At 38.5% G+C, this 288,358-nt stretch overlaps 3 protein-coding genes across 5 annotated transcripts; 2 read left to right on the top strand and 1 right to left on the bottom strand.

Annotated features, from left to right (window-relative positions):
• Window positions 1–169,122: 169,122 nt before the first annotated feature.
• Window positions 169,123–219,558, top strand: LRP12 (LDL receptor related protein 12). 2 transcript variants are annotated; one of them, XM_058831788.1, is made up of 7 exons: window positions 169,125–169,548; window positions 199,251–199,307; window positions 206,170–206,305; window positions 207,737–207,939; window positions 211,792–212,893; window positions 213,703–213,835; window positions 216,344–219,558. In XM_058831788.1, the coding sequence occupies exons 1-7, from the start codon at window positions 169,470–169,472 to the stop codon at window positions 217,205–217,207; spliced, it is 2,574 nt and encodes an 857-aa protein (XP_058687771.1). In that variant the 5' UTR covers window positions 169,125–169,469; the 3' UTR covers window positions 217,208–219,558. The 2 variants fall into 2 exon arrangements, with proteins under 2 accessions (XP_058687772.1, XP_058687771.1); XM_058831789.1 differs by lacking the exon at window positions 199,251–199,307 and having other exon boundaries at window positions 169,123–169,548.
• A 7,673-nt stretch (window positions 219,559–227,231) lies between these two features.
• On the top strand, window positions 227,232–257,409 carry DPYS (dihydropyrimidinase). 2 transcript variants are annotated; one of them, XM_058833192.1, is made up of 10 exons: window positions 227,232–227,619; window positions 230,004–230,162; window positions 232,276–232,455; window positions 233,299–233,488; window positions 240,021–240,177; window positions 241,150–241,291; window positions 243,162–243,304; window positions 252,635–252,842; window positions 254,324–254,429; window positions 256,273–257,409. In XM_058833192.1, exons 1-9 carry the CDS (start codon window positions 227,350–227,352, stop codon window positions 254,396–254,398), a joined length of 1,524 nt encoding a protein of 507 aa, XP_058689175.1. In that variant the 5' UTR covers window positions 227,232–227,349; the 3' UTR covers window positions 254,399–254,429; window positions 256,273–257,409. The 2 variants fall into 2 exon arrangements, with proteins under 2 accessions (XP_058689175.1, XP_058689177.1); XM_058833194.1 differs by lacking the exon at window positions 256,273–257,409 and having other exon boundaries at window positions 254,324–254,433.
• A 3,300-nt stretch (window positions 257,410–260,709) lies between these two features.
• DCSTAMP (dendrocyte expressed seven transmembrane protein) lies at window positions 260,710–286,731 on the bottom strand. The gene is made up of 4 exons (XM_058833553.1): window positions 286,633–286,731; window positions 278,454–279,509; window positions 263,732–264,052; window positions 260,710–262,987 (listed from the first exon to the last, which is right to left on the bottom strand). The coding sequence occupies exons 2-4, from the start codon at window positions 279,477–279,479 to the stop codon at window positions 262,916–262,918; spliced, it is 1,419 nt and encodes a 472-aa protein (XP_058689536.1). The 5' UTR covers window positions 279,480–279,509; window positions 286,633–286,731; the 3' UTR covers window positions 260,710–262,915.
• Between the last annotated feature and the right edge of the window lie 1,627 nt (window positions 286,732–288,358).

The raw sequence follows: 288,358 nt of genomic DNA, 5'->3' as shown, positions 1-288,358 counted from the left end.
AGGGAATTCAAGGAATAGAATATCTGAAAGCTCTGTAATGGAGAGAATATCTCCCTATGAATAGCCTCAGTAGAGATCAATTTGTCAAAACCCAAGAATGACATTCAAGGTATTTAGAAAGACTATAAAGATGTTTTATGAAGATGGCATAGGGAAAAAAATACCCCTCTCTTATGAGCAGGGAGTTCAACTTAGAATTTCAAATTAACTTATTGTATGATGCATTATTTAATAAATGTTAGCATTAATTTTTGAAGAGTTCAATTTGCATAGTATTACTGGGCCAAATGGTTGATGAGGATCACAATTAAAGCAAGATGCACCATTCTTTTGGCTAAAAAAGAAATATCAAACGAAGTCAATCCCTCATCATTACACAGAATAAAAGTGGCCTCTAGCTGCCAAAAATATTGAGCTTTGTGACAGAGGCATTTAAAGTTCTGATAATATTTAAATCAAATTTCCTGTAGTCTGACCCTGTACAGAAGCTCAAGATCCTCTCCTAGACTCAGTTAAAATATTTTAAGAACAAAAGTTTCTAGCCTAGGAAAAAGATCCAGTCAAAGAGATGTAAGTTAGAGCTTCTTTTAGGTCAATATCTGATGTGAGTGTTCATCACACCATATATTACTCACTTTCTGACTTTTTCATGGAAAATATTTGAGCAAAAGTGTTAGCATTTATTTATCTTTCCAGCTATATATGTTATACTAAATAATATTACAGCTACAAATAAACATTGGCATTTAGAAGAAATGAACCTTAAAATATGGTCTAACAGATTCATGGATTATTATGCTGAAAGAGATGATTGTGACCCTCTAGTCTGACCTTCTGTATAATGCAGGCCACAGGACTTCTTTGAATTAATTCCTTATTGAACCAGGGCATCTCCAATAGACTTAGAGTTCAAAGGCTCCCACAGCCTACCACCTTTTCCATGGTACAAGAGGTCCTCCATGCAGATCCTAGCCACATTAGCTTCACTTTTGGATTCAGAGAAAAATATTAAATTAAATCTTTTTCAAAATATTTTTCATACCCCTACATATTTATTGTGAAAAAGCCCCAAACAATATAACTCTAAGTAAAAAACATTAAGAATTTCCAGTCTTTCCTCAAAAACTGGAAAATATATATCAAAATATATTTTGATGAGAGGGTGAAGGGAGGAGTTGTTGGATATAATGGTCCAGTAAAAGGCTTTAGCTATTCTCTCATAACCTCAGCAGAATTGTCTCCAGGGATAAAAATTAGTTTCTTTTCTGATGTGCCATTTTGGAGAGACCCAAATCTTCAGCTGCCCTGGCCTGACACTACTGCAGGGGACAGAGGGTTTTTCCCTCATCTTCAAGCCTCTTGAATCCTGTCTGTTTTGTCACAGCCATGAAAAGGCACTACAGATGCTGTTAAGAGAAACTGATGCTAAGTACAATATTGATGAAGCGTCTGGCATTTCTAGCTTTGGACCAGGACTGTGTTGTTGTTGGGACTGCACAAAATGGAGCAGAAGGAAAATCATGTCATAAAGACAATGTTTTGGAGACAAAAAGAGGGTAATGTGTAGTTTCAATGTCATCTTCTCTTATTCTGGAGGTCCAGTACAGAAGAAAGCAAAAAACTTGAAAGCTGGCCTGCTGGGAGTCAACATCCACCTTTTAGCTATTGAATCAATGCTGAGTGGGCACTGGCTGGGCCTTGTACATGAAGTACAAGTAGAGCTTTTTTTCTGAGGTGATAAAGAGTAGAGAATCACTTGAAAACTTGTATAGAGACCATTCTCTTGAAAACCTGCCGTTCCTGCAAGGATCTACAAAACTGTTGTTACAATGACCAGTATTGACTCGTTATTTTCTTGAGTTTCCCTAGCTGCCTGCACCATCTGTTATTTTTAGAGTTCCTATGCCATAATATATAAAGCTCAGCCATGGCTTGGACATGAAATCTAAAAATCAAAGGCATATCCATATTAGTGGTGTGAATAGCAAGCAGAATTGTGCTGATGCTTATAACAACACAGAAAAGTCTGGGGCAGAAAAAGATGAGATTTTTTTTTTAGTCATGTTGTGCTCAAGTTGAAAGCCGCATCCATAAAGAGATATAAAAGTTTAACTTTTCAACACAAAGATCAGTTTCAGGACAGAGCATTAGAGACACATCTATACGATTCATCTGCACAGAAATGGTAACTGAAGTTGGGTTATTTAACTAAATTGCCAAGGTACCTGATGATGAGGAAATGTTACAGCGTTAATATTTTCCAAAGGTAGAGCTGACACACAGCATATCATTGGGAGGCCAATGTCCATGGAAGCTTTATCTGGTATTGAATGTTATGGTTCATTTTATCAGAATGGTACACTGTACTCATCGTCCCTGCTTTTCCCTGGCTACTGCCAGGTCAAAGTGTTGGTTATAATCTTTAAATCCCTACAAAGCTTAGGGTCTGCAGTTCTGGAGACTGTCTCTGTATTTTTTATTCTCACAAAACAGCTAATCCTAGTTATGGTTGTTTCAGGTAAATGGGAAAAAGAAGTAAGGGATGCTGTTTAATGAAGCCACAACTCAGTTTGAGAACTATTATCTGCACCATGAAGCCATTTGTAAATCTTTCCCAGGTGAAGAAGACTGCCACTAACTCCACCCCACTGAGCCACTGGACTTGTTTGTGTGTTAGATACTAGAAAAGGGAATCTATATCACTATTTTGTTAAGAGATACCTTTCCCTGAAGCCGTTTCCGATGTAGATTCATGAGGAAATATTTCCACCAAGGACTGAATAGCCTCATTAGAGCACTCTCTAAGATAAACTTTGGTGAATAGTAAATAGGTAATGTCATGACTGATTAACCAGCCAGGGAAAAACAACGTATCCCACACTGAACAGTATAAAAGTGAGAGGAACAATATTTTGAAAGTATCTAATATATAATATCTCCAGCTGAATATATTGATCTTTGGATAAGGACCACTAATCCAGATATGTGGTCAGGATCATACTTCAGAAAGACAGCAGAGCTTTTATCCCTTTCTGTATATAAATCTACATCCAGTAGTACATAGTAGTAGTAGTAGTACATAGTATTAGTACATATTTACTACTAGTACATAGTAGTACAATTCAAAGGGAATTGGGGAAGTAGGGTGGAGGAGAAGGACTCTTAAAAAAACATGTCCTTTTCATTCTAGCTCAGTATATAAGACAGCATTTTTCTAGGAACTGTGGGCACTCTGTTGTCCAAAGCTATGTTAACATCAGAGCTACTACTTTGAGGAAGTCTTCTCTTCTCCTGGTATGACAATGGCCAGCAACTTGGGGTTTTCGTCTATGCTGTTTGCCCACTCATAAACTAAGATGGTGAAACTTACCTTAACCACAATCCATCGTATTTGAGAAGCCTTGGAAGTCCAGTGGCTCCACCGACTGGAGAAGGGGAAACATAATAAACTCCCGTTTTTAAAACAGAAAAACAAAAGGCCCAGGGAATACAGACCAGTGACTGTCGTAACTCTGTAACAGGCAAGATCACGCCACTGTTTAACATCTGTCCTTGTTGGTGATGAGGACGGTGGGATTGAGTGCACCCTCAGCAAGCTTACTGATGGCACCAATCTGTGTGGTGTGATTGACATGCTGGAGGGAAGGAAAGCCATCCAGAAGGACTTTTACAAGCCTGAGAGATGGGCCTCTGCAAATCTCATGAAGTTCAGCAAGGCCAAGTGCATGCAGGTCAGGGTAACCCCAAGCACAAATACAGGCTGGGCAGAGGATGGGTTGAGATCAGAAGTGAGGAGAAGAATATGAGGGTGTTGATTGATAAGAAGTTCAACAGATGTCATCAATCAACTTGCAACCCAGAAAACCAAATATATCCTGAGCTGTATCAAAAGCAGTGCGGCCAGCAGACAGATGGAGGTGATTTTCCCTCTCTGCTTCTCCCCCATGAAACAGAACTCCTTCAACCTGGAGTTCTGTGTCCAGCACTGGGAACCCAGGCTTAAGGAGGATGTGGAGTTCCTGGAGCAAGTCCAGAGAGGGGCCATGAAAATGGTTAGAGGGCTGGAGCACTTCTCCCATGAAAAGAACCTGAGAGAGTTGTGGCTTTTTTTTAAGAAAAGGCTCTGAGCAGACATTATGGCAGCCTTTCAGGACTTGAAGGGAATTACAGGTGTTGGAGAGGGACTGTTTACAGGAGCACACAGTGATAGGACAAGGTGGAGGGTGGCTTCAGATTGCAAGGGTGTAGGTTTTGACTGGAAATTAGGAAGAAATTTTTTATTGTGATGGTGGTGAGGCACTGGAACTGGTTGCCTGGAGAAGCTGTGGCTGCCCCACCCCTGGGAGTATTCAAAGCCAGGTTGGATGGGGCTTTGAGCAATTTGGTCCAGTGAAAGGTGTCCTGGCCCATGGAAGGGTGATTGGAAGAAGGTGATATTTAAGGGACCTTCCAACTCCATCCATTCCATGTTTCTATGGTTCTGTGATGATTTTTGTGAAGAAGCTTTGATATCTCTCTTGAAAAGTGCTACATTTATGTTAAAAATTCATGTTAATCTATTTGCATTTTGAAAATGCAAGATAAGGTATTAATAATCTGGCCCTAATTTGCTGTTGTTTGACTTGCTGTTGCTACACCTGCAAAATCTGACAGTTGCCTCATTTCTAGTGAAGAAAAGTTGGAGATTTATTTAGGAACTTTTGATCACATTTGAGCAGTACATACCCGAAAGTGTATATTATGAAATAAGTATTTTATGGCAGATTATGCTAAAAAAGAATCCACCTGAATACACCTGTGTTGAGAACCTTTTTCCAACTGAAATGTCTTGGCAATTTGAAAAAGTTATAAATGTGAATATATATATATAATATATATTATATATATTATATATATATAATGCTAAAAGTAATTAAAACATACTATGAACAACTTCCTTACCCAATTATCCTGCTTACATAGCAATATTTTTCAAGTCACACAATGTGTAAAAAAAAGTCTTAATAGAAAAAATAACAATCAGCAAAGCCATTATCTTTGAAAATTTATTTTATAGCTTCATATCAATCCCAAATTAAATCCTTGAAGCTGTGGATGCCATTTCAATCTACTTCTTATTTGGAGATTTTTTAACTATTGGGCTTTAAAACTCAGAAATGAAAGTTTATAGGGCAAGTAATTATCCAATCTGATTATGGTGGTGCCTCTGGATGGATGCTGTTATAACTTGCATTCTTACAGTATGAATAGAAAAAATAACAACAAATATAAAATAAAGAAATAAAGGTAAAAAGTGAACATTATTTCATGGGTTATACCACTATGATATTAGAGACTGATTTTAACTGTTCAGATGTACTCTACTGACACTTTATAGATCTGCTCTTCCAATGACCCTTGTTACATACAGTAAGATTAATCTATTCACATATCATTCCTCAAAAAAAGCCATTAATACACAACAGTGCAAAATTATATAAGGCAATGAAGTTAAAAAATCCTCTGGTCAAGTTAAGACTTTTTCTCTCTAATAGACTAATGGGAATTATGACAGCAGTTGTTAAACTGTTAAATATATGAGCCTTGATACCATCTGAAACACTTTTTTCTTTTTGCCTGAAGACCAGTATTTAGTAGTTTAGAGGCAAGTATTATTTTGATTTTCTTCTGTTAGTACAATGTGAAGTAGAAGTCCCATTAATAAAAGATGTCTGTTGAGAATAAATAATTCAGGTAGGGTGTTTTCAGCTGAAAGATGTTGTCACTCAATAAACAACATCAGTTGCATTGTCCAGTGGTGATTCAGAGAGTCCTGGACCCAGCAGCATTTGGGGATTAACCTCTTACCGCTATAGCAAGGGGGATAAAATGTACCATCTCTAAGAAAATTTGAAAATATCCAGAGTTTATCTGAAAATCTTCAGAGTTAAACTATGTTTAATATTTTTATCATCTCAGATGTATTTAGAAGTTTTAGCTATATATACATGGTATTGGCAAATGAAGTATCAAGTGTTTAAAGCATAGGCTAGTATCAGAGCTGCACTTGTTTTGCAGAAGGTATTTAAACATATGGCTCTTTCTGTTTGCTCCAAGATGCACTCACAGATACCAGGCCAAGTGCTTTGCTCTCACAGGACTTGCTTCCTTCAGAGGAGATCAGCCACCTCTGCGGCACAAACTCTTGGCTCAACATGTCCCAGGACCCCACCTGGAAGCTGGGAATCCTGGAACTTTTTTCTTTGTGATGAGTTTTCAACTGAAAGTGCCTGATGTACTGTGAGTTGTGTCAGAGCCCACCAAAGAGGTTTTCAGTTGCAAGACAATGAAAGCACCTTTTGCATGCCTGGGAGCATTAATGAAGTTTGAAGGTATTGGAGATACGAACAAGAACTTTGAGGCTATTTGAGACATAAATGATGTTCTTGTATTTCTTTTTAAATCTATCCTGTGTTGCTCATCATAGGGGCTCTGAGCTCTCTGGGAAGGACTAAGGGAGGAACACTGTCTCAGCTGGAATCCCTGACAGCACAGCCATTTCCAGTAACACTGCTGGGATATAATCCTATATCTCTATTTATTATGTGTATTACATTATTCAGAAAGCTAATAATCAGGAAAGAAACTAAATAGCAGATGAGATTTCATTGCAAATATTGGAAACCAAAAAAGGGAAGGTTTTATATATAAAATTATATTTATTTATATAAATAACCTGAACTCACCAAATTTCAACATGATTTAACAGCATATTAAGAAAGTGAAACAATTTGGAGAAACAAGTCTGTTCTGCTATTGTGTTGGCAGTCCTTAACTTGAGGAACAAATCACACATTTTTCCAAGAAATTTGTTACTTTGCCAGAGACAAGGGAAAGAGCCCTTGACAATCCAAGATGTATCCAGCCTAAGTATTAACATGTGACTTACATGAATTTGAATACCCATCTCCACTATTAGTATTCCACATTACTGGTTTGATTGTATTCTATGATCCAAGTCCTGCCTTTCAATATCTCTGCAAATCATTGCATATCTCAGATCTCTGCTCTGTGTGTGCAAAAGGAACATTCTTCTTATGCTGAATGGTAGGATAGAAATTCACAACAATTTGCATGTTAAAATGGTTGTATGAGTGCTGATATATTTTATTAAAGAAATTCCTGTTTTTACCATAAAACATAAGCAGAGAAAATTATTTATCATCATTTTTCAGTATCTTTATTTAAAAGATTAGTTAAAATATTTTACTTGCTTGTATTAAACCTTAGTACGAGCCTATAGAAATTAAAAACAGGGGTTATAAGTGAGATATTAATTAACATAAGAATCAATTTAATGGTAATTTAAATAGCTAACTTATAATTTTTGCATAATGAAGTGGCCTGTGGGCTTGAAGTCCTAATCATGACTAATTAATTTAAAGGATGTTACTTTTTATTATCATTGAAATGTCTGACAGGTGATAAAACATTTAGGGTTACAGTCACAAACTTTTTACATCAGCTATAATATAAGGTGACAGGTTATATAAACCCTTTCCCTGAAAAATGAATATTTAAGGAAAATAGTGTTAAGCAATTTGGATTAAATTCAGCTGTGGTAGAAACAGGTGAGAGTCCCATGAAGAAATGATGTTTGCCTATGTGAAGTTTCATTTTTATCCTATCTTTCAGCAGGACCAAGATTGTTAAATTCTGGGTTTCTTTGCTATGTGTACAGGCTCTTATTGAAATGATTGTGCATCATGCAAGGATGTCTTCACTGGGTGACATTTTCAGTCAAATATTTCTTTATGAATCAGAATAAAAGGTGACCTAGTCCAATCTTAATATGTGGTATCCTCCTTTAAAGAAAATTATGAGTTGGGGTGAAGAAGCTCTAGTTCTTTCCCCCTAAGGCATAGTAGCTGTATGTTTGTGTCTTCCCCACTTGTACCAGAGGTCTGTACATGCCCTGTGGATCCAGCATGATGGCATTCCGTGTGAGGTGTCTGCTGGAGCCTGCTCTCTCCTCCACCTCCCACTGGATTCCTGCCCTGATGGCCCTGAGGTTAAAAAGGTCCTTCATATCCTTTAGTTCTTTCTCTTGTAGGTAATCCAGGTTGTAGGAATTTCTAATAGCAGGGAGAGAGGGCAGGCCATAGCGTACGTGGGGATAACACAACTCAGAGACCTGTAGTCAACGTCAGATGGGAAATGGAGACTTCAAAGGGCTGCCTAAGATGTGCCACTAGAGGTGAATCCAGAGCCCTCTCCCTGTGGTCAGGAGTTTGTTCTTATGGCCTTTCTGAATAGTCTGTGAAGGCAGCTTTTCCAAAGCAGGTATCAAGTCTCAATGTCGAGAGCAATGGAATAAAGCTATATGGAAATTGAGACCAGGCTATCTCCAGAAGCTGCAAGAGCAGGGCTGTACCGGGCTGTAAGGAGCACCTGTAATCTGAGCAACTCATGTAACTAGATAAGCTGTCAGAAAATTTTCAAGATTTGTCAGCTGTCACCGAGCACAGGCCATAGAAGCAGCTTTCAGGAGTTACAGCAATACTTCCCTCCATTCTCTGAGTGACACCCTATAGGGAAACCTGTCAGGAACTTGCATGCAATATTTTTGTTAGGCTAAAGAAGGCAAATTATTACTTAAGTGAAATCCTATACTAGACCCCTGCACATAGACTAAGGAGGAAGTGTGTTTCCGTGGTTCACCAGGACTAGAAAAGTTAACCTAGACTTTTATCTTCCAGATGACTGAATAAATGATTGCTTTTTACTGCCCTCAGTGAAGAAATGCTTGATGGCTAGACTGTCACTCAACAAAGAATTGAAAATGCATAATTTTCATGCTGATAGGAAGATAAATGTATTTAGAAATTAGACTTTTCAGATGCACTACTCACCTTTTTGTAGAACACCTTAACTTCAGCAATCCATATTAAAGTTTTTTAAAAGTTCAATGAGATGAGACACTCTTTCATAATGAAATTATCTCATATCACAGGATCCAATAACAATAATAAAGAAGAAATTATTTAAACAGGTGAAAATCTGAGAAAAATAATGGGAAAAATAGACAAAGTAAAGGCAGGATCAGTAGTAAAATGTATTCTGAAATGATTAGGACTCCACAGATGAGGAGAGGAAACTTGTATATGAAGCATGAGAACAAAACTGACTATTAGTTAATAGCAGACAAATGGGCCATTGGTGCATCAGGAAAAGCACTAAGAAACTACTATACAGACAATAATGTAGGAATAAGTAGGAGGCAAGATCTGTATTGAAATCTTTACATCATGCCACATGATGTTACATGAAGTTATTGGTTTTGGCTGGGGTAAACTTTTTTTTTCACAGTGGCTGGTATGGGGTTGTGTTTTGGATTTGTGCTGAACATGGGGTTAATATAGAGATTTTTTTTAATTGCTGAGCAGAGCTTACACAGAGCAGAGGCCTTTTCTGCTTTTTGTACTGCCACATTGGTGAGGAGACTAAGTGTGCATGAGAAATTGGGAGGACACCAGAAATCTGGGACAGCTGAGCCCAACTGACCAAACTGACCACAGGGATATTCCAGATGTCGTGTTCAGTATATAAAGTGGGGGGGAGAAGGAGGAAGGGAGGGATGTTTAGAGTGATGCCATTTGTCTTCTCTTGTAACCACTGCATGTGATGTGGCCCTGCTCTCCTGGAGATGCCTGAACACCTGCCTGCCCATGGGAAGCAGTGAATCAATTCTTTGTTTCACTTTGCTTGTGTGCAGGTGTTTTTCCTTCCTTGTTAAACAGTCTTTATCTCAATCCACAAGTTTTCCAGCTTTTATCCTCTGATTCTCTCTCCAGTCTTGCTGGTGGGGAAGTGAGCGAGCAGCTGTGAGATACTTGGTGACTGACTGGGGTTAAATCATGACAATGTAAATAAACACTTATAGCATAGCAGATTCCAAAATATAAAATGCCATATAACCCCAACAGTGAAGAGGGAGCATGCCAGGCTCTTAGCATTGCCCTAAATGCAGCTAATAAAAGGGAAGAATCCAAATGAAAGCCACATTTTGTTTATAGAAAGATATTCAGCTAATTGTGTTCAGTTATTATCATAGAAATTATATGTTTTCTGCTTTGACTACATTCTGCCACAGTTAATAATTAAAACATAAACACGTGAAACACTAATTTAATGGCAGACTTTGTAATTACACAAGTACCCTAAATGTTTGTTTTGTAAACATATGTGAAATTCTTTTGTACATACTGTAATTAGGAGATCATAAAAATCAGAGACTATCTCAAAAGAAAAAACTGGCCTACTTTTTTCTTCTGAAACAACTGTAATTGTAAAGGAGCCATCATCAAAACAGGTTTTTCAGAAAGCCTCAAATATCTAAGTGCAGAAGTTAGTCAACACATGTCTATTGAATATTCCACAGTTTTGTTTTTAGAAAATTACAGCTGTTGGCTCAACATGCTCATAGCTGTGGGAAGAAACCCTGCAAAAGTGTGGCAGTGCTTGGGGGCTCACTGAGGAAAAGGCAGGACTGCTGTTTTGAAGTCTGAAGTGACAGTGACTCCAAGGGCAAAGACCCTTATTTGAGCAGTCACAGGGAAGGATTTGGATTTACATCCTATGGTGGGTTTCTCAGTAAAAAACATCAGGGATTTGAAACCTTTGTTTGCAAAGGACTTGCCCAGATTGTGTTTTTTGCTGTTACCTGGCTTAGTGTTTCTTCTTCTGTGTTTATCTCATGGCAAAGAGTAGTTGGGAAAACAAGTAAGACATAAGAGAGATCTAAAAGGAAGTAACTTGAAGAAAGAAGGGAAGAAACATTACAGAAATAAATGGACTGTGCCACAGGAGAGCAGGACTCAGACTAAGGAAAGCACTGAGGCCAGAAAGGAGAATGATCTACAAAGGCAGGTGGTAAGAGAGATGACAAGGTAGAAACATCTGAAGATTTGAGATAGAAAGGAGAAGAGTGAAGGTCTTCAGTAAGACAGAAAGAAAATGAGACAGGCTTCCAGTTTCTTGCCAGCCCCTCTTTGCCTTTGATGCTCATTATCCTCCTCAGCTTCCTATGGAAAAGCTGGCAGCTTGGGTGAACAGGAAAGCTCACCTCCACACACCTCAGCCACCTTCCTCCCAAGCAATTACTTTCATTTTATTTTGCCACTCAGTTGTTTTTTTGTTTGCTTTTGAACCTTTGTACTCTTGCAACTGGACTTCTTTATCTTACTTTACAACAGGGATGTTGTTTGACAATACCTCTGAAAAGGAAACCCAAGATGAAAAAGCTGGAATTCCAGCCCCTGGAATCCCTATAGTCACTGATTGTTGTCTACAACTTCTCCATTTCTCATCATGCTCATATTTTCTTTTCATCTGAGAGTAAAGTCTCTGTAAAGCACAGATGCTGTGCTGAATTTTCCTCTCGCCTATTCCACACCTCCCCAGAGGATGTTACTGCTAAGTTGTTTTTTGCCATCAGGACTCTCTGGGCTCTAGAAACAGCCTTCTCTGGGTGAAGAAGCAGAATATCCACCCGGGTCTCCAGAGCTCAACCATCGCCCACCCTCTGGTTATTTTAAAACTTTAGCCTAGTTTGCTATTCAGAAGGGACAACTTTTGGACACTGTTCTAATACATAATTAGGCTTGAGTGAACAATTTTAGGTATTTTTCATGATTTTTTTTCATTCAGGTCACCCTGCCTTCAACTAAAACCATCACCTCCCCTTCAAAGACTGTTTGAAAGCCAACTCTGTCAACACACTTCTCAAATCAGCATCCGAACAAACAGACAAGCTGCTTCTATTGACTTCTGCTGCTGTTTCAGCACATAAAACATCTTCTCATTTTGTGTCCCGTCTTCACCTGCCCTTGTAGTCATGTCGCCTCATTTCAATGTTTCCTTTGAAATCCACTCAATCATCAGCAGCTGAAATCTTTTCTGAAATCCATCCATGCACAGTTCATGTATCCTGGTGAGCCTGCTCATTGATGCTTATCTTCTCACTGCTTTCATTGAACTAGGCTTTTACATTCACACCAAGGCTGCTCTGAAGGTTTACATACGTACATGCAAGCAGTCCTACACAGTGAAAAAAATTCAAAAGGAAATACTGCAAAAGCACTTCTCTAAGCACCACTTCTCTAAGCACCATTCTCTAAGGTCCAGACACTGCAACAGAGGATACGTGCTCAGATTTACATAGATAAAAATCCATGCAAATGTCTCAATTCTTATTGAGATGAGCATCAAAACCATACAGAGGACACTTGGATTTACTCTTACATTTTGTTTGTGCCCTGGTCTTTGACTAATAATTCCTTGCTTTCTGTTTAGGTTTTGTTCATTTGTTTGTTTTCAACAGCTACTGTGTGTTATACTAATGTTTTCTTAGAATTACCTATTATGACTTTGGGGTTTCTTTACTGTGTGGTAACAGCTCAGAGCCTAATACCATATTTGTAAAATTAAGCTTGTTTTTCTCCAACTGCATTACTCTGCATTTATTAGCACTGAATTTCATCTCGCAGTTTACTGCCCAATTACTCAACACTGTGAGATCCTTCCACAGCTCTTCAGAACCAGCTTTCATTTTTACTACACTGAATAATTTAACATCATCAAGCTTTATCAGTCTCTACCACCTTTTCTAGATCCTGTACAAATATGCTGAATAGAACAAGCCTTAGCACAGGTCTCTGTAGGATGCACTATTTTCCCTCTCTTGACAACCACTTACTCCTACCTTTCTTTTGCTACCTTTTAAGAAGACATTTATCTGTGCTAGATACTTATCTGTTCTCTCTAAACTGATCACAAGTAAGGTGAAGACTGGTGAAGCCTCTGAAATGTCAGAACACTGTACCTGTTGTCTCATCCTTGTGCACTTGCTTTCAAATAGATTACCTGAGACACAAGTTCCCTATGCAAAACCCATATTAGCACTTCTTTCTATACTGGTCAAATTGTTTGCTGATTAATTTATTTTATGATAATTTCCACAATGCCTCCCAGCCAGGACATCAGACTCACAGAGCATTCAGGAGACTGTTTTAAAAATTAGCATTTTATTTGCAACCTTGTACTTCAAAGACATGGAGGAAGATCCATGTGATAAGTCATGCTCTGTAAACAGAAGGTCAAAATTTTTGTGGCACAGTTTCATTATAATATGTACCTAATATAATAATCCCCATCTGAAAATTTGTTATAATATAGAATACATACATTAGAGAATACCAATATATATATTATGTAATATCAACACATCAACACATTTTCTGAAATTTTGGGTTCAACAGACTCTCTAAGGCATTCTCCACAAAGGTTCCAGTGTTGAAGCCTCTTTACAGTGAACAAAAATGCAAATAAATTCTTCAGCTTTCCAACTACCGACAGGTTTCTTGTATTTGCTCCACACTCTGGTCAACTATTGGTCCTTAAGATCCCTGAGAACATCAGAAAAGTTTTTGGTTCTGAAACATTTGTAAAAAATACAGGTGATTAAAATTAATAGGTTTAGCAAACCTCCCATAAGTGATGCTTTACTTTTCCAACCCTTCCTTTATCTCTCTGGCATTTCGTTGTATGCTATGTGCCCCAGACACAGTGATAATGCTTACAAGCATTACCTTTTGATTATCTTTGTCACCTTATGGCTGGAACAAAAGGCATTGAAGCATCCAGAAGAGTTGACAGCTAAGAGTGAGTCTAAGATCTCCTCTGGCAGGTTTCAGGATCTGCTGGATGATTAAGGCTGTCCATTCTATCTGCAGAAGGTTCTATATGCTTAGCTGATGATGTGCTCCCCTCTCATCCCCTTTTCTTTCCTAAGGTGTGCCCCTGTTAATCCTTTACTGTTTTTTCAGTGGGTGGATTTAACAGAGAAGCCAATAAATTCCAATGTTCTCCCAACACAGAGAGGAAATAAAGCAGAAAATTTTTCCTTTACAAAAATAAGCTAAAGATAGCTTATAGCTTAGGCCACCTCTGCCTCACCATATGCTGCAGGTTGAGAGCGCTTAGGGCAGACCCCACATGTGCACATGTGCTCTGCTGACATGCTCCTCTGTGTTTACACCATATGCTGTGGTCAGGCCAAGCCCCATTTGATGAACAGTCAAAACATTATGTCAAACCACTATGGGTTTATATTCTTACCCTTGTTAAAATATCCTCTATTATGTTTGAGTATGAACTTGAGGAACTCGCAAAAGTCTATTTCAGACACTGTGTGGAAACAACACTTTTGCTAGCCACTATTCCATTCATATGTCTTTCCAATGTAAAGTAAAATTGCAGCAATTGTAGTTAAATTGCGTTGATATTAGTAAGATCCACACTGTTTTGGTAAGTTTTTATACATTTATCAGAGAATCAGCAAGGGATAAGAAGAAAAAAAAGTCGGTGAGAATATTATTGGAAAGACATGTTCCAATACATTTTTCATTCCTATCTTTTGCCCCAAAGAACATATCATAGCCTTGGAAGTAAAAAAAAATCAACTTAATAAGGTTTAAAAATACCTGCCTGCAGAAGAAGAAGGAAATGAAATAAAGAATAACAATTTGCCACCTGCATTGTCTGCCTGCGATGAAAAGGAAAAGTCCTCCTGTGGATATCTGGTATTAGGTCAAAGAAACCAGTAAAAATTCAACCAGAGACAGCAAGGTTTGAGCTATTCAAAAAAGAAGACACAAAAATAGAAAGGAGTGTCTGCTTTCTGCATATCTCAGCTATATCACCTGTTTTTTTCACTAGGTCTGCTTGCATCTTATTTTCTACAGCTTTTATCCAGCTACCTTTCCTTCTGCTGTATGCTGCTTTTGCCTTTCCATTTTCTCAGAAAGTGGGCTCACTGTCCAAATTCCAAGGCATCAGACATGAGTTTCTCTTTCACTGAATATTTTGTCTCACGTATCTCAACTCCATTTTTGTACAAGATGAATTGGCTCAACACTGTCATATTTTCAAACGCAATACTCTAGGGAATAAAAGTATTTCTTTTACTATCATGTGACTTTTTAATCTGCACTATATTAATGAAAATTTTCATGGGAAAAAGCCTACAGTAATGTTAGTGGAATACTTTTCAATTGAATATGCCAGGCCTCTCTACCAGGGATTTGTTTAGAAATCAGAGCTGTCTATAGCCCTTCATGTCAGATGATACTCAGCTAAGGTGCATTACATGAAACAGGAGTTCAGTTTTTCTCTCATCAGCTACATACACTGGAATTGATAGCTGAGGGAGTTTGTGAACATAATAGAGCCCCAAGAGTGATTTTAAGCCTGTATTCACTACATGGCCATCTGCTGTTATTTCGAATAGAAGTTTTATTAACTTTTCCATTTTAACCATAGTATTTCTACAAAGGTCACAATTAAACATTAACACTTCAACTTGTAAAAAAAATTAATCATTCCTTTTCTACTAATAACACTTGGTCTTTGCTTCTGAACATGTCAAAAATGTGATAAAGGAAGTGCTAGAATGCAAGTGAGGTTTCATCAGCAATCTGGTCAGTGAGGTTAGAAAATTTGTATGTCATTTCTTTCTTTCAAGCAAAGAGTAATTAGGTTGTTTTGTGATGAGAAGAAAAATCATGCACATTTTAATCTTCATGTGCATATTCTATTTTGGAAATACAGAGCAGGTCTCTTTCTGAGCATATTCCAAACTAGAATTAAGATGGTAGAACTAATGAAGTTGACATATACACAAACAGCTCACTTTAAACTGCAATGCTAAATAGAATAAACACCTGATGGTTTTTGTTGGAATCAGTTTTGAAGCACTGATCACATCTGCAGCACTTATTAGCCGATGTAATTTAAAGTATACATTTGGGAATGCAATATCGCAAGTAGGTAACAGGATTCCAGAAAGAAGCACTCATAACTTTGAAGATACCAGTCTTGAAAGCCCACTTTAAGTTTTCTTGCATATGATTTAAACATCTGAAATGACTGCCTGGTATTTTTTTTTTTTCCATTTTAGGTAGAAACCATGGAGTATAAACAGTTCCAATTCTAAAAAGGCTGACATGAGTATCTTATGAAACCATCAATTTTATTGCTTCTCGAACTATCGTTCCTGAAATAACTTCTGGTACACAAAACATAGGTTAAGAGAATCCACAAAACAGAGAAGATATTCTAAAAAAATGAAGCCAATGAAACAGTGATGGGGCTACTATAATGACTTGGATATCAGAAGATAACTTTACCGGCATAAGTCATTTGGGAAAAACACAAGCAAAAGGCAGAATTTACAGCAATCATATTGCTGTAATCAGGAAGGCAACATCTCTGAAGTTAAAGTCATAGTCTTGCAGCATGAACATATCTTCCAGCATTGAAAACAACAACAAACTGGCAAGAACCTATAATCAGTTTCCCAAGGCAAAATAAGTGTAAAGAGAAATAAAAGTACATCACATTGAGTGGAAACACGAGTATTGCAGTGCATCTGAGGTTCACTACATAATACATGGAACTGTGAAAAATGTTTGGAACCCTCTTAGTATTATCCTTATCAAAGAGAGCTGAGTTAAACCAGTAAAGAGTTTTTAGAAAACCATCTTCACACGCATGTCTTACTTAAAGAAAAAAAAAAAAAAGGAAAAGCCAACCAACAAAACTAAAATCATCCTAACCATCTTTGAAACATTTAGAAAATGTGGAGTTGGTAGTATGACAATTAAACAAAACCAAACATTACATTTAATACATTTAATATAGCATGGTGCAAGAGATATGACTTGGTATGGAAGTAATTTCCAGAAAAACATAATCCACTAAAGATTATTTTGTATATTACAAACACCTGGACCATAGGATATAATGATATTCTGCAGAGGCTTATACTGATTTCAGGTAAATCCAGGTAGGGACCTGGAGAACACAATAAAACCCTGTGGTACTACATGAAACCTACTGTTTACTAGACTAGATTATTTTACCACCAATGGAAAATCTACAAGCTCCCGATATTGTCTGTGAGTGTTTCATTATTGGTAAAATCTTCTGTTTTCTGAAACAGAAATATCTCCTCAGGAAGATTTTGAACATCTGAAGTTTGAAAATGTAACCCACTACCTCTCATTATTTCATCATAACTTGGTCGTACTTCCAAGATACGACTTTTCTGAAGAGGAAATGAATCATATCAATATGCCAGGGAAAAGAAAAAAGATAAAGGGAATTGCACTGCTCTGTTGCTGTAAAACACTACATAAGTGTAGCTCTTGGCAAGCAAGCACCAAAGCCAGGGCAATGAATGCACTAACTAAGCTTATTTCCTGAGCATGAAGGGACTCCCAGTTAGGTGCCAGCAGCAGCAAGTTTGTACAAACAGTGCCCTGGAGTGCTGAGTGGGTGTCCCCACACAGGGCAGCCGTGACCCCAACATGGATCTGGCTGTCTTGTGGCATGTGCCTTCCCATGTTAATTGTCTCCTCGAGCTGATGTTTTGAACAGACATAGCACTGCCAAAGTGCTTTTTGCTTCAAATTCTCTACTTAATTCATCTGATGCTGTCTCAGATAAATCTGTAGATAGGGAAGAAATCTCTCCTTTGCTCTTACATTTCAAATGAAAATAACAGTAAAACACAAATGATTTTCAGGCCAACACCAAAATGTACAGAAAAGCACACTTTCATGGAGAATACATTTTGCAAATTCTTTTCTCCTGCTTAGATGAATAATACAAAAACACTTTATCCAGAAAAGTGATGCTAGGAAAATAACGAAACGGACTCCAAAATGAGGGCTCCGTCACAGGTTTTAACCATTGCCATTGGATACACTGTGAGAGTCCAGAAAGGCAAATATGACGGACATCCATTCTTATTACTATGTTTTATATCAACCCATGCACAGTTTCACTGCAGTTTCACTGCAGAAAAAAGAATCAGTCTAAAGTCTCTTTACATCACTGGAGACACGCAGTCCTAGGTCATCCTCTGCAGATATCTGTCTTATTCTCTGACTTCACAGGAAGTCAAGGCCCCTAATGTAGACACCACAGTCAGGTACCTAACATTAGATAACTGACTATGAGTCTCTGTTTGAAGTTAACAAACAAACCACAGATTGGGTAACCATAAGTTTAATAAAAGCATTGGGAAAAATGCATGGAGCTTTTCCATTTAAATATAAGTATTAAGAAGCCAAATTGGTGGAAACATTATTTTGCTTATAAAGAAAATATTTAGCTACTGTAAAGACATTGTGTTCTACACATAATATCTTTAAGTCCCATATGCAAAACATCGTTGTTTAACACACACACCCTCAAGAATATGTGTGCATCACCCCTGCTTCTGCACCCTTCCTGCATGGGGGCCTATTCTGCAGTGCTCCCAGTGTTCAACAGCACATGGTCTCTAAATCCAGGTTCTTCTGAATTATTACACTCAAAAATTTCTTATACTATAGTAAATTAAGCAGAATTTTTCACATTTTAAATAAAGTTTGAAGAATTTTCGATATAAGGCTTCTAATATATAAATGACCATGACAGAGGGACTTTTGTTTGCAGACCCCTCAGACTACTTTGCCATTTTACACTTTTGCAATTCCCCAGGCTCTCTGATCAGATTTTCCCAGTGATCCTATTGAACTTGACTACAGATTTTTCCCTCTGGACCACCAGTAATCTGCCTAAAAAGACAGGGCCTTCAGGCTACACTATTGTTATCTTTGAAATTGTGAGGATACTGTAGCTTTGGGATTTGGGAGCATTTGGAGAAGTATAAAAGGTCTGACTTTGTCAGGTTTGTTTTCTTCCTGACCATAACTTCATAGTCATTATTGTCTGATGTAAATTTGTGTTGCCATTAATTCATGTTGTCCTTCCCTCTATTCTCGGTCGTTCCTTCCTTCTAACTCCACAGAGCTGGCAATAGCCTTTACACAGCTCTTCAGAGACCTGGGTATTTCTGAGAACTAAAAATTTAGTTCTCAGTTCAGTTTAGTTTATTTTGAGATCACCTGATCATCTCAGTCCACTGTCCTGAACAGCCTTTTCACAGAAGGCACACATTTATGGCAGATGTAAGTAGTGTAACTACAACCTCTGCAAACTTATACTTAACTCAAATGTGCTTTAAAATATAATTGAATTAAAATTCAAGGGTCAGGGAATTCTGGTAGAGGAGGGAAAGGAGCCTTAACACCACCATTTAAACTCTCCCCTCCCCTAATACTTTTTCTTTCCATTTGGAAAACAACACCAGAACTTAAATACAAATTACATAAATTGGATAGTATCTTATAGTTGTTTCAGACCTATTATAGAGACTAACCTGAACCACTAACTAAGCTTCATCTTTGGATTCACACACAACTGATCACAGCATGTAAATACTAATGCAAAAAAAAAAAAAAAAAGACATAAAATGCCAGGGGTTTCCTTTTGTTTACTAATTCCTGCCTTCACAACACAAGCATGCATTTCCTTCACTGTTAGACATGCAGCATTCATTCTATTCCTGAATCATGGATTTGAATGGTGCAGCCTTTTATAATTGGGATTTCCTTAAAAATATCGAACATTTTTACTATTAACTGCTATCTTCAAAATCCTAGGGCAACGTTCCAAGAGCTTTGATTTTCCCCCAAATGATTTGGTTCCCAGAATGTTTCAATTTCTGGATTTAGCCACTCTGAGCTGTGGTGCAGAAAAATGTGTTTTAAAAAATCTTTGAAGCTAAGTGCAGGGAAGAGCCCAGTAGCTAGCTAGAAATTGCAGCACGCATTATTTTATTTTTTCCAGCATCAGGATTCCAGCCCAGCAGGCATACAAACATCCAGTGTGTGCCAGAAAACACAACGAATGAACTCAATATCAGGACTTAACTTTTTCTAATAATAAAAAGGAAGAAAAAAATGTGGCTGCTGATGTTAGTTTAGTAATTATCTGACATTTTTTCTTCCATTGATGATGGACACAGCCTACAGAATTCTGCTTTCAAGTTTATACTTCTAGCCATAGCTAAACTTGTGCTAGTTTAAACTAAAATTACTTAAATAAAGGTAATTTTTTTCTATCCCCATCTCTTCATCTTCAGCAAAGGAAGTAAGCCCTTAAACTAACAGTAGCTGTGTGCCAAGGATCTTGGTTTTCAAGCCTGGCTTTGCTAGTTTATGAGCTGGCAAGAAACTCAAGGCAATGAGAGAGATTATACTTAGTCCTGGAGGAATCTGGATGATTATCCAGATACTCCCACCAACTAAGTAAAGAGGTGATGTCAATATTTTCTGAAAAGTCTTTCTGGGAAAGAGAGTGACCATTTTATAGAAACTGGAATCATTATGTGGTGGATTTCTAGGAAGGTACTTTAGGTCCAGTCTTATTTAACATTTTCATTAATGAGTTGGAAATGAAACTAACTAGCCTGTAATTACATTTGCTGATACTAAATGGAAAGGAGTTTCAAACTTCACTAGGGACAGAGAAATAATGCAGGGGAACTTATGGCATAGATATAGGCAGAAAGATCACAAAATGAATGGGAAGGATGGGAGTGGAGGAAAGAAGAAAGGAAACAGAATACCATTTTAATTATTTTTTAATTGATTTGTGTTGTCATCCATTAATTTGCTTTGTATCACATACAGACAAACAGTAGTTCCAGGTATTGAGTAGTCATTCAAATACTATAATTAGGTATTTGGAAGACATCAAATAGGAATATGAAGAAGTTACAGGGTGGGAATCAGGGGTCTTTGGCTACAAGGACAGTTGTGGGATCGCTGTATCTGGGAAGCAGCTTCACAAGCAGCAGACATGCTTTGCTCTTGATATGGTTTGAGAAGCCCTTGCCTTCAGTCTCTAGCCAGAGAGGTGTTTTTGTAAAAGTGCGTGGACCTGTGCTGGTAAGTCTGGGGACCAAGAAGTAACTAATTGTCTCTTTACAGGGAAGTAAACCCATTTTGTTCACTTGATTAATGCAGAAATTGAAAAAGAAATTTTAATATTCCCTTAGTCTTTTCATAAAATGACCTTTGTTCAGTGGTAAGGTGATTTGTTTTCTTTTTTTAATTTAGAATTTTTGGTGACTTAAATGGCAGAAAAATATACTCTTGTATGTGCACATTCACACATGAAGAAATGACCAGTTAAAAAGAATGAAAACCAAAAAAAGGATCTTTGGCAGAAAGCAAAATCTGCAGAGAGCTTCTACCATGTTACTAATAAAGGCACAAGATGTCAGAAGGCAGAGCAAGTACTGTATGTTAAAATATTAATGTTAGTAAACATTGATTTATTTAGATTTAATATAGCAGGATTAAGGAATGAGGAATGAAGAAATGGGCATCAGGTGGTGCCCCAAAGTAAAATGCATCTTCGTAGTTATGAAAATTTAATTTGACTGCATTGGAAATAATTGCTCCTATTTGAGAACAGGCTTATGCCAGCAAGATAACAGTCACTCAAATGGACATCACCCTGTGTACTCTCTTAAGCAACTGCATAATATTCTCAATTGGAGAATGATGTTGTACCTATTGTTAAAGGAGAACCATGGACCTGAAAAAGACACTAAGTCAGACTGAATAATACTCTAGCAAAATATTGTTTCTGAAATGAACCTTCCTTTTGTTGTCATGTAAAAGTCTTCTTAAAAGCCAAAAACTTTTTCTTCTGAAAGTGGAAAATTTACTGCAACTTTAAAAACCCAAACATTTTTCAGTTTATTTTCAGTGAGGTTCTCCTCTCCTCTCCTCTCCTCTCCTCTCCTCTCCTCTCCTCTCCTCTCCTCTCCTCTCCTCTCCTCTCCTCTCCTCTCCTCTCCTCTCCTCTCCTCTCCTCTCCTCTCCTCTCCTCTCCTCTCCTCTCCTCTCCTCTCCTCTCCTCTCCTCTCCTCTCCTCTCCTCTCCTCTCCTCTCCTCTCCTCTCCTCTCCTCTCCTCTCCTCTCCTCTCCTCTCCTCTCCTCTCCTCTCCTCTCCTCTCCTCTCCTCTCCTCTCCTCGAGTCTCCTCGAGTCTCCTCTCCTCTCCTCTCCTCTCCTCTCCTCTCCTCTCCTCTCCTCTCCTCTCCTCTCCTCTCCTCTCCTCTCCTCTCCTCTCCTCTCCTCTCCTCTCCTCTCCTCTCCTCTCCTCTCCTCTCCTCTCCTCTCCTCTCCTCTCCTCTCCTCTCCTCTCCTCTCCTCTCCTCTCCTCTCCTCTCCTCTCCTCTCCTCTCCTCTCCTCGAGTCTCCTCTCCTCGAGTCTCCTCTCCTCGAGTCTCCTCTCCTCGAGTCTCCTCTCCTCTCCTCGAGTCTCCTCTCCTCTCCTCGAGTCTCCTCTCCTCTCCTCTCCTCTCCTCTCCTCTCCTCTCCTCGAGTCTCCTCTCCTCGAGTCTCCTCTCCTCTCCTCGAGTCTCCTCTCCTCGAGTCTCCTCTCCTCTCCTCTCCTCGAGTCTCCTCTCCTCGAGTCTCCTCTCCTCGAGTCTCCTCTCCTCGAGTCTCCCTTTAAAAGTGTGCTGATTATATATTAAATGAATAAATTCTATTTATGTTTAATATAGGGTATTTTGACATTTCCAGGACAGGATAAAAGTGCCTTGTAAAAGAACTAAGTCCTTATGCTTAATCTGTCAGATTCTGTCTTTTAAATTTACTGCTAGATCCCAATAAAAATGAGGGGGGTGGGAAGAAAAGCACAATCTCATATTTCTTTCAGACTACTCTGAGTAGAACAGAGAAAAAGTGAGTGAGGAACCAGCACCCCAGTTGAGGATTTACAGTAGCAAATATACTCATTGCCTGTCTAAATTTCCTATAACACTTTTTCCATTCATCCTTTTCCTCTTCTGTTTTCCACAACACTTCATGAGTACTGAGAAAATGTCATTAATAACTGATACAAAGAATCACACATGAGCATATAGATAAACTGGGGATGACAAAATATCAACTTGCAGCTGCTCAATTGGAAGCCCTATCTACACAACGGGTAATTGCTTTTAATTTAATTAGGACTCCTGGTATTGTTTCTATCTCATAGATTACATTATAACATGCAATGTGTTAAAGCAGGAAGACTAACAGTGAGAAGACTCTGAAAATATTACCTATTTTGTCTAGAAGCACCATACTTCAATGCCTCTAGGCAATTACTGCTCACGGGCAATGATCAGTTCTTTCATGCTGCTCTTTTTTAGCACTTTGGTATATTCAAAATACTCAACTAATATGATTTGGAAATATACAGTTCAGCTTTGTAGAAGTAACATAAATTGACATATATATATATATATATATATATATATATATATATAAATATATGGCAAAATTTTCACAAATTTTATCCTCCAAAAATTGCAGTTATTCAAAATAAACTTCAGCTCATCAGCTGCAAAGTATAATCACATGCAAAATATATGACTTACAGAAATCAGTTGCAACATTAAAATCATGTTATGTAAAATCCAATGGGGCAAACTTCCTACTAGTGTTAATGACAATAGTTCCTTCTTCTCCTAGTCTTCTGCCACCAGAGCTATATCAGCTCTTAGGAAGGCAGTAAACTGAATGAAAAAAAAGAGTCTCTAAAACCCAATAAAATTTTGAATTATTCATGTAAATAGACAAATTGCAGTGCTGTAACAGGCATTATACAATATGACAGTCCTTCAATCTATTATGATGCACAATGTTTTGATAGAACATGATTCTGTACTCAGAATGCAGCCTCTCATTTTAGCATACAGCAAAGTCCATAACTTTTATTGATGATTATCCTTTATGTGGCCATTTGCTTTCTATTTATCAGTGAATCCCAATAAACATACTCAGGCAGAAGTGCAAGTATTTTTGCTTTATTATTTTATTGGGTTGGTCAAACAGATCTATCGAAATAACTCCTGAAGGTTCAAGCTAACATCTGGCCCATCTCTTTCGTCTCCTCTCCCTGGTCCTATCCACCACCATTTACAATCCTCCTGCATTGTCAGTGCAGGACAAACAGGAGAGCAGATGCTACGTACATGGTAGATTGTCAGACTAGAATAATGTCCATTTTGTATTCTATCTCATTTCTACTCTCCCTAAAAACATGCAACAGAAAATCTTCTCTTTTTATATTGCTCAATATTGGTGGCATTGGCTTCCAAAGTCCCTTTGTCTTTACTGCTAATGTTAGAAATTACTTTGGGGCTGATTTTAGCCATATAATAACCTGAAATTTCCTTGCTCTGTGCAATTAAATAAGAGTGAGCCTCAGACTAGTGTTCTAGTTACACAACAAGTAATAAACATATTTCCTATAATAGGGTCAAATTCTGCCCTTGAAAAAATAGTTTTTCATATGACTTCAACTGAAAATGAGGGTAACCTGCAATTTAGACATGAAGCACCATAGCCAAACCACCAGGGTTTCACTGATGGCTCTTTCAGTAAATTGTTCTGTGTATTGAGCAAGTTCAGCTCTCCAAGGCTTGTACATATGACTAATGCTAAATAAAAGCCTTCATAACATATACAGCAAACATTATGTGCAGCCTGAATAATGAAAGTACAAAAACATCAGTCTTTCACACTGAAGTGAATAACGTTCATAAATCCTCACTGCCCCTGCCCAAAAAATAAAGAAAATTACATGGGAAACCAACTATGCAAACAAAAAATCCCAGCTGTCAACTGCTGCACTTTGTATACTTCCTACTAAAATGATTAATCCTCTGAGAATTCCTTTGTGAATTTTCTCTGAACATGCATGATTCATGCACCTTGGCAATCCTGTCCTGAATCTGACATTTTGTTCCTGGAGTCATTCAAACCACTTGCAGAATAATACCTGATAATGTTACTGGTAAATGAGCAATATTTTTTAAATACTTGTAAAAATATAATTGATTACCTCTTCCCATTCAGACACTAAAAATAACCAAATAGCAGGACAGTGAGGGGCATGGATTCCAGAAGAGCCTGATGAAGGATGCTATCCTTCCCTGAGATGAGTGTGTTGGAGGACTGATAAACTCCCTGCAAACAGGAGATAACTGACAAACTTAGACCTTTCAGAGCTGTGCTGGCATCACAAGACATCATAATTCTTCAGAGACTAAGACTAATTAACGAAAAGAGATGAAGACCCAGGGCCCAGGTTTAATAGAAAGTTCAGAGCCACTTCGCTGAGTCTGAACCCAAATGTCATCAGTGAAAGTCTTAAAAGCTGGTCTTGGCGAGAGTTATGGCACTGTTTTGAAGACATTTTCCTTCTCTTATAGTTTAATTTCTGTTTAAATCCTGGCTAGCCAAGGTATTCTAGAAGGTGACAATAGGTCTGTCTCTTTAGCCTGACTGTTTTAGCCAAAACCAAGATTAACTTGAAGAGAACACTGACATTTTATGGAAATCATGACTGCTTTGCCTAAGAGGAGGAAAACAAGCAAGATTTGAAAGGACTGATAAGGAAACCTCTTGGTAATCCTCTTGGTGAGAAGTATTTATTTATGTCAAGGGAGAACATCACGCATGTAATAACTCTACAAAATTTCATCTCAGTATGAATAGACTGAAACAGATCACATAGAATCACAGAATAACTTGAGTTGAAGGGACCTATAAGGATCATTGAGTCCAACTCCCTGCTCCTCAGAGGGCTACCTGAAACTAAACTATGTATGTTGTATAGCTAGCAACATTTGCTATTTTGGTAGAAACTACATACTCTCCTCTTGGGGAGTCATCTAATCTTCAGGAAAAGGTGGATCTGCTTCTCTCAACTCAACTATTTATTTCTCTCAGGTCCAAACTATGTGCACTCTGAACTGCTATTTGTCATTTTCCTGACAATTATTTCCCTCTGAGGTGAAACTCAGATGTGACCTTGAGTACTTTTGCTCTAAGATGAAAGGAAACTGTGTTGAAGTCCTATGACTGTGAGCTTTATACCTCCAAGTATATATACACCTGCCTGTTTCATGTCTTGCCACTGCCCACAGTGTGCATCACATTTGCAGAACAATGCTATAAAACACTGTGTCATAGGCCATGACAGAACTGTCACATCTGAGTCCCTTCAAACTGAAAATAAAATTATATTTTAAAGTCCATTTCAGAAGGGTGCCTATGGCCTAGAGCAAGCATTGCATAACACATCTGAGGCAGAAGACCTAGGTCAGTGTGGGATACATTTTTTGTTTTGGTTTGTATGTCAGAGACTGTTTCTACTGCACTGTAGATACAGCCAGAAATTATGAAAACCAAAGCAAATCCATTTTGTATTTTATTTAACTTGGCTATGTTTTTTAGCTAAAAGTGCAGGTGATCTTCAAGGAGGCCATTGGCTCTGTCTACATTACCAGGGAACACTAGAGAGGTGGAACTGTATAGCCAGAAGGGCTTTTGTCAGGCTCAGTGTCCATGTCGTGTTTCAGGATGAGCTAGCTCCAGTCTCACCTGGTCAGAATACCCCTCAGTGGCTGGATCATACCAGAAGCAGTCCTTTTAGAACTTTGCTTAGGTAGTTTCCTCCAAAGGAAATCCAGCCTTTATGCTTTGAGACCTCCCTGAAGTGTCAACTTTGATCATGGTCCGGGGATTCTCTTAAAAACCACACTCACCAAACATGAATGGAAAAATGCACCTATGGCAGGAGCCTCAGTAAAAAGGACACTAAACCAGACTATGATGAAATGTTGTCAGTTAACCTTGGCTAGCAGTTAAGCCACAGTGTGTCCCAAGAAGAAAACAGGATGAAAAAGAGTGTGGGTTGAGATAAAGACAAGACCACTTACCACTTGTCATGGGCAAAATGGACTGGACTTGGTGAAAATAAATTTAGTTTACTGCCAATTAAAATGTATTTGGGAAATAATCACTGCAGTGATTATTTTGAAAAGTAATGATGATTTCATTTTGAAAAGTAATGATGATTTCCTGTGACATATAATTTCTCATCCATATTTCAAGTCTTTCCAAGGAGACTATAGAAATGAAGAAGGAAGAGATGTATCTAGCTGTAATGATAGCTAATCTTACCAGGCATGATCCAGGTGTCACAAACATTACTGATCAAAGCAGACATTAATACAAAGCAGACATTAATTTTTTGTCACTTGCTTTTTTTCTACCATGAATCACAAAGTTCTGAGGCTTCTCTCTCTCTGAATAAATGAACACTATACTGATTTTACCCCAGCTTCCTGAAAGACTCCAGAGATATCAATAGATATTTGTTCTTCATAATTGAGGTTTTAATCCTCTAACCTTTCTTATTCAATTCCTGTGTAAAACAGGTGAGATGGCCAAACTTGCAGTCTGTGGATTATACCCAAGAGCATATCTTCTTCAACAAATGGAGTCCAGGTAATAGTATTTCTAAGAACAGTATCTGAAGAAGAATGAAGAAACAAACAAACACCACAATAAAATCATTCAGAGATAAGTTTAGGTTGGATGAAGGAAAAATATGGAGAAAGAAGAAAACCACTAATAAAGACATTGCACATTTCCAGTGAACAAAGTCAGTCACAGTTTCAGAAGCCATGCAATTTATAAATGCTCCAGTATATAAAAAAGATCTGTGGTTACAAAAAAGTTTTCCCTCTATTAATTTGTTATACACAGGTTATTATTAATATTTATCAGTTATCCACCACTGAGCAAGTGAACCATGCCCTCCTTACCTGCAGACTAAAAGATACAAAAATGTAATTCATGCAGACTGAAAGACCTTTCAACTTAAAACAAAAAAGGTTGTTAAGAGGGATCTCTAGAAACTTTCCAAAGTCCATAAAATTGTGCAACAAAATTCCAAACAACCTTATTAAACAGAAAAGAAATACCAGGTGGATTAAAGATCCTGAAACAGAGGTTTGACAAAAAAACAAAACTAAAATCAGCAGCAGAAGCAGTCAAGAGATCTCTTAAGCAAAAAAATGACAGGACCAGATGTTGTCCATATTTTTGGCTTTAGTATCTTGTATTTTTGCACCATGACCAGCTCAAAATTCCAGTGAGTTTTCTCTGGAGTAATCATTATGATGCACGTCAGAGATGTGTTAATTATGGAAAACAAAAGCACTGGCCATCAAGTAGTTCCCAGCCCCTAAATAATCACATCTCTCAACCATTTTCAAACTGTTAACATTGATCATATCAGAAAAAAATCCACTCCAGTGTGGTTACCAATGTAAATTTCACATAGGAACAAAAAGGATGCAAAAATAAATACTAGTATTTTTGGGGATTGGTTTCTGATTGATATGTAGAGTATAAAGACTGCCAAAACCAGAAAATCTCAGGAAAATATGCAAAAACTATGGGGTTTTTGATTTTGTCCCTCATACATGATTAAAGAAAGAATTAAGAATGTATAGCACTACAATAACATAATTCTTAAAAATTTACATAAATCTGTCTTGAAGGCAGAGACCTACCCCTCCAAGACTGCAGCCTATACCCAGTCCATAACCCCTTGGGAAGTTTCTGGGAGAACTTTCTATTACCCCAATTTTCATAATTTACAACTTGTCATTATTCAGCCTTCAAAGGAAAACTTGGATGGAAATTCAATGCATCTTGCAAAACAATACTAATAACTACCCCCCAAATAAATAATTTTAGATTATTACAAAGTCAGGTAAAATTACTTTAACCTTATGAAGATCATCGAGGCTTTCCAGAAATCACACAGCTCACACAAGTTGCAACAATCACTTACTTTTAATTACAGAAGAAGCCATTGAACCATTATGCCTCAGAGGAAACTCTCTCCTTAAACACAAACTTAGCAGAAACAGCCTCTCCTCAGGACAGTTAGTGACATGCCAAATTTTGAATATATGTTGCAGGGACTTACTTTAGTAGAACTGAGGCCACTGGAAGAATAACCAAAAAGGTGACTTACTCCATAAAGAGTATCACATCCAAAACCAGACACTGAGATATTAAATATACCTAGAAGGAAAGCTGGCAGAAGTCTGAAAAACTTCTGTCTGGAGAGTTGTTTCTTAGACTTTAAAGCTTTAAAGTTATCAGCTAAGGGAGTAATTGTGGAAACGCAGGGAAGAAATCCAATTGTGGAAAGAAAATCAGTTTTAGAGGCAGAAGGCCCTGATATAGGAAATGTGTGAAGAGACATTAAAATGTCAATAATGACTCTTCTGTGTAAGATAGCTCAGCTAAAATCATTCACTGCAGTCCTGGCTGCAGTTGCACACTGCCTCTTGACACACAAAGGGAGGAGGGATAACACACGTGAAAGGCTATAAAACATAATGCCATAATACATTTGGCACAATGTGTAAACCACAGATAGCATCAACATTGCCCTTCACTATGATCTGTGTGGCCAATATTCCTCTCCTAGACATCACAAACAATGAGATCAGAAGCCTGATCTACTGGCAGATGAAAGAAAAAGGGGAAGAACCTTTGGGATCTTGTATCTGGAGAGATCAGTAAAAGGCAGAAAAACAGATTCCAGGGTCTTCAAGATCATCATCACTATTATCAATGCTACCTGCCCATCAGCTTAAGATATGACAGAAAGGGAAGTACAATTCCAATATTTCATCACTACCATTTTGAATATAAGCCTTCAGGAGAGCACTGAAAAGGACAGGAAGGAGAATGATCAGAGGAGTAATGATTTTTACAACTTATATGGCTCAGCCTAAAATCCCTGGGCAACCTCTTAACAATTTAAACAATAATATGAACAATTTCCATCAGATACTAGTGTTCCTGGAAACATGGCTGTTTCTTTCCCTGATATCTCTGACATTTTCCTTAAAGATCTTAGGGTTTAGCTGGAGGTGAAATATTGCTAATTTATAAACAATTACACCAATACATAAAAATGTGATATGAAAAAATAATAACAAAAAAAAAATTGGCAACTTTATTATTCCAAGAAGGATAAACAAGATGGTATCACAAGGATAAAGTAATCACATAAACTCAGAGTGGTAACTGCAAGTTCTGCAGCATAGAATTCAAAGGTAAGAACTTTTTCCTTACAAAAAAAATTATGCTAAAATTGCTATCTGTTCTCTTTTGTCAAAATCTACTGCCCTGAACCACAATCTGTGATTTATGAACGGTGTAAAGCTGAATGCAACTTCATACACCACAAGAAGAGCTACCATCATGTGATAGAAGAGGGTGGAGTAAGCCAGGACAAGGTGGAATGAGTTGCTCTGAATATTAGTTACTTAAAAAGCCAAAGAAATTTCTGACTTTGGAACTGCTTAGAACAGTTAAAATAAAATAAAAAAATAAAAAAAAGTCTATGAAAAAGACTGTAAATGGTCAATAAAAAGCATTAACAAACTGCTGCCCAATCCTTTGGGACTGACTGTTTTGTTCTGTTGCTGTCACACTGATGAAACTCATTTGCCCACTGGGCATACATTGTCACATGCCACATTTCTAGTAAACAACTAATAAAGAGCTTTCAATGAAAAGCAATCTTAATCTTTGTTTCACAGGGTGGACAATATGCTTCTCTATAGACAGAAAAATGGGACTAACTTCAGCAGCTGGTCTGGATTTGCACAGACAGGATTTGGCACATGGAGCTGCGATGCGGCAATGTTAGTGTGGAGCATAGCATCTGAAATCAAATGTGACCTCTTGTCCCTGTTCCTGATATTTAAAATTTTGTATCATAGCACTCAGATCCTTCAGTGCGTATCTTCTAGAGCTGTTTCAGTGCCAACACTCAGTCTATGCCATTGCCAGAGAGATTTTTGTTAACACAAGCAGTGATCTCAACAGTACACTGTATTTGATCAATTGTGGCTACTGTTCTCATTTCTCTTTTCCAGCATCATTATCAGATGGTCCTGTCTCTTATACAACTTGAGAAGAAATTATTTCATCTAGAAGAAAATGATACAGTTGGCCATGCTTCTGTATCTTCCTACCTGCTGTTTAGCTACTGCAGATAGAGCTAAAGCTGTTCACATCCATGAGACATGCACGTACACCTGGCTGAGAGTGCAGGATGGAATAAAGCAGCTGACTATGAGCCTTCTGTGAGAGAAATGACCCAGCAGAGTAGCATAAAATGGTATAGGCTACAGACATCCTTTCTGGGCCCTGAAGTGAGGAATCAATATGGATTCAACACTCACGGAATTATTGTTTTATGGTTAACAAAACTTGCAGTAAAGAAAACAGTTATTTTATAACCATTGATATGTATGAGCTGTAATTAAAAAACTTTCTATCATCTTTTTCAATTTAAGTAATATGTAGAAGTGCGGTGCTCCAGTAAAATTGCCTTTTATTAAAACTTCATTATTTTTTGCTGAACATATTCCATGCAGTATAACTATAAATAATTAAAATTAAGTGACGAAAAAAAACCCAAACCAACACATCTTGAAATATTGCTTTTTGGACTTCAAGTTGTGATTTTTTTTGTTTTGCTTTTTTACTTGCATTCAAAACTCACTAAGTTATAATGAGTCTCCAGTGTCCGTAGTGCAAATCAAAACATTTCCTCTATGTTGCTGAACATTAATTCTCTTTCAATCTAACATCTTTTACACAGGATAAGTAATAGTTTATGCTTAGCATAGTAAGTAGGATACACCAATATCAAGCAGGATATTGATGTTATTAACTTCAGCTCTCTGAAAACTGTTGTCTAGCTGGAGGACTCTGATAGAAGAGGAACAATGTTTAAAAACTCAATAGCAGAAGTAAAATCTGCTTTGCATATGAATAGCCAACCTAAGAACACCTGATCCACACACAAATTTACTATTGATCCTCTACTCTGTCCTACACAGGTTCAAAGGCTGCAGCGCTTCAGGAGCTGATTAATATGTAGATGAGATGCTTCTTAAGGGCAGAAATATTTTGCAGAAACTTGGGCAGATGGCTTTTGGGCAGAAACAAACTCAGTCATACAGTTTCATGTTCTATAGTACTTTATCAGAGCTTATGCTTGTCGTTTAGGCTCCCTCTGTAGATAGTGGACTGATGATCTTCATCACAGTGTGATTAATCACACTGTGGAATTTCCTCTCTTTACTGACCACAGAAGTCTGCCTGTCCAGTTTAGATTATATTTCTAAGACTTATACAGTCAATTTTAAGTACAAGGAATCCCACCTCAAGTTCTTTATAGCTGTCATCACGTTGACCTTCTTTGATTTGATACATGACTGTGTTTCTTTTCTTGGTGCTTAATGTTAACTGTGTTTTAACTTTTTCCTTTCACCATTTCAAAATTCTGGCAAACTTAATTAAGGACATATCAATCTGAGAAGCCTGACTGCAATGCAAGTTTAATTGTTTAATGGTTAGAATTAATCAAAAGCTCTATACCTATCAGATTTTCTTGACATCATTTTGAGCATAGGTTAACATAGCATAGGGTAAAAATCCTGTTTTTAAATCAGGAAAGACTTTTATAAATGAAAACTAAAATGCAAGTACATGAAGACATGCAGTTTCATAGTGTAAATAGCATACCTTATCAAACATATTTTCTTTTATGGGAAGGACTTCATCCTGGGTTTGTCTCCCATTTATATTTGGTGGGTTTTTTCTTGTTGTTAAGTACTAGCTAAGGCTTTCCTAAAATGCTTTGTATTTTCTATTTTCTCTTTTTATTTGAAAGGCTTTAATTTGAGAAGGATTTTTTTTTCTTTTTTTCTTTTTTTCTTTTTTTTTTTCATTTAAGAGAGAATATTCCAAAGATTCTTTAAGGCTGAATGTTACAGATAAACAGATAAGCAAAGTGAGAGTTTTGACTAATATTCCGTGCCTGGCTAATTCTGCACTCAAGTAGTAACTGGATTGCAGTTTCAAATGTTTGCCACAATGGTGTGGTTTTGGGGGTTTTTAAATAACAGTGCAAAAGCCTCTTGTGTCTCTGTAATGATTTACTGGCAACTTGATTTTCTAAAATATTTTCTGACTGTATACAGTACACTTAAATATGTTTATAGTCAACTGTAGACACTCTGTGTGACTTCATTGTACCTGTGTCAGACTGAGCTTTTAGAATACTTTGCTTACTTTACTTTTAGTCTTGGAAGCTTTGAGACTTCTGCTATCACAACAGAACTTCAGTTTTTCTGAAGAATTCATTGTCCTGGATGCCGACTTTCAAAAATATTCTCTTTGGAAGGCATAAGGAGCACCTGCCATTTGAGTGGTCATGCTTTCCACCATGGTTTCCATGGTGAAAAACATGAAAAACATGAAAATATGACACCGTGGAGTCATATTTGAACAGTTTTGATTTAAAAGGATCTGCATAACCATCTTGTGACTCTCCCTATTCTGGCGTTAATGCTGGCATTCATGATACTTTCTAGCAAGAGTTTGCTTGAAGTTCCTTTCATTAACATCTGATGAGTTTCAGCTACAATAAAATGCTGCTGGCTCATGCTTAAAAATTCTAATAAAACAAATTCCATACTCCCTCTAATTTTATTCCACTATTCTATCTCTATTTTTCTACTTCTCTTCCCCCCAGTCCCCTATCATTTACCTCTGAATGAGCAAGCGTATACACGTGCACAGGTGCAGTCTCCCCATAAATAATACCCTACCCCCTTTTGGGTTTTGACAGATTTCTGCCTGTTTGGTGGCCCTGTCAGCATCGCAGCTCCAGTCAGACTAGCTCTTCACTGGAATCCTAATGGGCAATTTTAGGTTCATGATGAAGAGTAAGACAAACAGGCAAATGGCTGTAAGCACGCAGGCTTGAAGGGGCTTCGTTGCCAGCTCATTATAGCTCCACTAATGAGATTTTCATCCAATTTGTGGGATAGCAGAGCTCAACTCAAAAGAGGGACAGAGCACCAATACAGTAGGATTAGCATGCCTTATTAAAAAAATAACCTTTGTAAAATCAGGACTCAGTGTTTAGGGCAGTGACCTTATATACTGGCACAATACAAAAACAATTGCTGGATTATTTACATTACACTCATCAGCTTGGCATAATTCCTGGAGTGATGCAAAACTCATACAATTCACTTAGGCAATAACAAATACATACTTTATGTACAATATGGAATAAAGTACAGTTAGTAATATTTTTGCTAACAAGTAAAAATAACTGTTTGTGAAAGTGCTTTTACAATGAATCTTAGGATGCATAAAGAAAATGACAAAAAGAAACAGAGGTCCTGTGACACTAAAATAAAAAAAACTGAGGAAATATAAAGGCATTCCCCAATGCTGTGAGGGAAGTGAAATTTAAAAAGAAGTGAGCAGGTTCTATGAATTTAGCAGTAAGTTTATTTTTAATTTACCCAGAGGTCTGCCATTTGCCCTCCACGGTTACTAACCTTGAAGTCTCAAATGAATTGGTATTTGTTACTTGTTTAGGTATAAAGACTTCTTTTGATTAACCCAGTCTCTATGTAAACCTCTTTGGAACACAGACCTACCTTTTTAAATTTTAAACTCAGTAACAAAAAGTGATCACTTTGTTTTTCAACTATGCAGTTATTACACATTTCAATAGTTCTGTTATAAGGACAGATCTGGCATGTAGCCTTGCTGAAAATAGTTGTAAATTTGTTTCATATCTACCAGAAGTAGATCTTAGTTCCATAAACTGTATTGCCTTTGCCATTACCACAAAGGATGTGATGTAGGTCTCTGTGTTCTGAGGGCCTTGCTATCCTGGACTTCAGGAAGTAGCAAGTAATATTCAAACTAAAGCTAACGTTTGTCCTCTCCAAGCATTGCTCTGTCTCCATGGAGGCAGATATTTCTGTCTAAATCCACGTGATTTTTTCTTTTTTTTTTTTTTTTTTTTACTGCAAAGCACTGTAACAGGATTTTTTTTCACAGTAGCAAAACCTCAGTTCTGTAACCAAATGGAGTCAGCCTGGCTTAATCAGGCTATCAATCACCCTGCAGAAACTAGAGGGGAGGCAAACAATTTTTTCCATCTCCTGCAAGGCACAGAATACACCATCAAAATGTCTCAGTGGATCAAATTTGGCATGGGACTTCCACCAGAAGGTAGAAATATCAGGCTCTTCTAACTTAGAACACTGCAAGTAATTTTAAAGCCATGATTGGAAAAGGGAAAGCTACATTTAGGGACCTTCTTAAAAATGCTAGAGTGTTGCAGTCTGTTTAGTTTATTTTATTGTTAAATTTAATGGTTTGTTCCTATTATCCCCCTATGGTTTTGTAATGGTTTTACCCACTTGTCAGTTTTGTAAACCCCTCCCCTTTTTCCTGAACCTTCCTTGTCTATCACCTTTAGCCTGCCCCTAGTCCCTGTCGGTCAATGTAAACCCAACCCTCCGTTCCAGCATGTTCTTTGCCATTCATCCCTTACTCGAGGCCCCATTGGTGTTTTAGCTGCCATCCCTCCCATGTATTCCTCCCATTGGTTCCGTGTATTGTAAACCCCTCCTTCGACTCCTCCCTTGCTACGTTTTCATTGGTCCTCGTTTTGTACCCTCCCCTCTTTAAATTTCAGAGCACAGGCGTGCTCAGTGCTCAGAGTCCTTGGCTCCCTGTGTGCTTTTCCAGCCCTTGTCCTGTCACCGCTCCTTTTCCCTCAATAAATCCTGTTCCTGGAAAGCTGTTTGGACTCTGGGTCTCCTCCATCTCCTTACTGAAGCCCACGACGCTAATATCCGCAGAGCCTCGAGTGGCAGAGAAGCTCTGAAGGGTCGGTCTGGGGAAAGCTGCTCCCAGATCGTTCCCCACTCCTGGCGTTGCCAGCGGCCAGTGAGCAGAGCTAGCCCAGGGGTGACGGGCGTCACTAGAGGGTAGAAGGATCATTAGAAGATGCTATCAGACTGCTAATCAATCAGCCGTCAGCCAATACTTTCTGCAACAAGGTTGGAGGTCCAAAGCACCTGCTGTTCTTATAAGGCAGGTTCCCCAAGAAGCACACACATGCATCAGTCTGTCAGTTTTCACTCTGCACACACCAAGAGCAGCTGCCAGCTGAAGAGTCCTGGTAAGCACCAGACTCAGCAAGGAATCCTCCATGCTCTGGACTCCCAGGGCAGCAGGAGAGCAGAGCAGCGCTGCCTTGAGCTGTATTCCCACCTACAAACCATGGCTTGCTCTGCAACTACAGCTTGATCTTGGGAACTGTTTAGAGATGAGAGTGCCACACCAGAGATCTAATAACCCTCATAAACAGCAGAAATGGAAGACTTCATTAACATGTCAGTGTTTTCAAGTACTCTATCGACATTAACTGAAACAATTCAACATTGGTGTCCAAAATAAAATCGTTTAACTGCAGACAAATCTTGCAGGAGCTGCTTGTGTCATTAGACTTTTCCTCAGGGCAAACCACTACCTTGTTGTTTAACCCTCAGACATAGTAGGAAAAATATTGAATATCATAACTTGTCTATTGAAAAGCCTCATTAGTTTTATTTCTACCCTGGTGTGGGGGGATGTCAGCTTGCCCAAGTCAGGTATTGATACGTTCTGGCATAATGATTCTCAAAGGAAATTGGGGAAATGTGCTGTTTTTTCAGGAGTCTGCAAGTAGCTCTAAAATTTTTGTACAGATAAATGCAACAGTTTTATAGTTTGATGAGTAAAGAAACCACCACAATCTGCTTTGGCAGCATGCTCACTGTGATTTCTGCAGTGTGTGAACACAGCAGCGAGAGTGACAGGGTTTGGGGGATTTCTCAGCCAAGCAGCGTAAGTCAGAAACAAGTTCAACTCTTGGGAAAATTTCTCTAAGTCTTTACTTATAATTTCCTTGTATATTTGTAAAATCTACTTGCTTTAGGGCAAATGTTAATATATACCTGGGGCTTTTTTTAAAGTTAGTTCTTTCTCATGTATTTATTAATTGTTTTTCATCTCAACATAAATGAGACGAGAGCTCTGGCATGTTCCTTGTGGAGTCTAAAGAGACAGGAATGATTTACAATGGCTTTGTGTACATGTTGCTCTGGAATTGCAGTCTAAGTATTCTCATGATAAAAATATTCAGACATGGAAATTCTCCTGATTCTACAGCATTTCAGAACACTTTCCACCAAGTACTTAGATCAGTAGATACTTCAGAATTTTGATTGGATTAATAGTCTCAAAACTATTTTGGATTAATGCACATCAGACACTATTGCTATCCTGTTTTTAAATAGTACATTACCAAAGGAAGTCTTATAAAACTGTAGGTATAGAAATTAAGAAAACTTTGAGGGAATTTATGCTTTCTCAAGGAAATACATTAATATCCATGCACCTTCCAGAAAAATTAGTTCAATAATTTGCTTTAAGAATGTCCTGTTTTTCACAGATATTTGTGGTAGCAGACTTAGCCATAACTGGTAAATATGAAGTAATTTCAGACCATAGGTTTTCTAATGCTGTCCAAAGAAAGACACTCTGTTGCAAGGCATCTGTTAAGGAACAGGTTGCAGTGACTATTTCACCTGAAATAACTTGTTTGTATCTTTCCCTGGTCTCAAACCAGAGGCAGTGCAGAATTTAGGACACTAATTTGCTTCTATGAGCTATGATTGTTACACCGCTTGATTCATATGAAATGTAAAGAATAAACATTGCAGTGGAAATCTCTTCTGCCAAGGACATTCTGCTTTATTTTTTATATAATTGTTCCTGAAGGAAGGGAGTTTTCACTGAATGAATCTAAGGTATATGAATTAGCTTGAAATCAAGAGTCTTCTTGCTGTAGGAATTAGATTTTTAAGTGCCTTCCTTTTAAGTGCAAACAATTTGCTCCATGACTATAAAATAAAGGACAAGAAGTTCTTATAAGTTCTAGCTTACATCCATATAGTAAAATAATCCTCTAAACTGCTTTTCAGATTGTCAACACACTATGAAAAAAAGCCTTTAAAATAAGTATCGATTCCTTCTTTTCCCTACACCTGCTTTACAAACATTTTTTTGCATTCAGATTTTGCACATAAATACCTGACTTGTTTATACACTAGTATGGCTTATACCATGACTGACTTTGGCTCAGCTGGCTGACAGCAGGGTCCCTGTCTCTTTGGATGTATTACTCCTTCACCCTGGGGTTGAAATCACTCTCATGAGGCCCAGAGTCCCAGTACGGAGCTATGGAAGTGATCTGAGGAGCTTTGTCTGCTGCTCAGGAGGGGCTGGGCAGCTGTGCTGGGAAAGGAAGGTGCCTGTGCTGTGAGGGGAATGAGCCTTGGCTGTGCCTGGAGGGGGCTGCCAAACTGGTACTGGGTGCACAATCAAAGCCAGGCTTAACAAAGAGCATGCAGCACTCTGGTCTTTTAATTAAACACCAGAGTCTGAGAATTAAGGAGTCGGTTGCTTATTCTACCACAGGATTTCAGTGTAACCATGTTAATAATACTAATTTTTCCTGGAATAAGAACTGTTTCAAGTATATGTCACACTGCAGACAACAGTGCATTAGAGAGATAACTGAGCTAGCTTTAACCAGGAATGGTAACTACTGCCTATCGTACCATGAGCCTATACACAAATATCTGTACTGCTTCTGGTAGCCAGGCTACCTTGGATTTCTTTGCACTTTGCTTGGTTTACACTGAAACCCTGTCCTTAGTATGGCACCATCTCCCACAGAAAAACCCCAGCCCAAGACAGGGCTTGCAGTTGTGAACATTGAACATCTGCTGGAATGTACAATGGCAGATTCCTGAGTGTACTTCTAATTTTGGCACCATTATCTGGACCAGGCACTGACACTTCTACTCATGACAGAGCCATACTTTTTCTCCCTGGTTTCAGTGATCCTATGTGTTTTAGACTGAGCTACTGCTCAGTAGTTATGATGGTCACAGTTTGTCCAATTAAGGGAAAGAGACAGAAACTTCTGGAAATGTAAATTAAATTTTTAAATTACATCTGTTTTCTTCATTTGCTGTTGGGACATCTCATTTGTCTTTAACCAGACATCTTCAGTGTGCTATAGTTTTTTGGAGGTATGCACAGAACTGTATTTTAGAAGTTGCCTTGGGCTGAGATAGAGACAGATGATGAAATTCTGAGACCTCTAAGAAACAAGGGAGAACATAGATAAAATATAGCAAAGGGCTGGAGTTGTGAAACAGTCACAGAAATATCCTTCCACTTAATCAGCATTTAAATAGTTAACAATTGTTGCACTCCTATTATCTTTAAGTTTCACAATGGACAATCAAATTGATTGAAGCAGTTTGGTTACACCTCTGTTAGAGATAAAATTTCAGACTCCCTGAAGATTCAGAAAAGAGTGTTTTTTATCATCTCGTACCTGGTGCACATTTTAAAAGATCACAGTGATGAACATATGGTAGCTGTTTTCATTTTTTGTAGTTTTTTGATTCAACATCAAGGAGATGATTCTGCAGCCCGTGATAACTATGAAGAGAAAATCCTGGGGGTTTAGTTTTAAGCACAAAACAATGCAATAATCCCTCCCTATCAGCTTGGTGACCACAAAAATCTAGGTTAACCAAACCCCCTCATCCCAAACAGTACAAATTTCGGGGTCTTAGTTTGTAGGCTTTCATGGGTTTTATTTTCCAAAACCTGACATCTCTGCCTGTAGCTATCTCAAGTAGCTGACCCTTTCCAAGTGAATGGCATGGACAAGGCTTTACTGCTCTATAAGAAGTTGCCTAGAAACCACCTATACCATGGTTGAATCACGGCTTCAAATTTATTATGTTCATTACTGACTTTCAGGGAATGAGCAAACCCAGAAGCAGAATTGTCTCTCTTTTCACTTACGAGATTCTTGACAGTGTTGGAGGTGGTAAAGGAGTCCAGAGACAAGGGTGGACCAGATGGAGTTAAAGGATTTATTCTAGTGGTATTATACGTATGTTGTCAATCTACTCATGTCCTCTCTCAACTACCTCATGCAGTCATACATAAAGAAGTTATGTCAGGGAAGTCAAGAGCATTTTTGCAGACCTTTACCTAGCTCAGCTAACAACACATGCTTCTTCCTGGTTCTTGCCATGTAACAGTAAGTCCGCCCAGTCATATGGCCATGATAGATATCCTGGTTCATTTGTAAAGGAAATGACATTTCTTCTAATTTCCTTCTCCTGCAAAATTCTGGACCACATGATTTTTTGAGGTACATTCAAATCTGGGCAAATCTATATTTCTATACCACTAAACTTCACCTACAGAGTCTCATTTCCCAAGTTTTGCTGTTAGATTTCATGCTCAATTTATAGAAAATTCAGTGTCCTCACAGAGGATGCTCAGAGTGTAGGCCACTTCAGCTTTTACTTCAGAAGGTTTCTTTGTGTAGCATCCACTCTCTATTGACTGACAATAATCTTTCTGGACTCAAGAAATGGTCATCAGGCATTTTTTAACATAGCGTTTCAGCTAGGAATGTCCTGGTATTCAAACACGAGTCTGCAGAAAGTTGTAGTTTCAGCTTCTCTGTGGAGCTGTGTCCTCATGCAGGACACTACCTCAGAGCTTACACAGGACAGATGCTCACTCTACTGCTGGTGTCACTGTGGTTTTGATGCTTCATCCCCCCTTGTGTGTCACGTACTGAGGAAGTCTGTGCTCTGTCACAGACATATGGAGGCTATTGCAATCCTCTAGTGGATTCCACCACAAACAAGTTTCTCATATTTATTTGGTATTTTTCAATGCTGAACAATGTGTGAAGCAGTGACTAGATGTAATTTCAGCCTCTGAAGTTTAGCAGCTAGTGTTTTCCAAAACATACTTCTCAGCCACAATGAAAAAGCATAATTGTTCAAATATCCCCATACATTTGTCGGATAATTCACCTGGCCAACATATTTAAACTCCACATTTGAGCCAGTTAGACTGTCTTTAGATCCAGTGGAGTGCAACTGGTAACTAGTTCATGTATCTAAAATAGACATCTAAAATAATATTCCTAAGATACTGTTCTTTTCCACTAAATGAGACATTAAACTGTGGACAAGTCAGGTGCAGGATTACTTTTACTTTGCATCCCTCAATATAAGGTGTTAGGCAAAATAAAGGCTATGAAGTGACTTTATGAGCATTTTTTCTGAGGAAGATAAAAAAAGGCAGAGGATATTAACGGGATAGTTTTATCCTAGTAATAAATTAAGGTAAGAGAACATAAAGAATGTAAACCAGGACTGTTTACTAATATATAACAATGATGGGCAGAAAGGGTGAAAAACAATACAACAAAATGTCCGGTGACATGACATCATTCAGGATAACCAGCACATGCTGGTTATAAGGAGGAGCTCTGTGCAAGTCTGTGTGAACAGGCATCCAAAGAAAAGTCAGGTCATTGTCAACAATGGCTAAAGACAGAAATAATGTATAAGATTGAATAAAGACTGGGATAGACAATTATCCTGACAAGTTATATCAGGTCATAAACAAGCAGCTCATTTTCAACTGGAACACTATGATCAGCTGTGTTTCTATCCTAAAGACAGTAGGTAGAGAAGATATTTTCTGACAGCTGATTACTACTGTTAGAGTAATGAGAGAACTAAATAAAAATTATTCTGAAAAAAATGTGTTTGGCTGTTTGAATAAGTGAAAAAAATTGTGTCAAGTCATAAAAAGTGTGTAGTAAGGCATAGTAGCTTTTTTTTAGTTCACATTTTATTCATGCTTCTAGGTAGCAAATAAAAAATATTCTGAAGAAATGTGCATAATAGGAAAATAGGATTGTAGGAAGACCATCTAATATTCCCCCTGCTCTGACAGAGGATCTAACACACAGTACATGAAGTGTTTGGTTCACTTGATATGAAAAAACATCAACTGAGATTGTGTAAGTTTCTTCATTTGGGTGTTCCATTGTTTAAATATCTCATTTACAAAGTCATGTCTAATATATAACCTAAATTTTTACATAAAAGCGTTCCAGTTATTACTGAACCTACCTACAGTCAACAAGTAATTTCAGTCCTTTTGTAACAAACTTTTACATATTGAAAGGCTGCTACCATGTCTGTGTCCCAGTCTGTTTTCTCCTAGACTAAACAAACCAAATTCTTTCAACCTTTCTTCATAGACCATGCTTTCTAAACCTCTAATCACTCTTGTCACGCTGTCCTGGACTCTCGCCAAACTCAGTTTTTCTTAAAGCATGGTGCCCAAATCTGGATAAAATATTCCACCAGTAGTAGATAGACTAGAATAATTACCTCCCAAATCTCACATCCTTCTGCATCTTTGACTGTGATTTTCTTTTTGAAACAACATCACATTTCTGCCTCACATTCAGTCGTGGTACTGAGGATATTTTCCGCAGTACATCATTCTTGCTAGTTACTGTCCACTTTGCGTTTTTGTGTTTGACCACTCCTTTCAGCATCTCACTTTATACTTTCCCCCCCCTCAGGTTTAATCTCAGTAATTGCAGATTTCAATGTTTTATTTTATTTTATTTTATTTTATTTTATTTTATTTTATTTTATTTTATTTTATTTTATTTTATTTTATTTTATTTTTCTTTATTTTATTTTATTTTTTCTTCAAAGTATGTGTAAGTGTTCCTCCCAGTTTTGACATTCAACAATTATGCTTTCCAGCTCTTAATCAAGGTCACAAAAAATACTGTGCATGGTTCAATTTGCAGTTTTATAGAGTACTTTTGATGCATTCTCTTTGAATATTGTTTTCTAAGCAGTTGTTCATCTAAAATGTAATTATTTAATCAAGTTCTTATTTTCTTTGGAATGTAATATGATAGCATAAAAATCTTTACAAATAGCAAGATAAATCATCATTATTTTTCTCCAGTTTATTCCAGTCACTTTGACAAAGAAACAAAACAAACAGTGTTGAGATCATTTTGTCTGGACAAAACCATATTTTTCTTCTATGTGCCTCATCTTATTGGCTAATAATTAGATCCAAGATTTTAAAACAAAATGTGTACAGTGTCCTATGTAATTTTTTGTAGGGATTTTCTTTTTCATTTTTATGAGTCAAGTGGGGTTTTTTCCTCACTCCTTAGTCTTATGAATCTCCACTACATTGTAGGAATTCCTAAACATAATAATTTACTGAATTGTTTTGGCTGGTGTTTTGGCTTCCCTTCCCTTCCCTTCCCTTCCCTTCCCTTCCCTTCCCTTCCCTTCCCTTCCCTTCCCTTCCCTTCCCTTCCCTTCCCTTCCCTTCCCTTCCCTTCCCTTCCCTTCCCTTCCCTTCCCTTCCCTTCCCTTCCCTTCCCTTCCCTTCCCTTCCCTTCCCTTCCCTTCCCTTCCCTTCCCTTCCCTTCCCTTCCCTTCCCTTCCCTTCCCTTCCCTTCCCTTCCCTTCCCTTCCCTTCCCTTCCCTTCCCTCCCCTCCCCTCCCCTTCCCTTCCCTTCCCTTCCCTTCCCTTCCCTTCCCTTCCCTTCCCTTCCCTTCCCTTCCCTTCCCTTCCCTTCCCTTCCCTTCCCTTCCCTTCCCTTCCCTTCCCTTCCCTTCCCTTCCCTTCCCTTCCCTTCCCTTCCCTTCCCTTCCCTTCCCTTCCCTTCCCTTCCCTTCCCTTCTTCCCTTTCTTCATTTTTTGACTGCATTAAAGATTTCAATATTGGTTATGCACTGCTTATTTTTCACAACTATTTACTGCTGTGACTTTAATCTTGTCTCTCTTATGAATGACCAGTTCTTCTGAACTTCATTTTTCTTCACAGAATTCTTTCCCAAGAAATTTACCTAACCATAGCTTACCAACATTTTCCTTTTCAAATTTTATTGTGACTACTTTTCTATTATTCTTTCTCTCATTAGAATCAGGACCTTTTCATTTCATAAATCTTCTACCCACAAATTTGTCAAAGTCCCTCCCAAGAAAATAAAATATATATTGACTGTATCCAATTTCTTCTATTTTCCTTCCAAAATAAAAGCTCTTTCCCCCAAAGCAGTCAAAAATAGTAAGATTTATATGAATAATAGGAATTGACTGATGTATTTATTTTCATTATACAAAAGAAAGGAAAAATTAGTAGTTTTGAAATTTGTTAAGTTTCAAGATAAAGAAAAGATGTTTTTTCCCCCACAATAAACATATTGTAGAACTCGGTCCTGCTAGATATTGTGAAAGCAAGGAGTCAAATTCACAGAAGGATTAGATTTAAAAAATATTAATGATTTAATTTTTTAATGATAAAATACTGGGCTTCAGGGAAAATTCAACCACTGTAATGTCTTAGAGTAGGTAATTTGAAAGCATCCTACTCCTTTTTTCCCTTTCCCCTCTCCTTTCTTTCCAGAAATATCTGGGGTTAGCCACTGTCAAGATAAGAAAAGTGAACTCCTAAGCTGATCCAGTTCTACTTTCATGGATAACCTTGGCATTTAACTTGTCTGCAAATTTTTTCTAGTCTAAACACCAGTAAGTAAATTCAAACCATAAATAAAAAACATTGGCAGGCCAAAAAAGAATTAGAGGAACAACTTTGTAACAGCACAAAAAGCTGACAATAAAATCATCTTTAGACCATAAAAATCCAGAAGTCTGCCAGGGAATCTATAGAGCTGATAGATGGTAAGGGAGCAAGAGGGAAGCTCAATGAAAATAAAACTTTAGGAGTTAAAAAACCTCAGAGAATTCCTTGCATTAATGTTCACTCTTGGGGAATACAAAGAGTCCAACACTTGCCTCTTTCAATGAAAAGGACAAGTTAGAAGAACTGTCTCAAACAAGAGCATAAATTAAAGAGGTTTTGGAGCTCATGTTGAAATTAACAAGAACAAATCTCTAGAACCATTCACTCAAGAGCTCAGAAAGATCTCAATGTGTTGCTGGACTCTGCTCTGATACTGCTGTGCTCCAGCTCAGTCTCAGCACAGCAGCATGAGAACAGGCAAATGTGACTTCAGTTTCTAAAAAGAGCTCCAGGGGGCTCTCTTGACCTCCTGGGTCAGTAAGTCTCATTTCTGTACCAGAAAAGCTGGTAGCAACAGGCACGAGTTAATTGCTGAGTATAAAGGAGGGGAAACAAAGAACGGGGTCACACTGGCAGTGGACAAAGACTACAAGAAGGTACTCATGCACCTTTGTGCTGATGCAAGTTTCATGATGATGAGTTTCAATGAATCTAAACTGAGGTACATTGAGAAAATAATTGTAAAGGTAAGTGAAATAGCAGTAATAGAATAACAGATAGCTGCTGCTCTTCAAAAGGAGATTCTGGAGATGGTCTGGCAATTTTTTTTTCAAACCTCAAGCCAATACTATACTGCAACCACTAAGTGCTGACAGCATATTAAGGAGCTGTTACATGGGCAGCCTCTGTCTCCGGAAATCCCTAATCCATGGTGAGAGTAACACGATATTCCAGAAAAAATACTGTTCTCTTCTTGCCCTGGGTTTATTTTCTTGGTTTGGGGTTTTATTTGAATCTGCTACTGGTAACTATTGGACATGGGACAAGAGTCTAGATGGATGTTTCATCATCTCCAGTACAAACATTCTAATGTTCACATGAATTATTGCTGGATTTGCAAGCTAGCCCTGAATTCACACTGAAGAAGCAGCCACCAAATTCCCCACATCATACAGTGATGTATTCCCCCCTGGAACCTTTTCTGGTTTTGGCTGAATATTTCTTGAGTTACCTGAAAATTTATGGCCAGATTTTTAAAACTGCACATAAACACATTTTTTTAATCAGCTAATGCAGCAGATAAATTCATGTTTAGGCACCTAAAAGTAGAGATAAAAACATGCTTAGGTGCCTAAATACCTTTAAAATATAGCCCTACATATCTTTGAAGACGATGCCAAGACTTCTGTGGACATCGTTAACATAGGGCTGAACTTCAAATATATTCAGCAGGATTCAGATAATGTACAGAGCTCATCTTGGCACAAGCTTCTCTTAAAGGTTAAGAACTAAAAAAGGAAATTCTCCTACAGAGATGGATTATACAAAGAAACTTTTGGGAAATAGACAGATTTGGGGCCCTCCTTTATCTTGATGAATAACATAAGAGCAATGAAAAACAAGGAAAGACAGATAAAGAAACAGAGATAAGAAAATAGATAAGAAAAGAATGCCAAAATTTTTAATATTTACTGCCATTAGAAAGCAATATGCCAGCTGGAGAAGTGAAAAGATTGTAAGTTTCAAAAACAGCATCTTGGCTTGTTTTTTTTTTTTTATATGATAGAGGCACCTGAAGAACTTCTCACTTTTATGAAAGAGCTTTAACCTACACAGGATAGACTCTATGGAAGAAAACTTTTAAGTTTATCCCTTTTCAGGAAAAAAAATCCCATGGTGGATAAGAAATTAAATGTAATTAATACTGTCTTGAAGAGATGAATTGATACAATCTTTGTGAAAAAAAATGGTCATGATCAAATTCTATCCTTTTTTTTCAAGATACATACCCTTATTGAACAGAACATCAGTACTAAGCCATATGTCAATTTATTTGTTTGCAGTGAATACTAACTTATGACAAAAAAAATCCATTGTCTTCCTGGGATCCAGTTTTATTCTGCATTATGGAAAGGGATTACATCATTTACTGAAGACTGTGGTCTTCTGGCACTGGTTTTACTAATTAGTCTGACTTTGGTCTTGAGTCAAGATGACTGGTGACCAAATGACTTTAAGGAATCCTTTCGCTTCCTACATCTTGCAGTGAAATTGCTGTGATGAATACCTCCATACCTGTGGCCCTAAAACCTGCAGCAAATTTACTTTTTAAAGATTTCAGTAATAGCTTTTTACAAATATTATTTTTCTGGTGGATTAAGTCTGGTCTGTGACTGTGCTCTTTCACTTTTGACTTGCACTTTTTGTTGATATTTATGACTGAGAAAACCATATTCTTTTGTCCTGACATAGAAACATTCCTCCTGTATACTGTGGAGGTGTAAATTATTCACATGGGGTTTAGACAATAAAATACATTGAACATGTATTGTTCCAGATGATGGGCATTTTTCTTACATTAAAAGTCAGCAAATATACTTCTCCGGAGATCACTATGGTGATGGAGAATATCCTGATAAAATGGACTAAAACAACACTAGGAGGAACAAAGGTATCTCTCTGTAAATCAGAAATTGCAAATAAACCTGAATAACTTGAAAGATTTGTACAAGTGAAATCAAGAGCAATTGCAATATACAGAGGCAGTTAATGTAGTCAATCATTTCCACAGCTACACCTCTGGATATATTTGACTGACTACCAGCAATTCTGCTGCTATGACTTTCTTGATATTGAAGCTGGGTTTTATTTTGCATTTTATTAGTCTTAAAGCAGCTACGTAGTTGCAGCTAAATAATGATTATCGGTTCCATGTTATTATACTGAGCAAAATATATTGTGATAATTGTAATGGACTTTTGATGTTATTTTGCTTATCAGCTGCACTATTTTAGTAGTTTTCCACATCTGTATATGTGACACTAGTTATGCTCAGAAAGTGTTAATTAAAGAGAATTTAAAATAATACACAATCTCCATGGCAGGTGCAGCAACAAAATATGTGAACTATCTTCATTTCACATTTCTTTACATAGTGATGACCTCAGTTATATATTCAAATAAAATTTAGTTCATATTAATTTTAAATTTCTAATAAAAGACTTAATTCTTTTGTCTCTTTGTCAATGTTGATTTTATTAACCTCAATTTTCAAACATGCTTGTTAAACAGTCAGCAGTTATCATGAGGTTATGTAAATGAAAAACAAACACAATGCGTCCTTATATTCCAGACTGGAAAATAGTACAGTATCTCAGAGTCTACAACTGGCAAATGCTTTCCCTGAGTTCCTCACTTGAGTTTTTTACCCAATTTTGTATATAATGGAGTTAAAAGGAGTGCTGAACTTATAATATAGCATTTATTTAATAAGGTTGATTTGCCTCAGGAAAGTATCTAAACAGATTTGGTACTTTAATACTTGGGGGAGATTAATTCTTGGCTTAACTCTTGATAGATACACCCAGAGATGTGTTTTGTCCCTTCATTTTGCAGAAATAGATTGCACTGATTTATCCCTTGATTCAGTTTGGCATCATCCGAGACTTAGAAAGATGTAGGAATATTATGGACTACCGCTTTAAATCCCATTCCACTCAAAAATCCTTTGAGTAAAGTAAGGCAACTAAATTTAAAGTTTAAAATAAGACAATCCTTGCAGTAAAAATCAGCCACTTATCAGTATACTTCCATGCAGCTCATTTGGAATTCAGAATTTGGAACACAAATTTAGAATATTGAACATGGCATTATTCATTACCTGGCACACAGTCATTCAAGGCAGTTAGCCAAACAAGCTATCTCTCTACTTACAGGTGAAACAACATTTTTGAGAATCTTAAAAATTTGAAAACATTCATAAATCAAAATATGAGGATTTCTAAGAGGGAAGCTAACATCATGCCAATTTTAAGTATACTGGATATGGAAACAAGTCAGCAGTTTAAAAGGATTCTCTGACAGGCACTTCCACTTATTCAGACAATATCAATTAGTGTCTGCAGAGCGGACTTACCCACGATGATATTTCAATTGGTGTGTTTTCCAGATGCAAAGAGACTCTATTAAGAGACTCTGTTTTTCTTCTCTTTGTTTTATACTGCTTCAAAAGGAACAATTAATAGTGAAGGTTAGGACATGAATTGGGGTGTAGAATTGGTGTTCAAACATAAGTTTGAAAACCTGTCAGGTCCAGAAACTTTTCCAGTTATGGTCACAGCTCTTCACAATGATTTTTCCCTACCAGATTTTTCCACAGTTGTACACAGTGAAGTGTGTGCACAGGGCAGTGGTGGGAAGGGCTGGTGGAAACTGCTCCAGGAGGGGACAGAGGCCCCAGCCCCAGGAACTGCTCCTGAGGGAAGGGCTGCCTGCCTGTGCCTCAGCCACTGCACTGCTTCCAGCCCCTTCAACCTTGTCATCCTGGGCAATGAGCAGCATTTGGGATGGCTCACATATATCCAGGAGGAGCAGTCCCACCCCACCACAGTGCTGGATACCCAGGACCTTCCCTCCGTGTCAGCTTCTCCCAGCACCAGAGTTTCAGTGAAAGGAAGGGAACTTGGGAATTTGAGGTGAACATTTACTTAATCATAAGAGTTATAGCTGAGCAACAGGAATAAATCCCAAATGGACTTACAGCCTGCAAGCTGTAATTTCCAGGGTGGCGTCATACCCCTGCAGACAAGGAGATCCAGAAATAAACTGGCTCTGAGGCATTCTTCTGTTATGGTATCGGTGCTCACCCACATCATCTCACCAGCAGCTCAGACCTAGCTGAGAGTGAAGAGAGACCTCCAGGAGAATTTGAACAATTGCTGTGGTTGAATGAATGCAATAATGAACTAGTTTTAAAAAATAATATGTTAACACTGTTCAACTCTATTTCTGCCACTGTTTTAGACTGCATCTGTTTTAGGCGTGCTGAAAATTTCCACTTCAGTTATAATGTCATGATTTCAAAGACTTTGAGTATTTTCAGCATTAATATTTATATGAATACAGTGTTTTGGCATTCATTTTTCATCCTTGGGTATTCCATTCAATAAAGGAGGCACAAGGTCTTAAAGAGTAACCATCCATCAGGAATACAGAGCAATAGCATAAGGTTTAGATGATCAGCTATGCTCTATGGAGAAAAAGTATTAATTATGATAAGCCCCCATCAGTGCTTTAAAAATATATTGATTATAATTCCTTTATGAGAAAGCCAAAATCAAACACTGGTGAAAAAAAAATATATCCACATTAATATTACCCTTAGTGGATGATACAGTTTATGATACAACCACAAGATTCAGAAAAAATAGTCCTAAATTCAGGACTAAATGGTGAAAAAACATTCACAACAAGTGTATTAATCACATCTGCAAATATTATTCTGTCTGCTTGGAACCCCTTGGAATTTCAGCTGGATTAGTTCTCCTTCACTTCCTGTCCTAAACATTTGTTTTGTGTTTCTGTCTTCTGTTAAACAGAAATTGCCTTTCACCCCAATGGATGCCAGCATTTCAGTGATGCAGGAAGGCTTTCATGTGTGTGTCCTATAGAAAGGTAGACAGAAACATAAGGATAGATAAATGGGTATGTGTGTGGTATGTTCATTAGTCATCAACATGTCTGTGCAATACTTGCAACCTGAGTTGGATTTATATCAGTAGAAAGGGGTATAGCTGCTGTAATTTCAATAGAGCTAGACTGGTGTAAACCCTTCTATCCATAGAACTCAATATTTATGTAGGTCCTTCAATTCAAAAGAATCCTAAAGTGCCTGGTGTTTTAGGAAAAATCTCTTATCTGTATTATAGCAGGGTGAACAGTACTTAAGGAATACATTACCTGAGAAGTTTAACATTTTTGATCAAATAATGTGTTCAGCAAGTAATTTTATGAGGTGTCAAAGGAATTCTGAGTAGCTGATACTATACATGCATGAATAAAGAATTCAATAAACTATGGTAATATTTACCAAAAATCTGTTCAATTATTTTATTCCTTTAAAAGTGTCAGCTATTTTCTATGTTAAGAAATACTAATACAGCTCTAATGCTGACCACCTTTAATATTCTATCAGCATTTCCCTACCACTGCCCTCCAAAGGAATAAACATCTGAATGAATTCTTCTATCCTCATCTCACAGACCAGAGATCCAGGGATGTGAAATATAGACTCAGAATATTTTCCATGTACACAGAGAGTAAGTCTCTTCTAGGAACTTCTGCTTGTTTGCAGTCAATAAATGACAGTAAATAGGATCTAGATCTACCTCTTATTCACTGGTTCTGTTGAGGGGCCAACAAAGGGTGGGTTCTTCATATCCTGCTGATGGTTCCCTAACTCAGAGATCCTCTGGTGCACCTTTGTCCATCCAGGGTGCACAGCCTGGCTCTCTTCCTTTCCAATAGCTCATCTCATCTTTTCTTTTAAAACACTGTAACCTTCAGTGATGTAACCTACCTTTTGTAAAATATCATAGTGATTATCCCTTCAAATAAGAAAATATCAGACTCCTTTTAACACCCAGTTCACTCTAAAGGGTTTAAACACTGATCCAACTGGCCAGGGGAGTAGAGTGGTTGACTTAGAAAAGGTGGGGTTGAGTTTTTAGACACTGCTTAAGAAAAACTTCTTTACTTCATAGTGAGAAAAATATAGAAATAAATCTTGAATCAGGTCTTGGAAGGGAGTCCTCCTACTTCTGTGCTCTCCCTCCCTTCTTGTCTTCTCCCTATCCCTCTTCTCTCTGTCTTACTAGAGAAGTCATGTTTTATTTTGTTCATCTTCTACACCCCCAGCAACAGACTAGATCAAATCCTGGCCTACTGTACTGATGTACTAATTTCTGGATCAGCCTTCTTCCCTACTTACTGATACAGACAGTGCAGAATATCTAAATAAAAAGGTACTTGTGATATAGACATTGCTCTTTTATTAAAAGTTAATGAAGAAGCAGCAGACATAGTTGCTAACCTCTCTGGGATCCTACACAATGAAAGGTGCCTTAGTAGCTAACATTACTATTACTAATACGATTGGTGCAAAAGCCTTTCTAGTGTCTTATCCTGGACAGATTCTTACAGCTGAAAAGACAAGGATATATTCAGTGTTTTAAAAATTGTGATCTACCATGATCATACCCAATTTTATCTCATTGGGAGTCTTCTGCATACATTTAAATAATGATCAGATCTTCCTTCATCTTTATCTTTTCAGAGTGCTCATGCAGCCAGAATGATATCAAGGTATTAAAATTCAAGTGTTATTCTTTTAAAACCCAATTTTTCTTTTTCTGTAAGTGTATGGTTTAATTCCATGCAAATTAATTTTACTCAGGAAAGTATTTTTTCACTTCAAGTATCTTTTAAATGCTTCTTTTTACACCCAACCTGCAGGCAAAAAAATTAGAAAGCAAAAAAATGAGATGATTTGCAGCAAAGAGACTGGATGCCTAAAGAGCACAGTATATAATTGGAAGAGCACAGGAGAATGTTTAAAATAAGTTCAAGAACAGCGATAAGGCTAAAGATGATGTTATCTGTTGGAGAGAAGAAGCCATTAACATACACCAGAGTGTTTTCAATCACTTAATCAGAAAGCCCTTTTCTTGAGCACTGTTTCTTGTCCGCGTGCCATGAACAAACATAAATATTTTGGATTTCCTGCATCCTTCACTCTGATAATGGGCTCTTAACTATAAGCCCTTCCCACCTCAAAGAAAGAGCTAAAAACAAATGATAAAACATGAACCCTAGAGATGATTTCTAGACCAGAGGAGTTACAGAATTCAACTGCATGTTCAGAACAGCTTTTTCACTGCACTGTTAGTCCTAGTTTAGTACAAACATAATTTGAGACAAAAGGAAAATGGATGGGGATGAGGATGAAAATATTCTCAATGAGCTAAAATGACTAAATTATCACAGACTGCAGTGGCATATGTTCATCAACACAGAAACAAAAGCTTAACTGTTCTACTTTTACAGAAATAAGAAGAAATACAAAATTCTTTTTTTCAGTGAAATAACATTTAATTTCATAGAAGTAAGTTTAGACAATCTTGTGGGGTTTTTTTCCTCCTCATACACATTTTATGTTTGTGAGAAATGTTCAGGAGCTCAGATATGTATTTATTCTAAAGGAGATCTTTGAGACGGCTTAAGGATGTCATTGTTTCTGCTTCTGGAGATTTTTCCACTAGTTTCCAATGATTCAAGGAAAAAAATTTAGGTGATGTTAACTCTTCTACATAGAAACAAGGACTGGATGATTTCTGTAACTCTGTACAACTCCATCAAAGCTTCATTCACGTATTCACTCTTCCTTACAGCCGCATGGCAGTCAAGTCCTTACAGCATTGCAAATCCAAATATTGCACCAGGAAAGGGCAAAACAGCATTCACTCTATATCACAGTATATTATCAAAACTATCCCAACTTTGGCAACAGCAGTAAGGCTCCAGGGGCTGTTTTCAGATAATTCTGACACTGCTGATGCAATGTTTTCCTTGGTCCAAATGAGCTGTATCAGTCATTTGAATTATAATGAACTAGAAACTGCACAGTGTGCTTCAACAAATAAATCAAAGTGGAATACTTGGGCATCAGGTGAAACTAACTTTAAGTAATCATTACATGGAAAAAAGTAAATGCATTTTAAAATGGTTTTGTAACGCTTTAAATGACCAGGAGACAAATTTGTTTGCTATGTTACAACACATAACAGGAAAAACACACCATATAGTAGATTGATCACTAGCCAAGATTCAACTTCTCAGAAGTTATGTGATAATAAATAGTGCCAAATAGTTAGCTGGTGTAAGCAGCAGCTGTGCACTGCGCAATACCAACTTACATCTGGCAAGGATCTGGCTGTTGCACTAGTTCAGGAAGTTGAAAGTGGTAATTTGTGTGGATTTAAAGTAAACACTTTAAAAAGAAAATAAAAATTGTTTTAAATCCTGAATTAGACTACAGGAATATAAAATACATATAAATATATTAAAAAAAAAAAAAAAGGAGTGTTCTGGAACTGAAAGTCATAGAAAATAATTGCTCAGTTCCATTAAAATATTTGGAAATATTATATCATTGAATAAATGTGTAAAAAAAATTACATTTTTTTGTTGATGACATGTAATAGTTATCAGTTTTATACTTAGGAATAGGAGGTCTTTATTTTTTTGCCATCACAGAATGTGTTTATGGGCTCACACTTTCATTCTACATAAAAACAAACAAAATCTTGCACACATGCAGAATACTGAAAGCAGAATTGAGTCGATTCAGTGTTTTTGGTGTATGTTCCCTTTGTGTATGTGAGATAGCAACAGGAAAATGTTCTTGACATTTTCCACTTGTTTTCTTACAGGTAAAATGCATTTTTTATAACAAAAAGGTGTTTGGTTTTTTTCTGTTGTAACTGCTAAGGAAATCTGATGGCTCGTTAGAGACACTGTTTTCCCATCATAAACATTTCCTCTCATTACTGAGAAAACTGCCACTAATCAAATGCATTTCTGAAGCACTACAAAAGGATTTGGCATTAAATCTCAAGATAATGGTTGTTAAGTGTGGCTTGTTTCCTTCTTAGGCTTCATTTTAGTCTGCTACCGCTTTATTCTTTTTCCGTACACTGGAAAATGTGCAGCATTGTTTGTTATAGAGTGCAGGACACAAATATGAATCAAACCTGTTTACATATGATTCTGGTTTTGGGGGGAGGAATTACGTCTCAAACAATCAGACTTAATAACTGCTACAGAAACAGAATGCAAAGTTGGTTCGTTCCTTGTTTTAAAAAATGTTGGTTGAATCACATCAAAATCTCAAGACAATTCCAAGATGAACTGACTCTGAGAGTAAATGACCTCTTCATCTCAGTGATAAAGTTCCAGCCAAAATATTCTCTCGGCCTGAGACGTGATTCATTAGAAATATGTGCATGGTGTGGAGCTCTACTTTCTATCTGGCAGAGTCCAGCCTGCAGACTGATAAGAAGCAAATGCAAATGTCCTGATAAGAACTGAATGCAAATATTTATGATATGATATTCCCTGGGAATTATGTGCAGATAAAACAAAGTGTATTATTTTCCCGCTTCTCTTTCAGGTTTGCCAAAATGCCCTTTTTCGCTTTCGGAATTTGCATTTCTTCAAAATTGATTCGGCTTGCGTATTATGTTAAGCTATTTGTTTGCTAAGGATGGTAATTAGTTACTGTAATTACAGCAATGACAGTTGCTAAATTGTTTTTAAAGCATTACAGTGAGCCTGTGCCAGAAGATTGCAGTATTTTTTTGGATTTAAGCAGAGGCTGGAAAAACTCCCACTCTAAGGCCAGCATGGGATTTTCAACTACAAAGCTGCTTTTCCTGATTGAAATATTTTTTTTTTAAGAAATCATTAATTTGCATTGATTGTAAGTACTAACTTTAAATTTTGGTTTATTCACAGATCACAGAAATATTAGTGATAGTGGGCCCTGTGGGAAAGGAGATACAAGGGGGACTCCCATCGTAAATAAAAGTGAAAGCTGATAGCAGAGAAAAAATGGTATAACTATTACTCTGAGCCTGTTAATTAAACTCTTTAGCTTAGTTTTTAGATAAATTAAAAACAATTTTAAAATGCCTGATTGAAAGTCATTCCTGAACTTTTCTGAGGTACTCAGAGCTAAGTAAGAAACTCAGAAACAACTATATTCACTAAATCCTTATTGTATAGCATGCTCTGCATCAAGACAGAGCAGAAAAAGGAAATGGACAGGCCTCACAAATAAATTCACAGAGTCACAAAGTCAAATAAAGGCTTCTTTCCTGTGGTATCTTGACACTTTAGTCATTGCTTTTCATTTTTATTTGCAGGCTAACACTGGACACTTGCATCCTGAGTATGTCCAGGGTGAATATCTGCTGATAATCCCAGAAAGTTCCAAGTTTCATCCTTTCCTCTTTCCCTCTAGCATTTCCTCCAAAGGAGTTATTGTCACAGCAGGAAGAGTGTGCAGCTCAGCAGTGGAAGAGCCCCAGGCATCATAGCATGAGCTCTTCCTCTTCCAAGACATGTGGTCTCGGGAGATTAGCTGGTGTATGTGTGTGGGAACCCTAAGGCTTTCACCCATCTCTCCATTCTGTTCCTCCTTCCACTCCACCCCCGTATAATCTCATTCCCCACAGTTTATAGGAATAGACATAATTACTGCACTTTTTTTCCTTTGGAGAAAAGGCAGCCTCCTCTGAGGCTAGAGTTCAGCTCTGTAACTAGGAAGAACACCTGTAACCCACCTTCCATACCTTTCATCCCTCTCTCAGATGCCAATTCACCTAAAGCCCTGATGCCTGAGGTCCTGGGATTTCTTTTGAGATTCCTCCCATGCTCAAAACCAGCCTTTCCTGGCTGTTTATCACCATATCTTGATCTCTCTTCTTCCCAGTCCCGTTGTTCCTGCCCACGTGCTGCAGACGCAGCGTGCAGTGTCCACAGGCAGCACACCCCACTGCACTTACCTGGGTGGAGTGCACACTTCCACCAAGCCTGCTGACACTGGGTGTAAGTACACAGCAGTGTTTGCTTCATGCTTTGCAGGCTTCTGCTTTCATTTCGACATAGATTTGGTCTTTCAAAAGTGCATTGTGCTTTGTAGTATCGTTTATCTAGTTACCATTTCATAGACATTTGTACACAATTAACTGAATATCCAGTCCTTGCCTCAGAACACCAGCTTGAATCAGCTGCTGTCCTCTTGCTTACACAAAATCCCATTATTCTGATGATATAGAGGTTTTACATTTATTTGGAGAAAAATAAATATCTGTTCTGTATTGTCATTATGAGGTAGCTAAAGAACCAGAGAAATGCAAGTCTCGTGATATCATCAGATCATTCAACACAAGGGAATCTTGCAGTTTCTAATCATGAGGGAATAGCATGCTAACAGCTCATGAGAAACACATGGTGTGACATTCTGAGGTCACTTTTCTATCCCATATATAAACTTACAATAGTGGATTTTGACTGAGCAGTATTGGATCAAAGAACAACTTCAGGAAACATAAGTTAAGATTCAAATATCAGCTAAGTGATTGCTTAGCTACAGAAAGAAAAACATTTCTCCTGAAGTGAGAGAGTTTTCTTGTCCTGAGTTTCAAAGGCTTATTCCTTACAAAGTTTATTAGTTTATATTTGGATTATACTCTTCACTTTGAAACTCCTACAAAGGATTTACTTCCAAGGCCCTACACTAGCTACATAGACAATATATCAGGACATAACAGCCCCATCTGCCGCTAAGCAGATTTGTATCTAATTTATACTTGTATTTGGATGATAGCATTTTAGAGACGGATGACAGAGATATCTTTAAGCATTAATTTGGATCAAACTTTATATGTCATTTTCATCTTAAAATGGAAAATAAGCCTAGAGTGTGATCATGTATGGTATTTCATAAACTATTCTCAGAATCTTTATTAAAGGAGCTATGAGAGATGAATACAAAAATCTTAATTATCATTAGGCTTTGCAAAAACTTGTAAGTACTGATAATTTAGTGGGTAACACATCTGGTAAACATTTAGTACTGTTTATTGACCTTTTGAAAAATCATCATATAAGATCTAATCAAGCAAATGAGAAATATTCCTATATTGTGTCTCTTATGGAAAGTGAGAACCTACTTTGGAGTTCTGAGAGCAGAACACAATGGCAGAATATATTTATATTAACTTACATAATAAACTATCAAATATATTTGATTACTGCAAGAGTAAGCATGACTGTAAAATTACCTCCTACCTCTGTAATGACTTTCTTTTGTTTTGTGTATATATACATATATATATATGCAATACTATCATTTGCATTATGCATGCAGAGCCTTAAACTGTACTGCTTGTGAGTTCAGCAGATATCATAGAGCTAGATGCATAGTGAGATGCATGCAAAAATACACAACGTAAAGCACAGAACAGTGATATACATATTAGCATAAACACACAAAACATAGCAATCGACTTCTTCAAGTCAGGACCGAGGCTGTGGAAACAGGCATTGGTCCATCTCAGAGGTTAGCACAGCAGGTTACAAAGGACATATGCAGAGCATATACTGCCAGCTTGATTTGGTATCTGCCTTGATTTTTTCTGGGTTATGGGAGAGTGACTTAGTCACGGGGGAGTCCTGGAGGGAGGGGAATGTTGCACTGTCTCAGCTGCTGAGGGACTCTTGGAGAAACTGCATCTGAAATCCATCTTGGGTGGGAATGAAAAATACAGGGACTCATAGAGATGATTTGGGACTATGAGGAGGGAGTACTGGGAAGAGACGGGGAGAAATGCACAGCTAGCTGTTTGAGGTGATGGACAAAGCCAAAACTCAAGGACAAAAGAGGAGTGTGCAGAATGGGTGCAACCCAGCTGACAGTTTCTGAGCGGCCTGAACCAAGCAGGGAAGCAAAGACATCTGAGAGGACTCAGATGGCTGTAGCAAAGGGCTTTCTTCCTTGCTTGAGATTTCTCTGCGCTTTCACCCAATTATTTAGTTTTTTCTCTGCATTGGAATTTATTAATTACCCTAGTTTGGATTACAATAAAAGCTGGCATTTTGAATTAAAAACCGTTATTTTGAGTGGGGCTTGTCACTTGCAGTGAATAAAATGTAGGCAGAATGCCTGACTATATTAGGATTCTGTTATACTCCTTTCTTGTTTTTTTGTTTTTTGTTTATTTTTGTTTGGTATGTTTTGATTTTGATTTGATTTTTTTGAGTTTGGATTTTTGTTTTGAGGTTTTCCTTGCTGGCTTTTTCCCTGAAAATTCTCATCTCTTGGAATCAAGAAATAACAGAAATATGTTCGTTAAAATGGAGTCCCAGACCATGCAGAGACTAAGGAAATATTGAAATTCACCCAAATGAAAACAAAAAAGCTCAGAAGAAATAAAAATTCACAATAAGGGAAAAAGCCCTAAACTGTATGCTTTGACAAAACTTTTTGCTTTTAAACTAGTCTCTAGTTTTTTTCAAACTTGAGTTTGCTAATGCTTTAACTGTTTTACTCTGTACTGTCTAGGGACTGTGAATACAGAGTATCATAATACCATGCGAAGAAGTTTTACACTCCCTGAATAATAAAGCAAGTGATTAAATAGATTTCTCTGATGTGATGCATCATATAAGGTGCTGTCTTCCTGTGTGAATCCTGGCAAATTATAGGGATTAAAATCCCACACAGCATCTAATTAACACCAGTGCTCTGGCTATAATAAAAGTTCAACAGATATATACAATGCCTAGATGAGTGTTTGTTTTCTAGCTTGAAATTCATGAAAAGGATGAAGTTAAATGATTGCAACTCTCTCACTTGACCAAGGCCAATAGACCCTGATTAGTGTAACAACTTCTGATTTTATTCTTCATCAAGGATAGAAAAAGATTGTATCAACCCTTTAGTGTGAATTTCTGTGTTATTATTATATTCTAACATGAAAAAATACGGGTGTCTTGACTGTGCCTGGGTGTTTGGAGCTGACTGTGCTTTTGCCAATAATGTCTCTTCTGCAGTTCTGTCACTGCCTTACACAGGTTCACTGGAACTGACATTCTATCAGGGACAACTGAAAAGAAAAGAGTTATGAAGTGTGGGTCATTATCAGTGAGCAACCTGTCGTCAGCCCCATGGTGAGCCAGTGACTGGACGCAGCTGTGATGGGGACAGGGTGAGGAGCAGACTCTACAGTCACTATGGGATCATTTCCCCAACTAGGGCAAGTCACACTAATGGGATCTGAATGGGAAGGAAGGAGTACAGGTCCCTTTGCACTTTTTAAATGTAAATCCACCACTGACCTTGCTATAACTCAGTGGTGACACATTATTGCCATCCTGTGTGCTGCTTGCTGTCCATTTCAGCCTTCTGCACAAGACTTGAACTACAAATAATTTGGCAGGAAATTCCATCTGAAGTCTTTTTTTTTCCTATCAGAGAATCTTCCAAACGACCAGATTAGGTTCTCCTCTCACATACACCACAAGGTTAAACTCAGCTTTAGTATGATTGTACTGCCACTCCTCATCCTGTGATATGGAACAAGCATGCTGCACTGGAAGATGCTAAGAGGGAACAGCTACAGCCTCTAACATAAGAAATTCTTAATATCTTTTTCTTACACTAAATGCCTTCTTATGCTAAATACTTCAAGGAGTATGTTGAATTTGATGAGTTCTCATCAATACACAAAACAATTTCAGTGGAATGGACCAGGCTGTTAGGGCACAGAGGTCTGGGAGATTCATTGACTGGGACAGTACTGCCTTGGACTGCCTTGGCCACAGGACTGGAGAGCTTCCAGGTTCCCTGACAGCTGATGACAACTTGGAGCAGCCTATACCACTTGCTTCTGATGAATCTTGGACCCCTGTCAAAGCCAGGAGAATGGAAGTTCTGCAGTACTCTGTATGAATTGTGACTTTCTAGACTTCTATCCTTCCAGCTTCGAGACAAATGACTTTCCCAAATCAGGGGACTTTCCCAGAACAACACACAACATTCAAACAAGACAGATTTCCCCAGTTAAGTCTCTTCAGTAGGAAGCAGTTTCTGTGTTCTTTCACTCAGGAGAATGTGGTGGGTTTCCAGGAGCTGAGATACCTGCCTTCTCATTATTTTCCTTGAGAAATATAATAAAAACATAACAACTTATAAAAATCCCAAGTGGCCACTTTCTAAAAACACAGTAGATCTCTGCTTAAGTGAGCATAGTAACCCTTCAGCCTTTATTAATTAGATTCTGTATAAGAGAAGCTTAGGCACATTAGGGCCCATGTGGACATCTGCTTGTAGAGTCCTGAATTTAGGCACTATATCTTAACCTATAGCTGAGACCCCCAAGAATGTTACATCAGCAGTGTGTAGATATTTGCCACCAGTCCCCCTTAATGCAACTCTATTTCAAATCACATAAAGCAGAATTGACAATGTAACTGCACTTTACAGCTTCATCTAACAATTTGATAAAAGAGATGTCCAATTTACTTATTTGAGAGATTTTCAGTTGTTAATATAAAGAAAAAAAATCAATAAAATAGAGTAACTTATGAATGAATTGTCTAAAGAAAACTTGCGATAGATTTTTTGATGGTTGTGTACAGGCATAAGTACACCTATAATTTTAAGAATGTTAATTGCACATTGTGCATCGTCTTAATGTTCAATGAAGACATATCTAAATAGGATAAACCAAATAAATTTAGGTATGTGTAACAATTCATCTGTGGAAGAGTAGGGATGAGAATTACCTGAGATATTTCTACAGTCTATTGGGCAGCTATATCCTTCCAGTTTTATAATGACTTAGGATTGTGCTACAAATACAAATAACATTTGTATGTGTATAAAACACATCACAGTTTAGGAAGGAAAATAACCTTTCTGATCAAATGACTAACAAATGAGTGTGTCCAAATGTAATATCTGAGGAACTCTGAAATATGTATGATGTGTTGACATAAACCAAGTTCTTGCTAGCACCAATTAGAAGATGGCTCTGCTGTGTTCCATTAAGAGGATGAATATGCCCTACCCACCAGTCCTAAAATAGTCTCAAGCCCCATCAAAAGAAATTAATTCGGTCCAGGTGCACCTCTTTTCCAATACAGTTTTGATGGTAGATGATAGCTGGTAAACATAAATTAGCTGTACTGGATCAAAGACCAGGTGTAATGATGGGAAGAGAAGAATGGTTGCATTCATCACACCATAAAGCAGAGACATGAAATGTTACTAGTTATGCTGAGCTGAGAAAATATGAAAAGGAGAAAAACGAAAGGAAAACTAAGATACAGAAGAGAGATTATGAACCATCATGCACAATCAGTATCCATATGTTATAAAAAAAAATTATAGGAAAATGAAAAAGCTATTATTTCCCAAAGCACTTCACAGGTCATTTTAGACCATTTTAGTTTCCTTGTGCTGAAGCCTCTCAAAACATTGTGAAAAGAGATTGTAATCCTACTTCGGTTTTGAATTCTTGGATGTTTTAATGTTAACACTAACTTTTTATCAAAATATAAAATCCATAGAAGCTATTGATAATCTTAAGGGTTTTGCTAAGTAAGAATCCACTTGTAGATGAAAGCAATACAATATTCATATACAAAATGCACAATAAGGAAAACATATGGACTATGGAAATTTAAGCATTCTGTATTTTCCCAGATGGAATTTTTGTCATTTTTGTGATTTTATATTGGAAGCGAAAAAAATAAAATAAAGACTTTTCTAATCTGACAATTATTTAGCACAGCTAAACAAGCCATTTCCCAAAGCTCAAGATGCAGTTGTAAATAGAACATGACTTGATTGTTTCTCTTCTCACAAGTTTCATTAATCTTTCGTCAGTAATTCACTTTTTTCAAGAATCTGTCCCTTTGGACAGAAGTTTTCCTCCTCCTGAAGTGCGTGATGACTCAAATGTATTGTTCAGCATTGTATCAGAATTAAAATCCAGCCTCTGAGTTCCAGTAAGTCTACAGTCACAGGCCCCAGAACCTGAAGAACATTTAGCATGTAAAGGGGAACAAAACTGCTCAAGGCCAATGCTTGGCCCCTTGTTGGCTATCAAAGGCTAAAAAGAACATGATGTTCTGTCAGAACTAAGTGGAGAAAGTTGCTTTGTATGGTGAGGATTTGCTTATATTTGCACTGTCTAGTCACAAAATATGCACCAAATGTAGCTTATCCTAACTACAGTAAATGTATATACTCGGCATCACTGATTAATGCAGAAAGTCACCATCTCCTTTCTTTTCTGCACACCTGCCTGTTCCTAGGATTCCTGTGTTGACTGAGGCAGACCTAGGGAAGATTTTACTCAGTTTGTGCACTATCAGTCTCTACAGAAGGGATCTTCTGTATTTATATACCACTTAGAGAAGTGAGGTCCTGTCCTACCCTAAAACTAGATCAAATAATTAAAATAACAATAATACTCATGACAGTGGTAATAACAGGCCATCAAGCTCACCTGAAAGCTCTATTTTTAGTACATCTGATGATATTTCAGTTACTGTTTCAAATGCTCCTTGAAGCATTTGAAAGCTTCAGTGGTTTTATGAAGTATTTGTGCGGCTTTTCTCAAAGAGCTATGTTGACTAAAGACACAATGAATCCAAAACTAATAGATAATGCATTTTCACACTTAGGCAAAGCAGTTTGACTTCAACACACAGTAAAGTAATTGAAGTAATTTGAAATATAGGTTTCTTTATGTTTATGCCTGTATTGTGACAATGCTCTGTTGATGACCTACCAGTACTGAAGAACAGACTGGTTCTATCCAGGACCTGGGACCTGTAAGCTGCCTCATGGACCATCCAATAATGATTTGCATGTTAAACAAGCCAGAAGCATTTTACACTCTTAATATGAGCAAGTGTTTAAAAAGACAAAATAGATCTGTTAATTAGAAACCTCCTTTTTGACACCAGAAGTACTTAAAGAGTGAACTCTGCTTCTGATTACCTAGTATACAAAGAAATGTATTGCTTCTTCTGATGAACTATTCAAACCTACCTGGAAACAGTGCAGAACTATGTTCATAGTTAAACATATTTTTGAGGTGACTGGGTTTTCCAGTTTTATGAAAGATTTCTACTATTCAATAGATCTTGCAAGACTTTACTTGAGTTTCCTTTAAAAATTATGGCAGAAATTTTGCTGCATACCAAGTATTTTGTTACATTAATGTGTTTTACTGGAGTATGGCTGAGGTAGCAAAACACGAGGACTTTTTTATAGCTATAAATCATTTCACAGTACCTAGATGCTAGAGTGTTAGAAATACTCTAACACAACAGAATTAAAATTTATCTGCATAATATGATGTGAATTATTTTCTCTGTCAAGTAGTTTTTGATTGAAGTTAAATCAGTAACAACATCATTTTGATGGGTGCAGACTCAAACAGAAGAGTAATAATAGCATGTCCCGGCTTCTTGTGGCTTATGCTCTACATATCCTAGAAGACAATTTCAGTTGTTCAGGCCCTGCCTCCTCATAAAATTAATCAAGATGTACCTATCTGGTGGTATTTCATTTCTTTCAACCATTGCTTTTGACAACACTGACAAAACTGCCTCTTTTGAAAATAAATGTTCATAACTGTCTTGGCACATGAGTATTTCAACTGCTTTTACAGCCTTGATGGTCTAAAAGTGTAACTGAAACAAAATTTGTGAATTACTCAAAGAAAGACTGTGCAATTGGAAGTATGCCTGTTTTTTTGGCTACATGTTACCTCTTTTTTAAAAAGTTCTGTCTGTCAAAGAGTGCATTTATGCACATGGACACTGATCCTGCTCTCTGTTGTCATTCTCTCAGGAACTCTGACTGTATTTTCCAATCAACTTTCATAGTGATATAAGGTCTTCATTCTCATTGTCTCTTTCACAGCTTTTCCCATAGGAGCATGGATGAGGAAACAGTAGATTTTTTTTTCTCTGTTTGGCAGTGTTTTGCTTATAAGGAAGCACCTTGGAATTCCAGCTAATTGGATGAAGTTTAGAGCCAGTGTAAGGCAATCCTAAATTATGCTGTCAGGACTTCCATAGGACCAAGGTATGAGTGCTGGCTAAGAATTTTTCCCCTGCTTCTAGGCTGTATGAGACTTCACTTCATCACCTAGTTATAAATTTAGATACATTCTAAGCAATGAAAACCCCCACATTTTTATGTGGGAAAATACTAAACCAAGTGCATGTGAGAGATGTGATTTTCACATAATAACTAATTTAAAAAGGTTCAATGAACAAGTAATTCTAAAAATATAATGACCACCTTGGATCTGATCAAAAATATATTTAAAAGGTTGTGGTTTCAATTGAGAACATTTTAATTGCCTTGGATAAAACAGGCAGCTCAACAGAGGGAAATCTGCCTATACTTCTTTCTTAAACTGACCAACATTTGCACGGTTGTCTTACCAAGCTACTGTCTTTTTATTGAAGTGAAATGCACAGCTTGGGAAACATAAGTAGTTCCCTTTTTCGCTGAGAAAAACATCATTCTGTTAGTTAATAGTAATCAGAAGTCATTGAAGTGTTTACTAGATGGCTAAGCAATGAGACTTACTAATAGCTCTTCCTTCAGAAAGGGTTATCAGCCTCTGCTTCACTTTCATGTTTTGTGTCTTTTATCTGAAAACCACTTTTTAGGCCTACAATTCATGACAAACATAATGAAGGTCCATGCAGATTTCAGATTTCTAATCAGCTCACTTAATTTGTCAATGAATGCCAACCTATCATATCTACTTAATGTATAGCATGCTTAAAATAAGCAGAACTGCAGTGTATATTAACACAAAGGGGGTATTTCACTGCCAAAAAAAGACTGTTGTACACAAGTTTTTAACAACGTGTTACTGATTCCCAAATGGTGTGTTACTGATAGTAAAACTGCCCTGTATAATGGTCCCCAGAATGTGCAATACACAGCTTTCTTGCATTGTGGAGCATTACTTAACTGTTTGTCTTATAGAAAACAAAGAATTCCAGACCAGGATTCAAAATATTTGGTAGTTAAAGCCTTTTGTTGCTGAGTTAATAGGAGCTAAATCATTTACCAAAGGATGCACAACTAAAGAAGGAATTGCAGACCTCCCAGTGCTGTAAAGACCTGCAGTTATCATAAATGAGGTTGAAGGTATGCCTTTAATATCAGAAAGATTTGGGGCACATGCAAATGTCCTGCTTTTGCTTTGGAACTACCACATTGGCTGTTACTAAGAATCAAGTTATAGCAATATTTTTAAAGAATACAAAGGACTGTTAGCAATTTGATTGTATGCTTCTAAATTTCAAAATGCTTCTATCTGAGCTGATGACTGAATATTTGTTTCAAATACACAGTTAAAATTTTAAAACAGAAACTGGACATTCATGTAATCTCTTTGAACACTTGTGAAACTAAACAGAATTACTGCAGGATTATATTGGTAAAGGAAGCACAAAAAATCTCCATATGGCATTTTCTGCATGTTTTAAATGTGAACACTGCTTTGTACATATGCTGTTCTTGTCAAATTGTTATGTAGTTCTGGAGTTAGTCTGAATTTCTTCAATATCACTGCATATTGACAAATCCATACATCCTACGTAGCTGGTCAGAAATATAGGAATGGTAACATAGGTTATACTTAAAGAACACTTTTCAGGTAAATATTGTTATAATTCTTCCCTTGGCAGTGAAGGTTTAAAAATCAAGATGGTTTAGACACAATCTTAAAAGTATGGTTTCAAAGTTATTTAACAAAGTAATGCAAAATCCTTTGTTCATTTAGGAAATTTCCTATTACATGAACTGCCATACTGTTTTGGACAGAGATGCTCACATAAGAAAAATCAATAAAAAATAGTAGGACACAGGCCTGATTAAACATTCAGGATCATTGTGGATAAGCAAAAATCTTACACCAGATTCTTTCTACTCCAGGAAATTTAGTCAAGAAGCTAAACTGTCCTCCTTCAGAACACAAGAGCCACAAAAGACACAAGGATATGAAGGTTCATGTCCGTGCAATGCTCTGTCTGGAGTCCATATATTTTTGCATTAAACTTAGTTTTTCTATTGTCTTTGACTTGGAAGAAATTGTGTACCTGAGCTTCACTTTCTGTAAATGAGAAAATAACTCTTTTTCTGCTGTGTATTGAGATGCATGATACTAATCCTTGTAGAACAATGTCAAAGTCTTAGACAAAAAAATTTTAAAAGTGCAAAATATTATTTCAAGGACAAAAGCTTTCAATAAATTATTCAATGCAAATCTTATAGTCAGACCACCCACCAACACAAATAATTAATGTATTAATACTTATCACAACTACTACTTTATAATAGTTTAATATCAGAACTGAGTTGAATATGGAGGTTTTTAGGAAGCTATGGTAAGCCCCACCATGTGTTAAAACTTCTATTCCCTACACCTGCCCTTTTGCAGCTAGTGTACTTCTTGGGGTTTGTGGCTGGCCAATAAATAAATTAAAAAAAAAAAAAAAAGAACAAAAGATAGGAAAACTGGGAAAATTAACAGAAATGCAAACCAAGAATATTAAGCCGATATTAGAATTATCTTCAAAGCTTGCCTGTTGGTATTACTGGCCTTTAAGCATACATTTGCAAGTTACATAAAGAAAAAAACCTCTCAAATGACTGTTCCAAACCCTAATTGTTATAACTTATCCATGCATTCCAGCAAAAAATTTTCAGTGCTCTGCAGAAATGTTTGTTCACTTGCTGCAAACCATGTCACAAATCTTCACTGCAACAGCTAATATTTTACAATTGATCAAATAAACTGGGATATGTATTCTAAATATGTGACTTAATGAAAACAACTAAAAGATTTATGCTCCATTTAATGTACTTAGCTGAAGTCTCATGGGATTGCCAAAGGAGATAAAAACTGCAACATGGGTTAATGCTTAGTTATCTTTGGTTAACTTATATAGCTTAGTAATCAAAGGACATGAAAGGAAAACCTTTGATAAAAAATAGCCTATTTTAAAATTCCACAAAAGACAGCTGCCTTTAAATAAAATACAATGTAAACTTCTATACTTGCAAACAAGAGCTCATAGCTAAACTTAATTTGAAATTTATAGACAAGAACAGTATTCTTAGTTGTTTGGTATCCTATTAAATGTAAAAATCAGTCTGGGGAGAAAAACTAAAAATGTGCAGTAATAAATAGTGGTGAGAAATATACATATTTTCTTCTTGTCTTTCATTGGCTTTTACAAGACAACCTTGGAAAGCAAGAATCTGCAATATAGAATGTTACTAAAGAAAGACAGGTAAATAAATTATGAGTAAATAGTCATCTAGGTCTCTGTCAAATTCCCAATATTTTGCAAACTGAAATAGAAGTAAAAATGTCTTTGTTTAATCCACTGAGGAAGACTGTTATTGATTTTTATAATTATAATCCTCTTTTGGTTGAATATTGCTGTTGATGTAAAATGGTCAAGTGGTACAACACTGCTATTACAAACAAAAAGAACTTAGTAAATAAGAATTACACCAGGCTGCTCCCATGCTTGAAAGCACAGGAGTCCTGGAAGCCCTCTCAGGGTCCAAGGAAGACAATCTATTCTAATTCTGCTTTCAGTCTCCTTAAATGCAGTGTTTGTGCTCAAACAGGACATCCAAATGCACATTACTAAGTACCAGTGACTGAAATGCTGCCTGAGACTGAAAATTTTAGATACTATGCACAAAGAATATAACTAGTTGGGACAAGACATTTAAGGTCAGAATAAAAAGAAGGGAAACTATTCCATTATGGGTGTTTTTGCTCTTCTGTAGAAGGGATGGGCAGGCTCGTGTGCCACCTGTGTGTGTACCTATTTAATATCTCTTTACTGCCTGTTCATGCATACCTAGGGATGCTACCCCATCTTCATTTTTGCATCTCACTTTCACAGAGATGGCAGAAAATTATTATTTTGCTATTACGCCACAGTTTATTTGCCCTTGTGTTTATGAGCCCGAACTTGCTGCTTAATAGTAATATATTACTCCACATCACATTAGTGACTGCTGAAATTTAGTGTTTGCTGCATAATACAACTTTTTTAATTGTGAGATTTGGGAAATCCAAGAGAAAAAAGACTTTGTAAGAGCTCTAGTACAGTATATCTTGCAGTAGTTACTGTGGAACTCCATAGATGTGATTATAAAAGGCTGAAGTGGAGGAAAGTATTTTCTGTCTGTCCAAGCAGACAAGGGGAGATGAGAGGGCATGCTGAGAGGCTGTATGAGTAACACTAGGCTTCCCCCTTGATGGCTTAATGTCAGCAGGGCTGGTCTTGTTGAAATTAATCCAGTCACAATAATGGCATAAAGACATGCATTTATACCTCTATTGACTTTTCACGTTCACAGGATAATTGTTGTAACATTTTCTTAAAGGCCAAAGACCTTTTGATGATAAATATATCTCATTACATGGAATTTTATATGTAATCATCATGTGAATCTCAGTGAAATTCAATGGATGTATTTACCATATGTTAATCCTAGCATAACAAGATTATAACCTATATGACTTAATTATAGGCATATCATCAGATTTACTGTAAAAAATGCTTCTTTTTTTCACTTATATTTGTTTCTAAAAATCCTTTTACTACTTTAACTTTTTTTTTTAATTACCTATCAAAGAGTTCATCTTCTCTGCTCCTGTCCTTGCTTGAAGGTAAATCCAGGGATGTGTGATACCACTATTTGCTCAAGTGATGTGCAGATAGGTACAGCTAGAGTAGCTTCTTAATGGAACTTTGGAATAAACCTAGACCTGCTAAAACTTCCTACTGTGTGTCATTTGAAATACCACCCAATTTGTCAATGTATTATTGATCACTTCTGATGACATTTTTCAGCCAGCAGTGAGTGGAAAATACCATTTAATTGTATATGAACATGATATATAGAACAATATTTAAGCATTCCTGAAAAAGAGAAATATTTCTACCAAGCTCTCTTAGTAGCCCAATTCTACATCTGGGTAGAAATGAGTAGCAGATGCAAAAAAAAAAGTGAAGAAAATGAGTTTATTTAGATTAGAAAAAATCTCTATTGCAGGAGCCTAAACTGTGGATACATGTAAAAATATTCAAATGTTTTCCCTGACTTCTGGAAGATTAATGGGATCATAGAATCACAGAAAGGTTCAGCTAGGAAGGGAAATCTGAAGATCAGCTGGTTCAACCCAGCTTGTCAAGTAGGGACACCTAGAGCCAGTTGTAAAGGACCATGTCTGGGTGGTTTTTAATATCTCTAAGGAGAGAGACTCCACAATCTCCCTGCACAATCTGTAATGGTGCTCAGATACCCTCACAAAAATGGAGTGTTTCTTTATGTTCAGACTGACCCTGCTGTGTTTCAGTTTGTGTCCATTACCTCTTGTCCTGCCACTGGGCATTATTGAAAGAGCCTGGTTCCATCTTTGCACCCTCCTTTCAGGTATTATATGCATGATGACATCGCCTTAATACGCATGGGGGAAATACAGTGTTGCTAGCAAAATCATTCAATAATCAGAATTCTAAAATACTGTGTTTCGATGGAAACCACACAACTAGAGATATTAAAAGTGAGGTATAAACTATCAGCTGGAGCTTGTCTAGTCCCCTGTGACCTTCATTCTGTAAAAGTTGTTATACGGCACAATCTCTTGAGGTGTCTTTGGACCTCGCAGTTCAGTAACTCCATTACTCTTCTCTTTTTAGTTTCCCCATCCTATTTCTTTTAACCAATTTCAGTTCGTTACTGTCACTTGATTATAGACATACTCCTGGGAGCCAAAACTTTTTACAACTAGTTCTTGTACCATACGAACTTTTAAAAATGTAAACAGATTTTAGAGATTCTTTTAAACATGTATTTCAATATGGAAGAAAATAAATCACATAAAAACAATGCTTCTTGCATGAAAATTCATATGATATTTTGAGCAATATATTGAGAAGAGATTGAACAAAGTCTTGATCAAATCAGGTTAAAGACCTGGTATGTACATAATTTACATATATTCAAGTTTATAGTGCCAAATGGTATTCAGTCAGTGGGCCGTAATGATCTACATGAAGTAATTTCTGAACTATCAGCCACTGTGTCCAAATTTTTGTCAAGTATGACAGAGGTTCCAAAGGAGTGAGAATGGCAAATACAGTAATTATTTGCATTTAAAAAAAAAAAAGCAGCAGAAGAGAATCTTCAAGTTATAGTCTAGTTAAAGACAGCCAGAAAGACACACCAACAAATCATTAAACAATCCAGCTGAAAGCACCAAGATGATAACAAGGTGAAAAGAAACAGCCAGCATAGATTTGTCAATAACAGATCACATGAATCTAATTTCTTTCTTTGACAGGATGACTGGTTAACAGTGTAGCAGAAGGCAGATTTGATAAATCCTGACTTCAGCAGGTCTTTCAACACGACTCTGCATACTGTTCTCATAAGCAAGAGAAATGTGGTCTGGATGATTTAGTGAAAAGAGTGTGACGAAGTGTTTGGAAAACAGCACCCACCACAATGATTATTACAGATTCCCTGTCAAACTGGAGGATATTTCAAACAGAATCCTCTAAGAATCCCTACCAGTGCCTCTGTTCTACTATGATTTCCTCTGACAATCTCAGTGGTGGGATGGAGGACACAGTTACACTTTTTATACTTGGCATTGTCCCAACAGTATGTGGAACAAGACGAGAACTGCAAAGCATTTTGGCAGTTCAGTCAGAATGCAAGCCATTTGTCAAATCCTGGAGAAAGCATTCACATGCTTGAACATGAAATGCAGTCAATATACATGCAGAACACTAAACTTAGAGAATTTATATGAGCAATTGTTAAATGAAGAATAAATAGGCAAGATTAATGTCAAACAAACAAACAAGGGAGGCCATAAACTAAATTGTTTCTTGCTATTGCAAAAAACTCTTTAACTGAAGGGGAGGTCAGAAGTGCTGTGTATAAGCTATCGCAGGTGCTGTTCTTGATGTTCTGTTCTTGGTATTGCTCAGACCTCAGCTGGAGTAATGTTTCCCATTTTGGCCACCACACTTCAGAGCAGATACAGACAATTTAGAGAGAATCCAGAGGAAAGTAAAAAGAATGATAAGAGCTTTGGAAAACGTGACCTACAAGGAAATGTTGAAAGAGTTGGATTTGTTTAGTCTGGAAAAGGGAAGACTGAAGGCAGGCATGATAATGTCTTCAAATATAGAGCTTGTTAGAAAGAGTGTGGTGATCAATTATTCTTAGGGACTGAGTGGGATTTGTAGGAGAAGAAAGCCAAATAATTTGAAGCAAAGGAGATTCAGGTTACAAGGTTTCCAATTGGAAGGGCAGTTAAGGGTTGAAACAGTTCACTGAGGCAGGTTGCAGAATCTCTTTCACTGAAGGTTTTTAAGAACAAGTGAGATATGTCATGCTTGTTTTATGTACAGCGAGGATAGGGAATGAATTATCCTATGTCTGTTGATACCTTCCAGCCCTATATATCTGTGATTCCCATGACAAGGAAGCATTGATTCCACAGACACAAAAAAGGATATTGTGAGATGTATCTATAGACTGCTTCTTGACAGTAATTTGTATGACTGCATTGTAGACTGTACTGTGTGTTCCAAAAATGAAAGAGCTAAAATGTCCCTAGTAATGATCTCTACTAAGCTGGTTCTTCAAATAATAAATAATGTGGATTTATACACATGGATAAAGTGAGGAAGATGTCCTATTTATTCTTCACACAAGTGAAATAAACACATTTGTCCTGGAAATACAAAATATGGAAATATTTTGTTTCTTAGAGGAAAAATGACTACTTGTCAAACCATGAACCAGTAAGTGGCTAAAATGAACATAAAGACAATGCCCACTGAGTTGGTAGCCTCCTATCTCATTATAGTGCATGAGATACCCATAAAATTCTGTGATTTTGTAGCTGATAACAAACACCACGTAAACTGAGACCATTATCACAGTGTTTCATCAATGGCAGGAATTCATTGCAGCATCTGAACCTTGGAGACTAGCAAAACTGTGCTGCCCATGTCCAGATGACTATCTAAGCATAAACAAAGTCAGGCTGATGTGAGCCAGAATATGAACTAAGTATTTCATTGCTCTAAGTGTGCATAAATTTTTTTTTGCATTATCATAGGAAATTTGTTAACAGCAATGAGAGCTGAACTGCTCCCATGAGGATTTCAGTGGAAGAATAGCCTTACTTTGGTAAATCAGCACACAGGGATATCAAATACCCATAAGTCAGGCCCCTCAAACCATGCAATTGGCTTTAAAATATTACTTCGCAGTGTCTTACAATGTTTGTTTCATTCACCTTCTAGGTTTTGAGCCTGCAATTCACATTTCTAAGTTTTGAGCCAGAACACATTTTCAGTCTTGAAACAACCATTATAATCATTAGCTTTTTAACTTTTGTAGGAAGGAAGAAAAGAAGTAAGGAAAAAAATACACTTGCAATCAAATCTCTAGCCAATACCAGTTCCTGTGACGGTTTACTTTTCTTCCAGATATAGGTGAACTGTTTTGACTTGGTCAGCATGGTGATAGCCTGGATCTGAGCACTAGAACACGGGCAGCTACACTGCTTTCTCGTTAGTGCAATGTATCACAAAATTTTCACTCATGCTGTGCAGTTTTCTTTGTGACAGCATAACTTATGTTACATCACAAGTCAAGGACCAGCCTCAGGAATAAGAAGAAGAGAAGTTGGAATTCTTATGTATGACCAATAGCGCACTTTTTTTCCTAAGTTTTACTTCCATTTGCCTAAGAAAGAGAAAAGCACACAATGTGTGTGGATGTCTGAACAAAATCAAGTGACCATTACCCTTCAAAATTCAGGTGCCCAGTGCTTCATTTAAACTGCATGAAAATAAACGAGAAGGAAATCCTTCTGCCACTAAACTCCTGAGAGCATTTTACCTCTGGATGGTCACACAAAGCTTTATTGTACAGGAGGACTGCTACTGGGAGAAAGAACAGCAGTTAGTCCAAAAAGGAAGGAAAAAGTCACTTTTGGCTTCTTCCATGCTGCACCATGCTACAACCATCTGTGACGGAAAACAGGGCAATCTGGATGCAACAGCCTTCACACAGAAAATAAGAAAATACAATGAATAAATACAGGAAGATATTTACTTCACAAATAACTATATACAATGTATTAGTAAGCAATATTTACACATGTAAAGATAGGTGTCCCATTTAGATATATATTCTAATATAGGTAGATATGTAGGTAGAGATATAAACACGAACACAAATATGGGATATATTTATACTCCTTCCTAATATCCAGGACACGTCTCTCAGCAACAGCACAGTTGAAACCTTTCTTGAAACCTGTTTGAACTTTCCCTTTACTGTGAGGACAATAAATTAACTTAAAACTAACCTCTAATTTAGGATTTCATCTCATACAAAGCAAAGTCAAAAGCCAGCAGGTTACCAGTGGAGCATTAGAGAACATGGTATCTCCACTGATACAGTGGGTGGGGAGAGGAAGCTATTAACATGTCTGTAACACTTTGCTTTATACACAACTACCCTGCTTTTAACTCCAGCCTTGGTCGCTGAGGTCAGGCAAGACAGAGCTGACTAATAATGTCGCTTTCCTACTGCTTCAGCGCTCACCCCGCCGCGGCACGACAGCCAGCGCTGGAGGGGGTGGGAAACACCCCGGCAGGGGCTCGGGAGAATCGCTCACTGCAGCTTTTCATTAATGGTGGATGTTAGGGAAAGAAGTGTCACACTGCCACAGCTATAAAGCCGCTGAAAAGAGAGCTGCTTAGCCATTCATGAAACACTGTTATGTTAACACAGTAATGAATAGGACAAGGTCCCTCATTGTCAAGCAGGTGGTGGACTTTTACTCGGCATGAAGGGACCTGAGTGCCCAAATTGCTCTAACCAAGTGTAAAGAAGCTCACAAAACATAGCTGTCAACTCATTATTTCAAGTTTAAAATATAAGTATATGTGATGAAGTGCTCCAACAGAAATTGAATCTTCAGAAGTTTCAGTTCATAAATGCGTCCTCCAGACTGATGTATGCAGAGGGGCATTCATATAAAGTTATAAGCTAGTGGAGCATGAAGCATTCATTCAATCATGTCATTTTTGAATGTGAAATAACATCAGATTTTTTTCAGAAAAAATCTGAAAATCAGTTCAAGCTTTCCCCATCACTATGGCAGTATTTGTACCTGTCATTCAATGGAAAAATGAACCCCAGAGTAAAGTGGCTCTTCTCAAGACCAGTCAGTCCCCAGCTCACCAGCAAAGAATGGTGCAGAGGAGTGAGGGCTGTAGGCAATGCCTGCCACTGCCCATTTTCTCCAGCTTCATAACTTTCATGCTCAGCACATTAGTATAGTTTAAAATCCAGCACTTCCTATGGAAAATTTCCAGGGAGGCAATGGGAATTTTGCCCCTAAAGATGAGTATTTTGGCCATAGGTACTGCAGTAGCTACAATACATGACTTAGAGAAATCTGTGCCAATATAGTGCCACAAAACTGAGTCCATCTCTTAGCCTCAGGAAAATACCTAGACCAAGAAGAAGGCTATCCTTCTTCTCCAGCAGAAGAGCTTGAATCCTGAATTCATGGTCCTTTTTCTTTGCATCCTGAATCCAAAATGCTTTTTCACTACTCTTCTATGGTAATTCAGATTTCAAGAATTGGAAGGTAAGCAGTGTTAATTTTATAGTTGATCTTTCTGGATTGTCCTATTGTAAATCCTTTCAAGAATTCAAGCAACTCAAGATCCAATTTTCTCTTCCTAATACAGTTTGTTTGTTTGTTTTTTTTATCAACGATAACATTGGGTCATTTTCATTCATAGAGATCTGAATACACCACCCTTAACTAATGGGATAGAATACTTGATGCTAAATGCACCTGACATGACTAAATTTGTTACTCATGCTTATAATGTAATTATTGATGTAATGGATAAAAAATCTATAACCACAAGAAATTTTGTATAAAATATAGCTGGGACTTCAATGGCATTCTGAAATGGGAGAATTGATGCACACTTGCATAAAATAATACAATTAATGCAGAACCTCAATATGTCTTTTTTAATTAATGTTTTTTGCTGGAAAATGAAACATATATCTGTTCATGGTATATGTGGGATCACTTCTTTACTTTATAGACAAAGTTAAGATAATAGAATTGCAGAATCAAACTATTCAAAACATGACAAAAATGCAAAAAAACTAAGAAAAAATAAATTAATAGAACAGCTCAAAAATAATCTACCACATCCAAAATGTTTCACTCAGGTATTCTTCCTGAAGACAGAACTTTTTCTTCCATCACTCCTGCTATTTTATTTTCTCTACAAAAACAATGCAGCATATAATGGAAATGGTAAAAAATATCAAATGACATTAAAAGAATTTCAGGGATGTCACAGGTTCCTCTGTGCAAAGAACTGCCTATAAAAAACAGGAAGGAGTATTAAACCGGAGGATTGAACCTCCAAAAAAAACAGATTCTTTCTTGTAGACAGGAACAGGTAATTCCTTTAATGTACCCATGTGGAGCAGATTTTCCAGTTCCTTACTCCTACAGTTTCCTAGAAATTCTGTTCAGTTTGGTAAATTCACAAATAAACCAGAAAGGATGTAACAACTGGAGTGTTTACTTAGCCTTTTTTAATTAGAAATTTATTTTGAACAATTCAATTTCCTAGATTTAAAATCAGGCAAGAGACTTGTCCATAATACCAGATGATTCATTTTACTTTCTCTAAAGAGACTATGGATTTAGACAGACATTTGTCAAAGATGATACACTGAGAAGCAATTACACATTCCATAAGGACTTCATTCAAAACGCATAGGCAGAGCTGAAGCTTAGTGAGACATCTGAAATACTGCATCTGCTTCGGACAACCCAGTGTAAGGACACTTACAAACATGGGCTAGTTCAGCTTAGAACCTCCAGCTGGACAGGGTGGAGAACTTGCTCTGTGCGAAGAGACTGGTGGAACTAAGCTGCACCAACCTGAAGGGGCAATTCCAGGCATCTAAGAGCATCCTGCCAGTAACTGCTGGGAGCCTAGGCAGTTTCCATCTTTTTTGTTTTTCAAGAATGATCCAGATAAAGCCCTATGCCCCAACAACATAATACAGACAATATTGTAGTTGTGTACCCCAACTATCTTTGTTTATACCGATGACCGTATTTTCTTGGCTGAATCAACAGGAATCTGAAGTCAGCGTAAGCCTAAGAAAATGCTAAAAGCTTTGTCCCCACTTCAACCACAATCAATAAAGAGTTACAGGCTATGTTAATGATGCAGCGGAGCACGGTCTGATTTGGCCCCTCATTTCTCTCTGTGGTTAGACAGAAGACAATATAACAGGAAGACTGATTTAACTGTGAAGACTGACCTTCCTTAGTCTCGCTTATATTCCTTCTTCTATATCTCATATAGTCACTCTAGAACACGGAGATTCTGAGTTAGTTAAACCTGAATTTCGCTGTGATACTTCCTTTTCTTTAACGAGAAGTATTCTTAAAGCACAGCATACAGATTTTTGGGAGATGCTTCACAACTTCAGTGTAGCAGTGGGACTTGAGAAGAGTGGAAGGTCTTGCATAATGTCTTGTTGTGCTAGTAAAAGAAAACACTTTTTTCCTTCACAGACAAGAACTATTGAATTAGGTCCAAAGAGTCCTAATAGTTCTGTGAGACAACTCTATATATTCAATGTGCCTGGAATTCCCAGAAAGGGAGAGGAATCAGTCCTGAGTTTGAATGTATGAAGAATTTAATAATTTGTATAAATGTTTAAAAATTAAATTTTCATTTTCTTTGTGAACATTTAATTTTCAAAGTTGTCTTTGATACTTCAGAAATCAATTAATGGGAAGAGTGTGTTAATGGGAACTAGAGAATAAGTGCAATGCTCATCTGAATTCACTCAAATGGAGTCACAGTTTACAGCTAGGAAGATTAGTACAAAATCTGGCCCTCATTTTCTTTTTCACAGTTTTCAGCTAAAGGAAGACAGCATGGCCATCTTCATGATTTTAACTGAAGTCTTTTCTTGCTAGTATCTCACCTCTGTACACAGTGTTGGAGTCTTGAGTATAAGGTGTGTTCATGCAAGAAATCAAAGCAGTACTCTCACTACAGATCCGAGTTACGGATGTGAAGGGCAGAAATACAGACTACACACATTTAGAAACACCTGGGCTTTAAACAGCCCCCATCAGGGGATTTATCTTTCTAATAAGCACTCTTAAAATGTCAGTTATTAAAATTAGAGAAATAAAAGACCTTTTGTTCCTTCATTGAAAATACTGTTGGTACTTGGTAAATCCTTTCTGTGGTGGAACAATTACTTGGAAAGCAATTGATTGTTTTCAGTCCTGTTTCAGAATGAAAAAAACCTACATTTTTTTCAACTCCAAGGCTCTTTTTAATGTTGGAAAAAACCCACAAAACTTAATTATTTAAATATATTATTGAACATGCCAGCAACATGAACTTGTTCCTTTTTTCCTACTGGTAACAAAACAATGAATTTCTACAATATGGATAAAGTAAATGCTAACTATCAATAAAATATAGGCCTTCAGAGACATGACAAGATGAATATTTTTACAAGGTGAAGCTGCTATGCACCTTAAATATTGTAAGTCTTGTAAAAGAAAGTCATTATAAAGAGTGGTAGAGAGTTCTCCATGTAGAAATACTCTAAAAAGCTTGAAACACATTTCAGAGTAGCTTGCATCAGCAATGCACTAGCTTCATAAATGGCTGTGTGTACTTGGGAATACATGGACATATTCTGCTGGGTCTTCAATCTATTTAGGTTTTCTGTTGGATTGTATGGTCATAACTTTGTTCCAGGCATCATATTGAGCTGAGGAAGAATCTATCTTACAGACTGGCTTAGATAACATTATTTTCATTTCAGGTCTCTCTCCCACCCCTTTCTTCTCAGGACAGCACATTTCTCATGACTTAGGCACTCCACTGGGGCTTGCTTTCCTAAGAAATCCAAATTCAAATCAGGAACGAAACTGGAGGGTGGCTAATGATGTAAGATGTTGTACTATAAGAAAGCAATCCCGTTTTCCTCCTTGTATCTCAGTTTAGTGGGTCCTGTAGAGCCTCAGCACTACTTATTGGTCACAGGTTAGCAAGGTACCTGTGCCTGAAGTGGAGGAAAATTGGGTAGGCAGGGAAATGATAGTATAGAAAGAAGAGTTCTGGTGCTGATAGTTGCCTTTGACTAGCTGAAATGGGTAATAATGGAAAAGATGTATGGGATAATCTACTGCCACACAGTCCCACACACATTAGTACAATTATGACCAAGTTACAGCACACCTGTCATGCCTAGTCTTTCTTTTCATGATAATGTATTACAAAACTTTGTGGTAATAGCTAAAAAATAGAAAGTAATTTTCTAAACCATTATGATTTTGAATACATTACCCCATCTCAAACTCATTCCAACACCACTGCAGATTTAAAGGAAAATAGGAATTTTAACTGCACATTGAGTACAGGAATGGAGACATAAAAATAAGGCAACTGACCACTGTCATGAGTGGCACAGATAGAAACCTTTCCCCTTAACTTTTGTTATGTAAATTTTTTGCAATAGATCATGGCTCTAATTTCTTGCTTAACTAATCAGACTAAATCAGTGACATTTAGACATCATTTAGGCATATACATATTGGAAACAGAATTGCGCCCCAGATTTTTCTAGAATGACAGTAGACACTTCCTGGGCATGAGATTTAAAAAAATAATTAGAGGATATGTGAACCCATGCCTTACAAGTAGGAAAGTATATCATACAAAATATATGTGAGTCAGGATAAAAGGTCTTCTGAAATAGATTGCATTCTGGTATAGCAGTTCTGTGAAAAACTATTTTGAAAGTTAGTTTAGAAAATAATTAAATGTAAAGTCATTTTAATATACAAATGTCTGACAGGAACTTGAAGTCCAACCCTTAACCCTGAAAAAAAAGATAAAATAAATTTAGATTAAAAAAGGATTTGAATTTCTCTAAAACCCACAGAAAATGTTACCATTTAGTAATGACATTCCCTTTCCATTTGACCCCAGCTTGACATGCTGAATTGCTCTGAACATCCGTCACCATGTACAGAAAGTCTTACTTCTTAACTCTTGCTATTCTAATTTGCACACAAAAGTACATTAAAAAGGATGTTAAGGCTGTGACATAGAACAATAAAAGCAGAAAATTCATAAGTAATTAGGAAATATACTATACAAAATGTTCTCCGGTGCAAAAGGGCTGCTAATACATCACAGGAGATAGAGTTCTATGAGAAAACAATGGAGTTTTCTGATACATAATGCCATGTTTCCATTTCACAGGGGAAAAAAAAGAAACAACAGCTAGTAAAGAGAGACTAGAATAGCCACATGTGCTTATAAAATATTATGGCTGATCCAGAGACAAAGTCAGCACCATTCTTTCAGAGGTGTAGATATCCAAAGGAGTGCCTAAAAATGTTTCAGACCTCTATTCTCCTATGTAAACTATGTCTATAAAAGTATCAAAGGCACTTTCAGTACTTTCCTTTACCTTTCCTCTTTGCTTTTGCCAAATCCCACTGAAATCAGGTGGAGAGAAACAGCAATCAAACAGTACAAAGGTGAAAGCTCATGATTCTTCCTGAGTACGGGCAACTGTCTGCTCTCCTTCCAGGAAGGCTGAATGTATTAGACTGATGTGAACAAAGACTTCAACACCTACTTTGCTAAGCTGAAGAATTCCAGCTTCCCACAGGTTTCAGGCAAGGACAGAATGAAGCAGTAAAATGTTGGCAGAAGGCTCTGGAAGTAGGATGGGATTTGTTACTGAATCACTGATGTGAGTGAGACATAGAGCTACATCATGTGCCTCTGGAAGATGGCATTGCAAGCTCTTTGGGAGCCTGCTCTGAAGAAGGGGAGCAAGAATTGTTTTATATATCTGAAATACCCAGAACAATTGCAAGTGCTAAATAATGTAGCAATATGCTTCAGGGGCATATAAATTCTGCTGAAAGGGGAATAAGTTTATAATAGTATTAGGTACTTCTGGCATTATCTATCAAGAAGGTATGAGTCAAATTTCCCCCAAAATTTTAGGAAATACTTTAAGGCGGTGTTTTTTTTGTTTATATCTCCAAGCCTCATTTTGCTAGCTCCTTTCCCAGAGGTCTTTCACAGATCCTTTCTCAATATCAAGTGTTTCTGTAGATACAGCCCTGTCACAGCGTGAGACTCCATGTCAGGTCGGCCATAGTTACAGTCCGTGTCTCCCCCAGAATCACCTATTTGTCCTCCATTCACAGTGGTGACCCAAAGGCACCAGAGACATAATTGGAACCAAACAATGACTTTTTTTAACAGATTAGTTCATAATCAGCACACAGACTAGGAACAAGCAGTCAAGAGCTGGTGAAGGGAAGACAGACCCCACCTAGATGGGATTACAACACTGCAGAACTGGGCTCTGAGTCTCCTCTTGTCTTGCATTCTGGCTGTTTCCTGCCCTTACATAAAAATTTCAGAATGAGAAAGGTATTACTGCTTTTTTGTACATGCATTTTGTGAATATATTCTGGTTAGAAACGTGTCTCTAATTGGAAGGCAGAATGCTAGCTACATAAAGGATTTAAACTGTTAAATTTATGGACTGCTAGCCATTAAAGATGGTGGTAATATACTCCTTTTTCAGGAGAATCTGGCTCAAAGTAAAGCAGAGTTGTCAGCATTTCTTGATGGTATTTTGTAATTTTTTATGAAAATTAAAAAACAATGGAAAACATACTCATTTTTTTTTCTTTTTCCTAAATGAACAAATCAAGCTTATGCTGATTCATACATGGTGTTCAGTTATTGCAAATATTCAGATGATAACCTACTATTTGCAAAAATGTCTTCAGTTCTGAAATTATTGTAGAAGAAGCTGCTTTCTGGGAATCAATATCAGAACTGTATTATTTTTATTTACTGTTTTAAAATTTGCATTTCCCATTCATTCTTTTTAATATATCATTTTTGTATTTTAAAAATGTCTTCCAATAAAAGAGCAGAAAAAGATCATATTAAGTCAAGTGAAAAATCTCAGTCCTTCTACCAGCTGGAAAAAACTAACAGCCATCTGCCTCAAAATGGAAGCCCAGTGAAAATACTCCTAGTACTTGAAACGGGATTTGGTGTCAGATACCAGCAAGCATGAGTGTATTCTAAGAGAAGACAAGCCTGGAGATGACAATACCAGCACAGGCAGAGGCAGTGCCCTCATCAGTGAGATGCCAACAATTCTCTTAAGAGAATAAGAGAGGTAAGAGGAAACATTTCCCTCTAGATGTCAATAAAAGAAATGTTTTACAGTGATTTTTAATATCTTAAGTTGTAAGATGCTTTGTAAATACTAACTGTCCTAAATTTGCGATTTGAAATTTCCTTTGTAATTCTTTCACATTATACACATTTAGATTTCTTCTTCCCAGTAGTCTCCCTAAATTGCTTCTTAGAATTTTGACTGAACCCAGTAAAGCAATACAAACCTAATTTAAAACCTAATTTAACCACCAGCAATGAAATACACTTAGCTCTAGGAACACATCTCTTCATTAAATGCTTCTAGAGTCTTTTCTGTGTCCCATATGCCTGTGTGGATCTCACTTATCATCCAGTTTGCTTTCTTCTATCACTCCTACATCTCCTATAAACATAAGGTCTCTGATGCTATCACTCTGATAGCTCTTGTTCTTTCACTTTAAGGTCTCCTGTTCTCTCACCCCTATCTCCTGGTATAGCAGGTTTCTCCAAGTTTCACCCACTCCTTAAGTCTGTTGTTGTCTGTTGTCTGTTGTCTGTTGTGAACTGCTATTACAAGTGTGAAACAACTAGGAAATTATGTATTTTGTCTTAAAGATAAAGAAATTTTGTTATTTCTTTGCCCACATTTCTAACCTCTCTATGACCCTTTGAATCATTTCTTGTTTCTTGCAGTATCTCTCATCCAGTTTAGTACACAATAATATTGTTAACATGCTGGCTGTTGCTTCATCTTGAGATCATTAATTACACTATTAAAGCCTGGAGCTACTATATAAGAGTACCACTGCCCTCCACAGGAGAGAATGACAGAGATACTGGATTGTGTCCAAAATACTGTCTCTGTAGAGCCACACCTTACAGAGAGTCTTCATTCCATCTGGAAGAAACCATCAGCAATTGTCAGTCCTCTGAAAGGACAGAAACGTGACAGTGATATGTTCCATCTATTGGTGAGAGCACCTAGGAAATGAAGATTCTCAGCAGCCCTGCCCATTTATTCTCATTAGCCAATATCAGCTGGCTGTTGGCTCCTTTTCTGCTTCTGGGTAACACAGCCTACAAATACTCCCTCCTTAACTTTGCTACATGATCAACAGTAGAAAAGCTAATCCTTTGCTCTTTGTCTTGTGAAAGCATCATCCAAATACTTTCTATGAGTTGCCTCCATCTCTGTTAATCCATATCTTTCACAGCAAATATTCTTTCTTTCTAGGAAAGCCTTCAATTTTGGAACCCCCTCACTTGTAGACTTTCCTTACTCTCTAGTCAAAAGCACCTGAGTCTTAAAGCCAATGGAGTAATTTATTGGATCATTTGCCCTGTAAATCTCACCCAGTAATTATCCTACATTGGGAGACCTACATCTTCTTCCTCTCAGATTTACCTTTACCACTGACCATGAAGTGTCCCAGTCCTCTGTAAAGCTCACTTTTGCAGGGTCAATAGCTGCTACTGACTCGGATCAAAGAGAACAAGAAAGCCTCAATGCTTTCCTAGTGCCACTTAGTTTACCTGATTCACCACTATTCCTAGCCAATTATATCTAAGTACGGTAAATGCTGAAAAACTGGAATTGAAAATAGTAAGAATTTTGCACAAGGTAAAATTTATTTGGGTACCTGAATGTTTTTCTCTTTATCTAGAAACGACTGATTAACTGCATTACAAAAGATCAGTTCCCAACACAGAGAATTAGGACTGACCACATCACTCTCATCAACATTAACAGATGTGCTCATCTATAAACTCAGTCCTTTACCTTTACATGCGGTGAAGTATTCTGAGATAAGACAATCACAGAGGGAAAGTGAGTAATATTCACTCCTTCACTTCTGGTTTTGCCCAGAGTGATTCCAACATCAGCAGTGAGTTGTCTCTTTTTTTGTTTCCCTATAAATAAACACGAGAGTGGCCAGTTTTACTTCTCATTATTTATAAATAACAATGTGAAGTGTTATCTCAAAAGGGAATTTTGGTAGTGAAGTTACATATCCTTTACAAGAAGGATTTATAATGGGAACATATATAGAAAGAAACTATACCCTTGGTATTGTAATTAAGCTTTTAAAACACCCGATAATTCTGTGTTATTTGTTTTTCCTTTCTTTGATGAACTGATAAATGTCACTTGAATATTTGCATGAGCACACAGTAGAGAAGCTAGTTTTCTTCAAAAGAAAATAACACACACACTTATTCCTCGTCTGCTGTACATAAATTCTAAATAGTACCTTGGCAGAATTATGAAATAAAAATGGATGTTTTTTAAAAGCATTTGTGCAGTCTGGGGAATAAATGATAGAATTTTCTTATATTTCTCATATATGCAGATAACAGATACATTTAATGCAAGAAGGAAATAGAATTTTAATAGAATTTTTAACTAAAGATCTTGAAACAAAACTAGACATACATTTTAATTGAATTTCTGGCTCAAATTACAGCAAACCATTATAAATCATTAGGAATCAGTTTTAAAACTGCTTTCACTTTTACCCGTATTACAAACACAGAGGTAAGCTTTTACAGCTACAGATAAGTGTTAATAAATTACCCGAATTTCAAAATTAATGGCTGCCCGGCTGCTTTGGGGAGATATCATTGTGTTTCATGAATATTTTGATTTTGTGATTAGATCAAAATGCACTGAATTCCTAAACAGTCATAACTAAGGTCTGCTGATCATAAACTGTTCTTTTTTAATAAATTATATTCCTCACAAATCTGCTGATATGGAATAATTAGAAATTGGTTGCCTGCATTTACTGTAATATTTGCATGACTTTAGATCTCCACCTACTGATCTAGTGGCTGGCAGGAAATGTACATTTTGTACGTTTCTAAATATACCTTGCCTGCAGAGATAATGGTTTATATTGTGATGTTAAGAAGGTTTTTATTTGCAAAAAACAAAGAGGTGTCACTTGCCAGTTCTGGAAGACATTGATTAGGCTGTTTATGTCATTCCTATTCAGAACTTATTATTTACAGCTTTCCTGTTTCCTTTCCTTTGTAGGAGATAATGATCTGTCTCCTGTAAACTGCTTAAAGTGTGCCTATTTTCTCAGGTTTTTTTTAGGGAGTCTTGAAATACATTTTATAGAAGGCAAGCATATTGAAATGGAATGTAAACTGTGTAAAATACAGCATATTAATCGAAAATGATATCTTTCAGTATAATCTTTAAATTAAGTGGCATACAAATATTTATAGTTAGGGAAAATGAAAATTGCAAATCCATTTTTCATTGTGGAAGGCACATGCATCTGAATGTGATCCTGTAAGACATATACATTCCACAATTAAATACTCTTATATTTTGGGAACTATTCATTTTACCAGTACTGTACACGGGCATATCTGTTTTTTGCTACAGATCTTTATTGAGGGAAGGGAGTGCTCATTGCTGTCTAGCATTCAGGTCTCAGAATGGCCTAAGCACACAGTGTCCCTATGGATGCTTTATCACCACGTGCTTTAGGGGACATTTCAAATTTAGAAAGGCGGCATCACTTTTTTGCCATATACAGTAGAGATTTAACGTAATTGTTAATGTTTACTGTATTAACATCATCCAATATTAAAATCAATGTATCAAAGGGTCAGGCTGCAGCCTACTATATAAAATATTTAGATGACAGGACAAGTATATTTGGGATATCCACATGCTAAAACAATCCTTCATTTCAAAAAAAGCAAATAAAAATTGTTACCATTGCCATGGCTTTGTAATGTGAATGATAGATCAAGGAAAACATATTGATGACAGGCAAAACATTCAGCCAGAAGACTTATAAATTATTCGAATGATTTCTGAAGAAAATTCTATTTCATTTTGAAAAAAAAAAAGTTGACCCCACTCTGTAGCCCATGAGTAACTTCTGGTCACAAGCAAACCCAAGAGGGAGGGTACGTCATGTGGAGGGCCTTCTCTATCACCACAGGTTGGGCACACTGCCTGGCCAAGGGGGAACGTGGAGAAGGAAGGATCAGGAAGCAGAAAAGAACAGGCTCTCCTAACACCAAACAAGTTACTTTAGGTGCCTAATCTGTGCATCTTTGGTTCTAACAAAGGTTTTGTAGGCAAATTTTCAGACTGGAAGTCAACTTAGGCAGCCCAAAGTTTGCTCTAGAAGAGACACTGTCCTCATTAGCTATATTGGAAGCTGAGAAAAAGCAATCTCATGACTTTGGAGTTCAAATTAGGCATCTAAAGTTGGCCAAGGAATACAGAAGTAGAAAGAAAAACTAAGTATAAAAATAACAAATAACTGTAGAAGGACAGCACACAATGCAAAACATTCATAATTGAATTGAGATAGGGTGGTGTTTCTTTGTTTTGGTTTGGTTTGGTTTTACCTGAATTTTTAAATTAGAATCTGCAAAATAATCCGGAAAACAAGACTGAAATTGGAACAAATAAATAACCAGAACTGCTGACATTTGAGGAATATTTCTTGCTCTGTGGAACAGAGACCTATAGAGAGAAAATTGCATGGCCTATGGAGAGAAAAAAACGTTTTACTTTGAAAGCTATGTTTGACCAAGATATCCTTAAAAAGTACTATGTAGGACATGAGAGCTGCTATGGTTACAGTAGTGAAGATTGTTTTATTTGAACCTAAAGATTTCTGTGAGAATCCTAATTCTACCCTTAGCGGATATAGCTAACTCCCATTGATGTTAGTTCTTCACGGGACAAAGTTTGGGCTGGAGGATTGTTAACTGCTATAATTCTTATGAAAAGAGAATATACATTTCTTCTTGCAAAGAAATAACAAGGGATAATCTGAAGTGCTCTAAGCCACCATCAGGAGGAAGAATTATTATCTTTTCTTTTCACAAGAAAAAAGAACCTACATTTAAGCTAATATTGACAGATCTCTGCAGACCAGAAGAGAAACAATCCCACAGCCTAAGCAAAGCAAAGAGATCAGTCTCCGACATCCATTCAGAGACCAGCTGCTGGTGAAAGGGAACAGAGGAGCCAGGAGCTGGAGGAACAGATGTGTCTGATGAGATGTATGCAGAGCATATTCCTGGGACCCAGTAAGTAGGCCCAGCTATTTAGCAGATTTTGTAAAGTACCTTTTGTGTGGAGAATAAATAGACTAAAATATGATCCTGAAGATTTCAGGATCATACATGGCATAAGAAACTTCGGGAGCATCAGTGTTCTGCTGCTGAATTATTTGTACCTGCACATGTTTGCCTTAGCGATAGTGACTTCAAAGCACTGTGGTGACAGTCATTCTGCATAATGCCAAACAGCCAAGCCTATTTTAACAAGGGGGCAGGATTACATTCTCAACAGTTCTGGTACTATTTGCTTTGTGAAAATGCTTAATTGTATGTTAAATTGACTGTAGACATGATCTATTAAAGCTTGGTTTTTCAAGGGTACCTCAGGGAGTTAGCACCCACCTCCCCATGACACACCACGTGATTTGGGCAGGGAACTCCCTCAGGCTCATGTGAATATCCAAGCCTCATTGTATGTTTCTGAGCAGATATGGTGAGCATTGTCCTGATTCATATGGGCTAATTAGTCAATATTTATATTGTGTTCTGCAGGCTGGAAAGTAGGAGAGAAGTGCTAACTGCTGTTGATTTCTTTATTGATTTACAACATGAGGAAGATGTGGAAACCTCTCCTGGAGCCCTCAAGTGACAGCCATGAGCCACAATCATGTTCACACATTTTGTGTTAAAATACCCAGCCTCAGGAATACCCTTGGAAATTTTTGAACATAGTGAATTTACATGTGCTCATGGCTCCTGGCCCTGAGATACAGAAACTGCACATGTATGATTTAAACAGGCAGCATCATACCCTTAACTCAGGGAAAAAAGGGCCCAATATGTTTTCTGGGGTTGCAGTGAAATGCAGTGTAAAGGACAGAGCACCACTAGCGAAACTTGTGTTTCCTACCAGTACCTAAACTGCAGGACTAGTTCAGTGTGTAGTCAAAACCAGAGTTAGTCTGTGTCATGCAGACTTTGGAGAGCTGGGATTTTGCTTATAACTTTCCTAAATCCATCCTCAAGAAGGGGACTGATCCTCTTGTTCTCTTCCATTCCTATCTGATCATCCAGAGTCTTCTTTCTTCCATCAATGGTGTGACAAACGTCTTCACAGCAGTGTTCCCAGGATGTGGATGTGATCATAACAAATGATGTGGTCAAGAGACTGGAAAGATTGCTTTCCAGTTTTGAGTCTCTTTGGTAAGGACCACAAAGGAAGGAGCAGTCAGGATTATATGAATAGGAAGTGCTTGTTAGGAGACCTGGAATTATTGAGCATGTTGCTACTACAGTCCCCTGCACGTAAAGACAAAAGAGACCAGTTGCCAGAGGCAAACTGTGGGACAGGTAACATTTGGTATGTCAGAAGTCCATCTTTATTTTCCTCTGTTCTGTCAGAGCGGAGAATGGCAGTGTTCATAAATGAACAGTGTATTTGGGACAGGCTGAAAAAAGGCCATCTCCACTTAACACCACTTATGTGGTACTAAGACTTTCTGGTTCTCAGTGGACTCAGTTTAGTTCCTGATGTGCGTGGGAACATTCTTGCCATTATAAAGTTGAAATAGTATGACTTCTATTCAAATTCATTCTTGTGCCTGATTTCGTGTTTATTAATGGACATACTACCATGACACAGAAAAGCAAATTTATTCTGCAGTGTAAACCAACATGAATTTAGAAAACAAAACCCTAGCCTCTACATATTTAGAGCCTTTGTAACCACTTAAGTGTTCCATGAAACAATATTGCATCACACATGCTTGTCTTTTTAGAGTAGCCACTGACAATGGTTTCTTAAAAGACAGATAAATTTTAGTTCTGCTGAAAAAGGCAGATGTGTAAAATACAAGTTCCTTACCTGGATTCTGGCTCACCAGAATGGCAACTGGATATGGCAAAAGCAAAGATTCAGTTGACTAAGGGAAGCATTACTTCTGAATATTTATTCATATGCATATGTGTGGTAAATTTCTTCAAACTGCTCTGGAATTATGGCTGACGTGAAAAAGAGCTTGCATATCTGAAACGCACTGAAGTTAGGTGGAAAAAAATCAAGAGAAGAGGGACATCTTTAAATATATTCAACTCAAGAGAATAAGTAAGCCCAAGAGTAGGCCCCCAAGGCACAACAGTGCTCATCCAAGAGGCAGCTGTGCTATGTATGAGCTGGGATGTGTGCCCACACAACAAAGAAAGGTGCTGTGAAAAACATACTTTGTAACTCAGAGGCAATATAGATGCCTTTGAAGGTCATTCCTGCTGATGTGAGGGGTAGTTCCCAGCTCCTGTGTGTTACTGTAGAGTGTTGTACAGGTGTCCATTAAGATCAAATGGATACTGCAGGGCAAGGGCATCCCCAGTAATTGTTGCTCTTGCTGCTGTCCTCCCTATGGAGTTTTCCTGCCTGAAATGTGGGAGTGAGAGATCACTGTCCCTCTGACAGGATTCCTTGTCTCTTTGATTAACTGCTTAGCCTGTTTTTGGGGCAAGCACTGTAGACCAACATTTTCAAAATTAAGCACATCAACCAGACACTTCAACCCATGTAAGTTACTTCAAAGAGTGGACAGATTCCACATAATGTAAGAACTACAGCTTTCACAAGATTGATTTGGAGGTATCTGTGCTCAGCAGCTCTAAAAACTAGGCCATTTTTATTTAGACTCCTAAAGCCAAAATCAAATACTTAGCTTTAGGCAACTTCATCCTGAACCTTGGTCCTAATCTCTTTTTTAATACTCTGCTAAGTAGAAAGATGCAAATAGTTACTGTGTACATAAATCAGTGTTGTTTCAAAGATTAGTTAGGGCTAATGTAATACAACATTATGCGTTAGGGCAAACGTTATGCAACACGTTAAAGCATTTCCATTTTTATTCTATATAGACAGTGCAAATAAAAAACAATCACCTTTATCTAAATTTTTCTGTAACTCACATTACAGTAGTTACAGATTGTTGTACATTAAACTTACGTTTTCCACATGGGTTGGTTCTCTCTAGAGTGAGAATGAAATTGTTGTGAGATGTTTGCTTTGGATTGTGCTAATTTTGTTGTAAATTTACAAGCTTCTTTGGGTTTCTGTTTGATAATTCAATGAAGAAGTTTTCCACTAAGAAGAAAATTTAGTGAAGTTGATGTGGGGAAGATCAAGAAGACTTTTATTTGTACTGAGAAACATTGACATGTACTTCATGAATCAATGTTAGGAAGGCCAAATAAAATAATTATAAGTATTTAATTTATAGCTGTAGCTAGAAAAATTATGAATAAATCTTTATTACATTGGACTGGTGGCAATGTATTTAAAGATTTTTTCACATCTCCAAGGAGTTTAGAATTAGAGACATGATGAGAGTTTTTCAAGAAAGTTAGATCATGCATCATAGTCTAAAAAATGCTGGAATTTTGCCATTAAAAAAACAGTAGATTTTGTTGGTAAAAGCAAGAAAAAAAAAATTAGGATCTTGGAAGAATCTATTTACATGTAATAATCCATTCTTGAATTGGTCCAAGAACAAGCTAAAGAGATTCACTGGGCAGGCTCACACATAAATTCTGTCTGAATTAACTGAATTTACTTCAAGAATAACTGCACATCCACAACCGTTGTGATCCACATGGAAGCACTTCTAGGAGTAATTACTTGCTAGCAAGGAGCACATAATCTGGCTCATGGTCTTGTAACAGCGATTACCTCTGATTCTGCAAACCACCAGCTGCTCAAAATTGGAAACTCCCTGTAAATTGTGGCTATACTAATCCAAAATCTCACCATAATGCTAGTGTGAAATAAACAAGGGTGATGCAGCTTTCTCCCCATTCATTGTTATTCATGCACATTAATTAACCATCTCAAAACCAGACTTATTTAAAGAAAGAAGAGACAATTGTAGATTTCATAGAACCATTCAAAGAAACATAGTCCAGCTGAGGGTCAAGCATTAACTTTTGCTCAAGCGGTTTTCCATTTAATTTGTGATCTAAAAACTGTATTACATACAGAGCTCTCCATTTGTCCTAAAGGCTAAAAAATCTTCAGCATCTCCAAGATATAATCATAAACTTTCAGTGTTCTGTGGAACCATTGCTAGATGCTGTGGGGTCTTGGTAGAGCTGGGCATCTCTGATAGCTGGAAGCACCTCTTTCACTTAAATGTTCCTCGAGTTTATATGCTTTAGTCCATGAATTCAGAAGAATAATTAAAAGTAAAAAATAATAAAAAAGAAAATAATATTTATCACATAACTTCATTAACCACAGTAGAAAAATTTGTTGTAAGGGGAATTTGTGTTTGAAAGTTTGCCTACCAATTTTACATGTCCAAAGTAAGAAGCTGTGATGTATGTTTCAATTTCTCAACAGGACAATCACTTCCAAAAAATGCAATATCCAAGTAGAAAAGATACTACTACACTTTGCCAGGTACTAAGAGATGCATCTTATGCCTGAGAACCCAGGCCTCTTCAAATGTATATACCAGTAAAATTGTTTCAAGGCACTTCCTGTTGTAATGAAAACACTACAGAACAATATTTATTGACTCAAATTAAACACTGAAGTAAATGGCATATTGAAGTACTCTAAATCAAAGCAGTTATTCAAATTTACTGGCCAATTCATGCATTACCAGGATTTAATGCTGGAAAACACAATTTGATAATATCACCTGACTTTCCACATAAGGCAGGTATATGGGTGCTAATATTCTTTACAATTAAGCAGAATTTTAACAAATAATATCCACATTGTTTATTTTTCCTTAATTGAAGCATCCTGCAAGACCCCTAATTTTAGGCAAAGTCACGTGAGATAGTAATTAGTACTTTTTGTATTGCACCATGAAAGAAATCAATCCTTGTGGAAATTCTCCTAACTGAGACAATGCTGGTCATAGCAATTTTGCTAAAAAAAACCCTGTGCAATTTCTGCCGGAAGGAATGAAGGACCAAAATTACAGTCTGAAAGACATATCTGCTCAACACAGTTCTTCGTGCAGAGGAGGAACACTAAGTGATTTCAGCAGAGCTACACAAGCAGCTTCCTGCCTCTGTTAAGAAATCTTTTGGCTTTTTGGGCTGCACATGAAAATTCATATCAGGGTATCACAGAAAATAACTCTGTCCCTGTCCCCTGTTGTTATCATTCCCTCCTTGCCTCAACAAACAGCTATGGGATAGTTCTGAAAAGAAACTGCATATCATCCCAAAATTTCTCTATTATAGAGAAATCCCCAGTGGTAGTACCACACCTATTACAGCAACATCATTCTACTGCACTTTTAGCTTCTCAGTTGGGGAACACTTAGTGGGGAGATATTTCTATTAAAAGCCTTGCAAACTGAAGAGAATGAATTTTGAACAGGCCAGAGATGGAACTGGAATGGAGTACCTTTTCTGAGCATTTAAAATCATCTCTCTGTCAACGAAGTGTGTCTCTGCACCACAGAAAAGATTGGAAGAGTGAACAGTCTTCAGAGCATAACATATTTAGAGTTTATCAAATTACTAAGTTAATTTTTTTACAAAAGCTGATGATGGCAACTATCCAGTAGCTGTTTGCATTTGAAATAATGCATCAAAAAGAAGTGATAGTGTTGAGATGCTGATATGTACAAACAGAGCATGGGGCTGAGTGGGGAAACCACTGGACAGATTGTACTGCAGCATGTCGCATCCCAGGTAGGTACCACCACATTGACCTCAAAAGTAGCAAAAAAGTTATGAAACAAAAACTATTTTGAAGGACATCATGGACCAGTCATTCTCTGGTGTTGAAGCTGTTCTGAACACCTGGCTTCTAGGTCTCTGCAATGAGAATTTCAATGCGAATTAACACCTGTCAAATGATCAGACTTAAAAAATTCTGCTCTCTAAAGCTTTTCAGAAGTATGTATTTTAAAATACATATCTCAAGGGCAGCCAGAAAAACATTTTAATGAATGCTAACATGTTTGTAAACACAATGAAAATGGTATTTCCTACTGAGCAGTATAGGATCATTTAAATAAAATATCTGCCTTTGGACATCAGACCCTGCTGGTGATCCCAATACGATTTGTGCTTCATTTTTCTATTGGAAAACACATCATATATGGACATGTTTTATAAGAACTGATAAAAAGAGAAATCTCTGACACATGCCATCTGTACAGATTTCTCCTTTTTAAATCGGTATATCTTAATAAACTTCTAAAATTCATCCCTGAAACTGTGTTGACTTGTTCCAAATGCCTCATGCTAAGAGGTGAATATCAGCATAAGAATTCATTATTTTAATAGAACTAAAGTCTGTCAGAGGTAGGAGAGCAGAATGCAAATGTCAACATTGCTGGAGGTACTAGCAAACTGATAAAGCCCATTTATTTATATGACTATATTTCCAGTAGAACAGTGTCACTTGAATATCTTTAGTCACTTTATGTTTATCCTACTTTCTATGTAAAGGGACTTCCATCTAGCACCACAACCTGATGTCCTTAGTCAGTAAATACTGAGTTTTCACTTGATAAAATATTTTTTGGGCTAAATCCTGAAAAAACAAAACAGTGAATAGAGACATGTTTTCATGGTGCTGCACCCTTTTGCAAGGTTTGAAGACCTTTCAATCTGAGTAAGTGAGAGCTACTCAGTATTTACTCTCTTACTCAGTACAAGTAAGAGAGCATGAGCACATGAAGGGGACCAGAGAACCTCCCAAGATTCAGACTCCTTGTTTTGGGAGGAACCAAAGCCTGAGGACCCTGATGGGTGACCAAGACCCTCTGCCTGCTGCCATCTATGCTTTCACCCACCGATCTACTCCGAAACACCTGCTTGTTCTTGTGCAAGTGGCTGTTAGGTTGAATGGCAATTCTCTCTGACCCCATATAGGCAGTATCCATAACTTCCCTAAATACTGTAGACACAGCAAAAGGAAGATCTTTCTCCTCTGAGTTTCTTTTCTCCACATCCTACTGCTAGTCCTTCTACAGCACTTCCAATCTGGATAATTTTTTTTAGAGAATTTAGAAATTTCAGATTTTTGTACAGAACAAAAAAGGAAACCTTATTTGCACAGTGTGTGATGGCCCTAATACCATTTCATCTCATAAGTTCTCTTCTGTACTTGGCTTCTTCATCACTGCAGATTCCCAGCAGCCTTCAGCCATCCTGTGGTGATTTGGTGCACCAGACCGTCCTCCAATACAGGCTTTTCCAGACGGTGACCTCTCAGGAGTTTCTGAACGTATTTTTTGCTAACTAAGACCAAGCCAAAACTGACACATCACTTCCAAAATAGTCCTGTGGGATGTGAGCTGCATGTAGCTAACAAGTACAGTATCAACCACTGTAAATTCATGTGCTATAAACTGCCCAATCTATTTAACTCACTATGTATTTTAATTTATATTTCTTAAAGAAAATATATGCAGAACTGCTTTTATTCTTTAATTTCAAAATGTTATTTTTATTTCCTATTGAGAATAGCAGAAAGGTTTAAATATATGTACTCACAGCAACCATATCTACCAGAATTTCTATAGCTCATACTGAATCTAACGAAGCACTATTCACATTCATATATATCACATTAGTGATATATATTCAGTAGCATAATTTATGACATTTGCAACACTGGATGGATACTGACTAGGAAATTCTAGCTATATGCGATACAGCATTGAAAAAAATCTGAAGGAACACATTTTTAAACGCAAGGTCTGAGTGCTGATTGACATGCTTTGTACGATAGTAAAATCTGGCAGGTGCATTAACTTGCATTCCTCTGATCTGTACACATCCACACTTGTCTTCTTAGGGTACTTGGTAATAAGCTTCTTTAAAGATCCCTGAGTAAGCACTGAAGATAATATCTGGAGTATGTAGCACTCAGTCCTTTTAGAATGGCTTTTTCCTGCTCCTTTCGTTTTCTTAAGAAAATGTCAGTTTAATCATATCTTAATGCTTTGATAATGCGTTTCTTTACATAGCTGTAGAACACTCACTTCAGTGTTTTAAAAGAATTAATGTAGATGTAAAAATGCCAGTTAAATGAGATTTCTTCCAACAGGCTAGCAAAACTGAAGTGCAAGGCATCAAAACTTGCAAGACACTCACAGCAACTCAAACGTGCCATAGCAGAGGCCACTCTGTGCTTATCATTGCCAAAGAAATCTGTCCCACTTTGGCAGCTTCAGAGAATCTATATACAATCTCACCTACCATCAAATGCTATAATCAACTTTTTTGGAAAAGTTTATTTCTGATTTCTACTAGCAGTCCACAAACTTCACCAACCCAGGAACCCCCCTATGGCAGTCCTCCAGTAATAAGTATTTTTTTCCAGAACTAGCCAAACTCATTATAGCATACTCTGTCACTGCTGAATGAAGTGAATAATTATACTATGTTTCCATCCACTTGCTCCATACCAATAAACATATTACAAACCAGTAATATATTCTTTTAGAGAACTACACACCAAATTCCCTGTGCAGGCTGTCATGAAAGAGCAGGCACACCACAGATTAGGTTGAGGGAAGAGCCTTGAGAGGCAGGCATACATTCTTCCCCTGAGTTCTGCTTGGTTCACAGCCTCCAAGAGATACATCTCAAACTGCTTGTGTCTCTTTGCAAAAGTAGCCATGACTTTACTTTTCAATTAATTTCTTCTTAAAACACATTCACAAATACAAAACTTTCTTATTCACTTAAAGTATAAAATTAAATATGTTGCAATGGAATAGTTAGAAATGGCCCAGGGAGTATTTATGTTTGACATTTAACTTAGGGAATCTGCATATTTAGGAGATTCTACAAAATTTCTTCTTCACAATTACATTTGACTATCAAGAGACATCTAATTTTCATTATTGATTTCTAGACTCAGCTCCTCAAATAGGTATAAAGGAATGGTTTTGTGATTCTTGTACTTTAGTTGCTAAGATTAAAAGAGGCTTTTTCCTCCAAGAAGAACATAATTTATGATGTACTGCAATACACATTGCATGAGATAAATTGACAACTTGCATGTCTTCAGCTGTAATCACTTTCTATAAATAGAAAATGCTTCTTATTCCCTGTGTGTCTTGCAAAAATTAAATATCTACTCTGAAATCCAAATGCAATTTGGCAGAATACAACATCAAGTAAGATGATCCTACCTTCAGGTATTTTGCTTGAAATGTCAGCCAAAACTCTTCAGTGTTTCAACAGGCATAGAATGAAACCAAGGAAAATCTTCATCCACATCTATGTGATTTTAATGAAATTAATTTAATGGATGAATGAATACACAGGTCCGGAATATTTGTGGTCTGATATTATTTTTAAAATACTTTTACTACAAATTGGTTTCATACGAATAAATGTTGGAGGATGTGTCCTTTTTATGCCCTATGTCAGAACAAGGATGACCAAGGCCAAAACTGTAACAGAAATAATGAAGCACAATGATTCAGAGTTCATCTTTCACTTATGCCTTTATCTAAAGCATATTTTTTCCAATGATACAGTAGTCTTTGGATGAAGCCTTTACAGAGCCACAAAATCTACCAAATTACATGTTACATGTTACAAGTGAAAATGTGAGAAGAATCAAGCCTTTCTTACCTTACAAACCTTCATCCAAGAGATTTTGAAAAATTCATGTATAATAAAATAAAAATGTTTAGTATCTTTGTTCTAATCTGATTATTATTCGAGCAAATTGTATTTTCTGGTTTTGCTCTAAGAGGATGTTTCACTTCTGTACTGATGAAATCTTCAGCCATTTTATTTTGAGATATGTTGGCTTGATTCCAGCCCTATTATTTGACATCTCTTTTTTTGGGCTGCTTCTTGTAACTATACAGACACGTCTGTTCTTGTTCCCCCCCCCCCCCCATCGTACCCAAGACAATACAGGGTGGATCAATTTTTACTTTACAGGGATAAGAAGAGACATCTAACATCAAGAAGAGCCACTTAAAGCCATTCTTGGTGAGTGCTAGGTGGGTCATGGCAGTCTATTTGGAGGATTAATAACTGGACTTCCTAAGTAAAAAGTTAAGATGTACAAATCCTTTTAACACTGAGAAATGGTAACAGCATTTAAGAATTCAGAATACAGATTGCATTAACAGGGCTTTTGTATTTGAACTCCAATATAGATATTACAACAACAAATTCTTTGCCTGGAGAAGACATGTTTTATTGGCGTACCCAGAAATACATCTTCACTGTGATGTAAAAGAACAAAGCTCAGAAGTGTAATGTAGAGTAGCAGACAAAAGAAAATAGAAATAACTGCTACTGTTGAAACAAAGAAAGTACAGAATTTGACACAGAGATAAAGTCTTTCTAATAAGTTACTTACAGCTCTTAAACCTAATTTTTAACTGTTCCTTCCTTTAGCATCCTTCTCACACCTTTAAAACTCTGTGAGACAGAGCCTATGTTTTTTTTATAAAGAGTTCTGGGTAAAATACATGAGCTAACAATACTCAAAGTCCTTTTTTGTTTTGCTCTGCAATTAAATATTATGGTTAGCTCTCATCTAAACTACAGGATACAGTAGGACTGCAGACTTTATATGTAGGTCTCAACAAGTCTGTGGGACAAAAGCTGCTTGGAATTAGACTTTAAAACGTAGCATTTCCTTCTCCCAAACTATTATCTAGGACTATATGTGATAGGTATATCTCAAAGTAGGTTCACTATGTTCAGATAAAATTAACTCAAACTACCTAATAGAAAATACTTCATCTGCTGTTGAAAGATGATGTCACAGTTTTGACAAAAAAGAAAAATTGCTTTTATATCAAGTGTAATGAATACAAAGTCAAGCCTTCCAAACTTTATTTTTACCTTCCTCTCAATCTCTTTTTGTCCTTCTGTGAGCCATAAATTGTCAATAATTGTGAAGCAGCAAATGATGCATCAGCTAAAGGATGTGACCTCTTTATCATTATGCACCTCTAACATCCATTTTCTTCTATTGCATATTGCATTGGCCTTACAATGAACAGCAAGTTTGCAGGGCATGGACCACAGCATTTGGATTGTGTGTTCTCCCAATGATGGTCCAGTCCTGACTGGATTTATTATTGCAAGTATCAAGCAAACTTAAAACACACTCAACAATTACAAATGTTAATTTATCTGATTAGCCAAGATTACCTCCAGCTGTTTAAGATTGCACTATGTCACACTGCATAAACTATATTTGAAATCCTGGTGTGGATTTGTCACTATAAAAGTATCAAAAAGGAATAAAAATAACATATTATTCAATTAACTCAGTTTTCACTTGTTTCAATTGGATGTCCTGGATCCTCCAAGGAAAATTTCTTAAGGATTCCACAGAGGGGAAATATGTTTCCTATGGTGACAATTTGGGAAAACACCTCCTATTGGTAATTTTTTCTTAAGAAAAGGCAGACTGCCAGAAGCTTTCAAGCATTCATTTATTTGGTCCTTACCCAATAAATAGTTTTCTGACACTAATTTTCTTGCAAAGAAATTATTGTCTGATTGCTAAACTTTCCATTTCTGGGCATTACTTCATTACTGAAGACATGATAAACAGTAAACAGTGTCTAACAGCATCTGCTCTTCATTTTTAGACAGCAATCAGTCAGGCTTCAGATTTTGACATGGCATCTGAAGGGCATCCATTCCAGTGACCGAAATGCTCCCTATGGCACTAGGACAATGATCTGTGTCCTCAGTAAATAAATCCAGGTCTCAGTGACCTTCTATCTTCAATTCCAGAGACTCCCATATGCTGTTTATTTTACTGTGGAACCTAATGAGTGCTAAAAAAAATTAGTTTATCCTTTCTTATGCTGGAGACGATCCAGAGGATGGGTTACGATCATTCACTTTTCTTCTTTAGGGGCTTTGCTGGGGCTGCCTCTGAAGTACAGCCCTGACAGCCTTAATCCTCTTTCTTTCTGTGCTGAGGGGAAGACAAACTAGGAAGCAGGAAAGTCATTTAAACAAAACTGGGTAAATTTGCAAATGTAGAGCTGATGATATTCCACTCGGCCTCCTTTTTTTTTACAGATCCTGGCCCTGAATTAAACACTGTCAGGTAAAGATCTTGCTGGCATGGAGGCAATGCTGGCAAAGGAAAACCTAGTAGCAAACAAATAAAACTTACAAGCACTCCATCGAAAAATATATCTTCCTTTACATTTATAATGGGCTGTGTAGATATGTGGTCCTGGCAAATTAAACCTGGGTCTGGTTTCTCAAATGAAAAGGATCCAGGTACAGGTTTCTGTTCTGCAGTTAGGGCAGAGGCAGGTGTCACCACTCTCAGCATATTTCTCTTTTGCCAGGGTTACAGCAGAACATGCATCACATATGACCTGCTGTGAAATGTTTGTGACATTCACATACAAAACTCAATGGTCAAAGCCCACATAATTGGAAGAACGTTCCTTTCTCTCTCTCTTTCAAACCCACCCATCAACTGCAGTGTTGAGTGAAACCAACCAAAGAAAGAGTGGTTTGGACTGTTCAGAGGGCTTGTTCTCTTATTGTCTTATGTGCAATCCAGGACACAATGAAGTAACTACAGGAGCAAAGGGCTGTGTCCGGATAGTGGTGGTGGTGTCTAATTCATTCTGCTTTTGAGGCTTCCTCCTTCCCTGCCTGGAAGAAAGCAGAACTATCTGTGCCTTCTGGAAAATGGTTGCTTTTTTACTCAGATGAAGCAGCAGTAGATGTCTTGGATTGAGGGATGCACCCCCCCTCCAAAGAAAACCCAAAACAGCAACAAGGTAAAAAAGGATTAATGTCAACCAATAAGATCAAAGTCAGAAGCCATGGATTTAAAATCCTAATGAGAAAAACAGATTCTGAAACAAGCTCTTAAAAAAACCTTGCATCAAAAAAATAGATTGCTGCTGTTTCTACAATGTATTAGATGGACATTAAGCATTTGAATAATATTGTGGACACTGAATCCTGAACTTCCAAATGGCTTTTCACCTTCTCCTTTTCTCCACTGAGGATGTCCTATGTGATCAATGTAATTATGTAATATGGCAGTCAGCAACTCACCAGTCTGGCTAGAGTCTCCCTTCTTTCACATGTGGTACACATTAGGATTTTGGAAATCTGAATCCCACTAGAATCAGTGAACACTGCAGCCTTCCCCTTCCAGCTTCACAAATTCAAATGGTTACAGGAGATATTTTATATGCAATCAGAGGGAGATCTAATAATATGTGTTTAAATCCAATTATGAGCCCATGCCATACATTCTTCAGTCTGCAAAAGGCATTTCTTGCAGTACCTCAGTCTCTGAATTGCACTACCCTGAGAGATTTAAGACACATCATATAATAAAAAGGAATCAGGGGACTAACTGAATTTGCAAAAAAAAATATTAAATAGATTTCATATAGAGTTACAGATATTGAAAAATTATAGATTATGAAAAATACATACCAAGTTTTTATTAATTTGAATCTTGGTTTCCTCTATTGATACCTCTGTTTGTACCATATCACAAAATTATCAGGAACCTACCATAAGAGAAATCTGAGAACCCAAAAAGAGCAGCACAGAAAAGCAGACCAAATACCACAGGGTCACGCAACCTGCAAATTCGTGTAAGGCATTTGTACCTATAATTCAACTTGAGCCAAATCCTAAATTCGTCTCCAGACAGAATAAAGTAAAAATAGTCTCCTCAGATATTTTGACAAAAATGTTGCTTTGCAGACATATTTTCCTAGCATTAATTTGTTCTAAAATCATTAGAAACATTCTCAGTAAGAATACTTATAGGAGGCTAGCATAACTGGGTGGAAATATCAATAACTTATATTTTTAGAGAATAATGAGGGGTTTTTGCAAACAAAAGATTGTATATCAGATTTACAGAATTTACATAAAAAGCTAAATATAACTATAATTTTATGAAAAATATTGAGCATTCTTGTGTATTATACTTTGCAATGCTCTCTGAAGGGAAGTGTAGGAAGCTTCATCACTTCAATCTCTTAAGGCTGGATTAAGGAAAACACTTTGGGAGGAAAAAATTGCAACTGGTAGATATGGAAGACTAAACATTTCTAGCAACAGATCTTTTACATTTCAGATTCATTTTTGGTTTATTAATGTGAGAAATACAGTGATGCAGAATTATGCATTATCACAGCATAGTGCTACTTTGCACAGATAAAATTTATCTGATGAGATTTTAAAAATCCTGGTGCTACATCAGGGAAAGCCGAATCTTTCAGAAACTAGGCTGAAACCTGAACACTATGTACACAGTCTCCAGTCTGATTACCCAGATCCACACAGTTGTTAGAAACTGAATAAGGACTGGTCTGTTGAAAGCCCTTGATTACTATAAACAACTGCAGGGCCACAGCCCCATTTAGCTGCTTCTCTTAAAAACATTGTTGAGCTTTTGAACTGATATTATTAATGTGCATTTTTTTTCCCTCTGCAGCAGTTATCCAATGAGTATTTCTGTTGTGGAGAACGCATAATAAATACTTACACTACCTGAAAAGCTACAGTTTCAAGCCAGTACTCAGTAACAGCCCTTTCACTCTAAATAAAATCTTGTATGTATTATTGTCAGATACAGCTTTTTTTTAACAACAAGCTACTGATGAAACAAATTATTTTATGAGAGACTTCATTACAGCATACTTTTTTATATTGTCACAGATGTTGTTTTTTGTTGAAAAAAATCAATCCTAATGGTTAAACTGTAACTGGAATATGTATCTTTATTCACAAATCCAATATTTAATAATCTTTTGTACCCAGCAAATCATGCAATCACTTTCCCTTCGTTCCTCAACAGAATGGGTGATGTCCTCTGCCCTGCCTCATACAGCTCAGCATCAAGCTTTGAGACTTAATTAGCTAGAATCCATTAAGTGTTTTAAAATTCTCAGACAAAATATGTAGAAACAATCTGAAATCACCCCTGCTTTATGCAGGTCTCTTCAATTGCCCTAAATATATACAGAACATGCATTTGGTTCTTTTTCTTTTTATTATTTTCTGATTCTGGCAAGGTTTGTTCTTTCTGCTATTTTAATATCTCAGGTTTAGGATAGCAAGAATAAAAAGCCCCTGTGGATGTATATTGCATGTAGCAGCTGCTAAGATACCACAAAATAAAGGTAAAGTCAAAGAAACACATTTACCTAAATAAAGAGGTGCTGGCAGGGAAAGTCAGGAAAAACCTTTACCCATCTCTTCTTAGAAATAATAAGAAAGGTATCAAAAGATTTCAACATTTCAGGATTTCAAAATAACTGGAATTCATAAGTCTTAAGAAAAAGGACTTTGCTAAAGTGAAGTAAGTTCAGTCTTTGCAATGTAATTCAAATTGCACTTGTAATTCAGGTCCTGGAATTAACCCACTGAAGCAAAGCTTGAAAAGATTTAGATTTACTCAGGCTACCAACAATACAATAATATCTTACTATTTCACAACTCCCTGTCTATTGGTGATACTGCCAAATGGCGGTAATCTGTCAGTCTGAGGCTCAGAATTGCTAATTGTTAAAAAATGAACCTGGACATCATTCCTGAGTTTCCCTGGCTGAAAACTTGTAGAAACTCAAGCACTTTTTAATCAGGATAAGATAACAACTTAGCTCTTAATTGTGATACTTAAGGAATGCTTTCTACTGTTATGCTGCAACCCCATTTTTTAAGGTAGGAATGGTCAGGAGGTAATTCCTGCATTGTCTAACCATTGACTCTGATGAAAAAAGACTCTTTAAGATTATTGTGCACCTTGAGGTAAAATTCATGTCACCTCAGCTATCAATGTGCTTTCAGAGGATGACCTGCTTGGGTATTGAACACAGGGAGATTTTATTGATATTAAAATTTTTTATTTATTAATTACATTATTTACTTATTTTTATTTATTAATAATATTATTGTTTATTATTATTGGAAGGAAAGAAATGGGAACCTGGGGGGAGTAGAGAAAGAAGGAGGGAGAGAGGGAAGAAGGGAGGGAGGGAGAGAGGGAAGAAGGGAGGGAGGGAAGGGGGCTGGGCTGGGAGAATGACTTGGTTGAGGGTATCAGCACATGGCACATGCAGCACATGGGGCTGTCTGTTGGCCTTCTGTACAAGGAATTTAGGCTAACTCTGCCATTACATCTCTATCAAATTTGGCAACAGTTCAGACAGTTAAGTAAATTTGGTTTAAAGCTTCATTTTTAACAGCTATTATCTTTGACACCCCTCCTCGCCCCAATAATGCTACATAATGAGTAATATTATTGTCATTATTGTGATGGCAAATAAAAAATTTCATCAACATACCCAGCTATTTTTAGAAGTGTTCTTGATTATTTGGAAAACCTGTCTGAACCTCCAGGGGACATTGAATATAACTCTTCTTTGTCTTAATCTCTATCCCCAGTGGCAAGTCAACTTCAGCTAACAGGGCCCCTCCAATGATTTCAGGGGGCTTTGCATCCAGCTCACTCAGAGTAGGAGAAAGCTGCAGTAATGTACTAAAATTGGTGCTATGTAAACAGCTAAAATAATAGGAAAACATAATGAGTTCAAAATTGCACATGCACAGAGATAACAAACAAAATGCTTCTTGCAGATGCTGTTCCTACATGAAAAAAAATAATTATTTGGACTAGCATAAGGGAAGTATTGCTGATGAAATCAGAATTCTTTCCAGCATTTTATATGATACCCCTACATGAAAGATATTTGTTATCACAAAACATGTATATTTTTTGTCTCATAAATAAGATACAATTTAGTGTTAGAATACTGTATTTTCCTGCTAAAAGCACCATATGAAAAGCAGTGCAGTTTTACACATATTTAGCTTCCTGCTTTCTCTCTTTTAAAACATTTATTAACCAGAAAGACCTCAATGACATGTAAATTTCATTTTCTATGCCCAGCAGATTAAAATACATCTGTTTCAGACATCATTCAGTAAAGAAAAAAATTTGAATAGTTCATTTTATTAGAAAAAGATTTATGTCAGCATTCAACTACAAGAGAGGGAATAGTGGCATGTGCACAATACTGGAAACAGATTTTCCATGAAAAGTATCTGTATTGAACAGAATTGTTCCAGAAATAACGTGGGCTTTTTGTGAGCAGGTTAACCTTGTAGGTTGTGGACAACACCTGTCTTTCCAGGTAGAGTTACTCTGTTCCTTCGTTGTACAATTTACCCATGCTCCTGAATTAGCAGCTGATGTACATTTAATGGGTGAATAGGTATGATAAAGTAGATGGGAGTCAGTCCTGTGTCACTATTTGGACCTCCAGGAGTCGAGGAGATAAATTTCATTCTCTTGAGGATTTAATTGCACTGTCTCAGGAAAAAATAATTATATTTTATTTTTACTTTTCTTAGAGTTTGCAGCAAGATCAATAGGCTAAACATCTCTTTCACAAAGGTACAATGAATATAAAGCATAATTAATACAGGAATAATACATCAGCATGTGGTATCCTGGGCTATATGATCTAGCAGCATATTATAACACACTGGCATATGAAAGGTGATAAAGTGCCATGCATGACTAGGTAGTTTAGAGAGTGAGAATAGAATACAGATCCCATCATATCTAGGTCACTACTTTAAAAGCAAGCTGATTTTTGTGATGGAAAGTTATTATTATCCAATGTATTTTTAGTACTCTTCATGGTTAAGATCATCATAACTTCATATTTTAAGAGAAATTACTCCCCCCTCACATCAGCTAAACTCTGGTTTCTTCCAGGACAGAAAAAAAAATTACTACTGTGTTTTTAAATATTTGATTCTTATAAATGTCAGGATAGTATGCATACTATCATGCATTCATAATGTAACTATCAAATAATTCATTTCTTTGGAATATTCACACAAGCCTAAAAAAATGTTTGATCCCATCAAAGTTAAAATATGTTTTTCAAAACATGCCTAAATACAGACGGTGGGAAGCTTTCTTGAACTGGAGCATACATGGAAAAGTAAAGTGGAAGAAAGGATATCTCTATTAAACAACTTCTTTGGGAAAGATTATTCAAGTTAGGATTGTTATTAAAGTATACTGGCAGGTGGATTCAGTAGAAATGGATGTCTCTGCACCTCTAATACAGTCATACCATACTAGTCATTCTCAGCTGCTGGTCTAGTGACTAAATTACTATAAAACTTCAGATGCAAAACAGGAAAAAAAAAAAAAGTCACACTGGTTAAGCATATTGCAACATCCTAATGTGTTCCTGTTCATACAAATATTTCATAATGCTAAACATCCAATGCAGGCAGAAAAACAGAGTATCAAAACAGAAACAGAAAGAAAAGCTTTTCAATACAACCATTATTGTTGTATTATCAAGTTAAATCTTGATAAAAAATTGCACAATTTTTTTTAACTAAGTTTCCAATCCTTACTTATGAAAGATATCTTTTAGAATAGGATTTTAAAGCACTTACTTTATATACCTATGAGATGTTGAAATAAATCGTGAGACATTAAAAAATATACAAACTCAGATTGAAATAAAATATTGATAGTACAGAAAAAAATTTGGAGGAGAGTGGTAAGAGGTTTTTTTAAATACTAGCTATAGTATTCATCAATCAACATTTGTGTTCTTCACTGGCAAAAGTATATACAAATTTGCCTCATGAAATCTTGTAAACCTTTTAAATGTCTGCATTGCTCTGGTTCTACGCTGCTAAAAACAACTGCTTAGAAACTGAAAACCTGGTTTGCTTCAAAATCCTCAGACTCATTTTTGAATTTGGCCAGCTATAACTAGAGATTTAGAAAACAGTTCCTCACATTGCAATACAGTTATAAATAGCACAACTATAATTTAGTAAGGAAATCTTGATTTTGTACAAAAATTAATGTCTAAATGCATTGAAATTGTCTCATAAGTCTATTCTATCCTTTAAATATTTACACAATATATTTTCCATATGTATCAGTATTCAATTCTGTGTATTATGTCAGTACATGTACAAGCTAGAGTGAATAGTGCCTTGTGCTAACATATATGCTATGTTCTGTATACAAATAAACACAAATCAAAAAGTTTTACAGACTGAAATTAGTTTTACACCAATTTTATGTTCATGTTTGGAAGTCATTGCAATGTGTTTCTGAGATATATGAGTATTACCCTATTTTCACATTTAAAAAATAGAGCAATAAATGAGGTTTTGAACATATTTTCTTGTTTGTAGTGTATTGCAAGTCTCAGTTAGAGATCTCCTGAGAAGGACATTTATGATGAGAAGGTACTGTATGTCTCGATTTAAGGATCATCTCCTGGTTAAATAAACCAAATTAAACTATCCATAGCAAAAAATAAACAGCAAAGTATGATGACAAACATCTCCGTTCCTCTTTTTGTAAATGTGATTTCCAACCATTTGTACCTCCTGAAGGATTAACAATAAATGAGAAGTAGAGAAGACTGACAGTTTGTGGCAGGGGACCAGGCTGAACCCATACACCATTTATTTTTTATTAATGAAATCAGGTATGGCAAGCCTTGTTTAACCCATTCCTGCTTCATGCAATCCCTGCTTTATTCAATGTAAAATAGTCTTTAAAAAAAGCAGGCTAAAGAAAATCCTTCTGAGAACCGCATATCAAAAGCCATTTCCTTTAATTAAATTCTTGACAATAAAAAAATATTTATTATTATATCTCTGAACTAGATGCAATGACATCCATCATAAAGGACCACAAGCTGTCTCAGAAAAAAAGTATGTGCATGTTCGTCAAGCCCACAGTTTCACAAGGAAGTGAAATTTTTCAGAACAAACAGGACAGTTGCTTTTTAATACTGGAATGGAAAAGGGTGCACAAAGATGCTGCTTGGCATGATTATATTTTTATTTTATAGGAAGAAAATTCAGAGAGTTCTCATTGATTGGAATTTGGAAGGAAAAGCCCAGATCCAAACTGCTGGTGCAGGGAGGTGAAGAACCACAGCCAAGCTTGCAGGATTGGGCCCATGTGCGCCGCTTGGGTGCCGCTGCTCTCACTGAGAGCCGGGGGGGAGGAATTGGCTCACAAGGGTTTCATCACCCACACTTCGAGTTAAATATCATTCAATTATTAAGGCCTTTAAAAGCAAGAAAGACTAAAAGAAAGAAGAGATCTTGGAAAGATCTGAAGGGAAAATGTCATATTTTTATTAGTATAAAGATTATTTAACTTTGGAGCTCTACTAATGATAATTTCTGTGACCAAAAATGTCCCCTTATGATTAATCAATTATGCAAACTATCCCCATTTCAAGGCTAGTAAAGGCTTATTTAATGACATTTTTCATGCATCTCATGTCTTTAATATATTATTTTTTCCTTCTGCTCTGGCAGAGCAATCAGCTCTGCAGAAGCAGCACTGTGTGTCATCAAATAAAATCATTCTCCCTATCGAGAAACAATTGTTTATTTATAATACATTCTAAAAATTGATCCTTTTAAAAGAACTGATTCGGTGTTCAGCTTGTTTCTCCGTGGCACAAATTCTTCCTCTACCGGCATGTTTCAATTCAGAGTGTTCTAACAATAATGGCATGAGGCACTGAGAACAACACGCCACTGCAGGGTTGGTTGTGTTATTTTCCCTCCTTTCTGCTGCCCAAGGAATGGTCTCATTTCACCTTGGATACATCCTGACTCCACATATGCTGCAAGAAGTCATTCAGTCCTTTCACTAGTTCCTTTCTGAGTATTTTCTGGGAAGAAACTGGCAGTAATCCCAAACTGCATGTTACATGGTGCGGGCTAGTTGTGTCCCTACAAAATGAGCTGAGACAGCCAAACTCACTTTAGTTAAGAGCAGTCCACAGCAGCATCTGAAGGCGTGAGGTTGGTGCCATATGTTTACAATGCAATTTGCAAAGCCCAGTTTAGTGAAGAAAGAAGAAAGAATCCTTTGAGAAAGGAACTATTTGAAACAATGGCTCAAAATATGATTCACATTTTAAGGTTGAGCTTGACATCACACGAAACAAAGAGGTACTTACTAAACAAACAACATGGTAACAAGAGAGATTAATTCATTATCACGTATACAAATCATACGGAGATTTGGAGAAGATTGAAGGAAAGCAGCTTTTACAGTTGTATTGCTCAGGTTTAGTTAGCACACAAAGATCCCATTTATGGAAATAACAATGCTTGGGTCATTAGTACTGCCGCAAGTGAGCGACCTGCCACCTCTCCCCTTGTCATAATCTGTGCTACACGGCGGTAAGACAATTGTCACTGTAAACTGCATCCCGCACTGAAAAGTGAGAAAACAATTGCAATGTGCCATCGGAATCAAACAAATAATTAGGACGAGGAAGAGCATGTGCTCTACAGTTCCAGATGCATTCCCTTCTGTTTTGAAAGATGCAATGTAACCTTAATTAAACTTGTGCTTTTAGAAGTAAATATTTATTTACTGTAGATTACCCTTCCCCCAAAAAAACCTTAGTATAAATAAAAATGCCTAAAGAGTAAACTTGCATTGCATGTACTCTGTCCATGATAAAACAGATTAAAATAAAGAAAAAGCAGGATAAAGGAGTCTCTGGCATGACTGACTCAAGATCCCCATCTAGCGTCCAGATGAAAATTAACAGAACCCTTTAAAAACTACGGTTTTAAATTAAAAAAAAACAAAACAAACACAGAGTAAAGCAAAAAAAAAAATCAAAACCAAAACCCCCACACAAACAAAAAAAACCACCAACAAATCAAAACAAAACAAAATGTTAATTTTTGGACATTGTTTTTTTTCACTTCACAAATCACTTCTAGTCTTGTCTAGTCTATTCATGTCCTTACACTGCCCTCTTAATCCATTTATTAGTATCTTTAAGGGGTACACTAAGTATGTAGATATGATAGACACTTCATGCATTTTTTCTTCTATCTTCTCTTCAGTAACAATTATGTTTAGGGATATGTTTAAATAGGGTATAGAGTGGAAAAGAGTGGCTTTAAGTCCTGTTGGTTCCTGTTAATCATTTTTTGTTTTTGTCACTGCACATGTACATATTTGGTGGTATATTTGCCAAAAAAAGCAAGATCAGAATAAATTTTTGAGTACTCACAGCAGCAAGTTTGATAGCTTGAGAAGCTGGGTTCTGATGCTATCATTTGGGCCCAACACATTCCCTTCCAATAGAAATAACCACACTGAAATAGGGTGTTATAGTCATGGAATATTCACATCCCTGATCCTCCAACGGACAGCAACACAGTAACAAAACCCAGGGAAATAAAAATTCCTAATATTTATTCCAAGCCTATCATACACACTAAAAACAGTCTTTTAAAAGACCATTTAAAGTTGAAGGGAGGAATTTCTCCCTTTTCTCCTCATTTTTGTTCTACTCCTCTATGCTTCCTATAGTTTGGGTAAGAAAAATTGATGTGATTTAATTTTTTTTTTAATTTTTTTTTTACAGTATGCAGGACATATATCTCAGCCAGTGTCCTTTAGCTAACAACGTAGGAAGAAATAGCTGCAGGTACTCAGCAGTGCACAGGACAGATGCACACTCCTCTTGGCTGCTCAAGCCTCTAACTCAGCTACACCCAAAAGTGCTGGCCCTGAGTGAAGGTAGAGCCCTACAAAGGCTTGTTTATCCAGGGACACTTCCATTCTGCAGTCCTGCATGAAGGGGTCTTAGGGCACAATGTGCCTTGATGGTTACCTGGATCAGAGCCTCTCTCAGGTGCAAAGTTTTGTATGTATCTTCAGTGCTGGCCATAATCAACTCAGGAGAAGGAGGAAGAGCATTATGGGATGCCTGTTGTACTTAAAAACAAATCACAAAACGCTGAGATGCTAAAAAATCTTGGGGTTTAATGTTGCTTCCAACAGGTCTGTAAATTTGAAAGAAAATGTCTTCTAAGATATTCCTAGACTAAAGTCTGGGTGAAACGAGCCTGCAGCTTCCTGAGTCTCGTGCTCCTTCTCTTCCTGTGAACTGAAACACTTGATGGGTACATTTATAAAGCTGCCCATGGTTTTCACAATTTCATAGAATCACAGAAATATTTAGGTTGGAAAGGGCATTTAAGATCATTGAGGTTTCCAGGCTTTTGCAATAGCCTTTACATTTACAGTGGTGAATGCCCCTAGAATTGGTAATATTTCTAAAAGTGGAATCAATTTTTCAAGATCAGGACTGTAACTAAGCACATTACAGCCATGCTGAACTCAGCGAGTGAACAAGGCTCTCTGAGCTGGCTCCTAAACCCAAGTGGATATTCTGTAAGGCAAGGATAAAACAGTCTGTCTTTTCTATGCCTAAACTTTCAGAGCAGGGCTGGGCTTTCTAACACATGAAGACCAGATACTCCTGCTGCATATAGACGCTGAGGTAATGCCTCCCAGCTTTGTTCTGCTCGAAGGCTTGTCACAGGAGCTGCACAAATGCAAGAGAATGAACAGGAGTGAACCACACGCGCCCTAATAATCAGATGGATATAGACAGGCTTGAAAGAACAAGACAATTCTTGTAAGTGATGGACAGTTATCCACAAAGCAGTCATCTCAACAATGGCAGACTGTCTTGCAGACACCAAGGCAAAGCTGTTTTAACTATGAAAGCTAAGGAAACCGTTCTCTTAGACATTTTAGAGATGAAGGTTAAGGAAACCAAGCTTTTAGACATCTCCCAAACCTGGGGGCAAGGGAAAAGAAGTAAGATGCTTCTGGAAAAAGGTAAAAATAGGAAACAACAGCTGACACTCTCAGGGAGGTTGCATTCAACCACGTCAAAACCAAAGCAAGATATGAAGGATGAGAAGGAGAATGAATACCTGAGCAGTGAATTGGCAAAACACAGAAGCAAAAGGAGGTGAGAGGGGTAAAGCTCTTTATGGGACAGAGCAGTGTCTTTCTTCCTCAAGACACCAAGGTTTAAGGATCAGAGACATGATTTTGGCTACTTATTAATGCTGCTATTTCTTTGTCAAAGTAAGAACCAACTACACTTTTCAAAGAGTAACTGGAAATTTATAAATTCATATATAATTATATACTACATGCCCACATTCTTGGATTGTTAGAAGCAAAAATATCTCCAGAAGTTTCTTTTCTCTTTTATTTTTTAAGCCAAATCTCCTGACTTTTTCCATTGTTCTGGGTAAAGCAATGTAATTGCATATAAATATATACAGTGCATGTGTGCTTCCTTTAATTCACTAATACCTGTTTTTGGTCTGTACTTATATAAACTGTTAAATATTTTTTTAACATAAATGATGGAGAAATTGCAAACTGATAAATAAAATGAATATTAATAAATTTCTCATTATTTTTTATGTACCAGTGAAAAAATCCCTTTCTCAGTAATCACTGCATCTTTTCCACCCATACACATCAAGATTCATTATCCATGCTCCTCGTGCTCTTAAGAAAAGCCTTTGTATTCAAATTTCTTTCCTCTTCAGATCTGTTCTGGAATTCCTTCCCCATGACACTTTGACTCTCTCGTTTCCAGTGATTACCCAAAACAGGTTGTATGGCTTCCTGTCTGGTATATAAACACCTTTCCATTAGTACTTCAGTGGGGATGTTTTTTGTAGGACTACATGCTGCTGTTTGATAAGATAGCAGGACTTAAGTTATTTTCTGATTTAAAGATAGGGTGTCTCTCCTGAATATTTTTGTGGTAGTTAAAAAGTTCTAAAAACATTAGGATTCCCATTACTACTCTGATGGTAAGACACAGATAAAACATGTCAAATTTTATCAACACACAGAAATTTACTCAGTTTTTGAGGTATAAATGAGATCCAAATAGATCAAGCATTATTTTCTTAAAGTAAACCAAAAGTCACAGAAGTTAAAGGATCTGTAGGGTGGAAAAGATTCTACAACAAACCCTGGCCTCATTTGCAAAGTTTTTATCCAAGAAAGGGCAACTTTGCAGGGATTTCTCAGTGAAGAAGCTTTCAGCTATAAAACAGACAAAGTTTACAATTCTAAATCAGTTCTCCAGTATCATCAGTATCTGACCACCAAGCATGTTGTCTCACTTAGACTTTTTTGTGAAATGTACTGGGAGAGTTTTTCTGACACCACTGTCAACAGTAATTTCCTAGAATTGTGGGCTTGAAACACACATTTGTTTTCTTCCTAAATTAATTCCTTTTATAAATTAATATGTCTTCAGAGTGGTGCAGTAACTTTGCAAAAGTATCAGTGAATTTGGGGACCAGTCTCCCATTGCAACTGTGGGAATGGCTTTGTGGCACAGGTGCTCTCTTTCTTAGGCATGATGGGAGTATTTAATAGTGAGAATAGGCTCACAGCCTTTTCTGGGGTTGTCCATGCAGATGAAAAAAATTCAGTTGTTTTTCCTAGCATGTAGTCTTTTCTTCAGTCTTGTTTCACCAGTCTTCTTCTGATGACTTGTATCATTAAGATTGTATTTACATAGCCCTTAAACTATGTGCTGTCACCTGATACCAATGGATTGACAGACAAATTGGGAAAAAAAACCTGTCTCAGACTCCAAATAAAACCAAGAACAACATGTCCAGGCCTCCACACTGCCAATCTAAATCTAAATCTAGCTGGGGTGCAATCACCAAAGCTGTAGTCTCAGCTTTGGGCTGGTAAACTCTCCCTTTGTGCTCTCTGTATCCCAGGGAAATCACCACTTATCTCCAGCTATGAGTAGTCAGAAACTGAAGTACAGTTTAATATTGAAACCAGACATTGTTTATTCAGAGTGGGAGAGACAGAAGACACTGACAAAGCCAAGAAATAAAATACAAGCCTGACCAGAACCTTCCTAGAGGAACCTAAATATCAAATATCATTGTGAAATAGTGGTAGCATTAACCTTGCATGGTTCTGACTCCCTCTGTGATATCAGCAATCCTTGACAGGTCGCCCCAAAACTTTTCATCATCTTCCAAAACATTTGGTACTCACTTCCAAGAAGAGACTGTGGCAATACTACTCCAGTTTCCCCACAGGCTCCAGACAAGGAAGCACCTCTGAACTGTGCTCATCTCAGCCACAGCAGCGGCTGCTGCTTGAGAACTGCTTTAAATCAACACATTTACCAGATGCTCAGCCCCGCCAGCTTTGGCAGCAGCACCATCTGTCTCAGTCCCCGTGATGGAGTAGATTTGGTGGGCTGCTTGTATCTCCCGTGGGACCCTCTGCACAGACCATACACTGCTGGGAATGGCAATTTACCAGGGCTTTTGCCAGCAAAACACAAGGAATTAATCATCTGAATGCCCCAGGGCAAAAATGAAGGTAGTATCTGCCACAAACTGTTTCCCTCAATCTGCATCGCAGAGGAGGTAATCTTTAGTTTCATGTAGAACTCCCAGTTTCAGAAGAGATGACAGCCTTGGATTTTAAATCTACAAAGGCTTTTTAAAGTTCTACCAACTCCTTCTTTCTTGTATCTTTTGGCTGAAGTCTGGAGAAATTGTTATCATTTGCCCTTGGAATTCAATGCTTCTCTCTTTCCTGGCTGCCTGAAGGATCTTCTCCTTATCTCTCATTTCCACTAAAGTCTGAAGCATTGTGTTCTTGGAAGGAGTACCCTTGAGTTGGTTGTGGGTGAGTATTTTATAGCATCAATCAATGCAGGAAACATCCTCATTCTCTGGCAGCTCACAAATAGCAGACTGTAATTTTTCTAGAAAATCCACTAGATCTTTTCTGTCATTTCCAAATGAAGATACAGAGATTTATTCACAAGGGTCTGGTTTAAATACTAGCTTTTTTTCCTGAGCACGTCAGCACTCTGACCATAGATTGCATAGTTCATTTTAACAGAAGTCTGTTTAGTCTGCATGCAGAAGGCTCTTGTGTCAAGTCATTGATCTATGAAGTCAATCTGATTTCCTCTTTATCCATGTAGAGCTGTAGTACTCACTAACTTTGCTAGAAGCTAAACATCATCCATAAGACAAATCCAAAATTTGCATTAGTAATTAGGATCTGAAGAAGCAATGTTACCATTCCCTCTTCATTCCTTTTCTCTCCCTCACTCTGGAAGTCAGTCATTGGCAGGGGTGTAGAAGAGAGTGTTGGCACAAAAGACCTCTGATGAAATGTCATTTAATAAAATTGATTCAACCCTCTGAAGTACTTTTATGATCCAGAGTAAAAGCCCAGAGCTGTACTGGCTTAACAGTACATAGGAATAAAAACTTTGCTTTACTGGGGGAAAATTTCAGTAAGATAGAGGAGAAAATGCAGGAAAATGCAGGAGAGAATGCAGAAAAACTGCATTCTGCTTCTACCTCCACCACTGAGCTGTGCTGGGCAAATCACCCCAGCTGTTGCTGCCTCCTGGCTCCCTCCACATGTTGCGCATTTAGATTGGGTAGGAAGGGTATAGCGTGTGGTTAAAACGAGGTTTCAATCTCTCAAGATCACTTACAGTACAAATTGCAGTTAATTATAAAATCCAAGGCAAAGAGTGTGTGTGACAGCCTGCAGTGGCTCCTGGATATGCACCTGAGGGATGCTCATGATTTCCCAGTATATGGGGTGTGGAGGGGAGCACAGTGTACCTGATGACTTTGCCCACCTTTGTCCCTGAAAGCGTTGCAGCCAACAGGGGTAACTACGGGAGATGAAAGAAGGGCCTCTCCTTCAGCAGCCAGTCTGTGCAGAATTGGGGGAGTGAGGTGGGTGCTACAGCCATCTTTCTGCTCTTTTCAGTATCACCACTGAGTAACAGAGAGGCAAGACTGCTGGCTGCAGAAAGCCTGGCTGGGCAAGCTGTGCCTCTACACAAGCCACTGCAATGGTAAAAGAAGAAGAAAAGGGTCTGTGAGGGTGTAGCAGAGAAGAGGACAGAAGACAAAAGCTCACAGAACTGAATGACAGCATGGTTGAGGCCTTTGAGAATGAGAAACAAGATGATGCAAGAGCAGAACAATGACAGACATTTGATGGCAAATTTTTTTCCAGGAAATCACAAAAGCTGACATTTCCTACTGAATGCTATAGCCTTATGCTGATGATCACAGGGCCACTATATTCACTAACATCTTCAAGTCATACTTAATTATAGTTATTAATGGCCTCCTTTTCCTCTGTTATTTTCCTCCTGGACTTCATTTCTTCATTTCTCTTTCTGATTTTGCTTTCTGTTGGTTACTTTCCCATCTCTTTAAAATTCCATTGAGACTCCAAAGATTTTATAAAAAAGTTTATATTAAAACAAAGCATCCCTCACTGGGTGCCTGATAAAATGAAATTACAGTTAGTCCATATTAGATGTATTATAGGAATGATCTTCGCTGTTAAGCTCCAGATCTCACTGTGCTGAAGGGATGGAGTGTGGAGACATCCACAGATCCCAATTCAGTGACCATCAGATACTCAAAAAAAAATAAAAGAGGTATCAATACAATTAAATGTTGCTGTGTCACCTCTGTGCCATGTTGCAATTATACCCTCCCTTCTTTCACTGGACATGCTGAGGAGCAGCAACTTAGGGTGTGATGGAAATTACTGCAACAAATTCTCTACCAGCCAGAGCTCCTCCACTCCAGGCACCTCCACCTCTGGATACTTTCTGAGCAAACTGTTTCTGGTACTTTGTTTCAGGTTAGATCTTCATGAGGACTAAATCAGATTAGCTCCACTGACTGCAGGGAAATCATAACAGTGTAAATCAATTCAGACTGTGATAAAATCTTCTTGAAACTAACTGAAGTGGTCATCACTAGGAAACTTTCAAGACTCTAAATTGATTAAAATTAGGAGGTTATTATTTGACATAAACTGCAAGAATCATGTATATGGCAATTTTTACCTTTTTCCTTTCACAAATTAACAACAAATGAGTTATAAATTTGTCACATACACTTATTATTTGAAGTCAGTGGAAAATATGAATAATTTAATCCTTAAATTGTGTATCTCCAGGACTTATTAAGAATTTGGTATTCACAGTCTCCAATATTTATTTTTGTTTTGACTGAACACACAGATCAGTGATGGATTTCTGCTCATTAGTATGAATTTTATGTTGTTGCACATAAGATTTACTATCCCATAAATAATATCAGCAAACTCATTTGTTAGTATAGCCTGACAAAATGAACACAAAACGAGTATAAGCACAGCTGCATATAATGTAGCTAGAAACTGAATATTCACAGGATTTGACCTTTTCAAAGCCTCTTTGTATGAGTCCAGTTTTAGTATGCTACAAAGCAGTCAAATCTCTAATATACTTGGGAGAAAACAGAATTTATGTTCCTTTACACCTTTATAAATAGTCTCAAAAGGGAATTGAAAGTATATGCTGATGAGATGCTGAAAAGGTAACAGCTGGGGAAAAGGTAGAGACAAAGAGCTGGGCAGAAGGTGCACCTTGGGCATATGATGAGAAAATAATAAAGTAAATTCAGCCTGCAGATATTCTGCAAGCAGAGGGAGGCAGCACCTGCTCTGGGGCCACAGAGTGAGCCAACAGTCAAAACAGCCATGGCTGGTTAGAGAGACAATTACAGAGGTCAGAGAGCTTAGGCGTTGTCATTTTTTTCCACCCTCACCCCCTATCTCTGCCTGTTTCTTGCCATAGCTCCTTTTCCTTGAGGGAATTTACAGCAACCATATGACCTTTCTGCTGGTTTTTCAGAGCTGAAGCAGCTCTGGGGTACCCCTGCTGTCAAGCCTCACCCATAGTCTCAGGGTGGTGGCCTGAACCTCCCCAGAGAGTCTGTGGGGCTTTGTAGCTCTCTACAGGAGGCCTGTGAAACTGACAACAGGAATATTTCACTTCTCCTGGTTCAATTTGCTTTGTTTGAAGCCTGTTATGTTTGCCCTTGAAATAACTTCTCCTGCAGTGGAAATCTCTATTTGCTCTCATTTGATACTGTTTTTCTCAAGCAGTGGCTTTTTGGTACAGTGTTATGCTGGTATTCGAAACAGCTATCTTAAAAGCAGCTTCTGCCCAAGTACTTTCAGAATATGCTGGAAGTCCACTTGCCTGAGAAGACGTAGATAGTATAAATGTCTAGGTTTTTTCAATATGCAACTACAAAGTGTCATGTTATTTTTTAGAATTAAATGGGTAAAAATTTTTCAGGGGCTCTACATAGACTTTTTCTTTGCTTGTAGGTTTTAGTTTGGGGTGGTTTTTTTTGTCTTTTGGTCAGTGAATCCTTTGACATTAAGGGTTTAATCATAGAACCATAGAATAGTTTGTGTTAGAAGGAATCTTTGCAGGTTATCTAGTCCAATTCTCCCTGCACTGAGCAGGGACATCTTCAATAGATCAGATTGTTTAGAGCCTCAGTCCAACCTGACCTTGAATGTTTCCAGGAATGGGGCATCTACCACCTCTCTGGGAAACCTGTGCTAGTGTTATACCACTGTCATCATAAAAAAATGTATGCCATATACCTAATCAGAATCAACCTTTCTATAAACATTACATATGCAACATCATATTGCAATAGGCTTTGCTAAAAAGTCTGTCCCCATCTTTCTTATAAACCCCTTTAAGTATGGAGAGGCTGCTATAAGATCTACCTGGAGACTTTCCTTCTTAGTTTGAACAACCCAACTATCTCAGCTTGTCTTCATTGGGAGAGCTGCTCCAGCCTTCTGATCAACTTCATATCCCTTTTCTGGACTTGGAGGTCCACATCCTCCCTCCCCAGAGCTAAATACAGTACTCCAGGGAGATCTTACAGGTGTGGAGTAGAGAGGGAAAATCACCACCTTGATCTATCCACACTTCATTTGAGGCAGCCCTGGGTACAGTTGGCTTTCTAGCCTGCAAGTGCACAGTGTAAGGTCATGTCCAGCTTTTCATCCATTTAGTATGTCTGCCTGTTCTCTAAAACAGAAGTGCCATAGAGCACCATAAAGGCCAATATAACAAATGTATTGTTAGGTGTGATAGATGCTCAACTTACTTTCAGGGTTTCTGTTGTTCCTCCTTTCTTGATGCTTCAGACTGTTTCTTTTCCTAGATTATTTTTATTAAAAGATGAGAAAAATGCAAAGCCCTAGTTTACAATCTCAGCTGAGGAATGAGTCATACCATCATGGACACTTCCAAATAATGCTTCAAGATTTGTGTGCATGATTTGTAGTCATAGTTTGGAGGAGAAAGGAGAAACTAATTATAACTATGTGTCATGGCAATGTTTCTTAGTGGAAAAAAAATAAATACTGTCAGGGAAAAATGAGGCCTTAAAGGCCCTTTAGGAGGGAGGGCATAGCTGACAAAAATAAAAATGGGGGAGGTAGGGATGCCCTGGAGAAGCTGCATCCTCTTGGACTGAGCCTGTATTTGGAATCCCTCCGAGAGGAGGCTGTTTGTGCAGCCTGCTGTCGATAAATAAAACATTCACAAACTAGGTCAAGATTAGAGCTATGAGACACTAACAAAACTGGATGATGAGAGGCTCTTTTATGTTGTTGAATAAATACACCAAGACCCATGAGCTGAAACTGCTAAAAATTACTTGTTACTAACTTTAAAAGTCCAGGGGAAAAATGAAGCCCATATGAAAGAATTCTCTGGAAAAAATTCTTTGGGTAGAATAAGTATCCAGGGTACGGCTGCACAACTTTGGTTGAAACTTTACAGCTTTAGGAACTTGAACTCTGAAGAATTTTTATAAGCATTAAATATTTGTCAGAGACCTGTTTGGTATATCCAGCCTTTAGAGCAGAAACAAAATTGGAAATTAAGTAGGAAATAATTCAAATAAACATGTTTTGTTTATTGTATTTGTTTACAAATACAATTTGTACAATTTGTTTACATTTGTATTTGTTTATCTTTATGATTCAGCATATACAGTGTACAAGATTGTCAGGAATAGCAGAACTACTGGAAGCAAAAAAAATTATTTACTATCAGTAATTTTTCACAGGAAAAGTAGATATCAGCATGCTGAAGGCATATTATTGAACAACACCTATCCCAGGCCACTATTCTAGGTTCCACCAAGTTTCACTGCCATGTTTACAGAATCAGAGGATCAAAGAACCATCTAGGTTGGAAAAGACCTGAGACCATCAAGTTCAACCTTTGACCAAACAACACCATGTCAACTAGACCATGACACTAAATGCCATGAGTCACTTCTTGAACATCTCCAGGGATGGTGACTTCACCACCTCCCTGGGCAGCCCATTCCAATGTCTAACAACCCTTTCTGTGAAAGGGTTGGATATCCTCCTGATATCCAAGCTGAATCTCCCCTGGCGCACGTTCAGCCAGCTGCTGACCAGCACCCCCAGGTCTTTTTCCCTGGACAGCTTTCCAGCCACCCTTCCCCAGGTCTGTAGCACTGCCTGGGGCTATTGTGGCTGAAGCATAGGAGTGGGAAGCATGCTTTGTACACACTCTGCCTCTGAGGCTGGGAACTGGGATGGTGCAAAAGAGATAACAACAAACAGAGGATCTCTCACAGATGGTGCAAGAGATAACAACAAATAGATTATCTCTCACAACAGCTTAGTCTCACCAGTTGGGGCTGTCAGCTGGGATAAAACTTTGGTTGTGGTCTAGCTCTAGAGGCTGACAGTGCAGGTCTGATGTAGGACTGTTATGGTAGCTGTTAATCTGTGTGGTTATTACTGTGTCATTTCTACAGTCTGTGGTGCCTCTGGTGTTAGTATCACATGTTACTCACACTTTGATTTCAATTTCTCTACATCTTAAGAACAAAAATATCATTCTTATTGAAAGGTTATTCAATCTCCAGCATCACGCAACCCTGCTCCCAGCTGCCACTGGAGATGCTATGCTAATATAGATGACCAAAGGAGTGTTTTTCTAATATATACCTCAAGGGCTTGATCCAGAACTTGTCAGCCCATGGATTTTCATACAGATTGGTGGTGTTGCTATGCTGCAGGATATGCTCTGTCAGGTGAAGGATCCACTTCCAAGTTTACTTCTAAAGGTCCATTCTTGCAGTGAGTTGCTCCAGAATGTGTAAATAATGTTTACTGAATAGGCCAATAAATTGTAAATTAATAAATTAAAGTGTTAATTAAGCACAGGGGATTCACAAATCTACATATCAGCATTTCGTCACACACTCTGAATTTGGTCAGATAAATGCAAACTGTGTGAAACAGAAAACAGTTTTTCTTGATTTCTGGCAGAATGCATACAACACATTTTATTGTTTATCTGTTCATTCATGGGGACATACCTGTTTGGCATTAGTGAAAGGACACTAATCCGAGCCGCGAGATGAACTGTTGGCAGATTAGCAGCTGATTGATGATGCTACACTCCTCGGCAAGTTTTCTCATTTTCACAGCTCTTGTTTCTCTCTCTCCAGTTTACCTGCTCAGTGAGCTCACCCTAGCCGGGCCTGCCTCAGCAGCAGCCCAGGGCTGAATTCTGGACGGAGAGTGCTGGGTTTTTACATAAAATTGTTGCCTGTAACAAGAAGAGCAGGCTGGCATGAGTACCCTGAACGGGGTAGACTGCTGAACTGGGCCAAAACAGTGAGACCTTTATATCTGATGAAGAAGAGTCTCTTAAGGAAGAGCCTGAGCCGCGGGCCAGCCTGGTTCCCTCCGTTTGGTTTCCAAGCTGCGCCTCTGAGCACTACAGCAGCCGCCGAGTGGCGGAGTTCTCAGTCGGTGGTGCGGGCGGCAATCGTTCACCAGCCGGTTGTAATTCCCTGTGTCAGGAAACGAGGGCAGGGCAGAGGCTGCGGCGTCTTCAGCTCCTCCGGCCCCAGCCCTGGCCCTGCCGCAGCCCCGGCGCGGGGCGGGCGGTCCCGGCAGGGGCCGGGGTGGCGGCCGGGGCCGGGGAGCCGGCAGAGGCCGCGGAGCCGGCAGAGGCCGCGGAGCCGGCAGAGGCCGCTGTGGCGCCGGAGCTGAGGCGCCGCCGGCCTCGCTCTGCTGCAGGCGCAGCGCACCAAGGCACTCACGGGCCCGGGACTGCCCCGAGGGCTCCTTCAAACTGTTCTTTAAAGCACCAGACCCAACCCCCGGTAGGATAAAAAAGATATAGAGTACAGCTATAATCTATGATTGTTATTTAGGCAACACGTTTTTTTATCAGCCCAGTGAAGGATTTATCACACAATGGTTTTAAACTGCGGGAGGGTCGATTTCATTTGGATATAAGCGAGTTTTCTGCGATGAGGGTGGTGAAACCCCGGAACAAGTTGCCCAGAGATTTCCCGTGCCTGGAAACATTCAAGGCCATGTTTGATGGGCAAGTTAGCATTCCTGCCCATGGCAGGGGAGCTGAGATGAGGTGACTTTTAAAGTTTCCTTCCAACCAAAACAATTCTGTGATTCTATCATCTATTATTATGTACAGATCGTAAGTCTTGCGTACGGATACTTTTCTTCCCCTGCGGTGGGCCAAGAATACATGACCTGTGTTATACAGGCACAGTTTCATATCCATTTATTTGCACATCTCTTGTGAGCTCTTGCTGTAGGTCGATCAAGCAGAGGTCTTCCCTCTGCACATAGAGGTCTGTGTGCTTGAACTCACGGCTGGGTTTTTCCTTATGTGGTCAATTTGAGCTCTAATATATGAAACCTTCCCAGCTCTATATTTGTACTGTCGTGAAAACTGACTAAAATTCTCTTGGCACCAATTTTTCCAACATTATTTACACACTTTGAGTGAACTCTGCACTAAAGTACATATTAATGCTTCTGTGCAGCAATGCTCCAAAATTACATTTTCTAATTTTAAAAAGCCAGATAACCCCCTTTTCTTTCTTTCTTTTTTTTTTTTTTTTTTATTAAAAGTCCATAAATTATTTTTGTGACACTGGATATACATATATATATGTACGCACACATACATAAACCCATTAATTTTCAGAAATTTCATTTGCAATGACATAAGTTAGTTCAGTAAACAATAATGTGGGTCATTATCTTAGCATAATGGCATCAGAATTGGTAGAAAAAGATTGTTGACTGTAACTTCCAGCTACTCTTCTGTTCAACCTGTTGTTTCTTTCTGGGGTCAGACTCTGACCATGACACTGTTTGCCCACTGAGATACCTCCTGCTGCTGCTGCTGCTGCTGCTGCTAAGGGATTTTCATTACTTCTAAAATTATCTCTGTTCACAACTCTGCTTGCTTCTACTTTGCAGTTTAAAAACTATTGCTGCTAACAGTATCTGGATGCTACACAGCACCCTTAGTCCTTTGTAGGTGTTTGGATGTGTGTCTATCTTTTTTTGTTTGTATTTTAACACTAAGAATAACTAAATCACACTGGGAAAAAACTCTTCAAAACACTGCAAGCTGATGTATTTATCTACTCCCAAGTTTGTTAAAAAGGAGGTCACAGGTCTGCATGTCAGCATTGGGTTTTGGAAGTCTGTAAGTTCCCTGATCCGTGAAGCTTACCTAACTAAGCCCCACCTGTCCTTTCCAATATCTGTCATCATTTATCTCACTGACCATTCTGGTTTCGAGGAAGGAGAGGTAAACAGAATCTTGTCTATGCATTGCTCTACATTCATTCAAACTGATGGGACCACTGCATTCCTCTACTCTCTTTCCACATTGCAAATACTTCTGGGGGACTTTTGCATTCTATTCTTCATAGAATTATAGAATATTCTGAGTTGGAAGGGACCCACAAGGATCATCTAGTCCAGCTCGTGGCTCTGCACCCAACAACTCCAAATATCACAGCTTATGCCTGAGAGCATTGTCCAAACGTTTCTTGCCAAACTCTGGGAGGCATGGTACTGTGGCCATTTCTTTAGGGAGCCTATTTTAATGCTTTCGCTTACAAATATTACAACTCAAAGTAACTTTAATATTTCATACAGACCTAAAAGTATTTTCAAACTAAGAAAGCAGAAAATTAACTTTGGCATGGATTTGTGTGAGAGATAAAATAATGTTTTGCTTCAGCCACTGTTTCAGCCATAAGAATGTGTCTTATGTCATGTAGGCAAAGATGTAGCTGGCAAGAGGCCAGGCCTCCTGAACATGGGAAGGAAAAGAGGAGTGATGTTTGTTACTTTAGAGTCCTTAGTTCTGAGACGGATAGAAAGGAGAGGGGAAAGGACATATCAGTTTGAGCATGGTAGATGGGTCAGAAAGAATGTAAGAATGTGAATTCCTGAATATTCAGCCAAAGGGGAAAAGGGACAGGTACTCCATCAGTTGAGGAAGTGTCTAAAGTTTGTGCATTTTATAGAGAGGTGTGCCTCCTCAGTGAGATGTGCCTGACTCAGCTTACTTGTTTATATCAGTAAATAGTTTTAGGTATTTTAAATAGTAAAATGATTTTGTCCTCTTTCAATTTTGTCAGCAAATGACTATATCTTACAGCTGGAAGGATCATCATCACAGACAAAGTAAATTGAAGGGAAAAGGAACAGCAATCCACTCTTTCAAAGAAGCTGTCTTTACTCCTGAAAGCGAAGGAAAACGAGAGAGTCCTGTCCTGCAGGTTTTCTCACTAGCCCAAGCTCAACAGTTCATATCTGCAAAGCCACAGGGGAATGTTACAGTGAGTTATAATATAAGAAGGAGGGTGGTATGGAAAAAAATTGTGTGTATGAGAATACTAGATCTGAACTGCCACCTCTGGACTACTTTTGAGATAGGGAACACTTGGTGGGAATAGAATAAAATATTTCATATTTCAATTGAAGGTAATATTGATAAATACTCTGATTTTTGCTGATTTCAGAATTGCTGTCTTGAAAATATCAAAATAAAGTAGAGATGGAAAAAAATTTTTTTAGGGAAAAAAATCTCAATTTGAGATATGACACCAAGTTGAGTTGCAGTGTTGATCTGCTGAGGAAATGAAGGCTCTTCAGAGAGGTCAGGACAGACTGGATCAATGGGCTGAGGCCAGCTGTATGAGGTTCAACAAGGCCAAGTGCTGGGTCCTGCACTCGGGTCACAGCAACAGGCTGAGAACAGAGTGGCTGAAAAGCTGCCCAGTGGAAAAGGACCTGAGGTTGATGGCAGCTGAAGGTGAGCCATCCTGTGCCCAGGTGGCCAAGAAGGCCAATGGCATCCTGGCCTGTATCAGCAATAGTGTGGCCAGCAGGAGCAGGGCAGCGATTGTGCCCCTGTATTGGGCACTGGTGAGGCCACACCTTGAGTTGTGTCCAGTTCTGGGCCCCTCAGTTCAGGAAGGATGTTGAGGTGCTGGAGAGAGTCCAGGGAAGGGCAGTGGAGCTGGTGAAGGGTCTGGAGCACTAGTCCCATGAGGAGAAGCTGAGGGAGTTGGGGGTGTTTAACCTGGAGGAAAGGAGGCTCAGGGGTGACCTTATCATTCTCTACAACTTCCTGAGAGATGGAAGTCAGTCTCTTTCCCAGGTTGCAAGCAATAGCTTGAGAGGGACTGACCTCCTTGGTTTAAATTGGATATTTAGAAAGATTTCTTCACTGAAAGGGTTGTTATGCTTTGGAACAGGCTTCCAGGGAATACCCTGGAGGTATTTAAAAGACATGTGGATGTGACATTTAAGGGCATGGTTTAGTGATAGACTTAGTGCTGGGTTTATGTTTGAACTTGATCTTGGAGGTCTTTTCAAACGTAACTGGTTCTGTGAACATACAACTCTAGCAGAAACAAACAAAATTGTTTTAATAAATCTCTTTTCTTTATTTCTTTAAAGGAATGAGGAAATTTATCCAAAACAGTACATTACGTATATATATGTATATTTTATATATATATAATTTACAAATTAGGAAGGCGGGAGGGATAGCAAGCCCAGCGTCTGAAAGCAGGGTAATGTATGGCTCTGCCGTAAAGCACAGAGCAAGTCAGGAATATGACACAAGTCTCAGAGAATTTGAATTGGAATGAAAAAGAAGAAAAATGATTGAATTGTTGATTATTCTGCAGAATGGCCAGCTTTCTGAAGCATCAGGTTCTCAGCTGCATTAGATGGGAAACGGTCTCTTACCTGCTTTGTTTTTAAACAGGGCCCTTTGATGAGAAATGGTATTTTTGCAATTTGTCATCTTAGCATAGAGCCACACTGATGTTTAACTGAAGACTGGATCTTGTCAAATCCTGTTTTAAGTAGCTATAGGCATAAGATAACCTCTCCTGCCTATAAAGAAGTCAGTAAGGGCCCTTTTGATCATGAACACTCAATACTTCTTATTTCATCCTTGTCCCCTCTTTGCCTGCTTTTCTAAGTATTTGAATGCCTTCACTATGCATTAAGTGAACTTACTGAGACTTTGTCATGTGTTGTTCTTTCCATCTTTCTCTCATCCCTTACTCCAGGGAAAAAATATTTATACAACCTGTTGATGCATGTAGGTATGAAAGGTAAGCAGCAGTTGAAGCAGGGCATGCATGGTTTTGCCTTTCATCGACAAAATCTTTTATGAACAGTAGTGTAGGGATTGAAGGATGAGAAATGCATTCCAAAATAAAAAAATTAAAAATACAATCTCCCAGATTTCTTAACATCCACAAAAACAGAATAGTGGTTAAGCCATTGTAGCCATTCAATTGCTTTTCTGTTATATCAGCATATAACAGGAATCAAAACATATTAAGCAGAACTATATTTCTGTACTGACAAAAAAATAAGATAGAAAAAAAACTTTCAGAAGGGTAAAGATGTATGCAGAGAAAGGACATATGCAGAAAAAGACTACAAAACTGTTTTAGAAACAATGCTAAAGAGTTACTCTGTATGTTGCCCCAAAGTTCCATCAAATCATCTACTCATTCTGCCCCATGACATGATTCTTCTGAATCATTAGGGAGCCCTGTGCTTCTTGACCAAGCCTCTGCTATGACCAAGCCTCTTTCTTCATGCTCTGCTTAGCATGAAGAAAAAGGATGCTGCTGTCTTAACGCTTAGACACTGGCAGCAGTTTTAAAACACACAAATGGCAGGGAAGTGTCCAACTGAGAGTGATTTTCTGAAGAAATTATGGGTTTAATAGAAGCAGATCACTTGGGATCCCATCTGACAAGGTGGATATCAAGATATGTATCAGCTGGCTGCTCTCCCTGCTTGGTGGGTGAGCCACCTCCCTCCCAACAGAGCACTGCATTGGTCTACTTAAAATGTGTGGGTAGTAAAAGCTGACACAGCAGCATCAGGCTGCTGTAAGCCTTCTCCTGCTTAGACCCAGCTGCTGAAGGTGAGACTATGTTTTAGGGGAATTTGGAGTTCAGCACCCTCTTGGCCTGAAACAAGTGTGCACCTTACATGACCTGGAAAAATACCATAACCACTGGGGTGAAATTAAGCTTTGGGAAACATATTTCTTCTCCTACTGCTGAAGAACTGTCTCTGTAATGCAAACCAAACCCAGGAGGTGAAAAATGGGAATGGCATTAAATGTAACTATGTGATTGTCTGTGCATTTTATGCTAAACATCTATTAGATTAAAAAAAGAGAAGTAACGTAGGGAACAAATCCTCAGTTCCTTTCCTGTTGAGCTGACAAGTTTTTATCACTGCTGATGCTTACTTTGGAATTTGGGAAATAAAAACCCCATATTCTTAGGCATTGAAAAATTCAAGTGAGAAGTTACAGGAAACTTCAATGGTCATAAAATATGCAGCTTCTCAAATTTGGCTGACAAAATCACTTCAGCTGACAGTTTCCTTTGTTAGGGATGTAATGGGTTTAAAAAGAGATAGGAAGCAAATTATAGGCTCTCTACAAATCAAACCCACCCAGCACATTTCTGTGGTATGCAGCAGTCATTTCTGCAAGTCTCTGCCAGGAAGAGCCCAGGGTGGAAGTCATGGTGTACCTGCAAGAGGCTGATGTGCAATGTTGGTGAGGTGAATACACTGAATTGCAGAAATACTTTGCAGGGATGTGACATTAAGCTTGTAAACTTTTATCCCTGACGCACAGTGTTTTAAATTTATCCTTTTGGACTGCATCATCTGGCATGTATTTTTGAAAGACTGTTCCACATCCTCCCTGGTTAGCCTTCTGTAGCTTTCCTGGGATCTAGGCTCAAAGACTCCCAGTTGCCTTGCCTAGCTAAGACAGATTCTTTGTTACCTTCTTCCTTCACCACCTTTGAAAACCCCTTACTGGTCGAGCACACTTTTTGCTGGGGGAAGAAACCGGTGAGTAGCACAGGAGGCAACAGGGCAGAGTCAAAGCAGACACCAGAAGAGAGGCCCTGGCTGGTTTCCTCAGTGCCTGCTCCCCTCCCTCTAGATACACAGGAGATAACAGGATCTTGTCCTGCTCCTCTCCCTCCAGAAACACTGGGGATAGCAATGGGGTGGAAGGTGTGTTGGCATTTGCTGCACAGATATGAGAGTATGAGTCGCCTCCTGACCTCTTTCTCTACTCAGTAGTGGCAAAAAGGTTGTGGCTGGATTTGTGGCAATCATTTGCCATCATCACCTGATTTAAAGCTGCTATTACAAATGGCACACGACTCATTCCCTGTGCAACTCTATTCAAAATGGAACTTAACTGTGCTGAGTGAATGCTGATGAATGATCTTTAATTAAAGCGCTATAATAAAAAACATAGAACATCTGTGCCAAGGTGCTAAGTAATCTGTCTAGACAGATGTCTAATTTCAAGTTCAGTCATATAATTCAAAAATTACATAAAATTTTCAAATGGGACATAGGGTGGCCACTTTTCATACGTGCATTGTATTTCTCTTCACTCAATGCAAATCTCAGTCTGCATTTGGTTTTATTTGAAGTTCAGGAGCTTTTCTCCTCCTTTGGGCTTGCAGTTAAGCAGCAGACATGCTCTGTTGGAAGACTGAAAAAAATTTCCCTCTTTTTTAATTGTGGTTTAACATCCTAGTATGTACTGCATCTAAACTACTGGAAAGAAATAGACGTGCAGACATGAACAACTATGATAAATTCGGTGTGCAGAAAACATTTGGGATTGCTTGTGTTGCAAACAATCATTTTGATAAAGAGACCTTTACGTGAACAAGCTGACCTTGTTAATGAGCTCTGCAGTGCACCACGAGCCTCTCTTTTTAGTAGGGAGCCAACAGGCATAGCCTGACTGCTGACCCTGAATGCACCAAACTGCACATAATCCTAAACTCCACATGGGAGAGGCAAGAGACAGCAGTCTGAGCTTTTCTAACAGGTATCTTCTACAAAACACAAAGTGAGATTTGATTCTATAAGAAGTTATCTAAAAAAAACCCAAAATTTATTTCCAGGTATGATCAAGCTGATATTCACAGGCTGTATCCATATTTGCATCCTTTTGCTGTTTACTTTATATTCTCTCTGTATAAAGGAAGTTATAAATCAGTATAACTGCTGCTTCTCCTGCCACTAGCAGACATCAAAAATGAGTTGACACCTTTCACCTTCTCTTTAAGGCTCTCTCTCCCCTTCTGCTCAAGCCTTGGTATCACAACTCATCTTGGGACGAAGTGCCAGCACCAGTAGACTTTTGCTGAATGTCAGAGCTCTGGGGTACCTCAGGCAGCAAGGCACACTTAGTGCAGTTTCAGTAAAAGGTTTCTGGGATAAAGCCCCCTTCTAAAAATATTTTAATTAAGGTTTTTCACATTCTGTCAAGGTTGAAGTTTACCCCAGTTAAAGCTTGTCACTCACTACTCTACAGGGAGAAAAACATGAAGAAGGTTATTTATTAAAAAAAAAAAAAAAAAAAAAAAAAAGGAGAAGGAGAAAGTCCTCTAAGCAAGGTAGTGTTAGCTTCACTTGCAAACCTAAACCCTATAGAGAGGTAGAAAAGACCAAAAAGACCTTTTGCTTTCCAGTTTTTATGTGAGGTGTGTAGCTTTTTCCAAAGGGAAGTGCAAATGGCCCTGACATTCACCCCAAGCCAGTGGCCATTGGAGATATAATCAGGGAAAAAAAGAAAAAAGAGATAGAAAAAGGAGAGAGGGAAGAGGGAATAAAGCTTCTTATGTTCTTGGGGGTGAAGTGATTTTACCCCAGGGGGAGGTGGAAGGTGGGGATATAAAAAGAAGAACTGTGTGCAGTGAAAGATTCAGAAAATGTTCAGTTGTCAGAAAGGACGGAAAAGGTGTGTATTGATGACCACAGGGAGATGATGTTGGAGATGATGTAGGAGATGTGTGCAGAATCCTATGTACATCAGGAGGGTAAATAAATGCCAGTGTGGGGAGACAATGAAATTTGGGCAAGTGAATCCCAGGGAGAAGCTGGGTGTGGGGAGAGGGGCAGGAAAAAATTAGTGGGAACAGGAAATGCAGACAAGTCTGGAAGCTGGAAGGATTTGCACTCTCCATTCCCAATAGGCTGAGTGACCCTTGGGTCCTCTGCACAGGCTGAAAGGTTGTCTTCTTCTAGACTGCAGATACTCATAGTTAGGTTATCTCAGATGCATTCTTCTTCTGTCTGAAAACTTCTCTTAGGTATCCCATGTTTCTTGGCATGCAGCAACCTGGAAAACTGTAATTTCTCTGGTATTCCAGCCTATGTGCTGTGTTCCAAATCCTAAGCAACACTGGTGTGGAGTGAATGCCAGCACTTTTGGGAAGAAGCAGCTGTGCTGTACATGAAGTTTTCTGCATGTACGGGAGATGCAAGCTCTCCAAGGCACATCTGTATTCACAGTGTATGAACAGTGGGGGTCAGTATGAAATTACTGTGGATGCACCACATAGCCTGTGCCAGGGTTAAAAAGGGGTTAAAACCTTTAAAAAGGGTCAGCATTTCCTTGTTTTCCTAAGATTTTCCAAGGATTTTTGTTGAGAGATGTGGAACTAACTCACACTTCTGGCTGCCAGCCAAGGAGGTCCCCATCACTTCCTATTTCCTGCCCTCTCCATGCTCTGTGAGCTGCCACAAAAGAGCATAAAAGAAACCCCTCCAAGGAAATAACTGTTGCTCCAAGGAGCAGCTGAGCAGTTCTCTGCATTTGGTAGCAATAAAAGGTGGGAGGGAGAGACTCGAGGAGCATATGATCCAGCAGGATGGGAGGACAGAGCCTGGCAGTCAGCTTGGTGGGTTGTCCTGGGGACCATCTGGTTTGCTGTCCTGGCTGGGCTGAGAGATTACACTGGAGCCCTGGAGCATGAGATCTGAGTGTAATAGCTGCCTCTGATTTATGTCTTCAGTAGCAAAAGTGCTGGGCAGCAAGGAGTAAGTGTTCCTGCGTGAATGGTTTTTAGAAGGCAAATGTCTTGATGGAATGAGAGGAGATGAGGAGGAGATGAGCTAGAAAAGCTGTCATTTGATTTAATTGATTTAATCCTGACCCTGACAGGATGTGGAGGTGGGCAACCTGATGTATCATGTATCTACAGAGGGCAGCTTGAAATTTCCTTAATCAGTCCTGATGCAAATGGAAATTCAGTTTCTTGAGTATTGGAGTTGCAAGCAGTTATACAAATGGGCAGCCATCCTCTCCTTCCGTTACCATGTCCTAATGCTACAACCTTATGGGACCTGTAGCTTTGAATGGATCTTTGTAAATATTCATCATCTGGTCTTTAAGCTTTGTCAGTCTTTATCATCTGAAGACTAATTTACAGTAATTGTATGCAATTCCTGCAAATACTTTTGCATTTTCTGTAGTCTCCACAGATTTTCATACAGCCTTCAAAGATTTACCTCAGCTGTGATCCCTGCTCCCTGATTACAGCTTGGCTGCCAGTGAAGTAAGTCTATTCCTTATTTACCAGAAGGACCAAAGCAAAGGAAAATACAGCAAATGCCATATTGATCTAGTCCATTAGTGTTGCAGCTTAGCATATCTAATTCTCAGAACTGCAAGCTTTCTAAAGCAAGGATTTTTATTTTTTTTTATTCTTGTTTGTGTCGTTTCTAACACAATGGAGTCCAAGTCCTTGATGTGTGCTGTATTAAAGACAAATGACCATTACCATTTTTTACCATTAAAGACACACATTACCTTATTACCTTTTTTTTTTTTTTTTTGGTGTTAAAGAGAATGAGGCAACAAGGAGATGAAGCTCTATTTCTAAGGGCAGTGCAGGGGAAATGGCTCAGAGGAACATTCCATGGTCCAGTGCACCTGAGTTTGTAGGTACTATAAATGATCTCTTACAGGCTTCTTTGTCTTCATGCACACAAGGGCAGGACCAGCATCCAAGAAAAAGAAACCACAGGCTTAGGTTAAGAAATGGTGAGCATTAATGGTGAGGTTAAGAATGGTGATCTATTCATTTTTTGAATAGGTCTCCTGTCCCAGCAAAAATACCCTTCACACTGCTGCAAGGATTTGTGCTTGGATATCTGCCATTTCTAACCTAGGTGAAAAGATCCAGACAAATGTTCCAATGTGAACTGGTTAAAATATTAAGACTAAAGTGTTTCAAAACCAGGATAAGCTTTGTGTGTATTAGCTGCAGAGGAGGCAATATCTGGAACAAATGGATTTTCTGAAAATATTTTCTGGGATTGTGATGTAATGGAGTACCAGGAAGGAGGCAGATACCTTATTTAATTAGATACTCTTTGTCTCCTCTGTTATTTGTTTCCTTTCCTATTGGTTATTTTTCTCAGAAAGTAATGCAGGAATTAACTAGAACAATGTAGGGAAAAAGTGACACTCAAGGAAATCAAATGCTGATTGTATTTACATAAATGCGTGGGCAGAAAGGTCTATGCACAAATGTATGTTAATCACTTTGCAATAGCTCTGTTTTTCCTCTTGTTTTTTAAGAAGTTATAGTTTAAGCAGTGAAAAAACATGACTTCTTACATGCAATTCTGCTGCCTTTTTTTTTTTTTTCTTTTTTTTTTTTAAGTGGAAGCAGTTCACCATGTGGTTTGTGTTTTGTAGGAATGGGTAGGTATTTATTTAGCTCAAAGACTTTCCTGGTAACTGAAAGTCATTTTTGTGCAACTGACAAGTCATAACATGATCATGTTTTATTCTTACTGGGTCCTGAGGATGTTTAATTAACAATGTAGTCTGAACAAGTCTAGAAAATTATGGTTGTTAATTAATCGCTATTTCTGTTGCAAAGATTGAGATGTTTCCAGTCAACATAAGTAAAGACAATTATATTGTGTGAATGCATTCCCATTTGAAAAATATAAATATTTTATTTAAAATGTTAGAAATAAACATTTTCCTGCTGATGTGGTAAAGCCATTCATCATAAATTTTTTTTTCAGTCTGCTGTTGTTTCTGTTTGCAAACTATTAATAAAACATATTTAGGTCTTAGAAATTTTGGACATGTTGTCAGCCCAAGGCTTCTTCCTCTGCTTTGGCTATTTGTTCCTCACTCTTGTTAATACGGTTTCATGAAGACCTGACAAATCAGATTGCTTCTCATCTCTGTTCAGCTGAAACTTAAAAAGGGGAAGGGAATCTGAGTATTATTAATGATAGCTGAGTAAGTAGAACTAACTCATATTTTTTTTTTTAATTTTGCAGGTTAGCTTCCCAAATATCTCAGTTAACAAACTTTGTATAACTCCACCTCTGAAACTGTTCATGATTAGTTTTATAGGTCATTTCAAAACAGAGAACCAGGCATTTTCATGAAGCTATTTTAGAAAGCAAATATAGCTATGAGTGAGCAAATTCAAGGAAATTGAATTTGACAATAAATGTGGAAATTGAAAAGACCCTAAAATCTGCTAAAATATATTTATTTTCCTAGCTGTAACATTCATACTGTGCTTGCTGCTACCAATGGCTTCTTTTTTGTATAGCATATACAACTGACTAGTTGATACTAAACCATGTTCTTGCTTTTACATGACTTCATCATCCACCTTGTCCTGTCCTCACCTTGCCCTGATTTTTGTTGGTATCATCCAGTATTTACACACCACCTGTATGAGTGGTGCCTTGTAGCCAGATGGGTGCTCCCTGTTGACTTGTGTAATGTGGCTCCCACTTGCTCCAGACATCTGTGTACACTACAGACGAAATAACTACAGCTACTGTACTTCACTATGTGATTTGTTTGAAAATGAAAATGATCACAGATATGTGAATTTCAAATGAATTTTGAATGTCTGTACCGTGTAGCAATTTGTAGTAATTGAGTAGCTATCCTTATTACTTGAAATAAGTTTCTTCTTTGGCAAGTAACAAAGAATAGGCCTTTGGAGGAAGATTCTACACTGCGTATCCATGATCCTATTTTTTTCACTATGCTCATGTATGATGATTCCAAAAATATTTGTTTATGCATTGGGAAGGAGATACCATGCTCTTAGGCACTGGGGCTTATCTGCCATGGGGACACCTTGATAATTAAAGATTATCAACAGCTGTGAGCAGGAGCAGAGTTGGTGTTTGCTTTGGATAACGCTGCAGAAGGTTGTGTCTCTCCTGCTTACATTGCCTGTGGCAAAACTGGTGTCCTAGAGTGACAAATGTGCCCTAAACCAGGACAACAGGGAAGGTCACTATTGGAAGTGGAGCTGCAATGTGAGGAAGAAGGCACATATGGGCAGCCCTATTCCATGGGAGTTCCCAGTCCTCCTCTCTGGAAGCAGTAAACCAAACAAACTCTATACCTTCATAAGATTCTCTTGGTGATCCTGTCCCTTCCCATGGTCAAAGCCCTGAGTCTCCTGAGTCTGCTCCATCTCCTTTGGAGAGGCAAAATTCAATTTTGCTAATGCCCCTGGGGAGCCTTAACCTGTCTCTCTATACTGCAACTCCACACTTCATTATTAAAATCTCATTTTTATCCTCCTTCTACACAAAACCTTTTCTGTTGAGGGCCTCAGAAAATTTTCTGCATGGCTTCTTTGGCCTGAAAAGTAGCATTTAAGGGATTACTACACTGCATTGTATTCAGATCTTATCCAGTATTGCAGAAAATAAAAAATCCTGAAAATTATGATCTTTATGGCTGAAAACAAGTGGTGTTAAAAATAAAATATATGTACATATAGTGTCTTTTCATGAGTATGAACAGGTAAGTTATAAATTTTGCATAATATAATAAATAGAAAAGTTAACAGAGTACTTGATCTGAAAATGAGAACTAACCAACAGATGATTAGATCCTTATAACTATTCCTTTTAGCTCATTTGACATGTTTGTTCAGTTTTCTCTTTTATAAGTATTGTTAGTCTGCATATACAATCACCTTTTCACTTACCTGTTAAGGCTGGTGGGGAAAGAATGTATGCATGATTCTAACCTGTTATTAATAGAGGTAGACGTGATGTAAACTTCAAATTTGAGATAAGGAGCCAGAGATAGACACACTTAAGGGTCCATACTTGCTCAGACCTATGTCAGGGATTAATTTGCTTTTTAGATTAATTTGCTTTCTAATTGTTTTTCCACGATCAAGTGGGCTAAGTAAATATATTCATCTACAGCACCCTGTTCTCTAGAGGGTATATGCAACCCTTCACCATTAATTTTAAATTTTCAAATTCTGTTGAAATAGATATATGGCTTGGCCCCAGAAGGCAGCTAATGTAACATCACTTTATCATGCGGCTTTGGAAAATATTTGCACAACTAAGTATTTAAGAGTTGTATATACGTTTCATATTTTCATGCTGAAATGTATGCAAAAAAAATCCCTAAACTTGAACATCTGCATGAGGATAATCCACTTTCTTGCAAGTTGCAGGTAGATGTCAGAAATAGAAACCTGACTGAGCTGTGCCTCCCTTTGATCCTTATCAGACTTCCATAGAAAGGATTTTGGTGTCTCTCTTTGGAAGCTAATGACAAATTCCTCCTGGTCTTAGGGGCAGCAAGGCTTCACTCAGCACAGGCTGCTCCTGGCAGAGGTGTGTCACTGAGTCAGGGCAGGGAAGGGATAGCTCAGCACCTTGGATCATTGATGACTCCTAGGTAAGAGCATGAGTATTAAAATACCTTTGAGGGTCCTGGGAGTTTTATTGTCATTGTAACTGGGTGTCACTTAAGCTAGTAATTAGTTAGCAAACTGTACCAAGCTTTTAGGGCCCATCTGGAGCAAAAACATGTGAATGGAAAAGGGGGAAGCACATGTAACCTTAAAATTATCACCAAGTTTACCATCAGTGCTGCATCTCATCTACTTTATGGCTTTGCAGTCTAGGAAAGAATAACTGCTTGACTCCAGCTAGATGTATTTTAAGTGTAATTACCTTGGTTGTTCAGCCCGTCAGGCCTAAACCAGATTTAAGATGACAGAGCATGGGATAGAGTAGAGTTGTTTTCCATGGCAACTGTAAATATGAGCTGTCTCTTGTAACTGTTCTCTGAATACACAGTTTTGAAGTGCTTATCCAAGCATATCTGGGATTTGTTACCTGGAAAGGGGTAGAATAAGAGGCTGCAGAAAGTTGTAAATAAGACAGAACAAGCCCTGAGGGGTGTAATTGTGTAAAACTTCACTGCACAGCTTCTTCCACCTGCTTTCATGTGTGCTGTAGTTCAGTGTTCAGTGTATCCTTCTTGTATCTGCTACAAAGGGGGATGCAGTTCATCTTTAATGAAGTGCTATGGCAGTCCCGAGGGAAGCTGATGCAGAAGATGCTCTTTCCCTAGGGAGGACTTTGTCTGCCGGGACTCTTTCAGAGCAAAGCAGGAGAATGGGAATAGCATTGCTAATTTTGGAGAGTAGATGCATGTCCTGTGCGTGCAGTTGAAGAGAACTTGAAAGAGCTGGTCTGTTTTGATTGTAGGGTTGAAGAAGGCAGACAGCAGCTGGGAGAACCAGATGCACAAGGACACAGCTCAAATGCCATGCAGCTTTCTCAGGGCTGTGTTCTTCTCACACTAAATAAGGCCTTAGAGAAGAGTTTGGAAACCATCCTTTAGTACATTGTTGACAGAGATTTCTGTGTGCCATTCACCTTGATGTGACAAAAAGCTAAGGGCTTGACGCGGAGCCGGATTTTTCCCCAGCCAGCTCCCGGCACCGAGCCAAGAGTGGGCTGCTCCTGGAAAGCAGGGCAGCTTAGGGCTTATGCTCTATGGCAGTGGCTGTCCAGCGTTGAGGGCAGGAGCAAGGACGAGGGAGAGGTCTTCCATGTGGTTTCCAAGAGGGACTTATTCTCTTGAAGGTTCCAGGGAAGAAAAACGAAAGTTACAGGGGTACAGCAACTTATGTGTGGAGGAGGAGCAAGGGGAGTGTACAAATAATAAACCAATAGGGAAGACTTAGGGGAGGAGCACAAGGCGGGGTTACATAATACATAATTCATAAACCAATGGAGAACACAAGGGGAGGAGAGTGGGGCACATGGGCCAATGGAGCTTGGAGGAATAGGGGAATTCTAAAGGGGGCGGTCCAGGCAGGGGTTGACACAGGGGAGGATTGACAACTTCATGGGAGGGGGAACAGGGAACATTCAGGAACAAGGGGCAGGTATCAGGGTGGATTGGCAGCTGGGGTAGGAGGGCACGATTGGGACCAAAGTATTAACATGTTGGGGGGGGTACAACTTAACAATAAAGAATGTAATTGAATCAAATATAATAAACAACAATGCTCTGCAACAAGGGCTGACTTGTTTTCCAACTATAACCTGTGATGGAGAACTGATGAATGTCTGGGTTTCAGTATTGCAGATGAAGATGTACCCAGTAGTACATGCTTGACAAAACCCAGTCTAGAAATTGAAACCCTGAGACTTTCCTTCATTATTTCTTTGTTATTGTTTGAATGATGAGGACAAAAAATTAACCAACAATTGCTGCAGATGGTCTACTACCTTTATTGTTTTTAATGAATCTGAACCACGTACATGGCTTTAAGTGGTTGCTAATTGAAGGATATTCTATAGCCTTATCCATCAAAAAAAATATATATGGTCATGGTTCACTCTAGTCTTTTAACCTGAAAGATTTTGTTGCTACTTAGAATACAAAACCAAAACTAATATGTATCAAAAAAGCATTGAATTTCCCACAGTGCTTGCCCTCAGTCTGGTGGGAAGAAGAAGAAACAGGAAAAAAGATACACAAACAAATATTCTGTGAACTAAAAGTAGGATATGCATTATGATTTTAAACTGATAGAGAAGGGGTTTGATGAATTCCCACAGAATTGCCAAATTACATACATTACCCATTCTCACAAGGTCAGTAGTCATGGAATGTATCATCCTAATTCCTCCCTCCTGAAATCCACCCCAGGAAACAAAGCATATAGGAAAAAAAAAAACCACAAAAAAAAAAAAGAACAGACAGAAAAAGATTCTTGCTGCCTGGTGAGATTTGAAGTCATTTCCTGCCCTTAAACTTCCTCTATAGAGCTGATCCTTTCCTCTCTGTGTGACTAGAAGGTGCACATTCAGTCCAAAATGAAAAACCAAACATTTAAGATGACTCGCTTAAAGATGGCACCTGCACACTGATTCCAGAACTTCCTTGTACCTCATCCTATGACTTTAAATGTTGTCTCTTACAGTTGTTTAGCTAGGCCATTTTCATTTTGCTGTGGAGAATCCCTACCCATTACCTGCTCTGAAATCTTAAAGTCTGTATAAATATTTCTGAGGAGGTTTTAATATGTGCCACTCTGGTGCCCAGTCTCCAGTTGGACCAGGATGCTGCTGTGTTGGAACAATAAAGAAACACGTGGAGAAACAGTCCCTTTCCAAGACATTAGCTACTTAAGTAGAAAAGTACTTTCATTTCATCTGATATTAATTGAAACATGAATTACATTGGTAAATACAAGTATTGACTCTAGGTTTTCCAGCTGTAAACCCAAGTTTTTAATCACATGGCAATCCAGCCAACCTCTCTTCCAGTTATGGGTTGCTCTTTCATTAAACCTTTACTTTATTGTTTTCATTTTAATTTTTAGGCAGGTATTTTGTACAGTGATTGCTGCAGAGACTAACAGATTACACTTCCTTCAGTGTGATTAATTGGTTTACCATAATTCTCCCAGTGTGACTGGGGAATGGGTCATTTACAAAGCTTGATAATGATAAGCATATGCAAAAGGACACTTATAAACCAAAATTTATTATAGTCTGATCTTTCTAAAATGTATACACGTAATAAAAACTTTCTGAAATCAATGCTGCTGATCTAATGATGCATTAACACCAGGTTATCTCTAATATATGAGATAAATTGATACTTTTAGTATGGGAAGAGTCCTAATGTTCTTATTAGCAATTACATAAAAAGATCACTTAGCACAGTTATAAACTATTGCATTGTAGGATTTAAAAGTAGTTTGGAACTCTTAAGGACCATGCTATATATAGCTAATCTTTTCTATATTACCAGAGAATCTGTTTCTATTGAAATGTATGTAAATTTGACACATCGGGTCAGTTCTAAAAAGGTAAAGAAAAAAGATTAGCAGTAACTAAATTGAATGAATTATGTACTTACTGACAAAGAACACTGGCATTTCCTAATCCCTTCTAAGACTCTTTCTCTCTGTGCAAGATTATGGATAGTTTTCCTGAATAAAATAATGTTTTCAAAGGTCCCTAAAGGCTGACACCTGAATCTTCTTGCCTTTTAGAAAGAAGAATTATTTCTTAAAATTATGGGGCATTATTAACACTTTCAAACTGGTTCAGAAGGAGATTAGAAAGGTATACCCTACCAGATGATAGTCAACATTTCTGAGAAAAAAACATGCCTGCAAAAAAAAACTAAGAGTTTTGTGTGGGGTCAGTGTCTTTGTAAATCACCCCAGAATGGTTGCCAACATTGGCTGGTAATTATAGCTAACCTCCTAGAGAAATTTAATTTACGTTTACTTTCATATGGGTCAAACAATGATGAATCATATGCCCTTATAATAGGTCCTCTCCAGCTCTCTTGCTGTTCCCTCTGGGCACTGGAAGGCTGCTCTAAGGACAGCCCTGCTCTTCCTCCAGCTGAAAAACTCCAACTCCCTGATCCTGTCTTTATAGGAGAGCTGCTCCAACAATCTGATCATCTTTGTGGCTCTCCTTCAGATTCACTCAAAGCTGTTTCCCACTCAAAAATTTCTTCTTAAAATCACAAAGCTATTATTATAACTTCTTTAATACAGTATCTTTAAAATTATTATTGTTATTTTTATTTCAAGGAGAAAACTAAAGAAAGGACCTCCTCTTGAATACATTTGATTCAAATTAAAATCTTTCGAACTGCACTAAAACTCTCTCTCTCAAGTCAGTTCAACCTTTATGTGTTATGGATGGTTTCATGGATTTGTGCAAATGTTTTGTGGCCCTCCCTTACTCCCCGGTCTGAGCTTCTGTTTGCCTGTACATCTCTCTCATGATGCATTTTGGCATACTGTCATGGCAATCATGCACTGCAGAAAAGGCTGCCTTACTCTTAGGCAGGAGAGAGGGCTCTAGAATGACAGGTCCCACGAGGCATTTCAGCCTCGCAGACTGCTGAATCTTCATGTGGCTTTCAACCAACTTTTATTCAGCTGGTTCTAATGCAAGAAAATTAAATATTCTTTTGGATTTGGAGGAAAAAAAATTTTTGTTTTTTTCCAAAACATTTCAAACAATTTCTCAGAATGTTTTGGTATTCAGTCTGTTTCTGGAACAAAAGTAACATCAAAATATTTGAGCTTATGAAACATTTGAGTGAATGTTCGTGGGTGTCTCAATCGATCCCTAAAATGAAGAAAAGGTGCTGCTGAAGACAAATAAAAGAAAGAGGAGTTCCCAAAAGATGGTAGTGGCACAATGAAATATTGGGTATATAAAGTAGATCAGGCTTTTATGTGAATGTCAGGGAACTGCTTGTCATGTATACAGTGGCGTTCACAGAATTGTAGAATAAGCTGAGTCAGAAAGGATCTACAGGGATACTTGAAGCCCATTTCTTGGCCCTGTGCAGCACTATCCCTAAAAATCACACCGTGTGCCTGAGTGTAATTTCCAAATGCTTCTTGAATTCTGTCAGGCTTGAGGCAATGGTCACTTCCCTGGGGAGCCTGCTCCAGTACCCAACCATCCTCTGGGTGAAGAATAATTTCATAATATCCAATCTCCCCTGACACAACATTTCCTGGGGTTATATTGTTGGTCACGAAATAGAAGGAACCTCTCTGCTTCGCCTTATGAGGAAGCTGTAGACCACTGTGAGCTCTCCCCTCAGTCTCCTCCAGGCTGAACAAACCAAGTGACTTCAGACACTCCTGATACAGATTCTCCTCAAGGCCCTTCACCATCCTCTTGGCAGTCCTTTGGGTGCTCTCTAAGAGCTTTATATCCTTCTTAAATTGTGGCACCCAAACCTGCACAGAGGACTCGAGGTGAGGCTGCAGTAGCATAGAGTGGGATAGGAGTGGATAAGGCTGAATGACTCAAAATGCTCTTTTCTTAGCCTTTTGTCTAGGGTGTGCTACTACTTGTTTTCTATTCCTCTGCACGGATGTACCTCCACAGGTCCTCCTTTGATTCCTAAACTCAGCTATTATTTTAGTTGAGTTTCTTGAGAATTTCTTTCTTTTTTTTTTTCTTACTATTTTATTTGACAAGAGTGGCCAATTAAAAATAACTGGCTAATGTTTCTTATGAACTTTGACTATGGGAAACTCCACAGATGGACCAATATCTAAAAAGCACTTTGGTTTATGGCTTATTACGGAAATGAAATCACGCTGCCTTTGTGCAAGCATATACAGATGTGGGTACACTTCTAAATCACTTTTAAGCTCATTGTCCTTGCAGAAATCAGCTCTCGGGGATAATTGCACTCTGAAAACAGATAATTGTATAGAGGAAGAAGATACTGTACATGCCCTCAGGAAAAGATGTTGGGTAAGCTCATCCTTTTTGAAGCACTAGGTAGTCAACAGAGGGATGATACACAAGTGACCTGGCCTTAAAAGTTTCAGGAGAGCTTGCGCCTTTCTGGAGAAGTACAACAGAAGTGACTTACAAGTTGTAGAAACCAGACAAAGTTCATTTTAGTATTTCTAATGTTTAAAGAGAAAATATCTGTGAGATGTTCCCATGGTAGTTGTTCATTCATTCATTCATTCATTCATTCAAAATGGAAAGTTTCTGAACCTGAGTTAAGGAGCAGACAGAGAAAACTTTTTCAGTGAGATGTTTGTGTTCCTGCAGTTCTCCAAAGCAATTCCTGTCTGGAAAGTGTCAAGGGAAGAAAATAAACTAAAAATACAAGTATAGCTAATGTATTTCTCTCTATTCTGTCATATAGCTGTCTCAGTATATGATCAAGGAATGCTCTGGTCTCTTTTTATGCCACAGTTCTATGCTTGGCTCAGGATTGCTACAGAGAGATGTTGGATAGGAAGAGGCTTATCAACTGTACTTAGTTCTCTTTTTGTTTTGACATGCTGCTATCAAGAAAGTCTTCTGAGGAAAAAGAGATGAGATTGTTAGATAATTCACCTAGGTCAGACTGGTATTAAATAGAAACAAGTAAAATTCTTGCATTTCATGACGTATGGAGTTAATATTCTGTGACATTTTGATTTAAAACTTTGCTTTGTTTCAGTACTGGAAGTCATTTTAGTATTTCTAATACAATGACCAGGGAGGGGAAGTTCCAGAAGGACCAAAAATCCCTTCTTTAGGAACAATGCTATGCCATAAAAACTGTGCTAATTAGATTTGCATATTCTGCAAAGAGAGCTGAAATGAGTTACCAAGTGATGGATGTTGCTTAGTCAAATGTCACTTTGACTTTAGTGTAAATGTTCAGCAGAAAGCTTTTGCATGAGATTTAGATCTCTTTCTAAAACTCATGCTTCATCTACGTTCTGTGGAGGGAGGGGAATTCAGCCTAAATATGTGACATCGGTAGAGCTCACTTGTTTTTATCTCAGTCCAAAAGCCACTAATATTGAAAGTTGATCTCCCTTTATATTGTGAACTGACCCTAAAATCCAGCCAGAGTAAACACTGAATCTGTGAGAATGTCCCAGCCAAAATTTGGATGCCACAGCTTATATGTAATGTCTAAACTTTTCCTTCTATTGTTGACAGTGTCTTAGATTTATCTCTATTATACTGCTGTCAGTGCTCATCGATTTTGCACACTCCAGCTTGACGGACCATTTAATTAACATTAATCTGTTTTGAATATACAGCCTGCATAGGTAAGATGTGTACCCTCTTCCTTGTTAAGTGCTATCTTTATATAATTAACTGTTGATAGCCTATACCTCATTTACAGATAAGCTCCTTATAAATTTCCTGTAGTGTGACAATTCTTATTTTAACTTCGGTGGTTTTTTGGTTGTTTTATTTGTTTTAAGGCAAGGTCATTGGCAAAGTTGTAGGTGTAATTTCTTACTGTAAAGCCTGACTTCTAACACCATAATGGTAACTGGACTATACAGCTGGTTCTTGAAAATAGGCCTTTGAATCATTTCCCATCTGGTTACTTCGAAGTTTATGGAAAATTAATTTGGTGTCATTCCCCAGATGTCCAGCCTCTTTTGCCATTTATGTTAATTGACCCAATTTATTGGCAAAGTTGAAAGAAGGAACAAAAAGTTAATACATTGTTGAGATTAAATTTTTCTCTCTCTCACAGAAATGACTGAAAGACTGTCAGGATGGGTCAGGAGAGCTGGCACTCCTAATTTACTTTCCAAGAGGAAAGGAATTCTTGCAATAGTCAGGGAATTTATAGAAAATCTGAATGAGACTTCTTGTCTTATTTGAAGAAAAGCTTTCATTCCCAGTGAGTATTGTATCTATTAGAACTGTGAAAATATACATTCAAGCAGCACTAGCCAAGCTGAAAATTATTATAAGGGGTCACTTAGGAGTAGGTTGTTATAATTTTTTTGTCCTATAGTCAAGGTTAGGAGAGACGACCTAAGGATTTATTTCAAGTATTTCATGTACATCTGAAATAAAAAATTGTCTGTCTTCTCAATGTAGGTATCAAACTACAGAACCGTACTATCTAATTTCAATAATTCTTTAGGAAGAGGGGAATATAATGACTGAGAATTGTAGAAGGTGAACTTACTGACTGTAAAGAACACTAATATTAGAAATATTGTAAGATTTGTGGTATGCCTTCCTTTTAGAAAGGCTAATCTCTCAAGTCACTGAAGCAAAAAAAATTACTCCAAGTTGTGATTTTTTGATTCTAAGATCAACCAGGACCCAAGAATTTTTCTAAGAGAAGTTCAGACATGGGAACTTCAGTGTATCTGGGATGCTGCTTACACCATGGGCCTATGCAGGCCATATCTTCACCAAGGTAGTCATGGGAATCAATAATGAGAGGGAACTGAAAAACAACCACATCGAAGCTGGAACTTCAGGTAAGCAAGTACCAGATTTACCTTACTCCAAAGGTAAATCATTAGTTTTGCCTCAGGACCTGATATCTGGTTTTTAAAAGGATTTTCTAGGCAGACCTGTGATCCACATCTTAATCACTGCTTTTTTGAAAGATTGATTATTACATGAAGACCTGTGATCCGTAGGGTAATCAGTTTTAAAATTTTGGATGCAGTTCAAGGCAAAGATGTCAGGTCTAATTCTAAAATCTCTTGGTATTTCACTGTCATTTTCTTGTTTCTACAGGCAGAGACTCCACTGAGAGATGAAGTTAAAAAAGATAAAAAAGAAAGCAGATGAACAAGTGCTACATGCCTTAATTCTGGAAATTGGTAACAGCCCTGCTAGCAAAAATACTGTTTTGCTGGTTGAGTGTGGCTGTGGACGCTCCTCCTTGTCCAAGCTGGCTGTACTGACTGGAGATATTATTGTACCCCAGCTGCTCATTGTAATCCTGTCTCCATCCACGGCTTTTCAAATGAAAATAATCGTGCCACCATTTCTGGGCCATCTGGGTGAACTGAAACCAGAGACCTGGGTGGACTGAATCCACTGGCCATGCTAACAGCAAGTGCAAGCGGGAAATATCCCCCAATATTCCTACCTGCAAAATGGGGATGGCAACAGCGCCCAGCAAAGAGTAGGCAACTAAGAACCGAGAATCCAACAGCACACTCAGCCTGTAGGGCTGTCAGAAAGCTTATTTTAGGATGGTGTGCTGCTATGGTTCTTAGAGAACAGGAATTTTTTTCTAGTGAAAACAGGTTTAAAGTATTCCACAGACAGTAGTGTGAAAGAATACGTTCAAAAAAACTGCATTTAATGAATATGCAAGAGGTTGTGCTGACACATTTAACTTTGGCTGATTTTTCAGTCTCTATATATCCTGAAGATAGCTTTTATATGGAATATATGTCTGTATATATATATATATATATATATATATATATATATTATATATATGTACACACACACATGCAGTATTTAATATAATCCAACTGTTTTTCTATATGAAGGGTCATGAAAAAATCTTGGATTCTTGTGATGACAAATAACAAAAAAACTCTCAGAACTAATGCATTTAAATTGACTGATATAAAATGGAGGCTTTTTTTTTTTTTTTAAAGGCTCTGAACATTTTCAGCAGTACAGACACTCTAATTCATGTTCTGTGCTTAACTAATGGCAGCTGTATTCTCCAAAATTGTACATTTGGTCCTGTCTTCCCACATGCTCTAACAGCTAGCCAACAAAAGCTCTTAGGACTTAAAAAAAACCTTTTGAGCTCAGGGAAAAAAAGGGGTTTTACACTGTTACTTGTTGCAGGCCTTTTATAAATCAATTTCTCAAAGCAAATAAGCAAATCTAAATTTTTAATTCTAACTATGCATGTGATAATTATTAATTAACTGATGGACAGCAGTTGAGTGCTCATGGTGTACTGAATATTAGTTCTGCAGATGTCTCATTTACATTGCTTTCAACATTCAGATATCAAAATAAGTCATTAAAACAACCATTTTTAATTAATGATAGATGATTTTATAGGAGCCTTAATTTTCTAGAGAACTGATACTTAACATTACTGATGCTAACAGGCAGACTAGTCAGAAGTTTCAGGGATCACTGTTTTATTTATACAATTAAGTTTTCAGTAGCTGAGTTTGAAAATAGTGTGTAACATTTTTTGGAGTCTCAAGTCTAGGTGAGCATACTAAAGACAGATGTTTTTAAAAATGTTAACAACTGGGAGAAATGCCCATACCAAAGGGAGAGGAAGAAATCCACACTTTTTCCAGAGGCAGCAATTAGTAGGAATTATATTTATTCCAGTGCTTGCTATGTAAGGACGTGTATTGGCACACGTTGTTTTACTCTCGTGGTACTAAAAAAATCCAAGAAACTAGCTTGCAGTGCAAACAGAAAAATTATGTCAATAACTAAAAACTAACAAAAAAAAAAATTCCCCACCAAGAAAAACAAATGAATCAATGCATTTGGCTGTCTGTATTTTAGATTTACAAGAGACTTCCCTCCACATCAATGAATAGTCTCCAGCTGTGGAGCAATCCTTTGTCACTGTTTGACCCTTTGTGCCAGAAAAAGCCACTCACTGTCTCATAGGCAGATTCTGTGTTCAGTATGGCTGTCTCATCCGTCCTTGATGTTCACAGGAGTTCTGTTACTGTGCAGAGCATGTAGAGTGGTTTTAATGCTTTTATCACTCGGACCATCCATGAAAATGTTAGATGAGACTGACCAGTCTTTGACCAGCACTCTGCATTTGGTTTTAGAGGAGTTTTAGGGTTGTCCCTGCACCAGGGCCATCAGTTGCCTGATGCTTTTGGATAGTCCAAATAGTACACTGTGGTTATCCTTGGGGCATTGGAACACCTCTTCATTGTTTACAGCTGAACTGTTATTGTTTTCCTCATTGTTAACCACTTGGTCTTTTGGCTGAGGGAAAACTTTGATAGACAGTCTTTATGGTCAGGATTAGGATCTGTGCTGCCAAATGCAGAGGATATGATCTTTCTGTTGTGTAAGAGCACTAAGAGAAGCATCAGCCCAACATCACTTGGGACAACAAAGTATAGTACAGACAATTTTGTCATCAAAGGGCTTTCATGTGTCAGCTGTTCACCCAGAAAGATTTTGGGGACTGGAAAAACTATCAAGTCTGTGCAAACCCCAGACATTTGGTAGCCTTGGTCACAGTTGAGTGTCTCCTGATTTAACCCCAAATTCTAGAGTAGTGCTGCTCTTGTGGCAAGCAGTCAGTCGCTCTAGAAAAGATGTCTCTCAGTCTCATAAATGTCCTCCCGCTTTGAACTGCAGCTGTCGTCCAGCACCTTGACCCCATATGCTGGAGGTGTTGTAGAGAGGGGAAACAACTCTGCATACATAAGGGCATGATGCAGAACTAACTGCAGTTTTAACTCTTTTTGAGCCTTATCGACTGGGAGACTGAAATGTTATTGACTCAAACAATCAGCCATTTGCAAAAGCAACGGGGTGTTTTGGTGAGGCCAGATTTGCATGCCAAACAAAAGTGGGGAGAAGAGGTTTTTGTGTATGGCGGTGAAATCTCTGGTCTGCACAAGACAGAGGGGGTGAGCACTCTTCACCAGAAGATGGTCACCAAAACCAACCTTTGTTCAGTAACAAGCTGGGGTTTGAACCACATAAGGGAGAGGGCCAATAAGAAACAGATGCTACTAGGTGGGATAATGCTTTTTACCAAGCCAATTTCCTCCCTTACACAGCTGTCTCAGTTCCAAAACTTCCCCTCCATGGAAGTACCAAGACATTCTCATGTAGACCTGAAGGTATTCATCTCTTCTGATGGGGCATAACTGGCTCAACTATGCTGGCTGGTGTGAGAGACAGCTGTCATGTCATAGAAGGTGTCATGTACCATCAAAGGCCCCCAAAGTGCCCTCAGACACAATTTCTGAGGCCTTGCACCTCAGAGGATTGTGCATCCACAGTGCTGCAACAGATCTACAGAGTTACATCAGGCAGTGTAAAACTGCCCCCGCAAGAGGTACCTGGGCATTCCCACATAAACCTGAATTTATATTAACCCATTGAAATCTGTGTTTCATGGGCCTCCCCTACCCCAATGGATCAAGATTTTAATGACCACTTCAACAAGCAAACATCGAAATTGAAATGATCATGTCTCGTTTCTGGATCCACAGGTGGTGATATTTTCCCCTCCACAATCTACTCCTATCCTTTCTTTTTCTTTCTTATCTTTATATATTTTCTTAAGTGATATCTTTACACTTCTATATTGTTATATTACTATAGGGAAAAATTACCAAAATGGCTACATATCTCCTTTCTATTGCAACCAAATTGTTCTAAAATAAACCCTACACATATATATATTTAAACACTGATCATTCACTGTTATTTCACTCTAATCTACCTATTTTAAATAGGGAATCTATTTAAAAGAACTTCAGTTATCCTCACCTTCAGGGACAGGTCGTAACACCGAGTCTGTAATTTTAACAACTAAATATTGGAAGTGCAATTCCCTTTCCCCACCTGTGTCATTATTCTAGCATGATGCCAATGAAAGGCTTCTGTCTGCTGAAATCAGGACTTGCATTTAAAAACAGCAGCCAGTGATGAATCTAACATATGTTTTTTATCTGCAAGAATTTACTAGGACTGAACTGGTAAAGAGAGACATGGGACTAAGCAAGGTAAGAGGAGAAATAGATAGAAATTAATGGCAGGGAGCTAGGAAAAAGCAAAAGGACAAAAAAAAAACTTGGGAGGAGGAAAGATGATGGAAACAAAAGAAATATTGCTGAAACAGGAGGGTGCTTCGAAAGTGAACTCATAGAAATGGTAGCACACTGGGGAAAGAAGATGTACAGAAAAGGAGGGAAATTAATAATGTGTTGCTCCATTGAACTTCAATTCTGAAGTGGATGCTGGAATTATTACTGCAATTTTAAAGTTTTCCAACTGAATTGGAATCAAGCTCACACTTCACCCTTCACATCCTATTAGGCAGTTCTTAGATCATGGCTTATTTATAGGTGCTTATAATCTCCCATCCTGGATTTGCTGCAGCTTTACCTCCTTGGGCCTTGTCTTCCCTCTGGCATGGAGTAAATGCAGCCAGCTCTGCATCCATCTGCAGCTGGCCTCCCTTTTCATCCTATTACTCAGAGTTTCTCCTTATAGAACTTTTCAAACAATTTCTGTGTTTACCTTACATCTTTTTGCATTATCCCATTCATAACATTTACAATGAAGATTTCCATGTACAATACCCGTCACATTTTATACCATTATGCTGCCCTCTATAACTTGACTCTCAGTTAAGTCTAGAAGATGATATAATCAAAGAGTGGTTCATGAACCAGAAGCTAATACTTAACAGAAGTAAATTTTTCTGCTAAGTTCAGGGACCAAGATGCAGCCTATTGTAAACTGCATCCTTTCAATTACTGTTCATGATTTTTATGCTTTTCTTGACAAGTTTTGTATCCTCTCCACTGGTTGGAAAATACATACAACATACGTATTTTGATCTAGTTCTTTAAATTATTAGAAATATCTCTGCCTGAACTGAAGTGCAAAGAAGACCATATGCCAAAGTCAATAGTACAGATTTTATTTAAAAGTAAATGAGAGAGAGAGGGAGAGAGAAAGAGAGAGAAAGAAAGAAAAAAAGAGGTGGCAGGACAGAAAGAAAGTGACAGAGACAGATTAAGTAGAAAATATTGCCACTCCACGGATCCAAACAATGTCCCATTGATCCTCTCCATCCAATCTTCTTGGTGGTGAGGGTCCTTCCCCAAAAACATAGAGTCTGGTGGATTAATACACATTTAAGCCAGAAAATGCCCAGGTACTACCCCAGAGAGGGACAAGCCATTTTGACACTCTCTGGTAACAGACTTTGGATCTGTTTAATCTCTTTGCATGATGTGCAGTGCTCTGGTGCAAGGCCTCAGGAATAAGTCTGGGGAGCATTTTGGGGGGTCTTTGATGGGTTATGACACCCCCTCAGCTGTTCTTCACATGAATGCCCTGTAGATATGGCCTTTCAGGGGTAGGGGGTTTTACAGCTGAGCCTGTTTGTGTAAGGGAGGATGGATGTTCAGTGTCTGTGACCTGAGGTTATGCCACACACCCAAAACTCTCCTCCTCTCACCTTGGTTGTGGGGGTGCAAACCTGCCCTCAACAGAGAGCCTGAGGGCTATGGCTTCCTCCACCCCATGGAACTGAGACAGGGATGGTTTTCAGGACAGCTGCTGGGTTTGGCTTTCTTGTGGATGCATTCTTCTCCCTCAGCCTTGTTTTTCCTAGACCTGAGATGATTGAAAAATATTGTCACCTCTGTCTTATCTCAAGTTCCCTTAGGAGGCTAAACTTACCATTCAGAGTTCCCCTTAGGAGGCATCTTCAGGGAGGAGAGGGCTTTGGTGATCACACCTTCTTTATACAGTTTTGTCCTCATGGGCAAAAGTCCCTCATAACAATGTTTACGCCATGACATAACATTTCAGTCTCTGACAATTGGCAACAGAAAACCATTTCAGAACGTGAAGACGGTCTTTATGAGTAAAGGTTATAATAAGCAAGCCTTGACTTGCAGCCTAGCTTGCTAAGTTTTGCTTTAGGCTACTGGGTTTTCTGAATCTCTCCATGAAAAGTAAATTGAAAAGTAGCACAAAGGTCATCTGATTTACAACTGAATGAGTTTTGAGACTGTTAAAAGACAGCTTGACTGCCCATCTCTTACCCACCTTTTGCCCACCTTCAGCTCTTCCACTGACTTCACCCCTCCCTCCAGCACCAAGGGATTTAAATTTTTGTACTTCCAATTATTTCATAGCTTGAGGTAAAGGAAATGCTTTGCTGCCTTCATCTACATGAACTGTATAATGCGGGGAATTAGCAAGAGGTGGTGACACTGACACCCTCTCTAACAGTAGAAGGACAGCCAGTGCTCCAATTCACCATTTATGTAATTAGAAGATTTCTGAATCCCAGTATCTTTGGTGAGCCAAAAGCAGTCGTCACCAGAAACAATTTACCCTACAAGCCCTTCATCTGTTCACAGAGCAAAGGGCAGGTCCTGTCTCACATTCCCCACCAAGAGAGGAAGAGCTGACCACACTCAGTGAGAAATTTAATTACAGTCACAGCAGAAGCCCTGCTGTAATTTCATTTGTTTCTTATTGCATTCTTGAAATTATTTTGTTGTTGCTTGAAAGGCTTCAATGATCTAGCAGTGCAAGATATGTAAAGTAGACATTTATAATGCAATAATCAGATTAAGCATGTGAAATATGATCAATATATGATTTCAGCTTTCACTGGACTGTTAAGCACCTGCATGACCATGCTGCCTAGTGATACCACAGCTGACAGCTGTGGTCACTCATGAGACCTCTGACTGATAGTTGCTCCCAACTCACCAATACTTACCTTTTCCTCAATGTTAAATGGAATGAATGCAGGTTAGGCCATCTGATAACCTTCTCTATGCAGTCAGCAGCTTTGGAGAGCAGCTTTGGAGAGCCAGGAGCTTTGGAGAGCCATCCCTGGGTGGAACTCCACTGGGTAATGAGGCATTGCCAGACACTGCTGCAACCATGCACTTGACCACTCATACCTCTACATCAGGAGCAACCATCATTATGTATTCACTTTTTTGGTTTGTTTATTTCTGAGCGCACAAACAGCAGAACCAAATGCATACCATTAGACTCATAAAGAAAGGTTTCCCCTCTGCATACAAATTTCAGTGCCTGTATCTTCTTCTATTGCCAGAACTTTTGGCCACTTAGCTCCATGAGTAGACAAGCACTGAAGTGATTGGATTTTGGAACAGTCCTAACATATTTTATAGTTCTGAAAACACAGTTTAAGAAATATTTGGCCAAAACTTCCAATCAAGGATGGACTCATCTGTTCTTTGAACTTTTAAAATAGGAAAATCAAAATGCACTAGTGAGATCACTTGTCCTGCCACATCTAACACAGCCCACAATGTGCAGAAAACCTCAAGAGGAGGAAAGCATCCTCGCCTTCTGCCAGGAGCTGACTCCCATGTAAAACCAAAGAGTGATATTTTCAATACAGCAAAAGAGTTGCTCCATGGCAAATCTGCTACAGAGCAGCAAAAGGAAAACCTCTGCCTTTTACATCACAGAGAAGATGTATCTGTCCCTCTTGGAGGAATAGCCCTATCCACAGGGACCACTGCTTTTTACTTTTCTTTTTGAGGTACCTGTACCCCAAAGGCAAAAATCTCATTATCCTTCCCTGTCCATCTTGACCTGGAAATATTTTTAAATGCTCCCTGTGGAAATCAGGTCTGTGTTTTCCAGAACATATGCTTACTGTGTCCTGTTACTCTTTCAGATCTCAACAGGTCCAAATGCTGGGTTCCTTCCCATCCTCTGGGTTTGCATGCTTTCTCTGACAGAGACTGCTGTGTGGCTGTGGCAGCTGGGTGCTACGGAACCTGCAGACATGATGTGACACATCTTCTCTGATTATGGGCAGTTTAACAGCAATGGACAAAAATCAGGCACAGAAACTTAGTGCTGATGTTCATATTTTTTGTGTCACATTTTTCATTTCTTCATTCTGTCATTTTGAGCATGTACTTACAGCCACAAAGTCTCCCAGGAAAAAAATCTTCACTCTCCTCTGCCTCCCAATATGTTGGAAAAGAGAAGAGGACAGACTCTACATTAGAAGTCGGGCTCCTGCCAGGTCACTACTCACATTCCTTTGTCAAGACTGTGCTAATTTTTCTGCAGGCCTTGATCCAGGAGAATTGCCTGGAAAAGATCTCTGGCCCCAGGTTGCAACACCTGGTTTCCTGGCAGATACAGCTGTCTCCCTGAAGGCACAATGCTAATGGTACCAACCCTACTGTCTGTCTGTCTGACTATCTATCTTAATCCTTGACCTACACTGAGAGATGTGATTAGAGAACCCATGGCTCCTTCATGAGTCCTTGGAAGGCAAAATGGGCATTGTGACTAGTGAAGTGGTGGTGTATTCTGATTATAGTACCTCTACTTAATATCACATTTACCCACACTGGAAGAAAATGTGATCTAGTCTGGAGTGTTATAACTACTACAGGCTGTTAACCACAGCCTGCAACTAACCAGGCTTGAAATTTGCCTATTTACATGACTGATAGATGAGGAGTAGATTTGCAGTATAGGTCTGAGGAGCTGCAAGTGTGACTAGTTGAGTGTAGAACCCCTTCACACTGCTTGCTTTACTGCTGGGTGGATGAAGGGAGAACAGCAAAAATGCATATGTGGTGGAGACTGGGAGAGGGGGTAGTCCTTTGGAGAGTCTTCCTAATCCCAGGCACTCAGCTCTGGCCACTGGCTGTCAGTACACCCTCCATAAGCAAGTGTATGCAGAGCATGTCCTTTCTCTAATGATGGCATTTTCTGCCTTTCAGCCTTGCTCCCCTCACCAGCAGCAAGCATACCTGCATCAGCTCACTTGCAGAGTAATGCCATAATGCTGGCTAGGCCAGGCAGCTGAGCTTTGACTTATCCTGGACTGGAGGAAAAGCGTCACTGCCATGGCCACAGACTGGGCTTGGAAGAAACTTCTTCTGTGTCTTGGAAACTGATACAGACAGGTTAGATGATCTGATTTGGTCATAGACACTTAGTAAAGGATGAGGACCAGCTTAGTAGCAAGGTAATCTGGTGAGCTACTCAAGACTGAAGATTTGTTTCAGGGAAACGAGGATGTTTCACTCTGTTTGGTTTTGTTTTTTTTTTTCCCCAAAGTGAAATAGTTTCCTGACCTGTATGTACCAGGCCTGGGACAGATTTGTGCAACCAAATCATTACTTGTAGGGAAACAACACTCATCCTCACCACATTTGCTGCTGTTGCAACAGAAGTGAGTAGGTGACACTTGCTCACCTCAGCGCTGCATGTCACAGCACTGGGCACTGTTATGGTGCCTTGTACTTGGTGGCACATAGCAAGGAGGGGGCAGAGCACGTGGCCAAGCTGGAATCCCAGCTGGAATCTTGTCAGCTGTGACCACTTGTGGTTGCTTTGGAACCATCTGCCTGCCTCCAAACTTTTCCTTGCAGACATATCAACACATAGGCGATATGGATGATTGTGGACTAGAACTCCTGTGAGAAATTCAATCCAACAGTATAAACACATCCTCTCATTGCTGCTGACAGTGTTAAAAGAACCAAAGTAATATTTTTTCAGAAGTCAGGCTATAGATATCTGTGGTTAGGAACTTAGCTACAAAGCACTGGAACATTACTAACAAGATAATATGAAAAAGCTATGCAATTCTGTTATATGGGTTTCATGCCCTAAAGAACACAAGTTTTCTCCCTCTCTTGGATGAAGCTTTGTAAGCAGAAGGTTTGCTGAAAGAAATCCCAAATACTTTTCCATCAATAATGCATGGTGTCAGTGTATATGTTCCTGTCTGAAACAGAAAATGGAAAGCAAGGCAGCTGTGATGAGGTTATTAGTAAATTAGTATTTTCCTATTGGAATGTCTAGAGGGAGATGAGATGTATTGTTAACTCTCAATTTCCCCCAGGTAATGGAAGCTGGCATCAGTTCACCACACATTGTCTCTGCTGGTATTTCTTCCTCAGGGAAGGACTCCTCACTTTCTCTGTGCCAATGTGGGGCCACTCCCATGGCAGATAGTCCTCCATGAACTTCTCCAAAGTGATTCCTTCCCACAACCTCTGGTGTGGTTCCCTTCCATGGAGTGCAGTTCTTCAGGAACAGGCTGCTCCAGTGTGGGCTCCCCCCAAGGACACAAGTCCTGTCAGAAGGCTGTTCTGGCATAAGTGTCTCACAGGGTCACAGTCTCCTTCAGGCTCCATCTGTAGCTGCACAGGCCTTTTCCCCTTCTTAAATCTGTTACCCCAGGTGCTGCCACTGTCACTGACGGGCTCGGCCTTGGCCAGTTGCAGGTCCATCTTGGAGCTGCTTGCCATTGGCTCCATTGGACGTAGAGGAAGCTTCTAACAGCTTCTTATAGAAGCTTACCCTATAGCCTTCCTACTTCCAAAATCTTACCATGGAAGCCTAATACAAAGACTTACAAAAACTATTCAGTTATCTTGAAACTTAACATTTTGCAATGCTGCTTAACATTCAGCTACAGTAAGTGAAAGCCAGCACTGGCTACTGTGCTGTACTTCTTATTAAAGTTAACAGTGCAGGACATAGAAAGATTTATGGTTACTAGCAGAGCGGGAGGGAATGTTTCCAGCAAGAGGGGAAAGAAAATCATTCACAGTGCAAATGTTACTTTCATTTAGTTTGTATACACTGTAATTTATCCATGGCCCCAAACTCAAAATACATGATTCTGAATAAGAGGAAGTGTTTCATTAATGAAATATACTTTCATGCAGTCAAATGAACAACACTCATTACAAATGAAGTTTTATACAATTGTCTCAAGATTGAAGACTTATCCATAGATTTAAACACTAAAAGACATAAACTGCCTAAATTATACAGATTAATTTCACTGCACATGGTGAAGTTCCTTAGTGCTCGCATCTGTATGTGGGAGATCCTTTGTTCCTATTAGATCCCTATGTGTTCTGTTGCACTCTTTTGACTGCTATATGATAGTCTGCTCAGTTTTGGCATAAAGCACAAGGATATACAGGCTTATTTAATAATATTTCTTCAAGACTTTATCAAAAAGGCATATGCACATTTATGTACACAGCATCTTCTAAGTTCCCCAGCATAACTGTGTATTGGGGTGTTACAGAAGAAAGTCTTTTGCTTTTGCATAATGACATTAGATACACAGGGACAATTTTGGGGTGTGGGAGCTGGAGGCAGCAAGTTGATAATGAGTCCAGCCACTTCTTAGCTGGAATCTCTCCTGATTCTTCACTTTTCTGTGCCAACACAGGCTTTTGAATACCTCTCCATTAAAACAGTGCGGACTGGTATATGCCTTCTACACTGAAGCAAAGATAAAGTTTAGTAAGAGATAAGCTTTCTTTTTATGCGTCCACCTATTTATTTGTCATCAATTTCCCATTTGGTAGAGGTGATTTTTCCACATCATCTGTATTTGGATTTTGCTTTGAAATCTGAAGAAGCATTGAAAGAAATCTTCTGTAGAAAGGCAGATTATTTCTTGTGCTTATGCTTTTCAATACTAGTAGCAAGAAAGAACCTCTGAGAACAGTGAGACTTGGGGATAAGGCTGAAGAAGAAAAAAGTTGTGTGATGTTTCAGAACAGGCTTGGAAAGATTCTTTTAGTAACTTTTCTACTATGCTTAAAGCTTTATCTTGTTGTTTTTTGACTCAGGTGTTTAGCCAGTATTCAGAGCTGTGCTCAATTAGTCTGCTGGTAAGGGAAATTGATTTTACAACAAGGTCTTTCTGTAGAGAAATTAAGTTTATTTACAATGGAATCTACACAGTGTCCTTTTTCTGTGGACTTAAGACCAAATATCCAGTTCACTTCCTCATGTTTTCCAAGCTGTCCTTTCCAGTGACTTTTACCTTGGAAGCTCAGCATTCTCCTTCCCCACACAACTGCAGACATGGCTCTTTGAGGTGATGGCTCTGCCCTCCTGTCCTTCTTCCCTATGGCCTTGGATAAAAGATGCACATATCTGCTGTCAGTCCATCTGCTGGTCCATGAGGCTTAGCTGTGCTCTGGCCCGGCCATCCTGCCATCTGGCCCTGTGAATATTTGTTTCATTTTGTGCATATTATGGCTATCACCTGCAGAAACTATAAGAAAAGTACAATACTGCCTGTTCCATTTGATGTGTTTATGGAATTTCTTCATATATGTTCATGCTCACATTACACAAGGCATCCCCTCAAAATGAATAGGAAGATCCTTTTCACATGTGAATTTAGAAAGGAATATCAATACCATGTTTGTGAAGAAATGTGCATGTCCCAGTGTCACAGATGAAGTTTTCGTATGGACCATCACTGCTTACAGTTCTGAGTTCCCCAGCACTCAAAATATACCAATAGGGGCTATTTAATTTTATGTAAAAGTTTTATAGATCCAGATTTTTAGGAAACAAAATTGGACCATTTAAAAGAAAATATTGAAGAGTTTAAAGCAAGGGTGAATGTGAACTTTCCTAGGTAAGCAAAGAGACTTCTGCTGGTCCATGGTAAAACTTCAACAACAGAATTGAAGTAAATATCTTGCTTGGTATTGCTTAGTATCAATGACCTATAGTTACAAAAAAATTCTTTTATTATTTTTAAGCATTAGCATCTAACATTTTACTGTTTATAGAAGGAAATTAAAGAATTTAAGTTAAAATCCTAACTGTGGTGTTACTTTGATACTGTTCTGAGTCTGTTGCCATTATGTGCATTTTTAATGAACAGAATTTTTTGTAATTTGAACAGCTATCCAAAGAAACCCAGACCTTATTTCACAACTAAAATATCAATATTTAGTAGTAGTCAAAAGACTGAGTTATAGCTTTGATACTGAAATTATTTGTTATTCTAATATAGTAACTAAGATTTAACTGTAGCTGCCAGTTTTAAAAATGCTGACTTTTAAAATACAGTGCATGACTGAAGGGGAGGAAACAACCTCAACAGCTTCTTTGCATTGAAAATTTTCATGGTGTGACTTTTCCTAGCTTTCCTACAGGTAAGGACACTGTTGTTGTTTACATAATACTTAATTTGGTCTTTTCCTGCAGGAAGTGCATGACACACGAGGCAAATGTTTTCATAATTGTAACAACAAAATATGATGGAGTTTAATTTTCTTGCATTTGTAATGGGACTTTTTTGATTATTCAGCCTTGGATTCTTTTATAAAATGTTGCCTGATACACTGGAAAAAGTCACATCTGTTTTCTTTGTTTTCTGATCAAGGAAGAAGAGTATTTGAGGAAATGCCGCATGAGATGTATAATCAGTACTCTTCAAATAAAATAGCAGATGACTGATCTGTTATTTAGGTATTCCCTAGAGTTAGCAATATAATCTCTAAGCACACTGTTTAAACTCAGTATTAATTCGAAAGATGTAATTTCAGACATTGTCATTTGGATACCATTAGACTCTACTTAAATTAAGGAATGAGCATTTCATTTTATTTTTTTATTTCCATAATTTTGTATCATCTGATTACTGAAATTCTATCTTCTGTATTCTACCAGTGACCAGCTACAGCAGCATTTTGCATTTGTTGTTTTGTTTTATTTTTTTCCTTAAGAATTATGACAGTCGACCAAATGGTAAATGGGTTATGTAACAGATGCTTTACATTATTCAATTTATTGGTTTTTGATGATGTTTTGTTTCAAACAGTATTTCTCTGATTGAGACAGTGTGATCCCTTTGTATCCATGCAACAGTTAACTTGACTTCTTCAATTTGTCAATAATTACTCTTAAAGGACTGTTTGCTGAGCAAGCTAAATAAACGTAGATAGTACTCCACCTCTGATAAAACTCAGAGGTCCTGCACGATAATCAGTACAAGCTACTCTTCTGAAGAAAAATGTACAAAGAAGAAGATTCTTAGAAATTAAACTACTTTGGACAGGATGAAATATAGGTCAGATAGCCCAGCAGATGAAAGACTGGCAGTATAACGCCATGAACATGCAATGTCATTGCAAATTCCCTTACCCCTGCAGCTCCTCATTGCTAGCACTGCTCAGACCTTGGTATAAGAGTCATAAGGCCAAACTGGTGAGGAGATGTACGGACATGGACTTAGACCTTCATCCTGGCAGCCTCTCTACATTGGCATCATTACAGAGCTCATTTCAGTGGCCAAATCCGTGTGGTAGCCACAGAACATATGTGCCTGATTCCAGATATACTTCACCTCCTGCATCCACATCCACTGCTGTTTTCTCATACTTACACAGGAGTAACCTAGCAGGGTCTTTCCATTTCAAATCTGGAGAAAAGTGCACCACCCAGCACACCTTCACTTCTGCCCCAAGGGAGCAGCTGAGTGGCAGATAGATGGCAGTCATCACCCTAATGCCCTGCAAAATACTGAGACCACAGCAATAAGGGCAGTGCAAAAACTTTATGTTGAATAAAAAAGTATAAAATATTGTCTGCCTCCCACAGGAGTTCATGGGTCTTTTGTTCTTGACTTCAAATTCATGTAGAATTCCACCCATGCTTTTTGAAGCTAACTGGAAAGTTTTCTTGAAAATTTTTATCAACTTTGGAATAAAATACTTTTTTTCTTTTTTCTTTTTTTTTTTTTCTTTTTTTTTTTTTTTTAATGAAGGCTGTCTCTGTATTTAACTAGGCTCAGCTTGTTAGAGTATGGTGCTAATAACAGCAAGGTTTTAGGTTCAATATCCATACAGGCCATTTATTTAAGAATTCTACTTGATCCTCACAGGTCCCTTCCAAGTCAGAATTTTCCAGGAATCTGTGATCTCAATCTCATATTGCTGTGGACTATGGAATTTCTCCTCTTTCCACAACTTGTCAAGTCCCATCAGATTTTATAGGTGTATCTAATAATTTAGTGAAATTCTGACCTAAAACATTAAGGTGCCATATGCCTTTGCATCTACATCCTTTGAATTGTTATTAATCCTCATTAGTGTAGATACTTAGAGATGTTCTTATTTATGATCTTAATTAAATTTATGATAGTTCAAGGTATGTTTAGCAAATTGTAATTATTACTATTTCTTTACATATAACCAAAAAATTAATCAGTCTATCTTTTCATTTCCAATCCCTTAGATATAATGCTGGCTCTCCTTTAACTTACAGAACATAATTACAAGTCATACATTAATTTTATTAGTGAATACCCTGAAGACTACAGGATGCATATCTTCTAGACTGGCTCATCCTTATATATTCTGTTTCTTCATGTATTCCCTTACCTGCCAAATCACCAGATATAGTGGCATAATCTTCATTACTTAATTATAATTATTAGTCAAGGGGTTTCTACCCCAGACATGCAGGTTTTGAGCAGTCTGTTGAACAGACTAGAAAAAGGTTGAAAAAAATAAACCATTTGATAACGGGACAATTATCTGCTAGCAACCTAAGTAGAACAGTAGGAGAATAAATACTCCTTTAATATATGGAGAGTCCTATATATTGAGCAAGTACAAATACAGAATAAAGGCTGTTTGTGCATCCATTGCTAAAATTTATTCCCTTTTAAATGCACTGCAGTTTAAAGTACTTTTTCATGCAACATATGAATTATGCATGTATATATATATACATATATCAAAAATGTTTGTATATTCCTTATGTGGGTTAAGGCATTTCTTGGAGGAATTAAAATAAGAAGGGAGGGCCGCTTGATATTCCAGTGAAATCTAATTTGCAAGCAATTTGCAACTATAAATTTCACTCAAGAGATTTCCAGGTGTTTGGTGTACAACTACACATAGGAAGAATTTCCTAAGAAATGAACCTTAATGACTGCAGTAAAATGGATCAGAGGCTTTACCTTTGCATCTCTACTCTCTGTGAATTTCTGCTTCATGGATCTGTCTTTTGCTTTTTTACTATTCTTGGTTTTTTAAAAGAAGGCAGATGAATAGGCTTTTTACTAATGAGTTATACTAAGAGGCTGCTGGATTTCCAGATATACATGTCATGAATTTTAGTTATATTTTACAAAGACAGTTTTTCAATTCAGTTTCCTAAACACATTGTAGCATTCTTAAAATCAGAATCCTGGAACTATGGGCACTGTACATTTTTGCAGTGAGACATCCACCATCAAAATCTTCAGAGTTTAAAGAAAATGGTGGGTAAAAGAATATTACTTCATTCTTTACCTTGGAAACTCAGACTCAGAAAAATCCTGTTTTTTACAAGGTCAGTGAGGATAACTGGAGCAGGGTCAAGAAGTTATCTCTTGATTTAGTGCCAGTCTGTGCCAGCTTCCATGGATGTCCTGTCAGTAGCACTCCAATCTTCTATTACTCTTGGCCTTCTGTCACTAGAGGACATGAATTATAGAGCGAAGGTTCCAAGAAATCACAGCCACACAGAGGTTTCTTCGTGAGGTGAAGAAAGCCTTTATTCCAGGGTGTTACAACTCTTTTTATAAGCTGTTCCAATCAGGTCACTCTGATTGGTAGAAGGAACAACACCTCCCTCATCCCATTGGTGGGACAAGAGAGAAAACACTCTCAGAACATCTGTGTCTTGTTTTGGGAAAGTAAAACTTTATTTACACAAACAATCCTTGAGAGTGAACAGTTCTCAAAAGACTTTCCCTTGGGAACAATAAGCCCCTGAGAGCTTGAAATTCTCTCAGGTTCAGAAATCATGTCCACAGCCTTCCTTTTTTTCTTTTCTGGCAAAGCCTAAATGTCACAAGTTGTCACAGAGCTAAGTAGATTTTACAGGTAGGCTGGATTATACTATGCAGAACTGTCTGGGAAAGTTTAGTCTAGGTCTGGTAAATGGGCAGCTGAAGAAGTCAGCAAACTGAAATCTGAAAGTTGCACTTCTCTGCACTACTAGTTAGAAGAGCATGAAATGAGTAACTAAGAGTCAACAGAAAATTTGCAGAAATATGTGGAATTTACAGTGACCTTTCCTTTGTCAAGAACACGTCAATCCTTAGAGCAACAAGCACCGTGTCTGTACTGGGACTGGCCAGGAAAAGCCAGAATGTTGCCTGCAAACAGCCCAACAGCAGCTGAATGGGAGGTGGTCTTGATAGGTTTCTTGATGCCTCAGAATGCTGGGATGAAGTTTTATAGTTCTGTCCCTCTTTTCATCAGATTTTATCTCCTCCTACAGAAAGAAATTGCCAGGATTTGTTCTTGCACTTTATGTCCACATTCAGGCTAGGAAGTTGAAGTCTTCCAAGGAAGCAACTGGGGGCGTTTTATCTTCTCTTTACTATCTACAGCAGGTTCTCTAGAAAGTTGTATCTGTTCTGGGCACTTAGAGATTAACAGCATGGCCAGAGTGTACACTGTCTCTGGACACACAGATTATGTGTGAGGAAATACAGCTTCCCCTCAATTTTTATCCTTTCAGCTCTAGATCTGTAATGAATAAGGAGGGGGAGGAGGGCTCACAGTGGGAGTGAAATGAGAGATGGGTGCAGCAGTGTCAGCAAGCTGGCTTTCTGTAACACAGTCCAGTCATCAGGGACACTGATAGAGGGTTTAGTGCTGACAGAGGCTGCGTCTTTACCCTTTGGCACTGGACAGTCATGAATAAACAAGTAACTGTGAAAAACAACAAAATGTCTTTCTGAATTTTAAGAGCCTCACATGCTAGTTCTCATGAAAACAATCTCTGCTGCCATCATTTCCAGGAGTTCCAGATACCTCCTACAATACAATTATGCGGGCTCAGTAGTAAACTATTCTGCACATTTGGAGCTAAAGGACAAAGTAATAAATGACTGCAGTGAACTACATTGATATTGCATCAAATTTCATCTGAATCCACTACTACTGGGTTTTCTGGTTTTGAAAATCTGCCCTTCAGGATCTCACTGTCCTCTTGTTTGTCTGCTTACATCCTCCTTGATACTGCAATACCAGTGTGAGTCCAAGGTAGATTAGGAACAGCTGTTCTGCAGCAAACAAACAAAATCCTTTTGTCTATTAGCCGCTATCAGTTTTTTACAGTGGGGGAAAAAAGCCAGATGTCTGTTTGCAGACAAGTGAAACTTCATCAAATGCTTGAACTTTTCACAGACAGAAAATCTGAAGCTTGTTCCAAGAGTGATTTCAGGCAAATCCAGTGCTAGTGGAGTTTCATTCACTCTGAGGAACACTGCTAATTCCTGCAATTCATGATAGAGCCTCTAACTCAAAAGTCTCTGAATATTGCCATGAAAATATTTAAGTGTTATTGTGGTACTTCTCACTTGGACTGTGTAAAAGACTTCTACAAGATTAACAGGAATATATGAAAAAAATCGTATCAATAAATAAGCAGCATAACATAGCAGGAGTAAAAGCTTAAAAGGGAAAAATGAAGTGCTGAATTGGCTGGCTCAGTGAAGAACTAAAATGTAAAACAACTGAGTCTAGTCCTAAATGTATTTTTGGTATATTGAAGTGCTCCTCGAAATGATCATTCTAATTGTAACGCCCTGATATCTGTAGCTACAGGGAATATGAGGGCATCTCTTCTGCTGTGAATCTCCTGCTGTCATTCATGGGAGATGCATTGAAGATGCAAATGGGATTTAGACAGTCAGGCTTTAATTTATTCCTGTAGCTCTAATGACTAGATGTAAAATGTACTATTGATATGTTCTCTGAAGAATAGTTGACAGAATGTGAATGTTATGATCTTAATCTTCTTTTCACGTTTTCTTGTATTTTAGTTAAAAGATGGGGAAATGCTAAAACAAAAATGTAATACATCTTTGTTCACTACAGGATATCACCTTTCACAAGGTCCAATTAAAATACTGAATTATTAAATTTAGGACATTTTATTTTAATTTATATTACTTGAATATACTAAGGTACATCTTCAGGAATGCACACAAGGTCTTGAAATGCACTCTGTCTTATGAGCGGTTTAATACAGATTTGCTTTCACAAATAAGGAAAAGTTTGTGTATGGGATTTCAAATAAAGGTGGTTTTGTCAGAGTAGACTAGAATGATCTATAAAATAACTTCGTAAATGGAAACAAACTACAAAATTAAGTTTGCTTTGAGTTCTAATTTACATGCATATTTTGTACACACTTCAGAACTAAAAGGTTCATGTTCATCTTGGGGACATCCAGAGCTCTGCAAAACCCTGGCACTCTTAACATATTAGCACACGGTTTATGTCTTAGCTTTATTGCATTGCCAAGTTTTATGAATCAAGTCATATGCAAAGTCTTTTTGAGGGCCTTACAATTTTTTAATAACCATATAATTTGGGGCAAGTTCTCATTCCTGAGAACTAGAATGACTCCTAGGATTTTTTGAAATAGGTACTATTAAGATTAAAGTACCTAAGGAAGAATAGAAGGTATAACAGTATATTTTAATGTAATACACACACACATACGCACAGTGGTGTGTGTCTGCTATAAATTTTGACTTTTGACAGAATAACTGTCGTGTTCAGAAGTTTAGGCAGGAAAGTGTAGTACTCCTTGGAACACTTTTGCTCAAGCCAGTAGCTGTCTGCTGCTCCACCTGTATCTAACAGCTAGAGAGAAGCTCTTAGAAGAGGCTCTCATCTAACCATGCCTATCCTGTTGCTTATCTTAAGGTCTTAAGGTTAGATTATCTGACTCACAGCTCTCATGAACCTCAGAGATACCATTGCTTTTGGATTTAAGACTGCAGTTCCTCTTGCCAAATCCAGTTCAGTCGTGCCTTAAGACCCAAATTATTACTTTGAAGGATAGTTTCCACTGGTTGAAACAATGGAAAGGATGAGTAAGACTGAAGTAATGTAATCCCACTCTAAACATCTGACTCCTCTAGGGCTTCCTCCCTTTGAAGTTAGTAATTATCCTACAGAGTGCTCATCACCACCTCTACAAATTTAGACCCCATGGTTTTCTCCAAACTGCAAATCACATCAATGAAAGGGCGTTAGATATGGCTAAGCCAAACAAAGTCTGATAAGAATTTAAACCAGCCTCATTTCAACTGCCATCATGTAAGAAAAACAAACCACTTCATTCTTGGTCATGGAAAATAGTAGACATCAGTTCTGGCATCCACTAAGGAAGGAGACTGGAATAAGTCCCTGAATCATCATAGAATCGGGTTGGGTTGGGAATGACTTTAAAAATCATCAAATTCCAAGCCCCCTACCATGGGCAAGGACACCCTCCATCAGGTTGCTCAAAGCACCATCCAACCTGGCCTTGAACATTCCCAGGGACGGGACAACTGTAACTTCTCTAGGCAAATGGTTGCAGTGCCTCACCATCCTCACAGTAAAGAATTTCTTCCTAATACCTAATCTAAATCTGTCCTCTTTCAGTTTAAATAAATTCTTCTTGTCCTATCAATACCCACCTATGCAAAAAGACCCTCTCCCTCTTTTTTATAAGCCTCCTTTAGCTACTGGAAGGTTGCTCTAAGATCTCCCAGGACCCTTCTCTTTTCCTGGCTGAACACCCTTAGTTCTGTCAGCCTGTCTTCATAGGAGAGGTGGTCCATCATCTTCATGGTCATCCTCTGGACTCACTCTAGGTCCACAGCTTTCTTTTGCTGAGGACTCCTGTATCTGGGATCCTTCCCTCTGACTCAAAGTCTTCCATGTGGAGGTTATGGGTGCACAGTAGAAACAGATTATCTGGAACTGTGACTAAATATTAGCTGCATTCAACAAGATTAAAAAATCTATTTGGGCAAAATATTAACATATTACACTTGCTGCCTTTTCTTCCAGATCTATCAACATGCATAACGTGATTACCTCTATAAAACTACAACTTATTGTGCTTCTTCAAACTTTAATAAATTCAGTAAACTTTAAACTGCTGTACTTTAGAAGTTCACTACTTCAGACTTAGTGTTGTTTCTGTTTAATGACCACTGGAGACATAATGTGCATGTGCAGGCCAGATAAAGAAGGTTCTAATTTAACCTAATTAAAAATCAAGAATATTACCAGTGTCAGTATGGAGCTTGAAAAGATAATAGCTTCAAAAATTGTATGTAAGAAAAAATAAATTTAATTTAGAAAATGAAAAAATCCACAAAAAAAAAAAAACCCACAAAAAAAACTGTGGGCTTTTTAATAGTTCTTTCCACACTAACTAATTAGCCTCTTAGGTTATGCTTATGAAATATTCTGTTAGTATTGAATAGATTTTTGGTTTTCTTTGCAATCATCAATCATGAAGTCTTTTGTCTTGGCTTTGTCCTTTTTTTTTTTTTTTTCTTTTATATATTCTGGATTTTTTGCCTTTTACTTCCCTTTGGTCTTTGGGCTTGCTCTGAAATGAAAATAATAGCTCAGTTCTTAATTTTATCCACTAATGAACTGAACAGCTGTGCTCTTTCTGTGATTGGATAATTGTTAAAAAGTATTTGAAAGCTTTATACAAATAACTTCAGCTATGAATGCATTGTTTTCACTAGACTTCATGGGTTTATTATGTTTTATACAGAAATGTGTAAAAATCAAACAGAGATTACATTGATAGTTTCTTCCAGGTATCAACAAGAAGATCTGGTCCCTTAATCCTGAGAAGACAAATCCAAAGGCAAGAGAATGTCTGAAAAGAGCAGCTTTGGGTCTCTAATAACTGGAGTACAAGACTAAATCTTCTGGGATGCAATGTAACTATAGACTCTGATATATATATATATATATCTTCTGATATTATTCAACCACTTGAGATAACCACTGCAGTTTATCTAATGCACTGGAAATTTTGTAGTAAAATAATGTTAATATAATAGTTCTTAAACCACTTCTGTGGCTGTTATTAAGGAAGCAGGCAGAAGAATTGAGATATCACCACGCTTGGTGATTTTTTGCCTGTCATCTGGGTCCACATTGCCACAGTAAGAGTTAAGCTGCTTTACTTAACAGTAAGGAATGAACAAAAGCAGTTTTAATATTGGTGGTGTTACCATGTGGTACTTATCTAAGCAATAAGTGATGCAGTGTAATTGCAGGCTGAATTAGGTCACACTTCGTCACATGGCTTATTCCAAATTGATGTTACTTCTGTTTGATTGTCCTTTCAAGAGCAGCAATGTACTTCAATAAATGAATAAGCTTGGACAACATTTCCAGAACTGTTTAAAACTACAAAATTAGGCAATTGCAATTCATGTAGTCTATGACAGAAGTACTATTACTGTCATAGAAACTAGCAGAGCTTATGACTACAACTCATGATTTATTCTGCAGTCAGTTGAACATAAACGAGTTGTAATAATATTTAAAGCATAATATCTGATACGTGTAAGAGACAGTCCATATTTGGATGACTAGCAAAGAAAACCTCAACTACTATCATGTTAGGAACATGAAGTACTTTTAACTGAAGAAATTTTGTAGACAGTTCTTAAAAGTTGTTTGTACACAATTCCCTTTCTCCTGAGGGGGATGCAGTTACTTTGTTTAGATTCTAGGCAAAGAACTTACAAACTGTCTACAAATAGTTCCTCGGTTCAGAAAGCATGGAAAAAGCAGTGACTTACTCCAAGTGCTCTGCAGTGGTTTGAAGAAATGAACGTTAATCCCAGAAGCAGCTATTGGAGTATAACGCTTAAACTAATGTGCTCTACAAAACTAGATTGGGTGGGTGCAAGCTACAAGGATGCAGCTACACTGTCACTGTCTCCAGGCACACTTCATTTGCCATTAGCTGAACTATATTTGGACTATTTTCACTGCTAAATGTACAGCATGTCCTATGTTTGTACAGTCCTTAGCATATTGGGGCCCTGCTCTTGACTGACCTCTAGACTGCACAATGATGCTAATAATAAACACCAGGGAAATACATGATGACTTAACACATTTGATAGATTTTCTCCAGTATGGAAGAGCGATATGAATATGTACACCAGCACACTGTAAGCAGATTCTGATGTATGCTATATATTTTTAGCACAATGGTCTTGATCCAGATATTTCTGACATCTTCTACTGTCTTTCATCATTTTACAGTGAATTTATGTAGGGTACTCTAGATTTGAGGTAGCTGTGGTCTAGAATTAAAATAAATGTTGTATAAAAATGTAGTTTAGTAGCACCCTTTAGACAACTGCTGTGCAAACAACTGTTTGTTAGAAAAAATAAATGACTGAATAGATGGCCCTGAATAGATTGTCCGAGTGTTCATGTGTTGTGCTGCAAAATAAACGTAAATCTAGAAGAGAAATTAACTTCCTCTGCTGCCTGTTTTCTATGCTTTACTGTTTATAAATAATTGTTTTTTAAAAACAAATAACAATATTTAGAATTCCATTGTTGTCCCTCTTATGATAAACTTCTACAAAAAACAGCTAAAGTAAATTCAGATGTGGCAGAGGGCCCACCCAAAAGTTTAATAGTAGTACTGATTAGAGCAATATTTCTTATGACCTCATGTGAAGGGAAGTTATGGGACAGAAAGTAATGAGACTGGTAAAGGAAGAATACTATTACTTTATTTAGCTGAGATCTAGTCAACATCTTAAATTGTCCTCATTCTCACTGTGTATTAAAATGGTGCTGAGAGGTTCCAACCAGGACTTGGCATTAAAGAGACACTGTAAGATTTTCTCCAGTTTTACACACAGTCAGAGCAGGAACAGAGAGAAAGGAATTAAATGTGGAGTAGTTTTATAATGGGCCATAAAACTGCTGTTAAATCTGTGGGTGGCATTTGCTAACATCATAGTCTGAACTAGGAGAACTGACGAGGAAGAGTAAAAAAAAGAAGAGCAAGGATGGCAAAAGGAAGTGCATTTAGCAGGAAGTGAAGTGAAACTGAAGTGACTATACCCAACTGATCATTAAAAACACAATAACGTTGCAAAGAAAAGTACAGAGGGAAAAAAAATCATATGCTGATATTGTCAGTGTGTGCCTGATAATTCTTGCTGAAGCTGCCTCAGTAGCTTCATGTGACAACCTAAAGTATCAGACAGAAGAATAACTGCCTGTAACAGCAATCTTGATTTGGTTCAAGGTGAAGCTTTGTGGATGTTTTATCTTCATCTGCTTTCAATACAAAAAAAAGGTGCTGTCAACATCTGTGCCAGTTTAAAATTATTCATAGTAATAAACTTCTATTAGTCATCTTCAGATAAGAGTACAGAAAAAATCCAAACAAAAAATGCAGTCATGATTAGAATTTCATGTACATAAAGTTATGACTGTGATTTACAACATACTTTTCAAGCATAGGACTCAAGATACTCTCCCAAAACATCCAAGAGATTAAGAAAGCTCTCAGCAGAGACCAAAAGAAGTAGCAAAAAAATGCCAAAATAATAAGACTTTTTACTCAGGCAATTTAGCTAGGAAAGAAGTTCATAGATCTGGTGGACTTGCTAAGGGTGTTATGTGAGTAGATGTTGCTTGACATTCTGGATGTTTTATCTGGACTACTAACGCATTCTCTTCCCTGGACTTGCAAGATTCAGCTCATCTCATATGCAGGCAAATTGCTCCTGCAGTTGTTTTTTTCTTTAGATCATCACTTTGGTATCTCACCTTTAGTTTGCCAAGCTCATTTAGTACTGAGGCAAGACTCTTTTGCATATCTATCTTCACACTGCATCTTTAAGAAGGATGCTGGAATTAAGCCCCTGATGCCAGGGGTTGATGCTCTTCTCTCTGTCATGAACGATCAGCCTGGGTACATGGTAAAGGGTAGGCCACTTGTTTGTGCAGTAGGTTGAAAGTACTTTTGCCATCACAGATACTTTAGTTGTTTGGAATTGCATTTAATCTTAAAAGATAATTAGTGTTGTCTTCTTTGTTATGCAACTAAAATCTATGGAAAGAGAATTATATCACATCTCTCAGTTACAGCTGTAATTACTGTGGGAGGGTTAGAAGTCCCTGTGTGTTCATAGTCTGCTCCTAAAAGCATAATGCCTCCCTCAGTAGCTACAGACCAGACTTCCTGAGCATTCCTTCAGTGCTCCATTGTTAATAATTTAAAATGAAATAAGGAATGGGATAGAGTGCATGAAAAAAGGCCACCTGAGGTTTCACTGAAGAAGTTAGTTAGACTTGTGAGTAGAAAGAAACCTAAAAGATTGTTGGCCAGGCTGCAGTGAATGCTTATAAACCTACAGGCTGTGTCTTCTTCCATGAAATGTTAATTTTGTGTTCAAACTCATGTCTTTGGAGGGATGAACCCTCATAGACTCAACCTGTGACTGGACAAATGTATTGAAGACCAATCCATTGTGTACTGCTAAACTGAATGATACCATCTCAGGGTGTTTCTGGACCACAACTCCCCAGTGCTGGAAAGCATTCATGCTTGGCTGGTTTACCTTCCTTCTTTCATGACAATTTTTAATGCTGAATCTTCATCCAGATGCTCACCCTTAAATAAACATCTCCTCCCTTCAAATGAGACATATTACCAACATATTTCTCTTCCTTCCCAAATAGATGGGGATTTGGAAATAAATGCAGGAGGAATCACAGAACAGTAAATGAAAATAAGTGGTATCAAGTTGTGACAGGAAAAGTTATTGGATATTAGGAAATATTTCTTCACAGAAGGGGTTGTCAAGCCTTAGAACAGGCAAGTAGCTGACTCACCATTCCTGGAGGTATTTGAAGGATACGTAGATGTGGCATGTGAAGACATGGTTTAGTAGTGGACTTGGCAATGCTATATCTACAGTTAGATTCAATGATTTTAAGAGTGTTTTCCAACCAAAATGATTTCATGATTCTATGAAAAAATAAGATGAATGAGAAGAAATAGCATAGAGCACTCTCCATAGCAATGACCATTTGTGGAGCAAGAGCTCTGGCCTGACTCAACAGGTCTGCTTTCAAGGTAGCTATAAAGCCTTACCAACATTAGTTAACTTTTGATTTTCTCGATAATGTCAACACTTTGTTATTCAAAACAAATGGTTCTAGTCGAACAGGGCCAATAAACATTTCTCATGGTCCGCAACAGGCATTGCAAAATTAAAACTAAATATAAAAATTGTGCTGTGAATCCCACTTGCTTTTGAAAACAGGTAACTATGCAGCAGGGAAACGGGCAACCCTAATAGAACAGGAAGCGTCACCAGGAATTTCTGTGGGGTCCATAGTTTCGCATCTTGCAAAAAGCAGTTGCGCATTTTGTGCTCCCACGGTAATTTTTCGGTCTCACTGCTGAAATGCAGATTTGGAGGTCAGAAGCACAGCAGCTGCCAGAGTACCCCTGTGCTTTACGGACTGGTTTGGATTCAGGCAGTTTTACTCAAGGCGGAGAGCCAGGGCACTCACACACCCACTGGGTTATCCTGTGTGGGCCGGGGATCCGGGCCGCTCAGCCGCCGCGACATTCACACTCCCTCCTCCGGATGTGCCCTCAGCTCCCACGCCTGCCGGCGACCGCCTCGTTGGGACGGGGCGGGCCAAAACCCGGTGAGCCGCGCCGGCGACGGAGTGGGAGGGGAGGGAGGAGGTGACGAAGGAGGAGCCGGAGGAGGAGCCGGAGGAGCCGGCGGGGCGGTGCTGGCCGAGCGCGGCGGCCCGGGCCCGCCCCGCTGTCTGGGGGCCGCCGCTCCGCCCCGCTCGCCCGCCCGGCCCGCGGCTGCCGGGAGCGGCTCCATGCGCTCGTGCCGGCAGTGCGCAGCCGCGGCGGAGCCCAGCCGGGAGGAGGAAGCGGCGCGCGGGGAGGGAGGCCGAGGCCGGCGGCGGTGGCGGCTCATGGCTCGGCGGGCGGACGGGCGGCCGAGGCGTGCGGGCCGCTAGCGCTCCCCGAGGCGGCGGCTCCGGCGGGCGAGGGGGCGAGGCGCCGCCGGCCCCTCCTGCGGCGGCGGCAGCTCCGGCTCCGTGTCGGGGGCGCGGCGGTGGCAGCTCCGGCTCCGCGCCGCCTCCCCGCGGGCGGGTGTTATGGCCCCTTGGGGGAGCGCAGAGGGCTCCCCGGCTTGGAGGTCAGCGCAACTCCTGCTCCTCGTCGTCTCCTGCTGCGGTAGGTACCGGGCAGTGACGCCGCCCGTCCGCCTCCGTCTCGCGGGCCGGGAGGCGGCCGCGGGGGAGGGGGAACAAAGCGGCCTTTCTCCCGGCCGGCCTCGGCGGGATCCCTGGAGCCTCCCAGGACTGCCGCCAGGCCCGGCTGGTGTCCCCGTAGTTCCCTTCTCTGCCCCCAGACCCGTCTCCTCCTTCGAGCTCGACTGCTTCCGAATTCACTCCGGGTTTTTTGTTTGTTTTGTTTGGGGTTTCTTGTATGTTGTTAATTTATTTATTCATCTATTATGTGTGGGGGTAGACGGCAATCTCCTCTGGGAAGTCTTTAAAACTGGGGCCGGGATTCTGGGATTTGGCCCAGCTGCCCTGGGCTTGCTCTCCCGCAGATGTGCGTTGCCGGGAACTCCGGAGTTGGCGCGGGGCCGCACAAACAAGCCAGCCCCAAATCCTCTGAGTCACGAGTAATCGCTGCCTGTGGATAATGGGGATGGATGCTTGCGAGATGTTCCACGTCCGGACAGGACGAACGAGGCCTGGTGTCGGGGGCAGGGCGGCCCCTCCGGGCCCCGGGGTCGGGGGCTGGCGACCGTGATGAGTTCGTGACACATCGGCACAGGCCTAGAAGACCTTCCAGGGACCTTTGCTTCTGCTCAGCCTGTCTGCAGTTCATACCGAATAGGATTTCATCCCTGGGGTATAGACCCTTGTTTAAACAGAACTGCTAATGAAAAATGTTTGTGTAAATGTACTGAGGTTGGTTCTCACAGAATAAAGGTGGCTCATTAACACATAACAGATCAAAACACAGATACTTGACAAAGAGAGTCGTCTCATGTTTTCCCAGGGAGTTGTGTTTGTTTTATGAAGTCGAGCATAGGTTGTGTCCGTGGGCCTCAAGCAGGAGAAGCAGCCTTTGGCACAGAGCTGGGCATGTGCCTTGCCCTGAGGAGGACAGTGACAGGGGCTCTGCTTCTGTGATTTCTGAAGTAGATGGTTTCGCTCTAAACATGAAATTGAACATAAGTAATTGGAATCTCTTTCATTGTTTAAAAAGCAAGCTTGTGTCTTGAACATCAAGATATTTCAGATTTGCCTTTGCACAGTGTTTTGTCCGGCACACGCTTGTGCCACAACAATCAGTCCAAACTCTAAAAATGTAAATGTACTACGTAAATTTGTAGGAGCATTTGACATTTACATGAGTAGAAAAGTAAGGAAGTCTTCAAACAGGGCTACAACTATGCCAGTATCCGTAACTAAATAATTATACTGGTAAAGTTTAATTTTTGAGCAGGTGTATTTGCTTGAACAAAGTGGGGCACTGACCAGTCTTTTAAATTCATATTAAGTAAAGCAAAAGGGTGTCATGTCAAAAGGTAAACTACAGGCACAACTGAAAAGGAGTTAGCTAATGGTGGAGCAGGAAGTGGTAGCAAAAATCTCAAGTTTGGGTATATTAAGCTTTTCTTCTGTTTGCATACTTAATGTATTTAAAATAAATTAATTTCTGTGAAAAGAGTTAAAAAAAACCTCAATGTGCTGGTTTTATTATGCTCATCATGGAATTGAAATTAAAAATCAAAATTATTATTGTGATATTCCTCATCAGCCTCACCTGAGTAAAACCTTTTGAATTGTGATACTGTAACTTAGGTGTTACTGTCAGCATTTCCCTCACAAAAATTTCAGTCACAAGCCTAATCTTTGGTCAGAGAAAAACCAACCAAATTAAGTTCTTTTGGAATAACATTTTTCATAGACCTTTAATCAAGCCTTTTGAAAGTTCAGCCAAGAAGGCTTCATAAGTTTCTTCTACTTTGCTAAGAAACACATCACCATCCGTTAGTGCCACTGCCAGAAATGAGAAGACGCTTCTGATTTTGATCAGCATGCTCTGTCACTTCTTCCTCATAAGGAATTAGTTTTTCATAACAGTTTCTGTTAAAAATGTCTGAAGTTCTGACCAGTTTCACTGCTCAAAGGAAAGGAACTTTATCCTCCCCAGGCTATATATCCAAAACAAAAGCAAGCATTTACTTGAGTAGCGTAGCCCTTTCTCTAGCTTTCACTTTGATTTCTCCCATTTATTTATTTCAGAAGAAAGTGAGACTGGGAACTATGTCTTATTGAAGCATTTTACCTTCCTGTACAGCTTCTTTTAGGTCTTCTGAACTAAACTGAGTTAGTATTGACATGAGTTTGATCAAGACACTGCTGTCAGCATAGCTCTGGACCGTAATGTTGATCCTGAGCAGAGCCTTGCAAACATCATTATGTTAAGGCTTTGAATGCAGTAGGCACTACCCAAGGTAAATGCATGCTTGGAAAAGCAATGGTGCATCACTTCAGTTGCCTTCCATTATGCAGTTGCACAGCTAAAATGTCTAGAATTTTCTGCTAATTAAAATACTAAATTCACCAAGGTTGTTATGTGGGCAATGAGCTCTCCAGAGAGTGTTTCTCTGTTTCCCTGTAGTTGGTGAATTTTTCAAACCTTCTTTCTGATGATGACTATAATTATAAAAATTTGAGAAGGAGGAATACTGATGAGTGAAATATTGGAATAGCACCGACTAACAAGAATTATGGCTTGGTAGGGCATTGGGCAACGGTATTTTTTGGTTTATATTTCCAGCCTTCCTGTTGGCTTGAGAGTTTTATATCCAAGAAATAATTAGTTTTATGTGTCTATATAATCCTGGCCTAGCTTTTACTGGAACAAATACTAAGACATTTCTGCTTATCTCAGAGGCCATAACAGTTATCTGAGTTTAAAACAGAACCATATGTTGTGCAAGTAATTTTTTAGGGGAAGAAATGTTGTTTGAGAAATCAGTCTTGTTCTTGGGGGAGGTATTTTTTAAGCCAAAGTTCTGTGATTGATCAGCTGGAAATTAAGTAAATCTTGGAATCACAGAATCATGTAGGTTGGGGAAGACCTTCAAGATCATAGACCTCAATCGCAGATCCAGCCAAGTTCATCATTAAACCATTTATTCCTGAACAGCACATCTACACATGTTTAAAGTACCTCTAGGGATGTTGATCTTATTTCTTTTCATGCTAAAACATGAGCTTAGGATGGAGAACTGAATTTCTAATGTTACCATTTTGTTTGATTTTTATTTAACTCTTGACATGATGATGGTTTATATCTAATTGATACTGTGATGGAGCACTTTCAGGACCAGTTTGTGAGGGATTGATGTTCAGAGCAGAGGCTGAGTTATGAAAAGTCTCTGAGGTGATATAGTGTACAACTAGGACATGCCTTCCTTTGGAATGGAGTCTGGAAGCATGGATATTTGGCTTCTTCAAATTTCTGGAAATTCAAACTTTATGTAGTCTTAACTATATTTGTCACCCAGATATATTAATTTGAATTTCTGTCACACTGAGCAGAAGACTACAAGCAATTTCTATAAAGTTTTGCATAGTTGGTAACAGTGCAGTGGTACAGTAGATGAATCTCCCTGCTTCTAACTTCCAGATGTAACTGTGTGTCAAAGAAAAATATTTATGATAGTAGGACAGGGACACTCAAAGAGTTCCAAGGTAGAAATTGCGGCAGAATAGGTTGATTGTAATTATCCCTGTCTCTAGGTTGGTTTTTGGTCTGGTGAATACCCTTGGAAGCTCTAATGACTGAGAAACAGTAGCAGAGATCAGAAAAGGATTATTCTCCAAAATTGTGATTGAAACTATGACTACTGAGACTACAGTGCTTACTGATATTATTTTGTCCTGTTGAAGAAAAATATAGTACACTTATATAAGCTTTAAAACATTTAATTTTGGATTAGAAACATTCCAGGTTTCTGTAGTACAGATGTTGCTTGAAGTTACAAGGGAAGACAAGTAAAATTGTTATAAAAGTTCACTTGTCAGGACCTGAACTTCACTTGCATGTCAGTTTGTTAATGACGGTATGAGATGAGGAAGAATAAATAGTTCTTTGGGTTCATTCACCTTGTTTGAAACAATAGCCTGAATCATGTAAGCAAATAAAGTCTGCCAGGCAGTTTATTCGATTTTCTAAAGAAGTTGAACTCTAAAGCCAGAACAGACTGTCCTAGAGGAATCACTTGACTTAAAAAATTACTTTATTTTAAACTCTTGAATGTCAGTCTTTAGTGATATTTTGTGATATACTGAACAGAGCTATTTTGCTAAGCTGTAAATCGTATTCTTGGCAAAACCACTGCCTTTAATTTATTAGGACAGTTTTGTAGTCCTTTAAGAGAACATGTCCTAATTTTAACACTGTAGAAATTTATGTTGTCTAATAAGTTAATTGTATGTCATCTTGTCCAAGTATGTACACATTCAACTGACTGTTCAGAGTCAATATTGCATCTATAGTCAAAATGTCTGAAGTCACGCGGACAATATTTAAAGCAACATTCATTCAAGAGGAGAAGAAAAAATCCCATATCCTAAACAACTTCATAGCAAAAAGTTAGAAAATTGAATATAAGGTAGTCAGTGCGATTGTTATTTTGCACTAAATGAGAATACTGTCAGCCAGAGGAAGAGCAGAGGTGTATTTGTAACCAGAATCATGACAGAAGCCATCTGACTCCATTTTCATCAGAGCAAAGCATGTAATTAGCATGGCTTTTTCATCTGTCCTGTCATTGCTAGGAGAGGAAGAGCTCCACTGCTTTAGTGGTGGAAGGACCCTACAGGTGAATCTGTTTGATTCCTTTGCTCTGTCACTCCTTTTTAAATATCAATAAACTGTGTCAAACTGTATTAATAGTATTTTCAACTAAGTACTGAATATTTATTGTTTTGTACTTGGTCTGGCTAAAACTTAAAATTATTATCAGTCTTGTGGTTTGTTAGAAATCTCCAATTTTTAAACTTTGTGCCTTTGGTGTGTTAGGTACATCCCTTCACACATTATGTACCTTTTACCAGATGCCTCAAGTTTCCCAAGGTGTAGACATTATTTCCATACTTACTAAGTATAATTCACTAATTTCCTTACAGGTTTTTTAAAAATTCATGAATACTCTTTGTACTGTGTAAATAGTGTGGTTTTGCTTTCTTAAATGTCTGCGTTTTCTAGTTTTAGTGTTCCATTTATACTGTCCCAGATAGTTAATGATTATGTTAAAATACTGGAACAGCTGAGATATCTAGCCAGGCAGTAATTGAGAGAGTGTGATTTGTTGACAGCCTGGGATGTTTTTAGCTTGTATGCATTTCAGAATTACTAGCTGTAGTGTTTTTACAGTACCAGTTATTACTTGAGGTGTCTGTTGGTTGGCAAAATTGAGCCTTCATAGTTTACATGGTTTTAAGAAAATGCTGGGTATCAGTGCATCGGATGCTAAAAAAAACTGGTTGTAGATTTGAGTTCCTGTGTTTATCCCCTCAGTAGAAATAAATGCTGAGTGGTTTGTAGCAGGCTGTATTATACCATACTCTGAAGAATTGTGTTGTTCTGACTATCTTCTTTTGTTTCCTACACTTGATTTTTTTCTGCAGTTGTTACTTTACTGATGATTCATTATGCAAAGCTTTACAATTGCTTTGAAATACATGCTATTGATTCTTGTGAGTATCTAAGTTAAAACTACTAAATTCAGCATAATTGACAGATCAGTGCAAGCACTACAAAAAAGCCCTAATCTAAGTTGTGGTTCAGACTTGTTTCTCTGAACAGATGCTTTAAATTTGGATATACTGTAACTTTTGGTGCAGCAGTTGTTGTGGTGGTGTTATCAAGGCTAGCATATTTAATAGCTACATACTAGATTTTTTTTTTCCTGCTATTCTATTTGACACTGAATTTTAGGTTAGTATGGAATTTCTGTATATCTTTCTCAGCTATTTTGTGAGGAGCAACTTCTTGGAACTAGTCAGGAAGTAAGCAAGCAAACATAAGAGCCTCCCCAAAATTAAGAAAGCTTAAAAGTAGAGCATGTTTTGAAGGGGGGGAAGGGAGTCACACAAAACCATTTGGTTTAGTACCTTGAGTCAAGGTGGTCTCTTAAGCATTTTGTGAGCTTCAGTACTTACAGGACTTTCCCAGATATATTTATTTTCTTGTGGAATTTTTTGTTGTTCAAGAAAGCTCAACGTGCTCACACTTAGTAAATGATAAATTCCACAAAGCAATGAAAGTGAACTAGTTACATTTCTCTGGGAGTGGAAAGTACATTTGGACTATATGTTGGGATGGGAACGTCATGTTTCACCCATCTGATCGTGTGTAATTCATGACTACCCTTTGCTTAACCTTGGAGATGTTTCCTCTGCTCAGGGGAAGCCCTTGGGACTGACTCTGGGTAGCTTAAGCGGACATTCAAAGTCAGTTGTAGCCATAAGACAATAGAGTGTTCTAAAAAGCAGTATGAGCACACTTTGGCATGTGGTGGAAGTCTGTAATGAAGTTGCTTTTATTTAAAAGTTAAAAAGAAATTAGTCTGCTAGAGGGTCCTGTAGCTTGGTTCTATTACTCCAGCTTTATAGCTCCTGTTGGGAGATACAGATAAGTCCCTTTAAGTACAGAAGGATTGTGGGAATAGTTCTTTTGTGGAAAAAATAAGATTTTCTTCTAATTTATATCTAGTGTTACTAGAAATAAGTTTGTTCTAGTCAATGATGTTTCTTAAAAATTTAACAATCCTACTCATTTAAGGAGCTTCTCCTTTAGAAAGGACTTTTAAATAACTAAAGGTAAGCAGTTTAGAACAGAAACATGAAGTCTTGTTTGATGTGCCTTGTAGTGGGAATGCATGGTCTTATATTCATATGCTCTGACCTCTAGATTTTAGCTGTATATGGATTTTCATAAGACTTTGCTTAATGCCTTTTTTCCTATGCTTCACAAAGAGTATTATAATCCACTGAATTAGTATACCATTGTATGGCATTTTCCTTCTATGAAATTGTATGGGGTATCTCAAATAGAAACTTCCATTAGGGATATTGTAGTAATTGAGACTGAGATAAAGAATACATCACATGCAGTAAACAAGTCCATATCTATGTGCTTCTCTTATCACATAGATTTGAGTGGAGACTTTAACCTTCCCTTTCTTTATTTCCTGAACAGAGTTCAACAGAGTAATTTTCAAACAGAGATTCATTCTAGAGCCCTGATTAAGGTGCTTTTTTGTTTGTAATATTGTTGTATTTACTTCAGCCTGCTCTTCATATTACTGAAGAATCACATTTTTCCACTTTTTCTCTTCTAAAGAAGTGCTCAGGGAGAGTGCACAGGGATTTAACTCAAAATGCGTATTTAAGCCGCATTAAAATATTTGCAACTGGACTTGGGAGAATACATATATCTTTATTTCAAATTTTTCAAAAGTATGGAGAAGGAACATACGTCCTTTCCATGATCTAAACATCAGTTAAAATAATCTGAGAGAGACGTCTACTCTTAAGTCAGGAAGATGAATGACATCAGACACATGACTCTTGATCACAGCAGTTTGCAGCTGGAAGCAGTGACGGGGATGGATTTGGGTGATTGTGTAATTAGTAGAAGTAGCTCCCCTTGTCAGGGCACCTCCCATTTGTCATGTTTCCTATCTAAAGGTACTGAATGAGCAGTCAGTCCCATGGCTAAAGTTCGGTTGGTGTCTGTGGCTGGGGAGATTTGTGACAACAGGAGAGCTGGGATGGCAAGGGGGGGAAAGATTGAGATGTCTCGTTAAGTCACATTTGCAGCTAAAGGTGGCAGAACTGTTCTTCAGAGTGGAATAGGAGGCCTAGATGTCTGCAAGAACAGCTGTTTTTTAAGAGGTTAGGCAAATAGAAGGGAGGAAAGGAACTAGCCTTTTATTTTGAGGGTGTTACAGTGGCTGAGTGAGCATCTAATCAGTCTAATTGCTTACTCTTACAGGCAAGCAAAAAAAAAAAGGGTTTGAATGCAGGAAGAGCTTGGAAATTGCTTGAGGTCTTGATCTCTGGCCTTCCAAGTATTCTCAGGCAGAGGGGTGTTACAGGAATATTAGATTCCTGCATTTGACCTGTACTTCAGCAAATAAGTGAATAAACAAGTAGAGACCTTTGAACATTTTGTAATTCATTGAATGGCTTTCGTCAGTATTTTTAAGCATCCTTTTTTGTGATGCCTTTTCTGGCTGATACTGGAGTTTGGCATTTTGGCACTCCAGCAGCTTTACTGCAGGATGTGCCTGGGAGCTGCATGTTTATAGAGTCCTGTTACTAATGACCTACCTCCCTGTTGTTGCTGATCCAGCTAATGCTGTTTCTGGTGCCTGTTGCTTAGGTGTCATCTAGTTTGTCTCGCTTCAATTCCAGATTTTAAATTATCTGTTGTGTCTCTCATCTGTGCACACTGTAACAAAGCCTCAGTAGTATCACAGTTCTCGTGCAAATGACAATCCAATATACCACAGCTGAGCAGTAATATTACTAACCTCTTTTTAGGTCCACAATACTAGCTTTCGGGTTTTCCTCATCTGTTGTGGAAATAAGGGGCAGTACACTGGCCTTTTGTCTTTACACTGTAGATGAGTAAGGCTTGGGGAAAAGAACTATACATTTATGTATACAATCTTGCCTTAGTGAGGATCACAGTCCGCTTTCCCCACTTTCAGTTAGAATTGCAAAGCTTGTGTGTGGTGCTGTAGTGGGCGGACCCTGACTGAACACCAGGCACCCACCAAAACCACTCCTCTGCAACTGGACGGGGTAGAGAGTGTATAACAAAGGGTTAATGGGTTGAGATAAGGTCCTTCAGAGAGATCACTCACCAAATATTGTCACAGACCAAACAGACTCGAGTTAGAAATATTAACTGAATTTAATAAAATTGGAGCAGGAAAATGAGAAGTAAAAACACCATGCCCCACCCTTACCTCTTTCTCAGCTTTACCTCCCTGCCAGTGGCACAGGGAGATAGGGAATAGGGGTTAGGTCCATTCATCACGGTTCATCCCAGCTTAGGGAGAGGAGTCTTTCCCCTGCTCCAGTGTGGGGCCCCTTGCATGAGACAGTTCTCCATGATCTTCTCCAGTGTGAGTTCTTCCCACGGGCAGCAGTTCTCTGTGAAAAGTTGCATCATGGGCCATTTTCCCTTGGGGTGCAGTCTTTAAAAACAGCCTACTCCAGCCTGGATTCCCCACAAGTCCTAGCAGGAAGCCTTCTCCAGTATGAGCTTCTCTCTCCATGGAGTTGCAGATCCCTGTCAGGAGCTTGCTCTAGCATGGGCATCCCGTGGTGTCACAGCCTCCTCTCAACTCCACCTGCTCCTGTGTGGGTCTTCACAGCTGCAGGTGGGTCTCTGCATCCCTGTGGTCCTCCATGGGCTGCAGGGGCACAGCTGTCTCTTCATGGGCTGGCTGCACCGTGGTCTGCTGAGGAATCTCAGCACCAGTGCCTGGAGCACCTACTCCTCCTCCTTCTCTACTGACCTTGGTGTTTTCAAAGTTGCTCCTTTCACGTATTAATAAAGTTCTGTAATCGTCTGCTTGGGGAGGTGGTGGAGTTACCATCACTGGATGTGTTTAAAAAAAGATTGCATAGGCACTCGGTGCCATGGTCTAGTTGTGGTATTAGGGCATGGGTTGGACTCAGTGATCTTGAAGGTCTCTTCCACCTAGTCATTCTGTTGAAATATTCTTACTCTGCTCTTCCGTGGCCACAGTTACATCTGCACAAGAACTCTTTTTTTCTTCCTGAATGAGTTATCACAGAGGCTTTACAGCATTTCCAAAGGGCTCGGCCTTGGCCAGCAGCACATCTGTCTTGGAGCTGGCTGGCATTGGCTCTCTTCAAGACAGTGGAAGCTTCCAGCAGCTTCTTGCAGAAGGCCATTCCTGTAATCCCCCTGCTACCAAAGCCATGCAAATCCAATGTAGGTGCTTTTAGGGTCCATGAGGAGTTTTCCTGAAGTAAGAGATCATTTTTTCTAACTGTGCAGATTAGGAGGAGCAGCAGTGCAACTGTCCTACACAGTGATGACATCCTTCAAGTCAGATCTGCCCAGAGAGTAAATGTAAGGTCATGGCTGGGGAGTTGAGAAACATCCCATACTCCTAACTAACAGAAAGTGCTTGATAGTGACTTTTTTTGAATTAATATCTTGAAATATTCAGCTGTACATCAGTCTTAAAATGTTAAGTAAAAGCATGGAAGCCAGGAATATGTATGTGAGAGTTAAGTGAATAGGTCTGTTTGACTGTCTTCCATCAGTTTTCTGAAACCATCCGTATTTTGTAGCTTTACAAAGGAGGTGGACCTGAGGTCTGAGATAGCAGTTTAAAGTGATGGTCATGAAGGAGTTTGGCATAAAATGCAAAAGCTTTCAGAAACAACTGATGATTAAAATAAAGCTGAATTTAAATTTTCAATCTGAGGTCTTGCTTACTGACCATACTGTGCATTTGGGAGCCGATAAAGTGCTCAAAGCACCTAATTTGACATAAGCACGCAGTTTCTCAGAGATGTGTATTGCTCAACTAAAATGATCACATTGAACATTTTTTTTTTGAGGGAGATGACTTACCGTGATGGGAAAGAGGTCTGAACTAGCTTAAACTTGAATTGTTGAATGTGGTGCATAAATTACTGCTTTGAACATAAGGATCATGGTGTTAGATTCTTACTATGCAACTCCTTCATGCCTGTACTGAAATACATTGTACTTCAATGTATTTTTGAAGTGTCTTGATGATATTTTAATTTATTTAGACAGGTAATCAGGTTGATTTTTACTTTGTGGGGTTCCATTGTCCTGGGAATGCTTTTCTCCCTATATCTGGAAATCTGCTCTTAAACAGGAAGGATATGTACTTAAATTAGCAATATACTTCATTATATAAAGGCAGATAAATAGGAATTTGAATATGTAGGCATTATGTCTGACATTGATCTTGTACTTGTCACCATGCTGTGTCACATTTTTCGCTATTTTAAAATTCAGTGTCTCTCTTTATAAAGGCTGTAGGAGCAAGTGCTGAATTTTGTTATCAGCTTGGCTTTTAATAGAGTGAAATGTATGTGAAATGGAAGTATTTTTTACCCTTTATTTTACAGCTGAATTAATGCGTTGAAGCCTAATGTATCTGTTTTCCTCTTCCAGCTTTTCCTAAAAAGGAAAGCCATAGCTATTGGTGCCTTAAAACCTTTTAGAAGCCGAATAGAGTGAAGTATCACCTGTTGCAGCATTACCCATGATAATTTAAAAAAAACCCAAACCAGTCATTTGCAGCACCGGTACAGTGGTGAGGAAAAAGGACAGCAGAAATGCCATTTGTGTGGTTGCCTGTAGCCATAGCAAGCCTAACCAGTTACCTTCTGGGGACTAAACCAGCTAAAATACTTCGAGTGAAGACACAAATATCTTGAGAAATCACATTGTCTTGGTGGCCTAACACTGATAATGGCAGATTCCATCTAAAAGTTGCCATGTAATGTCGGTGCTGAGCCTCTGAGTACTTCTGCAGATGATCCAGGAAGGAAAAGCAAGTAAATAAATACTCAAGTGGATAACAATCAGTGTGAAGTATAAACAGTGTAAGAATTTGGAAGTATGCTCTCTTCACAATCAATATCTGCTTTATCACAAATAAGCCTTGCTCTTCAGTTTTGTAATCTCCATCAGCTTGAAAATTCTCCCTAATTTTAGAAAGTTGTATATGTATCTACTATCAATAACAGATGAGGAATGAAAAACTCTGGTACAATGAGATATTCCAGGCATCTTTTATACTTTTTTCTCAGAACTGAACCTCTTCTAGAGATACCCTTTTTGTTTCTCTAAGAGCCAGCACACAGCAAAGCCAATGCCCTTAAACTGTGATTTACTGTTATTACTTATTAGACAAAGTTACCAGTAAGGAATTGTAAGAGATGTAATCTGCTTTCATCAATGCACAAGTGTAGCAATGGTTTTCATGTACATTGGAAAGAAGCTACATCAAAAAAAACAACTGCCTATCAAGTTTGGTAATTGGTATTAACATAAGAAAGTAATATGTTTTTCACTTAGCTCTTTTCCAAAGCGTTCTTCATCCCTTTCTTCAAGAAAATATTTTTTTTCCAGTCATACACAGGTTGACTTTGAGTGTCCCTACAAATGGCTGTAGTTTCTTTCCCTAGTTGGCTGTTAACTTCACACTTGATCTCTCTTTATAAAAGAGCATGTATGTGCCTAATGGTGATTTGCTGGTACTGGGCTTTCTTCTTAAAAATAGGCTTACTTCAGAAGCATATTATAAACCCAACTTGGATCTGAATTTAGTGTGCTCCAAGATGTGACATGGTTGGTAGCAAACACTCAAGAAATATTTTTAATATATTCTTTGCATAGTCTTCTAAAAGCTCTTTATTGTCTGAAGTTTAATTTTTATGGTAGATTAATACTGACGCTATTCCTGTAGAGTATTTTGAGAAAGGTAGAAGCTGAAGCACAGAAAATAAGTTGCTGTTTCATGCTTGTGTGTGCATAGAGTTTGTTACTCCACATTTCTGATTCTGTACTCATGCTGTGTGAGTGTAGTGGGGAGTCTTGGTTTGGTGTAATTTAAGGCAGAGTCAATGTGGGAAAAGGCAGGCTTATTAAAAGGAGTGCGAGGCAACAGGAGCGTGACTTAATGATCTGAACTCCTCTTCAGAGAAGTTTCAATTCTCAGTGTAGGCAGATTAGTCTCGCCCTCAGAGAGAAGATAGAGAATGAAGAGTTGTCCTAAATTATTTAAATGCCAACAGGATCCTTCTGGGAAATACCCAGTTGCCGAGTTTTTGTTGTGGAACTGGAAATAGGCTACTTTCAGAGCAGTGTCTGTTCCAGTTTATTTAAAACTCCAGCTCCTATCCTTGTCTGGTTTTAGAGCTGTTACCACCAACTGATTTCCTCTCATCAGCTCATTTGAAACACAGCCTATTGTATATTTCAGCTGTGTTTAAGTGAGTAGATGCAGAGTGCATTAAGAGGTTTAGTGATGATCTGCTGCTGCCGCTAAAAGAGCTCCTTCAGACCACATGCATTTTCTTCCAGGCAGAGGTAGAACATTCTTTATCATGGATTACTGTATTCTGTGTGGAATCTGTTACACTTACTAACAAATCTACAATGAAATTTCTATGCTGGAATACATACAGAATTGTAAGGTTTTTTTCTTTAAAATTTTATTAACTGGATTTTTGATACTGTTACTCTTGCAAAATACAGAAATAGTCCAGAGCGTTTGGAAATTGTGGGGAGTGACCAGATGTGCACAACTGAGTGACCCACAGGAAGTGAAGCTTGAATTGATGGTTACATTGTTGAGTAACTGAATATGTTCAAATTAAACAACTGAAGTGGCTTTTGGAGGATGAGGTTGTGAACTGAATGGACAAAGGAGCAGGCAATTACTATGTAACTTGACCTTCAGTCATCTGGTGTTAATCAGAATGACTCTTGACAGGGTTTTCCACAGAGAGTAAATTTTTTTTTTTTTTGTATTATCCATATATTTTAATAAGGTTTTTTTAGGAAGCTGGATTGCAGAAAGAAAAAGTAGTATAAAAATACCCTTAGGAAGTTAATGACTTGTGTAAACAAGTAGTGAGAGTGTTTTTTGATCAAGAAAAGCATAGATCAGAAGAGCTTGTATCAAAGAGATGAGGTGTACTAGGTGTAGGGGTAGCATACTGGAAGGCAATTATAAATATGAATGTAAGGATATATGGTGATAAGGATTTTGGAAATACCTGTTTGATGGCATTCTCTTCTCCAAGGTGTTTATTGCTCTTACTGTGTTGAAACCTTGCTTCCTAGTTGTGCTTCACTTGAAGCCTGTTGTAGAGGAAATGCCTGTGTGTTTGTGTGTATGTGTATGTTTACTCCTGGCTGCCTGCCTTTCCCTCCCTGGGGAAGTGATGGTTTGTTTGGTAAGGTTTTTCAGAGCACTGCAGTGTGATGCTTTTTGGTTTTCTCACTGCACATCCCCGGGATGCAAGTTTCTTTGAACCTCCTTTCCTGGTTTTGCTGGGGGGATTGGCATGTGGGTGAGCCTGAGAACAGGAGTATTAGAAATGGGCAGCCTCATGCCTGTCTCTGTTGAAGCTGAGGGAGATGGTATGGTTCGAAGTATGGCTGTGTTTCAGTGAAAGGAGGAAGCTTATTTCTTTGTCGTTCATCTCCATAGGCTTTTTCATTCAGTTGGTGACATTAAGGGGGAGTGGACCAATTTACACCTCTGTAAATGCACCTTTTTCAACTACCTACCCATCCATTCCTGGAAGCCTCTTTGCTCTTTTGAATTGCACTGAAATTACATCTAAGACATGATGGTTCAGACTGCAATGTACCACCACATTTGAGTTAATTTGACCCTGAGGTAAACATGTATCATTAATTTTATAGATGTTTCCAATTCCTTGCAAAGCACTTTGATAGAGATGATGGTTCTGCTGCCCAGGACTAACATGGATGTATTGACAGACAGTCAGACAGGAACATCTATGCATATTTAAGAAGGAAATCTGGATGTAGTTCAAATTTCATGTTACATAAAATGCTTAAATGTAATATAATGTATAGATGTAATATAATAATAAAATTTGGGATTTTGTGACCCATAAAATGTGAGACTTTTTCTTACCAACTACAGAGAGGAGGCATAGAAAGTGCATTTAGGGTCATACAAACAAGCCTTCATTTGTAAACTATGGCATCTGTGAGTAATTGTGATCCTTTAGTTTCAGTGACAAATACTTTCTATGTAGAAAGCCAAAACCACTATCCATATAGCAAATTACTTGTGTGTCTGCTTTATCACATTTAAGGTTTTTCAGGGGTAATTTGTGAGTCTCAGGGATGTAGTTTGATAGTGGGAAATTACATACTTAAGTGTTTTGAAAGAGATTTCGTTGTGTTCTCTTCAACGAATGTTATGTACACTATGGCTGTCTTGAGGTTGTGCTGCACTCTGCTGAACTGCAGCTGCCTAAACTATGTGGTCAAATGCTTATTTAGCTCTACAGAAAAGATTTTATTTTTCTTTATTTTGCAATTGTGGAGTCATAGTACTGTCCAACAGTTTGTAGTCCCTCATAATAGAAGATTGTGTTTATCTTTTCTAACTATTGGGAGCCTCCATGGCAAGAGGCTGTAGTACCCTCTACAATATGAGAAATTGTATTCTGGCTGTGAGAGGTGCACTTGTTTCCAGCACATATAAAGGTGGTAATGTTAACTGTCCTTATCTTACAGTTACTGTATTAAAAGTGTTTTCACATAATCTCTCTTGTCTCTGTTACTACCTCCAGGACGATCAATGTAATTCAGGCTTTCCAAATGTTCCATGAAAGGGACAAGCCTTTCCCTTTGGTGCTCAAGAGTTTTGTACTTTATTCTTGGTGACTTGGGGGAGAGGGAGGGTAAAGTACAATGAGGAGATAGTTGTTAGTACAGGATAGCTGTATATAACAGTTCTGTTTCACTTGGTTTTACTCTCCTGTTGTTCTGCTGTGTTTCTTTAGTACTGATAGCTTTATCACTTAGGAACATTACTCGAGCCTAGCCATTCTTTCCCTTGTTCTTCCTACCACCTGGATAGTTCTGTCCATGGGAAACACAAAATCATCATACATGCTTTCTTCAACCCCACCTGTCTATGCTGTGCTTCCTGTAAAGCACTGCCATTTGATTATGTTTGGAACGTAGTTGGCTGAGATTTCCAGTTGTTTTATGCATTGTGCATTTTTTTTTATTGTCCTTTCCTTTATCCGATAAAAAATTATCATACCCAGTTTTTACAAAGCAGTGAGTTCTGTGGAGCAAGAGTTGTTTTTCGTTTGTACAGTTCCTGACACAGTAAAGCTGTAATAATGAGAAAAACTTATTTGTGCTGTTACAGGAAAAATAGCCATGCAGTGGTATGTTACGGGATCATGAGCCAAGTAAAGAAGACTCCATATTTATCACAAATTTATTTTGAAAATCTATTTCTTAGATACTCCACGGTGTTTGAAATAAAACAGGTGTACTCGTGCTAATGTGTGAGATACAGCACCAGCATTATTCTTACACTACAAAAATCACAGGATTCATAGCAGATAACATGGAAGGGATGGAGGAAAAAAGGAAAAGATCTTTTCAAAGAGGGGGAGTAAATTTGGGTCTTGGCGATACGCATCTATTTGTCTATTGGCTCTAAAAGTTTTTAAATACATATATATGGCTTCTAGACTTTAAAAAAAAATCTATGAGGCTCTCTGGAGTTTCCTATTTGGAATCAATGACTCGAATCAATGCAGTAGCTGTAGTGGAGTTTTTCAAAGAAGAATATAGATCTTGCATAAAACTCTGAAACAAAATAATTTTTACTAAATTATAAATTTTATTGGCTATTTCCCTTATGATTTGTCGGCTTTGGTGATTCAAGTCTATTAGAGCAAAAGAATCTAAAAATATCAAGGCTGCCATGCACAAAGTTCTTTCATGGGTACCGAGTGTACCCATGCAAGTATATGTGCACACATGTTAATATTAAGGGTATGCTTTAGCAGTTTCAAGATCTGATTCTTATTTAAAGCAGTTACTAATCTGGGTAAAATCGTTTTCATGTCTTGCAGGCAGTCTATCTTCTATTAATGTCTTTTTTGACTTGTTGAGATTCATGGTACATTTTGAGGAATGCAGTATGCTATGACCAGCATGTTATAGCAAGTTCATCTCATTCTTCCTAAGTCCTGAGGATATTTAATAAACAGCATTGTATAGACAACTCTAGAAAGTTAGTGTAGCTAATTAATAGCCTTTCCTATCATAGCAATTGAAATTTCCCAGCTGATAACGTTAGAGCAAGAACTGTGTCAATTCAGTGTCTTTTCAGTAGCGAGAATTGAAGCACCTACATGTTGTGATTGCCTTGAAACTTGGTGAGATCTCGTCTGTCTGCTGTAACTAGAGTAGATCAGATAGCTCGTAATAAATAATGAACTTAATTTTGTACAATGTTGTTTGCATGAGGTTAACAAAAAGCAGTGTTTCACAGATGTTGAAGGGACAGGCAAAAAAAGTGTATTGCCTTAGGGGCTCTTTCCCCCTTTGGCTGTGCTTTTTACTATGCTGTTGCAATCCTAGTGAATGGGTGCAGGGTTACACTATGCAAGGTTACTTCTACACCTTAATTAGTTCAGTGAAGCATTAACAAGGGACCAAGACTATGTCTTGTGTTACTGGAAGGTAGCTGAGCAGACAGCATGACACTTGGTTTAAGTTCAGTTTCAGTGTGAGTAGGTGCGTGGGGTCTAAAAACTCCAGTTTTCAGATTATGCATAAACAAGTCTGCACAAGTCCTTTGCAAGGTCTGTAGTTTCTGTGAACTGTTTTCATACATAAAAGGAAACAAGTTTTCTTGGGAATTCTACTGTGCTTTTTAATTCTATCAGAAAGAATATGAAACACATTAAAGAATATAAAAACTTGTCAAAGTCTAAGTTTTATTTCTAGTAATAAGTAACAAGAAGGAAAGAAAACAGTTTTATCTTTCAGATGAGGATATTTTTCCTAGATGCAATAAACATGCAGTGTTTTTATGATTTTTATATTTGATACATGTGCAAAATGTGCTGTAAATATACTGTTGCTCCACTGCCCTTCCCAGTAAACTGCTTGCTTTCAAGTCACTTATGTCACTAGAGTGAATGTAGCTGGGATGTGTTGCAATTAATTCTAATTTTTTGTTGCTGTCATAAAGGTGGAGTTGAAGCTCAGCAGCACTATACCACTGACTGCAGTATTCCCTGGTTTGCTCAGGCCAGTGTTCCAAAAAGAATATAGCAGATCTGAAAATTACGGTTTTATTTCTCAATCCCCTATTTTTGCTTCAATCACAACCATGAAATTTCCTCCTTGATCTCTGTCTGGATTGTGACATCTTAGCCCTTCTACTGAATAAATAGATGTTGTAACTTTATTTATGAATCCAGTGAGCTTTCTGGATTTTGAAACCATTATTCTCTGGATATATCTTAGGTCTTTTTTTTTTTTTTTTTTTTTTTAGCACATGAGATGTAGGCTCACTAATCAAGGTACAGCAGTAGAGCAGTGTTTTCCTTCTTTTCAAAAACCCTCATGATTCTCCTCCACCCTGCAATATCAAGTACTCCTACACTATTTCAGTCTTTTTTGGAAAAAAAATCAGTTGTAAATCTGAGTCATACTGTAATCTGGAACCAGGAGCTTGGATGTTTTGTGGGTTCCTGGTAGTGATTCATGGAGTAATAGCAGATTATATTTTCATTTCTTCAACCCTATAATAGGTTTTTGATGGTTGCAGTTATTATTTATGAATAGTGGTTTAATATCTTCTATTAGCACTTTTTCAGGATGGTACAGGCCCAAATGATGAGAGGAAAAAAGAATAACCAGCAGTAGTATATTTTAAGAATATATGACCTGATGAAGGCCTGCTGTTACTATCTAACTTGTGACAGTAGTGAAATCTTCTGTTTATTTGTAGATGGTTATGGGGTGTTGATTTTAATTTTTTAAAATACAGTACACCAGCTCTACATAGATTGTTGTGTGCTAACATAACATTTGTTCCTGTACTTAAAAAGAATTAAGATGAGAAATAATTTAGCATAATGAAAAAATAAAACCTTTTTTTTTTTTAAGAAACCAGTAGGTAAAAGTACAAAACATGTGAAGAGTATGAATCAAATTTGCAATGCTCTTCCCTCTGCTGTACAAGCACTGTGCAGCCCACGCATCAAAATTTTCCCCTAGTCTGACACTTCTCAAATGTGACGTAGTTTAAATTCTGAAATGGGGTTTCAGAAACGGATAGTTACTGCAGTCAAACATGTACAAATGGGCTGAGCAGTTCTTTCATAAAATAACTTGAGTTTTAGTACTTTAAGCACCTGTTTAAAATAGCTAGAAACTTGGGTTTTTTCTAGTTTTTAAAGTAATACAGCAGTGGAAGTTTCCAATAGGGCCAAGTGTTAGGTTCAAATTAATGATAGGGTCAAATCAGTTAAGAAAAGGCTTCTAAGCCTTGTGAAGGATGTAGCTCATTGTAGGATGGGTAGGCAGTATAGTCTCGCTTCCCCTGCTAGTTTCAGATCTATTCCCTTTTTGTCTGATTTCCTCAATCTTTTTTGTCAAGTTGAGATTTAGCTGTAATTTAGGTGACTGTATTCACTGTTCAAATTGTTTAATTTTGGATTTGTAATCTGGTTTGTTTGGGTTTTTTTTCCTATTCTGTCTAATACAAAATGCTGCAGTAGATTACCACCTGAGAACATGTACAACCTTCAGGCAATGGTCAGTCAGGTAACCTCCTTTATACCTGGCTGGGCAGAATTGTAGGGCATGACATGAATAGAACTACTTATGTGCTTAAAATCAGGAATCTTGTTGAAGCTGAGCCAGTGTCTCTGCTAGATTTCCAATTTCCACTGCTTGCTGCCAAGTATATTAGAGCTGTCTATAAATAGTTAGTGGAATTTTTGACTGAGAATAAAAAATAATGGCACGTTCTTTTCTGTCCCTCCCTTTTAAAACAACTGAGAAGCTTTAACTGTTTGCTTTTTTTTGTTCTGAAACTTTCACACAAAAATCCTTAAGTCAAATTAGTTTAGCTGCTACTTCAAAATTTTCTCTTTTAATGATAGCAGACTCAAAATACAAGGAAGAGTGGAAAGTGACTGGGAAGCCACACAGCATGGGAATCTGAATCATTTGTAGAGTGCAGCATCTTCCAAACATTTGCTTGATGTGTCCTGATGGTGCTGTGGGCTCTGTTTTAAGCCTCATCTGGCTGGCAGCATTTCTGTCAAACTTGTATTATGCTAACATCTCAGATGATGGGGAATTTTACACATCGTCTTATGTGTGTTGCCGTGGCATTCACAATTTGTGTAATATTAGTGAATAATGTATGCAGAGTCTAACAAATCCCAAATGAGAACTTGTGTGGCTTACACTGAATGGCTGTAGAGGCCAAGCTTATTCCTGAAATTGAGGTGGAACCTCCCTGGCAGCACTGGTGAGCAGAAGACGTGCTTAGGGTGTGTGTTGGTACATCCCACAGCCTGGCAAGGGGATTTATGGAGCAAAACAACTTATGCTGAAGACGTAAGTTTGTGCTATATATGTTTCTAAAGGGTTTTTCTTGAACTAGGTCTACTGTGGCCCAGAAAACTCAGTACAAGTAGGAGCACATCCTCTAAAAGAAATCCAGTTTGCTGGTTCCAAAGCCCCAGTGTAATGTGTGCACAGGAAAGCACAGGAAGAGGAGCAGATCAGGAGATTCAGAAACATGCCCCTTATCTGAAATAAAATACTAATGTAGACAAATATCAAATTCACACCATAAAATTATTAGGAATAAAGGATGTATCGTGTTTTGGTAGTGAATCTAATAGATTTGTAATTTGTAAATTCAAAGCATTCACTGATGTAGTGAACTTAGATTTTTAGAGTATGGGTTGTAATAGTCAATTTCTGAAGAAAGAATGCAGACTTTTTTTTAGGTGGGTAGGTAATTCCAATGCTAAAAAATGTAAAAGTAGTAGGATATTTGTCTGGAGATTTTTAATTTAGTGTTACAAGATTATAAATTCCTATCATCATAGAATGGCCTGTGCTGCTGAAGGACCATCTGCTTTACCTGCTGTAGGCAGGGGACCTTCCACTAGACCAGGTTGCTCTTAGCCCCATCCAATGTGACCCTGAACATTTCCAGGGATGGGGCATTTCTTTGGGGAGAAAACTTCTTTGTTCCTCACCAGCCTCACAGTAAAGAATTTCCTCCTGGTATCCAAATTAAACGTGCTCTCTTTTAGTGTAGTCATTACCCCTTGTACTGTCACTGCAGGCCCTCTCCAGCTCTCCTATAGGCCCCCTTTAGCCACTGGAATAACCACAGCTGAATCACCAGAGCTCTCAGCCTTTCCTCCTAGGGGAGGAGGTGCTCCAGCTTTTGTGGCCCTACTTAGGGCAACAAAGGTAGGTATGATGTTCACTCAAATACTGATTAACTTTTGAGTTTAGGCCTTTCAGAGCAAATCCGGATTTGGAAGCTTCTTGACTGTTTTATTCACCAAGAAATGAGTAAAGACCTGTTTTTCAAAAGCGACATGTTGTACACAAAATGCCTCTGAGAGAGAAGGAAAGGACAGTGTGAGAGAGTGATTAAAAGAAAATGATGCTAGACAAGTTCTGAGTATACAGTGCAGACTTTCAGCAGCACTATACCCATTATTTTATACCCAAGAATAATTGTGTAAGCACAAAATGGTAGATCCTGGTTGTTGTAAAAGGTAAAAAAAAAAATCTAAAACATACATAAAATTACTCCATTGCAGAACTGATGCTTTAGTTTTAGTCTTAGTTTACTAAATAAAGTTGACCATCACAGTTGGTCTAAAATAAAATTGATGCTGCATAACATAACAGCACTGAGTACTGTAAACAAATTCTGTGCTTTATCTGCTTTTACAGTGAAATTTTATGTGGTTATTTCTAGCTTTTGTATTGTTAAACATTTAAATAAGCCACTATTTCAGTACAGTTTCATCTGTTAGTCATTTCTATTGTTAATTAAGGAAATTACTTGTGCCATTGTAGTGTTTGCATATACAACACTTTCTTATTTTGTGTGAGCATTGGCTTTCAGTGTTTGAAATTTTAGATATATTAACTGTATCCTCTTTTTAGCAGATACTCTTCTGTTACTGGAGTTTGGAATAAAGGTTGTCACTGTTGCTCTGCTTGCCTTTAGTAGAAAATTGACTGATGCCTGAATAGCAGTAAGGCTTTCTCTCAGTGTTTCTGTGTATTGCATGTGTAATTTTATATTAAAATAAATGGTTGTTTAATCCATCCCTCACATAAAGGATACTTTGCATCTTAAATCTGCACATTTTAAATCTGATTTACAAATGATTACCTGAAATTCTGATGACTCCAGTACTTAACCCTAAGGAAATAAGGGAAAATAGTGAACTTAACCAGTTGATGCCAAACTGTTGATTTAAAAGTAAATAATACAAAATTTGTCAATAACTCTTCAGGAGATTCTACAGCTACACTGGAGATTATTGATCAGTTAGTGCCTAAAAGTCAGTATCATCCCTTCTCATGATGCTTTTTAAATTGCCTTTTGTCATGAGTTGCATGTTTTGTAAAGGAAGTAAGCAGTAGTTGGGTGTAGGACAAAAACTGGTGGTCAAAGTGCAACACATTGTGTTGTGGTGTGGGGTCAATGGTAGGGTGCCGCAACCTTCCCAGAAGCGTCTCTGGGAAAGCCGCTTTGGTCAGTGCCACAAACCCACACAGACACTCACGCAGCTGGACAGATATTGTTGGAGTCAGAAGCAAGGAGTAGAGAGGGGCCTTTGTATGGATTCCACGAGGAGAATTTATTCCCCCTAGCTCGTGAAGGGTCCAGGAACAAAGAGCCCAGAGCATGGCTGTGCAACATCGTTTGTAGCAGAGGTCAAGAGCAAGTGGGACCAATGAACTTAGGGCCGGGGGGTGGTACAGAGGAGGGACCAGGGTGCCAGAGCCAACCAGTCTGACGTAGGGGAGGGATCAGAGAACTCGGGCTATTAGGGGACCATGGATGAGGGAAGGTTCTAGGGATAAGGGAAGGTCTGAGGAAAGGATGCAGGGAAGGAACCGCCCAGGGGGAAGGAAAAGGGGCTGGCCAACAGGCCAGGGGGATGGGTAGAACTGGGGTACAGGCATGGTACCATCAACAGGCATGGACCATAGGGGACGCCTTAACCCTTAAATTATAGTGGCATCCCTCCAAGGGGATTTACCACTCTCCAGGGCAGGAGGCTCACAAATCCCCACAACATTATATAAAAACAGACAGTGAAGACTGGAAAATACGAGATTACTGTGGTTTATGAATCTTATTCTGAGTAGTTGATCCAAATGCATGTTAGTGCACAAACTAAGTTTATTTCATGCATATCTCTAATAGAAGGGATGTAGTGATTGCAAACTAAGCTGTCAAAAGGCAGAAAACAGTGAAATAGTGGCACCTGTAAAGGCTGGGACTGGTATTGTAGAAATTTGGGGATGATACTGCTGCTTTGCTTTTTTACTGGATATGGAGATACTACAGATGGTTGCCTGGCTTCAGTGGACTGTATGTTCTGAGCTTTGCCGCACCTTAATTTGAAGCATTCCCTGTAGCAATAACTCCATGTTTCACGGACTGTTCTGGGAGGGTAAGTTTCAAACTATTAGACTGCTCTAATTTTTTTTCTGTTTGCTCCACTGTTTGCTTTACTTTCAGTTCCTTCACTCATGTAATTTGAAGTGCACATGCACCTCTTCCTGTCTTCTGAGGAAGGGAAAATCTGAATTTCTGTAGTTTGATTTAGCAGTGGTTGGAGAACACATGGTGCACAGATAGAAAAGAAGCTACAGGAGAAATCATAATTTTAGAGACTGGGTTATAAATTAGAAAAAACCACATTAGTCCTTTTTGCACGCTCATGTCCATCTGAGATTACAGAAAGTGTTTCTTTCAGTTGGTACTCTCAGTATACTGAATATTGATCCTTCTGCAGTGCAGGAGAGCTTGGCCGCAGTGTGGCCTTATACCTATGCATGTATATGTGTAGCTAGCTCTTGGCTGTGGTTACAGCTTTAAATTCTTGCAGCTAATGCATTTTATTCTAAATGTACATTAGTTTAATAAATACGAGGAAAGTGTTCAAGAGATGAGGTTGTAAATGATGAGTCAAAAGACTGGGAAGGCTCCTGATTTTTTTTTTTGCTTGTTAACTTCAGGTGGCCCACAAGTAAATAATTCAGTGCAGTATTTTGTACATACTGAGCTAATGCTTTTATCATAGAATGGTTTGTGTTGGAAGGAACCTTTATAGATCATCTAGTTTATCTGAGGAAGAGTAGTAGTACTTGTTTTTCTGTTGGTCTCCCACGTGCCCTGCTCTGATCTGTAACATCATAACCATGGATTAACCCCAGGCATGGTAGGCAAGCAGTGGCCTTTGCACTTCTCTCCCACAGGCTTGGCAGAGGAGCCTGACTGTGGTTCAGTGGGACGCACGGCATCTTCAGCAGAAGCTTGTTTCTGCACAAGTGTGCTTAGGTGTTTGCAGGAAGTGGGCCACTGGCTGGGACTGTCAAAAAATGTGCTATCAAAAAGGGTTATTCCTAAGAAACCTGATGGAATGTTGCAGAGGCAACATGGATTTTTCCAGCTCCCATATCTGTAGATGAAGATTATTTTTATTTTTGAACTCAGTAGTCAAAGTACCATTGCTAAGTGGCTTTTTAGTGAGGTGATATGGAAGACAGCACCAATTCATTCATGAAAGCATATAGTACCCTTATTTTGTCAGTTAGAAGCAAAACTTGGTGAAGAATAATGCAAGATAACTTAGGTGACAAGAAGCAGCTTTGTAAGGTACAGGGTGGGAAGGAATTTTGGGAGTAGGATGAAGAAAGGATGTTTGGTCATGAAATATATTGTCTAAAGTAAAGCAGGTTGAACATATATCATGATAAAGGGTGTTTAGAAACACATTATATACAGGAACTGTTGTTGATCTCTTGCCCTTGATAATTGTGGTTCAAGAAAAATGTCCTGTCCAGTCTGCTTATATAGTATTCATTATGCACCACAGTACCTTTTAACTCAAGGTACTTTGGAAAAAGCTCTCTCTTCATAGCTGTTCGGTTACAGCACTTCTTCAATTTATACAGTTCTATTTATAGGGGTTGTAATTTGGCTGTTGAGGATAATGGCACAGGCTTAATCTTGATACAGAAGAATTTAGCTTCAGTGGAGATAGGTGTGTGTGATTTTTCTTTGTGGACACTAACTACTTAGTGTAACAGCAGAAATAAAGGTGACTGAAATAGCCTGTGCTACTATGGGGTTTTTTTCTTTTAATTTTTTCATTTCAACAGTCAATTTTTCTGTAAAACACAATCTGGATTTAGCTTAGTCTCAGTATACATGATGTTCTTTCAAACTGAAGTTATAGAGTTTGATTTTACAATCAAACCATGGACCATGTTGCATGTGCTAGATCTTTGTGTGTGCTTTTTCAGTTTATATTATTTCAGTGTATTAGATTAGTATTACTAATTTTAGTCAATTCAAAATCAAAATGGCTTCATGTAAGAGTCATTGTTTGCTGTCTCAAATATATCAGCATTTAGGTAAATGTCTTCTTTGTCTGAAGCCTTCAAGTTCACATATGTATCTGAGAGCAGAAGGTTGTCTTGTTTAATCTGAATATTTTGACTAAGGGACACTTAATTATAGGATGGTGGATGTAAGTGGGTGTCTGTTTGGCTATGCTTTTTGTAAATGCATGAATTTGGGTAAAAATCAAAGGAGTAGCTTGTATCAGGACCATAGGCTTAGTTTTATACTCTGAAGTTATATGCACATAATCCTTTGAGTCATCCTATTTTGAGAGAGCTGTGCTGCATAGGTTGTGGGGGAGGATGGATGTAGGGGTGTAACATCCTAAAATGAAGGCTGCTGCATTGTGGTTAGCCTCCACAGTGAGGCTCAGCATCACTGCTGCTATCTGGGTTTCAAATATATAGAATTTAGCAGGTGATTTTTCCAAACATGTCATGTTTTTCAAGTGAGAAAGCATTCTTTTCCTTTGTTCTTTAGTCAAAGTGTTTGCTGCTGCCATATTTTCTTTGTTGCCAGTCCACTCCCCTGGCCTGTATTTACTCTCCTATTTATGATGAAACTGAGAAGTAGTTAGTGAGTCAAATGCCTTCCAAGGCTATGGGGTTTTATCATCTGTCTAGTTCTGTTCACCTCTCCAGACTACGTATAGGAGTCTTGGACCAGGATATTGGGAACTGATGTTGAGACGGTGTCAGGATTTTCTGGGTAGGGTGTTTATGGATGTTTACCATAGTTTCATATGGTTTTGTAGGGGAGAAATTCCCCAACTGCTGGAAAACCTGAAGGTAGACCTAGTGTCATCTTGCTGGCTTCTGTGGTCAGTCGGCTGTGAGACATGAATCAAAAGGAATTAATTCAAGTGTCTGTGGAACTACTTGTCTGTCTGCCTGCTCTTTAGATGAGGTGGCATTGCAGCCCAGAGGATTTGAATGGAACAGAAAAAAGTGGTGGAGGTCAAAAGTCTGCCTTTGTGCTGTGAAAGTAAAACAGAATTCTTTGGATACATCTGTAAGAATGGGTGAACAACTTTGAACATAACTATTTTTCCTTTGAACATTTGGGAGATTTTAAAATTCGTTGAAGACAGAGAGGCACCTCAAAAGTTGGAGGTTGTTCCATGCTGTAAAACATTCTAGCAAGAGTCCAACTAATTTAGTAAATGGTGGCAACAAACTCAACATTCACCTCAGTAGAAAGCCATTAAAAGCACTTTCCATACTTCTACTTAACCTATAGGTTACCAGTAGTTTAAAATCTTGTATTCTATTTGTGAATTTGTTTTGTTTAGAAAAAGCATATTAAATGCTTGATTTTATCTTGATCCATTTGATCTCGTCCATTTGAATTTTTTTAACTTATGTGCAGTTGCTGGCCATATATTAAGCTGCAGGGTTAAAGTTGACAAACATTCTGTTTTGTGTTTGTACTAAGTGTTTATAAAAGCATATAAAGAAGATGGGTATAGTCCTGGTTACACAAGTGATTTATTTTAAGAAGTCACCAGAAAAAAAATAATGATGGAAGATGTTGGTTTAAAAAAAACCCAATCCTGGTTTCTTACAGGCAGCACAAAAGGCAGGAGCTTCTTGGTGTGTGGCTTCCAGTGCTGTGCTGTCACACTCCTGTAACTGATATGGACAAACCTAGTGCTAGGTTTTGTTAGGTGACACCTGTTCCAGTTTAAAACTTCAGTTTGAAATGCGGATAAATAGTAAATATTTATTTAGGACATAAAGAAACAGAAAAACTTACTGGTGACCTAAGAAATTTTATTTTACGTTTTCATATTCTGTTATGTTAAATAGACTAGCAGGAATTTCAAAGATAATTATGTTCCCATATCTTAATGGAAATTACTGATCTGTTATCTGATATATTGGTCTTCTAGTAGGCTAACTTTATATGGAACCATGTGATTATTTGTTGAAATCATATAAGGGTCATTGTCTAAAACTTTCATAAAGGTGTGAGCAGTTAGCAATACTTAAATGGCATCTAAACACACTTTTTCAGTGACAATTTTCAATAAAAAAGGAAGTAATAATCTGACAGATTTATCATCTTTAATGTAATGAAATGACATTTATTATATGTTTATTGGGAGTTGATTAAAAAAAAGACCTTATTTTGATATTGTAGTACTTGGGTCTGAATTTAGGCTTCATCATCACACATTAATGCTGCTTCTGACTAATCACTGAAGTTAGTTTAACAATAAATCTGACATCACTTTATCTTGAGAGATTCATTGCTAGACAGTAAAGCATATTTAGATGGAAAATATTCAAGTGTTCTCTCCAGGTATTGGCCTAAGTTTTCTTAACCCATTAATTCTGAGTCAACACATACAGGATTTGGATGCAAGTTCCCATTTTAGTATGGTTCTCATTATTACTGATTTATAGTTTTTGTCAGTCTTTGATATATATATTCTTTGCTTTGTTTTCCATCACTTCAGTGTTATGTCAGTCTTTTCATGTTTTATTGTATTTTCATCAGAGCTGATTTCATTAGTATTCTGGGTTTTTTGTTTTCCTGGTCTTTGTGTACAGGCAGCTTCTCAGGAATTCAGATTCTGGGAGCATTAATGGAGTGCTGGGATACTTACTGTTCTCAATGTAATTACTTCTGAGTTTTTCATATTTCTAGATGTTTGTGAGTTCCTTCTCTTTTGTAATGATATTTGTTTTCAGTGTTCAATAGCAACTACAAATACAGCTGTATGTGCTAATACCCCGTTTTGCAAGTAAAAAGGTGAATAATACCCGGTGTATTTGAAAGATGAAATATCAGTAAGTTATTTTTAGGTTAGACAAGAGGTCTTGAAATGTGTTAATGTTTTTGTCATGCAGCTGGAAATAATGGAAAACAAAAATCAGAAATGTGCTTCTATGGAACTGGTTACAAGTAAAATAATTTTCCAGCAAAGATTTTATTTTGTAAATTAAGAGCTAAGTGTTACTGTACACATGAAATTAGAGTGGCAACATCCCTTGGCATGTCAGTGATATGCAAAGTGGAGAAATTATTTGGAGAACAGGTTTTTAAAACTTAGATATATATTTTAGTTTGAAAATAGTTTAATTGAAAAATAGTTGCCCACTAACAGTATTTGAAATAGCTTTTGTTTTAAAAACACTTCAGTGTTTTGAACATTGAGGAGAATTGTTGCAGTGTGGAATTCTTGTAACAACTGGGACAAAGCAACTTGGTATGTAAATACATGCAGTGAAATTAGTACTTTGAAAATGAAGTGGGAAACATGTCACTTTGGAAAGCCAAGGAATTTAGTTTTAAAAAATAAATAAACTTACTATCTTTCTACAAATTCTGATCATCAGGTTTCTAACTGTATTATATCTTTAAGAAGCTAAAAAATACGTCTTTCTGTATTTGGTGTCAACCCTGGGAGCAATTTCTAAAACATCTTTTGGGTAATCACTGTACCAGAGGAGCACTGAGGTGCTGGCTTAGGTATACTATAATCTTGGTCAACTGGTAACAGTCTTTTAATTGGTATAAAATGAATTTGTGTTTTCTTTGTATATTTTAGGTTCTTGTTACCCAGATATAGTACACTAGCATTGCAGTGCTGGTAGAACAACTGTATCAGATGCATGGAAGTCTGTGAGACATGGCAAATCTTCACTATTAAAAAACTTAGAAGGATTAAGAGTTGTGGTTTCAGGATTTGCTTAGTGAAGTATTGCACATTTCAGATTCACTATCAAAGTAGCTCTTTAGTCCTGAAATTTCTGAAAGAAATTACAACAAATTTGTTGTAAAGATTAAAAGAAAAAATGATGGATAAAGGAGGGGAAAAATGCATGCAAATACGATTTGATGTGTCACATCATGTACCAGGACTGCCACCTGCCAGCAAATATGTTGGCTTTAACAGACTGCTTTAACTTTGGAGAGTACTAAGTAGTATGGGGTTTGGAGGGTAACGTTTTTTGATCTCTTACTCTGGATGACCACATGGCTCTTGTTCATCTTTGCAAGTCTCCTTTGTTTTAATGAGCATTGGCAGGGAGTGACTCTCGAAGGTGGCCAGTTCCCTGCTGTATCTGAGCCATCTTTCTGGATAAAGGGTATAGGCTGCAATTTTTATGAAATAGATGGGTATAGTCCCCTGGATGTCTTTATTTGCATAGCATTTACTTACAAATCTTGCTCCAGAAGGAGATGGGGAAGATGCATTGAAGCAAACCTTTCTTGAAAATAAAATAGCACTTGATGCAAAATACAAAGTCTGCCATCTAACATGCATAAAGTCCCTCAACACTGACAGTATCAGTCTCGGCTTGTTCCCTAACTTTCTAATATATCTAATTGTTCCTAGTAAACCAGCAATGCTTGGGTGGGGGTATTTTTTATTGCATGGTAACTTTCTCTCTAGTTTTTCTCTTTTAATTTATTATAAAACTTATGTAGGACCTTTCATGTTTAATATTAATTAAAATAACTTCAGGTTTGTTCGTTCTGTTCTGTAAAAAGGTATCTGAAGAATTTTTACAAATTTTATCTTGGAAATTAGCTTATTCATTATGTTTAATTTTAGGAAATGGTGCTCTTGCAGAACATTCTGAAAATGTGCATATTTCAGGAGTGTCAACGGGTAAGTCATTTTTTGTAATGTTTAAATTTCATGCATGACTTAAATAGTAAATATTGAAAGCCACCTGGTATCTTATGAAGAGATATTTGGCTATAAAAATTATTACTGCCTTTTGCAGCATGTAATAAGGAATGAAGCAACTGGAACATGGAAAAATTCTCATAAGATAAAACTGATACCTGCATGCTCATGAACAGATTATGCCTTTCTAAGTGGACTGCTTAATTATTTTTCCATACAAACATTGAACTAAGAGAAAAGTTGGTTTAAGTTGAATTGATATTTTCTTTCCACAGTAAAGTTTTTGTGAAATGAAATTTACTGAAATGTAATTTTGGACACTGCTACTATCAAATAACATAAATCCAAGAGTTATGTGTTTCACCTGATTAGATTTAACTGAAACGACTGTACACTTGACTACACAATTTCCTTAATACAAGAAAAAAAAAAAAGTAGAACTCATGAAACTGAGAAACTGATGAGATGCTGGGAGAATATGGGGTATAAAAGCAGCACACACTGCTGAAAGGTTTCTGTATTCTCTTCCAATAAGTCAGTTTTAGTCCTCTTTTGGGCAGCAGCCGCAGTTGGGTGTGTTGTGTGTTAGTGATGGGACTGTGTGGCCATTGAGGCATTGGTGTACAGTCTTTGTTCTTCAGATGCTGCACAGTGTCAGCAGCTGCTGGGTGTGGTTTATCATACAGATACCCAGAGTATGTGCAAACGGGGAGATAAAGGCTCCTCAGCAGGTAGCAGAATACAGGCCTGGTTCTTTCTCTGGGAAAGCTGCCTCTAATCCCTGGAATTCAGACTGATTTTTACACCTCCTTTTCCTAAAATAAGAGTCAAAATGCAAAGTTGTCCTTTTTGAGAACGGCTTGTATATCTCACTGTAGTTATCCTTGCAGTATTGCTTTAAACATTATGTTGCTACTTGTACTAGTATGGCTGAGTTTTTGCATAAATTTACGGTCAGTGGATGGTCTTTGTTAAACCTACTGCTTTTTATTTCCCTTTTATTGTTCGCAACTCAACAACTGTTAAAAGTCTATAAATAGAAGATCTTTCTTACCCATTCTTGTGCTGCATCATGAGGAATGCTGTTGCTTTTTAACACTACTGGTGCACCAAGTATCATATATACTACATTTATGGAGCACTGTAAATAATAAATATCAACACAGCTACTTGCCCCTGTCAGAACAATTATTGCTGGAGTTGGAATGGATGAGAGACACTAAGTCAACTTAAAATCTCGCTATGCAGCTTTCAGGGTATATTTTAACAACCCCTCATGCCTTTGTTTACTGCAACAGTTGTGTCCCAGGTCACAATACAGGCAGAAAAGCATCTGCTGGGCAAGAGGTGAATGGAATTTTTGACTCTGCTTCCAGTACTTTGGCCAGCATGCTTGAACAGGCAGTGCCAAGAAGAGCAGAACACAACGTACTTTGTATGCAAGATAACAGCAGCTAGTAGATAGAACTTTAACTACTGAGAAGAAAAATCCATTTAGAAATAAATACTAATAACAACAACAACAAAAAAAATACATATATATATATATATAAATATAAATATCTCTGATGTTCGTGTGTTTTTAAATAGCTTTCCAGATGACAGAAAATAAATACTGTACTCCTAAGTTTCTTTTTTAATACAAATTGCAAGTTCTTCACTGGGGAATTTCAAGGTAATGGGGAAGGGGTGATCTGTTAAGGACAACCTGAAGAAAGCATATAGACTGACCCACTACTGTTTTCCTTACTGCTCTTTGTATGTGCATCTTAAAATTTAAGTGCATGGCCCGAGTATGAAAGATGGTGATGAATTAAATTATTTTTTAATTCCTTTTAAATAAATTGGGTCTCCCAAGCATATTTTCAAACTTGCAGGTTATATGTTTCATCAAGCATACCTGGACAGCTTTGTATTTTGCAGAACAATCTTAAGCAGAGTTTCTGTAAAATAGAACCAAAGACATCTGGCCTTTAATCTTTCTAAATCCAACTTTCACTTGGTGTTGAAACCAAGCAAACGATTTTCTTGGGCCGTTGTACAGAGATGGGATTTAAAATGAAATTTTTGTCTTGATGGTAGATTTCCTGTCATGCTGCTGCTGTAAGACTACATACCTACCTTACTAAATTTTATTTTAATAGCACAGGCCTCTGTGGCCTTTGGTATTTATGCTTCTGCTATATATTATATTGCCAAGTTACAGGTACCCCTTTAATATATAAGCCTGCTTTTTCTGCCAGCAGCAATTAGTGGAATGTTGTCTCTTTGCATATAAGCTGCCACTACAGAGCAAGTGTTTGCCTTTAAAATCTAAAGAGTTCAGAAATATTTTCAGGTCTGTTTTTGAGGTATGTTGAGCCATAATTGTCACTATTGCAAAACCAATTCCCTATCTCACCAACCCCCCAGTCTGCATTTTAAAAACTGCAGCATGGTTTATATATATATATATGTTTATATATATAATGACTTATTTTTACTGAACATGTCTCTATTGCAGAGCAAAGGGCACTTTAAATTAAAGCCTTTTGGCTTGACTTGGAGGCAAAGATTCCTATGCCTTCTTCCCCTGTAGTTCCTACATAAGACTTTGAGTGGCTCCTGAGAGTTACAATGCAATAATTATCCTCCCTGTTCACGGTTTAGACTTTATCACAACATTATTCTCTTTTTACTCTAAGCTGTTTTAAACACCTTCAGATCATTTATCCAGCTGCATTCATGTCCTTACCATGTCCAATATAATGCATACCTTATCATCCTGTGGTTCACATTGAAAGCTAATTCTTTTATCTTTTCAACTAATCTCTTGGCATTACTGTGAAGATAAATCCCTAATCTCCGTCTCCCTGCTTTTCTGAAGTGACTTTTTTCCTTGACATGTTGTTCACTCTTACTACAGGTACTTTACTTCTCTAGATCTTGCTACAGAATTTTTGCATAGGTTTCTTAATTATTTTCTTGTTATAACTTGCTAGTTGAATTTGGTACAATAAACTTTTAATTGTCTCTCTTTTGTTTACTGGTCAACATCCTGTAGTTTATAATGATGTTCTGTAATGTGGGATGGTAAACAAATTTCAGGAAGAGGGAAATAAGAAAAACTGTTCTGTCTATTTTTAAAAAGTCTACATGGAAATCCATATCACCAGAAAATTATGAGCAAGCTCTTTTGACCATTATTTTACACTGTAATATGTGAAACATCCTCAGTCCTAATTGCAGTATTGCAATTTACTGAACAGTAAAATTATAGTTTTATCAGTTATATCAGAGTAACAAACAGAATTGCAAATAGATTTTTAATAGAATAAAGATTATCAAAGGAAAGTGTTTGAAACAGGTAGGAGATGGATGAGCAGAATTGTGCCAAAGAATACAAGGGCACTGAAGGGAATGTAAGCAGACACAACAGAAATGTTTGTGCAAGAGGAATTTGTTACCCTCCCTTCAAATACTATGGCCTTTTGAGAACATCCTGGGCACGCATCACTGCGTGTCTTTGCTTCCCTACAATGCAACCTTCTCAATTTCTTTCGTGCTTCTGCCTTCATTGCAGACTCATTTCCTTTTACCCTTAACTTTCAGTCTGCTGTTCTCTTATGTATTTTTAATACTTTAAATAAATTATTCTAAACTTAATCAGTTTTCTTGTAATTTTAAGTTATCTTAGATACAACTGACCTATATGACAAATGCTTGTAGGACTGCTAGCAATTGAGAATAAAAGTCCAAATTTTCCTCAACTTAAACAAAGGTTGTTTGCCTCTATTGATGTATTTCTGTTTTACGTTCCACTAGTTGGATTTTTTTTTTTCCCCATATCCTTCGTGATATTGTTTACGTTCTGTATGTTTACAGATACGTGAGTAAAATGTGTTACATTATAGTCTATAAATGTATAGGAGAAACATCTAGTTAGGCAGAGGGTCAGGAACTGATTTTAGAGGCTTGCTATTGTCTTTATAAAGTATATTCACTTTAAAGCTGTTCTGTTTCTAAAGGTTATGCTTGATTTTAAAAATCTGAGAAATTGTTCACTCTCAGAAAGACTGAACTTCTGAAGTACAGGTTCTGCACAGTTGATCTTGACCTTTTTACACTTTTTAAGCAAAAAGGAGATTTCTGTTGTCTCCTGAGCTCTAAATAAGAGATTTTTAGTGCATGAATATATATCAAGTATGCAAGTGCATTTAGCTTGTCTGGCCAACTTGAAGAAAGCTGTAATTTGCTTTTCAAGTCCATTCCCTTTTTTTTGAACCCCCATTTTGTCACATGAATACTTCCTTCAGTATTTTCTCTTCTACAGCACTTGTACAGTTTTATTCATCCTGTATTATTGTGCCTGTGGTCATTCTTGCTTCCTTGTGCCCTCCATAGTCTGTTTCTCTCTGTATTGGTTGCTGTTGCAAATGATTGTCTTTTGCTCTCAGCTCTGTAGTGTGAGCTTTACTAGAAACAGAGAAAAAGACATCTTAATAAAAGACTGTAGAAATTACAGGGATATAAGGTTGGTTCTACAGAGGATGAAAAAAATCCTGAGTTTGAGCAAAACTGGAAGCTTTCATGTGCTCTGAAAGCACTACCTTGATTATACAAAATTGTCATGTGGAAGAAATTCCATTTATACTGGTGTACAAATATGTTACTGTTTGTACTGGTACATGGGTTTAGCATGTTAATGTTTTTGGAGGCGGACTCTGTAAAACGGAATGAACTCATGTTGAATGGATTGGTTTTTATATATTTTAGTGCAAAGTGTCCTTTGTAAATGTAATAGCTTCTGCAGTGTTTCTCAGTGACAAAATTTTGTGTGCCAGTTTGGAAATGCCTGATAGCAGGTGTATGTTGCACTGTAAATTTCACCTCAAGGCAACTTTATTGAAGCTGGGGACTACTTCAGTAGTAACCAACTAGTATGTGGAATTGTTGCCAGCATTTGCAAGCTTGGTACAAAATGTCATACATTCTTCTACATTTTTTGCATGTTTTTGTTCTGTATGTTTTTTGGTTTTTGCTAGAACTGCTATTTTACTTAAACAAATGAATAACCAGCTTTTCTTTCAAGTCCTTACGTTTATTGCCTGAACAAATATTAAGTATCAAAAGATCGCTTACACAGGAGCTGTGTTCCAAATTATCATGGTGTTAGAGCACCACCTATAGGGTTTGCTCAAAAATTAAAAAGAAAGTGAATGATTGCATATTCAAATGAAACAATATCTTTCTGTATTTTGTGACTTTCATCCCGAGATACTAGGACAGCTCCTGTGTCCTACAGCTGAAGTATGTTAACTGTGAAGCATGAATAAAACTCTAAAAAGGAACATGTCAAAAACAGTTAAAAGCATTATTCTGTTCCAGATATACAGAAAAATAGAAAATTTCCTGAATTTTATTTTTTCAGTGGTATTTAAGTTAATATAGAAAATTCAGATGTCAGCATTTTTGTCTTTTAGTCCTTCTGAAATATATTTTAAAGTGCATTTCTTGTGCTGTATGGAAATACTTTAAAGTAACCATTTAAAATTCTAACTTTTTATAGTTTTAGTTCTCTATATTATTGCAAAATTATTTTAAAAGCCTGATTTTGTATAAAAATAGAAAAAATAACTTGTCCACAAATTACATTATTGTGACTTTTCCACTGTTAAAAATGCAGTTCATTCTTCATCATGTTTGTTTATTCAGCAGTTCTGATTGGCTGTTTTAATCACATAGGAATTCTAAAAGCTTTTGATGATCAGACAGTAATGGAAGTGCTTTCTTATTTGTAATAGTTCTTGTGTTCAAGCTACTGTGTGTAACTTACTGGGCTACCAGTAACTTTGACAGCTTGGCAGGTTTTGGACTATCAGTGATTAAATTGAAAAATAAAAGCTCAGAGGGCAGTTATTTATAATGTTTTCTTGACACTGAGACTTCCTCATAATTTGAAGCTGCATTGAGAGCATTCTAGCCTTTCTGTTTATTTGAAGTTTGTGTATATGCTGTGTGACAGCTGTTGGATGTGAGGCTGCTATGGGGAGGAAAACAAAGTCCACAAAGTTAAGTGTAAATACATTACTTCAAATACAAGCAGAAGAATTGAGAACGCTCGAGCTTTGGAAGGAACAGCAGCTGAGTTAAGGCCAATGCAGAAAGCTACACCAATTAAGTAGGAGTACAAATGACTGAGTTACTTCAGTTGCATATAATTAAACCTGTAAATACAAACTTTCTAGTCCATTATCAGCAATGCAGTTATGCAGGTCTCTCTGCTGCAGTAAGTGCTCTTTTCCTATCAAGCATTTGGAATCGTGTACAGAGATCATTTCCATGCCAAGAACTGGAAGAGGGCAGGTATTTAAATGATGGTCAAGCACTGGGTCTACCCAAGACAGGAAATTTCGACTGCTTGATTATTTAGCATTATTCTAATGCTTCTAAGTGCATTAGAAGGTGAAAAACAAATTAAAGCTAAGTAATCAATGAACAACCGTGTTAATGCATGGTTAAATTGAGCTGAATCTTTGTAAAGACTAAAAATAAAATTTAAAAATAAAAAATCTTTAACTTAATAAAGTTGTCAAAGTCCACATAGAATCTTTCTTAATCTGTAGTAGTAATTGACGTAAATAAAAACTGCTGCACTGGCATTGTTGGAAAACATCTTTAGGATGACGTGTTCCATTACAAACTCCCTTAGAAGTTGTGGTTTCTTTAGTTACTGTGTCATCTAACTCACTTTGATATTCTCCCTCATTAGGTGCTGATTGGTTGGGTGGGGTTTTTGTCTTATTGGCATTTAGAAAAAGGGAATTAACCAAGTTGCTTTCAATATATATGTATTTTATAGCTTGTGGAGATATTCCAGAACAAATTCGATCACCAAGTGGGACAATCACAAGTCCAGGGTGGCCCTCTGAGTATCCTGCCCGAATTAACTGTAGCTGGTACATCCATGCGAACCCGGGGGAGATCATTACTATAAGGTAACAGTGCTCCTGTATTATCCTTCTGGATCAAAGAAATACTAACCAGACATTTTTAACTGCCAGTTGTGCACATACCAGTTTTCCTTCCTGCAAGTGGTGGATTTCAATTCTGTCTGGTTTTTTGCCTTTCCTTTTATCTGATTTGCTCGCACACAGCCATGTAGCATTTGTTTTCAGCTGGAGAATTGGTGACTAGGAAAAATGTCAGTGTGCTCATTTATTTGAATTTTTTCAATGTGTCTGAAACAGGAATTTTTCATTAAAAAGTGTGTAGAATAAATGTTGTAATGCTTCATTGCTCTGAGGTCTCTTGGTGTGCTTGAAAATGTCAGGGACAAACAGTGAGTCAATAGATATGACTGCAGTTCAGAAAAGGTTGAGTTTTGATGCAGGGAGCTCCTCACAGTTTCACATATCTTGTAACTTTTCTAAAGTAATAATGTAAAAAAACTTATTAATTCAAATTCTCATCAGTTCACTTCTGATTACTGATTTCTTTTAGCATCAACATACAAATTAGTACTGCTTCATAGACTTTATTATGAAACTGCATTACCTGCAGATTTTCTTCAGTTTCCAGTTCAGACTTGCTGACCTAAGAAACTGCTCTTCATTGTGAAATACTTGCTTTGACATCAGTTACTCGTTTAAATTCTGCTTCTTAATTTAAACAATCTTTCTACTAAATGTTTAGCCAGCTTAAATGCAATATAAAGTAGGTAAAACTGTTCAGCTACTAGGATGTTTTCTGAACTTTTCATCCTGTTTATTTTTAAAACTCCTTTTTTTTCTTTCCTGTTATTTTCTTCCGCTCGTACGTATCACATTTCAGTTCTGATGGTGCTCTCTTGTCTGTACAGGCCTGTTCTGTGCAGTCATTACCATGGCAGCTTATCTTGACTGAGTGCAGCCATACCATAGCAGTCCATGACATAGTGCTTGGGTAGCTGAGTAGTGCAACTGGGAGAAAGTCTTACCTGAAAAAATAATTTCGAACTATTTATCTGTATTTATAATGTCAAAACATATTATTGCCATAAATGTAGTATTAGCTAAAATTCTGGTGAAATTGGAGTTAAAATCACTTAGTAGTGTATGAAAGTCATTAAATGAGACACATAAGAACAATTTCATTACCAGAATTTTAGATTAAGACAGTGTGTATTTTTGTAGCAAAATTTCATTTAAGTAGTGGACGCAATATTTTGTTTGACAGAATGGATCCTTACTATCCTCATAATATAAAAGTATCAGCACAAGGTTAAACTCTTTTTCTACATGGGTAGAGAAGCTATTCTTTTATTTCAGAAGAAGAAGTATTTCTTTATATCAAAAAGAACTTCAAGGTAATTTTCCTGTGCAGTAATTCAGCAGCTTGTTTGTGTAATATTCAGTTCAGTAGCAATTTTGACCTTTTCTCTTTTTCAGCTTTCAAGATTTTGATGTTCAGGGATCTCGACGATGCAGCTCAGATTGGTTAACAATTGGAAGCTACAAGAACATTGAAGGCTACAGAGCATGTGGCTCTTCCATTCCCTCGCCATACATCTCTTCACAGGATCATGTTTGGATAAGGTTTCATTCAGATGATAGCATCTCCAGAAAAGGCTTCAGATTAGCCTACTTTGCTGGTATGTTTCAAATGATACCTAGTATAATTTTATGGTATCATTTTCAGTTTCCTGTTTCAAGAATTACTTCCTTCTCACAGTACTGAATACAGGTCTCTTCTGTAGTCACCTCAAGGTCTATTGAAATCAGAAAACATAAAGTATTTTGATCCCATGCACAATTTGAATATTCAAAGTGGGAGTAACAATAAGCAGATTGAATATTTGGGAGGAAAAGGTTAGCGAATAGTACTAGGCACCTGGAATTTCTTTTAACATAGTAAGAAATTGATATTTAAATGTTTTCATCAGGCTAAAATAAATTTGTTAAAGTAGTTGGGTAGACTTCTGAGTATTATAAATACTTTGAGAGAGAAAAGAAATGGCAGTATTTTTTTATTTTTACATTTCTCACAGAATTTGCATAATTTCTCCCATTTCCAGAAGGCATACTATCTTTTAAAAAAATAAATGTAGAAAAAAAATAAATCTAGAAAAACCCTGCCATGCTAATGTGATAGATTAATCCAGCCAAATGCAGGCATGGTTCTGTACATACAAAATTTTTCTTGTGTTATTACAGGATATGATAAAAACTAGTTACCAGTAGTGATAGTTTGAGACTGTTCTGTGAGCCATTCTTGTTCTATTAGAGGTTGCCAAGAGAGAGGAGGAAGCCAGTCAAGACTAGTTCCAAACTTTTCTTGGCTTTAAGAGGTAGTTCTACATAAGAGCATGATTATGGTGTGCTACCGCATGATCATCCCAAATACTGGATTAGATTTTTCTTGGTTTTCATGATGATTTCATGTTACCTTCATGCTCCCTCTAAGGGAGTGTGTGTTGTAGATTAAAGTGTTTAAGACTTCAATCCTATGTTTATAAATGTCTTTTTTGAAAGAAATAAATTTTATTTTGGGGAGGTTTATTAATTTTTTAATAAACAAGCATTACTGAAATTTTAGCTTGAGTTTGCTCCCTATGTTTGATGCAATACTTAGGAAATACTTCACAGTTGAGGTGGAAGTGTAGTGTTTCAGTGGTCTTTTAATGTTTTAAACTGACTTGTATATAGGAGAAGAGTTCTGTATATAGGAGAAGAGTTGACAGTTGCTTTAATAATCATCTGGTCATTTCTTCCTTCGAGTGTCAAAAAAGACTCCTGAAATGCTAACACTTTTGCTATGCATTCAGCTGCACCATTATGTTTGGTTCTTCTCATCAGCATCATGCAATAGTGCTCAGATTAACACCTCAATAGTCTATTTAATTCAGTGTTTTTAAGGCTGCTCTCAAAGTTGGCAAGTCATCATATTAAAAAGGGAAAAACCAGTAATATGTTAGTTACTTGGATGCAATTTAGGCCTGTCTGGGCTGGAATGATAGAAACAGTACAGATTCCAAGTGCATGACCATCAGGGAGCCCCATGTTTAAAATCTTACATGGAAGATAGGTCATGTGAATTGTTTGAATTAATTCTTGTTTAAAGAAAATAATAGGTAAATATTTATATTTAACTTAAACCAATAATAGGAAAGAAAAAAGCCTTACAAGTAGGAAGGGTACTGGACTAGAAAGTAAATTTTGTGCCACTTGTCTTTCTTCCCTCCATCTTCCTCTCACACTTATTTATCAGCCCTTTTAGTTATGGGATTTAAATGAGATGGAATTTACTAATGGTGATGTAGAGTGGAAAAGGAAGTTATTAAAAGCATAGAGGTCAATGGCTGCTGTAAATGCCAGGAAGAATTGTGTTAGTCCTTTTGCTAGAACCGTATATGGGTGCTGCTAATGATTTTCTGCTAACCTGAAGTCTGTGGTACAGCTCCCAGAGTTAGTCTTATTTAGTACATCTCTTACCATTTTAAGACTAATTTTTGATTCAGAGGTAAATTTTCTTCATTTAAGGATTGCAGGATTGGTGATTAAAAATCAGGATCAAGTATTCCAGCTCTTTTCTGGGATGTTTCAAAGCTTGTCAAAGGAAGACCTTGGTTTGAAATTGTATCCTGTTTTGTCACTGCAGTATTCTCATCAATATTTATAACTCCATGTTACAGCTTTCTTCTCAACCTCTTCCAGGTTCTTCAGTGCAGAAGGACTGAGCTAGATTATAATCAGTACTTGAACAGGTTCAGTGATGCATATTCTACTATCTCCTACCTACTATTCTATTACTCCCCCTGTGTAGCATAGTCACTCAATTTAGGTAGGACTAGTCTGGCAGTTCAGTTTTACAGGTTTTAAATTCAAGGCCAAGGTTCCAACTTTGCCATACTGGTATTGTGAACCATATGTATGTGTGTGAGTATACTATATATGTAAATACTTAAATACCTGTAACAGAACAAGAAGATGGTATCATTTATACTGCATCTGTTCTTTGGATTATTTTTTTTTAGCAAAATGGACGTGTTCTGAAAATTAGTAACTGGCAGCACATATTTTGCTCTCCTTTCATTCTTCAGTCTCTGAAAGCAAATTTGTAGACTTAAACATTCTTCAGCAGTGCTTATAACATTTATCACTCTTGATGATTTCATTTTTTCCTGCACTCACTTTTTAAAAGCCTTAGCATTTGTGAAATTTAAAAATTATGAATTGTACTTCTCTAAAGAAAAATTACTATTTTAAGTTAGAGTATTCATTTTTAATTCTTTCTGAGATACTAAAGTAGAAAAAAAGGAGGGGTATGATATGACTTGACCTATCACAGCAGATTAGTTCCAGCAAGAAAAATTCAAGCTAGTTGTGAAAACTTTTATAATGTTGTATAGTAAAGGACTGGAACTTTAAAAGTTCTTGGTTGGAGAAGGCCCTAAAGAGCTTAATCAAACACCAATTGGCCTTGTTTTGAGGAGATAATTTTATTAGATGGCTTCCATTCCAATCTGAATTGTTCTCTTGTAAAAAAAGATAGAATATGCTTCTCCTGGAAACACTAGGATTTCAGTGAGTTCATTACGCTGTCTTTCCTGTTTCCTTATTAAAACATAGTGTTTCTTAGAATGAATGTATATTTGTCTAGTTTATTTTCTGAATTACTGTTGTGTAGGACCATCTGCATTGCAGACTTGTTTTAAAGATTTTGACCATGGAAGTTTGTTTTTTAGCAAGTTTTACAGTCTGTACTTTGGTTGGTAGAAATAAGAGTAATTGAAAACCATACAGCAGTGTTTGACCCAGCTGAATTGTTGCAGAGCTGAAATAACTTGGATCCCAGCTATGCTTCTGTGTTCAATATGGCTGGAACTTCAGTAAGTAAAGGCAAGCGTGCATTTTTGCATTTGGTGCACTCCCGTCATAGCTGCTGCAGGAGAAGCAGGAGCAAACAGTGGGAAAAGGAGAAGACAGAGGTTTCTTTCTTTGTTTGGTGGTAATATGTAATCTTCAGCTGTCAGCTTCTCTCTTGCCCTAGATCCTTTGGTACAAAGTAGGAACCTCCAAATGCAGAAGAGAGTCTGACTGCTTTTCTGGACAGGTCTTGAGGAGATAACCAGTACTGCAGCACAAAATGTTTCTGTATTTTGAGTGAGAGATGAGAGAGTGTTTTTCTAACTTATTTTTAGCATATTAGAAGTCAGATTTCTCAATACCTATAAGTGAGCATTGTTTTCTTGCTTGGGTTAAAGTTATTTGACTGAAATCAGCCAAGGATAAGGTTCATGCTGATGTGTTGATGGAATTTGGACTTGAAAAAACTGTTTTGTCTTGACATTTGCTGAAAGTTACCATGGTTTAAAGACACTTCAGGCATTTGCTTTGTCCTTCTGAGGTACGTGGTGTGGCAAATCAATATGCAAAACAAACCATAAAGTGCTAAACTCTAAGAGAATTCTTTTTCTTTTTTTTTTTTTTTTTTTTGCTTTCAGGGAAATCTGATGAACCAAGTTGTGATTGTGATCAGTTTCACTGTGCTAATGGGAAGTGTATTCCAGAAAGTTGGAAATGTAACAATATGGATGAATGTGGAGACAACTCGGACGAAGAAGTCTGTGCCAAAGCTAATCCTCCGACAGCTTCTTCCTTTCAGCCTTGTGTGAACAATCACTTCCAGTGTCTTTCCCGCTTCACCAAGCTTTACACTTGCCTTCCGGAATCTTTAAAATGTGATGGTAACATTGATTGTCTTGATCTGGGAGATGAAATAGACTGTGATGTGCCAACATGTGGGCAGTGGTTAAAATACTTTTATGGTACTTTCAGTTCTCCCAACTATCCTGACTTCTATCCACCTGGCAGCAACTGCACCTGGCTGATAGACACTGGTGATCATCGCAAAGTAATCTTGCGATTCACCGATTTTAAACTTGATGGTACAGGTTATGGAGACTATGTCAAAATATACGATGGATTAGAGGAGAATCCACGGAGGCTGTTGCGTGTACTGACAGCATTTGACTCCCATGCTCCCCTCACAGTTGTTTCATCCTCAGGACAGATAAGAGTGCATTTTTGTGCTGACAAAGTGAATGCTGCAAGAGGGTTCAATGCAACCTATCAAGTTGATGGCTTCTGTTTGCCCTGGGAAATCCCGTGTGGTGGAAATTGGGGGTGCTACACAGAACAGCAACGCTGTGATGGCTATTGGCACTGTCCAAATGGAAGGGATGAAACCAACTGCACCATGTGCCAAAGAGATGAGTTTCCCTGCTCTCGAAATGGTGTTTGCTACCCTCGTTCAGATCGCTGCAACTACCAGAATCATTGCCCTAATGGTTCAGATGAAAAGAATTGTTTCTTCTGTCAGCCAGGCAATTTTCACTGTAAAAATAACCGCTGTGTGTTTGAGAGCTGGGTTTGTGATTCTCAAGATGACTGTGGCGATGGCAGTGACGAAGAGAATTGCCCAGTCATTGTGCCCACTAGAGTGATAACTGCAGCTGTCATTGGGAGTCTTATTTGTGGATTGCTGCTTGTCATTGCACTGGGATGTACTTGTAAATTGTACTCACTCAGGATGTTTGAGCGAAGGTAAGTGGAACTGAACTTTATTAAATGTTATGGTGTTTCCTTTTGTTCGTACTTGAAGTAGTTTTATTGACATATGGATATTGCTGCACATGATTTGTAAAGACATTGCTCCTTTGATAGTAAAAAGAGATTAGTTAATCATAGAGTTTATCAGGTTGGAAGGGAGCCATGAGGAATATAAAGTCTAATTCCTTGCTTCTTGAAGGGCATCTAAAGCTAAACCTAAGACCTGTGGCTGAGCATTGTCCTGATGCCCCTTGAAATCTGACAGTTGGGTGCCATAACTTGGGGACCTTTGTTCCAGGAACTGACTACTCTACCAGTGAAGAAAAGAGGATAGAAGCATTCTGATCACTTCACTAGAGAGGGTTAAAGCTTTTTTTTTTTACCAAAAAGGAAGTGTGGGAAAACTGCAGTTAATTAATTTGCAATTTATATCACTGTTCTGTACATAACAGCATGTTTCTTCTCTTGTAGGCTAGTTCATACCAGGATTACATACCCTTCAATCTTTTACAATAATATAAGCATTACTCGTGGTGCTTTTTATATTTAGCCCATGGACTTGGGCTGGTTTGTTTCTTGGTTTTTATGAAATTTGTTGTTGGGCTGGTTTTTTTGCTCTCATTTCAGCTGGACAGGCTCACAGGAATGACTTTATATTCTTTGCCAATTAAATTTCAATTAAATTAGCAAAACTTCATCATGCGAATTTTTTATTTCAGATTATAATAGTGTGATGTACTTTCATTTACATATATATATAATCAGTGTCTTGTGTATTCTGAAATTTCTTTTCTCTTTGAAAGATCATTTGAAACTCATTTGTCAAGGGTTGAGGCTGAACTGTTAAGAAGAGAAGCTCCTCCATCCTATGGACAATTAATTGCCCAGGGTTTAATTCCACCAGTTGAAGATTTCCCTGTTTGTTCCCCAAATCAGGTAAGATTTCAAAATAGCAGGCAGACGCCTTAAATTTTAAGGAGACTGAAATAAAGATATTTTAACTTTTTTTCCTTTTCCTCTACAGCATTTCATTTTTCTCCTTTCAAGTTAATAGTGTTATACAAATGATTAGCCCTTGAACAGAATCATTATATGGTAACACCACAGTTTCTTTTGCAGGCTTTCTTTTGTTGATAATGCCAGTAATGCACACTATAAAAACCCCTCTTGCATGAAAAGTAGTAGATTGGTAGATCTAATTGTATGTTCTGTATTACTGTTGTGAAAGTAGGGATTGCAAGATGGCACTTTGTGATTTGGGAACGAAGACCTAAACTTCTAATGCAGAATGGTTGTTCACATGCGCAGTGTGTAGGTGCATTCATGCCTGCTGTGCATAATAAGATGGAGAAGGACAGGGTATAATATAAAATTATCATGAATGAGTAACAAAGCAAAAGCTAGTAAATGGCAGTTAATAGTTTCTAGTCATCCAGATTCAGAGGTGGATGATTAGTGCATTTCTTACTTGGCTGATAAATTAATTTCTGTCAAAAAACTTTTTAAGTACTTAAAAATGTCTTAAAATGTATAAAGATATTTTGGATTGCAAAATTAGCACTGAGGTTCATTAATGAGTTTAATAAATGTCTGTAGTGAACACTAGAACCCCTTGTTCCTTTTCAGTGGGTTAGTGTGGATATAATAAAGATCAGTATGTTTCTGTTTCAAACCAATTCTGTACATTTACAAATTTGGCATGCTGTCCTCCTTTCCAAAAAAATTAACCTTCACCAGTTTATGATGGCTCTATGTTCACAAGTCTCTTGAGGTAGGGTTAGCTCAAGAGAGTCTCTGTAGACAATGCAGTTGTCATGCCCAGATGTGTAAATCCTCTAGTACAAGTAACCTGGGACAAACCAGCGTTTCCTGCAGATGCCTGCCCTGTGTGGGACACTTCAAGTTTGGTGTACATGAACATGTGTACGAACAATTACAATTTTTAGAAAAACTTAGCTTGCTCAGACCCTTTTTTCATCTTGAAATCCCATAAAGATGATGTAAAGATCTTGGATTTTACTAAAATGAAATCTCCTCATAGAGAGGACAGTTCTGAAAAATCCATTCATGTAGTGGCTGCAGTCAGAGACTGGTACTGGAGCTTTTAAAAATCTGTATTTACTGAAATTTTCTTTACTCTTTAGTTTACTTAAATTGAATTAAACACTATTTCTTTGGATACATTTTAAGTTCATTTCAGAATAGATTGGAATTATATGGCAAACTTTTGTAATTAAACGTAATAAAATGTTGTTGCTTCATAGTATTTCTATGTAATCATGATTTCACACTGCATAAAATATTGATGCATATACAATAGAACAGTGAGAGTATTACTGAATTCCCATTATGAATACCAGTATTTCAAATAAGACTTGTGGCCTTGAAGACTGAAGTAACTATACTGAGCAATTAACTAGCATAGAAATAAGAAATAGTAGTGAGCAGGCTAATAAAAGAAAATAAAATTACATCAAATGTAATGAAAATGTCATTCTAGAACATTCATGCTTCCATGATAAAAGCTTTACTCATATTTAACCAATGAAGTTGCATTGTTTAAAACCTTTGTTTTTCAGAGGAGACAACATTAGTAAAAAATCAAGGCAATGTAAATTCTATAAATTATAAAACTTGATTTTTAATATGCTGAAGTGTTGGGGGAAGGGAGTCAGTATTAAATGAAGGTGTGTTAAAATTTGTTTTCAGCAAAATACTAATTTCAAGATGGCAAATCTGTGTAGGGCTGAAGATAGTTATTCAAGACTTGCTAGAAGTCTCAAGCTATAGGAAGGAACGTTGGATGCTCTAATTTCAGTGTAGTGCTTTCTGCCTAACACTGATTCATGCCCTCAGAGCTGGATTTTTAAAGTTGACTAGCAGTCTCTTCAGCAGCTTTTGAAAGTAAGGCTGCTGTACACACTTTCTGGAAGACTTTAACAAATCCTAAACTTTCTGAGATGTGTTTCTATGTGCTGGACTCTAAAATTCACAGTGACTACTTTTTTGGTAAGACTGTTTATAATAGATTTTGTATGCCTGCTCTGCTGGCTCTGTGGTTGTACTTTCCTTCAATCAGTGTTCCATATCCAGACTACAGTGCCTTGCTTTTCACACTGGCTTTATTTAGAGATCCTTGATTAGGGCAGAAATATATCTTGTATAGAAGTTATTGCCTTTGCATAGTTATTTCCACTTAATTTGCCTGTTTATAATGTTTTTTCTTCTAGAGCATCTAGACTTTTGTCATGCCCACTTTTTTTTTAATAGCCTATTGCTACATATACCAGATCCTTATTAAGAAAGGAATAACATTTTCTAATATTTAAGATTCTACTTTTAACTTCTTTAAATGCTGTTTTGCACAACAGTTATAATTTTTCCTTTGGTAGAACAGCACCAGCTGACTGTCAATGTTTGATTGTTGTTTTTCTTCTCATTTAGGCTTCAGTTCTGGAAAACCTGAGGCTGGCAGTACGATCTCAGCTTGGATTTACCTCAATCAGACTTCCTATTGCTGGCAGATCAAGTAACATTTGGAATCGAATTTTTAATTTTGCGAGGTCACGTCATTCTGGATCGTTGGCATTGGTGTCGGCAGATGGAGATGATGTTGCCAGCCAAAGTACTAGTAGAGAAGCTGAAAGAAATAATACTCACAGAAGTTTGTTTTCAGTTGAATCTGATGATACAGACACAGAAAATGAAAGAAGAGACACAGCTGGAGCAGTTGGTGGTGTTGCTGCCACCTTGCCTCAAAAAGTCCCTCCTGCAACAGCAATAGAAGCCACAGTGGGAGCGTGTGGGAGTTCCTCTGCTCAGAGCAGCAGTAGCAGTACCACGGATGGTGGCAGAGAAGTGACAAGTGTAGAGCCCCCAAGCACAAGTCCCGCACGCCACCAGCTCTCGAGCGCACTAAGCCGTATGACTCAAGGCTTACGCTGGGTACGCTTTACTTTAGGGAGATCAAGCTCAGTGAATCAGAACCAAAGTCCTTTGAGACAGCTTGATAATGGGGTAAGTGGAAGAGAAGAGGATGATGATGTTGAAATGTTAATTCCAGTCTCTGATGTAGCATCAGACTTTGACATGAATGACTGTTCAAGACCTCTACTTGATCTCAGCTCAGATCAAGGACCAGGGCTTAGACAGCCTTACAGTGCAACACATCACAGTGTAAGGTCATGCAGTCGAGATGGCCCCTGTGAGAGCTGTGGCATCGTGCACACTGCCCAGATACCCGACACTTGCTTAGAGGCAACAGTGAAAAATGAAACTAGTGACGATGAGGCATTATTACTCTGCTAGGTACGGATTGTTTAGGAAAGATTGTGTACAAGTTGGAGCAATATCTGTCATTGTTTTGTACTTCACAGTTAAAATTAGTTTTTAGTTTTAAAAAATCCAGGACAACATTATGTTAAAGCTATTTTAGCCTGTGTGGTTGATTAAACTTTTCTTATACTGGATGACATTATGGAACTATAAGAGTGAACATTTTAATGGCTCTGAATACACAATATGTGTATCCAGTATAATCTGATTACTCTTTAAACTGAAGTTTTCCCCATTAGTTTCAAATTTAGTTTATCCTGGTACTCTAGTTCAAACCTGAAACATGGCTGCTCAAGACTTACTGGCTGCCTGTTTAACCCCATATTAACAGGTGAATTTGTACAGAATTATTTTCCTTTAGGAATTGACTCTGTTGTATTATTGCCAACATACTTGTAACTTAGTATACTAAATACTGGTAAGGATTGTTAATGTAAAATATGTACTTTTCTTTGAGTTTATTCAACACTTTGTCTGAATATTCTTGAATTTCATCATAATGTGAACTTATTAAAGGGAGGAGAAATTCTCTCCAGTAGCATTCTTTTTCTTTCAGAAGTACAAAATGCAATGATATATGAAATTTAGGCATAATAGATAAACTGATGGCAAAAGCTTTTTTAGCACTGACTTTCCTAAACTGCAATCTAATATGGTACAAGCCAAATAGTATGTAAAATCCCCAGTCATTAGTCTTTTTGATTTGAAGTAAAAAAGGGCCGAAGATATTACAACGTGTTAGTTCTTTATATATCCGATATGTACAAATACACTACAGAATAAGTTCCAACTGGTAATAGATCTTTCCCTAATACTGTAGGGTATAAAGCTTGTTTGGACTCAAGGGATTTGCACTAAAATCATATTAAGGTCTCTAATGAGCTTAGTGCACAAGCACTATCACTTTAAGTACTATTATTGTCTAATATCGCAATGGCTATATATTTCCATGGCTCTTTTCTTGGGGTGTTGCATTTTTGTTGCAATTGAATTTGCTTTACTAATTCCCTATTTATTCATTGTATTTAAAAACTGGTTTACTCGGTCACAGACTGGTTGTTTAAAAAAAACCAAAAGAAAACCCTTTTAGTGTATTTTTTTATGATATTACATGTTTTGGAGCAAAACAAATCAGTGAGGAAAAAAGCTCATAACTTCCAATTTTGTGATAAGCAGGTTAATACGTGGCTACTAGTGTGACAACAAGAAACTACACCTTTTAAAAACAAAACTGTCAACTACTGTTTTATTTATTCTTTGCCAGTCTGTTTTTAGTAGGCTTAAAGATCCAGTATGAAATGTATTTGTGTGTGATTGTATGCTATTTATTAAATTTTAAATACTTTGTTGAATGTCATTTTAAAGCATGTTTAAAGTCTTGTGCATTTCTGTCGTGTTATGCTGTCGGGCAGAACTGACTAAAATTTTAATATGTATCAAAATTAAATTGAATTTTCGTTATGTTTTTGAGGTACTTTTAAAGATAAATCCAAGGTCTGTCTGGCTTTTTATTTTTTTTTTTAAATCCTCATCTCTGAAGTACAAATCACGTGCAGAGGAACAAACAATTGAATATATTCCAAAGTGTATATATCTTCTCCCTCTTCTCTTCATTCACAGACACTGGGATGAGAAAAATAAACTATTTTACCATCTGGTTGATTTTTTCATGAGAGTTAGCAGGTAAATTCTGAGTTCAGGATGCAATTATGTAGATTTGTGCTTTTGAGGAACCTTATGTGCAATACAGTTGTAAAAGATTTTGTTATAATGACCCATGCGGTTTCAAGTTTCAGAACAGATCACATCACACTGGTACCAGATCAGGTACAAGTTGGCCCATAATTACACATACTCAAGTAAAAGTCATCAATGGCCATTTTTATTCACATTGAATAATATCTAAATCTGTGGGTAACCTTTAGTCTGATTTCAGTAGTGTTGCTTATAGAGCAGGCAGCTTTGCAATAGGAACATGGTAACACACCCTGAAGTACATGTGAACAATACGTCCTGGTATAAAATGCTGGGTTTTTAAACCTTCCTAAAGTGGTTGTGGAAATGCTTGTCCCTGAGGCAGATAAATTTTAAAGAAAGAGTCTTCACAGAATACCTTCAGTGTTAAACACACACAGTGATCTAAATTCGTTCCATTAGATGCCCCAAATAACATGTACCTATGGACTGACTCCATATTGCAGATGTAAAAAGAACACAATGTTTATTTTATTTTAAAGGACAAATGTTACACATTTAACTGAGAAGTTGGATTTGATTGATAATTTGGAAAATTGTAAATAAAATTCATATTTGTATGAGGTGAATTCGTTGCAGTGATTTTTATTTTCTTAGTGGTGTTAAAGGGAGTGATTGATTTTGCTTTTGAGAAATGTATGAGTGATTGGTTGCGTTTGTTTAGTTTGGTTTTATTGGTTACTGCCCTGTTTCTTCTTATGCTGGAGAGCTTGAATTAGTGTTTTTTTTAATTGATTCTTAATTTAGCTGTGCTACAATACCAGGGCAGTTTGAAGAAAATAATTATTTACTGTGGAATTATCTTGTTTTGTGTAATAAATCACTTTCATCTACAAGCCTTGAAGAATCTAGGTTATTGTGAGGCAAGTTTTCTCCTCATGTAAAGTTATTTAAACATGTAAAGAGTTTGTCATTGTTCTTTTTCACATACCACTCTTTTTTTGTCATTTGATTTGCACTGAAACATTAAGGGGGAGGTGGGGCTGACTGAGCTGCAGATGGTGCAAGGGCTTTACTTTTGTTTCCAAAGCAAAGTTCATTTTCAGTACAAGTTCAGCAAGTATTGCTGATAACTCTTCTTTAATAACAGGCTGCTGGAGTGGATGCTGGAATTAGTTACTTTATTATGTGTTCCATTTTCCATCCAAATGCCAAAGCGTGAACTTGTGCCAAAGCTTGGATTCAGTCCAGGGAAATCAAGTTCAGGTTGGGACACAAATACTGTTTTAATTATGTATTAAATACTCACTGCAGATGAAATCATGGTTTTTCCTGTTGGGATGACGTTTTGCTTCCTTTCTGAAAAAGTTTTATTCTCCTACGTACATCTCCAGATATTGAACTGTGACAGTTGTCCTGGGGAAGTGCTGTACATTTCCCATAAACCTTGCTTTAAGTCAAACATTTTAATCTTCCTGCAGTTGTGATGAAGCTATTTGTGAAGTGTTTTGTAAGTTCGTATCTCTATTCTTCCTCCCTTGTGAGTTTCTGAAAATAAGCAGTTGATAACTGAATTCCTCCAGGACATCAGCTACAGCTCCAGTGCCCAAAATGTGGTGTGTTCTGAAAGGACAAGGGAGAAGTCTTGTACATAGTGGTAAAGTACGTAGAGGTAAGCAGATTGAGAGTTGAAACTCTTCCCCTTCTATCCTCCACTGTGATTTCATTGTTGTAGTTAGCTTTTCCTTCATCCAGGTAAATTAAAGTCAATAATTATTGGACTTGATACAGAGAACTTTTAAAGCACAACATTCATGTCAATATGTCTAGCTGAGGTTTCTGTTCATATGTAGTACCCACTAGCTGGTGAGTAGTAACTTGGGGGAAGAGAATGGAGTATTCACTAAACTGAAGCATTATCTGATAATTCAGGTGGACAAGACTCCCCATGTCATCAGGGGAGGAAATAAGAGACGTCGCTCTGAGCAGTGTCAGTGATTCCTAACCACATTTTGAGAAAGGGCATTTACTGTAAACACAATTTAGCTAATCTTTATGAATATTCAGGCACAAATTAGTGTATGTGATATTTTTACATGCACAGTAAATCTAGCAGAAGAGTTTAGCTTCCAGCATTAATTTCTCCTTGTGACAAAGTCGCATCCTGTTATTAAAGAACCAAAGAAAAGACTCAAATGCAAGTGAAGTTTTTCAGGTTGAATCCTGTATGCTGCCTGTGTAGGAGAGAAATGGGTAGAAAACACAGGAAGTGAAAAAAAGATTAAAAGATGTGTCACTGGATTTTGAATTTGAATTTTGGAAAAGTTGTAATAAAGCAGAGTAGAAACTCTAAAGGAATATAGATGTATTACATTGCACAAAGTATTTTTTTTTTTTTTGAGACAATCAGTTGCAGTTGACCTTCCCAAAAATAAACCATAATGTGTAGGACATGTCAAATCAAGAATATATAAGAGAAAGAAAGAAGGAGTTATAGTTCAGTGTGGACTTCCTAACAAATAATAATGGTTTCTTATGCAAAATGTAAAGGAGAAAGAAAAAACTTATTTTAAGGAATAAGGACATGATCCCTGAAATAAGCATACATTGTGTATTATCTAAGAGAGGCAGGTGTCTGGATTCAGAGCAGAAATCTCAGATTTCATCACAACATTGTTGACTTGTGGTATTACAGAGGTTTAGTGGAATTGCATTTGTACCTTTGCAATGAAATAATCATGCATCTGAAGGTATGCCAATAGAAATTAAGAAACAGGTTTATCTACTTCTCCAGATGTATAAAATTGAAGAAAAACAACTGGTAAAATGTACTGGTTTAAATCTGTTGTCTTTCCTGTGGTTAGTTCAGAACCACTTTGAACAGCCACAGTTGGAGGAAGTAGGTCTGGTCCACCAGAGGAAAACCAGGAACAATATACAGGATATTGAGGATAATTTCTTCAGTGGCATGCCAAGGAACAGAGATGTTCAATTTTGCTTTCTCTCACCTACTCTGTTGGCCAGCATTTATATAATTCTGTGTTCCTTCAATAGATGTAGAGTTTGAGAATCAGAGAAAATACAACTAATATTTTGCTTTTTTAGATAATACATTAGTAAAAATAAGAGTTTCCAAAGATAGCTAATCACTGTGCTTTTGTGGTTGTGTTTCTTGGAGTTTGAAAAAAATCCAAAGAACTTCATTTCTTTGACTGAGATTATACACTGGGAAGTAACTGACAGGTGTGATGACTTTCTTTTCCCAGAGCATTGTGAGACTTAGAACTTCAATGCCTGAGTTGAACTGTCTCACACTTATTTTGAAAGTGGACATTTTATTGGACCCTTATTGCACCAATGAACAGTGAAAAGAGCAAAGAGCATAGTATGAGGGTTTCTTAATTGCTCCTCTGCTGGATTCCTGCTCATTCTTTTTTCTTTATTGGTTGTACTGTCTGTGGTTCACCATTTGTTTTGATTGAAAAGAGAAGGCACTTAGCCTTATGAAAATGAGTGAACAGTCACTACTTACTGTTGCTCTAAAAAGTAGGATGGTGTTCAGCACACACACACCTTTGGCTGCCTTCCTTTGTGTCACATGTGTGGGACCCAAGGCTGGGTGCTAATGGGCTGCATCTCTGCTGATGTATTTGGGGAAAGACTGGCACTAGCATCTTGGTTGTAGCCCAGTACATAGGAGAGCGTATTTATAATAGTTCAGGTGATGTGGAGCTAGGGGATGAATTCCTTTCTTAATGTGCTTTGTTTTATTACAGAAAACCATGGGGCATGCTTGCTAGTTTTGGAAAGCTTTTACAACTGAAGAAAGCTTTAGAGATTAGGTTTTGAAACCTTAGCACTTGTTTGTGTCTGAAAATCCATCTCATGAAAGCAGCCAGCAGACTCTTCTGAAAACTTGTGAGGTTTTGACAAGGACACCTGACTGGTCTCACAATTGTGAAGACTTTACAGGTGCAATTACGTTTAGACCGTCTGGTTTTATTGAATGAGTATTAAATTCCCACTGCAGAGGAGTGTGAAAGTAAATCCCAGGTGAACAGACATAATGGATTTTTTATAGGAGTTGCAAGGAAATGCCTATAGAGTATTCAGTTCTTCCGACTTTCTGAATATAGGAAAAGATAACCATTCATTCCTTTCTGCAAATCCAGAGTACACCTCAGATTGACACATTTTTGTACAAATTCTCCAAAACCTAGTGCCTTATCCATCATTACTGAAAGTTGCTAGTACTGTTTTTGTTAATTTTCTCAAGTAAATGTGCTTCATGATCCAGTCTTTCTTCCTTATAGGTGAGTTGTCAAACATAAATAATATTCCTAATCGCACCTCTTCATTAGCTGAGCTTTCTTCCTGCTGCTCATTATCAATAGTTTCCTTCAAAAAATGTCTCTATTTGTTCAAAAACCTATTTGTCTGCTGCTCCTGCATTTTGAGATACATTTCAGCTTCAACTTTAATATGAGGGTTAAAGAGTCCTGGAGTTAAGAAAAAGCTGAAGACTGTGTGATAATAAAAGAGCTTGACAGCACTAGGGTCTGGTAAAAAGAATGTGAAAATGGAAGCAAAGGGAAGATAAGGTGTGATAATTAAAGAAGAAGTTAAAAATTAATAGTATTTTATATGGGGACATAGTACTTAAAGGTTCCAGGATGAAGTGGGTGAGAGTATGTGTGTCTCAGAAGCCTTTAAACTGATTGTGTCTGCATTATAATGACTTTTATGAGATGTCCTCAAGGTCTGCTGGATGTTCCAAACTTCAGTCCTCTGTTTCTTGCAAACTTTTTCCTAAATTTGCTAAATTATTTTCATTTAGTAAATCAAAGATATGGATTGTATTTCAGGGTTGTTCAAATGGAATCAGTTAATCATTAGGCTACTGAGAAACCTCTTATGATTGCACTTCTCTGATAGCTACACTAAACAAGGCACTTCATTTTTAGATTTCTAGGATTATTTGCTTTTCTAGACAAAACAGAAGCATTAGCATGTGATTCAACTTCAGATTCGTGAGCTTGGGTCACAATGCAATGGGTCTCAAATCCTTGAGCTACTGTGTAGCATTTTAGGATCAGTAAATGCTTCCTAACAGGAAACCTCTGCAGGATTGTGGTTTAAGCCCAGCTGGTATTCGATCGCTGCACAGCCGCTCACTCAATCGATTTGGAAGGGTAATAGTGTGAAAACTCATGGGTTTGTGATAATGACAGTTTAAAAGGTAAAGCAAAAGCTGCACTTGTGAGCAAAGCTAAGCAAAGGAATTCATCCATCACTTCCCAGGGGCAGGTAGATGTTCCGCCATCTCCAGGAAAGCAGGGCTCCACCATCCACTGACGAAGACTTGGGAAGACAAATGCTTTATATACCAAATGTCCCTCTCCTTCCTTCTTCTTTCCTCAGCTTTATGCGCTGAGCAGACCCAATATGGCCTGGGGTATCCCTGAGGTCAGTTGGGGTCAGTCATCCTGGCTTTGTCCCCTTCCAGCTTCCTGTGCACCTGCAGCCTCCTCCCTGGTGGGGCAGTATGAGACACAGAAAAGCCCTTGATGAAGTGCAAGTGCTGCTCAGCAGTAATGAGAACTTTCCTCTGTTACCAACACTGCTTTCAGCGCAGATGCAAAACACAGAGCAATACCAGGTACTATGGCAGAGTTTAACTCTCTTCCAGCCCAGACCATTACAACAGCGCAGAGTCAAACATTGATTGCAGAGCAAAGATTTGTTTTAAACTCTGCAAAGAGGAGGATAAAAAAGTAAAATGTTTTGTGGATAAGTAAATACTACTGAGTCAATTAGGAGCCAGAAGCCCTGTTGTAACAGTAGTAGATATTCAGTGATCACTAAGAATGCAGGGCCAGTTGTCTTCTCTCAGTGTTTTAAGTATTTTTTCTGTTCCACCAGTGGTATTTCAGGCTATTTTTTCTAGGGACAGCTGAGCTGTGAAATAGTAAATATTTACCATGTATAAATATATGGTAATATACATATTTTATATATATACATATTACATGTATGTATATATATAAACAATATATATGTTTAATATATACATAAATGCAACTGATGTGAGATTATCTTTTTGGTCCAAGTGGATTAAATAAAAGGGCTGCTTAGACAGAATCCTGTTGTATACCAATATATTATTTAATGTGTTCAAAACCACCTGTGGGATAAATTCAGTTTTCCTAGGCACAGCATTGTAGGATGTTATGTTGCTGGTTTGTGGGCAGCTCTGCAATTCTGAGCTGGGCATGAAGTTACAGATAGGAAGGTTTAGGCATGTAAGAGTATGATCCACAAAATCTAAATTATCCAGGAGGAAATCAGAGGGGAAATAGAATTCAAGCCTGTTCTTGTTCATAAACAGATATAAAGAGGATTTTGAGCATGAAGCTACTCTTCATGCATTTATGTATCAAAGTTGTATCAGCTCTTTCCAGTGCAACACGCAAAAAGGGAACTGGATATCCCTGTGCTCCCTAGAGTCTACTGTGGTTTGGCTGATCTGCCTTCAAATCTTCCTTTGCCCAGTTTGGTGGAAGGATTTGAGCAGAAACAGTTTATGACTGCCCCTAGTCTGAGTGTCCTCAGAGATGATTATCTAGGTCTGTCACACAGAAACTCCTTTCACAGAAAATACTGAGTAATCATTGGCCAGGGAGAAATTACAAGAAAGTGACTGTTTGAGGTTGACAGTTTAGGTACTTGAGTGGTACTGAAACTCCAGGGTAAAGTCCCTTTGCCAATAAATAGTGCAAAATCTGTTGATGCTGTTCTGTATCATTAAATACCCTTTGGGTTGGGCATAGGAACTTGACTGCCATACCCCACATGACTGCATGTGATAAAATGAACCTCTGACTTTGAGGACCCTATCCTCACTTAACAAAGGTCACTTAGTTTATACAAAGTGAAAGTGCTTTTCCAAATGGATTTTGACCTGTTCTGTTGTGTGCAGTTATGAGTCCCAGTGGGTCTCTGTCCTGTTGCACAAAGGTGAGGTGTAAGACAATATACTTTGGGATGAGCAGATAGAAAGGCAAATGTATGGTGATGCTCTCCTACCCATCATGAAGGAACAAAGGTCACATGCTGATGGGAAGGTGAGTTTTTTTCCATATCTTGTGTTCTTTGTCTGAATGGCTTTTTTTATGTGTGCCCCCTCTCACAGCCCTCGGAGACAATGTTCTATCCTGCTAAATCATCACCACTGAACTGGAAGAGGTGAGAGGATGAAGATGCAAGTGCTCAGCAGATTTAGGGACACGCTTGAGCAGTGTCACATCACTGCTGAGTATGCAAATCCAGGGTTATGGCAGGAGAAAAGTGGGAAAATGCCATAGAAACTTGTGCCTCTGAGAGGGTACAGAGAAGGTCTTTCCTCTTCTGCTCCAAACTTAAAGCTCATCATTTTACTTTCCCACTTCTTTTTCCAGGTCTATATTCTGAAACACACAAGCCACATCCTGCCAAGGTCACACCAGCTTTGTGTGAAACCCACCACAGAAGCTCCTGACTTTCCCCTGGCCCTCAGGAAGGGCTCCCCTGGGGCAGGAGATGAGGGGCCAGCACAGTGGGGGCTGCAGCTGGGGCTGGCAGTGGTGTGTCCAGGCACAGCAGAGCCGTGGGGCAGATGGAGCAGGGCATCAGATCTGAAATGGGATTTTCAGGTGGGGTTGGCACACACACCCCAGCTTCCCCCTCAGGCCAGAGTGCTGTCCATGTAGTGTCAGTGCAGGGGCATAGGGGAGCTGTGTTTGGATCCTGAGGGTGGTGTGTCCCAAATCCTTTGAGAAACAGCTTGGGAGCAGTGTGGACGCCACCATCTGCACTGAGAAGGGTGCAACACTTGGATCACCAGAGCACTGCACTCTGCCTTTCCCTCTGCACAGGCTGGACCCACAGGCTCCCCAGACACAGCTGCAGGAAGCTCAGGTCACCCCTGGGCTCTGTGGCTTCCTCTGTGGAGAGCTCAGGTCACCCTTTGTTTCCTCGTATGTGGCTGCAAAGAGCTTAGTTTGCTTTTGGGCATCGCAAGATGATAAAATAACCACATTTTCAAAGCAGCAAGTTTCAAACCCCCAGGTGCAGCGGGCAGGCAGGAGCGAGTGCCATGAGAACACCCCAGGCCCCCTGAAAGCCTGGCTCGCTTTGTCCAGGCAGAGTCCGGAGCAGAAAGGGCCCAACGCCAGCGCTCTGCTCCCATCTGTGTCACGGGGTACACGGGAGGTGGAGCTGCCTGGGGACAGGGGGCAGTTCCTCCAGTGTCTGTTTAAAGAGCATGGTGTGGTGTGTGTTTAGGGCCATTTGGAGATAGCTGCTGCTCTGGGAGGAGGGGGCAGTGAAGTACTCTGAGGCAAGAGCAACTCTGAGCTGAGGCCTCACTCTCACCTGCTGACATGCCACCCCAAACCCAGGCTCGGCAGAGACTTTTGATCAAAGGGGGAAAAGTTGTGAATGATGATGTCTCTGTGGTGGCTGATGTGTACGTGGAAGATGGAGTGGTGCAGCAGATGGGACCAAACCTTAACCCAGAGCCCTCGACTGGACTTGTTGTGCTGGATGCGACCAACAAGCTGGTGATGCCTGGGGGCATTGATACTCACACACACATGGAGTTCCCTTTTATGGGCAGCAGGTCAAAAGATGACTTCTATACTGGAACCAAGGTGGGTGCACATGTGCACAACTCTGTGTGCATCTGGGCTTTCTCAGAGAGGGATGTCTGCTGGCCATCCAGTATTACTTCTGAAAGAGGGAATAGAGTGTGAATCTAGCACGGCCAATTGTTCCTGTCTCTTTGGCTGGGACATTGTCATAAAGCAGTTGGAGTACTCAGAGATCCACCCTCAACCAGTATGTGATTTGGGTTCCTTCAGAAACTGTTGTGATTGCGAGGGTCAAGTGGGGCAGGCATTTCCCCTGGCTGTCAGCATGCTGACTACGACCTGCTGTGGTACATGCATCAAGCTTCGTACTTTTCTGAGCAAAGGTTAACTAAAGCAACAGTTCAATTCCCCAGTGCTGTTTGAGCACTTCTGTGGTAATCTGATCTTTCTCCTCTGTTAGCATGAGGGAATGCAGGCTTTTCTTCTGTCTTTTACTTTGGTGCTTACTGTGTCTCTCAGTGAAAGTCCACTTCAAATACACTTTATAAAACTACCTAATTTCTCTGAGTTTTACACTAGGAGTGGGATTTTTTCAGCTTTTTTGCCAATCTTATTATATTCCCTGCATATGAATAGTGTATCAATTATTCATATTAACAATATCATGCATTATGTCCATACAGTTTCCATAAACAAAATTTTCAAGGCACTTTTCTAAGAGCTTCATTGTGCAGACTGAAATCCTTTGTTCACAGAAAGGATCACATTGCCCTACTTGGCTTGTCTGCTAGCCATCACCTTCACAGAGACTGTTATACCCAGCTCCTCTCACAGGAGAGCTGGGATTTACTAAAAAGCAGAAAATAAGTTTTTAAGGTTTTCTGAGTAACTCTGAGGTACTTATAGGACTGGGATGCTGCAAAACAGAGGCTGTGTTCACAAGACAGAATGTCCAGATAGTCACTTCAGTGCCTACAAGAAGATTCTAGATCCAGTTTAGCAATCAGATGTCAAAAAGTTAGATATTGTGGATATTCTTAAACCAGGTCAAAGTGTGGAAAGTGTTCAAACCTATTCACTGAAGGTCATCATCTGACAAATATTTTGGCAAGAAATTCAGGGAGACAGAGTTGTATTCCAAGTATTGCAAAATATGCTACAATGATTAGCTAAGATTTACCCATTCAGTTGAGTAAGTAAAGGCACCTCTCTTTACAGACAGAGGGGGGGGAAAGATGTAAGGAATAAAAAGAGACTTCAAGTGAAGTTGTGGTACCCATGATTTTTTTTTTTTTTTTTTTTTTATTGAAGCATATTAATTTTCTGTACATCCTGTTTAACAAATAAGTCAATGAGTCTTGTTGAAAAATACTTGACAATTTGAACAACTTTTCCTGGAGAAAATGTTTTGCTCAATTCATTAGAGATTTACAAATACTTGTGTCACTCTCCAAACATCTCTTTTTTTGCATAATATACTGACATATTTACAATTATTCTTAAAGAAAGAGACTAATTGTTGTAGAAAAAGGAAGAAAGGAAGAGTAATATAGCATGAGGGACCTGGACAGGCTGGATAAATGGACTGAGTCCAAAAATAAAAGGTTTAACAAGCCCAAGTGCCATGTCCTGCACTTTGGCCACAATAATCCCCTGCAGCATTACAGTCTGGGGACAGAGTGGCTGGACAGTGCCCAGGCAGAAGGGGACCTGGGGGTGCTGGTTGACAACAGGCTGAATGTGAGCCAGCCTGTACCCAGGTGGCCAAGAAGGCCAATGGCATCTTGGCCAGTATCAGCAATAGTGTGGCCAGCAGGAGCAGGGCAGCGATTGTGCCCCTGTATTGGGCACTGGTGAGGCCACACCTTGAGTGCTGTGTCCAGTTCTGGGCCCCTCAATTGAGGAAGGACACTGAGATGCTCAAATGCACACAGAGGAGGCAACAAGGCTGGTGAAAGGCCTGGAACACAAACCCTACGAGGAGCAGCTGAGGGAGCTGGGGTTGTTTAGCCTGGAGGAGGAGCAGGGAGACCTCATCTCAACAACTCCCTGGAAGGAGGGTGCAGCCAGGTGGGGCTTGCCCTCCCAGGCAACCAGCCACAGGACAAGAGAACACAGTCCTAAGCTGTGCCAGGGGAAGTTTAGGCTGGACATTAGGAAAGAATTCTTTACAGAACTAGTGATTGTACATGAAAATAAGCTTCTCCTTCAGTGTGAGAATTTCACTTGGGTTCTCCTGAACATGGCTTTTGAGAACACTTTTCTCAAAGCAAATGAAATCAATCTCCATAATAATTTTTTGAGTCTGGACTTTTCTCAGGGGAGCTCCTCAATGGCTTTTGACTTTCACTGTATCCAGATTAATTGATGTAAGGGAGTTGGAGAGGGGTGGGAGGAAATTTGCATTTTTTCTTATTGCTTAATACTAACTTTCTTCTTTTCAGGCAGCTATAGCAGGAGGAACCACTATGATCATCGACTTTGCCATCCCTCAGAAAGGTTGTTCTCTTACTAAAGCTTTTGATACATGGAAAAGTTGGGCGGACCCTAAAGTCTGCTGTGATTATTCATTGCACGTGGCAGTTACATGGTGGAGCAACAAGGTAGACTACGAGAGCTGACTTAAATTCCATACATTTGTACCACACCTGCTTTGAATTAGTATATGCTAAATATAACTTGCTGGATAGTGTTTTTGTGATTAAAAACAACATTTGAAGTAGCCCCCACCCTTCTGAGAGTATATGTATTTGAAGTCTAGAGATAGCCTGTATCTCTGGATAAAACTGTAAAAGGTAGGGATTGTGCAAGACCAAGACCAGGCAGGTGCAGGGGGAAAGAGATGTTTACAATCATTTTGTCTTTTGTTGCTTGAACACTTGATATTTTATGCTTCTGATGAGTGTTGGTGGTTTTGGTTGTTTTTTATTTTTATAAGGGTATACATGTAAAATACAGAACTTGACTTCATTTGTAGAGGAAGACTTCTTTTCCTGGGTGACTGCAGTAATACCCCTTAAAGTAAGGCAGGACTGGAGCCAATAGTACATTGAATGTGAAATAATCTAAAAAACCTTTTGTGAATTTACATATGGGAGAATCACCTTTGCTGGGTGAATGTTTGCTGATAGCCTGAAAGCTTTACTGATAAATCAGTTTTTCAGGTGCTTGCTATCTATCAGAATGAGATCCAGGTTTCACAAGACGACTTTGGATTCTCAGAGAGTTATGCACCAGTACACAGATATATTAAGTAAATTCCTATTTTATATATGAGTATTTCTAATATTTAAATTCTAAAATATATACACCAAAGCCTTCACTCTGCAAACAACACATCTTTGGTTTTCTGTGTACTGAATGGTAAAATTGGCTGACCACAACCTCTAACTTAAGGCAAAGACATGAAATAAATTCTCCAATGAAATTTGAGCAATGTGCATTTGAAGCCTCAGCAGACAATAGTGGAATTGTACTGACAAATCCAATAAAACTAGGAAGGTGTAAATCAATGAAACGTTCTAGTTTATATTAAGAATGTAACTGTTTTTAAAGGCCAAGATCAATAGAAATAGAATGGTTGGGCACTTTGTAGCTGTAAAAGGCCTGGGTAAAGAACACTGTTATTTCATGCCCACCTGATCAGCTCTCACCTCATCAGGATTTGAAGTATTAATTAAAAGCATAAAATCTTTACAATGCCTTCGGTTAGTGGTAGTAAATAGTGAAGAGGATAAATGGCATGTCTCTATATTTGTTCTAGAGCAGGGCCTTTTGTCAGGTATTTATTAACTCCCACTCAAGATGTGCTCCCATCCTTCCTCTGCATAACTAAAAAAGATTTCCTTGATTTTTTTTATATATCTTACCCTTCCTGGGCAGACCCAGACAGATTATTAGAGAGAAGATGAAAAATAATATTTTACTTTTTGAAAGAAATTAATCCCATGGAAATTGTAATAGCATTACAGATACATGTCAATTACTATAACCATCATTTTACTGGGAAAGGAGAGCCAAAGTTATGTAATATTATGTTTCTAGGTAGCCAGTCATGCAAGTAGTCTTAAGACTAAAAGATGTGTCTTTCTTTCTTTCTCTGTGATGTAATGTTTTTCTGGGCTTCATAGGTTCTAGCAGAAGCAGAAAATCCTAACAAGTAGTGAACACAAAAAAAAAAAAAAGAAAAAAAAAGAAAATAGTAGGCCTGCACTTAGCATTTTGGAGCTGTTTTGTTTGATGACAAAATGCTTCAAAAGGCTGTGTGTGCTGTTTAGAGTCAGGACAAAGCTCTAAAAGATGAAATCTTTTCTGTCACTCTGTTGTTTGCTAGAAGCCCATTGAAATCCAGTTTTGAAAATCAGTTTTGCACAAATGTCCACATTGTTTGAGTTGGACACATTGACTGTAATATTAGAATGGGTGTTTTCAGCATCTGGGGGTTTATTTGAAATAAAATTCTGCCTCATTACCTTTTGTAAAAAAGCATCCCCCCCTGCAATTAGCTTATGCTTCCAATATTTGCACTGCAGTGCTAATCTTTTATATACTTTGAGAATCAATTTGATACAAGAGTAGTCTAAGTCAATCTTTAAATATGTTACTTGGGCTATTTGTACTGAACATATGTTTGATGGGTGAGTAAATACCCTTCACGCTTAAAATTTCTTTATACAAAATTATTAACATGTAAAATATAATTGCTGTATTTTTCAGGTGAAGCAAGAAATGGAAAGTCTTGTTCAAAACAAAGGTGTCAACTCCTTCAAGATGTTTATGGCCTACAAAGATATATACATGGTCAATGATGAGGAGCTATATGAAGCTTTTTCCTGCTGTAAGGAACTTGGGGCGGTTGCTCAAGTCCATGCGGAGAATGGGGAACTAATTGCACAGGTGCACATTTGACATTTTGTCCATCAGAGTCAGGAATACAGTTGGTCCTAACCCCAGGTCTCTCCAGACACAGTCAGCTCATGCAACAGAAGCAAATCCAGAAGTGTGGAGAAAGCTTCACTGATTGGGCGTACAAGTCTCACAGTCTAATTAGCATAATTAGCTTCACTTCATACTTGTTACTGCCACCTTGGTACTGTGTGGAGGCACTGAGAGTTCTGAGGCTCTGAGGGTATAACTACACTGGTTGTACTCGACATCAGTGATAACTTCAGTGGTAGAATAGTTTCTTCAGCTATTCCAGGCAACAGTGCTTTGACTCTGCTCCAGGTCCCATAACAGAAATTTATTCATTACTAAATAATCTCAAATCAGCAAATCTTAAATTCCTGGGACAGAGTAGTGACAAAACATTTTGCCTCTCAAAACCTTGGAGTTTTCAGAAGCTCTGGATATGCATCTTTGTGCTTAGGTAAGGATTTTTCCTTTTTTTCTCTCCAATGAGGGTTAGTAATGTCATTGGACATCATTGGCCATGATATTTAAGTGTACATATTGAGAGAGGGGTAGGGTTTTCAAGAGTAGTGATTTAATCCTGCAAGCCAGTGAAGTGTGTTCTCTGAATTTACTTAGGTATTCTGAGATCTAAGTTTATTGAGATATCTTAAATTTCAGATAAAACTACAGTAACTTATTTTGGAAAAAAAAATCAGAACTGCCTAATTATTTTTATTCCTTGAACTGGCTGCAACGGCTATTTCAGAATCCATTTGACTGACAGCATACTCACGACACCATAGAGATGCTTTAACTGACTCTTAGATGCTTTTGTGTGGTCTTCAGGGTGCAAAGAAGATGCTGGCAATGGGAATAACTGGCCCTGAGGGTCATGAACTTTGTCGTCCTGAAGAAGTGGAAGCTGAAGCTACACAGAGAGCAATTACCATAGCAAATGCTGTAAACTGCCCCCTTTATGTAGTCCATGTAATGAGCAAATCTTCAGCAAAGGTGATAAGTAATGCACGAAGAGAAGGTAAAAGACCTAATTCTTTTATGCTTGCACAATGGCACTGGGGGAAGGGTCATGGAAAACCAAACACAGCATTAGTGTCTTACTTTTCATGGGCGCCATAAGCCTCAGATCATGGGTGAATTTAGTGGAGGGGGATGTCTAAATTGTGTGTGTGTGTGTGTGGTGTTGGGCCCAAGGGGAGCAGTGTGGAAGAACAGCAACCAGAATTGAGACTTTCCCTTCTCCCCAGAGCAAATTTTTTTCTCTTTGTACTGTACCTCCAAGGTCAAAGTGATGGCCAGGACAGCATTATTGCATTAAAAATTATGTGACCAGTTCAGGACAAAAAAACTCTACTGTTCTCCTTTCTTGAGTTTGTCTGCAAGACTTTACCAGGTATCTTGATGAGAAATTCCATAACAGAGACCACACCTTATTTTTACAGACAGTGCCATGATGTGACCATGACTCCTATTCACTGGGCACTTAAAAGTCATGGTGAAGATGAATTTCTGAAAGCCTTGATTTTCACTAGTGCAGGTTTTCACTTGCTCAGGTTTGCACTGCAGTATTCAAAAATAATTCTGGTCAGCCAAGAGGGCCTGACTTTCCTGACCATCTGTTAGGTAGACTAGAAGCAGCCTGAAGGGTGTAGTTATTCAGGATATTTTATCTTCTTATCTATAAGCTCATCCAGAGCAGCACATGGAACAACAGCGCTGTGAGGAGACATTATCAAGGTGGAAGGAGCAGGATAGAAGCCCAAGATTTGGAGGACCTAAAATTATCTGTCCTCATTTTCCTTTTACATCTTTTTTACTATGTTTTTACATCTTTTGCACTTACAGCTTGTTTTCACCTGACTTGATATGAATTTCATAGAGACCTTTGTTTCCCTATTTCTTATCTTTAGATAATGCCTACACAGGGGGCATAGATTATTAATATTAAAATGTAGAGTATGAGGTCATGATACATCAAAGCAGTGTGATGTCATTGTGCTAATATAGATGCATCTGTATATGCTCAATATGTATGACCATGACTTCTAGTAAGATTTAATAGTAATTCAAGTTTGTAAAAGAATCTACCAGAATGTGTTTTATTGGCACATCTTTTTGTTCTGTGCTATATTGGATTCCTCCACTAGATGCCAGTGCTGCCAGGAATGTGGATTATATCCATGGCTTGTTTGTACATTCACAGGTGTCCTGTGAACATTAACTACAAGAAGCTATGACAACAGGTGAAATACCCAGATTAAAGATTAAAAACTGGCTGTGGACAAAAAAGAGCTAAGACAGTGTTTTATATTACACTGTTCAAGTGAAGAATTTTATGCTGACAGTAAATACTGTAAAACATTGATTAGGCATGTGTCATAAGAATAGTCTGCAGTGCCAGTTTGATTCCTGAGGATAGATGTATGTTTTTCCAGTATGTACTAATTAAAAATTGGGACAATTGATGCACGTTGATGCAAATTGTATTTTGTAGCTTCCTGGGCTGATGCAGTCAGATTCACCAGTGCTTGCCTTTGTGCACAGCAACATATAACATATCTTCATAATTCAATTGATCTGATTAGACGTATACTGTTTAGCAAAAATAAATCTAAGATTGATTAAGAAATTTCAAGAGATAACTAGAGTACCACAAAGATAGTTACAAGAATTGTTGTTTTTAATAAGATTGATTTGTATAAATTTTGGTAATTGGAAATTCACTATTGTTGGTTAGCAACAGAAATTATTTTCCATTTTTCAGTATAGAGTGGTAATAAAAAGCAAGGAGTTCCAGACAAAAAAAAAAAGAAAAAAAATTCTCAAAGTATTGTATGAATGACATAATGACATAAATAAAACTGAAATATTTTTATGAAAGATTCAATTTTGAAAGGTTAAAAACAACTCTAATGTGAAAGTTGTATAAACTCTTAAATACTGGAATCCTCTCAGGTATTTGAAATATTCACTCTAAAACAGTTTAGTCATCTTTTCAAGACTATTTTTCCATGTATTGACGCTAGCTTCTTGCTATTCACGATTGTGAAATTTTTCATAATTTTTTCATGTTCCTTTCCAAGCACTTAGAATGAAATACACAGTGTGTGTGCATATTCATCCCTGCCCATGTCAGAGGAAGATTGATATCCCTTCCAATTCTGTCACTGACCTCAGACAGGGAAAAAAGGATCTTCAGTGAGTGAAATCTATTTCCTGGTTGACAGTGAGATACCAGAATTGAAGCACTGCTTCTCAAATTCTACAGGATAGTGATTTTCCTAGTCAAAAATGTAAGTCAGAGAACCCAGTTCTTCCTTGTCCCTCATTCAGCTGTACTACATGAGAGCTAATATTACAGGCTGAAGGCCTAATAGAGCTTGCTCAAGACAACAGGCATAATTCTGTTGTCTTCAGTGAGCTATGGCTCAGACCTGGAAGGTTAAAATCAGTCATAGACATTGTAAAAAACCAGTAGTTCTTATTCTAGATTAAGCAAACTTTAAGAGAATGAACTGAGTGAGAGTCATTCCTTCTCTCTTCCATGCCAGAGTTAATCATCTAAGTCTGCTCTGATCTCCAGCAACACCACTTAAGGAAGGAAACCTCCAGATTATAGCAGCATATTTTTCATCTACATCTGTAACAGCTGCTGAATATTCAGCAGCTGAATATTTAACTATATATTAGTGTGCATGACACTCTCATTCCCTAAAGTGGGAAGACAAAAGGGATTCTCTTCCTGCTATAGTGTAAAATTTTTCCTCCAGTGAGAATACAATACAAGACTGTAGAGCTCTGGTGTCAGGCAGCGCAGCTCCTTCTCCTTATTAGGATTATCTGATGTGAATTTACTGGGGAAAATTACTGTGAATTACTGGGGAAAATTAATGTCACCTTGTCACCCATTCCTGCCACCAGAAATGCTTGTGGAGAGACCAAGGCTAATAAATGTGATTTAGTGGTACATGATTTATACTATGTCCCCCTAAAAAATGCTTTCAGTCTAAGCTAAATCTAAGCTAAAGCTGGAGACCATAGAATCACAGAATGGTTTGGGTTGGAAGGGACCTTGAAGATCATCCAGTGTGATGATTAAAGATCGTGTCCCTTTCTGCATTTAATGTGCTGCTACAGCCAGGAAATTGTGACTTTCTGCTGGAGACCTGGAGAGCACAATCTTACTGAAAAAGTAATTTTTTGAAAAAGTCATTTTTTAAAAAAGTTTCACCTTGTTTAAAAAATGCATACAAAAATATGTCCTTGGCCAGATTCTAAGACGCTTACTGAGGCTTACAAGATTGGTTCCTACCAGCAGTCATGGGTTATGTCTCTTAGTGGGAGGAAAGGCATGTCCACTGCTGAGGGAATACAAACTCTCAAGCTGATTCTGAGCACAGGAATGCAACTAAAAATGGCAACGTTTTAGCTGTCTCATGCAGGACAGCTCAGGTCCAGACTGTATATAGCTTAATGGATACAATGCTATCCCTGATTCAATAAACCCTGCCTTGCTGTTCTGCTCCTTTCAGAGCATAGCTTGTGAGTATCTTTGCTCCATATGACCTTAAGTGCTTCTAAAACTTCTACTAGAATAAGAACCTATGGACCAGATTTCCAAATCTATAAATGTTAGTTGGTGTTTTTCAGTACTGCAACTCTTTTTGAGTTCTGGTAGGTGGAAAAAGAAATTGCAATTGAATGCTCTTCTTTTTGATAATCTATTATAAATAGCTCTGGTTAGCCAGCTTGGGTATCTGATAAAAAGGTCACAATATACACAGCTATTTACCAGCTGCTCAGAGGTGTCAGGAAGACCAAACAGCAGAACACTTGGTGGTTCCTTAGTTTTATTGAATGCTGGAACACATAACAATTTGAAAGACGTGATTTATCACTGCATTACTTCACTTTTATGCCTATGGGCAGAAGGCAATAAAGCTAGAAGAACCTTAATACAGAATTTCCTTGTTGCCAGTCGAGCAAAAAGAGCCTCAGCGCAGAATTTCCTTTTTCCTAGGTTTAAAGCAGAATCTTGATATTATTGTATCCTTCAGTCTGGCTAGTCGTGGCCCAAATGAAATGCAAGAAATTGCACATTCAGCAGAACTGTCCAGAAGTAGTCAGTTGAAACTGCAGTGTTCAGACTCAAAATCACTGGAGGGAATGACTTCTACTCCTCCACACTCATGGAAGCAAAGGGAGCAGGTCAGCTCAAACTCTGACTGCAGAAATACTGTAATCAGCTATGGTACATGAGTTAGAATCAGTTCAGCATATCCAACCGGGAGCTTGGAAACTTCTTTTTTCATTTTCATGTTGTAAAACTATGATGATAAAATTATTTTCTTATTATTCTATTCTATTATTCTTCATTTTCTTATTATTCCATGAAGTATTTGTTTTCTTTATTTAAAAATATTCTTTTCCTGCAATTTTAACTTTAATAATAACTTTAATAACTTTAGTAATTTGTAGCTATGTCCTAATGATTCATAGCTCAGGTTTACTTTGGATGAAAGCTTCTTTAGCTTGTTTAAATGCAGTAGGAGAGACACAAACCACACTTCCCTCTCCCTCCCCTTTCTGGTGGCTTTGATCATGAGAAATCTGTCAAAAGACAAATAGGTAAATATGACAGATTAGTTATATATACCAGACCTTCTCTATATGCATCTAGATTGGTGGCAGCCTACGCTCAAATACATTGTTTGGAGTTGGCCAGGGAAGGGCAAGAGTTCCTGCAAGAGTTAGGGAAGACCCTGAACCTGGGTGAATCAGGTTTCATCCTAACTTCATCCATTCTTCTGCTTTTATCCATTTCTTCTTAGGGTTCATCATTCAGCTCTGAATTAAGAAAACACTAATCTGCTCCAATCTCCTCATCAGTGAGTGGTCATATCACTTCCATGCATGGTCTCATAGTCAGTGCTTCTGAGTTCTGAAAATAAGATGCAAAAAACTGTAAATAACTGCCAGTCATGTTTTCAAGTCTAAAAATTATGGTCTCCCCCTGAGCTCAAGTATTAATCTATAACATATGTAGATAAGTGAGACTGAGAACTTAGAATGCTCAGAGCCAAAGCATCAATAACAAGCACATTCAGTATGTCAGAACATGCTGAGGTGGTTGTAGGAAATTAGTAATGCTAACAGGGAGTCCTTAGGCTGTGGACAAAGTTGTATTAGTTGTACTAGGTAGTACTTGGAATAAATGTACAATACAGTGACACCAAAGCAGACCTTGGCACCATGTGGAAATAAAATTGTATGAGGCCTTTTTGCAAATCTAGCACCAAAAATTTCAGGAATGGCACTAGTGCAATGCGAAATGTATTTTGAAAATAATTGAGCTCCTCAGTAGCTACCTATGCCAGCTCAGGAGTTACAATCCAGTAGCTCACAGAAGTAGCAGTCTAATGTACAGAGAGAAATCTGCAAAGCTTTGCTTTTTATATTCCAACAGTACCATGACTGTGTGACTTATGTGCAGAAAGTCAGAGAAAGGTCACAGTCTTGTGTCACCAGGCAATCACCAGCTGTGGCCTTGCTGGGGCAGCACAGTGATGGTTCTAACAAAAACTCTATCTGGAGTGAAATCCAAAAAGCAAAATACCCGCTGTCTGTAGGGATCAGGGGAGGGAGAAGGCTCTTGCTGGGACCCAGGAGAGGCTGCCTTTAACCAGCACCAAGCAGCCTCTGAATGGTTGTGGAAGGTCCCAGCTCATTCTGGCTCTTCAGTGACCACTGCAGTTGGAGGCATTACCAGCTGTCAGCTACAGAACAGCAAAGTGTCTGGACCACTCGCTCAGGGAGTGAGTTTCAAACTTGAAATGTTTGATGAGTTTCAAACACATGTTTCCCAGGAGAAAAAAGTAGTTAAAATATGCTAGCTCTGTCCAAAGGCAAACAGCTATTCTGGGTTGCTGTCCTCTTCTGAGGAAAATAGGATAATGAGCACCAAAGGATAAAAGATTAAAATTTGGGAGATAACTTTTAAAATTAAGTTATTTATAATTTTTGGTTTGGGAAATCTTCCTATACTATCTGGTTTATGTCTCCTGCCATAATTATAGCCTGACAATTAAAAGTACCACCTTGCAAAGTCTGTATGCTGTATATATTAACTTATATATATTTACTTACACTGTTATGTAGTCAGTAATTTCAGAGCACTAAACAGGTGCTACCAAGTATATGAATCTTAAACATAATTAATGCAACTGAGGACTACATTCCTTTTGAAATCTCAATCACATTCCTAGTAAACAATGCATAAAACCCATTATAATATATCTGTCAACAATTTAATTTAAAAACTTGCCCAAGCAATGTTTTTAGGAGGAAATATATTGCAAAATCACTAGCAGAATATTCAAAACAAAGATGCTGTGTTATAACTTAGTTTATTATGTCCTTCCATGCGTTGGTGTTTATTTTGACAAACTCATTCAAATTTAAATTCATTGCCACCAAAAAGATCCTCAGCAGAGAAAATACAAGTTATACATTTTCATGTTGTTTGATGTTGATTGCTTTATATTTTTCAGGAAAGGTGGTTTATGGGGAGCCTATTGCTGCAAGTCTTGGCACTGATGGCACCAACTACTGGAATAAAGACTGGGCTCATGCTGCAGCATATGTGATGGGACCCCCACTGAGGCCAGATCCATCTACTCCTGGCTTCCTCATGAACTTACTGGCCAAGTAAGCAGATGAACAAACCTGTGACCGCTGATGCACAAATGCACAGCAAATTTTGTCAGGAGTACATAATAGCAGGCTGATGCTCTGGAAATTTTCTAAGTACAGAATGTTACATCATGAGAAAGGAGAAATGGAAGGTGACATCACAGATGAAAAAAAAAACCCTCTGTTTTCATATTTAATTTCTCTGAACTCTTATGGCCTTCTGTCCACATTTGTTTTTATTCAGTAAGTCTTGCCTTGTTCATACTGCAGCAAAAATTGTAACATGACCAGGAAGACAGTAAGGCTCTAAGTCAGTGGGAAATGTGTAAAAGCTGAGGTCATTTTCTGGGATTTTCTGGGATTTGTTGTCAGCTGCCTTTTTCACTTGAAATTCAAATACTGCATGAAAACTAAGCCTGCTAACTTCTGAAGGTACATATAAGGTATCCACTTCATAACATCTACTTCAGAACAAAGTAGAAAAAGAAGTATCTTTCAAATACCTTCACTTAACAATATGTTGTTTGCTGGTGTTTCATTACCAATAAAGGTTAACCCCACAAAGAGCCTGTAAAGGTGTGCCTGAACACTGGCTAAGTGTTGTGCAGATCCGTAGTAATTTCTGAGGTCATATGGAGTGACACAGACTAAAATTGCCCAAAGTGAGGATGAAACCAAGCTGCTTGCTCTGGGCAAAGTGGACAGTCCTCCATTTGTGGGACATCTTTGACATATCCAGAGCAAAAGTGTCAATGTTGGTGCTTGTTTTCATCTGAGGGGTTTCTGAAGAGGAAACTGCCTCTTAGGGCAACTGGCTGTTACTGTGGAGCCAGTCTTGGAGGGTGGGACTGAAGGCAGGCCGGAAGGGCATATCAGTTTTTGTCTTGAAGGATGGATGTGTTGATCTACCCAGCCTTACAACAGGTTTTCCTCTGTGGTACTATCTGGTTCATGCTCTGATTCATAATGAACTTTGTTTCTCTGCAGTGGTGACCTATCTGTGACAGGGACTGACAGTTGCACCTTTGACATATGCCAGAAAGCTCTGGGCAAAGATGACTTCACAAAAATCCCTAATGGAGTGAATGGTGTGGAGGATAGGATGTCAGTCATATGGGAAAAAGGCGTTGTAAGTATATGAAGTTGTCCAAACATAGAGGTTTTGATTTCTCCAACAAAACATAATCTCTCAGCAGGTATTAACTCTTCAGTTTTATCAAGTGTGTTTATCATAGGATAAGTAATTTGACTGAAAACTATAACAGTCCTTATTAGCTCTCCCTTTATGCTCCTGGAAGATGGAAGAAGATACTTGATGTTTGAAATATTTCACTGAAGAATCATTTCTATTGTTTAGCAGTAAGGGATTGATGTTGTTTCAGTGGTACTGCAAGTATATTTCCTTGAAGCACTTTTTTCAGCTCGTGAAATGAAAATAAAAGGAAAAAGATGCCCACAGCTTCAACTCTATCAGTTGTGTATTTTTTCCTCTTTGATCTCTCTCAAACTCAGCCATTGGAGGAGTTTACACAGTGGTATGCCTATCAACTTCTAATTTATGTTTTAAAACATGCTTCTCTAATGTGTGGTTCAGTCATGTGACAAGACAAAATGAGCACCTTCAAGTTCCATTGACTTCAGATTCTCAGTGCCAACACAAGAATGGTCAGTGCTTCTCAGATAATGTCTGCTGTGGAGGGAGCTAAGGAAATCTCTCGAGGAGTCTGCTGCATACTAGGTCTTATGATTGCTCTGGCTAATGCAAAACTGTTACATTCTGGAAGCTCTAGGTCTATTTAAGTTCTCTTGCAGTAGTGAAGTTATGTTGATAATGCACTGTGAAGCATATTCATTTGTCACAGTATAATTACCTACCTCACACACTTGTTAAGAATGTGGTTCATGATGTCCCTTGTTTATCTATATTTGGGATTCAGCTCCAGTTGGGATGTACAAAACACACACACTTGTGTCTACACTCACCTGTGGCACAGCTCACCTGAGATTTCTTATGGGGTAAAGAGAAATCTAGCTTGTGGTTCGTATAAAACTGAGACATGAATGTGTTCATCAGCGCTGCTTTTGAACAGTGCATCCTGTTGGGCATGATAATTTTTTAAAATTTCTTCAACTGATAATATTTTTCACTTGTAAAACATTACACAGCTGTGTGAGTTTGTCTGAACACCTTTCCTCCCTTCCCACACATCATTACTTAGAAGAGCAGTGTTCACCATTTTCATTACACTTTTCATCTCAGATGACTGCTCACAGGCCACTATAAACATGTTTTTATGACATTCTGATTCCTAGACTGACCTGTGCACAATACTATTGCTAGTGTAGGTGGCTTTCCAAGCAAACAACGGTCACAGAAGCTGGATTAAATTAGTTGCACAGCATCCCCAAGATGTCCAAAGACACATGTATATCCACTGTTATTTGCTATTTTGCTGAAATGTCGCATCAGCAGATCTGTTTCTTATACTACTTGATTGCAGCATTTACTGATCACTGCTATACTCCGTGTCACTGCTAAAGAAATTTGCAAATCAGTTTTCCGATATTACACATTGTACCTTGCCTTGTTATCACTTTCTGGGCTCCCCTTAATACTCTGTCACCATTTTCCAGACCCAGGATACTCGAGAGCAGTTCCGTTTCCTGAGGAAATTTCTGAACAGGACCACAGATTTAAAGACAGCTAAAAAATTTTATTTCAGTAGACTCATGGCTGAATCCACAGAGTGTTTGGTTTAAAGTTGTCTTTTTTTCCTCTTTGCTGTAGGATAAAGTAAGATAAAATAATTGTATTTAGTGCAAGTACATTGCATTATGGGCATCCGAGACAAATAGTTAATTTTACTCCTGAAATGTTCAGTATGATGTTTTTAAAAAATTGATGTGATGTCACTCATCCTAATTTTTCAACCAGAAGAGCAATTTTTCATTCCTTGTTTAAAAAAGTAATGAGTTTGCTTTTGTGTACTCTTTTGCAGCACAGTGGAAAAATGGATGAAAACAGATTTGTAGCTGTTACCAGCACAAATGCAGCAAAAATCTTTAACCTTTACCCAAAGAAGGGCAGAATTGCAGTGGGCTCTGATGCTGACATTGTAATTTGGGATCCTAAAGCTACAAGGTATGTACGAGAAGTTATTCCCCCCCACCCCCCATCCAGCCTTCCTGCAGGGAAAAAACATCACAAAGCCATTGTACAACAATAAGCCTTTGGGTGAGGTTTTGGTAGTTTTAAATAGCACCTCATGTGAATTAATTAAAGGGTTTTGTCTCCCACAATAGCATGTGTAAGGAGAGCTCTTTGATCTCTAGGTGGATTAAAAAGCATTCTCTCTGATTGCTGACTAAGTGCAAAAATTAAAAAGTCTGTACATTATGCAACCAGGGCTTGGTATCCTAAGAGTAAAAATAACTCCTTTGGGATTTTAGAGCAACTCTTTTTAGTGCTGGAGTATGTCTGAATTCCTCCACTGCAAAGGGCAGGGAAAAGAGCCTGTTGCAGCATGACCCATTACACACTTGTGTTTTGAACTAAGAGCCACTTCAAACATGTTCAAGGTGGATTGAACTTCTGAAGCTCAACCCATTTATGCTTATATGTAAAGATTTTCTGATTGTGTGCACAGTAATTCTGCTAGAATAGAGTTTTTTGCACCGACAGATGCACAAACAGTGTCCTGGTGTCTCACCCTGCATGACTTGATACCATGGTACATTTATTTGGGTCTATTTAGGCATGAAATGCCTTTCTAGGAGCCTCAACTCACGCAGAGTACTGTGCATTACAGCTGATTCCTGTCCTCAGGTGTATTCACACCATCAGCCAACTCCAGAATCAGGACTCTATAAGGAATTATGTCTTGAGTCTTGCTCTGGCTCTTGTGCCCATCCTGGTCTTGTTCAAACTGCCTGGAAATGGTCTGGGAGCTGTCTGCCACAGAGCCAGATCAGCTGGGGAGTGGTCTCTGAGCTGAGATGCCTACTGTGAGCTCTGTGAGTGCATCTCCACTGTTCCAGTGCTCTGCAGGTAACTTAAGTCTGCAGGAACTTTAACAGGCAAGCCAACCTCTGACCTCCCGTGCACACAGCAGCAGCAGCAGGTCAGGAAGTGCCCTGGGCTGACAGTTTTCTTCATGGACTCAGCTCTAGTGAGCAGTGTGACCATACAACTCTGCTTCCAGCCTTTGATTTTTGAAAAGAAAAAAGTTGAATACTCAGCTCATGGTATAGGAAAGTTCTGAAACGTAACTGGACATGTCTGATTTCAGTAGCCAAATAGATAATGTGCTATACCCACTCTGCCCAATCCTAGATTTACCTTACGCCAACAAAAGTATTTTGACCAATCTTCTGGTTTTTTGATTTTTGATATGTAATTCTCACTCATTTCAGTATATTAGTGAGTACCACAAAGATGCAAAAGTGTGAAGTCTTCTGTGTTTTAAGCTACAACATTTGAGGATATGGAGGTTCCTATTCAGAAGTCCCACAAAAAAACTGACAGCACCAGCAAAAGAAGTTTCAGGAGTGTCAACAATCCAAATAAATATAGAAGCCTGCCCAGTGCTGGGTCAGGGAGATTTTCATGTGCTTTATGCCTTCTGGGATGTTGAGCAAGCATATTTTGAGATACCAGCACTGAGCTGTTTCAGGACAGTGAAGCTATGAACTCTGATTTAAAAAAAAACCCTGAAGGATTGTTTTCTGAACTCTCTTCTGCTCTGCCTGGGGACAAATGAATCTAGAAGAATAACAGGCTTCTGACAATGTTCTCAAGGTGCTTTGTCAGCTCCTGTAATCATTTATCTTTTTGCCTCTCAAACATTCCTTCTGCATCCCTTCACTCTCTCCTGAGTGCTCTAATTGCCTTTTCACCCACTGCAGCTGTGAAGGTGCAGTTTTTCTTTAAGCATTTTTTAAACATTTAAACTGTATCTTCTTACTGAGCAAGCTTATTTGAAGTTCAGCCAATATTTTCTTCCTGATCTGGTACTGTTCCCATTGTTTATCCATTTGGGTTTGCTGGGAACAGTTTGTCTGCAGTTACAATTTTGTGAACAATATGAAAAAGTATAAAAAAATCTCACTGGAACTTGCCTATTAATTTCACTACAAATCCTGAAGAGGGCATAAACAGCCCAGCAGAAAAAAGGGATCTAGCTAACGGATTTCAGCCATTTAAGATGTTACACAAGGCACAGCCTCGTGTGCTTTGTTGATTATGGGGAGTGATTTTAATTTTCACAATAGGCTTGTTCCTGTTTCTTGCTAAGCTCTTCCTCTTTTGTACATGACTTTTTTTCTTGTTTGCAACCATAAGTCTCGCAAGAGGGAAATGCAATTCTTCAGTTCTGGTTTGAGTTTTTTTTGCAGTAATCTTGAAATTCTGATTGATACCAGCCTAATGAGTTAGACAATTGCTGAAGTAATGCTGTGAGGAACTGATCTTATCACAATCTGTCAGAGGAAGCCTATACAGAAGATTCTAGAGTCATTTAGAAAGGTAGTGCAGCACTGTAGTACAAAAACTTGTATCCCTACAAAATGAGCTGCATTTCCCTGCCCACATCATTGCACAACAATGCGTTGGGTGCTATCTGAGCATTCAGGATTTTCTCTTTCTAGGTTACAAAACCCTAGTGAATTCAACGTGATGGCTCTGCAAGCTGCGAGCAATTGCAATTTAAGGTTCTGCTTCCAGCACTCTGCTGCTCTAGCTGAGGCTTTCCTTTTAAGTATCAGTTTCATTGACTGGCCTATTTCTGTAGCATTTTCTGATAATTTCTGCAGAAAACATTATATCAAAAATTACCAGATTTGCTACTGTGTTTGAAGCATCTGAATATTGGTTTTAACAGGTCTGCATGACAGCAAGCATTATTTGGAAGAAACATTAAATGTATAAATTGGTTAGAAACTGCATTACAAAAGATGGGTCGTGAGTCCTGCCAAAGAAGGTCTTTTCGTTAACTTCCTTACACTTATTCCATTCATTAAAGGCCACAAAAATACAAAAGGGATCTGTTGGTTTCTTGCAAGCCACGTGCTACCAAATACCATATTGCAGACCTCAACACCCTCAGCATCCCAAGTACAGTCTGTGCAAGCAGGATTGTTGTGTGAAAACTCCTTGGGAAAATGCATGTAGGCAGCAAATGTGTACTCACTGTACCATCTTATTTTAATCTGTGCTTTGATCAAGACTGTTCACTGGCTTCTTTCAGCTGCACACAAATAATACAAAAGCCCCAAGTCTGTGAAATAAAAGCAATTGTAAAGACTTTTTCAGGAGGAGAGAGCAGAATAAGTAAGGGAAAGGGAATTTCACCTGTCAGCAAGTCAGTGTCCTCTATAAGTGATGCCTTTAGCTATTTGAAAGCAAGCAAGAGTGTAAAATCTCTAGGGTTTGTTTCAGAAATGCTCAGCAAGGAATCTAAATATTGCAATACCCAATTCAGGCAGTGAAAAGAGCTGAGCATCCCTTGTAAAGTAAAGGCAGAAGGACCTAAAGATCTCATAAAGAGACATCCAGCTCCCATCCCATCCAGCAGGTATTAGGGCTCAATTAATTCACTGTAGCCTGTTGGAGCCTTGCAAGTAAACTCTGGATCAGGTCCCAAAGACAAGATCAAACACCCATAAGGATAAGAAACCTGTCTCAAATCGAGTTTAACTTTCTAAGTCCAGCCACTTCATTATAACAACATGCAAATTGGGAAGCCACACTCCCCAGGGTTTTTCCCTCATTAAATATAGCTGAGAAGTTAGATACTTCTGACTGCAAAGGCAGAGCTGGCTCTGCAGGTAGCACCCTACTCTCTGGGCTTTGCTGGAGCGCCCCACATGTGCTGGTGGAGCTGGGCTCAAGCCCTGAGCAGGGCAGTAGTACCAGTGCCAGCCCCAGCACAGAGTGGGGCCCCTGAGCAGCAGGAAAAGTGGGAAGCCTGAGGTGAGGACAGGAGGGAGGAAAAGGACAGGGCACTCTGTAATCTACCTGCCTGATGTGACAGAGGAAGATGCGTTTTCTAGTTTGTTTCTAGTATTTTTGCATTTTAAGGGAAACAGTGACTGGATGTGAATCAGCAAAATGTCAGAGTTCCCCTGTCTGCTGGCCTATGTTCCCTCAATGCCTTTGCTTGCATGTAGATATGTTCATGGCTAAATCTTTTGCATTTGTTAGAACCAAAATCTGCAGCCTATGTCTCTCTCATTTGCAGTCAAGTCTGCAGCTTTAGAGGCTTAACTGGGGACGTTACAACATTTAAGCACTCTGCCAAGTAACTGCCTGTAATATTTAGTAACATAAGAGAGGAAGAAACAAAGATGTTAGCAGAGGATTAGAATAAATAATGCTGCAACTGTCTTACTCTTTTGATGAATGAGCATAATTTTGAATACTGAATATATGGATGACTGCATCTAGTCACAATGAGACAAAATGAAATAATGTGGTGTACAAATATCTATGCATAAGACAAGTATGTTCCGGCATTTTCAGCAGCCCCATGTTCTTTTGCACAAGTGAAAATGGTGTGCCTGCATAAATGTACACTAATTCACCAGAATCCTGCCAAAGATGTCTTATTTCAAATTAAGAAAATGGGGAGAAGGAAACAATAGGCACAAATTAAAATATAGCAAATTTCATTTTAACATGATAAATATTTTTTTTTTTTTCTGTGATGGTGACCAAACACTGGCACAGGTTGCCCCTAGGGACTGTGGATCTCCCTCTTTGGAGGCACTTAAAATCCGATTTAACATGGCCCTGAGAAGCCTCCTTTGACTGATCAGAACAGAGGAATAGATCTCCAGAGATGCTTTCCAACCTCAGCAACACTGGTTCTGTGAACTGTAACAAGATAAGCCTCTCTGAGAGTGCATGATGTACATTTCCCTAGTAACTTTCTGTCTCCAAAATGTCACTTGGTCTCTTTAGAGAAGTGAATCTCAGAAATGTTACCCAAAAAATTAAATCATTCTTAATCTTCCCCTTACATAATTTTGACTTTTCTTCCCTTGTAAACACTTCAAGATCTTCTACAGTCATTGAATAGACTAATTTGTGTTAATCTCTTTTTGCATGTTTTTCTGCAAGCTAATTTCTCGTTACCATTTCTCTCCAGCCCACAGTTTTTCACAAGTGTTCACTTCCATCCTGTATCAGCTTGGAACAATTAGTAGGACCAGACTAGATGAGATTGTTGACAAATGAGCTACTTACCATAATAAAACCATTATTTTGCTGTCAATCTGTACCCCCCCCCCCCTTAAAATTATGAGTTTTAGGAGATATGATTGCATGAAATAAAGATCCCGTTTCTTCAGATAAGTCACTTTGATGTGAAGTTCCCAAACATTAACTTCTTGCATCTGTTTTTATCTACAAATCTTCTCAATTCATATAACTACTCAAAAGTAATGCTTATTGAAGATGTTTTTAAGAGACTAGGAACATAACTTTACAAATTGTTGCCTGCATATGTTTGCATATGCAGTTATTGCAGTTCCTTAATATAAAGTAGGCCATGAGATTTTTAACCCACATTATAAGCTTATAGCTAGCATTTTCACACACAGATTTTAAGACTTTTGTATTTTTCATCTATTTTCTTTTCCCTGTTATTTGCTTTTCCTTTTAAAAAAGCTCTTAATTATCATTATAAATGAGTGGTGACTCAGAAAACACTGAAGGTGAAAGATTTATTTCTTCTAGATTTTAGAAAAGCAGGTTACAGAGTTCAAAGGCATCTGAAAATGATGGGAAGAGGCAACTCTTGCAGGCTGATACTGTCCTGAGTAAAGCTGAAAAGCTCTGAGATACTGCAATATAAGCACTGAGAGAAGTTTCTTACAGCTCAACTGCTCTTTCCTATATAAGGTGGTTTTCTATGGTAGCTGTCAACAAAGCAGCTGTTTTCAATTACAGACTTTATTACTAAGTTTTAAATTAGGTAATTAATTAATTGTAGAATAGGTGCCCTCCCTTAACTGAGACATTGAACAGCTATTCTTGTTTAAGTGCTGTCATCTACAGTGCTCCTTCATATTCCTGTATCTGAAATTTTTAAATAAATCTGACTGAGGTATGTTGCTATTTCTATTGAATGTAATTAAATTCTTCATTTGCTTGCTTATGTAACCTTAAAAATTAAAGGGACAATCGTTATTGTAGTCAAAGTTTTGGTTCTAGAGCTGATGTAGCTTCATGTCCTATGCATTACAAAAGGTGTAAGATCACTCTAATGTCTAATGGTTTCCCTTCATCCATGTCCCCCTCCTGCCCAGCCGTAACTCACTGTTTACTGTTTCAATCTCTGGGTGAAGCATAGACATGTTTGTTGAGATGAAAACTGCTGCCTCTAACTCCTTAACAGTTTTAGGTCATAACTTGAGCTGACTACCTGTGAATTTCACCCTATGTCTTGCTGCATTAGTCTAAGCTGCTGCTCTTTCCAAGTTTCAAGCTGCAGTCTGTAGTTTACTTAGTTACAATACTCTAGGAGCGCCTGTAAAGTCCTTTCTCATGTAGAGCATAAATAAATACAGTACTCCTTGTCACTGAATCCTCGCACAGAGCAAATCTGTCAGTTGCTCTTTGACTCTACATTAGTTGGACAGAGTATTGTGGTGAAAAAAGACAATTTCAGAAGCACGTCTTCCTCTTTGGTACTAGAGGAATGGCAATGTGTATATTAATGGCTTCAAATCACTTTGCAAGCCAGGTGTATCCAAAGCAGCTGAAGCGAGCTGGAAACACTGATGTGAGTAAGAACAATATAGGCACCTGATGTCTTTGGACATCTCTTTGTAGAGGAGAATGTTTTTTTAAATGTTGAAGTAATTGTTCTGATCTCAGTCTCTATTGTTGTTTGAAACAAGAGCCACTATAATTTATAACCAGAATTAGAGAATTTTTCCAAATTGTATTTTAAAAATACAATGCAAATTTTTGAACCTGGACTCAGAATCTGTTCTCATGTAAGTAATCTCTTGTGTAAGGTATCACTTAGGATGCTGGAGATGGCTGTTAAGTTGTACCCTACTGTGGTGGCAGTCTTTATTTCTTGGATTATTAGTATGTTGCAACTGTTTTTACCAAATAGCTGAGAGCAAACATCAGAACTTTGCTAAGATGACTGCCACTGAAATTGGTGATACAGCTGTAAATAGTCTGTTGCATAAAGTTGCTGAATTGGGAGCTTCAGACCCAAAAATACCATCTAGTTCTGTTTGTTTGCTTGCTTGCTAGCTATCTGAAACTTTTACTGACATTGGTAATGTCAAAGGGTTAAATCACAGGCAAATTTTGGTGATTTCCATCAGGGAAAATGCACTTCACCTTCAGAAAGGGCAGCATGATCTACAGCTTGTTTCAACAGAAGAGTTATAAATGAATTCTCTTGAGGTTTGTTGTTGAGGCAATCTCTGGAAATGTGTTTTGTCCTGTTGCAAGGTTTAGCTGTACAAATGGATATTATTTTTGAATGTGCCAACTTCCATTCATTCTGTATCTTTAAATGAAGGACATACTTACCTCTGAGGCATGGTTACCTCTAGTGATCCTGTTCATTTAAACAGCTCACATGTTGATGAAGGATCTTGCTTAATTTTCCTGTGTTTCCTCAAATTATCTTCTCCATTTTTCTTTTCATGTCCCTGTGCTACTGTGCAAGTAGGTAGGATTTATATGCAGAGAATCCTAAAGATTATTATATTACAGTTGTTCTTACTGTTCTAGTAATTGGACTCATAAGGGTAATGCAATAAGCTAGAGGACTATGTTCACAAACTCCTAATAGGGCTGTTCTAACAGTCATTGTTGCATTTGTTTGATAGCATTCAATAGGACCAGTGAAAACAAGAGAGGTTTGATTTTTCCCAGTGTGAACCTACAAGGTGATGCTGATATTGGTGAGCAGTCATACACAAGTTTTCTGTCCAAGGTGTGTTGCATAAGTCAAAGTTTTTATTCCTATGGGTAGACTGGTCATAGGTGGTATTTACATATATATAGCCTTTGAAATGTCAGTTACCACCAAGATTTAAATGTAGCCCTTAGCAGAATCAATTACTCTTAGTTCAACAGAATGATATGAAGGAAAAACTAAGTATCCTTCCATGAATTCTTTTTTCCTCTTTATAAGCAATCATTTTGAATATTTAATATGATTATTTTTGAAAATGGCTGTACTTCAAGGAAGATACTGATTTTTTGTGGGTTTATCATTTTGATAAGGATATTGACTAAAGTTTAAAAAAAATCTTCTCTAAATAGATCAATATTTTAATCTATTAATATTTTATATTGCTTTTGACTTTGATAATTCATTTGCAAAAAGATGTAGTCTCTGGAATAATATGAATACATGTATATGGATTATAGTATGTACATGATAGAGTTTTGATTGTGTGAGCACCCATAGTGGGGAAAAAACCTACTGGTAACCAAAAACATGAAGCTTTTTCCTTTTAAGAAACTATAAATGACCAAAAAATGTAAGCTCTCTAAATAATATATATAATCTGTAGCTTGGATACAAGAAGTTAATAAAATAATTAACTGAAATTCAAAGTCTTTTGACCACTGTAGTTACAGTACATAGTAAGGAGCTTGACAGGGAAAATAGACAATAAAGAAAGTATACACAGCCTGGGCTTCCAGATAGTAATGTCAGCTCTAGCACTGGCTCTGCCTTTAAAGTAGCCAGTTAGGGTTGGAAAAATTGTCTAGAAAAATGGAAATCATATAGGAAGAGGTCTATATATACAAAAAGCATTAAAAAGAACATCATTCAAATGATGACCATCAGACTGTTAAAGTCTGAAATTATAATTTACTTAATACCCTTGGAGGAAAGGTATGTAGAAGAGTGATGTCATTATTACTTAGCAGTACTGAGATATTTGGGCTGTCAGTCACTGAATCAATGCAGCTCACATTAAGCATTACCAAAAATCATTACCATCTACTGACTTTCCAGTGAAATGGTCTTTGTGTTATTTGTGAGACTCAGTCTTTGAAACATTGCAGCCATGCTTTTCAAACTTGAAATTGCAAGTCATTCCAGCTAAAAGGTCAGACCTTTTCTGATTGAATTGTGCATAGATATTTGCTTGACAAGGCAAAATGAAATCATGTTATCCAAAGAAAATATTACAACCTGATTTTTTTTTTTCCTCTAATCTCTTTTGTAGTGGAAAATTTTGCATTTAAAGGCTGCTGAGTTCTGTCCTTTTGACTCCCTCTTCATTCTTTTGAAATGCAATTACTGTTCAATGAAATGTTATTGCGCTATCCTATTTTTACAGCTGCTCTATGATCTACTGTATACAATGTCATAGTTATATAATGTTGCTAAATTTTCTTCCTGTATCAGTTTATCAAAATTTTATAATGAAGTAAAATGCAAGGATCATAGTAATTTTGTGTGTTGTTTTGTAAACACAGGACAATATCTGCAAAGACACATCACCAGGCAAATAACTTCAATATATTTGAAGGAATGGTCTGCCATGGAGTTCCAGTTGTGACAGTTTCAAGAGGCAAAGTGGTTTATGAAGGTGGAGTTTTCAATGTCACAGCAGGAGAAGGCAAATATGTCTCCCGTCCACCATTCCCTCCATATGTCTACAAACGAGTCAGGCAGCGGGAACAGGTTAATTAAACTAATAAATCTCTGTAATGCCTTGTACAACATGAGGATAACTAGCTCTTGGGAAGAGAAGTTTGGGGATTCAATGGTAATTTTCCTTACTAATCAAAATATGCCAAGGTGGGAAGAAATGAAATGAAGGACTCAATTTCTATTGCTCTTTATCTTACAGAAAAATATTATAGATTAGTTTCTGCTCTTACAGTAGTCTGTACAGCTCATGAACCAAGCCTCAGTACTTTTAAAAAGAAACATGTCCTAATTGCAGTAAAAGTGGACAAAGTTTTGCTTCTGAATAATCTGACATTTCATCACTGATTTCAACAAAAATCACAGGGCTTAAATTTCATATCAGGAAGAAATCTTGCACCAAGGAAGAAATAAAAAATTTTATAATTCTTTAATGGATCAGATACTTTGAGCTAAACCCTGCAGATGCTGAACATTTTTTATTGTGTTCCAGCAAGAATGTGTTAAAAACAGAACATGTGAAAAGGGCACTGCTGGGTCAAGCAAGATAGCTCTGTTCAAGCTTTTGTTCTCTTCTGTTTTTGAAATAGAAATATTTCAAATATATAAGGATTAGATTTTCAGTGCATATTTACCGTGCAAGCATTTATGATGCTGTTACCTCTTTAGTTTACTGTGAATAGGATTTTCAAAAAAACACTGAATAAATACATTTTAAATCACCACCTGAATCAGTGGGATTCACTGCAGGATCTAAAAGCTGTATCAGATTAGCATCCATGTGAAATAAGGCCCAGTAAAATGCCCCCAAGATAATTCTGTATATGGACTGAGAAGAGCCTGTAAAAGTGGCTGAATGACACTTTCCTCCAAAGACAACAATTTCACAGGATGCAGTGACCTTCCTGCACATAATACAGTATCAAAACTAATGTAAACTGAAATGTATAAGACATTTGATAATTGCACAGTTCTGAAAAACTTTCATGAACATAGTGGTTTCCACTTCCCATCAAAGCTTGAGAATTTTCTCTCAACCCAAATATAAATTGTAGCATATCCTCAGAAGTGGTTTTTCAACCAGCTCAGCCTCATGTAGCCAGCAGCTGGAATAGTGAGTAATAGATATCCACACAAGGCAGAATTTGCTTTGTGTCATTGATATTTATTTGCCTCTCTTACCTGATGTATTAAAAATATCACTGGAAAATGTGAATACCCTAACAAATAGAAGATTCTATGAAATGAGGTGGAACATGTTTCTTTAAAAAATGGATTTAGAGTTCTATTGTTACAGTGTTTAACAGATTTAGCTGCCCAGCTCCTGATGAAAGCTGAGAACTGAACAGTTTAATCCCAGTGCAAGGGATCTTTTCCAGAGAGAAGTTAGATGAAAGTATTGGGATGCATTTCATAGAAAGACAGATTATCATAGGACTTCTATTTCAATTTCATTCAATTAGTAATTGCAAGAGAAGACAAAATAGTGAAAGATTTAAAATATTTTATTGCAGGTATGTCAACCTGTTCCTGTCAAGAGGACACCATACACAGGCACGGTCTCAGGAGCATCCATCACACAAAAATAACAGGCTCATTCCCCAGTTTTGGCTGCTGCAGGTAACCTCCTCTTTTGGTTTGTGAAAACTACTTAATGCTTCTCCGAAACTTCAAGAAAACAGAAGAGTTGCTGGCTGTCTATCTGGTGATAGGCTTGTTTCAAATAAGCCCTCACAGAAGCTGAGTTGTCTTGGTATCTGTAAATACAACAAAAAAATGTGGCAACTCAGGCATGGAGAACCTCATTTTGATTGGAACCTTATTTTAAAAGTTCAGTTGAAAGAAACTGATGAGGTTTAGCTGCTAGACTGAGGCATTGGTATGAAGGCCTACACAAAACCTGAGTTCAGTTAGCAACAGGAGCACAAAACGAAGCATGACTATTTGACTTGCAAATTTACAGGAAAAAACTAAAAAAAAAACCAACAAATCAGCTTGATGTAAAAAACTAAATTTGTTAGTGTCCCTGTGTTACAGACAATAACCCCCCAAAAAATGTGCTGTTTGGGTTAAGCTGACAGATTTGTTTTGCAAAAACAAAATCTGTCTTTGTGAAAAAGAAAGCTCCAGGGAGACTTTAGAGCAGCCTTTCAGTACTTAAAGGAGGCCTATAAGAGATGTCAAGAGGGAATTTTTTTTTACATGGGCATGGAGTAGTAGGACAAGGTAGAATGGCTTTACAGTGAAAGAGAGAGTAGGTTTAGATTAGATATTAGGAAGAAATTCTTTACTGTGAAGTTGGTAAGGAACTGGCATGGGTTATCCAGAGAACTTGTGGATGTCCCATCTCTGGAAGTGTTCAAGGCCAAGCTGGATGAGGATCTGAGCAGCCTTCCTAATGGAAGGCATCCCTGTCCATGGCAGAGGGGATGGAACTAGATGATCTTTAAGGTTCCTTCCAACCCATGCCATTCTGTGATTCCACAAATAAAGTTGCTTCAGCCAGTGCCAGCAGTGTTTGAACTGGTGTGAACTCATCACTGCTAACAGGAGTAACAGCCAGCATCTCCCCTTCCCTCCTCTCCAGTGTTCACAGTGTGTAACTTGGTTATTGACAGCCCTCATATATGCCCTGGTGCTTGGCAGATCTTTCTGTGAGCAGAAACCAATTAGTTTTGTCTTCTGGGTTAGTTTTCTGTTGCCTTGGTGAGTTGAAGAGTCTCTGAGAAGAATCAAGCAAAGATCAATGCAGTGCAGCATGTGAGTGGGGTGAGGCAGCTGGGGACAAGGACTAGTGACAGCACCTCGCTCTTTAACTGTTTAACAAGCAGAGGAAATGCTTCAGGAAAAGGTAAAAACTAGGCAAGTCCTTCAGCAAGCACAGTTGAGCCATGCTGCTGCTGTGTGCCAGCTGCAGCTGGAATGTTGTCTGCTACAGCAGGGGAGTTGATTACTATCAACTGGGGGGAACGGTGAGTTACAGGCAGCATGCCAAAATCCAAGCTGATGTTTTGGGTGCACATGTGTACCAACAATGAGATCAGCTAGTTTGAGAAATGATTTCCCAATAGGTGAACAGAAAGCCCCAGTTTGCACCTCACATAAAATGAGTCTGTTCTTAGTGCTAATTAATATGGGACAGGAACAAACCTGCTATGGTAGGAGGGTGAAATTAGCTTTTCCACATTTCATGGTATCATTCCTTTAAAGCTACCTTAGAGTGAACCTCATCCAGGCATCAGTAGCAGCAACAGAGCGTAGTCTCCTATTTGTTTTCCTCTGTCCTAAGGGAAAAGCTTTTCTAATAGAGAGGACTAAAGGCCAAAGCTTCAGTAGAGTGAGGGAGCAGTAATAATTCTTTCTAGCTCTTAGCACTGCTTCTCCATTATTACCTCTGAGTGACAAATTGCAAAGAAGAGATTTTCTTTTGAAAGATATCATATTGTCTTTTTCTTCTCTGTAGATAAAAGCAAATGAAAATGACCTTTCTGCCCCCACCAGCAGTTCCTTCTGGGTCCAGCAATCAATCCACAATCAAGTTATCAAGAACCAACATGAAACAACAGTAACCACTGAGCATTATACTTGGTTTCCTACATAAAATTGTCATTGAAATTTATCCTTGAAAAGACTTTTTCTGTAAGAATTGGAAAATTCTTTTTAGAAAACAGAGTAATAATAAAAAAAACCCCTGGAATTATAATGTGGCAAGAGTTCTGTACATTCTTAAAAGTATGTAAGTTTTGGGATGGTATTTCTTAATGTTTATCTTTAGAAGGTATCAGCTACCCAATAATGTAAAAGCAATGAACAATGGTGTTTAAGAACAATTTTTAAACTCGTGCTCTGTTGGGTCCCAGGAGATGAATCCTAATTCTCTAATTGTATGTGTTAGGAAGATCTCTATCGTGCTTGACAATGCAGAGAATTCTGAGAAAAGATGCTGAATTTTATTTTTTAAATTTTTCCTATCTGGAAGGGGTCAGTACAAAAATCCACTGATTCAGGAGAGCACTCACTATTTTGGAGCTGCTGTCACATCTCCATGTCAGTGTCTTTAAAGAACTTTATATATTTTGTCCCTGCCAACTGCACCACCAAGCTTGTTTTGGTGGGTTCAGCTATTTCCTTTGTTGTATCCTAGGCAAACCTATGCCAACCATACCTGTGAATTCAGCTACACTAACAGTTTGTTCCTTGGTTTTATGGAGAGACACACACCCATCACCTGAAGGCTTACAAAGTGAAATCACCAGAGCAAAACCATAATGCATTAATGTCAAAAAACCTTTTCAACTGAAAATGTGAGGGTTTTCCCAATATAACTAATACTTTGTTTTTTATAGGATAGGATTCCTAATTTTAAAAAATCTCTTTTGCTCTATTTGTTTAATTTCCATTTTCAGAGGTTGTTGTACTTCAGAAGCCTTATTCTGCTACCGTGTCTAGACAAATTTTGATTTGGAGAACCTGAATGTTATTTGAAGTTGTATTTTCATATGTAATAGCTCTTCTTTTCAAGCAGCTGTTGCTGGGAAAAATTTAAGACAGTGTCATGGTTTAACCCAGCTGGCAGCTACGTACCACACAGACATTTGCTCAATTTCCCCCCTCCCCCAGTTAGATGGGAAAGAGAAATAAAAGAGTAAAAATTGGAAAACTCTTAGTCTGGGATAAAGACAATTTAATAGGTAAAGTAAGAGCCATGCACAAACGCAAAGCAAGAAATTCACTCCCCATTGTCAGGCAGGTGTTTGGGCATCCCCAGGAAAGCACTCTGAATGCTCCCCCTGCTTCTTCCCCCAGTTTTACATGCTGAGCATGAGCATATGGTCTAGGGTGTTCCTGGCATCAGCTGAGCTGTTCTGGCCGTGTCCCATCCCATCTCCTTGTACATGTCCAGCCCTCTTGCTGATGGGATGGGGTGAAAAACAGAAAAGGCTTTGATGCTGTTTAAGCATTGCTCATTGATAATGAAAATATCCTTAAATTATCAATTCTGTTTCCAGCACAAATCCAAAGCATAACCCCACACTGGCCACTGCGAAGAAAATTAACTCTACCCCAGCCAAAAACATGACCTGGAGCACTGGAAGGAGCACTGACTGAATTCTGAGCACTTCTGAATTCGTTCCACAATCTTATCCCTGAGCTATCACTTGCTCATTACATCCTTAAATTGTTGCTCTGTCTGTTCTGTAACTGTTGTGCTAAGACAACAGCTGCCACACACCAGGTTGGAAAGGTGGTTTAGAGATGACTTCTGCAACCCATACAGTTGTCTTGAGCCTTTTGTGGGAAAGTGAGACAATAATTGTTTTCCCAGGTGTTTAAATCCTATATCATTTAGCCATAATCCTCAGGCTTCTCCACCACCTACTGAGAAAAAGGTTTGCTTGCTTTGACACCTCCTTCAATCTGTTGGTCACTGATTGCTTTGAGCAGTGATACTGCTGCATTAAAACCCTTTTTATCTGGAGCAATGTCTGTGCAGGGAAGCCAAGGAACTGCTTTGTCAAGGCTAAAACACAGAAATGCTAAATCCTTTATTTGCTTAGCACTTCTCCTTGGAATGCTACTGGTTTCCACCTCTTTCCTGTATGGAAAGGTTGAAGATTCAAACAGTTTGTTAAAGAAAGGAAATAATTCAGTTAGCCATATTTTCATCTTTCTCCTCACCCAGACAGAAACTTGTGATCTTTAGTACTCCATTCTCCCCGGTGCTGTGGATTCCAGTCAGGAGCAGAAAAGCAATTTGGGAGATCTGATCCCTGCATGCACAGTACTTCTTTTTTGCCAGAGAAAGCCTCATATAGCCAGTATATGATTATACTAATAAACAATAACATGTTTATTGCTGGCACTCGTGAACCCAGGGCTGTAGCAAACACGCCCGCAGCGCTTCTCTCTCCAGCCTGAAGCTCCGGGGCTGGATCTCTGCAGAGCAGCGATCCTGCGGCTGCGGCGGGCCACTGGAGGGCAGGGCAGGTATGATGTATCGGCACTGAAACGAGGAGGGAGGCACTGCCGTGCACAGCAGCACCCGTGAGACATGCTCACATTTGACATCTGTACCCCTAAAGTGGACAGTGGACCCTGTTTTCAGGCTTTATTTCATCACAAGTACAGAGTGATCCTTTGAGCCTTACTCTCCACTTTTGTGATGTAAAACAGAACTAGAGGAAAAGCTTTGATTATTCATTTATTTTTTAATTGCATCTCTGAGCTATTTAAACTGCAATGAAAACGGCGAGTCAATGTGATAATATTGACAGAGCAGGGGTCACGATGACAGCAGTTATATACCCAGTATCCTCTGACCTTGCACACCCAGCTGCTCACATGAAATGCTGTAACAAAACTAGCACAGAGGAAAGAAGTCTTTACCTTGGCTTGGCTTTAGGAGCCAGCCAGGTTTGGGGGTATGGGGTGGTGATAAGGAGATATCCATAAACCCGGTTGCTTAAAGGAAATGTCCTTGTTTGTATTCCACTCCAGGAGGGTGAGGAGCACTAGCATGTCTCTCTGAATTACCTTCACAAAGCAATCCGGTCAGCCTTTCATTAATTTTACAAACCAGATTTGATCCAATTGGAGGATTTTTCACAGTAAATCAAACAGCTCCTCCACTAGTGAAGGACGTTTAAAAAAAGGAAGTTGAGTTCTGCTGTGAGCTTAGGGAAGGGCAGGGATGACTGAGTCAAAAGCCAAATTCGAACTTCTCAGACTTGTTCTTAGTGCTGAATATGTTTCTGACAAGCCCTAGAGATGCATTTAGAGACAAAACCCAATAACATGATATTAATAGATACAAAAAATTTCTATTACACCAACAAATGAATAAAAATCCTTAATTTCAACTGCACCTATGTTCCCTTGTGCTCAGCAGAAAGGAGAGCATTGCATGCTTTAATGGATGAGAAAGAATGATCTTTTGGAGATGAAGAAAACATACTAAAAGAGGAAAGAAGACTATAAATGACAGAAGAAAAGAGCCAAAATAAAATGTAGGAAATCTGAGGAGAGGGTAGGCAAGAAGAGGAACAGAAATAATTGTGGGTGGAACACTGTTGGTGCTTTTTTGTAACTTGTAGACTTTTTTGTTTAAAAAAAAAACAAACAACTGAATCCTGTGGTTGAGGGTTATGGTTAACAGAGAGGCCAAGAAAATAGCTGAACAACTTGCAGAGGAGACAGCTAAGGATAAACAAACTCCAGACTTCCCCTGCTCATAGGACAGGAACAAATGGAAGAAAACAAAAAGAAAATGGGGTCTGGAGAGAATGAAAAGTATGTCTCAGTGTAATGGAGAGTGACAGGCCTGCCTTTTCATCTGTATAGCTGAAGGAATAGGTCTGGTACTGTAAACCAGTAAGTAAGAACTGTCCTACCACTGAGATAAGTGCTCAGAAGCCATGTCTAATGGGTTTTGGGTATCTCCAAGGATGGAGGTTCTGTAACCTCTCTGGGCATCTCATTCCAGTGTTTGACCACCCTCACAGTAAAGAAGATTTCTTGTGTTTCAGTGATCTTCCAGTCAACTACCTGGTTTTTATGTTTGGAAGCAGCTACCAGGGGAAATTGTTCCATCACCTTCCCACAGATTGAGATGAGTCTGCCAAACCTGTAGTTTCTCAGATTTTCCTTCTTACCCTGCTTGAAAATGGGAGTGACATGTTCCAGTCCTCAGTAATCCCTCCTGATCACCATGACCTTTTACAAAAAATCAAGACACCTTTCAGTGACATCAACCAGCACCCTCAATACCCATGGATACCTCCCATCATGTCTTGTGGTGTTTGAGTGCTCTCTAACCACAAGGGATAAGTCTTCCTTGCTCCAGCCTTTCCTTCAGGTCTGAGAGGTCTGCAGTGGCTAAAGATCAGTCTTACCTGCAAAGACCAAGAAAAATAAATACCTTGGGCTTTTCCATATCTTCTGTCACTGGTAGTGGGGTCAAGCATCTAGGTAAAATACTTAACAGAACAGACATATTGTACAGAATTACAATTAGTTACTCAAGAAGGATTAGCTTTTATCGGTTTGAAGGTCAAACTAAGCAATATTTAATTGTCCTGACAGGTAGGGAGGGGAGTGTCTACATTCAACATTGGCTGAACTTAAATAAATGAAAAATGCAGACATGGCATTGTCCTGCAAGTGTACTACAGAGCTCAAAATCCTAACAGATTTAGACATCTCTCCCCGTGATTGCCCAACATCTGAGTCATTTTGATGAACCATTCCCATGGGCTGCAAACCTTTCGCTTCCTCCTTGTAGAACAACAGAGTGAAAAGGTATTCTGAGTGGCAGCACCATCAAACAGGAAAGGCAAGAAACTCCAAAACAAAGTTTTCCTCCTGATGATGTGTGTGGTGTTTTGTCGTAGTGCTGTAAATCAGGCTTGCTCCCATACTTGAGCTTGTCCTTTGGGATTGAAAGGAGCACATGCAACTCCTGCCAGTGATTACTCAGAACTCTGCCAAAAAAATTTAGCTCTTATTCACATGTAACTCTTTCCCTTTCATCTGCGAGGATAACAAGAGTGTGATCCTCTTATCAATAGTACCTGTATAGCTATTCTGTTCTGTGAGTCCAAATTTAGAGCAACCTCCTAATTGCTTCTCTCTCACCAGAATGCTTCTTGCTGCTGGTGCTTGACAGTAGCACCTAAAATACAAGCTGACATTCTGCTACTATTTCAGGCTGTCCCACTTTAACAAAAAGGACATAGGCCTCTCAGAGACATTCAGCACAACTCTCAATAATGCATGGCTTTAATCCAGTACCATTTCCCAGAGACAAATTGTTGTCATACCAGCAACCTGAACCACCTGCATGCATGAAGAAGTGAGACTTTGGAAGGCCCAAAGAAAAACAATCTTCATGTTTTTCAGTGGTTTAAGTGGAAAATAACTTCTGACACTTGCAACCAGTTTTAAGTCTTAATTCATTCAGATAACAGAGACATTGATCAATGGCTGTCCTGAAACCATGCATGTATTATAGAGGAAGGGAGCAGAATTTCCTATTATCCAGTCTAAAAAAGGAAGTTGGCTGTGGCTGAAAATCAGAAATACACTGCCTGTTGGGTACATTTTTTAGCTCTGCATTAAATCTCTAAAGCTACATAAGTCATTCCTACATCTTTAGACGTTTTGCATTTGTTCTTGTATCATATGAAGGTCACATTACCAATGTTGGTTGAATAGATGAAGCACTTCAGTATTGGATCAGTTTTATTTCATTGAAGTCAATGGTGCTTATGCAACATAATTAAGACCATTTTTGTCTCTTCAAGCTTCCTTAGTCTGCAAGATTTGAAACATTGTTCACCTCTACTTACATGCCTTAGCTTTTAAAGATAAGCTTGTTTGCGCCCACAGCACTTGATTCCTCTCTATTCTAGCACTTGTGACCATTCTTACTTCTACCTTTTACATGACCTCTGTCATGATTATCAAAGGGATTGTACAATCTGCACTAATGATACAGTCCATGGGTATGTGGAAGTGGGAGACAGACCAAGTAAGGCATTGTGGGTGGGAGACTAGGTAGAAGACTAGAAGCTAGGGATGGCAAAGATCCAGGCTGAAGGGCTTGAGGCTTGAGAAATAGATAAAAAGATCTAGAAACATCTAAGTCCCAGTTCTTGGCCATCCCAGAAGGCAATGGACAGTCTCTGCTGCGTCTTCTATCTTCAGTGTCTGGCAAATGTGAAGAAGACAAACCTGCTGCTGGCGTCCTCTGTGAGCTCAACCCAAAGAGGTTTCTGCTGTAGTCCTAAAAGCTCCAAACTGTTTTATTGCTTTTAGACAGAAGAACAGATCATCCATGACTTTATATGGTACTTGAGAAATCAAGTACCAGATAATGCAAACGCTAAGTTGAGAAACAACTGTTGATGCAATCCAGAGCAATCTGTGGTGAACTACATACTATCCACAATGGCATCTTTTCCAAAATACTGCTGCTCAGCCTTTGTGTGTGAAATTTTTACATTTCAGAACTGAAATTTCATAGGAAAGATGGTGCAAAACACAGGTGGAGCTAAAGCATCTCAGCCATATCCAAGGATTCACTTGGTCTTTTTCACATCATCCGGTCATCCTGTTACACTCAGTTCTTTCTTCCTCACTGCCTCTCTTGCCTTGAGGATTGGAAACCAAAAGTTGACCTGAAAAGACAGAAATATGATCTATATGATAGTATTACTGAGTTAAGATCACCCAGACACTAATACCCTGTATAGTCAGTATTGAGGGCAGTAAAAAAAAGGCTGTAAAAAACCAAACAAACTGTGTATGTCTGTAGCTTTCTATCTGGATATGCCGTAAGTATATGCATGTGTGTTAGCTGTTTCCATGAGTGTGTCCCTGTGTGTGTATATACATATATATATATATATATATATATATATATATATATATATATATGCAAGATAATTGTTTTTGCAAGCAAAAAGATCTGTTTCCTGATGCTACTTGCAGTCACACTGTGTTTTAAAACAGAAATATATTCCACATTGCTAAGCAATACCAGAACATCTTTCTCTACATTTAGGCTTGCCCTTGCTGCCTAGCACTTTCTGTCTAGATTGCAGGAATACTCTAAAGTGCTTTTCATATGTTCATGAAAATAGTTACTTCTCTGGAGGACTCTGAATCTGAGAAGCATTTTCTTTCCAGCACATAGTCATTTGAGCATACCAATGTCATGTCTGAGGCATGTGTGCTGAAGTATGGAACAAAACAACTGAATGATGATCTAATCTTACCATTAGTCAATGTGTCTCTGGCTCCTGAGCATTGGGGAAAGTCTATTAGCATATTATTGAAGTTAACAAGTGTTTAAGTATTTCCTGGATCTGGCTACCACCCAGTGAGAAGACTTTTTTTTTTCCCCGGAGCTCATGGCTTACCGTTCTTGCAAACATGTTCTTCCCAGTTTTCTCTTGTAGCTTTGCTCTTTTTTTGAGTAATTTTGCATGTAAATAACGTATCCGTTTCATCTCGGTATCAGGATAAAAGGAAGTTGAAACAAGTATTTTAAGCTGGGTCAGGAAGCCAGAGAATAACCCAAAAATTATTAAGAAGAAGATGATGACTCCAAGCTGAATCCATATCATGGAGAGAGCAAGCTCTGGATGAGGGATGCAGTTATGCTTAAACAAAGGGATCTTGAAAGAATCAGTCTTTGCAATATGCTCTTTCATAGAAATTATATAGCTTTTCTCATTGTTCTGCACAAGAAAAGGGGAAAAAAGGTGTTGGTTATAATACATATTCCCTCCTTTCTTAATATTTCTCCCACTTTACCACCTTTTCAGATTTACAAAGGATCCTAAATCATCTAGACCCTCCAGTGTCTATACACAGTATGCTCAAAACAATATATTTATTGGCTATTCATAAATGTTTTGGACTCTATTTTCATTATTTCTCTTGGGACAATGCACAGCATTTTGGACCATTAAAACTTGCCTTCTCAGTGGCACTGATAGGGAAATATTTAGCTAATCTGGTTATAATGGTTTAATATTTTTCCACTCCTATGACTCTGCTCAGATGCCCTGTTGGAGGGTCCTTCACTGAGAGTAAAACTGCAGAGTGGACTGTCTGTCCCTCTGGTTTTGTCTCAGCACACAATCAGCAGTGCTTCCACACCATGGTGGTTTAATACCAGCCAAAAATTAAACTCCAAATAAGCCTCTCCCCTTCCAGTAAGAAAGGGACAAAGGCAGAGACTTTGGGTTGAGATAGCAAGTTACTGAAAGCAGCAAGCAATGGAATAAAAGATGCACAGTAACAGCAGCAATATTATTAAAAACCTCTATAGAAAGAGAAGGTGGTTTACCTTCAAAAGATATTCACCATGTTATAAATGCAAAGGCAATTTTGGGATAAAATCAAAGAAAAATTTATTAATAAACAATAATAAGTAGAAACAGCGATAAAAACCCACAATAAAAAGAACAGCGCAGCGCTGGGTGGACAGGGGTCTACACCGGAGGTATAGGTTTCCCAAATCCACGTCTGAGCATCCTCAGGATTGGGGTTTTATAGGATTTTTAAGTCCTCAGGCCAAAATTCCAGGCAAGTTCCATTCACCAAGTGTCCTTGATTGTCCAGTGAATGGATTTCCTGACCTAAAATGATGACATTATTTTTGTGTCCGGCCAGAGTCTCCTCTCATGCAAAGGAGACTCTGTGTGTTGCAAAGTTAAGTTTTTCATGACAGGGTGGTGGAATCCGGGTTGGTGCCGATGAATATCTTGGCCGGGTTTCCTCCTTTGTTTTCCCTGATTGCTTTTTCGACACAGAGATGTTTGAGTCTGGCGAAGCTTTTCTTTTGGAACTTGTCTTTTTCGATTGATCAGTTTCTCTACTCACTGGAATCCGCAGGGCGTTGCTTGGATCCGGAGGTAGATAATTTCCCGAGCTAGTGTCATTGTTTTCCTGATGGTCCGTGTCCTGTGTGTTTGTTTGGGTTGATGGGCCGGTTTTGGTTAGTTATCTTGGGCGTTGCTGGTAATCAGCAACCCCTCGGCAGAAAGCCTCATCCCACTTGGGGGGGAGAGGCTTTTCCATGCTTTATATTTTGTTTTGTTTCTACAAAACATATCTTTCTTATATACTCCGAATTTTTAATACAACCATAATTTATTACAGTCCCCCACCTAATAATTTATCACATTTAAAAATTCGTTATTTTACACTCTTTTTAAAGAAAAGTATCCTTTTCTTATTCTTTTTCCATCATCATTTTTTTTCTAATTGTCAATTTTGGTGGTCAGCATATGTTCGTTTTCAAATTTTTCTAAGGCCCTTAATGCCTTATTACTCTCTTTCTCTTCTTCTAAAACCAGTAATTTAGAAAGAAGGGCACTTTTATCTTGTGATTTTTCTGGATCTATTGGGAGGGCGGCAATTTGCATTCCTTGCACTACAGATTGTATTAGCCTAATCAGGCAAGGAATTAAACAAGGTAAAAAGATGATTCCGGCTATTGAACATCCTATAAAGAACACTAGCTTTTTCCACCAAGCTCCTTGACCGAAAATTTGGTCCCACCAAGAGGCTTGTAGAATAGAATTCCATTTTTGAACGGGCACATGTGCCACTTTCTTGATTTCCGCAGCTAGTCCCTTTATAGTTTCGCCATAATCATCTATTTCCATGCAACACTCCGATTCATTGAATCTCCCGCACACCCCTCCCTCCTCAGCTAGCAAGTAATCGAGGGCTAGTCTGTTCTGGTAAACAAAGGCCCTCATTTGAGAATGTTGCCTTGCTAGGAGTTCCAGGGCTTCTGAGGTGTGATTGGAAACTACCTCCATTACCGCTTGCAGTCGAATGAGCCGATTCAGGAGATAAATGGGGGTTCTATAACCCCAACTGCCATCATTCGCCCAGGTGGCCGGACCATAGTATTGTATGATTCTCTCGGCCGGCCATTCCTCCTCGTTCCATTTCTGGCTCCCTCCTGCTATCGGTAATATCTTTTTTAGATCCCTCTTTTGTCGAGCTAATGTTTCAAAGAGGGGAGCCCCTAGGGATTTACTCTCATCTTTTGGTAGGGTGAAGAAAAACGGCCGAATTAGTCCCAGTGTGCATGACCCTTTCCACTTCCGAGGTAATTCACTGTATGCCTTTTTCCCGCATATCCAGCAGTTGGATATACCTAATTCAGTGGCTATTTCCTGCATTAAGTCAACAAACAAGTTTTGGTTAGGGCTGGGTAATTTCCAATTATCGTATTGTTTCTCTAATAATTCATATTGTTCGCTGAGAGAGTTTAACCTCTCTTGCTCCAGCCTTTTCTTTTTATTTTCCATTTCTTTCCGTTTTAAATCTATAGCTATTTGCTTTATTTTACTCTCTGGATCCAATCCCTTTTCATCCTTTGAAAAGCAAAACACTGGGTCGAATTGAAGACACGAGTTCTCATCGTCTGACTTCAATAATTCCAAAATTATAGGTTCATTATTGAATGTCAGCCTTGTCTCGTGTTTTACATTTTTCCCTTCCCAGTACAGCTTTCCCCCCATCATGCACGGTTTTAAGCTTGCTTCATTGTAGCAGGTAGGGTTAACTCGGTGGTATGCCAAAAACGTCGAATGCTTCTTTCCCCCAATCCAGACAGTCTTATTACACTGTCCACAGACCTCGATTGGGGGAATTCCCTTTATTTCTCTTTTGTTTCGGAAGTGGGTCTCAGCAGCCCCTATTTCTTCCAAGTTCCGAATAGGTTTTTCCTCGATACTTACTCTCGAGTTTGAGCACCAGATTTTCCTTTTTGATTTACACAATTCAAACTGAGTGCCGTTTAACCAACAAATACCTGCCTGTAGTTCTGAAGGGCACTTGGTCATGAGCTCGTTTTCTGGGGCAGTCTGACACTGCTCACACTTCCCCTGGGGAGCCTCCCCTAGGGGGGCCTCGGCCTCTATTTTCTTGATCGAGTACATGACTAGGCTCAGGGACATCAGGATTCCCCACAATTGCATCCCTCTGCCATTCCCTCCGCCCGTACAAAAGTATACGGCGGGGATAACCATCTTCCCGGCAGCAAGGACTGTCTTCAGGGGCCCTTGATGTCCTGATGGCAAACCTCCGCTTGAAGGTTGCACACCGAGAGGCTTTAACTGGTTCAAATCTACAAGGTACTTTTACGGTCCTCCGGCACTCAATTTCCAAGGGGTCTACTTTGCAATCAAGCTGACCCCTTAATCCTTTTTGGTAAAACAGGAACCACTCCGGAGAGTCAAGTTCCAAAAGGCCCGCTCGAGTCGCAAGTATCAGGAATCGATTGGTCTGGTCTAGCTCTTTTTCGTAGCACCTAGTGCACAATCCCCTTGGTTTATAACCCCTTATGCAATGAGTTACCCAAATCTGCTTACAATAAGCGCACTTAAAATGTATAAACGGGAAACAATAACAATCGCGGATATTACAACTTATCTTCTCGCTATTGTTCATTTGTTGTGCCTTCGGAGCTTGATTTTCAAATCTCCTGGCGGGGTGGTGATCTTCCACTCGGGGGCTTGGCAATCCGGAACCTTCTTGGCCCGAGAAAAGTGTGTCCACCCTTTCTCGGCCGTTCTCACAGCAGTGTCCGTGGTCAGGAGAACGAGGAAGGGACCTTCCCAATGCGGACTGAGGGGAAGTTCCCTCCACACTTTAATCAATACTTTGTCGCCCGGCTGGATTTTGTGAACTGGAAATCCCAATGTTGGGCTCTGAGGAATCAATCCCTTTTTCCGGAGTTCCTGTAGATTTTTATTTATAGAAATGAGATAAGGTTGTAATTGCACATCCTCTATTTGAGGGTGTGCCACCGGCATCCCATGCCTATATGGCATTCCATATAGCATTTCAAAAGGGGATAAACCGGTTTCAGAATGAGGCATGGTCCGGATGTTTAACAAAGCTAAAGGAAGACATCGGACCCAAGTCATTTTTGTTTCGATTATTAATTTGGATAATTGCGATTTTAAGGTTTGATTCATCCTTTCCACCTGTCCCGAGCTTTGAGGGTGCCAGGGGGTGTGATATTGCCATCTGATTCCCAATGCTTCTGACAGTTGTTTGATGATTTTGGAAGTGAAGTGAGTCCCTTGATCAGAATCGATATGGTCTACTATCCCATATCTAGGAATTATTTCCTCTAGTAGAATTTTAGACACGGTTTGGGCCGTAGCCTTTGCTCTGGGAAATGCCTCGACCCAATGTGTCAGTTTATCCACTATCACTAATAAATATCTATTTCTCCCAATCTTTGGTAGTTCCGTGAAATCTACCTGGATTCTCTCGAATGGCCTATACGAAAGTGGCCGGCCACCCCAATTTGTTTGTTTTGAATTGGCACGATTTACTTTCTGGCATATCACGCACCCCTGTACCTCTTGCTTGGCAAGTTCAAAGATTCCTTTACATCCGAAAAATTTTAAAAATTGTTCAGCCAGTGCCCGGGTTCCCCAGTGGGTTTGTTCATGCAATTTCCTGAGTATTCCTCTCGCTATACTTTTTGGAACCAGCTCCCTCCCGTCTGGCAACCACCATTTATTTTCTTTAAAATATCCACCTACCTTCTGGAAATCTTCTTGCTCCTTCTCTGAAGGAAACACGGACACTTCTGGGGTTTCTTTGGGACTGATCTCGGGAATACTTACCGTCAGTAATGCAGCTCGTTTCGCCTCTTTGTCCGCTAGATTGTTTCCCCTGGTGTGAAACCGCCACCCAGTTTGGTGTCCTTTTACATGGACTACTGATATCTCCTGGGGCTCCCTGATAGCTTCTAAGATTTGTTTAATTATTTCTCCATGTATTAATCTTTTTCCCTTGGTGTTTATTAAACCTCTTTCTTCCCATATTTTTCCAAAAGTATGCACTACCCCAAATGCATACTTTGAATCTGTGAAAATAGTTCCCCTTTTTCCCTTCAGGCCTTTGAGGGCTCTTAAGAGTGCAAACAGTTCACAGGCTTGAGCCGACCAACATGCTTGCAAAGGACCTGATTCTATGATTTGTTCGGTCTTACCATTTATGATGGCATAACCTGACTTTCTTTTTCCTTCTACCATTTTTGATGAACCATCAATAAACCATTTTTCTCCCCCCTCTAACTCTTGATCTTCCAGGTCTGGTCTTACCTTAGTTTGCAATTCCACTGCTTCAATGCAATTATGCAACAGCTCACTTGTTGGTTCCCCAAACAAAAACTGCGCCGGGTTTTGGGCAGTAGTTGTCCTCAACTCGAGGCCTGGCGAACTAATTAGCATGGCTTCATATTTCAGAAGCCTCGAATCAGTTAGTCATTTCTCGGCTTTTTGTTGTAAGATATTTCTTACATCGTGTGGGGTGTAGACTGTTAAAGAGGCTCCAAAAGTTATCTTTTTGCTTCCCCAACTAACAGAGCTACTGCAACAATTGCTTGCAAGCAAGTGGGCCACCCTCGACTGACTGGATCTAGGATTTTTGATAAAAATCCTATGGGCTTTTTCTTTTCTGCCCACTCCTGGGTCAGAACTCCTTGGGCTGTTTGTCCACTTACAACGACAAATAGCTGGAATTCTTTGCTAGTGTCTGGCAAGGTTAGAACAGGCGCAGTTATGAGTGCAGTTTTCAATTCCTGAAACTTGCTTTCATCCTGTGTGGTCCATTTTACTCTATCTGTGTTTAATCTTTCATACAAAAATTTTACTTTTTCACTGTATCCTTCAATCCACTGTCTGCAATATCCCAGGAGCCCTAAAAATTGCCTGATTTGTCTTTTCGTTTTTGGGGCTGGGAGCACCAGAATCCCGGCCACTCTGTCAGGATCTAGCATCTTTTTCCCCTGAGAAATCCAATGTCCCAGATTTTTTCCTCGGGCTCCGTGAACTGCAGTTTGGATTTTGATACTTTCAACCCCTTTTTCCCCAGAAAATTCAATAATGAAATTGTACTTTTTCTGACCTTTTCCTCCATGGTTCCAGCAATTAATAAATCATCTACATACTGTAAGAGCTCTGTCCCTTCCTCTGGAATGAATTCAGTAAGTAATTGTTCCAATGCCTGTCCAAATAAATTGGGTGATTCCACAAACCCCTGGGGGAGGACCGTCCACCTTAACTGTTGATTTCTGTTTGTGTCCGGATCCTCCCATTGAAAGGCAAAGAAGTTCCTACTCCCTTCATCCAAAGGACAAGTCCAAAATGCGTCTTTTAAATCAATTACACTGTACCATACATCCTCGGGTGAGAGTCTGTTAAGTAAAGTATAAGGATTTGCCACTACCGGAAACCTGGTTCGGGTTCTAGCATTTACTGCCCTGAGATCCTGCACCAGTCGGAAGCTCCCATCCGCTTTCTTCACTGCCAGGATGGGGGTGTTATGTTGAGACATGCGGGGTTCGAGGGTACCTCCTCTAAGGAGGTCATCAATTACTAGTTTCAAACCCCTTTTCCCTTCTATCGGGATGGGATATTGTTTTACCCTTATCGGGTCCTCTGGGTTTTCTATTTCAATTTTGATGGGGGTAATATCTAATTTCCCCACCTCCCCTTTTGAATGCCATACTTTGGGATCGATTTCCCTTTCATCTTTTGGAGTCAAATGGAATATCTTTATTACTAATTCAGAATTCTTTACGACAATGTTTATACCCAATGAGACAATCATATCTCTTCCTAACAAATTGTAATCGGCTTCTTCTACTAATAACAAATTTCCTAGGCATATTTTATTTTCAGACTCTATTTCCACATTTTTAATTACAGAAACTTTGAAGGGATCTCCCTTCGCACCGATTACCACTACCTTTTCCTTACTTACCACGCATCCCCGTGGTAATTTTTGCAGGGTGCTTCTCTCAGCTCCCGTGTCGACCAAAAATTCTATTTCCTCACGATGGGGACCTACTTTTAATTTTATCAAGGGCTCTTTAGCTGTTATCGTCCCCATCTGAAAGAGCCCAAGACTTCTCTAATCTTCTTGAAATACTTGTTTATCTTTTAATTTCTGACGGCAGTTCCACTGAATGTGTCTTACTTTCTTACAGTAAAAACATTCTGGGGAATCCTTCCGCGGGGCGGAGCCGTCCTTTTGAGACTCCTGCGGCTTTTTCGGCGCTGTTTTAAATTTGCCCTGTGCCTGTTCTTGTTTTCTGAGCCTCCTTTACTGCGGCCACTAGTATTTTGGCCTGGAGTTTCTGTTTCTCATCCTCTCTCCTCATGTAAATCTTTTGAGCTTCCCTCAGAAGCTCTTGGAGACCTTTCTCCTGCCACCCTTCAATCTTTTCCAATTTCTTTCTAATATCCTCCCATGATTTCGCCACGAACTGTGTTTTAAGTAACACTTCTCCTACCGGAGAACTAGGGTCCGTCCCAGAATAGATCTGCAGACTTCGCCGCAATCTTTCCAACCACTCGGTGGGGGATTCCTCTTTCCCCTGACATTCCCCAAACACCTTACTAATATTTTGGCCCCGGGGAACCGCTTCCCTTATTCCTTGCACAATTATATTCCTTAAATCATTCATGCTCCTTCTACCATCCTCTGTTTGGGCGCTCCAACTCGGGCTTACGCTCGGCCACTTTTGAGTGCCTGGCGTTCCCTGAGGGTTTCGCCGCTCCCACTCCCTGATACCAGCTTGTTTAATCATTTCTCTTTCCTCTTGACTAAACAGAGATCTCAAGATAGCCATGAGATCTTCATAGGTATAAATGCTACTGCCTAAAAATTCATCCAACCTTTCTGCCACTCCAAACGGATCATTCAACAATCTTCCCATCTCTTTCTTAAATGCCCGCACATCCCCTGAATTTAGGGGTACATTTACAAATCCAATCACTCCTGGAGCAGTAGGCACTTCCCTGAGAGGGAACATTCTGTGCCTACTCTCATTCTCTTCCCATTCCTCACTCATCTGTCTAGACTTAAACCGAGTCCTGCTTGCGGGGGGGGAATAGGGGTTTTTGAGAGTCTGGTCCTTTATTACTGATGTAAAGTCCATTGCCACCAGGTTATTATGAAAGATTCCCCCTGTCAAATTTGAGGGACCTGGCTGTGGCAGCGGGACGGGCACTGGGGGATAAGGAGTTCCCCGACCTTGCACCACCATGGATTCTGGAGAAGCGGCGGCGGCTGCGGTCCCCACAGGAGGAGCCAGAAGGGGGGGGGCCACCGGAACCACTGCTGGCGCCGGCTCCCCTGTTCGCGATGTGTGTGCTTCACCTGGCTGTGCCGGCGAGCTCGTGGGAGCTGATGGCACCACTTGATCCACCACGGGAGGTCCTGCCGGCCCATGGTACGGAGGGGGTAAATGATCAAGGGGCTCCCAGGTTTCTGTTTTTGTTTCGCTTTTTAGTTTCATTGGAAATAGCCCTACTCTGGCCTTTAGCCGGAGTTTGGCGTATTCCTTCTCCTCAGAGTCTGAGGAAACCTTGCTCTCTACATAAGAGAGCAATTCATTACACGTCCGCCTTTCAAACATTCCTAATATTGGCCAAATGAGATGGGGTCTCAGTTCCTGCCCACCCCAAACCTCGGCACAATAGTAGATCATTTTTGCCTTGGACTTCTTTTTCTCTCAGGGCAATTTTCTCAATATTTTAACAACCAACCTAAAAGGACTTTCTGGTGGGATGTCTAACAATTCCTTCGTTTCTATGGAAGGATTCTTCTTATCTACTGGCTTTTGTATTTTACTCTTCCTCTGTCCCATGGTGAAAAAGGGAGTCTTACCTGTTTCTCTGCGTTGTGTTTGTGTTTTGAGAGACAAAAGTCTGCTAATACTCACCTTCGCGGTTTGCTGTACCGGGGTCTTTCTTAGCGCTTTGATCTCTCCTCCGGACCTCTCCTTGGGCCCTGATTGCTAGAAGAGTTTACTCATTCCCGAGCTCTACTGGACGTCCTCTTCCTCTTCCAGCCCTTTGTGATCGGTCCCCCAGAGCACCCCTTTGGCCCCAGGCTTTACAAACGCGTAGAGAGAGCCCTCTCACACCGATTCGCTTCCTCCGTGGCCGGCCAATTCCCTCGCGGGAGGATGGAACCGCGGCTTTGGAGTCCGCTCTCGCTCCGTGATCAGATCACGTCTCACACACGCTTGCCCAATCACCAGCTCAACCTCGCAGTACTTACAGCAATTTTCTTGCGAGGATGTCTTCGTGCACGACTGACTTTTTATGAGCTACCAAGCCATGGCTTTTTCCCGAGCTCTTCTTGGATCCGTATCCTCTTTTATTGTGGTTTTTACCTCAGCCTAAATTTGGTTCGGATGTCGGAGTGAACTGCGGAGGTTCTCGGCTTCCCAGGCCGCTGAAATCAGCGGGGGTACCCTCCTGGACAGCGAGGTTCTCCCACAGTTTTCCGATCCGAGTCACGGCACCAATCTGTTATAAATGCAAAGGCAATTTTGGGATAAAATCAAAGAAAAATTTATTAATAAACAATAATAAGTAGAAACAGCGATAAAAACCCACAATAAAAAGAACAGCGCAGCGCTGGGTGGACAGGGGTCTACACCGGAGGTATAGGTTTCCCAAATCCACGTCTGAGCATCCTCAGGATTGGGGTTTTATAGGATTTTTAAGTCCTCAGGCCAAAATTCCAGGCAAGTTCCATTCACCAAGTGTCCTTGATTGTCCAGTGAATGGATTTCCTGACCTAAAATGATGACATTATTTTTGTGTCCGGCCAGAGTCTCCTCTCATGCAAAGGAGACTCTGTGTGTTGCAAAGTTAAGTTTTTCATGACAGGGTGGTGGAATCCGGGTTGGTGCCGATGAATATCTTGGCCGGGTTTCCTCCTTTGTTTTCCCTGATTGCTTTTTCGACACAGAGATGTTTGAGTCTGGCGAAGCTTTTCTTTTGGAACTTGTCTTTTTCGATTGATCAGTTTCTCTACCCACTGGAATCCGCAGGGCGTTGCTTGGATCCGGAGGTAGATAATTTCCCGAGCTAGTGTCATTGTTTTCCTGATGGTCCGTGTCCTGTGTGTTTGTTTGGGTTGATGGGCCGGTTTTGGTTAGTTATCTTGGGCGTTGCTGGTAATCAGCAACCCCTCGGCAGAAAGCCTCATCCCACTTGGGGGGGAGAGGCTTTTCCATGCTTTATATTTTGTTTTGTTTCTACAAAACATATCTTTCTTATATACTCCGAATTTTTAATACAACCATAATTTATTACAACCATCTCAACTTCCACGTGTTCCACGTGGCCCTGGGACAAAGCCAAGATGGTGGCTCTTCCTATGCCCAGCACCACATGGGTGTTCCCAGACAAAGACAAGGTGGCAGGCACTCACCACAGCACTCCCTCTGTCCCTGAGCCCAAGACAGCAGAAAGCAATGACAGACAAATCCTTGAAAGCAGGATTGTCCCCGCCACACTGCGCCACCACTTCGGACACTGGACTCAACTCTGTGCAGCTGCTTCCAGTACTGGCCCTGGCGCTATTGACTGCTCCACCCAGCTCCACTCAGCTCCTTTCAGCTCAGCTCAGACTTGGCTGGGCTCGGGCTTGCCTCCACCGCTCTGCTCCCTTCAGCTGCCTCCCACACCAGTGCTGCTTTTCAGCACTGTCTGCCTGAGTCAAGTCTTGGATGAACAGGAAGGCAACGGGCAGCAGAGGATGGGAGAGGCAGGGGCATGGCTGATCCTGACAACCTTCCCAATGGAAAGAGGGAGGCAAAAATATTGCATGGTCAGGGGTGCTCACCCTTTCTTCCCCCTGGAACCACACCTGCAGTTATGTTGTGGGTGGTACAGAACAGCAACCCAGCTGTGCCCACATGGCACCAAGCCCTGTCCCCTCTCTGCAGCCACACACTGGCCCAGGCAGCACTCTGACCAAAGGCTGTCACACAAACGAGGCTACCTGACCTCCTCTTGTAGCTGTCTTTGCTTAGCTGATGTCTTTCACTGCTTGTGGACTGAAATGCTCAATAAGAAGGGTAAATTAAACCTGCTGCTGGGACCATACTGGCAGGCAACTTCCTGTTCGGTGTGTAAGAACACTGTGGGGACACTGAGTAACCCAGACTCTTTTCTGATCATGTCAGAGGAATAATAAACTCTTCCTTGTGGCTTTTATAATCACCCTACAGAGGCCAGGCACTTCTGTTAGATGTTCACTGGAGAAATCAAGTTCTCAAAGCATGCTACCCATCTTCAGCCTGTTGGCCTTTTCTTGATATTATCCTGTTCCAAACTGTCTCAAGACATTTTATCCATAAGCTGAACAAACGTATAGGCAAGGAAGATCTTCATTAAGAACTCAATATGAAGCAGGGGTACTAGTGCATGAAGAACTTTATTGCTCATGCTAATTAATAAACATCTCAAGTCTCTGAGTCTGTCCTGCTCACCCAGCTTCCTGGACTCCCTGAGATCATCAGCCCTGAGGCTTGATATAACAAATCTGTTGAGATTAAATTTTACATTTTAATGTCATTAGCTTTCCTTGGGGAACTAGAAACAATCTGATGATGACATTAATTTTCTGTTTTGAAGGAGGCAAACAGCTTTCCATGTGAGTGAACAATGCTCACAAAGAGAGCAAATTCATAGTACAGGACTCATGAATCAGCCAGACATGGTTAGACTCAGGACTTCTGCCCATATGTAGTGGGAATAAGCTCCTTTGCCCTGATGTGGGTCACAACCAAGGCAGGTTATGATCAGAGACTGCCATCAAGGTACAAAGGATAGAAACACAGGCATAACCACACACAACAGAACACAGCAAATAATGAGGCTACAACAGATTGATTAGGGTTGTGATCAGCTGGGTTCTTATTGATCACCTGAAGAGTAAACAAAAAAATGTATTTCCTTCAATTGTCCTAATTTTCTTTTCTCCCTGCACTGTGAACCACCAAAAAGTCACAGAATCATAGAACAATTAAGGTTGGAAAAGACCTCCAAGGTCATTGAGTCCAACCTTTGACCAAACAACACCATAAAAACTAAACTCTTGAACACTTCTAGGGACGGTTACTCCATTACCTCCTTGGGCAGCCCATTCCGATTCTTGACAACCCTTTCATTGGAGAAATTCTTCCTGTGTCTGGTTCCTCTTTCTTACACCCACCCCCCCCATCACTTATTTACACACACTGAACCATCTCTCCTTCAGCCTGAACAGTCCTCACTTCTTCTCATGTGATATATGCTTTAGTCCCTTAATCATCTTCCTGACCCTTTCCTTGACTCCTTACTCCACTATATGCCCTTCTTGTACTGAGTCTCAGCAGCGTTAAGCAGAGAGGAAGGATCACATCCTACAGCTTGCTGGCAATGCTCTGCCTAATGCAGCCCAAATTACCACTTTCTTTGCCATAAGGGCACATTGCAGGCTTGTGGTCAACTTGGTGTCCAGCTTTCAGGGCCTTTTTGTGCAAAGCCACCTCCCAGTCAGTTAACTCCCAACATGGAGTAATTTCTCTTCAAGGACTGCAAGATATGGCATGTTCCTTTCCTGAACATTGTGAGGTTTCTCTTGGCCCAGTTCTCTTCTGAATGACAGCACAACCCACTGGCATTTCAGACAATCTGCCCAATTCTATATTGTCTGCAGGCTTGTGTGGCTACCATCTGTTTGTGTTTGCAGGTCATTAATGAAGAGGTAAATAGCATAAGTTTCAGTGTCTACTCCCGGGGGACACCAGAAGTGGCTGTGTACCACAAGTCAGAACTTTGGGAGTCCAAGAGTTTAGTCAATTTTCAGTACATGTCATTCTCCTTTTATCCAGCCCACACTTCATCAAATTGTCAATGAAGATGCTGTGTTCCAGTGTTGCAGCAGTGAAAGCCTTAATAAAAGCACAATCAGCATCCTCTGTTCTCCCTTCATTCAGCACCCCAGTGTTTTTATCATAGAAAACTGTTAGATTGGTCAAGTATGATCTAGCCTTTATAAATCCATGCTTAAAACTCCTAATATATTTCCTGATCTTCACATGTATGAACATGGCTTCCATGATTATATCCTCTAACACCTTCCCAGGGATAAAAGTGAGGCTGACCAGACCGTAGTTCCCTAGATCCTCCTCCTTCCCCTTCTCAAAGATGGAAGTAACACCTGCTTTCTTCCACTCTGCAGGAACCTCTCCCAGGCCCCATGATGTTTGAAAGACAATCAAACAAAAGTGGCCTCACAGTGACATCAGCCAGCACCCTCAGCACCCATGCATGCCTCCTGTCAGGTCCCAGGGTTGCACATTTGCTTAAATGTGCCCTAACATGATTCTCCTCCACCAAGGGTAAATCCTCCTTGCTCCACACTTGTCCTTGTCCCAAAGGCCTGGGGCTCCTAAAGGCTGGTCTTCCTAGTAAAGGCACAGCTTAAAGACGCCATTCAGTACCTTGGGCTTTCTGTGTCCTTTGTTGCCACCAAGACCCCTCTGCTCTTCACAGTGAACATACATTTCCCCACGTCTTTCTTTTGCTGCTTATGGACCTTTGTGCTGCCTTTCACCTGCCTCACCTGGTTCAGCTCCAGGTGGGCTTTGGCTTTCCTGCCCCAGTCCTTATAGTCAGTCAGCGTATCTCCATTCCTCCTGGGACCGTTCTCCCTTCTTTCACCTATTCTGTGCTTTGTCAGGAGCTCCTTTCTCACCCATGCTGGCCTCCTGCTGCTCTTGCTTTATTTACTTGGGATGAATAATTCTTGAACTATCAAACCAGGTAGCTTTACTTTGCACTAAAGGCATCACTCCAGTGGTAAAATCTCCACCTTTAAGAATATTCAGGCAAGACTCTGAGCAATCTGATCTATCTCTGAAGTTTGCCACAGACTCACAGAATATTCTGAGTTGGAAGGGAGAAGAATCAAGTGTCAACAAGAATGTTGACAAGAATCAGGTCCAACTGTTAAGTGAATGACCCATAAGGACTCAAAGCTTCTGGTTTTCTGCATATATATGAATGGAACAATGAAAGTCCTTCTTCTAAAATTTACCATTCTCTCAAATATGACAATGCTCTGGGAAGAACTGTCTGGTTCCACCCAACATATGTATCTGTACAGGCAATGGCGCTTTTTGAAATGAACGATATCCCATCGGACGGCTCACTGCTGTATGTCTGCTCTTGAAGCTGATGAAGGGAGATTTTTCAGCACTAATATAAGAAATATATGGTACTGATAAGTACTTACATTCTGAAAGAGACTGAGTTGAATGTCTAGATCCGGTACTTCTTGGAGATATTTGTTCACAGAAAAAATTAACAAATAAAACAAAGAGTCTACTGCAGCAAACAGAAGCCAGATGCAAAGATGAATAATTACAGGGAGAAAAGAACACAGCATTTTTTTCCTGTCCTTTCTTGTGAAGAAGAAGGATGGGATTGTCACGTAATCTTTTCTCTCTTTTCTGTTAAGTGGCAGAAGACAAGGTCTTTGCTGTTGCTTTTGGTGTTCATCAAATGCAATGAACTGTTTTGTGATATAAGTATTCTTAAATTTGATACTATGAGAACCCACAAATTTTTTGATAAAGAGGCCAGTTCCAAAAGAAACTAGGAAAACCCCAAATATAGGCAATACTTTCTGACCTATATAGGGCAGTATAGTCAACATAAAAGATATCTGGTTAGCTATTCTCTGGATTTCTTGCTCTGTGTCATTTAGCTCTTGTTTTAATGCATCATCTGAAATTGAATAAGATGGTGTGAATTCATGCTTTAGGACCACTATATCTTTAGGTAGCTCAGCAGGAAGCTTGGCCACCTCATAAATCCATTTTATTGCTTCAACATAATATTTTATCAAGGCAAATTGCTCATGCTTTAAATGACAAGTTATACTGTCTGTCAGAACCTTCAGATTGTGAAAAATATTTTGAATGTTGCTGGCCACTACAACACCTGTGCCAGCAGTAATAAGAGCATCTCTGCCATTTTTCAGTCCACAAGAAAGGAGGAACAGAGCACTAAAACAGCGCAGGTGCTTGAAACAGAAGAGCATGATAGAAAGCAAAATCCAGATGAATCCAGAAATCAATAAGGGCCCCAAAGAGTGGTGTGCCAAGGAGAAGTGCATGCTAAGGAAAAATAGAAAGCTGGAGAGGAAGCCAACTGCACAGCAAACTGCAAAAAGCTGCATCTGATACTTCCAGCCAGGTTTCCTTTCAGATATAAAAATTTCCCATGCATTCCAAGCTATTGAGATGAATTTTTGCATTTTCTTCTGATTGTTGCTGACACCACAAAACTAAAAGGAAAGGAAAAGAAAAACACTGTTAATTTACAGGGTCACACTACTGAGAATGATGTGCTGGCTGTCTGATACTTCTTCACACTGCAAAATATGCAGGTCTGACTCACATAGGGCTGAACCACCACACATGAGACCAAAATATTTGTCCCCAGTGTCACAGATAGATATATTGAAGAGGTGACTCTAAAAGGATTTCTATCTTTTGTCCTTTTATGTTTTGCACACTTTGATTTCTCATTAGCTATGTAGAGATAATGGTTCACATGCACATGTACGTATGTGTGGGTGTCAGTGTGTGTGTATAAGAGACATCAGCCTGCTGTAGCACCCACTTCTCCCCACAGATGCTAGCTTTGCCTTGTAGACACCAAGAAGGACAAGAGAAGAGCACAGAAATGTCTTGTTGGTAGCTCCATGAAGGGGAGCATGGATCTGCAGGGAGCAGCCAGAGCAGCTACCAGGGAGGAAGGAGCTGGTCAAGCAGCATGTACACACTGCCCAGGAATGGGGAATGAAGCACAGATTCTTCAGGTGGAGGTAGGTTAGTACAGAGCAAAGAAACTGGGCCTCAGAGGCACCATTCCTTCTTTGGGTCTCTCCTGGGATAGCATGCCTACAAACTGGTCCATATACAGTGAGCTGTCCATGAGCCAGCTGTGTGCCTCATGGCCTAGATGGCCGAAGATATCCTGGGGTGCATTAAGAAGAACATTCACAGCAGACTGAGGGAGGTGACCCTGCCCCTCTGCTCAGCCCTGGTGAGGCACATCTGGAGTTCTGTGTCCAGTTCTGGGCTCCTCAGGATGAGAGACATGCAGCTCCTGAAACAGGCTCAGAGAAGGGCTGTGAAGATGGTGAGGGAACTGGAACATCTCTCTTAGGAGGACAGGCTGAGGGAGCTGGGCCTGTTCAGCCTTAAGAAGAGATGACTGAGAGGGGAATCTCAGCAATGTGTACAAGTATCTGAAGGGAAAGTGTCAAGAGGAAGAATCCAGGCTCTTCTCAGTGGTGCCATGCAATAGGACAAGAGCCAATGGGAAGAAGCTGATGCATGGAAAATTCCACCAGAACTTGAGGAAAAACTTCTTTACTCTTCTAAAAACTTTGCTTAACATGGCTCTTAAAAGGGCTTAAAGTTGTTCATGTAAGCTCTGAGTTAGGCACATGGGACAGATATAGACAAGATATTCTCAAGGGGTCAAAACAACTAAAAAACTTTACTGGCAACTTAAGAAAATCAGAGAACTTAGGCAAAAGATTTAGTGAAACATTCAAAAAAGATAAAACACTTCTCAAAGCATTAACTTAGCAAATTCTAAGCCTGTTTGATGTTAAGTTACACAAAAATTCTGAGAAGAAAGAATTAGAAACAGAAAGACAGAAAATACATAAAAGACAAGCCACATAACTACCACTCCTGGGTTGCAGTGGTGTGCAGCTGATAGAAATTCCAAGAGGAGGTAGAGTCAAGACATGCTTGCTTCATGTTCCACTTTAAACACCCCTTGGCCCTTCTCCCAGGTGGGAATTGCAGTCATTTGGCCACTTAGGAGCTGGGTGAGGGGCTCCAAGGGAGAGGTATGCAGCACTACCTCCCGTGTGCCAGGGCTGCAATACAGGCTGTGGGACAGGGCACTGCTTCAGCCTGCCCCTTCCCCCACACACACACACCCCAAAATGTCTCGAGACATCAGTCATTCCAGCCTCTCATAACTGTGAGGGTGACCAGGCACTGGAAAAGGCTGCCAAAGAGGTTGTGGAATCTCCCTCATTGGAGATACTCAAGAACCACCTGGACACAATCCCATGTCACGTGTTCTGGGATGATCCTGCCTGGGCAGGGAGGTTGGACCAGATGATTCACTGTGGTCCCTTCCAGCCTTGCCATTCTGCAATTTTTTGTTTAACCCTTTTTTAACCCTAATACCTTGTGCTTGTCACCATCTCTCCTACTAACCAGTATGCCTGTTATGTAAATTACAGAGTATTTCTGTGATTCAATTCAGTTTGATGTGAGACAGTTCAGTGCTCATATCTTTCCTTGATTTTCTATAATAATAATAATATTTTCAGTGCAATTTCTCCAAAGATGCAAGGTCAATTCTTATGCATATTAGCATTTTAACATTCTAGAACAAATGAGATATTAATTAAACAAAATAAACAGTAAATTAATCTTAAATAGGGAACAGTTGTCTTTGTAAAATACATCCTGAAGATATTAGTTTGTCTTTTGCTTAGCATGAGCACAGCAAGTAGACAGGAACTAAACTATAATTTTGTACACATACTGCATTTTATTCGTATTAGATTTTATGAATCCTCCTAGCATTCACTGCACCATTTCCCCTCCTCAGTGTAATTAGTTATTAGTTGTGTCATTATCTCCTTTGTGTGCAACAGGAGCTGTATATTATGGGAGCAAGCATCCATCACCAGCTGGGATCTTGTACTGATGTGCTGCTTTTCCTTGGTCTTACTTGGGCCTGATCCTTTCTAGTGCTGAGGACTATCCTGAAAAATGCTGAGTGTTTTCTGTGTTTAAGCACTTCAGCACAGGCAAACAGTGGTGGCTCTCAGGCTCCACAGTAGGCTCTCAGGGTGGGCTTAATTCCTGGCACTATCACAGGGCCTAGGAAGGCTGAGAAAATTGCTCCACTCCAGGGCCTAATCGAACTCAGCTGTAAATGAAGTACAAGAACAATTAACAGCTTCTTCACAGTACCAAAATTAGTTAATTAATGTCCCAGAAGTAAGTAGAAGTCACCATGTTTGGGAAGGTGCTGCAGGTGAAATGGGGAGGAGAGTTAGCACAGGAGCCACCTGGCCACCCGGCTCTGCTATGAGCAGAGCTGCCTTTCTACTTATGTGCATGGTCTGCTTTGTCTTCTTCTACTGAAAGGCATTTTTTAGGAAACATAATCAAAAAGGAGATGCTTATGATTCTGAAATCAAGCAGAACCAGACCTAAGAGCCAGCAAACCTTGTCAGCAAATCCCGTGTCTCCGTGAGCAGATTGTTAAACAGTATATGCTGCCACAACTTCTTTGTAGATCTAAGAAAAATTGCCTTGCACAGTGAATACAGCTGGCATTCTGTTCTTGATTTAAGAAACCTTAACAAAATGCAATGCAAAAAGGCTAGCATTTATCTACTACTATCCAAAACATCCGTGTAAGAAAATAACACACTGAGTTACCTTTAGCAGCACCAATTTCACAGCTGTTCTCAGGCACAGGTTTTACATGGCTTTGGGCATTTGTATGTACTGGTATGGTGGATTTGGGTTAATGCTTATAGGCATTCGGTAAATGGCTGCAATATGTGACTGGGATTTTGGCATGACTGCATCCTTAGATTTAATAAAAGTACTTCTGGACTGGGAGGCTGGAGACTTGCAAAATACGGACAGAACTTGAAAATAATCAAAAAGTCTCCTTTTCTGAGCATATTCAATGCTGTTACATGAGATCCCTGCAGTACTCAGAACATATATGGTAGGTTTGTCCTAACCTGCATGAACCTAGAGCTCAAGAAAGGCATTGTAAGGACACAGTGAATTTTGGAGCCTGTGGCATGGATGCTCAGGTCTCCCCAAGGTCACTCAAGGTCACAAAGGGAGCATTCTCATCCCCTCAAGAGCCCATCTCTAAGCTTAAACTTTTCCAGGTTAAGAGTCAGGCTCACAGTGTGCATTTCTGTGGCTTGTCTGACACCTCAATTTTCCCCACATAAGGCATCAGCAACAGGCACAGATATTCAGCAGTAAGTACAGGAGTGTACTTTGAGTGAGCACACTCAAAGGATGAAAACTCTAAACCTAAAAAAAATGTTTGGAGGCTGAACATTCTTATATCACCAGGCACTTAAATAGCTGTGAATGCTTGGGAAAGGAAAATAATTGTCTGACTTAGAGGTAGGAATAATTTTTTGGCATCACTAAAAAGGTTAATTCAGAACTTAAAGACATAGTAAACTTTGAGAGCTTTCTGGAATGATTCCTCTTGAAAACATAAATCACAAAAGCTTTCCTGATGCTGTTTGGTGCAGTTAGGAATTCTAACAGGAGGCTGACAAGAACAAAACCTTCATTTCAACTGCAGTCTGAAGCAAAATACTTTTTCTTCTGTCCTGTAACATGAACTAAGGTGGAGGCTGATACCATTATTTATGTAGCATAAGGAAAGAATTATTCTTGGAAAGCTGTTTCTTGCTCTGAACTGCCAATTTCTTTCCACCATAGTTTCTAGTGATGAAAATCTCCCATTCCCACAGAGGGGAGCTGGAAACTCTTGTGCTCTACTTCTGCTTCCATAACTGATTTTTTAGTTGGGTCCAAGGGGAACCTTTCTGTGCTTTAGTTTTCCTCTCTAGGAAATATTTACTCAGCTCTGGAAGCATGCTATTCTTCTACCATATGGCATGCTGGCAGGAGTAATTATAAAAACAAATTCTCCAAAAGAGCTTCTCTGGCCAGGAGGCCACAGTTCTTAAGACTTGTGATGTACTAAATTTAATGCAACATATTTAAAAGATATTTTTCTAGTTTCATTTTAAAATACACAAGAAAATTTTAAAAACATTTTAAGATCCTGCTTGTGATATTTCAGATATGGCTACAGATCTGAGGAAGCAGAAGTACATAGCACCAAGAGTGCCTAGAAAACGTCCTTCCAGCTGAGCCATGAGCCCTGTGCTAGAGCTATGTAATTTTTTATAGTATGTGTTGATCCTATGTATGATTTCTTTCCTGCCTTCTATGGAGACTCCCCCATAGTCATCCTCCAAGTAGTTGTGGCTCCCTCTGATAGCAGCTTGGTCCTGTCCTCGTCCCTTGCTCACCCTGCAGCCGATGATGGCTTGCTACAGATAGAATGGAATAGAATAGGGCAGTTGAGTTGGAAGGGGCCAAAAACAATCATCAAGTCCAACTGCAATAGATTGAAACTCCAAATATTTGCAGTAAGTATTTGTGAAACCTTTTCTACCTTTTCTAGGCTATTTCTTGCTTAGAGGTGAACAGTAGGTCTACATGTCTAGTATATGGATTAGTCACCCATGCAAGCACTTTGCCAACTTTTATTATAATGGAAGAAGAAGGTATCTCCTAAAAATACATAGTAAGTAAAAGAGTACAAGAGTAAAGGAAAGGGACTTACTAAATAATTAGGGGAATTTTTTAACAGAGACACAGCTGACTTTGCAAAGCATGACAAAAAGGAGTCAGACCTCTAAATCTACTTTCTATTTTGATACAGACCTGTGTCAGGCAAAGCCTGGGGACTACAGGTGCCATTGAGTTAGGACTGAATAATACCACCCAGTTTTTGCATCTCACACCAAGCCTGATATAACTTCCTTTGCACAGCACTGTTCTTTGGGCTGATCTCAGGAGGAGAATGGAAGTTTGGAAAAGAATTCCTTTGCCTAGAATTGTGTGCAGAAACCTTATACATAAAAACAAAGACTTATTAAGAGAAACATTAGGTTAAATAGGAAACTTAGCTCCCATTGATGCCCAGCTTCACAGTGATCTTTGCCTTGCTTCAGCTACCCAATGATCTTTGCCTCATAAATCCTGTTGGGATTTTATACAGGAATTAAAGAAGAGAAAGCACACCATAAGAATATCAAAACAAATATTTCCTTTTTTGGCAGCTTCAGGAGCCTTCTTTTCTAGCCTGAATCAGTTACATTGAAATAGAAGAAAATTACTTCGTTTTTTTGTGCTGAACTATGGCAGAGTAAAAGCAAAAATACAGGAGGGAGTTCCATACTATTTCCTTTGGTCATTGCAGGACATTCAATAGAGAAATAAAATCCCAATCAAAAATCCAACAACACTACTGCAGCTATCCCCGGAGCTTCATTGACACCCTCATAATTTCTCAAGTTCACATCATTTGCTTTTAATTGCATGAGGAAGGAAAGTAAATAGTACTAAACACATTAAACAGAAGGGATAACTAAAATATCTAATCATATATGTGCACATAGGAACTTGAAATACTAAACAACACAGCAATGCAAATATAACAATGTATACACATGGAAAAACAAACAAGTGAAAAGAGCAACTGAGTGAGATCTCTTTTTCTTCATGTATTGAAAATTGATAGCTTGGGATAATTCTGAACACTGCAAGATATTACAAGATTTTTAGGATGCCGTAAATTGATTAAATTTCATCTAATATGAGATGTCTTTGCCACTGGAGTTTGTACTCAATGATCTTTAAAAAGAGTTCTTCCAATTCAAGTCTTCTGTGATGTCCACATCCGAGCTGTCTATATGTCAATGAAGAGAAAAGGGCAGTTACCCAGAATCATTACTTCAGACCTGTTTTAGAAGTCCACCATCACAGAAGATGGATTGCATTCTATGAGAATTTTAGCTCAACTGTGAAATGTGTCTGGGTTACTCAGAGAGAGCCATGCAAAGCCCAGGAAGATGAACCTCTCCCTGTGCTTCTTAATTGCCAGCACAGGTTGTATTTGACTAAGCTGGGCACTCAGAGAAGGACACAGAAAATGTGTTGTGGGCAGCCATAGAAAATGGGCAACTATTGAAGGGACATAGAACAAAAAATCAAATTTTTTCACAACTCTATGGGCTGTGTTAGGAGGCTGTGATGCAACAAACCCACAAACATATTCTTCCCTTAAGACGCAGGAAGGAATGTAGGCACAGTTTGGGAAACCCAAATGACAATTTGCCTATTGCCAAAAACAACCCTACAAAACACAGAAAATTCCAGTGTGAGGAAAGGAAGGGAACATATGAGATTACACAGTCCCTCTCCTGCACAGAATAGCTCTATACATACTTTTGGGAGAGTTTAGGAGTAAATTGTTTCACAAGCATTAGGAATAGTATGGAATTTTGCCTTTTGTCCTTTGCCTAGAATAGTGTGCAGGATCCTTATACATAAAAAAAAAGTCTTATTAAGAGAAACAACAGGTTAAATGGGAAACTTAGACCCCATTGATGCCCTTACTCTCCAATCAGTAAGGTGACAACAGTTAACTTAAATCAAGTCCTTTTACCTTAGAACAGCTATCTCAGTCCATGATTACTGTCCAAAGTTCCTGGATATTAACCTTAAAGTGTTACTTACAGGCACCCCTGTAAAGCTCTTGAAGGTTCTTCACGGTGCTGTGTGTTTCAGGGAATCGAGACAGACAGTAGTAAAAAATCTCACATGCGTAATTTTTTTCCTATACCCTCCCTCAATGAGTCAGACACACTAGAATTTTGAAATTGTTCTGGTTTTGACAGCGATTAATGAGGAAGTAACTTATGCACAAGACCAGAATAGTATATAATTTGCAAGTGCCGCTTTCCATCTTTTTTTTTCTGGCAGAGTAATAGATATCAGCAAATGAGTTCAGGGCCCAAAATTCAACGATTTATTATTATGTTGAGTAATGCCTTAGGTCTAGAACATTTTAGCTATTTTGGTACTTCCTTTGAAACTAGCAGCAATTCAGTACCCAAATAAATTTAAAGGTCTAATAATTTTCACCCCAAAAATGTTCCTACTGAGATCTGTGCAAATACTTTTGTAGATAGTCTGTCAGAATATGGTCCTTAGAATAAGACAAACCTTAAATATACAATAAAGACACAGGTCATATATATATTATATATAATATATAATGTATATATATAATTATATATAATTATATATATATATATATTATATATATGACACAGGTCATATATATATTATATATAATATATAATGTATATAATAAAGATAAGTCATATACAGGAGGGTAGAACTGTTATGCAGAGGAACTTTTGCTTTAACTTTGGCATTTAAACTTCTATTTTAAATCTACTACTGGTTTCTGCAGACGTAGTTTGCATGTGCATTTGTGTGAACAGAGGAGAAAGATAATTCTGGACAACCCTATTCCCCATTTGAAATGGATCACATACATCCTACCAATTATTGGATTGATCTATTGAACCAGTCAGTCCTTTTATTCAGTTGTCATCAGGACCATCTGATAAAGAGGACAACAGATATTAAAGCAAATCAAAGGTTGATGCAGAAGCTCCACAAGGACAACAGCAACAAGAATAAGAGGACTGTTACATGCTTAAGATACCTTTTCAATCACATCCTTCATATATTTCCTTTTTCAGCCATTTTCAGAACTAATTTGCAATTTTGGTTTTACTGTTCATGTTTAACCTTTCAGATTAATTTTTCTCAGAAATGTCACTGTAGTGTAGGTGGTTTGGTCCATTGCAGAGATGTTACCTGCTGCATGTAAATAATTCTAAATTGGAGACTGACTCTCATTTAGACTCTGATTTCAAAGATCCAGAGCTGTACACGAGTCTCAGTCCTTGGCTTCTTTGCAGAATCCAATCAGCAACTGCTGTAGTGTTGGCATGCACATTATCTGTTTGCCCTTGGTTGAAACATCTCTGCATGTACTTTTCCCAACAGCTGTTTTTCCAGCAGATACTGGATAGCACTGAAGTAGCAGGTTGAGCCCAGGTTTCCCCTGCACAGAGCAGCCCTACCCCCGCTCTTCCAAAAGCAGCTACTGAACAAGTTCAGAAAGCTGGAAGACAGAAAAGTGAACATAGCACAATGTTCATAGCATCTAAATTATGCATAATATAGGGCTATAATTAGATACAGTGGACCATCTATAACTGGAGAAAGTCTCTGATTATTATAGGATGAATGGATGAAATGATCTTTTAGCAGAACATATTGTTCATATTATGAAATAAGGGAATATTCTGTCAAGGGATGCAGGTAAGTGCATATTAAGTCAGACCAAGACTCCATTAAACCCAGCATCTCAGCCTTGATAGCA

This window comes from Poecile atricapillus, chromosome 2 (assembly GCF_030490865.1).
Source record: "Poecile atricapillus isolate bPoeAtr1 chromosome 2, bPoeAtr1.hap1, whole genome shotgun sequence".
Taxonomy (NCBI): Eukaryota; Metazoa; Chordata; class Aves; order Passeriformes; family Paridae; genus Poecile; species Poecile atricapillus.
The sequence above is the reverse complement of the archived record's forward strand: the minus strand, read 5'-3'. Positions and strand labels throughout refer to the sequence as shown.

What these genes read in the sequence shown, in the direction of transcription:
- LRP12 (XM_058831788.1), top strand. Translation starts at nt 169,470, where the DNA reads ATGGCCCCTTGGGGGAGCGCAGAGGGCTCCCCGGCTTGGAGGTCAGCG. An exon ending in GGGGAGATCATTACTATAAG is followed by an intron (nt 206,306 to 207,736) that starts GTAACAGTGCTC and finishes TCTCTTTTTCAG; the next exon opens with CTTTCAAGATTTTGATGTTC. An exon ending in CTGTTTGTTCCCCAAATCAG is followed by an intron (nt 213,836 to 216,343) that starts GTAAGATTTCAA and finishes CTTCTCATTTAG; the next exon opens with GCTTCAGTTCTGGAAAACCT.
- DPYS (XM_058833192.1), top strand. Translation starts at nt 227,350, where the DNA reads ATGCCACCCCAAACCCAGGCTCGGCAGAGACTTTTGATCAAAGGGGGA. An exon ending in AAGTAATGCACGAAGAGAAG is followed by an intron (nt 233,489 to 240,020) that starts GTAAAAGACCTA and finishes TATATTTTTCAG; the next exon opens with GAAAGGTGGTTTATGGGGAG. An exon ending in TGGGATCCTAAAGCTACAAG is followed by an intron (nt 243,305 to 252,634) that starts GTATGTACGAGA and finishes TTGTAAACACAG; the next exon opens with GACAATATCTGCAAAGACAC.
- DCSTAMP (XM_058833553.1), bottom strand. Translation starts at nt 279,479, where the DNA reads ATGCAAAAATTCATCTCAATAGCTTGGAATGCATGGGAAATTTTTATA. An exon ending in AACTCAGTCTCTTTCAGAAT is followed by an intron (nt 264,053 to 278,453) that starts GTAAGTACTTAT and finishes TTTCTTGTGCAG; the next exon opens with AACAATGAGAAAAGCTATAT. An exon ending in AGAACATGTTTGCAAGAACG is followed by an intron (nt 262,988 to 263,731) that starts GTAAGCCATGAG and finishes CTGTCTTTTCAG; the next exon opens with GTCAACTTTTGGTTTCCAAT.